The sequence below is a fragment of the Cervus canadensis genome, chromosome 10 (assembly GCF_019320065.1).
Source record: "Cervus canadensis isolate Bull #8, Minnesota chromosome 10, ASM1932006v1, whole genome shotgun sequence".
Classification (NCBI taxonomy): domain Eukaryota; kingdom Metazoa; phylum Chordata; class Mammalia; order Artiodactyla; family Cervidae; genus Cervus; species Cervus canadensis.
The window spans coordinates 58,261,975-58,547,955 of NC_057395.1; the positions used below are offsets into that span (position 1 = coordinate 58,261,975).

Below are 285,981 nucleotides of genomic sequence, written 5' to 3' on the forward strand. Positions count from 1 at the left end.
TCCTGACCAGGGATCAAATCCAAGCCCCTGTGTTGGAAATGTTAACCACTGGATTGCCAGGGAAGTCCCAGGGCCCTGCTTTAGTGTCTAGCTGTTGTTGGTGTTCAGTTGCTAAGTCATGTCTGACTATTTGCAACCCCATGGACTTCAGCACACCAGGCTCCCCTGTCCTCCACTATCTCCTAGAGTTTGCTCAAATTCATGTCCATTAAGTCAGTGATGCTATCTAAACATCTCATCATCTGTTGCCCCCTTCTCCTTTTAAATTCAATCTATCCCAGCATCAGGGTCTTTTCCAACAAGTCAGCTTTTCACATCAGGTGGCCAAACTACTGGAGCTTCAGCTTCAACATCAGTCCTTCCAATGAATATTCAGGGTTGATTTCCTTTAGGATTTAGTGTGTAGAGTTCCAGCCAAAAAAAAAAAAAAAAGCCAGTGGCAACTTCCATGGGTTTTTATTCCCTGTGATTGACTTTCTGGGTCTTACTTGCACAAAGCCAACATATTGAATCTTCCACCATCTCAGTAAATTTTGCTGAGGCCCAATCCTGGGAGTTTTACATGATCCCTCCTGATCCTTCAGCTCAAATATCACCTCCTTGGTGAGAGTTCCTGAACGTTCCACATAAAGCAGCCCCTGGCCCCACTTCATCACCCCCAGCAGGCCCGCTCATGTAGACTCTACACTGCAGACTGCAGGGATGAAACCCTGTATCCAAGAACCTACCAATAAAGACCTCTGTGAAATGGCTGGTGAACAGGTACACTCCCTGCCACTTTGTTTATAACCACAGAAGACTGGAAACTTTCTAAACTCCGTCAGAACAGGATGAATTATCTGTGCATCATGCACAAAATGACATCCTACAAAACAAGGCAGCTCTATATGAACCAGTGAGGAGCCATCAAGGTGATAAATCAAGTGAGAAGAGTGAGGTGCCAGACTGTGTGTACAAAATGCCACCATTTGGGTTAAAAAAGAAATACATGTCATTGTGTGTATGTGCCTAAAATAGCTCCTTACACACACCTAATTGGTAATGAGATTTGTCTCCAGCTGGGGAGATGGGGGTGGGAGGGAAACACCCTCATCTCTGTGTACCGTTGCATTTCCTCCTGGGGACCCCACTTTATACTAATAATAATAATATAAAAAGCTACCCATTGCCCTGATGTGATCTATCTTCTATGTCTGGCCCCTTCCTTAAAGGCTCAGAATCCGAGGCACAGAGTCCCTCCCAGGAAACTTCCCTTGACCAGCAAACCTGAAGGCAGGCTGCTGCTTCCCAAGACAGACGCTGGAGTTGGAGTGCCAGTCTGGGCTGCCCATCCATCAAGGAAGGGACCTTGCCCAGGCAACTCACCACTTGGAGCCTCAGTTTCTCCATCTGTAAAATGGGGCTGTAATGCCTACATCCTATGGTTGTTGGGAAGAGTAAACTAGTTTAATATGAAAAAGGTCTAAAACAGCAGTTGGCACATTCTACATGCTGGATATGGTAGTATCTTATCCAGACAGGAAAGCACGGGGTCAGAAGCAGAGCCCCTGGAGGCAGCCAGGCCTGTTCTGGAAGCTACGAGAGCTTCAGCATCTCGCTCACCTTTGTCTGAGCCTCTGGCACCTCATCTGCAAGTTGGGCTAAAATAGGATTATTAGGTGGGTTTCCCAGGTGGTGCTAGTGGTACAGAACCTGCCTGCCAATGCAGGAGACATTAAAGAGTTCAATCACTGGGTCGGGAAGATCCCCTGAAGGAGGAAATGGCAACCTACTGCAGTATTCTTGCCTGAAGTATCCCATGGAAAGAGGACCCTGGTGGGTTACAGTCCATAGGGTAGCAAATAGTTGGATATGACTGAACAACTTAGCAAGTATGCATGCAGGGTTATTAGGGAATTAAATAACATGGTGCATATGTGTTTTCTGCAGGTTGTATTACAGTAAGCGTCACATTTTTAGCTGGTTTTTCTGCATTTTCTTTATTTCTTTTTCTTTCTTTTTCCTTCTGACCACGCACACAGCTTTCGGGATCTTAAGTTTCCTGACCAGGGATTGAACCCACACCTTGGCAGTAAAAGTGTGGAGTCCTAACCACTCAGCTGCCAGGGATTTCCCTAGATTTTATGTGTGTGTGTGTGTGTTTTACTAAACCTAAAGTTTTTATTTTCTTTGTAGATTTGATACCAGGTTTTGCTGGTTTTGACCACATTCAAAATGTGGCTTTGCTGGGTCCACCGAGATGTATGGTGGTGATGGTTGAGCCACCAAGTCATGTCCAACTCTTGCGACCCCATTGACCAGGCTGCTCTGTCCATGGGATTCTCCAGGCAAGAACACTAGAGTAGGTTGCCATTTCCTTCTCCAGGGGACCTTCCCAACCCAGGAATCAAACCTGGGTCTCCTGCATTTCAGGCAGATTCTTCACAGACTGAGCTATGAGGGAAGCCCTGTTTTGACCACATTCAAGTTAAAACATTTAAACTGGACAACATGACAGAGAGTGGAAGATCGTCTGCCAGCCACCCTCAACCCCCAGCCCTGGTGTCAGCCTCCCAGATCCCTGCCCAGGACAACCACTTCCTGGGTGCTCATCTGTACTCCCAAAGATATTCTAAGTGTTTACAAGAGTGTGATATGTATTACTTTTGTCAACAATAAAAAGGAAATTGTTTGTGACACTTTAATTCATTCTGTCATCAGCTAGAAGTAGTTAGCAACAATGGATAGTGAAAACAATAATTAAAAGGGAACAGTTGAAAAAATTCTGTCTTTCTAAAGATCTTCTTAAACAGTTGGTGTGTGCCACCAGTGAATTTTTCCTGTTTTGTGGTTAAACGAATATGCATGGATATTCGCGATGCATCAAAATCTCTGCTGGAAGAAAATCAGAATTCCTGGCCAAAGAGAAAAAGAAACAGAGGGAATGCAGGGGGAGGTGGGAGAGCAGCTTCCTACCCTTCCTCGCCTGTTCTCCAGGAAATTGCTTCCAGTGAGAAACTGCACTGATTCCAAAGTTAGGAAACAGGTAAAAACCCTTTTTTTAAAAAATTTTCAAAAACAAAGATAAAAAATAGTTGCACAGGGGTGCAGGTCTCTCTTGAGATCTTAGCACGGGCTTTCTTTACTTATTCATCTAAATATGTATTTTTCACATAATATTTATTCATTTATGTAATTCTGTATTACATTCTGTCATCAGTTAGAAGTAGCTAGCAACAATGGATAGAGAAAACAACAATTAAAAGGGAACAGTTGAGAAAATTCTGTCTTTCTAAAGATCTTCTTAAACAGTTGGTGCTTGCCACCACTGAATTTTTCCTGTTTTGTGGTTAAACGACTATGCATGGCTATTAGTGATGCATCAAATTCTGTATTCATTCATTATTTATTAATTTATTTATTCATTATGTACTTATGAAAGTAAAGCCTATTGGTTTCTTAAAACTTTTAGACTCACATCAGGTAGAAACTGAGACGGTAATCCACCTTGAGGAAGCAAATCCTGTGATCCCTTTGAGTAACGCTCTACCTCTGGATGGCTGACACTCCGGGGGATCCTTTGTGGGGGGAGCTGTCCTATTTGCTGTAGGGTGTTTAGCCATCGACCCACTAGGATGCCAACAGCAATTTTCTCTCCCCCTACTCTTGACAACCAAAAATATCTCCAGACATTGTCAAATCTGGGGAAAAATCACACCCCATCTTCAAGTCCTCAGGCCCAAACATGATTCCCTCCTGGTTCCTCAAAAAGGAATGGCTGGGCTAAGTTGTAATGAAACGGAGCCCCACTCTGGGCCATCACCACCCCCACCTCCAAGAGGAGATGGAGGAGAGGTAGGGGAGGGGAACGGGAGGACTGGGACAAAAATAATGACACAGTGACCGGCTCCTTAGGCTCTGCTCTCATCAGAGGCTAAACATCCAAAGTCAGGGTGTCCGCAGGACCACGCTCCCTCTGAAATCCGTGGGGAGGAGCCTTTCCACCTCTCCCAGCTTCGGGAGGTGGCCAGCCACCCTCCACCTCTGCCTCCGACTTCACGTGGCCATCTCTGCTCATATGTCTGTGCCTCTCCTCTCTCTGTAAGGATACAAGTCATGACGATTAAGGCCCGTGGGACTCCAGCACGACCTCATCTTATTTCCTCACAACACGCCTATTTCCAAATAAGGTCGAAACCAAGGTACAGGGGTTATGACTTGGACATACCCCACTTCTAGGGAGTACAATTCAACTCCTAACATCCGTGAAGTCCCAAAGGCCTTCTAATCTCAGCAAGGGCCAGATGCCAAGACACCCTCTTAAACCCACCGTTTCTCAGACTCTTGCTCTTGGGACCATTCCTTAAGACTCAAGATCTTCCCTTGGAAAATGTTGGAAAGCCACAAGGAACACTCAGCGCATCATGATAGAAGAGAACAAGGGAATCCCCTCATGGTCCAGAGGTTGGGACTCTGAGTTCTCACTGCCAAGGGCCCTGAAAGCCCAGGTTCAATCCCCTGTCAGGCAACTAAAATCCCACAAGCCTGAGACGTGACCTTGTAAACATCCTTACCAAAGCTCTTCCTTGAACACGTTCCTGGAACTAGGCCTTTCAACTCCTCTCAGTTTTCACACTTTTATCCCATCCATCTCCCACATCAAAATGTTATCCAAAAGAGGCAAGAAAACTAGTGTTTATGACGTAATTGAGCATTCGATGAAACTATGGACTCCAGTGTAGTTTTTAAAAGTCATGAGATCAGGTTTGTTTCTGCAGATTATGTTCCATGTCACGAGAAGACAGAGGTTTGATACGCCTTGCATCCATGGACCGTGAACATAATGCCAGCCTGGGTTGGCAAAGCCAGGAAGGGGTCAGGTTTTGGTGACTCCAAGTGTCACCAAGCCTCCCAGCCTGGTGGCCTATGGATTTCAGAGAAGTACACGAAAACTGTCAACTGGAAGAGAAATCCAATGTATCTGAAATCTGAGAAAGTAAATCAACAATGATCAGATCATCAGAGAGCAGAAGCCACCCCTGAGAACAGCACATGGGTGCACTACGGCATTGAAATTTTGAAAGCAAACCTTTCTTATCTCCAATTAAGGAGACAAACCTCACCACCCACTCAGCACAGGCAACTGGAGAGGCATTGGCTGAGGGTCATGGCCACCCCAGGGATCACAGAAAGCTCCCTCACCCGGAAACCATGCTTAAAAGTACCTCAGACTGTTCTTCCCCTTGTAGCCCAGGACAGCTGTTTCCTGGGTTCTCCACCTGCTATTGTTATTCAGTTGCTAAGTAGTGTCTGACAGTTTGTGACCCCATGGACTGCAGCACACCAGGCTTCGCTGTCTTTTACCATCTTGCGGAGTTTGCTCAAACTCATGTTCATTGAGTTGGTGATGCCATCCAACCATCTCATCCTGCCACCCTCTTCTCCTCTTGCCCTCAATTTTTCCCAGCATCAGGGTCTTTTCCACCTGCGGTAAAGGAAGGCAAATTAAACTGCCACTTCACCACCCCAACACACCCGTGGGAAAAGGAAAAGACTAGAGATGCTCCCTGACTTACAAGGATTTGACTTATAATTTTTCGACTTAAGGATGGAACAAAAGTGACTGCCATTCAGTAGAAACCATACTTCAAAATTATAATGTTGCCCTTTTCCTGGGCTAGTGAGACCCTCTCATGATGCTGGGCAGCAGCAAGGGTCAGTGACCGATACACTCACAACCATTCTAGTTTCCACCTTCAGTAGAGTAGTCAACAAATTATATGAGGACTTCCCCTGCAGTCCAGTTGTTAAGACTCCACTTTCCAATGTAGGGAGTGAGGGTTCAATCCCAGGTTGGAGAATTAAGATCCCACATGCTTCCAGGGAAGTCCAGTGGTTAAGAATCTGCCTGCCAACTCAGGGGACATGGGTTCCATCTCTGGTCCAGGAAGATCCCACATGCTAGGAGGCAACTAAGCCTGTGTGCCACAACCACTGAAGCCTGGGCACCTAGAGCTGCAACAGGAGAGGTCACCACAATAAGCCCCACTTGGAAACTAGAGAGCAGCCCCCACTCACTGCAACTAGAGAAAGCCCGCGCACAGCAACGAAGACTTAGCACAAACAAAAATAAAGAATTCAGCAAATTAAAAAAAGATCCCCCATGCCAAGGGGTGTGGCCAAGAATTTAAAAAAAAAGAAAAACAATTGTGATATATTCAACCCCTTACTATAAAATAGGCTAAGTGTTAGATGATTTTGCCCAACTGTAGGCAGAACTGTGTTCTGAGAAGGTTTAGGGTAAGCGAGGCTAAGTGAAGACAATTGATAGGTCAAGTGAATTAAATAATTTTTTAAACAATTGAGGTGTAGGAAACTCCCTGGCAGTTCAGTGGTTAAGACTTGGCACTTTCACTTTCAGGGCCCAGGTTCAGTCCCTGGTCAGGGAAATAAGATCTTTCAAGCTGCACAGCACAGCCAAAAAAAAAAAAAAAAAAAGCTGATGTACAATAATACACTTTGAACTTGAAGCAATTTTAACTTCTGATGAGTTTATTGAGACATAGGCCCATCCTCTATCAAGGATGATCGACCCGGAAGTCTTCAGGCATCAAGCATCCCATACAGGAATTCCTAACAGCTGGTAACCAACACTTACCCCAGGAAAAAGGCAGTGGGTTCCCCACCAGCATTCCCACCACTGCTGAGCCTTAGGAGTTTCTGCCTCTCACCCATCTGTGACCTTATCTTGTTTTTTAATATCCAAATACAGGATCTCAGATCTCACCCTGACACTAGACCCCCAAAACGGAAAGAATGATGGTTGTTATGAAATCATTTCAAATGAGAAACAGACTAATCGTCCCTTTCCTAAGTCACAACTTAAATTGTATGCACATGGAGAGAAGACAGCCATGAAGGGCTATTGACAACACCCCATCTGACCTTCCAGAGAACCTCTAAGTGTCTGTGAGACAGGCAGGCATCTATCTCCAAGGTGCCCAGATGGGCAGCTATCCAGTCTGTAGATGCAGAGACCTGCTGAGTCTCTCTCCTAAATGAACTCTGGATCAGGCGTGTCTTTGAACCGCAATGGGTTTTCTTTCAGTGCAACCATGAGGGAAAAAAGGAGCATCTTCATTCTTCTCCTGGAGTACAAAAAGACTTCAGCAGCATCATGTGTCTTCATAAAAAGCAAATCAACCTGTCAAGGAGCCAGGAAGGCAACAACAGCACAGGGTGAAGGGAAAATGGGGAAAGAAACATAATTCTTACCAACACAGGGCTTAAAAGCAAGAGTCTGTATGTCTGACAGCCTGAGGTTAGAGGCCATGGGAGTCAGACGTGCCCAGAGGGCAGGAGAGAAATCAAGGCAGCCAAGATTTCGGTAGGGACCTCGTAAGGGTGCTCAGTTGCTCACCATGGCATCAGCTCAGAGTGTTGGGAAGTAAAACCTGTTACCACACACTGGACCCAGGAAGCCAGTGGCTGTCCTGCTGGTGTTCGGTGGGAGCAAAGAAAAAGAACTGAGCACTGAGCCAGGCATAAGCCCTGCTTTATGACTCATTGAATCCTGGGTTGACTTTGGGGTGATTCCAGAACATTGTCTGCACGGCAATTCAGCACAGCTCCTCAAAGCCAGCGTCTAGTCCAAAAGCAAGCAGAGATGCTGATAAGCAAATAGTCCTTTTTCCTTCAATCCTTTGCTCCCTTCATCTCCTCTTAACACCCAAGGTCTCACATCTCGATTGAGAAATAACTGCCAATGTGAGACCTCTTTTCACTGCTCTAAAGCAAAGCAATTGTAATCCTGAGATAGCAACCAGATAAATCCAACTTAATGGGAATGTTCAATGGCCAGGGACAAGCTGCCAAGAGCAAAGTATTAGGTTGGCAGAGTTTAAGTTACTTAATAACATCCAATGCCAATATTAAATCAGGAATTGCTAAGCATTTGGTAGAGTTATGAATCAAGGATTATGAGTCTGGAGTTGAAGCAACAGCCTTATCCGACGTGGAAAACCCTTTTGCTCCCACACTCCCTTTGAAGCCCAGCCACTCAGGCCAAACTATAAACATATCACTTCCTGGAGGATGTGCCAGGCCACTTCAACTTGAAACCTAAGGACTGTCGGTGAACATCCAAGATCCTAGCAAACATCCCACAAGCACACAAAGCCCTGCCAGTCTCTTCTGCTCCCCAAGGACAGAAACCCAACCTCTGATCTGCGCAGCAGACAAAATGATTAGAATGTCTATGTGCATGATCATGTTTTCAAAGATGGAGAAATTCCATAGAGAAAACATTCAGGGCACCTACCACACACCTCCACTGCCTGCATCTGACTGAATGCCTAGTCCTCCCAAGGAGGATCTGCCCAAGTCTTTACCCACAATCATCTCATGTCCACTCTCAAAATTTTGATGCAACTTAACCATATGAACCATGTTTCTCAATAAGTGGCCTTACACAAGACAGGATTCCCAAACTGCAGATTCCTCTTATTTGCCGATCAACCATCCCTCACACATCTCCCAGCAGCCGTTATGTCAGGGAAGATGGTACGAAGCTGAGAGCTGCTGAGTGCATGGCATGGGGTGACGGAGCAATCTTACAAGGGATTCCCCTGGCACACAGCTTTGCTGCTCGGCTACAGTCAAACCAGAAATGATCTCAGGTTCCAACCAGACTTTCACAGCTTCTATCGAGAATACTTTTTATTATACAGGTTTCATATACACAACAATTATTTAGGGAACATTTACAGGCAAGGAGTTCAATTCCAAAACTCCATTTTCACCCACACGCACTGTACCTCGAACTGTACCTCTTCGGGGGGTCAGCCCAACAGGAACAAGACAAAGTTATTGCTTTGTGGACAGACAGCTTCAATTAAATAAGAGTCTTCCAGAGTCAAGAACAGAGCTGAAGATCCTCTTAACTCTTAATACCCTGTGTACATACGAATAAAACCTAAAGATGTGTCTTAGATTACCCCGTCACCTTTAAAAGTTAATATTAAAATCGAATCCCATTTCTCAAAAAGTCATAAGAAGTGCACCCATATTTACAGACCCCATTAAATTATGCATAAATAAAATCTGTACACTCAACGCAGTTTCTCAAAATACAGAGCCTCCTCTGGGACTGGGGGATGACAGACAGCAAAAAAAAAAAAAAAATGCTCCATGCCTACCCTTTTCAAGTTTCACTAAGATGTGAAATAAATATGCAAAATAAAGCTTCCATACCTTAAAGGAATGTCATTTCAAAGAGTCTCCTCCTTGAAGAGTTAACTTTCAAAGTTTTTTTTTTTTTTTAAAAAAGAAAAAACATAAAGTCATCAGCAGGCTTTGTTTCTACAAGTTTCATAAAACCCGAAGGGCCCCTTTGAACAAGGGGTTTTAAAGTGTTACAAATGCCACCTATTAACCAGTTGCTAGGTGGACAGAATCCTTGCCTCCTATCGGTATGCAGGACAAGTCTAAAGAAACTACATAAATACTTTCACCTCAACACTAAAAGTTATTGTTGATCTGAATCCCATCAATTTGACCTTTCAACAGCTGAGTGAATGTGAGTTTTTGTTAGCCCGGGGATTTATTTAAAAGGTTCGAAAACTTGTAGCACCACTTCCAGAGTAAGGAAGAATGGGGTTCCAAAAAAATAAAATATAAGCTTAATGAGTAAAGAACCAGCACTTCCAATATCTCGTCCAGAGTTAAGGAGACACTTCAGCACTCCCTAAACACTAAGGAATCCAGGAGGGCACGTGAAGAGCTGGAAATCGACAGAGGCCCTTTTTCATGGGAAGGTGGGTAACAACGCTGCCCCCCAGGTAAGTGGGGTTCCCAGTCTGTCCTGGTCGAGATGATCTGGGAGTCCTTTTCCTTCCAAACTCTTCGGCCCTTGGTTCACCACCCCCTCATTTTACTTCCTGTGCTTCTCCAACTTCTCCAGGGTTTTGCTAGAATCGGCTGGACTCTGGTCTCCGGGATTCATGTAGGATTTGTCTATGACTATCAGGGCCTCTTTTATGTAGTTCTGCACGGCAGACACTGCAGCACAGATGGCCTGGCTGCCAAACCCATGGGTAATCAGGCTGAAATGAGACAAGCAGTTCTGAATGTTGGTCTCCAGGACTGGGGTGGGTCGGTTGTTCCCGTTGGGAGTTCGGTCTTGATTGAGAAGATCTGTAAATTCTTTACACACTTGCCTGTGAAAACAGTCAATGCACACCGCTGAGCTTGAGCTCAACCTTGGCCTGTGACAGGTAAAGAGCAAAGACTAAACTACGTGGGGGTGACACCTGGAGACGAAGAGAAACAGGGGCTGACCTACCCAGTAGGTTTTAAACTGACACCAATGGCCTAAGCTGCTGCACTTAGCACCTATTCTGTTCAAGGCCATAAACTAAACTCCTTTAAGCACTATCTTATTTAATCTTCCCTGCAATTAGAAAAGATAAAAAGGATTAACACCAGAATGCAGTGGCCAAGGTCACCAGGACTGGTAAAGAGGTGGAATCAGAATTCCAGCCCAGGAGAGTGATTTTTTTCTCTGATGCAGTCTGGTTCCTATAAAACAATTCTGTCAAGAACTGGGAATTTATTTCCCTGAAAGTCACTCTGTGATACAGGCTGGTTCATCGGCTCTCTTTTCTGCCCTATTTCCCACTCGACTGGTTCTGCTTCATTTACCATGATTTTAAAATCAATTTACTGTTGGTTTCGATGAGAAACCCCTCAGCTGCATTAAGTTGTTTTGGAGACATTTAATTTGCCTACGACTCCTATACATTCAACTGGGCCGTTTTGTTTTGAAACACAAAAGAGACTTCCCGGGTGGTCCAGTGGTTAGGACTCCCACTTCCACTGCAAGGGACACAGGTTCCATCCCTGGTTGGGGAACTAAAATCCCACATGCCACGTGGTATAGCTAAAATAATTAAGATCGAAAAACATCTTGTTATCAGGAAGCAGAAGGCACATCATCGCTACTGGATATGACAAAATAAATTGTTTCTAACACATTTTTGTAAGACATGCAAATAAGATCAAAGAGTAAGCTTAACTATTTTGAGCTAAATAACTAAGCAGCTGAAAAACATTCATTGTGAGCCATACTCTCACTGTTCTTAGTCTTCTAAATCCTACCCGAAAGTTACCCTATTTGACTCTACTTTTACACTACGACATTCCTTTTGCTCAAGACCCTAACTTATTTAAAGAGCATTTCTTTCTTGAGCACCAGGGGCTGTGCTGGCCTCTGGGCTTCAAGGTCAGAGCATCAGGGCATCAAATTCTCAAGTTTGGATACTTACTGTGCGGCCAACAGCATGTTCTTCCTAGTTGCTATCTCATTCCGCCCACCGAGATGAGGTCTGGTTAAATACTCAGCCACAGATTTACTAGGAAATTCTGCTTCACAGACATAGGCAAAGTCCCGAGCCAAATGAACTGCCTCACCTAGAATAATCGGCAATGGTAACAGACTTTAAGGTGGTTGTGGTCACCACGGCAAACTAGCCCTTCTCCCCTTCTCCAGCACTATCAGTCTATTCAACCCTGAATGTTCACCAGAACAACTGATGCTGAAGCGCCAATACTTTGGTCACCTGATGCAAAGAGCCAACTCACTGGAAAAGACCCTGATGCTGGGAAAGATTGAGGGCATGAGAAGGGGGCAACAGAGGATGAGGTGGTTGAATGGTGTCACCGACTCAATGGTCTTGAGTTTGAGCAAACTCCAGGAGACAGTGTGAAGGACAGGGAAGCCTGGTGTGCTGCAGCCTATGGGGTTGCCAAGGAGTTGGACACAACTTAGAGACTGAACAATCATCAGTCTAGTGGTCATTCTGCATTCTAAAATGAAATCATACATGGGGCCAACAATCCAGCTGGTAAGGAGAACTTCCTGGGTACTTTCAGTGGGTACTCTTCCCTAGGAATAGAGGGTGAAATCATACAACGTCAGGGAGGGAAAACTGAAATTTTTAACTGTTCTTGACCAGTGTAACCCAGTCCTCTGCCCAACCTGAGCAGATCATGAAGATACTCTGTCTCCACGTTTTCACACCATGTTTTCTGTGTCCTTGTGCAGAAGTCAGAAAATTTAAGGGAGGTGAGCATGTTTGTCAAAGAAGCAAACTGGGATAAAATCTTTGTTTTAAACAAGGGTGCCCCATTGCTGGTTGAGCTAAGTCTCTAGAATGTTTCTTTAAGAGGGGGACTTCACTGGCGGTCCAGTGGTCAAACCTCCATGCTTCCAATGCAATGGGGGCACAAGTTTGATGCCTGGTCAGGGAACTAAGATAGACATGCCTCACTGTATGGCCAAAAAAAAAAAAAAAAAGAGGGAGGAGTGTATCCTACCAGAAATGTCAGGAGCTTTACCTACCAACTTGGCCTGCTTACCCCCTGTCTAAGTTACTGGGAGCGGACAGTGAGAAAACCAAGCAGTGTGGTAGGGTGGTGGTGGTCATCTCCCACCTGAGGAACCCACCAAAGTGTCTGATTCCAAGATGTGGAGCTGTTAGAGCTTTACAAAAACCCAGATGGTGGCACCCCCGCTCCCCAATGCCCTCCCTGACTCACTAAATCAGAATCTGAGATCCATTGTTCTGGTGCACACTTTCTCATTCAAGCACCCCAGCTTGGCTGGTGGGGAAACCTTGGGGAGCCACATTTATGCTCCACACACGCAGAGCCCACCATTCTCCATGCAGGACAGCTGGTCCCCAAGAGCATCTAACAGGCAGCTCCTTTCTCCTGGCCCTGACCTCCAAAGACAACTCATAAAAAGGTAGAGCCGGGCCCTGCCAAGTCTCTTTTAGCACCGCGGTGGCACCGCATAAACCAGGGAAAGAAAATGTTCAAACGATCGCCTGGCTGCCAGGAGACCACCCCTCATTGGCTGCCCGGGCCCCCAGCGCCCCGCTGATTGGACGAGGCGCTGGCGAGAAGCCTCTCCCGGCTCAACTCATTCTCCTGCGCGCAGTAACAACCAGCTTGTTTTGTTTTTAAAAATAATTATTTCACTTTTCCCTCGCCCCCTTTGTAAAGGCCGTATTGCATTCTTGGCTACTTTCCAGGTTAGTGGGTGTAAGCCCATTCAAGAAACTGAAATATCACATCCTAACTATCTTAGCATTGGAGAGGGGTACCCATCTGTGGGCCCCATCAGGGTTTTTTTCCCCCTATTACTTTTTTTGATGGGGAAATTAACAAAGGAGTTGTGAATTGGACCAGTCTCACTGTATACAAGGGCTTTTCTCTTCATTGACCATAATCCCAATATTCCACAGCTACAAAAACTAGAAACGGTATTTTTACCCAAAGGAACCAGCTTAAAAAAAAAAAAAAAAAGAAAAGAAAACAACGAAAAAACATGTACCAAATCATTTCATCTTTCAGAAACTGGTTCACCTGATAGGAAATTTAACAGTGATTTTCTGGGGTTAACATTTGATTAAATGACTGTGAGTCACTGCAATGAACACATGGCAAATCATTCCTTGCATCCCTCTCTACTTGTGACTGAGTTGTTTTTAAGCTTTTCTTTAGAGAAATATTAAAAGACACAACACAACACCAACTACAAATACCACAAAACAAACAAAAAAAAACTCCACTGACCTTCCACAAGAGATGTCAGGAGGGTGACGTGAGCCGCTTTCCGTCTCCCGGCTGGAAGATTCAACCCAATCTTATCCAACTTCTCCCGCAAGGACCGGCCACCATTTTTAGACTTGGCTCTAAGCAAAGAAAAAAAAATTCTATTCTCAAGAAACCACTTTAAAATGCTGAAATACCTAAACTGCTGCTATCAAAACAGAAATCTGTCAGAGACCTTCGACATTATATCGTTCCTAATCAAGTGATGCAGGGAGTCCTTATTTCCATAAAATTAAAAAATCTTTCTTAGCATCGCCAGCATTTTTGTTTTTTAATAACAGAACACTGCAAGTTGTACTGTGAGCAGATAAATTTTCACTTGTAGAAACTGCAGCAGCAGCACCCCCCCACACACACACAAAACTACTCCCCTGGGGAGAATCAGACCCATGGAGCTCCTCTACCCTAAATACATTTGCTACCACTTCATACATGGAATCAAATTCCAACCAAATGAGAATTTATTAGCATTGTTTTAGCACTTTTTTCTACACTTGCCACTTTCTAAAAGAGATGAAATGTACTAAGCCATCCCCCTCCCCCCCAGGCGATTAGAATTCAGTGTTAGGTATAAAAGTTACATAAATGTTAAAAATACCTCCCTGGTGCTTTTTTATTTTTCATCCCCCACCACCGACCCAACCACCATGCCCACAACGTGTCCCCATGTACCTTCTGAGAACACCTCCCAGTAATGAGGCATTTAAGCACTCAGGCGGGGACAGCCGCCTCTGGACTTCAGCAACTGTCACTTTGTATTTAGATGTAGAGCTGAGGAGGGACAGTCTTCCAGGGACTGAGCAGAAGACCTCGCTGGGATTCATCACAGCCCCCACCAGCTCCTTCTGACAAGGGAGACTCAGGGGGTTCTTGGTCATGGAAATAGGACCTGTAAATGAAGATCAGAAGTGGCAGTTCCAAGCAAGAGACCTTTTCAAATCACTCACCAAAAGTGAAGGAGCCCTTCGACAGTAACATTGCATGTTGGGCTATAAACTGCAAACAGATTTTTTTTTAAGCTGTATTCCTCAAGATAATCAAATCCAAAATTCACAAGTTAACACCTTGGGAAATTAATTAGTCAAAATCTGGGTTTGCATTTTCTAGCCACTATTATAATCTGTTTAATTAGAACATTTGTTTTCAAAAGACTACTTCTTAACTAAATGGTGATTCCCTCTCCCCACCACTCAAGGAATATCCAAAATTGCAGGACATATTCCAATCATTTGCTAAAATCTTTTAATGCAACTGATCACAGCAAATTTTTAAATACAAATAAATCTGTTCTAAGTTTACTAGGAAATTCAATTTATTTTATAAGGGTTTTGTGTTTTTTTTTTTAAATTTTTCCCAGTTGATTTCAAACAGTTTAACCTCAAGTAACAGGTCATTAACTACCCTTGATTTAGGATGACTATCTTTCCCAGCAAAACCAAACTGGTAATCCTGGCTAGATGTAACTTAATTTCATGAGCCACTCACTCACCAAGTAATCCCATTTTCCAAACCTCCTCCCCCCTCATCCCAGCCTAAAACCAAGAGATCACCCAGCCCCATGCATTTTAAGGCTGTATGTTTCGTAGGCCAAACTGCTTCCCACCATCTTCTTACAGATCAGAATGAAGGCCCTTTACCTTGTATTTGAAATCAGGAATAAAATCACAGCAACCCATCCAACAACTAAAATTGTCACAGGACCAATCACTCCACTGATTTTCCAAATTAAATCACAGGCTTAACTCACTCTGGAGTTCTTTCTGGAGCATTGTACAAACAATCTCAAATCCAAGAAGTGACACTCCCCAAGGGAAAAAAAATTAGCAAGTGACAAAACCAGAGATTGAGAGGCAGCACCCGAGAGCATCTTTTCCCATTTAGATCTTAAATGCCCTCTCTTCTCACTCCTAAAACCTACCTGCCTGTCACTCCCTCCACCAAGTCAGATGTCCCAAGTCAGATCCCAAAGGCTCCACCTTGCCAATAAGTTAATAACTTCACAGCGCAGTTAAAAACCAGAACAGGGTAGGGTGCGTGGACCAGAGGAAGACAAGGACTGTGGCTCATTGCGTACCTTTGCGAATAACTGTCTGATCATGCAGAAGTAGGTGCTGGTCGTCCACATTCTGGGGGAGAAATGAGAGTTTCCTTAAGTTCGGGGAGAGCCTGGCGGGGGGACCGGGGGCCGGGGTAGGGGTAGGGGTGGGGGGGGTAAGAGGAGAGACGCGGTGGGGCGCACAGATCCGGGCCGAGGCGCTCACCTGCACGTCCTCCATCGGGTGTGCCATGTCGTGGAGCCCCAGGTTCTCGGCCAGGCCCGCGGCGTCCAGGGCGTGCGAGTGGGGCAGTAGCAGGTCCGAGCGTCGGTAGGCCTCCCTGCGTGCGCTCACCGCGCCGCCATCCAGTCCGGAGAGATGGGGCAACAGGCCGGCCGGGCGCCCGTGGTGCGAGGGCAGGCCGGCCCCCTCCTGGCTCTGGCGGCCCGGCCAGGCCTGCTGCTGGCTGCCGGTGGGCGCGGGCTGGTGCAAGGGATTGATGGCAGCGGCGTACGCCTCTCCAAGGTGCGAGTAGGGGTCGGCCGACTGAGAGTAAGCCAGCTGCTGGTAGGGAGGCGGAAAGTAGGGGGGCGGCTGGTATTCGGCGACTCCGGTATGGGAGAGGGGCGGCGCGGGGCTGTAGAGATGCTGCCCGGCAGAGGAGAGGTGAGGCAGGCGCGGGTTTCCATTGCTGCTCGCGTCGTGGCGATCCTGGGGCAGAGAAACCGAGACCCGGTTAGGACGAAACCCCGCTCCTGCGAACTGAGTGCAGCCGCCGCGCTGGGCCTCTGGCGCCCGGGGACCCACTGCTCCCGCCCAGCCCGACCCCGCGGGGCCCTGCCCTCGAGCCAAAAGGCCCCTGGGGGAGCAACGTGCCCCGGGGGAACTTCGTTGTCAACCGCGAGTCTGCAGAAGAAAAACTGGAGAAAAGACCTGGGGGAAGGTGCCCCCGGGGCCCGGCGGCGAAGGTCTGGGCGCTCTGTCGCCCGAGGCTATCGGGGGCTCCCAGTCCTCATCCCAGGTCTTGAGGCGGGAGAAGCTGAGGCAGGGATCCTGGGAGAAGGTCTGCACGCTGCGCAGAGCGCGATCGCCCACAAGTCCGCACATGCCAGCGTTGTCCGCCAAAAAGTGGGGAAGAGGCGCGCGCGGATAATGCGCGCCGCGCAGGAAATGCGCTTTTTCCCCGCCCCAGGCACCCTCCCTTCCACGCCCTCAGGACAAAGACCTCCGGGCGAGAGACCCTCCCTAGCCGGGCCGGCCGCCCAGTGCCGCCCCAGGGATTCGGGGTGGAACCCGCTGGAGCCAGGCGTGCGCTCCCGGACTACCGATGCGGGACCACGGCGGAGTGAGACCGTCCTGCCCGACCAGCGTCAGTTTCCGCATCAATCCGACACACAAGGAGGAGGAAGGACCCCGAAAATTGGGCAGCCTTGCCTGTGCACGTTCCCTGGCCCCAGGGCTGTCCGACTTAATTCTGAAAGGACGTGTCGCCATGTGTCCCCGGGTCACAGGGGTAGCGGGAGCGGGGGCTGGGGAACCCGGACAGACAGGACGCCGTCGCCCCCTAGCGGAGGTGTCCGGGCCTGCAAACGGGAGCAGCCCCTCGAGGTGCCCCGGACGCACGGCTCTCGCGCGTCCCCGCAGCCACCGCTCGCCTTTCTCCCGGGGCCCAGGCGCACGCCTCGCGCTGCCTGCGTCTTCTTCCTCTTCCCGCTCTCCGCCTCCCTCCCTCCCACTCTCCGAAACTCTAGCTCAACCTGTCCGACAGGATGGAGCACTCCCGAGCGCTTACGGCCCCATCTGGCCTCAGCGCGCCCCCCCTCCCCAGCCCCCACTTCTCTCGAAAGCCAAACTTCTGCTGTTTTCTTGTCTCCCCGAGGGGGTAGCGGAGCAGGTGACAAGCCCGCCTCGGAGGAGACTCCGCAAAGGTGTCGCCGGCAGGTCGTCTCGTCTAACGCCTTTGGACGGAGGTTTCGTGCGTAAAAGCCACCTCTAACAGTTGTAGACCCGGCGCTCTTCCGAGAAAACGGGAAGAAGGGCTGTTTTGCTTCGCGTGAAACCGGCCGGTAAGCTTTGTGGTAGGATCTGCCACTCTCTTTCCAGGCCCTTTCCCGAGGCTGGATATTTAGGGAAAGGCCCGATTCGGGAAGGGGACCGCGGAGAAACGCACTATAGGGGGCGTCCGGAGAAGTGGACTCTGTCCCATTGAAGGGCAAGCGGTGGGTGCCTGTTCGCGGCTCCTGCGCCCTCGCCCCCGACCTCGGTCCAGTGGCCCCCGCCTCCCGGACTGTACTCGGGTGGGGCCGGGCTGCGCCCCTGTGCCCAGCTCACCTCGCAGTCCTCTTCATACTTGACATTATCGGTTATTTTCCACAACATGGCGTCCGGCGTCCCCCAAAACAATCGCCAGTTAAATCCAGGTTCCCCCCACCCCCCGAGCGGTAAATCCAAAATTGGGGTCACGGTGGCCAGGCGTCTGCCGCCGCCCCCGCCGCGCGGGCCTAGCTGTCCGGGTCACTGGGCGCGCATCGGCGGCTCCGCGATTGTAAATGCTGCCACCGCGGGTGTGAAGACCGCTGCAGGGGACCTGGAAAGCCGCGCCCGCACTGTGTGTCCCGGCGATAGCCGGGGGATCGGGGAGCCTTAATGAGAAGGAAATTATCATAACTCCTCCCCGGGGGCCGGCGCGAAGGCCCTGGCGCCGGGCGGGGCGGCCCCCAGCCAGTCCCAGCCTAGCTCCGCCCCGCACCCTGGCCGGGCGCCGCGCGGAGTCCCACGCTGCGGGGGCCTAGGAGCAGAGTCCAGTGGAAGGTACCTCGCTGACGGCCGCAAGCCTGAGGCCAGGGTCACGCCTGCCATCAGTCACCCTCACCTCGCACACACCTGAAACTGGCAGAGCTGGGAAAAGGGATCCGAATCCAAGAGCCCCCCCACACACACCCCCTTTCATCTAGGCCGCCGTTCCCCATCTTCTGAAAGACACCGTCACGGGCAGTTAGAGACCCCGATTTAGGGGACGTCTCAAGACCTGAGGTCCCCTCATCTCCTAAAACTTCCTAACCACCCACTCCAGGGAGACAAGGTTTACAGTGGGGTCGTGCTGCCGAAGACCCAACCCCTCGGCGAGATGACCCCTCCCCCGCACGGCGTGGGAACGGTGCTCTTGGGTTCCTCGGAGGGGACGGGGTGGAAGGCCTTCTGGGGAGTCCGCCCCAAGCGCCACCGAGCGGGCGGGCCTCTACACCAGTCCCGAAGTCTAGGACAACTTTATGCCGCCATCGCCCGAAGCTCCATCTCCACGGCTGGGCTGCGGCCGGGAGGGAGGTGGGGGCACCCGCGGGCCCTCGCCCCGCCTCGCCCTGCCCTGCCCTGCTCAGCGCCAGCTCGGCAGCTTCCTCCGACGGGCCGGGCGCTCGGAAGCCTCAGCTTAACAGGGAAACGAGGTGCGGGGCAGAATACAACCCTAGTGTCATAGGCAGGGGAGAGGCAAGTGGTGGGGGCAGAAGGAGGGGCCGTAGAGGGACCCCCGCTGGAGAGGTGAGTTCCCCTCCGTTTCGCAGATGCGGGCAGAAAACGAAACTTCCTTCCGCATAAACGCTGCCTCTCACCGCATTATGTATTTGCCACCCAGACTTGAAGGCAGAAAGCACTATTAAAGTTTTTTAAAGAAACGAAATCCATTGGCCCAATAATTGTAACTGACCTTTTTTTTTTTTTTTGCTACAAAGATAAAGTCTCTAATTCTTGAGGGGGAATTTTGTTGGAACATCCTGACTGGATTTGGGAGCTGAATTTAAACATTCACAGGGAATCAGAGAAGGGGGCTCTTTCCATCTGATTCTGAATCCAATACTGCAGTTATCAATACCTGTTAGTTCAGGGCCCCAGGGGGCCTGGAGTGGACGCTCCAGGAATCCCAGTCCACGGAATGAATGCACCCACCTCTTCCCTACTCCTGCTTGGGTTGGTTTGCGCTTTAGCATTTCTTAAAACCCAAATGGGCCTAAAGTAACCAAAATAAAAATAGGCGTCTTCCAAGCGAAAAGTTCTCCCTGGCCTTAGTAGGCAGACTCAGGTGATTTGCTGACCAAGTGGGAGGACAAAATCTGGAGGTTACCACTGGGGGCTTTTCGGGTTTGCCTCCGGGCTTTGCACTAGAAGTACAGACAGAGGCAATGCACACAAGGACCCCTGACAGCTCGCTTTCAAATACCGGGGCCTGGAGGCTAAAGGAAAAAAAAAACCTCAGAAGCAGCGCTCCTGGGATTCGAGAATGGGGGCGGAATCGGACCCGGCGCGACAGGCCTGCTGGCGCCCTGGGCGTGGAAGATTGGGGTCCCAGGCACTTTCGAGGGAGGCTGCGGCGCCTCCGGGCACCCCAGATTCCCAGACCAGTGACGCACCTGGTCTCCTCCACGCCGGGCCTTCCATCCCCGGCTTTGACTCCAAGACCCGGCCTGGGTTGCAGCTTCAACAACTTGTCTCATCCACGCCGGCAACTGCGCCGCCGGGCAGGTTGGGCGCCAGGACCAGGCACCAAAGTGCCAACCCCGACCCCAAGACCTGACAGCCCTTTCCGCGACAGCGCTCGCCGAAGGCAGCCGGAGGGACGGAAATTCCTCGCAGCCCTGGGGAGTCTACGACGGAGGCAAAAGGAGCCAATGGGCCCTGAAGGGAGCCTCGGAGGCAGTGAGGTTTCCGAACGGCTCGGCAAAGGCCATTCATTCATTCCCAAGCCAGCGCCCTGGGCCTGGACGCTGCCCCTCCCTCAAGGGACACGCGACTTCCGCGCGCGGGACGGGGAAGGCGACTCAAACGAACCGCAGTCTTCCCCGCCAGGCGGACCCTGCCCGAATACGCACAACCTTCGGCTTCAGGGACGGAGCCCAGGAAAGCGCGCGCCCTGATCGGGATGTAGGAAACCCCAGCCCTCCCTGGAACTCAACTTTTCTGCTCTGAGCCTAGAGAAGTCAGCTGACGGCTCCCGCGCTCAAGACAGGCCTCCCCGCAAGGCCCCCACCCGTCGCCGCATGAAGACGCGTGACTGCGTGGCCGCGCCCTTGGGCAGCCACCGCCAGAGAATGATACCCCCACCGGACCCTCCGCGGTTTCGCAGCCGCCTAACTCTAAACAAAACTTGGGGATCGTGGGGACCAGCCTCGCCGCACGCCTTATACCATCAGGATTTGGGGTTGGAGGGTGGTCAGCGGCTTCCCTCTGTCGCCACCTAGGGAGCCTGCACTCAACATACCCGCTTGAAGCCTGGACCCCAGCCCCCAGTCCGCTCGGTTGGCGCTGGAGACCGGAGGCGACGAGCGTAGGCGAGGACAGTAGCGCTACGGCAGTGCGCCACCTCTAAAGATGCGTCTGGAAACGAGGCTTCCAGCCCCAGGCGACGGGCCTCCGCCGCTCCCACCCCCACCCCCAGCGCAAGCCCGGGAAGGCGACCGGGCGGGTCGAGCGGGATTGGAGCGGGCCCACGACTCCTCTTTTCGCCCCAGGGAAGGGGCGCCCGAGCCGTAGGTGGAGGCCCGAAGCGCCCCTTTGGGCGCTGAGAACCCAACAAGGTGCGTGTCCCGCGCCGCGGAACAGCGTGGGCTCCAGCTGGGACCCAAGTGAGTGGTGAGAGCCGCTGAAGCAGAGTCGAAAAGCCTGCAGCCACCCGGGAGGGCCCCCATTCATGCCCCATTCCCACACTCTCTCTTCGCAGCAATGGCACCCATCGGAGGGACTCTTGGCGTCCAAGAGCATCCGAATTGTACAAGCCCACTCAGGCGCACGCTGGGGGCGCCACATGCATCAATTCACAGTCACTTCAAAATAGCAATCAAATAAAAATAGCAATTGTTTTAGTGATGTTCAAAGTGGCGGCTACACACAGCTTCTCGTCTTAGCCCAGGGTCCAACCCAACACTTTTCTGTTCCGTGCCAGGCCGGTCCTCGAAGGAGTTTCGCAGCCCTTAGTTTCTCCTGGCAAACACCCTCTCAAATCAACAAAAGCGTAGCGTCGAGCCGAGAGGGCCCGGAGGACGCCAGCTTAAGAGAGGCTCGCCGAGCGCAGAAATCTTGGGGAGAGTTCCTAACTCGACAACCATCGCCCCGTTTCTCGGCAGGCGAATTTTTAATCGTTTAACTACCTCAAAACCACAAATTTGCCTGCTGTTCAAAGTCGCTTATCCCAGCGGCTCTCGGGCACCTATCAGACACATGCTGGCTCTCGCCTCCCCCGCCCTGGGGGACCCCCGCCCTCAAAGGTGCCTGTTACCTCTCCACCCACTAACGTCCCCGGGCCCATCCAGGTGCAGCCTAACCGCTCGGGGGCGCAGGCAGGAGGGCTGAGGCGCGAACCCAGTGTCCCCGGAGGCTTTCTCGGCTCGGCGTCCTGAACACCAGGCACCTCCAGGCCAGCTAAGCCCGGCGGCCCTCGCCTATTTATCAGGTCGCCGCCAGGCGGGGAGGAGACCCACTGTGTCCAGGTGCCCGGCGGCGCGGATTCGGCCTCCTGAGCCTAGACTACGCAGAGCCTAGGGGCCACGGTGCACCCCCCACCGACGCCCATCCCACCCAGGGAACTCCCCACCACCCCCCACCCCGCCCCTGGCAGCCTGCCCTCCCGCACCCCTCTCCCTGCCGACCCCTGGATCTGCCCTCCACCCAGCACCTCTCTTTTCACCTTTAGGTACTGGAGATTCATGTTGCCAGCTCTGCGACCCTCTGCCAGCTGAGGTTTTTTAAGAATGGGAGCTACGGCGGCAACAGGTCCCCAAGGGCCGCGTCGTGTGCCGTAAAATGCTCGGAGCGTTTATTTAATTAACGGAAGGGGGATGGGGGCACAATTCACAGCCAGAACGGGCTATCGCGATTGGAAGACACACCTGAAGGCCCTGGTTACTCCTCCCCCGCCCTCCTCCCCTTGGAAACTGTAAAATCGCCAATTGAAAAGGGTCTTCCCAGCGTTTTGAATGGTTTTTCACTTGTTTCTAACAAGCGGTACCTAGGACTTCCTCCATCACAAAATTATTTTACTGTGTAGTCTACATCTTGCAGGCAAGGGACATTTTAAATGTATTTTGTCCCCAAAGCCAGATCTATTAGCATTTCCGTGAATTCTCCGGCGGGGGCGCGGGGGGGCGGGGGGGTCAGTTCTGACATTGACAAGAGGCGCCTCGCTGGTTTCCGGGTCCAGGTAAAATTGAATCAGGGGCAAAGAGTGCCCTGGAGGAGAACGAGGTGGGCGGGTTTGGGGTCTTCCTTAAGCGCCATCGACGTTTGCTTACACCTTGGTTTTCACATGCTATTTGCCTTAAGGTAAGAGGCAAAGTACCTAGGTTATTTTAAAAAAAAGAAAACACACACACACCCCTGATAGCCCAGTAAAATGCAGTCTTCTTAAGGAAGATTATAAGCACAAAAATAAATGTCATTTGTTGACTGTACCATCCGTTTAAACATCAGGGGATCCACCGTGACAACCCAGGTCAGCAGCAGGAGAAACTAGCTTAGTAGAACAGTTGCCCTTCAGCATCTGAGTCCTTGATGGTTTTCACAGAAATCTTCCCAGGCAACCAAACAGCTTCTTCTCCAGAGAGGTGAGTTTGAAAACTTACCCAAGATTCCTCTACATGTGCTTTAGAAGTGAGAGAAAAAAAGTGACAGGAAAACTTCAGGTTTCAACCCCACCCACTGGCAATCTCTCCCAGACATTCTCTGTCTTCAACAATCTTCAGAGGCACTGTTATTGAAAGACACCAAGAAATTTTTATAATAGAATCATCCATGTAGAGAAATGCACATTTTTGCATTTCTCCAAACAAAAAGTCATGGAAGCACAGCCACAACTTAGTGTCAAGGGGTTTAAACATTCACTTGGCTGCCAATTTGGGCAAAAAATGGGCAGAATGTAAGACTACAGGGAAAATAGCTTAGGCGAAGGTGTAAGTAGGATTTTGATCATCAGTACTGTTCTGTTCTAAGATCAACATATGCTGTGCTTTTTGATCACTTTTAATTCCCACTGGGAATAGTGAAAAGGTCATAGGCCACATTTGGGGGTATAGTTACACCCAGGAAATAGGATGGGACTTGTTGGGGGAAGGTTATGAAGAGAAAGCTGACTTTTTTTACTTCATTCTGTTTGGGGTTTTGTTCCTACCTGTGGGTAGGGGTGCAATTAATGTGTCTGGTATTAATTATTTTTTATTTTACTTATTTTTGCCTGCACCGCACCACTTGTGGGATCTTAGTTCCCCAAACAGGTATTGAACCTGGGTCCTCAGCAGTGACAATGCCAACTCCTGACCACTGGCCCACTGGGGAATTCCTGCCTTAATATTTTTTTTTAAATGAACATACTACTCACTGTTAACATCCTGGTTTCGTTTCAAAATTTAAACCAGAAAGGAAGATTGTTGTTGTGTCTCTGGTCTTCTCTTGTTATTGCTGCTATGATTACATCTTACTTTTATAACTTTTTTAAAAAACGCAATCACTGTGAATGCCCAAATGTGTTTATTTGACCTCAGAAGCTGAAGCATCTTGTACTGTCACAGTACATAATTATGAAATATTGGCACCTGGAGAGGGTGTCAATCACCCCTGGGTCTCTTTAAACAACTTCCACTAGTGGGGTCTGCAAGGAAGCTGGAGCAAGACCCCATTCGGCAGGAGCGCTCAGCGAACAGGCAGCCACCCGTGTCCTTTCTCCTCTGCCCTCTCGTTTAAATCCTACAATCCAGGCTGCAGTCTCTCCAGTTTACCCCTGGCATCTCCCTCACGTGGCACACCAACGTTGGCTTTCCTGAACCTGGTGCCAAGCACTTGAGTTCTACATGTAAGAACTCATTTCATTGGGGCCGTCAGCCTGAAAACAACAACATTAAAAAAGCCAAAATGGCACCATGGCAACCCAAGGATCTAAAGGGGAACCTAGCCAGCAAAAATCCACGGCAGATTAAAACCAGAACGTAGGGGAGGGGAAAAGAAAAAATAAATAAATAAATAAATAAATAAATAAAACCAGAACGTAAAAGGAAGAAAAGATACTACTCTTTAGATCCACTCTATAATATATAATAAATATCAGTTTTGAAGTCCTTTTTAATACCAGGAACGCCAACAAAAAATCTTAAAGATACATATATATATGTTTCTTTCTCACTTGAACAAAATCTGTAGCCTCCAAAACTAAGAACTGGAGAACTGGAGAGACTTCTCTGATGGTCTGATGGCTAAGACTCCGTGACTGGGTTCCATCCCTGGTCAGGAAACTAGATCCCCCATGCTGCAGCTAAGACCCAGCACAGCCAAATAAATAAATAAATATTTAAAAACTAAGAACTGAAAATATCGTGTACCATATCTTGACAATATACTGTCAAGAAAAGAAAATGACAGTATATTGTCAAGAAAATGTATTTGGCATTTTCTTTTCATGAGAAGCTTAGATGGGCTCAAAGATTCAGAGCACTGCCCTGCCCTAATTTATTCCATTTGGCAATAATGAATTTTCATTTTGCTGAAAAACGTTCCGTGGCTGCATAAGCGACCTGTTATAATGAAGTCCAGTTTCATTTATTTGTCCATTGAAAAGCTATTTTTCATTAGGATCTCAGACATAGCATAAAACAGTGATTCCCAAAGTGAAGTCTGGGATCAGGATGATGAGTATCACCTAGGAACTCGAACTTTGGGGGTCCCACCCCAAGACCCACTGAATCTGGAGTTCAGTGGGCAGAGCCAGCAACCTCTGCCTTGACCCAGCCTTCAGCTGATTCTCTCTAGCTCCTTGAGACCCACCGGCTTAAATGATTTGTAGGAAAACAAGTGTGAAATTATTTCTTCCCTATTCATATGTGAGACCCAGAAACTGTATATAATGAATCAACTGCACATGTTCCAAAACCATAGCTGCATCGTTTAGGGGATCCTCCATCCGTCTTTGTGGTGCAGATCACCTAAACTCTCTCTGTGTTGAAAGGATGTGCTTTAATCTTATCACACATTGACCTTTTAAACAACCAATTTACCCTGCTCAAAACCACTCATGTAGACTCTTTGTTTTAAAGAAACAGTTTTTCATTCATGCATACAAAGTTATAAAAATTCTATCAGTTATATGGATTTGGGACTTAGGGGAAGAGGAGGTAAAGAAGTTTTGAACATGATTTAAAAAAAAAAGAATTTTATTGTTGCTTCCTATTATGTCCCCTCCCCCACCCAAAGGATTAGATTATAAATATTATATTCAGGAAAATGCTGAGGCCCCATAAGACGTGAATACCTAAAATCAAGACTTCCCCAGCCCCATACTATCCAAACAAGCAAATCACCCCTTTCGCCTAGGGGCGGTTCATGTCTCACCATACCGAACACTAGAAAACAGGGGGTCCGAATGCCTTACATTTCCTATCGCGTTAAGGACAGGTGGAACTCTGGTGGTGCCCTGCACATCCCGGGATGCACCACACTCTGACCTGGTGAAGACCACAGGCTTTGGTCCCGCTGTGTCTGCTCCAAATCCTGACTCTGCCTCAGCTCGGAGTGCCTTAGTGTTTCCATCTGCGCAATGGAGATAGTAGTGCCTACCTCCTAGGAGTGAGGATGAAATGAGATCGCATAAGGAGGGGGTTTAAAATAATGCCTAGGAAATTCCCTGGTGGTCCAGTGGTTAGAACTCTGAGTTCTCACTGCCCAGACCCGGGGCTCAATCCCTGGTCAGGGAACGAAGATCCCCAAGCCTGGCCAATGTTAGCGTTGTACAATATTGCTTACTAAAATCACGGCTGCATTCTCTTCATCCTTAGAGCACAGGCCGCTCTGTCCACAGCCGAACCTGCTCCCCAGGATGACCACTGGCTGACCCACAACCCCCTCACCCCCTCCCACTCTCAGCCACCTCCCTACACCCCTTATTCACCCAAGTTCACCTCCTAGGTGCACCTGCCAAGTTGGTAGCCCTCCTTTTAATCAGCAAGTGAGAGGCTCTTGGAGACATTCATTCCTCCAACAGACAGTTACACGTAGTTACAAGCATCTCTGCTCGGTTGTCAGCAGGTAAGGAACCCACCCTTCTGTAACCTCTAGTCTAGTGGGAACTACATATCCATCCAACAATGTTTTGAGGCCCTCCTATGTGCCAAGTTCTACTGCAGTTCAGGGGATAACGTTCACAAAACTGACAAAATCCCCAAACTTATGAAGTGTATGTTGGCAGGGGCTATAACTTTAAATGAACAATTACAGAGGGCAGGGAGGGAGAAAAGGAAGGAGGGAATTGAAGAGGGAAAGGAGGCAAGGAGGGATTGCTAAGAGGAGAAATGCTAGAACAGAAACCAGGGTTCCATACAGGTTGGGGAGGAGCTGACTAGCCTGTGGGTCAGACAGATGGTGCTGAAGAGCCGACTTTGGTCCAGAGGAGAATGGAAGGAGGCCCTCTGGACTCTTTGCTCTTATTAGCTTCAGGGTATTCAGCCCAGAGTAGATGTTTAGAGAAGAAATGCTGTTCCCCTCTTGGAGAAGCTCACCGGGTGACCACTTTCTTCATTGACTGGGCAGGTAGCTTGCCAGGGCCTCTCCCATATCAGGGGACAGTGGCAATGAGGCCAAGTCCCTGCCCTCGAGAGGCCCAGGGTCTCTGGAGACAGATAGGATATATAGCATCAGATGGCACTGGAGGAAAAGCAGGGGCCAGGACAGTGAGGAGACTGGGTGCTTCAAGGATGTAGTCACGTGAAGGAGGTGATCTCTGAGCAGGCACTCAGCGATGGGTTTGTTTCAAATGCAAGCACCAGAGGAAACAAATAAATGAGAAAGTCCCTAAATTGTCCCATTCCCAGAGATAAACATCATTAAAACACAGAAGTATAATTCTACACGTTCTATCCATAATCTATATTACACATGATATAGACGATATCACAAATGTTACATTATATCTATATTTTAAATAAATTTTAAATAATAATAGCAGTACTTTATTTTCTGCAATTTGCGTTTTTGCACTTAGCTGTAGAATGGGGACTTCTTTGCATGCTAATATATGTAGATTTGGGACTTCCCCGGTGGCTAAGATGGTAAAGAATCTGCCTGCAATACAGGAGGCCTGGGTTCATCCCTGGGTTGCAAAGATCCCCTGAAGACGGAAATGGCAACCCACTGCAGTATTCTTGCCTGGGGAATTCCATGGACAGAGGAGCCTGGTGGGCTACAGTCCATGGGGTCGCAAAGAGTTGGACACTGAGTGACTTTCATATATAGATTCACTTCTTTCCTTTTTGCTTTCCTCCTCATTTTTCTTCCGTCTTCCTTCCATTTTTTTTTTTTTTCTGTTTTGCTGGTTTGAAGTTTAACTAATGTTTATGCGAGCTGCCACATTAGAATTGTTTACCGCTTCTTGCTTTTGTCCGTTGCACCCTAGCTGACCTGCACCGACACTTACCACGTGTGTCTCGCTCTTCCAGGTCCTTTGCACGGAGTATCCCATTTAATCCTGCAGGAGCCCCGTGAGGTGAGAACTATTACTATTTCCATTTTGCCTGTGTAGAAACCCAGAAACACAGCACTTTAGTAACTTGCCCTTCAAAGCCAGGGAGGAGACAGAAGTGGGTAAATAAGACCCTAGGTGCTAACATGTCTGCGGAAGACTAAACTCATAGCCTAACAAGTTGAGTCAAGCTGTCTTTTAAAATAGCCTGTGGGACAAACAAAATAGGGCCACAGGCTCTTTAAGGCCTGGGGGCTGCCAGGGCAAGGCTGCAGGAAAGAGAGAGCCTGCAGACAGGCAAACGTGATGCCTATATTCCAGGGGTGATGCCTAGAAGTGGGGTTTGGGCGCCAGAGCCTAGGGGAGCAGCGTGATCTAGTCTTTACATCCCCACCAGTGGTGTAGAAAATGTGTCTACCTCCTCCCACTTACAAGACGTTATTCTACTGATCCTTAATTTTTTCCAGAGCTTCTCTGGTGACTCAGTGGCAAAGAATCTGCCTGCCAATGCGGGAGACTTGGGTTCAATCCCTGGGTTGCAAAGATCCCCTGAAGAAGGAAATGGCAACCCACTCCAGAATTCTTGCCTGGAAAAATCCCACGGGCAAAGGAGCCTGGCAGGCTACAGTCCATGCAGTCACAAAAAAGTCGGACATGACTTAGCTACTAAACAACAATGACAATTTTTGCTAAATGGATGGCTCAACAGAAAATGGTACATTTGATTTTCATCTTTTCTATAATTTGCTGGTCATGTGTGTGATTTCTTCCACAGACTATTTGTGCTACTTGCCCTTTTTTCTATCGAGGCATCTTTTCTTCAGTATGCTTTCAGCCCTCACTTCGGGAGCACATATACTAAAAGCAGAACAATATTTTTTTTCAATGATTTTCACACATCCTTGTTCATGTTTCAGTCTTTATTGCAGCTGGTATGGGTGCAGGGAGGTGAGTGAGAAGGGAGAAGTATTCACGGTCTAAGGTAGACAGACCTAATTTTTTAAATTAATTAATTAATTTTTATTTCTGGCTGCGCTGAGTCTTCGTTACTGGGTGAGGGCCTTCCCTAGCTGCAGCGAGTGGGGGCTACTCTAGTTTCGCTGCTCGGGCTTCTCATTGTGGTGGTTTATCTTGTTGTGGAGCACAGGCTCTAGGGCTGGCAGGCTTCCGTGGTTGTGGTATACAGGCTAAGTTGCTCCACAGCATGTGGCATCATCCCAGACCAGGGATCGAACCCCTGTCCCCTGAACTGGCAGGTGGATTCTTAACCCCTGGAGCACCAAAGAAGTCCCAGACCTAATTTTTATTTTTCCCAAGAGGAGAGATGCTAGCCAATGGCCCTCACAGTAAGAAGGGGCAGAAAAAAACGCCCCTATTAATCATGTAAATTGATCTCTGTCCACGTGTATTTTTCTGCCCTCCCATCTGTCTAAAGTGCCAGTGCCAAGCTATGTTTTGATGATTGTAGCTTTTGCCCTGTTTCCATAACTGCCTCATCTCCCTGATTTAAGTCTTCCAGAAAAATCTTGGAATCAATGTGTCAGGCCCTTCCCCACCCCCAACACACACACCCACATCCTCCTCCCCCCACACATACATCTTACTTCCATCTTGAGTGGAATTACTCAGAATGGTATAGCTAGAAAAATCTGGTATCTTTGTACTAACAAGGCTGAGATTAGATGTCTTTTGGGTCTCGGAAGAGACAGGAAGAAGTTAGGCCTGGGGCCGAGCTCTGGATTCAAAGATTCTCAGCGGGGATGATCTCCCCCTACCCTGAGGGGACATTTGGGAAAGTCTGGAGATACTTCTGGTTGTCACAGCTCGTGGGGTAGGCCCTCCTGACATCTCCCAGGTGGACCCACAGTGCCCAGGATGCCCCCATGACAGAGAGTTATCTGGTCCATAATGTCCACAGCATCGAGGTTAAGAAGCCCTGCATTATTTTGCTTTGTTCATCCCAATCCAGTCAGGGGTTGGAGGATGGACACCAAGGCACCTGTGTCCACTGACTCCCGGCGGCACTGGCCTGGGGCTGCTCCCTGCAGCTGGGAGCTACTTGGTGGGGGAGTGGGTGTTTCCAGGGTGGGGGGGGGGGGTTAAGCTGAAGCAATACCTGGGGCCGTGCCATGTGTCTGCACCATCCCCACCCCTTAGGTACACTCCTAATGGTGAAATCACTCCTCAATTTGCCAGGCCCCAGTGCAAAATGATAATTTTGCCAGACCCTTGTTCAAAAGTGAGGAATTCCAGGAGCATCACAGCAGAGCATTAACCCAAGCACAAGGCCCTTCAAACTCAGCAACCTCGTAAAGGCACACAACCAGGAAGCCGGGCTGGCTCCCTCCACAGCTCAGCAAAGTCACTCTGCCCCCATTCACTCTCCTTCTGCTGCCACGACCTGCATTTTCCACTGAAGGATACATCCTCAAGCTCTAACCATATTCTAAGTCCTCATTCTAAAAACCACTGCATAGAATTTCATAATCTGAACTTTGGTGCTTTGCACATGTTAACCAGTATCAGGCCTAGAGAAGGTTGATGTTCAGTCGTTAAATCGTGTCCAACTCTCTGGGGCCTATGGGCTGTAACCCACCAGGCTCCTCTGTCAGTGGGATTTCCCAGGCAAGAATACTGGATTGGGCTGCCATTTCCTTCTGCAAGGGGTCTTCCTGACCAAGGAATTGAACCCAAGTCTCTGCTTGGCAGGCAGATTCTTTACCATTGAGCCACCTGGGAAGCCCTCAAAACATTTGTTTTATGAATGAAAATGCACCTTTCCTCTAAAATGTAGACTCCCTGAGGGCCAAAGAATCTGTCTGTCCCATTCCCTGCATCTACAACTCGCCAGCAGAGAGTAGGCGCGTCACTAATATTGGTTAACCATAAAATCTCTTTGACTATACAAAGTCAGGTCTTAGTTTCCTTACCTTGAAGAGGGAGTGGATGAGGGACAGAAAAGCTACATAACTTGCCCCAGGCCACACACCAAATAAAAACCAGGGCTACAGGCTTCAGAGTCTGAAAAGCCTGAGCTGAGTAGAGACACTGAGCTTCCAGAGAGTTATCTAGCCAGGCAGAGGAACAGGAAGGGGAAGTTTGGAGAGGAATATGGGGAGGGATGAAAGGAGACAAGGGGAGGAGGTCAAGGGAGCCAGAGCCTGGGCAGCCATGGCTTCAGGGGCGCTGTGGGCTGCTTGGGGTTCCCCAGACGCGTCTGCTGCCCTTGGCGGGTGTGTCCTGTGGCCGTGGGGTCCATAAGACCGTTTCCGAGGGTCATGAGAGCACGGCTATTTCATAACAGTGTGCGATGTCGTTTGCTTCACTCGGTCACTACGCTGGAATTTTCCAGAGGCTATGTGATGGCCTATCACAGCAGATAGGAGAACCCAGTTGCCTTCTATTACGCCAGGCATTAAAGGGAGCTGTAAAATGGATAAACAAGCTGACCAATGAACAAATCCCAACCACTGTTCTCAAGACGTTTCTTCTTTAGTTTTAGAAAATATGGTTACTTTTTTCATAAAATGTGATTTTAGGTTGATATGTAGTGGGTGTCTTATTGTTACTTTCAAATACATGTTTTTGTTTTTGTTTTTTTAGTTCTACCACTTTATTGCTACCAGCCCATCTCCCTCCACCCTCGTGCACACATGCTCAGTCAGGTAATCCCATGGACTTCAGCCCGCCTGACTCCTCTGTCCATGGATTTTTCCAGGCAAGAATACTGGAGTGGGTTGCCATTTCCTTCTCCATCAAATACATGTTTTAAGTGACTCAGTAATTTCTGATACAGTAATTATTGATAACCCACATAATCAATTTCAGTTTTTTTCAATGTAAAGAGGTCCTTAGATGGAAATGTTGAGAATCTCTAGCCTTTGGTGACCTTGGTTTGTCACCACCAAGCACGTGCTCATTTACTGCATGATTAAATAGATATATGGAGGGATAAATAAGTTGATAGGTACATGAGTGAAGAATTGTGTTTTTGAAATATCTGTGCCCCTACATTCGCTGCAGCATTATTTACAATAGCCAAGATATGGAAACAGCCTAAATGTCCATCAACAGATGAATGGAAATATATATAAATATATCTCCACACATGTGTACACATACATGTGTACAATGGAATACTATCCTGCTACAAAAAAGACTGAAGTCTTTCCATATGCAACAACATGGATGGACCTTGAAGGCATTATGCTAGGTGAAATAAATCAGGCAGAGAAAGACAAATTCCATATGATCCTATTTATATGAGGAATCTTAAACAAAAGTGAAATCAAGACACCAAGCTCAAACATACAAAAACAGGTTGATGGTTAACAGCGGTGTGGGGCAAGCAAAATGGGTAAGGAAAGTCAAAATTCCCAGTTATAAAATAAATAAGTCATGGGGATGCAATATAACACATGACAACTGTAATTAATAAGACTGCATCACATATTTGAAAGTTGCTAAGAGAATAGATCTTAAAAGTTCTTATCATCAGAAAAGAAAATAATTCTGTGACTTATGTCTGGTGATGGGTGTTAACTGGACTTCTTGCAGTGATCATTTTGCAATATATACAAATCATCATGCTATACTGTGGAAGCTAATATAATGTATGTCAATTACACGTCATTTAAAAATCAATAAATTCATTTTTTAAAAGAATTATATTTTGGATACATTAGAGGATATGAGATATACTGCTCTGAACATTCCCAGAAGGAAGAGGGGAGGCGAGCAAAGACAGCTCCCTACCTCTTAACAGCTAGAGTTTCCTCTTTTGTAAAAGAGACAGTAAAGGGTCCCCCTAAGAATACTATGCTAAAAAAAAAAAAAAAAAGAATACTATGCTTAGGTTCCCTTAGTCAGAGAAGTCAGCAAAGGGCCGGGCCTGGAGAAGGAAGGGTGGGTTATGAATACAATAGAAACCTTTACGACTATGTGTTACTTTGCATCTACTGTGGGTCCCTCCCTCCCCACCGTCGTCGATGCCATCTCACTTCTAGATTTATTTGCCTTTCTCCTTCTGTTTGACTGAAGGGGAACAGATGGTTCAGGGGCAGTCTCTGGCGAGGTCAGAGAGTCAGCCTCTGCACCTCTAAGAAGGCTGGCAGTGATGGGAGGAGTGGGCAAGGGGAGGAATTGCGGTCATGCATCCAGCGCCAGCCTGATGGTGGTGGCCAGCATCCCAGTGCTAAAACCCAGCACTACAGAGCATTGACTGCACATCCAGGACCTTGCAGCACATCCTGTATCCTTCGAGAAACTTTTAAATCTCCACCGGCCAGACAAGCCCAAGTTTTCCTGGTTGACAGAGTTAGGTGGGCAAGCACAGGATACAGTGCTTATTTCTAAGCTCTAGGAATTGGTGGAGCCCCAGAACCAAGGAGTTTGGGTGCTAAATTCCACCAAGTCTTAAACCAGACCCCAGAGGAGGAAGGGGGCGGACAGAGCAGAAACCTCTGCCAGGCCAGGCATTCTCAAGCTCTTGGGGTTTGTTTGGGGCGAGAGGAACGAAAACCAGTATCCGTACTCCGAAGTGGGAGTTTTGACCTTAAAAGGTCACTTGCTGAAGCACTCAGTGTCCTTGTGCTTCTGGGGCATTGGCACCTACCTAAGAAGGCCTGATTAATTGGTCCCCTCCTGGACCGGGGCTGAGTCACCTTCTCAAACCAGCCTCTCCCCTGTCACCCGGCTCCACAGTGTCCCTGCACCCTGCGATTCCCTATCTCTGTCCAGAGTTGTCTCTTTTCCATCTTTCATTCCACAAATATTTATTGAGCGCCTACACAGTCCCAGGCCTTGTGCTGGGAAGCTCAGAGGGAACGAAAGAGGCTCCAGCCTCTGGCTTCGGGGCTTCCCGTCGCTGGTGGGAGACAACATCTTGACAAACAACGGCACAACTCATCCCTTTACCAAGGCGTCAGTGCCCTAGAGAGACAGGGCTGCTGGGGGGATAAGGCAGCCCAGCCTATCCTGGAGGTGAGGCAGGCTCTCAGAGGAAGCAATACTGAAACCCAGAGGGGTCAGAAGGACAGAGACCAGATCTTTAGAGGAAGCAAGGGGGGAAGGGAGGGTGGGCAAGCCCTGGGGCAGCACACACAGCTTAGGAGTAGGGAGCTGCTAAGATGGAGTCAGAAGCTCTGTGGTTCAGTCCACACACATTCTTCCTGTTATCTCCAGACCCCACTGAGCACTCTCCTACCAGAGGCTGTTTTGTAAATGAGATGCTTTTCTGAGGCTGGTGGTGGATGAGCAGGTCCCTCCGTCTTACAACAGATGTACCTTGAGTACCTCGGTACCAGGGGATGGTAGGGAAGGGAAGCCTCAGAGTTTACCATGGAGACCACCATGAACCCCACACCTAAGACAGGTCAAACATCAGGAGGAAAGGCAGAAATAGGAAGTGAAGGGGCGTGTGTCTTAGTGTGTATGTGTGCTGGGGGGGGAGGATGACCTGCAAATGTGGAGGCGACTCCCTGGCACCCAGGAGGGACCCCAGGCACACAGAGGTTCAAGACTTGTCCTTCCCAGCCCAGGCAGATAGCTCAAGGATGAGACTCTAACACCAGGTGCCAAACCACTTACCTGATGGAATCACCTTTTCAAAGAGCCAATGACTCCAACCAAAGCCATTCACAGGCTGTGGAAGGTCTGGGTGCCATGAAGATGTGGGCGACTCTGCTGTAGAATGTAATGGAGCAAGAGCCCATAGAATCTATGGGGTTTGCTGGAAGACTTTGTAACTAATATGTGTTTAGTTTCTAAGATGCTACAACTGGGACTTCCCAGTTGTAGGAAGGACTACTAATCCAGTAGTTAGGACTCAGCACTTTTACTGCCATAAGCCCATGTTCAATCCCTGGTCGGGGAACTAAGACCTCACAAGTCACAGAGCTCCTTCAAAAAATTAAAAAATAGAATAAAAGGCTGCAAACAATTTCATCACACACTCCCACCGTGTAGAGAAGGCCACGTCCTCACAAGGTCACATTTGTACATTAGGATAAGTATGAACGCCTCTCCTAGCCTCTCCCAACCAGTAACCATGATTAAGAAGTTTGGGAAGGGTCCTTTGAGTTCTTTTTCTATTTAAGCCCATTTTCTGCACACAACCTATAAAGGAGAGCTTTTTCTTTCCTACTTGACGTGAGTTTTCCACGTGGCAATATTCTTGCTCTTCTTCTTCACTGTTATCTGTAGCTCCATCTCATTTTGTAGCTTCTGCACAATCCAAGGGTGGAGACAGTTTGGTGATGACTAATCTTTCCCATGTTGATTGTATTTCATGCTATTTGCCCGAGCTTCCATCACACTATCTTTTTACCTGTCTTATGTCAAGAATTCTCCTAGAATTGTGTTTGAGGTTTGGGTATATGGAATTGTGGTGTGTACATTTGTGTGTGTTTGAGTTTGGAGGGAGAAGACTCGTTTTACAGTTTGCAAATGGAGAGACATATCCATCAGCACTGATTTCTACATTCCTTCTCTTTTTAGATTCCCTTATAGGCGTGGGGCTGTCGCTGTCCTGCATGTTGGTTAAACCCTCCATTCCTACCCCTGTTCCAAGATAGAGGGCAAAATCTCTCAGACTCGTTCCCACACCTCCCTCATCTCACTGCCTTCATCCTCCTTGAGAGCTTCATAATCTATCTGGTCTGTTCCAGTCCTCCACCTCCGCTCTTCCCTCCTCCTCCCAAAAATCTTGCTTTAAGTAGAATTGCTCTAAATGTACAGACAGGTCTTGAGACACCTGAGATCTTTATACTGATGAAGCTGAGATTAGGTCCCTTTTATGTCTAGGAAGGACAATAAAACACCAGCCTCCTCATGCAGAGCCCTCAGGTGAGAAAAATAAAAATCTGGATGGGTGACCCAGAGGATGGCCACAAGGGCATAGAGTCCTCAGTGACTCACCTGTGCTCTGGCCTCTGGCGGGCTTCCTGGGTTTCTTCTAAAGGACACAACCCCGGGCAAGGGTGTGCCGGCAGGGCTCCCAGCCCTGAGGGGACGCACCCACCGCAGGGACCTGTGCAAGTTATTTTCAGTAGCTGTTGTTTGTGTCAACCTCTATCCTCATAGGAACTCTTCCTGTAGGTAAAGATGAAATAGATCTTTTTTTAAATAGCTGATTCGTATATTGATCACTTGGGTTCAGGGCTTCCCTGATAGCTCAGTTGGTAAAGAATCCACCTGCAATTCAGGAGAACCTGGTTCCTTTCCTGGGTCAGGAAGATCCAATAGAGAAGGGATGGGCTACCCACTGCAGTATTCTTGGGCTTCCCTTGTGGCTCAGCTGGTAAAGAATCCACCTGCAATGCAGGAGACCTGGGTTCGATTTCTGGGTTGGGAAGATCCACTGGAGAAGGGAAAGGCCATCCACTCCAGAATTCTGGCCTGGAGAATTTCACGGACTGTATAGTCCTTGGGGTCACAAACAGCTGGACACTACTGAGTGACTTTCACTTTCACTTTCATATTGATCACTAGTAAGTGCTTTCTTTCATTGTTCAAAACCTTTGAGTAGACTTTCATTCAATAAATATTTATTCTATACCTCATGTCCTAGCCAAAGAAAAAAGCTATGAACACATCCAACATCTGGAGGCGAGGACCACTGAGCAAAATGAAGAAAGAGGAGGGAGGCAGGTGGGATGCTGGGGTGGTGGGGACAAGGCCTCAGGAACCAGTGCAATTTAAACAGGGTGTCATAATGGAAAAGAAGATAAAAAAGAATGTGTATATGTGTAACTGAGTCACTTTGCTGTATAGCAGAAGTTAATACAACATTGTGAATCAACTATATACTTCAATAAAAAATAAGTAATAAAACAAAGGGAGAGAATGGATACATGTATACGTGTGGCTGAGGCCCTTTGCTGTTCAGCTGAAACTATCACAACATTGTTTGTTGTTCTGCTATACCCCAATACAAAAGAAAAATTTTAAAAAATAAATAAAACAGAGTCTCAGAAGAGACTTCACCCAGCTTATATATATATAATCACAACTTGCAATTATTTTGTTTAATTATAAATTTGCCATCCATCTCTTCCACAAGAGTGGGAGCTTTAGAATAGTGGGGTCCTTTCTGTCCCCAAGAACCTGGTTGATGCCTGTGGCATGTCAGACTCTCACTGTGGGTGTAATCCTTGAAGGAGACGCATAGCTAAGCAAGATCCAGGTCTCAGGGAGAAAGTGGATTAATCCAGAGTGGACTGGATATGTTAGTGCAGTATACTTACAATCACTTGTGGTTTTCCTTGAAATGGAGGTTTGGTTTCCATGGGTCTGGGATTTTGCATTTCTAACAAGATCCTGGGGATGTGGTGGCCCTAATTCTCAGATATCACTGAGTTTGTTTAAATGCCTTAGGGTGTTGGGCAACTTTAGGTCTTCCCCGGGCCTGACTAAAAGACACAATATGAAAGAGGGACTGGTTTTTTGTTTTTTTTTTAAGAGGGACTGGTTATTAGATGGCAAGAAATGGGTTAATTTCTATCGGAAATAATAACCATGTTGGGGTTAGGTGATAAGAATAACAATAAACCGAATAATCTTTATCTGTTTATTTTTAGGTGGAATGATACGAAGTCTGAGTTCATTTTAAAATAATGATGGGAAAAAAAATAAAATAAAATAATGATGGGGGAGTGGAGGAGGAGATGGCCGAAAAGCAAGTGGCAGGAAGTAGTGGTGATGGAAACAGCGAAGAGTGTGAGGGAGGGGTGAGTCTGAGGGAGGGGTGGGTGAGGGAGGGGTGGGTCTTTACTTTGGGATGGGTTTGAAAAGTTCTCCAATAATAACAAATAAAATGGAAGTAAGACGTGAGCTCCATTTTCTAGAGAAAGCAGTTGAGTTAGAGTTGAAACAGGGTCACGCACACAATAGCTGCTAGTACGAATCTAATTAACATCATTCTTATTTAAAAGACTGGAGTTCCACGAAGTCAGTGTCTCAGTAACCTGCAGAACAGATCAGATTCAGAAAGAAGTGTTTCATCTGTGGATTCTCCTTTACCTTTTTGTGGGAGGTGTGGTCTAATTCCTTTCTCCTCTTGGGGCCACACCCAATGCATAACCATCCAACTTCATGAAAACTGCTATTAACATTTTATTTTAACACAAATTATTCTCTCACAAAGGAACGATTACAGATCTAAGGAACCACTGTTTATGCTGGCCCTCTGGGAGGGTGAGGGGATGTGAAAGGGTGGGAACACGGATTTGTATTCCCACTTTATAACTCTCTGTTGATTTTGCTTGCTTTAATGTTTTTTTTTTAAGTTACCCACTAATGCATGAATATATTTTGGTCATAAAACATTCATGAAATATTTATAAATGTACAGCTACAGAACATATGAATGTCCATCTCCTTGGCTTTCTCCTAGAAATCAATCTTACTCCTGAGTTTAATCCCCAGATAACTGATATATCCTTGGAATCCTTTTTCTTTATGTTGTTGTTTAGTCGCTCACTTGTGTCCAACTCTTCTGCGACCCCATGGACTATAGTCTGCCAGGCTCCTCTGTCCATGGAATTTCCCAGGCAAGAATACTGGGGTGGGTTGCCATTTCCTTCTGCTGGGGATCTTCCTGACCCAGGAAGTCAAACCCCTGACCCAGGGGTCAAACCTGAGTCTCCTGCATTGGCAGATGGATTCTTTACCACTGAGACCCAGGGAAGCCCTTTTTCTATATATCGAAGTATATATCTCTGTGAGCAGCTTTTATAAAGATTTTATTCTTTGCTATTTTAAACAAACTTACCACCCAGCAATATAGTTGGCCATGCTTCTGCATTATTAGCTATCGACATCTTTCATTTTTAAAACTACCTGCATAAAAAATGGATTTCAAATTAATCAATAAAAACAACCAATATTTCTCTCCTGGGGTTGAGGAGTCCTGCTGGATGACCTGAACTTGAAGGGTTTGTTATTTAGTAACTGAGAAAATATGTAGAAGAATCTAGAACTCTTACCATATCAGAGGGCAGTGAATCTTTGAGGCACCCCCTTCCTCGTAGTGTGGTGATGAAGGGAAGGCCTGGATGGCCCAACGGGAGACAGAACCAAACGGCCTCCGCACAGGAACGTGGTCTGAGAGAGCCCAGTGGATGATCGTGATTTCTCTGCACTTCCCAGGTTCAGCTGACTGTGAAAGGTGGTTTGTTATCAAAGTTTAGATAAAAGCAGCCAAAATGACGCAGGCTCTGCTCACTCACAGGCTGTGTTACTCGAAGAAACAGCACTGATGCACCGCACAGATGGGTAGTGGAACAGCCTTGTCTGTTACTGAAATGCTGGAATTCCGAGCAGCCTGAGAAGACTCTGCTCTGGCCACTTGGAGATAGTGCCTGTTAGCAGGCAGATGCCCTCCAGCACGTAGTTATTAGCATGTCCTAAGCCTTTCCTAGGCTCCAGGCAGTAGGCTAAGCGTTACCTTGCCGATCCACAAATAACCACTGACCACCTACTATGCATCTCCCAGGATTACAGGCATTGGGCATAGAGCAGTGAACCCAACAGACCTTGTGTCTGCCTCCACGGGCTTGTGGTCTCAGTCCAACACACAGAATCACAAAGTGTGAAAGCCTGATGAGGACAGACATTCCAGGCAAAAGAAACAGCCCATGTCCTGCTATGCAGCTCGACCCTGAAAATGTTCGCCTATCAATTGGCTTCCTGACTTTGGACAAGACAGTTAATGGCTTAGGACTTCATTTTCGTCATTGGTAAATTACAGGGCAATCTTCCTGACCCAGCGATTGAACCCAGGTCTCCTGCATTGCAGGCGGATTCCTTACCATCTGAGCCACCAGGGACACAAAAGTGTAATAGTCACAGATCATCACACTGCCAGCCCCAGAGGGGCACCGTTTCCATTCACATATAAGGATCCCTGAGAATCTTGGTGAATGACTGGAACCCCACCCCCGCCTGCTGATCAGGGGCTGGGCAGGGCTGCCTTTGAAGTGCAGGCACCCCGTCTGGGCTCTGGTCCCTAATCCTGCCAGGAACCCTAATCCAGGTGGAGGTGAGCTTACAGGTGATGGGAAATTACCCTCTTCCTGTGTCGTGCCAACATCATTGACCATGAATATATGCTCTTCTGACAAAAATGCAAATTTAATTTTGTATTAAATGATCTAGTATTGGTACAAGGGCAATCAGAAAAGCTAATGGAATTGAATAAAGCCCTTAATACCCTATTCACATATATATGGGGCTTTGTTGCTATTGTTGTTTAGTCACGTCGGAGTCTTTTCGGTCCCATGGACTGTAGCCCACCAGGCTCCTCTGTCCATGGAATTCTCCAGGCAAGAATACTGGAGTGGGTAGTCATTTCCTTCTCCAGGGGATCTGCCCGACCCAGAGATTGAACCTGAGTCTCCTGCTTGGCAGGCAGATTCTTTACCACTGAGCCACCATATGGGAATTTGGTAAACAGTAAAAGGTGTCATTTCACATCGTGGAAAAAGAACCTGTTATTCAATAGTGACATTAAGGAGAGGCATTTGGAGGGGAAATTTTAATTCCTTGTTTCAAAACGTGAGTACACTCATAGCAAAGAATTAAACGCACAAAGTGTTAAAGGGGCAGGAAAAAGTTTAGTAATGGATGTGACTTTAACACCAAGACATAAAGAAGAAACACTGATGAAACTTACCACCTAAAAATTTCTTTTTATTTTTTTCAGTTCTACCACTTTATTGCTACCAACCCATCTCCCTCCACCCTCATGCACACATGCTCAGTCATGTAACCCCATGGACTGCAGCCCGCCAGGCTCCTCTGTCCATGGACTTTTCCAGGCAAGAATACTGGAGTGGGTTGCCATTCCTTCTCCAGGTAAAAATTTCAAATGATGTATTTTAGAGACTAAGAAATGGAAGCAAAACCCCTGTGTGCTCCCCTCCCAGTGTAGGAAGGAAAACAGTATAGTAGTTACCACCCCAGGAAAACAGAAGTTGGAATATTTCCTTCTTTGCCTGCTTTTATTCTTGAATTTCCCATATAGGCATCTATGGATCAACTCCAGGTATAAAACTCTGTATCTTTCTGCAACCTGTATTTTTCCTCACAAGGGTTTATCTGGGAGCTCCAACTGTGTTGATACAGGAAGCTCGGCTGCAGGAAAATGCAAAACTGCAACAGTAGCTGAGGATGGTTGCGTCTTCCATGCCCAGCTCTGGGGTGTGTTCCCTTCAGTGTTACCCTTGCTGGGAGTTCAGTTTATTCCCTTTAACAGAGGCCAGGGTCTAGGCAGAGGGACTCTGGAGAGTCCACAGGAAGAGGTCCTCCATGCCCCCTGGCCTACACCCTGTCCTCAGCAGGCAGGCTCCCCAGGGAGCAGCTGAAACTGCAGGTCCCTGTGGGGATGACAGTGGCCATTGCAGCCCAGGACAGAGCTGAGAGCAGCTGGGTTTCTGGAATGGTCCCTCCCCCATCCTGCTGCATTTACCCCAATCGCCAACTTCCTAAACTCTAGAACCGTGGTTCTCAAAGCCTGGTTCCTCCACAGGCAGCACCTGCAGGACCCGAGAACACATTAGAAATGCAAATTCCCGGACCCCACCCCAGAACTCCTGAATGGAAACTGGAGGCGGGTCCCAGGGATCCCCCAGCAGGTGATGATGTGAGGTCAAGGTCACAGACCTCTGTCTGGAGGGAGACCAGGTTCCCTTTTAGCCTTGGTTCAGCTGTGAGTAAGCCTCATGGACTCTTAATAAATCAGTCGTCATGAGATGAGCCAGCAGTAGGTGCTCAGTAAGTACTGCTAGTGGTGTTCAGTCGCTAAATTCTGTCTAGCTCTTTGCAACCCCATGGACTGGAGCACACCAGGCTTCCTTGTCCTTCACTATCTCCCCGAATTTGCTCAAACTCATCTCCATTGAGCCAGTGATACCATCCAACCATCTCATCCTCTGTCATCCCTTTCTCCTCCTGCCTTCAATCTTTCCCAGCATCAGGGTCTTTTCCAGTGAGTTGGCTCTTCACGTCAGGTGGCCAAAGTACTGGCGCTTCAGCATCAGTCCTTCCAATGAATATTCAGGGTTGATTTCCTTTTCAGCTAACTGGTTTGATCTTGCTGTCCAAGGGACTCTAAAGAGTCTTTCCAGCACCACAATTCAAAGGCATCAGTTCTTCAGCACTCAGCCTTCCTTATGGTCCAGCTCTCACATCCATACATGACTATTGCTAATGAGTCCTTAATAAACACTTCCTAAATGTTCACCCTGGGCTGGGGTCTGTGCGTGGGGCTCCTGGGCACAGGGTCCAGTGGGGGAACCTGTAAGCCAAGAAGCCCATTCAGGAGCCCAGTTCAGAACAAGGACCTTGACCGCTCACTGAGTCCAACTGGGGTTTAGGGCAGAAGATGTGGGGTTGCATATGGAACTCCATATCCAGTGGGAGACCACAGATTTATATTTCCCTCTGGTCTGATATGCCAGTGCTAATATATTTACACTTAGACATACTAAAATAAGTAGCTTTTTTTTAAATCCAAATATTTAATGAGCACTTATTATGTGTTAATCCCCTAGTCAAGGTGTCTGATATTTATCTTTGAAGTAAAGTCCTAATAATTAAAATGAAACATATGCATGTCTCAGAAAACAAATAAGAATAGGACAGAAGGGCAGAATATAAAGGTTAATCTCTCTATTCCCCTAGCCATTCACCTCCTAATTTTCACATATTGTTTTTAAATTCTGAAACATTTTTGTTCATTTGTAAAGCAAATGGCCCACTCTTCAGTTTTCTGAGAATTGCCTGTTCACATCTTTTGTCTATTTTCTACTTTTTACTGCTCTTTTGCTTGACTTTTTTCTTTTTGATTTCTAGGGTTTATATCCTGTATTCTGAAGCCCTGCACATATTATGGTCTTTTCACATCAACTATCTTATTTATTGCCATTTGAAATCCTCTTTAATGCAATTGACTGCATCAACATTTCCTTTTTTCTTAATTTTATTTCATTTTATTCTTTTTTTTTTTTTTTTTTGATCACACCCTGCAGCATGTAGAATCTTAATTCCCTGACCAAAAACTGAACCCACATACCCTGCACTGGAAGCACAGAGTCTAAACCACTGGATCCTCAGGGAAATCCCAATATTTTCTTTTAAAGTTTTGTTATTTTTATCTTGATGAAGAATCCTCCCTCACCGTGATATCATGGTATTTTCTGCTTTCTTCTAAAAGTTTTCAGTGCTGCATTTTTATATTGAGTTATCTAATCTATCTGAAATTTATTTTGTGAATGATCTAATAACAGGAATCTAATTTATCTTCTTTTAATAGCCAGTTGCACAGAACCGTTTGCCAACTAATTCATTTCCTCTCTACCAAGTTATCACATACGCATCCCCAAAGAAGGGGGTTTTCCTAGTGGCTCAGATGGTAAGGAATCTGCCCTCAGTGAGGGAGCCCAGTGTTCAGTCCCTGTGTTGGGAAGATCCCCTGGAGAAGGGAATGGCAATCCCCTTCAATATGTTTGTCTGGGAAATCCCACGGACAGAGGAGCCTCGCAGGCTGCCAAGAGTCAGACAAGACTGAATAACTAACACTCACACAGAAAGTTGGTCTTTTCTGAGTTCTATTCTAGCATATTCATCTGATACACCTGTTGTACTTATCACATTGCTTCTGAGAAAGCTTAAAATCTTTTAAGATGTATTCTTTCTTATTTTATTTTGATAAATTGCCTTGATTCTTCCTGGCCATTTCCAAAGCAACAAAATTCCAAAGTCTAAAATTCATAGAAAACATGTGCTTTTAAAATCACCCTTGCCAAGTTTTGGGGCTAATTCATTAGCATATTTTTATTGGCTTCCCTTGAATTTAGAGATTATTTTGAGGAAAACTGACCTTTATGTAAAACTTCTAAGTTTTGCAGCAAAGCATTATAAATTTCCCCAAAATTTTTATGTATGTTTTATTAGATTTATTCCTAATCAGTTTTTGTTGCTGCTGTGTATCATTATTTTAAGTATATGTCTAGTTCTTCTTTCCTTTTATCTATGAACTGTATTGATTTTTAAAATATCAATCATTTTTCTAGTAATCTCACTCAACTCTTTTATTTGTTGTAGTGGTTTGTTGAATTTCCTGGATTTTTTTTTACAAAGTCAGCCATGTTATCATTGAAAAATGACATTTTTGTTTCTTTCCTTTTAATCCTTATAGTCTCTTCCTTCTTGTTTCTTTTTTTTTTTTTCTCAGCAGAGGATGGCTTGGCTTGGAAAAGAATATTTTAAAATGTATATAAATGTATAACCGAATCACATTACCGTACAGCAAAAATTAACACAACATTACAAATCAATTACGGTGGTGGTGATGGTGATCTAGTCACTAAGTCATGTTACTCTTAGGACCCCATGGACTGCAGCCCACCAGGCTCCTCTGTCCTTGGAATTTCCCAGACAAGAATACAGGGGTATGTTGCCATTTCCTTCTCTAGGGGATCTTCCTGACTCAGGGGCCAAACCTGCATCTCCTGTATTGCAGGCGGATTCTTTACCACTGAGCCACCAGGAAAGCCCTAAATCAACTCTATTTCAATTAAAAAAAGAGAGAGATGCCTGTGATCCAAATAAATCAATGTACAAGAGAACAGGAAGACGGTCTCGGGTCCCTGGGCAGAACCTTGGGTGTAGTGTTGAATACAAGTAGTAATAGGGAGATTTTTGTCTTCTTCCTAACTTTGGTGAAAGTATTTTCATCATTAAGAATGTTTTCTATAGACTTGTGGTGGATACTGTTTATCAAATTCAATTGCTCTTATAGAAAGAAGATGTTGATTTAGTTAAACTTGAAAGTATATGGAATTTTATCAAATGTCTTTTACACATCCAAGGAGCCTAAAAATATTCATCGAATGCATTGTTTTCATCTTCAAAACAACTCAGTGAGTCGGGTATTGGCTTCCTCATCTATAAAGTGCGCAGATGAGGTGCAGAGAGGCCACCCCACCAGGTGACGTGGATTTCAGAATACTAAGCAGATCTGTCGATCTTTAGAGCCTATGATCTTTTTGCTAATCCTCCAGGTGGCCCCTGGGAAAGTCAACAAAAACCTGGGCATTAGTGGAGCTCCAGGTTTGTGCAGGGTGCAGAGAGGAGTATTGAAAACAGCCAGAGACACTCCTGGAGGTTGGCTCCCTGGGGCAAAAGGATTCTCCAGATTAGCTTCACGGCCTCAGTCACTTCATCTATCAAATGGGAGCATCAAGGTGCCAGTGCCTGACATGGTCAATTCCAAGTAGTCAAGAGATCTGAAAGTCACCGTGGTTACCTGGTGACCACATCTACCATCAGTAACTGGTATCCAGAGAGGCCCTACCAAGTGTACAATGGCACATGACTTAACAAGGTTTAACAGGGTTGCTGGAAAAAATAGAGGATTCCTAGTTAATTTTGAACTGTGGATAAATAACACTTTTTTTTTTAAGTATAAGTATTAATAGTCCTACAAATGGGCTTCCTGGGTGGCTCAGTGGTAAAGAATCTGTCTGCCAATGCAGGAGACACAAGTTCAATCCCTGGGTCGGGAAGATCCCCTGGAGAAGGGAATAGCTACCCACTCCAGTATTCTCACCTGGAGAATTCCATGGTCGGAGGACCCTGGAGAGCTATAGTCTGTGGGGTTGCAAAGAGTTGGACATAACTGAGCAGCTAAAACTTTCACTTCCAATGTGAGGGCACAGGTTTGATCCCTGGTTGGAGAACTAAGATCCTACATGTTGCACAGTGTGGCAAAATATAAATAAAAATAAAAATTATTCGTTGTTCACCCAAAATTCAAGTGTAGGGCAGATTATATTTTTCTATCTCTGTCAACCCTGCCTAGAAAGAATGCTTGCCAAAAAGTTTAACCTGAATCTAATTAAGCCTGTAAACCCAACTTCCAGTTTACAGAAAAGAGAAGGACTAAGTTAAAGATACTCCATGGACTGTAGCCCACCAGGCTCCTCTGTCTATGGGATTTTCCCTGCAAGAATACTGGAGTGTGAAAAAAAAAAAAATACTGGAGTGTGTTGCCGTGCGCTCCTCTAGGGATCTTCCCAACTCATGGATCAAACATTGGCAGGCAGGTTCTTTACCACTGAACCACCAGGGAAGCCTTCCCAGTACTACATTATTTGACTTTTTGGTCAAAAGTAGGAATAATCAGTATTATAAAAGAAAGCATTTATGTTTATGGTAAATGAAATTAAAACAACAGATAATGGGTACAATCTCCCATCCCTCTCTAACCCCACCTCCCAGAGGTCTGGCGTAGGGTTCCCAGCGGGATTAGGGAACAAGAGGCAACCAACTTGAGTGCCAGCATCTCATACAGGCAGCTGTGCCCAGCCTGGGGTGCCCACAAGTCTGTGGAGCTTCTGGGTGGTCCTGACCCTTTCACTGGAAATGAGGACCACCCAGCTGGCTGTGTCTGCCAATTCGAGGGCCTCACCTCCTCCTTCCCAGGCTCTGCTCTGCCGGCCGGGGTGTGGTCAGCGTCAGAGTCAGCGTCAGCAAGAGGTTGAGAGAGACTGGATCAGCCGCGGCCCACTTGATGCCTGGGTCCCCTCAAAGGTGCAGGGAAGTCGGCCTGGGGGGGTTCCATCTTCATGGCCCACTAGCAAGTTCCCTAGCCTCTCCGAACCTCAGTTTTCACACATCTGAAATGGAAATGAGGGACTTCCTTGGTAGTCTAGGAGCAAAGGCTCCACGCTCCCAATGCAGGGGTCCCAGGTTCAATCCTTGGTCAGGGAACTAGATCCCACCTGTCCTAACTAAGAGTTCACATGTCGCAACTAAAGATCCCGCATGCTACAGCCAAATAAATATAATAAATAAATAACTAAAATGGAAATGACATTCTCAGCCTCTTGGGGTTTGGGGAAGGAAGAAGTGAGAGGTAATACCTTCAAAGTCCTTAATGAGTGTCCAAAGTGGGAGCCTTGACTTTACAAAGGGACTTGTTTTGCGGTGTGTTCAGCATGTAGGGTTCCGTAGCATCAGCACCTGAGGAGTCCAGGCTGACAGATCCCCTCTCAGATCAGGGTTGAGTCAGACATGTCATCTTCTCAAACTGTGCCCGCCCCGCCACATGCTCCTGTCACCTGGGGTCCACAAGGTCCCTTTGCCCTGTGGTTCCCAGCACTGCCCCGAGTCATCTCTTCCCCATCTTTCATTTTGCAAATATATACGGAGCATGTGCCATGCTCCCGGCACTATTCTGGGCAATAGGGATAGAGCAGGGAACGAAACAGACTAAAAAACCCTGTCATCTGGGGGTTTGTTCCACTGAAAAGACTTAATAAACTAATGTCAAACACAGAGAATGTCAGAAGATGCCAACGCTGACTTAAAAACACAGTCACAACCTACAAGCTGAGTTATGTCTTAGCATTAAATTCTGTAACTTGAGATATTTGGTTTTCTTTAAAAGTATTCACAGACAAAAAAAGTATTCACAAAAATACTTTTGATGTTCGGACTACCTGCCCTGGGTTACAAACTTCTATATATAACCTGACTCCTCCCTCTGCCTCCTTGGGGCAGTTCACTCAGGGTCACTTGAGATACTGTCTCCTGGGCTTGAAGTCCTAGAAATTCCCACCAAAGAAAACATAACTCACCACTTTTAGGTTGTGACTTTTTTTTTTTTTTTAATCGACACCAAGGACTAGAGAAGAGAATTAGGCAGGTGGGACAATCGGGGGGACTTCCCAAGAGGTATTTTAATTATGACAATTTGTAGTGCTTCACGTATCTGGCATTTTCCTATTTATTACTTGTTGGTCAATCAACACCTCACTACCCTGACTCTAGGATAAGAGCCCGAGGACATGGGGCACCTGTCCTTTATCCACTGCTGTATCCATAGGGGTTACCTCTGTCCCTGACGCATCCAATCACTGAGTCTTTATTCACAGAATCACAAGAGGAACACCCATCCTCAAGCAGTGCTGAGATCTCAACAACAATAAAAGTAAGTTAAGGTTGGGGCTTCCCAGGTGGCACAAGTGGTAAAGAACCCACCTTTACCACTTTTTACCTTTTAGAGCAGGAGACATAAGAGACAGTTTCGATCCCTGCATCGAGAAGATCCCCTGGAGGAAGGCAAGGCAACCCACTCCAGTATTCTTGCCTGGAGAATCCCATGGAAAGAGGAGCCTGGTGGGCTACAGTCCACAGGATTGCAAAGAGTCGGGCGCGACTGATGTAATTTAGCATACACGTTAAGGTGGGAAAAGCTTGAACTGGCTGAAATCCTCAGAAGAACTTCACTCAAGTACCTTAAGGGCACTTTGCCCATTGCTCACAGCTTCCCAGTTTTCCTTTGGCCTTAAGGAAAAGTTGAAAACTACAAGTGGACCATGAAATAAGAGCGAGGTGGCCATCTAATGGAAGATAAATGTGATTGAGGCTCACAGTAATTGTTGGTTATGAGGAAGTATTAATTCTCCTATCATCCAAAGGGACTGGGGGGCTAAACATCAGGATGGTGAGGACACAAACAGGTGTTTTTTTGGGGGGGAAGGGTCAGAGCCAGCGTGACCATATGATTTATCAGACAGGGAGATTTTGAGAATGAAAGGGTTTGATATTAGGAATTCCCCCAGCTCAGGAGATACCCTTCAGGACCATCTCAAGGAAACCTGAAAACAGATCACTCTTAGGCGGGTGGCTCTCAGCCAGGGGTGGGGGTAGGGGTGGGGGTGGGGCAATTTCGCCCCCAGGGAACATTGGGAAACATCTGGACACATTTTCAGTTGTCACAACTTGTGTGTGTGTGTTGGGGGTGGTGTTAACTACAGATATCTAGTGCTTAGGGGTCAGGGATTCGGCTAAACATCCTCCAGAATATAGGATGCCACCCCTCTCCCATCACAAAGAGGTATACAGCCCCAAAGTCAGCAAAGCCAAGAATGGGGACCCCTGAAGGAGTTAGACATTTCATCTGATGCAGAATGGGGTTAGGGTTGACTTTTCAGCCTTTTTTGAAGGGGTCTGGGTTGGAACTGTCACTTTAATTTAGTACTCCTAGATGGCACAACCATCTAACTTGACCAAGGAAACGTCTGAGCAGTGAACACCAGCACCCACTCACCTGTGGTGGAATTTCACTGGGTTAATGTCTGCTGTTATAACTTGCTCTTTCCTTGTTAGTGTCAATGCTGTGAGTTTGTTTTAAATGACTTGAGTAATATCTGAATACAATCTTTTTTTTTTTTTTTAATTCTGAAGAGGTAACTGACTGAACTCATTTGCATTTCTAGGCTCTCCTCTGAGTGTCAATTCGCAAGCACATATAACTTAAGGCAGGCTTTGTTCTCTCCTCAGTCCCTGATGTCATCTTTGGCTTCTGCTTCATTATTTGAAGCACCTGGGAGGCATTCCATTGTATGGATGCACCCTGCTGAACCCCTTCCCCCACTAAATGGACCCTGAGGTTATTCCAGTTTTTCCTGTCGTAACAAAGAGATAAAAGGCACATCCTGACTTGGACTTCTGAAGATGAGGTTGCAGGGATGGAAACTGCTGAGTCACGGGGTCAGCTCTGATTTAAGTCTTGTTAAAACTCTTTCAGGGGTTGAAATTTTAATGCCATGATCATATATTCCCTGAATCTAAACAAATACATGCTGTGCTGGCCCCAAATGTCCCCTGTGGAAAGGACTTTTTTTTTTCCTGTAATGACCATACTTTGGGTTTGGCCCTCACAAAGATACTGCATCCAATCAGATGTAATTTCTAGGCTCTGATAAAACAGTCGTGTCTGACTCTTTGCATCCCATGGGTTGTAGCCCGCCAGGCTCCTCCATTCATGGGATTTCCCAGGCAAGAATACAGGAGTGGATTGCCATTTCTTCCTCCAGGAGATCTTCCCAACCCATGGATCGAGCCCAAGTCTCTGTGTCTCTTGCATTGGCAGGCAGATGCTTTACCACTGAGCCAGCTGGGAAACCCTTCTGATAAAACAGGGTCTCCTCCTAATAGTAAGAGATGTCAAGTTATGCTTTATACCTTAATCTTCCCTAGAGGGGAAGAAGTGAATGATTAACACACATATATGTGTTTATTTACTGTCCACAATATGGTAATTACAGGATAAATGTCCTTTTCACTGGGGACACTTGGGATCAGCCTAGCATATAAACCACACCTGGGAGAGACCAGTACATGGACCCGGTTTCCCCCATTTCCTGGGTCTTACTGGACTGTGGACAGTGGATGATTCAGAGCCATTTAAGGTGGAAATACAATGAAAGCTCTGTTATCCACCAGTTCTTAGGGATCTATATGGAGGCCTCCAGTGAACAGCGTGGGGATGATCTCTTCTACTGCGGAGCACCCTCTTCTTGCCCCGGTGGGTCTCAGGAAGAGAAAAGCTGCTTTGCTCACAGTCACACCCTTTCTGGAACACTGACAAGGCAGCAGGCTGGTCATTTGCATGCCAAGGACAAGTGGGAGGACCCACTGTGCTCCCTGACATTCTGGGCACTGCCGCAGAGTCACGAATGACACTGACCTCGATTTGACTCCCATGTGGCTCCTGATCTACGAGGGGAGATGGATTTAATTTAAAAAGCACACAGATATGCCATCACAAAGTGCGGCACTGGGTTGGACTTGGGGTGGGGCAGTACTCCAGGCAGAAGGAGCAGCACCTGATTGGCCGTGCCCGCGCCTCTCTGTTGTTCAGTCACCAAGTCATGTCTGACTCTTTGCAACCTTATGGACTGCAGCACACCAGGCCTCCCTGTCTTTCACCATCTCCTGGAGTTTGCCCAGGTTCATGTCCATTGAATCGGTGATGCCATCCAACCGTCTCATCCTCTGTCCTCCCCTTCTCCTCCTGCCTTCCATCTTTCACAGCATCAGGGCCTTTTCCAATGAGTCGGCTGTTCGCATCCGAAGTATTGGAGCTTCAGCTTTAGTAACAGTCACCTCTAGAGTGACGAATTCTGCCCACTCAGCCGAATGGCCTGGAGCTGTCACCTACCCTCTCTGAACCTCCCCCTTTCACCTACAGAGTAGAAATAATAACCATAGCTTCACTGTATTGAATGGTCCCCATATAATTTATCATCTCCTGGATGCTTTTGAGAATAACGAAAGGACACTTTTAACAATGATGCTGGGAGAGCAGGCATGACCCGGGTCTACTGTGGGTGAACAAAGATGCTTGGCCCTGCTCCTGTGGGCACACGGGGTGTACGGGCTGGAGCTACTGCATACACACCCTCACTGTTGGAGTAGGAAGCATCATCCTGATTTTACAGATGAAGAAACTGCTCATTATCTCTGGGGAAGTAGGTGCAGCAACCAGAATTTTTATGCAGGACTTTTTGATTCCCAAACCCAAGAAGGGGATTATTATGCTCTCCTGAGATTAGGCTGAAATATTTGCATGTATAGTTGTCATTGCCAAAATGTACTCAAGTTGTCTGGCTGTAGGAGGACAGCTTTGATAAATGGGAACTATTATTCTTATAATTAGTGAGAACAAAATCTCGAATCATCCCAGTGTTAAGCAATACTGGGATCAGGTAAAAGGCACTTGCTGTCTGCTCCAAGACATATCTGCTTCTGGAAGATAAGATTATGCCTCAGCTCTACTTTCAAAACTCCACCACTTGGCCCACCATTCCAAAGCTGCTGTGTCAGAAACAACCCGATTCCAACCAGTCCCTTGCCTTGCAAAACTGCTGTAAACTCCCCCAACCAGGGCCCTAAAACCCTATAAATACCATTCCCTAATTTTCTTAATTCTCGAGACTCTGTTGAAGTGGTGTCCTTTATTGCAGGAGGACTAATAAACCCAACTTTGCTTGATCAACAGGTTTTTCCAGTGGAGTTAAGGTCTTGGCGTTAAAAATGCTTTTTTGTTATTATTCTACAAAATGGAGTACGTCAAGGCTGTATATTGTCACCTTGATTATTTAACTTATATGCAGAGTACATCATGAGAAACACTGGGCTTGATGAAGCACAAGTTGGAATCAAGATTGCCAGGAGGAATATCAATAACCTCAGATATGCAGATGACACCACCCTTATGGCAGAAAGTGAAGAAGAGCTAAAGAGCCCCTTGATGAAAGTGAAAGAGGAGAGAGAAAAAGTTGGCTTAAAGCTCAACATTCAGAAAATTAAGATCATGGCATCCAGTCCCATCACTTCATGGCAAATAGATGGGAAAACAGTGGAAACAGCGGCTGACTTTATTTTCCTGGGCTCCAAAGTCACTGCGGATGGTGATTGCAGCCATGAAATTAAAAGATGCTTACTCCTTGGAAGGAAAGTTATGACCAATCTAGACAGCATATTAAAAAGCAGAGACATTACTTTGCCAACAAAGGTCCGCCTAGTCAAGGCTATGGTTTTTCTAGTAGTCATGTATGGATGTTAGAGTTGGACGGTGAAGAAAGCTGAGTGCTGAAGAATTGATGCTTTTGAACTGTGGTGTTGGAGAAGACTCTTGAGAGTCCCTTGGACTGCAAGGAGATCCAACCAGTCCATCCTAAAGGAGATCAGTCCTGGGTGTTCATTGGAAGGACTGATGTTGAAGCTGAAACTCCAATACTTTGGCCACCTGATGCAAAGAGCTGACTCGTTTGAAAAGTCCCTGATGCTGGGAAAGATTGAGGGCAGGAGAAGACGACAGAGGATGAGATGATTGGATGGCATCACCAACTCGATGGACATGGGTTTGGATGGACTCCGGGAGTTGGTGATGGACAGAGAGGCCTGGCGTGCTGCGGTTCATGGGGTCGCAAGGAGTCGGACACGACTGAGCGACTGAACTGAACTGAACTGAACAAAATGGAAACAACCAAGTGTGCTAGACACAATAATGGCCTCCAAAAGCTACCCACAAGCATACGACCAGAACCTGGGAAAATGACACCTTACTCTGCAAAAGGGACTTTGCAGACATGTTGAAGTATCTCGAAGTGGGGAATTATCCTGGATTGTCTGGGTGGACCCAGTATCATCACAAAGATCCTTACAAGAGGGGGCAGGAGCTCAGAGGTAGACATGTAATGATGGCGGCAGAGGCTGGAATGATGGATGCCTTCCATCAATGCCTTCCTGGATCAAGGAAGGCAGGTAGTCTCTACCAGCCAGAAAGGGCAAAAGAATGGATTTTCACTTAAAACCTCCAGAAGAAACACAGCTCTGCCAACCCATTTTAGACTTCTGCCCTCCAGAACTGTAAGACAATAAAAAGTGTTGTTTTAGGTTACTGAGTTTATGATAATGTGTTACAGCAGTCATGAGAAACAAATACGCCAAACATTCAAGAGAGAGCAGCTTTGTGATCGTTGTCAGCAGAGAATAGCAGAGAAGCTAGAACACAGGCTAGAGCTAGGCTCCCTGGGCTTCCTATCCCTCCCCTGCCACTTCCAGGCTGGGTGATGTTGACTGAGTTACTAAGTAACTGTCTGAGCTTTAGTCTTCCCAGAACAACAAGGATGATACAAGCAACAGCCTGAGAAAGTTACTGTGCTGATAAAAGAAAAGCTATTGTGGGATGAACCTAGCACGGTGCCTGGCACAGAGCTGGGGTTAATGCATCTCAGCACCGAGGTCAGAAATGGAGGAACTGAGGAATTCCTCCTCATTTGTTTTCTCAGGATGGAGCAGAGGCAAGAACATGAGTTACTGGGATAACCAGGCGAATCTCAGCCACACTGCTACCGCCAGTCGTCAGTATCCTTCCCACACTTCATTTCTTAATTCACACGGCCAGCTGTGTATCTTGCAAAAATAATTTCCAAGGATACGTTGCAGGTTCGTCTGTGATCTGGCAGGTCTTGAGGGAGCTGAAGACCCTTGGGTCTGACCTTCCTCCCCCATGGTCGCTGTTTCTTCTCAGGCTCCATACATGCCTCTTATTTGGTTTAGATATCAATGCTGCTTTCCAAAACGCAGATAGGCGACCTTCCCAGACACCGTGGAGGTAGATACTGCAGTGTGAGTGCCACCAAGTCGGTGCCCGTCCCTGGAGCCACACCAGCCGAGTAGAGGAAGGAAGAGCCCTTTCAGACCCAGGAGGCTCCACCCTCCCAAGGTAGTCAAGGTCAGGACTATCCAGACGTTTAAGGAGAAGATGCAAACATGCCCATTTCTGGTCTCCAGGCTGACACCCCCACTGGGCTCTCCCTCCCTAACTCTGCTCGGAACCCTAACTCTGACATTTGCCTCAGGCCTGAGATCCGGTGGGTGAAGGGATGGAAGATTACTGGCTGTTATTTCAATGTTGTCAAACACTTTTTTCTTCTAGTTTTATTAAGACATATTTGACATTTTCAAATACTTTTGAAATAAGGCTACTCATTTTTAGCATTATTCCAAAAAAAGATTTTTTTTCTGTAAACAAAACACTTTGTTTTATGAAACAAATACTATGATTCTAGTTCACAGATAAAAATTTAAATAGCTTCAAAGATTTAAAAATTTAAATAGGGGACACCTAAATATACACATGGATTTGGTATATGATAAAGGGTATAATTTTCCTATCAGTGAAAGAAGAAATGGTTATCCAATAAACCATATAAAGTCCCATTTGGAAAAATAAAAAAATCTGTAAAGCAGAGATTTTTTTAAAAATTTATTTTATTTTATTTTTTTAAATTTATTTGTTTTAATTGGAGGCTAATTACTTTACAACATTGTAGTGGTTTTGCCATACATTGACGTGAATCAGCCATGGGTGTACACGTGTCCCCCATCCTGAACCCCCCCTCCCACCTCCCTCCCCATCCCATCCCTCTGGGTCATCCCAGTGCACCAGCCCTGAGCACCCTGTCTCATGCATTGAACCTGGACTGGCGATCTGTTTCACATATGATAATATACATGTTTCAATGCTAGTCTCTCAAATCATCCCACCCTCGCCTTCTCCCACAGAGTCCAAAAGTCTGTTCCATACATCTGTGTCACTTTTGCTATCTCGAATATAGGGTTATCATTACCATCTTTCTAAATTCCATATATATGCATTAGTATACTGTATTGGTGTTTTTCTTTCTGGCTTACTTCACTTTGTATAATAGGCTCCAGTTTCATCCACCTCTTTAGAACTGATTCAAATGTATTCTTTTTAATGGCTGAGTAACATTCCATTGTGGATATGTACCACAGCTTTCTTATCCATTCGTCTGCTGATGGACATCTAGGTTGCTTCCATGTCCTGGCTATTATAAACAGTGAAAGCAGAGATTTAAAATTCAAAAATCTAACTTGACCCTTAAGCATGCCATCTTTGGGGGTCAGCTCCCCAGGTGGGCAGCTGGAAATGCAGATCCCTGTGGGAATGAACAGTGAACCTCTGAGAAGTCTCTTCCATCTTCTTGCTGGGAATTAACCCATTTGCCTTATAATTAGCCATCTCCCAAAACTCTAGAATTCAAGTGTTCTCAATGTCATTCTTCATTGTTAATGTGCATCAGAGTCCCTGAAGGGATTGTTAAATGGTAGATTGCTGGGCATAACCCTCTAGTTTTTCTCTGATTCTGGGCTTCCTTGGTAGCTCAGCTGGTAAAGAATCCACCTGCAATGCAGGAGATCCCAGTTCAATTCCTGGATCGGGAAGATCCCCTGGAGGAGGGATAGGCTACCCACTCCGGGCTTTCCTGGTGTCTCAGGTAGTAAAAATCCACCTGCAATGCAGGAGACCTGGGTTTGATCCCTGGGTTGGAAAGACCCCTTGGAGGAGGGCATGGCAACCCATTCCAGCATACTTGCCTGGAGATTCCCCATGGGCAGAGGAGCCTGGTGGGCTACAGTCCATGGGGTCACAAAGAGCTGGACATGACTGAGCGACTAAGCACAGCTCTGATTCTGATTCAGTCAGTCTTGGTGGAAGGAGGGATGGGCAGGAGTTTGGTGGTGCTGACTCTGCTGGTCTGGGACCACACTTTGAGGACCACTGGTCTAGAACTGGAGATCTGAGGGCTTGCGGCACAGTGCCTGACATAGTCATCACAAGCCAGCCAACGCTGGGTGCTCAGTTAATATTCAGTTGACAGTCTTAAGAGCCCACTGTGTGAGGGTCTCTGCCCAAGACCAGGGGCCCTGCTGCTGAACATCTGGAGGAAAATCAGGATGTTCCTGGCCTCTGGGAAGTCAGAGTCCAATGGCACCTATAAGCAAAGGAACCCATACTTGAACCCAACATAGGTAGTGGGAGCTGGCCCCACACTGAGGAAGGCAGGCCAGGGGGAGGGAGGGGGAAGTGAACACTAGCAGGTAACTGACCAAGTGTATGACCTGCAGAAGCGCCTGGTGACCATGGTCCAACGGTGTGAACATAAAAAACCATAAGGGTACTGCTGTCTGCCAAGCCCTGAACCAGAATCTCTAGGCTCATCCTAACCACAAACCCACAGGGAAATGAAGTCCAGTCAAGGCAGTTTAACTGGTTACCAGACTGACATGATCATGATATCTTCCCATTGACTTAAGCCTACGTTTATGCCCTTTGGTCAAGTTTTACACTTTCTTTATAAAGATTTTATACATCTTTTGCTAGATTTAGGCTGAGTATACTTTTTGTTAAGAGTTTTGCCAATCATTCTAGTAATACTTCCTTATATTAAAAGGACCCAGTCTCTATGGAATGGTCATCATTTGCTTGAGATATGACAATGGTATTTAGACATATATATTTGACAGATGCTGATATATTTGATACGTATATTTGATACATTGATGCATATACATGTAAAGTTTATATGGCAAAATCTTAATATAGTCTATCAGTTTTTCAACTTTTCTATATGTTTGAAATCTTCAAAATAAAAAGTAGAAAAAATTAAAAAAAGAATCCAATCTCAATCACACTTTGCCCCTAGTTGTCTTGTCTTTTCTGTCTTTTCCATTCGGAGACTTTCCTCAGTCTTTTCTCAGCTTTCATGACCTTGACGTCTTTGAAGATTACAGGACAAGTATTTGTTGAATGAGGCTTCCGAAGTGGTGCTAGTGGTGAAGAACCTGCCTGCCAATGCAGGAGACGCAAGAGACAGAGGGTTTGAACCCTGGGTCAGGAAGAGGAGGAGGAGGAAATGGCAGCCCACTCCCTCCCGTATTTTTGCCTGGAGAATTCAAAGGACAGGAGCCTGGCAGGCTACAGTTCCTTGGGGTTCCTTGGGGTTCCTTGGGGTCACAAGGGTCGGACACAACTGAGCACATACGCACCTGTTTCCTGGGATGAGACTCCAGTTACATGCCTGCCTGGAATTTCACAGAAGGGATGTTGTATTCTTCTTGTCTCTTATCAGAAAGCATACGATTTCAACTTGTCCTGTGACTGCTGGTGTGAGCACTGATCTCTAGATTAAGGTGTTTTGGTCAAGTTTCTCCACAGTAATGTTACTTTTCCTTGTCTGTATTTAATAAGTGTTTCAAAGGGAGAGACTTAATTTTCCATCCCTATTCTACTTTCACTAACTTTAGCATCCATGGATGTTTCTTGTCTGAATTATTCTTACGATGACTGCCAACGAGTAATTTTCTAATTCCATCTTCTCTTTACATTTAATTAGTTTGCATTGCACTGTTAAGAAGCACTTCTCTTTTCCTCATTTACTTATTCATTTTTAAATGTGTGTCAGTGTGAACTCAAGGATTCCTATTTTATTCAGCGGGTTTTTTTTGTGAGTTTCTTTTTGTTTGTGTGGCTGTGCTGCTTGCGGGATCTTAGTTCCCCCACCAGGGATCAAACGCACGCCTCCTGCAGTGGAAGTGCAGTCTTAACCTTCGGGCTGCCAGGGAAGTCCCCAGAGAGTGCATTTTAAAGTGATCTCCAGTTTATGGGGTGGCACGAAGTACAGTTTTGATATTGGCTCTACAAAGACCTTCAACTGGATCCCAGAGATGTACAACCAGTCTAATACAGACACGAGGCACTGTGGGAGATAAAAGATGATCCCCAGTTCCAAAGAGTGGGGTGGGAAAGGAAGCACTTGAATTCATCATCTTTCACCCCCTCGTTTGTCCATCCCTTGGTCCCGTCTGCAATCTGTGAAAGGGCTCCGGCTGATTCCGATCCCCAGTCTTCGTGAGAAATGCTCCAAAAGAAACTCAGAGACAACAGCAGAGCCAGACTGGGACTTTCCTGTCCACAGCATTGAGGACACTCTGGCAAGGATGACCCAAGGCTGCCAGTGGACACCAGGTATACGGCATCCAGAAACTCCAGGAGGGTCAACCCACCAAGCAGCTCAGGTGTGGGATCTGATGTGCTCCTTTTGGGGGTTCAGCCCGGAGGAGTCTCAGATGGCATCTGCCCTTCCCCCTGCCAAACTTCTGGGGCAGATTTTGTTCTTCGCAAGATGACAGGGTTGCCATCAACCTCAGCGAGCTGGGGCATTTCCAGTGAGGGATGTCCCTGCCCCTCTTCCCATGAGTGTACTGTTAGAGGGTGGGAAGAACCCCCGGAGGCTTTCACGCTTCTCTCCTTCCCATCCCTGGAGGCTTCATTCATCTGGGTTCTCGAGCAGGTGGGGGTGGGGAGCAGCTGAGGGCTGGGGGTCCAATGGAAGAAGGTGCCTCAATCTGGGTCCTGAATGTATGTCAGGAACTGAGGCAGGAGCTTTATGCCAGTGGCTTGGTGTCTTCTATTTCATTTTTCACAAAGCGATGAGTGGGGGTAGTTGGTTTGCTCTGGGAGACAAAGATGTAAGTAAATTCTGAGGACGGTCCTCCTAGGAGAAAATACTTCCTAAAAACCTCTTTTTTTTTTTTTGCCCATGCCATGCGGCTTGTGAGATCTCAGTTCCCCAACCAGGGAGTGAACCCAGGCCACAGTAGTGAAAGCCCAGAATCCTAACCAGTAGGCCACTACGAAACATCTTCTCCACCTCTTTATATAACACCCTGCTCCCCAAAAGCTCAAAGCTTCTGGTGACACCGTATGTGTTAGTGGCTGTGAACCCAGTTCCCTGAGCTGAGCAGACAGGTTCAAGTCTGGACCCTGCCAGAGAATTCCACCTGCCAGGCTGCTGGGAAGATAAAATGGGAAAAAAATGGAATAATAAGGCTATGAAGTGCATAGTTCCATCATCCCTCTAAGACAACAGATGTTTGGTCAGAATCAGACAAAGGACGGCACCTGTAGCCACACAGTTTGCTGAGATGGAGCAGCTCCTGAAAAGGCGGCCAGGTCGAGTGCAAGGTCCCTCCCCTCTCTCCTCTCCCTGCATCACAGCTTCCTCTTCTGTAAAGTGATGGGGTTTGGGGCAAGATCTTCATTAAATGACCCAAATCCCACACACTGGGGTGTTTCCCGGAGCACCCAGGACCATTCCCAGGTTCCCTGGGCACCCCCTTATCCTCACATTGAAGATGCAGCTTCTGTCCTCACTGCACCCGCTTCGGCAATGTCCTCCTGGGACCTTCTGTCCACAAGGGTCCTTGCCTGTAACCAGAGCTTCCACCGCACTGCTAAACCGACAAGCCAAAAGGCCGACTCCAACAGGATGAGTCTTGAAGAGTCGCGGCTTCTGCTTTCTTTTCTCCGGAGCCTCAGCTTCTTTCTCTGTGAAATAAGGAGGTCACTCCCTGTTGATTCAGTGGTAAAGAATCCGGTTGCAAAGCAGAAGATCCAGGTTCGTTCCCCAGGTCAGGAAGATCCCCTGGAGAAGGAAATGGTTACCCACTCCAGTATTCTTGCCTGGAGAATTCCATGGACAGAGGAGCCCGGCTGGCTACATACAGTCCTTGGGGTCGCAAGGAGTCAGACATAACTGAGCAACTAAGACACACACACATAATGACCCCCAAATCCCTTCCAGGGCTAAACATCCAAGCCATCCAGGCCTTTTATGTCCTTTTTTTAAGGTAAAACTGAAGGAAGATGCTCTTCCTGCAACCTCTGAAGGGCAATCCGCTCAACCGCACTCATGCGAGTTTGCAAAAGCCAGTGACAGCGACAACATCATTTGCCCTGAGATGAGAGCATTTCTGTCTCTGATTTGGGTAAGAAACATGAATCCTCCTGGGTCGTACAACCCGGGTGGTCAAGCCAGGACTTGAACATAGGCCTCTAGACCCAGATAAGTCTGGTAGCACCGGTCAGTGGGGTTCAGATCCTGATTCCACCCCTGCGTGGAGCACTGGGAACCAGGATGGGAGGGTGCAGTTCCTACATTAAATCACAAGGTGGCGAGCTGACTTCAGTCATTGCCATTAAGGGTGGGGATTAACAGTGAGGAGGGGCTCCTTCTGGGTCACAGTTGTGCATTTACACTCTTTGCTTTCTCTCTCCAGTCCTGGATCTGGTTTTCCAGAGGTTTGCAGTGATCTTTAAAAAAGCAAAACAAACAAAAAGGAAATCAGATCAGGTGACTGGTTTAATTCCCCAAGGGCTTCTCACCACACTGAGAATAAAATCCACAAGCCCAGGTATGTCTGGCCCCTGCGCCCTGCCCCTGCCCAGCCTGCAGCCCACCTACTCAGTGCCATGCGATGGTCCAGGCAGCTCACCTGATGCATTCAGAGAAGGGCAGTGGGCCCCTGGGGAAACCTGCCACGCTGGCATTCTATGGTTCTGTGATCTGGAGAGTGAAAGCCATGTTTGGTCTTGTGGGTGAGCTGAAATTAACCGCTGGAGGCTAATAACATGACACCTGGAACTCTGGTTTGAGAGTGATTTCATTCATTCACCAGCACTGATCCAGTCTGTGTGTGTGTGTGTGTGTGTGTGTGTGAGCGAGAGTGTGTTCATGCTTTGCTGCTGCTGCTGCTAAGTCGCTTCAGTCATGTCCAACTCTATGACCCCATAGACGGCAGTCCACCAGGCTCCCCTGTCCCTGGGATTCTCCAGGCAAGAACACTGGAGTGGGTTGCCATTTCCTTCTCCAATGCATGAAAGTGAAAAGTGAAAGTGAAGTTGCTCAGTCGTGTCCGACTCTTAGTGACCCCATGGACTGCAGCCCATCAGGCTCCTCCATCCATGGGATTTTCCAGGCAAGAGGACTGGAGTGGGGTGCCATTGCCTTCTCCCGTGTTCATGCTCAGTCGTGTCCAATTCTTTGCCACATTTTGGATTGTAGCTCATAAGGATCCTCTGTCCAGAAGATTTTTCAGGCAAGAAATACTGGAGTGGGTTGCCATTTCCTCCTCCAGGGGATCTTCCTAACCCAGGAATCGAACCCGTGTCTCCTCTGTCTTTTGACTGCAGGCAGATGATTTACCTGCCGAGCCACTGGGGAAGTCTACTGGATCCAGCCCCTACTAGGTGCCAAACACTTGGAACACAACTCATAAGGAAGCCAAGAGGTGTCCAAATACGCTATAACCAACCTCTTCCTCCATTTTCCAAGTGACAGTAATGATAAGTATAATATGAATAAACAGAACTAGCCAAGGATGTATTTACAATTCTAGAAGACGGTGTTATGATTTAATACGTGAAAGGCAAAAGCCAATTCTATAATCTATCATTTGGAAGGAACTGACCTTCCATTTGGAAGGAGAAAACTTAGTTTCTATAATCCAGTAGTTAGGACTCCGAGCTCCCACTGCAAATGGCACAGGTTTGATTCTGGGTCAGGGAACTAAGATTCTCTAAACTCTGCACTGCAACCAAAGAAAAGGAAAAGAAAAAAAGCAAAAGGTAATAGTTCTGCAGGCTCACAAGATACAAAGGAAGAGACGGAAGATTTGGGAGATGCAGAGAATAATTAAAAGACTTGAAATCCTGGAGAAGGTCACAAGGGGTGGGACCTGGAGCAAGGTGAGGGACAGGACTGAGGTCGGAAGGGGAGGTTGTATGTTTCCTCCATAAACCAAGAGAATGGGAGGAGGAAGGGGACCCAGGTGGGGATGCTTGAAGGACCACACCCCTGGGCCCTGCATTTGGGAGGCAGACGCCTCTTGGCAGGACACAGCTTGTCTCTGAGGTCTGAAGCAACTGGCCCCAGAGATGAGTCGACTTGGCCCCAGAATGGAGACCAACCCAAAGTGAATGCCCTGGTTCACCCGCTCTGAGATTGGCAGCCCTCAGCTCGCTCCCCGAGAAGGCTGGGCCCATGGCAGCTCCACCCAGCCAGAGGCCATCCAGACGGGGCCCCAGAGAATGTGTCTTCCAAGAGAGGATGTTTCAGCAATACTGCAGGGCTTGTCTCTGCAGAGAGAGCATGAGCAATCAACAAAGGGCTTAATCCTCCCCTAATCCTGCCCAGCACCTGCCCTGTGTTCACTCTGTCTGTCCTGCTTGTTAGGTTCTTACAGAAAGGCATCAACTGATTTGGGGAAAGGACTTCCCTTATGGTCCAGTGGCTAAGACTCTGAACTCCCTAATGCAGGGAGCCTGGGTTCAATCCCTGGTCAGGGAACTAGATCTCACATACTGCAACTAAGACTCAGCACAGCCAAATAAACAAATATATTTTTGAAAGGGGTTGGGGGCAGAGAGGGAGGAAGATGGGGAGGAGAGACAGCAAATGAGGAAGAGTCCTTAATGTCAGGGTTTTATGGAGAGAAGCATCCAGAGTGACCTAGCCCATTCTTCCATGTGCAGTTGGGCGGTGCAGTCAAGGGCACTGGCAGTTGCTCCCTGCACAGACCCTCAGCTCAGTCTGGAGATGCAACACAACCCGAATCCTGGGACCAGGCTTGCCCCAGGTCTAGGTCAGCACAACGAGCCCAACTTTCCCCTGGGCAGCACCCACGTCAGGTGCTTTCAAGGCTGCCCAACAACTCCAGAATCACCCTTGTTCTGTACCTGGGGAACGAGGCTCTGAGAACGTAAGCGCCCAAGCCTGCCCAGCGAGGCAGCTGCAGAGCCAGAAACCAAGCCTCTCTGAAGGGCAGAAGGCAGGATGAGTCAAGGTCCTGTGACTCTTGCTGGTTGTGCAGTCTTAGAGAAGTTGTAAAGGACCTACCTCAAAGGGTCGTTTTGAGGTTTAAATGAGTTTATACTTGGGAAGTACATAGAAAGCATCCTAGGTGCTGTGTGATGTTTGGCTATTATTATAGGGGGCTATGGGCTTCTCTGGTGGCTCAGAGGTTAAAGAGTCTGCCTGCAGTGCAGGAGACCCGGGTTCGATCCCTGGGTCGGGAAGATGCCCTGAAGAAGGAAATGGCAACCCACTCCAGTATTCTTGCCTGGAGAATCCCATGGAGGGAGGAGCCTAGTAAGCTACAGTCCATGGGGTCGCAAAGAGTCAGACACGACTGAGCTACCTCACTTCATGGAGCTTCCCAGGTGGCGCTAGTGGTAAAGAACCTGCCTGCCAATGCAGAAGATGTAAGAGACTTGGGGTTCTATCCCTGGGTCGGGAAGATCCCCTACAGGAGGGCATGGCAACCCACTCCAGTATTCTTGCCTGGAGAATTCCATGAACAGAGAAGCCTGGCAGGCTACAGTCCATAGGGTCGCATGACTAAAGTGACTTAGCACGCATGCACATAGAGGGCTATCTCCCCACTCCCATCTCCATCAGCACCCCCATAGCAAGACAATCCAAATAAGGGTACAATCCAAGTAAAGTCTGGGCTTTCTAAGAAGACCCCGCTTCAAGACCAAACCCCCACATTTAAAGTACATTGCCACGCCTAAACCCTCCTTCTCAGGAACTAACACTCCAGGAACTGTCTTTTTTTAAAACTATTATCATTTTTTATTTATTTATTTTATTATTTTATTTTTTTGGCTGTGCCTCTTGGCTTGTGGGATCTTAGTTTCCTGACCAGGGATGGAACCCTGGGCCCTTAGCAATGAAAGCTCAGTGTCGGAGGGGGAGGGGGAAAAAAAAAAAAAAGAAAGCTCAGTGTCCCAAGCACTGGACCATCAGGGAATTCGCTACTATGATTTTAATTAAAATCACCTGGGGTCAAAGCAAGAGCTATTTGAAGATATTCCTCCGAGAAGTTTTTAACTTCCCTAAGAGAAAAAAATTAAAAAATATTAGCCACATTTCTGCATTATCACTCTGGAAATTTCAGCAGACAACCATAAACTGTCTTTTTAGCCAGCGCATGAATTCTATGAGCATCAGAGCTAAGAACAGTGTGTCGGGTTCAGTAGAATTGCATTCTCTTTGCTGTCCGTGGGCTCAGCTCTCCTTCCAGTCCATATGGCAAGATGCTTTGAAAGAATTTTTTTTTTTTTTTCTTCATGGAGGAGAAATGAAGAGCATCTACAGGGAGAAGCATGTTTTTTTCTCTACTACTCACCGCTCACACCAGATGTATGCGGGGGGAGCGTTTCCCACAGTTTAATTCATTAGGATACTAACTCCTCAACCTCATAAGACTGACCCATATATATGGAATCTGGAAGGATGGTACTGATGAACCTATTTGCAAGGCAGCAGTGGAGATGCAGACATAGAGAACAGACTTACACAGGCAGAGAGGAGAAAGGAGAGAGTGGGAGGAATGGAAACAGCAGCATTGAAATATATACATTACCAATGCAATATAAATAACCAGTGGGAATTTGCTATATGACACAGGGAGCCCAAACCTGATGCTCTGTGACAAACTAGAGGGGTGAGATAGGCTGGGAGGTGGGAAGGAGTTTCAAGAAGGAGGGGCCGTGTGGCTGATTCATGTTGATATATGGCAGAAACCAACGCAGTATTATAAAGCAATTGTCCTCCCATTAAAAAAAGAGAGAGATTGACCGCACTTTGGTTGCCAGTCACAAACTCAGGCCTCCAGCACTTCTGACCAACTGGCTATAAACTGGGGTTCCCATGAACACCTCTTCAGGTTTGATAATTTCCTAGAAGGCTCAAAGAACCCAGGAAAAGCTGTGCACTTGGTAGATTGCTGGTTTATTAGAATGGATGTGATTCAGGCATAGTCAGGTAGAAGAGACAGGTAAGTTTCGGGGTGGGGCCCCGAGTTGCCAGACCCTCTCCCACCTCTAGGTGTTCAACAACCCGGATGCTCTTGGAATCCACTGTCCAGGTATTTTTACGGATCTTCCATCAGGCAGGCACCCTTGAGTAAGTCTTTGGCAACCTGCGATTAACTCAACTTCCAGCCCCTCTCGCTTCCCCAAAGGTCAGGAGGTAGGGCTGGAAGTTCCAGCCTTCTAAGCAGATGGTGGTTCCCATGGCAACCAACCCCCATCCTGAGGCTACCCGGGAGCCCCAGTCACCAACCATCTCATTAGCATAGAGCAAGACATTTTTTTACTCCAGAGATTCCAAGGGGGTTAGGAGTTATGTACCTAGAAATGGGTGGGGGGAGAGACCAAATACATATTTCTTATTATGCCACAGCATCTTTTTATTATTATTATTATCTTTAAACTCTAAGACACTTTGAGTATGATTTACTAACAGGCCAGGTCACTGTCACTTAAAACAGAAGCTCCTGACCCCAGCAGTTCTATCCTTCAACTTCTACATCCTTGCTTTCTCATCTCTTGGCAGGATTCATACCCTCCCACCCCCATGACCAGGAAAATGTTGATTGGCAGGTGGCAGGAGATGAAAAGTTATCCTTTTTCTCCACCTTCACATCTAAGCCAAAAGGTACTGCCCTGTTTATCACCAGTCTGTATTAGAGTTCTGCCATAAGTTCAGTTAATAATGATGAAGCTGGTCTTCCCTGGCAGTCCAGTGGCTAAGCTTCCACTGCAAGGAGCAAGGATTCAAGCCCTGGCTGGGTAACTGAGATCCCACATGCCCTAGGCTATGGCCTAAAGATATTTAAAAAAATAAATAAAGACTTCCTAATTCTATTATGACCATGAATCATTGTATAACCCCAGGAAAAAAAATAAAGTTTAAAATAAATTTTAAACCAACTCTAAAACCGCACCCCCACTCCATTTTTTGTTTTTTTTTTAAGGCAGTACTAGTAACCTGGAAAATGATTATAATGATTGCTTCTTATTTCTTTCTGGCTTTTCCAATCAATCCAGCTAAAAGTTGGTTGCAAGGTGACATGTGCATGTAGGGTCTTTGACATGATAAATACAGGTGTAGAGCCAAGCTTGACAGCTTCAGCTTTTCAAACACCACTGTTCGTTCAAGAAATACTCTCTTGGCTCAGGAGGAGAAAGGCTTATATTTTTCAAGTGAAAATGGTATAAGGAAACTTGACAGAAGTCCAAGGTTATAGGGTGCAAAGATGCTAATTCCTCTTTTATGAAAAAAAGAAATGCCTAAGAGGCAACACTTTCCAAACAATTTGCTTTCCCCGTTGGCCCTGAAGGGTCCCGGGTGACAAAAAGCCCCAGCTCCTCTGCAAATCCAGGTTGTGTTTCTACTTAAGAAAAGTAAACCCAGAGGAGAATCTTGAGAGTGCCCGGAAACTAGAAAAACTGGTTCAAGCTTCCCTCTTGAATCCTCCTCCGAATCCAACAAGTCCCCTCTCCCGCCCCCACACCCCAAGCTTAATGTATCATGACCCCAGGCAAGCAAGGTATTCTTTAGCAAAGCTTACACTGTAATTAAGGAGGAAACTTTTCAAAGAGCTCTTTTTAAACAGTTCGGTGTGGCTGGGACCAGGTTGCAGGGACTACAGGGCCAGTGGGATTCCTAAAGAGGTGGCCTTAACTTAAGGGTTTGCAAAGTTGCAAGATCTTGGGTCTGCAGACATGACTTAGAAAATGTCCATTTTTCAGCCCTTCAGAGCATAGAGACCAGGACTAGGCTGGGAGTGAAGTCGGGCAGGGCTTGGGGAACCCTTGTCCTGTTGCATTTCAAATTCAGAAGGTGCCTTCCATTGTTGGCAAGCTTTTTAAGACCGTGCTGTGTGGTATGCAGGATCCCAGCTCCCTGATTAGGAATCGAACCCGGCCCCCCTGCATTGGGAACACAAAACCTCAACCACTGGACCACCAGAAGTCCCAGCAAACTCAGTTTTGAGAGCACTTGCCACGGAAATTAACGTTCTCGGTAGAACAACTTTGGAAATGTCTATGGAAGGGAAAGGTTTACCAGGTGGCTCAGTGGTAAAGGATCCGCCTGCCAATCTAGGAGACTCAGGTTCTATCCCTGGGTCTGGAAGGTCCCCTGGAGAACGGAATGGCAACCCACTTCAGTATCCTTGCCTGGGAAATCTCATGGACAGAGGAGCCTGGCCGGCTACCGTCTGTGGGGCCGCAGAGAGTCAGACACGACTGACTAAGCAACAACAAATGGAAGGGAAGCAAAATGCAGTGACTGAAAGTGGTGGTGAGGAAGGGTGTTTACTGACTTGGAAGACATTGGTGGTCTGTGACAGGGCTGGTAAACGATTTCTATAAAGGGCCCAATAGGAATTTTAGGTACATATGGTCTTAAAGCAGCCTCAGGCAGCATGTGAATAATATGGCTGCTGTCACTACAACAGAGGAGTTAAGCAGATGGGACACAGACCAGCTGGCCCTCAGAGCCCCAAATATTTACTGTTTCCGGCCAATTACAGAAAAAGTGTGTGGGCCTCTGAGTATACTGGATGGATTACAAGCCAATGAAGGAAGGAACCAGGAGAAGCAGCACTCCTACTCTCTCATCATTGTCAAGGTGAGAGAATTGACTCAAAGGAGGAAGCCATTGGCTGCCACCACCACGAGCCAGGTGGTACAAGGATGTGACTTACTCTCTATGGGATGCTGGCTCATATCCCCCAGCTGCATCTAAGCTGCAAGTACCTGCCTTTGGCTCCCCAGTCTGGCCCCACCTACCCCTGAGCTTTCACTGTACATTCCCATGAAGATGGTATTTGCTGTCCCTTCCCTCTTTTCCTCTGTCCTTTGATGGGGGAAACACATGCCCTCCATGCCCCTGCTCCCAATCCACAGCTTCCCCCATGCTTTTATTTACGTATGTGGCTGTACCGGGTCCTAGCTGTAGCACACAGGATGGATATTCGCTGCAACAGGCGGGATCTTGTAGTTGCAGCATGCTTACTCTTTTCCTCACCGAACAGTACCACGTGGAAAAGCTTAATGCTAACTGATTACTCTAGTTCATTCTTACTCTCTGCTGTACAACATTCCAAGATGAAACATTCTGTCATTTCCTTATTTATAGGATTGTGTACCTGGAAAACCCCCAATATGCTAGTTAGTGAAAAAAACAACAACAAAAAACCTAGGGGCTTTCCTGGTGGCTTGGTGGATAAGAATCTGCCGGCCAATGCTGGAGACACAGGTTGGATCCCTGGTCTGGGAAGATCCCATGGAGCAACTTAACCCATGCACCACAACTGCTGAGCCTGTGTTCTAGGGCCCAGGAGCTGCAATTACTGAGGCCCAACTGCCGTAGAGTCTGTGCTCTGCAACAAGAGAAGCCACTGCAGTGAGAAGCCCGCACACCTCAACTAGAGAAAAGTCCTCACAGCAATGAAGACCCAGCACAGCCAATAAATAAACAAATAAAATTATTTTTAAAAATACCTAAAAAACAAAAAAAATACCTAGAATAAATAAGAGACTTTGGTTAGCTGTCTGGGTCCAAGATAAATACACAAAAACAACAGCTTTCCTACACTCTGGCAATAGACACATAATTTTTTTTTTTTAATGCATTCACAATGTAGAGAGAAATGATAAAATACTCAGAAATAAATTTAGCAAGAAAGGCATGGTTCTTTATGAGGAAAAAAAAAAAAGAAAACCTTACCGGATGACAACACACAGAATAGGAACAAAGGAAGGAACATCCCATGTCTTTGAGTAAGAAAAAATAAAAATTATGATATACGTGTGTTAGTAACTCAGTCGTGTCTGACTCTTTGCGATCCCATAGACCAGGCTCCTCTGTCCTTGGGATTCTCCAGGCAAGAATACTCCCGACCCAGGGATCAAACCCAGGTCTCCCTTATTGCAGGCAGATTCTTAACCAGCTAAGCCACCAGGACTTGTAAATCTGACCTTATTTGGGAACAGGGTCCTGGCAGATGTAATCATGATGAAAGTTAAGCTGAGGTCATGCTGGAGAAGGGTGGGCTCTTAATCCCATACAACTGGTGTCCTTATAAGAAAAGGAGAGAGAGACTGAGGGAGAGGTCACATGGAGACACAGACAGAGGAGAAACCGTGTGACCACAGAGGCCCAGATAGGAGGGATGAACCTACAAGCCAAACACCCCCAAGGATTTCCAGCCACCACCAGAGGCCAGGAGAAGGACCTGGGACAGACTCTTCCCAGAGCCTTTGGAAAGAACATGGCCCTCTTAGCCCTTGGTTTTGGACTTCTAGCCTCCAGAACTGTGAGAGAATAAATGTCTGTTGTGTTAAAGCCACCCCACGTGTTTTGTCTCATTCAATCCCTCAGTCATGTCCAACTCTTTGGGACGCCATGGACTGCAGCATGCCAGGCTTCCCTATCCATCATCATCTCTCGGAGCCTGCTCAAAATGTCCATTGAGTCTGTGATGCCATTCAACCATCACACCCTCTGTCACCCACTTCTCCTCCTGCCCTCAATCTTTCCCAGCATCAGGGTCTTTTCTAATGAGTCAGCTCTTCGCATCGGATGGCCAAGGTATTGGAGCTTCAGCTTCAGCATCAGTCCCTCCAATGAATATTCAGGGTTGATTTCCTTTAGGATTGACTGATCTGATCTCCTTGCAGTCCAAAGGACTCTCAACATTCTTATGACAACCCTAAGAAGCTAATGTATGGTGGAATTACATAAATCTTAAAAGAACAAATAGAGTTCTGACTTAGATTGAATTTTCCTTTGCCAAGAAAGAGGGTGTATTTGGCAAATTTCCCCAAAACTGCAAAAGTAAAATAAAAAGCTAAACAGAGGGGACTGTGGGCATCCTCTTCTAGGCTAGGAGAGTGGGTCACAGAGGGGAACCTCCTCCACGGGGTAATTGTTGAAACCACCACACAGTTGGTGTCTCGGTGGAACCAGCAAGTTTCAGGAATTGGATCCCAGAAGATGGCAGCTTCTCCGACCCCTACAACCCCGGCCCACCCAACACACCCATCTTCCCACTTGTCCCAACACCTCTCCTTTAAGAGAAAGGTTCAGAGGAAGATAAAGTGCATGATGCGTCTGTGTGCTTAGTCGCTCAGTCGTGTCCGACTCTTTGTGACCCCATGGACAGCCCACCAGGCTCCTCTGTCCATGGACTTCTCCAGGCAAGAATACTGAAGTGGGTTGCCACTTCCTGCTCGAGGGGATCTTCCCAACCTAGGGATCAAACCCTCATCTCATGCATTGGCAGGTGGATTCTTTTCTTTTTTTTTTTTGGCAGGTGGTTCTTTACCACTGAGCCACCAGGGAAGCCAAAGTCGATGGTGCAAACTCTCAAAGCAGAGGGCGCTGTGGCCAAGAGGAAAGCAGTGGCTTCTGGCCACGCCTGGAAATTACGAGAACTTTCTCCTGTGTCAGCTCCTGAGCCCTCACTTCCCAGAGGTCCGACTCAGTGGTAGCAGGTCCCCTCCAATCTCTCTCTCATCCTCGTGGGCCGGGCACACAGCAGTGACTCACTCAGAACTCTGCCTGCTTGGAGCTTCCAGTGCAGGAGGAGGGGAGGAAAACAGATAAGGGTAGATAAGTTGGATGATGGCGTAATGACTATGAAGGAAGTAAGGGGATATGATTAAGAGTGAGGGAGATGGGACTTTCCTGAGAGTCCAAGTGGTTAAGACTCCGAGTTTCCAATGCAGGGGATGTGGGTTTGATCCCTGGTCAGGGAACTAAGATTCCACATGCTACGTGGCACGGCCAAAAAATAAAAAACAAAACAGACAAAATAAAATTAGACTGTTATATTATCTAAAAATTAGTTTCAAAGAAAAAAAAGAGTGAGAGAGATCAGTAGCCCAAAGATAGAAACAACCCAAATGTCCGTTGATGGACAAATGGATCGAGAAAATGTGGTCCATCCCTGGAATAGAATGGTATTCAGCCATGAGAAAGAACAGAATACTGATACATGCTACAGACACAAAAGGCTGCGTACAGCTGATTCAGCTTATGAGAAATGCCCAGAAGAGGCAAATCCACAGAGACAGAAAGTAGATTAGTGGTTGTCAGGGGCTGGGGTAAGGGTGGAAAGTGAGTGCTAAAAGGTATGGGGTTTATTTTTTATATCATTTTTTTAAGGCTGCACTGCATGGCATGCATTGCAAGGAAGATTCTTAACCACTGGACCACCAGGAAGTCCCTTCATTCTTTTTTTATGGCTGAATAATATTCTACTCTATGACTAGTCCACACTTTATTAATCCATTTATCAGATGATGGACATTTGAGTTGTTGCCACTTCTGGCTATTATGAATAATGTTAATATGAACATTCATGTGTAAGCTTTTTATAAGAGTTATTTTTATTTATTTATTTGTTTGTTTATGGCTGCTCTGGGTCTTCATTGCTTCACCCGGGCCTTCTGTAGTTGCTGTGAGGGGGGCTACTCTCTAGTTGCGGTGTGCTGGCTTGTCTTGTTGCCGAGCATGAACTCCAGGGCATGCCGGCTTCAGTAGTTGTGGCTCATGGGCTCAGTTGCTCCCTGGCATGTGGGGTCTTCCAGACCAGTGATCAAGTCTGTGTCTCCCGCACTGGCACGTGGATTCTTTATACCCCTGAGCCACCAGGGAAGCCTCATGTAAAAGTTTTCTACGGGACGTATGTTTTCATTTGGGGCAGGTGTTGACACCTAGAAATAGAATGGTTGGGTCGCACTGTGACTCTGTATGTTTAACCCTTTGAGGAAATGCCAGACTTTTTCAAAAGTAACTGCATGATTTTACATTTCTGCTAGCAGTGTGTGAGGGTTCCAATTTCTCTGCCTCCTCACCAACCCTTGCTATTGTCTGTCTTTTTGATGACAGCCATCCTGGTGGGTCTAAAATGGTGTCTCATGGGTGTTTTGATTTGCATTTCCCTGATGAGTAATGAGGAGCATCTTTTCATGTGCTTATTGGCCATCTGTGCATCTTCTTTGAAGAAATATCTATTTAGGTCCTTTGCACATTTTCAGTTGGTTTTTACTGAGTTTTGAGTTTTACATATATTCTTAATACTAGATCCTCATCAGATATATGATATTCAAATATTTGCTCCCATTCTCTGAGTTGTCTTCTCACTTTCTTATAGTTTCCTTTCGGAGTGCAAAAGCTTTTAATTTCTATGAAGTCTCACTTACTCGTTATTCTTTGGTTTCTGGTGCTTTGAGTTGCATTGCTTTTGTAATCAGAAAAAAAGAAAATATTTTGTAGGCATTTCCCTTGTGGCTCAGTGGTAAAGAATGTTTGCCAATGCAGGAGACAAGGGTTCTATCCCTGGTCCAGGAAGATCCCACATGCTGTGGAGCAACTAAGCCTGTGCACCACAACTACTGACCCTGTGCTCTAGAGTGAAGAAGCTGCAACCACTGAAGTCCGTGTGCCCTAGAGCCCATGCTCCGCAACAAGAGAAGTCACCGCAATGAGAAGCCTGTGAGCTGCAACTAGAGAGGGGCCCCCAATCGCTGCATCTAGAGAAAGCACGCATGAAGCAATGAAGACCTAGCGTAACCAATAACTTAATAAAAAATATTTTTTAGAAAAATAGCCCCCCTCCTCCAAAAAAAAAAAGAAAGAAAAATAGGCCCCAACATCATGCAGTTTATTTATTCACCAACATTCCTGTCCTCAAGGAGCTGACACTCAGTTGGTGTTTCTTGGGACTCCCTCTCAGTGGTTAAAAACCACTTCTGTTTTCCTCTTGGGTACTTTTCCAGGTTGCTGGGCAAAGTCTTTCATATTCTGATGAACCAGATGGCCCATTAAACAGCTCAGATTTAAGTGGGATGAATCATCACTTAACTGTACTTAGAAATTCTAAAATAAGTCACGTGTAAGCTCTTGCAAGGATTTTTGTTTTCAGTGCCTTGCCTGGCTGCGCTTTCAGTGTTTGCTGACTGTGGAATAAACCCAAACACTGGCAGATGGCAGTTGCACTGCCTCAAGTGGAAAGCAGCAACCCCTGCCCAGTCTGGGGAAAAGGAACCATATGTGTTCACGATAACACCACACTGGGGAGCACCCAGCATCCACAAGGAGGGAACTGGTTAAGTGTGGTACGTGGGAACTCTAGAATAAGAATCACTCTTCTCCCCAGGGGCAGGGGAGGGGCACCTCCCTCTATGAAACCTCTGTCTTGCTTTGGGGGCAGAGAGCACTTTCTGCCTCAGCCGCCTCCAGCTCAAAATAATCCTTGTGCCAAAGTGGTATACTTGGGGTCAGCACATCCGTCAAGGACCCAATTACAGGACAAATGAAGGTATAATGAAGGATGGAGGCCAGCCCTCGGAAGGAAGGTGGGTTTCTCAGAGAACCTCGGGGCCTTTGCACTGGCTTCCCATCCCCACGGCCTCACCTCACACAGCGTGTTGTTCAAAGTGTCCTCCGAAAGGTCTTCCCTGACCATCTGGCTTCAGGGGCCCCTCCTCCAGAGTATTTTTCTTCACAGCACTCACCTGCTTCTGAACAATATTGTTTATTTATGTGTTTGTGGCCAATGTCAGTGTTTTCCTCATTGTCTGACAAAATCCCCAGAGATACTGTAGGTAGGATTTGATTATCTTTGCATTCTCGGTGCCCAGGAGGAATTTGGCCTTTTTGGAGTTGAATAATACTCAACGTATGGATAAGTCACATTTTGTTTTTATTGAGTCATCCATCCACCCATGGACACTGAGGCTGCCTCTGCTTCTTGGTGGCTGTGAAAATCATTGCTATGAACTTGGGTGTGCAAACAGCTCTCCCAGATCCTGCTTTTAACTCTTTGGGGGTGTCTACCCAGAAGTGGAGTTGCCAGATCATATGGAAATTCTGCTTTTTAAGTTTTGGGGCAGCTCCATCCTGTTCTCGTGGCTGCGCCATTTTCAGCCTCTTTCCTGGGAGCAGCCTCTGAGGGGTGTGAGGCGGGCCATGTGCTCCACGTTCACACATCACTGGATCTGCAGCACCCACTGCCGTGCTCACACAAGATGCTCCTGAGCCCTGGCTGAATGACGAACAGATAAATGACAGTGGGAAGGGTGAGTGATGGTGTTTCCGGAATATCGAGGTCGAGGGAGATGGCTATGATGGCAAAGCTCCCGCGCATCTGCCTGAAGGCTGAGTCCACACACACTGGGAGGGGAAGGCACTGAGCAGGCTCTCCAAACTCAGGGCTCAGAACCGCAGCCCCAGCAGGGAGCGCGAGGGTCCGGGTGGGGACCAGGGGCCAGACAGGGAGGGGCTCTGCCCTGGGAACTCAGGGCCTCCCTCCGCCCCCAGGGAGCTGCCTCCCAAGTCTCTGCCTCTCCCAGGTCACCACTCTGGGGCAGGTCCCTGCTGGGCCTCCCCAGGTGCCCCTAGGAAAGAGAGAAAGAAGAGCCTGGGCAGCAGTGTGTCCTCCCATGGCCACTGTTCCCTCCTCTCCATCACGTTTCCTTTTCTATGGGTTTTCAAGATGGAAGGGAATCTAATTTCTTCATCTCTGGGAGTAATGTGCTTCAGAGCTATCTTCATGTCAGCACTGTCGCTGAGACGGGCTCAGGGCTCCGTGTAAGGGAATCATGACTCTTTTACAATACGATGATCACGTGTCAAAGATGTTACTCAGGGGACTTCCCTGGTGGTCCAGTGGTTAAGGATGCGCCTTGCAGTGCAGGGAATGTGAGTTCTATTCCTGGTCGGGGAACAAAGATCTCACATGCCAAAGGCAAGGAGATCACACCAGTCAATCCTAAAGGAAATCAACCCTGAATAGTTCCTGGAAGGACTGATGCTGAAGATGAAGCTCTAATACTTGGACCACCTGATGTGAAGAGCCAGCTCATTGGAAAAGACCCTGATGCTGGGAAAGATTGAGGGCAGGGGACAAGGGGGTGACAGAGGATGAGGTGGTTGGATGGCATCACTGACTCGATGGACATGTTTTAGCAGGTTCCAAGAGATGGTGAAGGACAGGGAAACCTGGCGTGCTATAGTCCATGGGGTCACACAGAGTCGGACACGACTTGGCAGCAACTGCCAACAACACACCAAGATGCAACTAAGACCCAACACAGCCAAACTAATAAATAAATAAACAAAAGAAACAAAAAAAAATTCTCAAAAAAAGAGAGATGTCATTCATTAGTTAAGGAGGGGACAGCTGGACGTTCTAGATGAGATTCAGATGAGGCTTCAAGGGACCGGCAGTCTACAGGAGGACGACAGACAGACAGACAGAGGCAGAGCTGTTTGACTGGGTCCCCTATGTGCAACCCACCTGCATCTTCATAAACTCGAACGCTTAGTGTATTATCTGTTTTCTAGAGTTTACAGAACTGGTAAGTGGCTCCAAGGCGCCAGAAGGCAGAGCTCACCCTCAGGGCCTCCAGAAGACTCCTTGTTTCCCACGGGAAACCTCATGTTGCCATGTCTGTTGTCCTCTGAGGCCCCCCCACCCCCACCAAGGGCCCCTGAGAGCAGAGACCAGCACTCACTGGGCATCCTTTGGGTGTGGCCCAGGCTGGGCCATCTGGAGATACCTGGAGAAATGGGTGCATCCTGGCCTGGGGGGTTGGGGGACGGGGGTTCCAGTCTCGTGTCTCCATGGCCCTCATCTCACAAGGAGGGAAACTCAAGTCCTGTCGGTGGCCTGCAAGGCACCTGCTCCCTGGGCCCCATCTCATCCCCTCCCCAACTCCACCCCAAGCACAGGACACCACCCCCACCCAGGGCTCCCCATCAGGCTGGGCTCCCTCCAGCCTCTGGGCTTTTGCACCTCCCCTCCCAGTGTCCTCCATACCCATCTCTAGCTGGTCTTCAGGGCTGACCCCCTCCAGTAATGATTTCTCAGTAACCCTTCCATGACCACACCATTGAAGATCTAAAAAACCATCTTGTTCACTGACCCCCACACCCTCACCTCCTGCCTTGGACAGACTACCTATTGGACTCATGGGCATGCTTCTCATTTCTCCCTCAGTGGACAGCAAACTCTGTCCCGGGAAGATGTTTATTTGTTTTTATCTTCTCATGCCCAGAACCTGGAGAAGTGCACAGAACAAACACTTGAATAAATGAATAAATAATCAATGACAAAAGTTCATTGTTAATAAAAAGTAATCTTGTTATTACTGCTTAAAAATATATATATATAAAATATTATTTATTTATTTATTTAGCTGCACCAGCTATTAGTTGAAGTATGTGGGATCTAGTTCTCTGACCAGGGATTGAACCCAGGCCCCCTTCATTGGGAGCTCAGGATCTTAGCCACTGGACCACTAGGGAAGTCCCTGTTATTACCACTGGTACAAAGAACGCCAGTTGCTAACTATGATAAAAGTGTTATGACCACTATCACTTCATCTCACACATTATTTTCAAGGGTCTTGGAAAACAAAGTCTGGGAAACCAGAGCGCTGTTTCCCATGACAGGCTTCGTCTGCCACCTAGCAGCAATCTTAGGTAACTGCAAGCCTCACAAGGCCATCTAGGACAGGTAATTCAGACAGAAATGTCCATTCAGCTGTCCACACATCCGTTTAAAAAAAAAAAAAAACTGTATTGGCATTTCTGATGAGAATTCGAGCTGGTACAAGCCTCCTGGAGGGAAATTTGGCAATACATAACAAAACTAGGCCTGGGCTTACCTTCCTCCCCCACTAAGCTCATTCCTAGAAATTTACCCTAAAGTTATGTCTCCAACAACACAAAAACAGGTATGCACAAGTGATTCACTGCATTATCATTTGTCATTTCAAACTACTGGAAACTACCTGAATATTTGCATGTAAGACAGAGGCTGAACAAACACTATGGAGCACTCCGCAGGGGGAAAAAGTGATGAGAAAGACCCTCTCAAAGCCAATAAGGGATTTTCAAGGACATTCTGTTAAATGGAGAAAGCAAAGCCCCAAAGAATATAGAACGCTTGCTCTCCTTCACATCAGAAAGAAGGAGCATAAGAAAATACACATGTATCTGTTCATTTGCGCAAAAGAAATGCAGGAAGGATAAGACAGAAAGCAACGAGGCTGATCACAGCCCCACAGGGCTTTGTGGAGGGGAAGAGGGCATGGGATTCAGGTAGCAGGGATGAGAAAGAGAGGCAGTTCTCTAGGTGCATCTTTTTTTCTAAATCTTTGACTCTCAGTGAAGGCCAAAACCTACACTTCTCATGTGAACCAGCGGCCATAATCCTGGACATCTAAACCAGAGAAATGAAAGTGTGTGTTCACATAGAAACCTGCACACAATTCTTCATAGCAGTCCTGTTATCATAAGCGAAAACTACAAAAGACTAAAATGTCCCCCCACAAGTGGATGGTTCAACAGACTCAGCAGCAGACAGGCATGAATTGCTGGCATATGACACCACCTGGATGTATCTGAAGGGCTGTATGGAGTGAGAGGCCAACCTCAAAGGTCACACACTGTGTGATTTTATTCACATAACATTGTCATAGAGATGGAAACGATTGCCAGGGGTCAGGGGAGGTGGGGAAGGCTGTTGAGGGTCTCTGCCAAGATGGTGTAGTTGGGGGGGGGGGTGGTCCATGCTTCTACACCGGGGACAGAACAACACAGAACTCTCCCCACACACTGTTGCAACATCTGTCTTCTGGTTCTGTGATTGTTCTCAAGTTGCATAACATGCAACCACTGGGGAATCCAGGTGAAGGGTTTAAGAAGACACTCTGTTACCTTTGTAACTACCTATGAATCTACAATTATTTCAAATAAAATGCTAAAAAACGTGATTATGGTCAAACAAACATGTCAGGGCATGGGGAGGTTTGGTCCCTGAGCCAATAGTTTGTAACTTCTAGCTTCAAGGAGCAGGACAACCCTATTCTTGATCCCCTTCCATTATTCCTTTGGTCCCATTCCTCTGGTTTAGAGGCCAGGGACTAGGTCAGAGGGAGTGTGGACTTATCCTCCAAGGCATTGGGAACAGCAATGGTGTTCAGCAATTGGGAACAGAAAGATGGTGTGTGTGTGTGTGTGTGTGTGTGTGTGTGTGTGTGGTACTGATTTTCTACTGCTGTGTCATAAACTATCACAAACTTAGTGGCTTCAAGCAACACACATTTATTCTCCTACAGTTTCTGTGGACCGAGAGTCTGTGTTCCGGTGGGTGGGCTCCTCTGCGAGGGTCTCACACAACAGGGGTTCCCTGTGACATGGGGGGCTCTTCCAGATCATGTCCTTGCAGCTGTGTGACTGAGACTCTGGGCTTCTTTTCTAGCTGTTGACTGGGGACTGTTCTCAGATCCTAGAGGATGCTCTCACATCTCTGCCTCATGACCTACCACCTCTGGCAGTGGTCTCTTCAGGCTGCCAGGAGAAGGTCTTGGCTACGAATCCTGCCAACCCTCCAAGTGAATCTCCTCTGATGGAGACAGCAGCGTAGACGGCTACAGCCATCTGGTGGCTTCGAGCTGCTGCGTCACTGCAGAGTGCGGAAACCCTGGGGTTTCAGCTGACAAACAGCAGAGGTGAGCGGCTTTGTGGGGCTCTCGCTCCTTGATCTACATCTATTACATTTTTGCATGAAAATAATGCATGAAACAGACTGGGGCAAGGAAAACACTATTTTCTAGGCAACACCGGGGTCTGCAAAGCTTTGTGTTAGTCGAGGCAAAGACTAGGGACACTTTTTTATGGGAATTGTTAAATCCACTTGTACAGCAGATTTTGTTCTAATTATATCCCAGATCAACTTCCTATACGAAATTTTGATGTTTTGCTCTTTCGTAGGATTCCCATCATTAGCTGGGACAAAATGACACAAAAATGATACGGAATTACATTTTTGCTTATCAAAGAGGGGATGTTTGTGAAGGTTACTGAATATATCAGATTCCAATGAACATATTTTCTGTTTGTTAACATATAAATTAGGATGCCCCTGGTGGCTCGGATGGTAAAGAATCTGCCCGCAAGGCAGAAGACCCAGGTTTGATCCCTGGGTCAGGAAGATCACCTGGTGAAGGGAACGGCAATCCACTCCAGTATTCTTGCCTGGAGAATTCCATGGACAGAGGAACCTGGCGGGCTCTAGTCCATGGGGTTGCAGAGTTGGACACGACCGAATGAGAGGAACATAAACTAGGATCAGCAAACTTCTCCTGTGAAGAGCTAGTTAGTAAATATTTTCAGCTCTGTGGGTCACAATGGTTTCTGTGCAGTAATTCAACTCTGCCACAGAGCACAAAAGTCACCATAGGCAACATGAAATGATAGTGTGGCTCTGTTTCAATAAAAATTTATCTATGGTCACTGAAATTTGAGTTTCATGTAATTTTCATATCATGAAATATGATTCATCAGTTGATTTTTTTTCAACCATTTAAAAACATAAAATCCATTTTTGGACTTCCCTGATGGTCCAAGTGGTTAATACTCCACGCTTCCACTGTGGGTGGAATGGATTCTATCCCTGATCAGGGAACTAAGACCTTGCCTGCCACATGGCGTGGCCAAAAATTAAAATTAAAAATAAAAAAACCATTGTCAGTTCAAGGGCTGTTCAAAAACAGGCAGAAGCTTATTTGACCTGTGAGTCGTGATTTGGCAACCTTTTGATTATCTCCATTCTAATCTAAAATATGCCCCATGTTGACATCACAGGTTAAAACCAAAGTCTTTTTTCCTTATCTGCATTTCTTCAGAATGTGCTGGAAAAATAACTTTTGCTTGAAAACACCCAGAGAGTACAGGAGGCACTGAGGAGACGTCTCAACTCCTTCCAGTTTTTTTTTTCCTTCTCTTTTTTTTAATATTCTGAAAGCTGAAATTAAGACAAAAAGCAAAGGGTTCAGGGACGACTTTTCAAAGACGGTGACAATGATGAGAGGGGAAGAGATGGGCAGGTCTAACCTGAGGTCTCTCAGATTGTGTGGGATTGGTCTTGAGGATGGTGCTCGAACCACGAGGATTAACTCTTTTTAGCCAGATGGAAGGCAATAGAGGTTCAAGCACACTTTAGTTAGGTGTGAAGTGGAAATAAGGGAACCTCCAGAGCAGATGTCTCTGCCTAGGCCTGCATCTGCTTGTCCTAAAACTATCAGGCTGGCCTATATGAGGCGTCATGAGCTAATAGAACAACCCAGACAAAGCGTAGCTTCCATTAGCCATACAAACATGCCAAAATATCCATATTTTATTTCATTTTTATTATTGGGGTTTTTTGGCACACTGCAAGGCATGTGGGATCTTAGTTCCCCAACCAGGGATCAAACCCTTGTCCCCTGCAATGGAAGCACTGGGCTGGCTGCCAGAGAAGTTCCCCAAATATCCATACTTTAAACAAGTATTATAAAGAACATTCAGGAGACATAAGTGATGTGGGTGTGATCTCTGAGTCGGGAAGTTCCTCTGGAGAAGGCAACCCACTCAAGTATTCTCATCTGGGAAATCCCGGAGAGTGGCCCACGGGGTCGCAAAGGGTCAGAAACGACGGAAGCGACTTAGCACTCACAAAGAATGTTAACACTGACTGCTTCGGAAGCTCCTGATTAGCTTGTCTATATCCAAATGACATTAGAAACATGGTTTGAGTCTCCATTTTTCTTAATCCATATAGATACATGAAACCGTCAGTTTTACAGTAGAAAAAGTCAATACGTGAGACCCACAAAGATAGAATGACTAAGTTTCTGAAGGTAAGAAAATGAAGTGAGGGACTTCCCTAGTGGTCCAGTGGCTAAGACTCCACATTCCCAATGCAGGGAGCCCAGGTCAGGGAACTGGATCCCACAGATTGCAACTATGACCAGGTGCAGCTAAATAAATAAACATTAAAAAAAAAAAAGAAAGAAAGAAAATGAAGTGAATCCACCGTTCTCTGGACACACACACCTCCTAATTCAATCATTTTATAATTTTAAACCTATAATTAAAGTTGTCCTTTGTAATGTAGTTAATTAGAGAAAAATGATTCTGCCCTTTCTGAAACTAGCTACTATAAAGATAGCTATTATAGAAATAATATTAGCATCTTATCCCAAATATCTCCCAAGCCTTATTCTACAAAGGTGGCCAAGATTGTCACCCAATGCTAATGTCACTGTCCTCACGCTTCTCACCACCCTCAGCTCTGGAGGAGGTAAGAAACACAAAAACAGTAACTGCAATGGCTTCTGGCCTCATGTTTTTTTTTCCAGTTTAAAAAAAAAAATGAGAAAGGAAAAAGGTCACGAATTTGAGAACTGCTTTTCTTCACAACAGTTTTATAGTTTGGATACAGTTTGTCAGTACCCAACTTTTCCTCTCCTATTTGGACACACAAACCCACTCAATCGGCAGAGTCTTCTTCGCCCCAAATCTCATATATTGTAACGTTATGGTGTGGCTCTGCACTCCCTAAGTTCTGAAGCCTGAAGTGACCGCTGGTTGCCATGGTGACTTTCAGATTCCGCACCCTGGACACAAATTTCACAAGGTCCATCTCGAGCTGGGTTAAGGTATTGAATGCATAGTCTTTGTTTGGAGAAGCGTTTTTCCTTCCTGGAGGGCGAAATGTACAGCCCCGAAGGGTGGAGGGAGTCTGCACCTGTCAAGAAAGATATTCAGGGTGAATGATACCACTGACACGGCTAGTTTTGACAGAGTTCTAAGAGAGTTGGGCTCACCTGAGAGAAGTTGGCTCTAGCATTGATCTAGTCAAGGGACTGGCAAATGGTGGCCAAATCTGGCCTGCCAGCTGTTCTTGTTAATAAAGTTTTATTGGAACACAGCCAGGCTCATTCATTTGCTTATAGTCTATGACTGCTTTCATGCTCAAAGGGCAGAGTTGAGTCCTTGCAACAGAGACTGAATGGGCTACAAAGCTGAAAATATCGACTATCTGGCCTTTTGCAGAAAATGTTTGCCAATCCCCTGCTCCCATCAGTTTAGACACAGTATCCTGGAGCGTTGGGTCTGTTGAAGAGGGAACAAGCCACTGTATTTCTCTTCCCATCCCCTTCTCAGAGCTCTTCAGCCACTTCATAGACAGGCTGTTACTTCTTTACACCTCTGACCCTTTACGACAGATCTCTTCCTTTACTTGGAATAATGATACCACTTCCATTCAGTTCAGCGACTGGTAATAATTCAGATGCCAGGGAAATGAAAAATCAGGGGCAGTGAATCTGGCTCTGTAAATAATTTTGACCTGAAACATGCCAAATTCTTCAATCTATCCTTATTTGAAGAAAATCTGATTTAACAGGATAAACATTGAGCCAAGGTTTTAGTTACCTAATAAACAAAAGGTGGCCTTTAACTATGAGTCCCAACCTCTGTGAGTTCAGGTCTAGTTTTCTCTAAGGATATGTGGGGAAATGAGTTAACCAGCACATTCAGGACTGGGAGTAGATACTCCATATTCAAACTCGTTTTACCTAACAGTCTTGCCTATAATAACGAGAGCATCTGTTTCTCTGAGTCTGAGGTTTCTGAGATGGAATCAATATGGAGTAACAAACGGAGCCACCCTTACCTTATTCTTCTCACTATCTCCTCGAAACTTCAGTATCACGTACAGCACGACAATAAAAATGAGCCAGAGCCACTTGCTCCCAAGCCAGCTTTGGGTATGCTCCGGTAGATTCTGCCGAATTCGAAAGTGCCCTCCACAGGGCACCTTCCCCTGGGTTTCTTTGGATTTATCTCTCAGAGAAGAAAACATAAAGGCATAGCCACAGGAGAAACACAGAGGCAAGAACAAGCACCATTTCAGAGACTGCATGGTGAGCAGAGATGGGGCAGGATGTGGCTCACAGTGGGCGGCTACGCTCTTGCACCTGGAGACAGGGGACCAGGCAGGGCTGGATCGCGGTGATGTCACAGAGGCCCCCCAGCCAGAACCCGCTCTGGCCATTGTGATGACTTCAGGGCAGAGGATAGAGAGACTTGAGGGGGTTGCCTGGGAGTAGGATTTAAAGGGAAACGGCGTCATTTCCAGCAAGCAGGCGGGGAGTGACAGAATGCCATCTCCTTGCCAGTGTATGCTTTCTGAGCCTGGTGCTCTACTGGGAGAGCGGGTCCATCTCCTATTTTTATTTTTCCATTTGTTGAATCCAGACACTGTGGTGAGCAGAGCAGACTCAAGGCATGTGCCCCGGTGCAGCAGAAAGCCAAATGGGAGAGAAAGATAATAAACCAGAGGCTGCAAACTAGGAGCTAATGATGTTTTTTGTGTGGCCAACACTGTTCCGAAAAATGATTGTGCTCAGTCGCTAAGTCGTGTCTGACTCTTTGTAACCCCATGGACTGTAGCCCGCCAGGCTCTCTGTCCATGGGATTCTCCAGGCAAGAATACTGGAGTGGGTTGTCATTTCCTCTGCCAGGGGATCTTCCCGACCCAGGGATCAAACCAAGTCTCCTGCATCTCTTGCTTTGGCTGGGGTATTTAAATGGGGGTGGGGGAGCTCCATTTACAAAGGTCAGATTTCTGATTTCCTTGAAAAGTATGGAAGATCTGATAACACAGGGCCCCACTCTGCTGGAGTGGAGGAACCGCCCCTCTGGTGGCCATGTTCTATTGTCCCCACCACTTCCTATCACCTCATATCCACACTCGATGACGTCACCTGAGTGTACAATGCCTGGCTTAATTAAAAGTATCATTTATTTCATTAAAATTGTGATAAGGGGATTAGGAAAGACCTTTTTTGCTATATTTTTATTATTTATAAATTGAAGACAAACCAACATTTGAGATTAGTTTTACATGACGTTATCAAATGGTTACAGTATGAAGTGTGCAGTTGTTCATTAGCAAATTATGTTTGAGTTTTAGACTAATAAGTACTAATAAGTTGAGATGAAAACTGAAGAAAAATGCCAAAGTGAAGTTTGTGAATAGCTAGCCTTAAAAAATGCTTTTAGGTGATCTTTTTTTCCTGTTAGTTCTCTGGAAAAACAATGGAGATTGGACATCTCAATTTCAACTGTAAATGAAAACTCATTTTTAATATTTAATATAACTGTTATTGAAAAAAGTGAAAAGTGTTAGTTGCTCAGTCATGTCTCTTTGTGACCCCATGAACCGCAGCCTGCCAGGCTCCTCTGTCTATGGGATTCTCCAGGCAAGAACCCTGGAGTGGGTAGCCATTCCTTTCTCCAGGGGATCTTCCGAATCCAGGGACTGAAGTGTTATCACTGTGAAAAAACAAACTGTGATGAGGGAACTTCCCTGGTGGTCCAGTGGTTAAGACTACAATGCAGGGGACACAGGTTCAATCCCTGACTGGGGAATGAAGATGCTGCAGGCTGAACAGCATGGCCAAAAAACAAAAAAATTGTGGTAAGAAATGAGAGCTTTAAGAGTGCAAGGGGGTAGCTGGAGGTTAGTTCAGGCAGGCAGGTTTTCCTGAAAAAGACATCCGGGCAGAGTGTGAGGGATGATCAGGAGTTGGCTGGATGAAGTGGGGGAAAGGCTGACATCCAGGCAAGTGTGGGGACTGGGAGGTGACAGGGGTGCAGCAGATAGAGGCCGCCGCCAGGAATACAACCAAGCGCCCGGGCCACTGCATTCGAAACCAGCAGCTTCTAAAAGTGACACAAAACAAAAAAAAATCCCAATTAGCAGAACACAGGGCCTGCACCAGTTCCGCTGGGTCATCTGACTCACACTTATTCCTCAGAAAGAAGACTTCTGCTGCTACAACCCAGGGTCCACGGGGTGTCTGCACTCAGCCTCTGACTGTGTCGAGCCCAGGGAAGTTCTGTGAGAGGATGTGAAATCAGAAGGGGAGACAGAGGAGAGTCGGACGTACCACACAGGCTGACCTGGGGCTCACACTCCCCCTAGCTTCAGGGGTGGGGGGCTCCTGGGTAGAGAGCTTACAGGGGTGCGAGACCCCAGGGTTGATCAGAAATAGGCATGGTAATCATAACTAGATGTATCTGTATGTAAATGTAAATAAACGATAATTTTCATGTTTTTTCTGGAAAAAGTTCACAACAAAAATTCACTGATGTTAATATAATCTGATGAAAATGAATCTATATTCACATATCCTCAGGTCCAACTCCTCAGATTGCTAAGGCAGAGGACAGGGTGACAGAGCAGCCTGGCTTCAGTTCTCTAGCACCTTCCCCTCCCCAACTCCAGGCTGCTCTCTCCCGCTTCCAACCTCCTCTCCCAGCTCCTTTGCCTGATTTTTAAAAAACTTTATTTTCCTGAAGTATAGTTGATTTACAGTGTTGTGTTTCTTCTGCCTGCTTTTTAATGGAACCTCATGCCCCGGATCTCCTATAAGGAACCATCTCAGTAATATGCCCCCGTCTCCAGAAGGCAGGGCTCACAATCTTGATGCTCCTGCCTTTAGAGCAGAGTTTCATTAGTTATTGACTTCAACACACTTTATGCATGAGACACACCAATTTTATGCCCAGTTTCCCTTTTCATAATCTGCTGAGAGAGAACGTGGAATTGACGTGACGTCACAGAATTACTGTCACTAACAATGCAATGGCTGCAAGTTTCTTACTCAAATATTAGTGGAAGAAGGAAAACACAGAGATGAGAGAAAAAGCAGACTTTAGACTTAATTTTTGTACCAAATTATCAGGTGCACAATTAAATCTCCTCTCTCATCACACCGATGGAGCAAGGAAACCCCCTAAGTCCCCTGCTCTGGTGCAAAACACTCCCTCCCACAGCCCCGTAGGCAGAACGTACTTGAAACTCAACTAGAAACTCAACTCGTCCTTTCTCAAGTTCAGTCTCACTCGGCTTATTTAATTAATTAACCATTGGCAGCAAAACCACGAAAATTTTAGTCAAAATGAGCTGACCACACACCCAGGAGGAACCTGGAGTCTTTAATTATTCTGAGCATAAATATGCAGCCAACATGCTCTCAGGGCCGTGGGAAGGTCCAAGTGCACAGAGGGTGGAGGTGAGCGGAAGAGGATGACAGGCGAGGCGGGTGGGGTCACAGAGTCCCCACTGCGCCCTCCTACTCGAGTGGCTCCAGCTTTAAGGGGACAGCAAGTACACAGGGCCTGGCTGAGGCCGCACCGCTGGCCTCAGAAGCAGTAGGATGTGTGGGTGACCCAGTGCGCCGACTCCTCCTTGGAGCGCTTGGCGGAGCTATGGGTGGTGAAGAGAGACTTGTAAGCTTCTGACTCTTCGCTGTCGGCGATGGACCTCTTCGCAGCTTTTCCAGAAGCGATCCCATGTGCTGCTGGAAAAAACGAAAAGCTCTGAACTCTGAGGCTGGGGCTGCAGACCATTCCTACCATCACATTCTCAAGAGGCCACCAAGCCCAGGAATTTCCCTCCTCCTTTCTGGGGAGGAATGTTGAAATACAGTATCTCAATCACCAAGCCCAAAAAACAAACGAAGCTACTGTATGTAAATCTGTCATTTAAAAATCACCTTAATCACTACTTGCACAGGCCCCAGCTTCAGAGATTGACACACATGAGACCCTGAGGCCAGGTGGCTGGTATGTGGAGGGGTATCTGGAACCCATGAACACAAGATGACTCACTCCTCACCTTATCCATCTGTGCTTCTCTTTTGTGAAATAAATACTAGTGTCTCTAAACTCTGGACTAGCCACCAAACGGCTCCTGGTCGGGAGGCAGGTGGAGGGAGGCTGGCTCCAGTGCACATCTGGTGCACAGAGAACTCAGCCTTAAAATGGGGAACGAACGAGTCAGGTCTTTGGTCTCTGCACCCCGTTCGCCTGGCCCTACGAGCAGGCTCCACAGGAAAACTGGACAACGGCATGTGTGAACACCCCCTTCAATCCCGTGAATCAACTGTTTCTTAGTCAACCCCCAAGAGAGCTCAGTGAACCCCTAACAGAGCAAGAGACACAATCAAGATAAGCTCGAGTCTTCAGACTCACCCCAACAAACAGTGACACAACCACGCGGGTCTCCAGCCATCTGAGTGGCCCACCGTCATCTCAACTGGACCCACCTGCACTTTTTGGAGCCGAGTTGGTCTTCTTCTCTCGAGTGTCAAGGTTGGTTTCTTCGGGCTTCCCTGTTTTCATTTTTGATGGTCCTGGGGTTTCTGTGAAAAAACAAAACCAAATCAGGAACTTATTTAGCAAAACAGGCGTAGGGTCTTATTTTTGCTAAATAAGGCCTTCTTTTAGCATCTTACCTTCACTGACATCTGATTTTGAGACAGACTCTGCCGCCTTAGGTTTCTTTGTTTTCTGTGAAAAGAAAGGGAGAGAGGACATTGCTCCAATTCACTGATTTTAGCGTCCGTGTGGCTGCCACTGGCCTGGGAGTCCAACTTGAGGCTGACACAGGTCACCTAGGGCAGGGTTCCCTCTGAAGACGACTTTGACCCTCAGCCCTGCACCTTGGTCCTGCCTAGGTGTTTCTGGCTGCACACTTATGCCTCACGCAGTATACATCTGGAGAGATCTGCTCAGCAGTTATATTCCAAAACCACATCCTCAGACAATTTCAAGGAGGAAGACAAGTTTCGGTGAGAACAGTCCGTTTTAATAGTGACCGCTGCACACATAGAGCAGTTAGCTGGAGAGTAACATAAAATCCAGACAGGATAACTATGGACCGAATCCTAACCTCTTCAGGAAGACCTCTTCAAAGTGGTCAAAATGCTCTGACATCTGTGTATTTAACTGTAAGGACTTGAGGCCTGTACTAAAGAACACTTTAGCCAATTCTCAACTGTGGATTACTTCTGTTAGAATTCTGTCGCTCATAATAGTTAAGCTGGTCAGCAAAAAATTAAGAAATGAAACTATTCTAAAAACCACACAGCTGGGCTTCCCTGCTGGCTCAGTAGTAAATAACCCACCTAACAATGCAAAAGACACAAATTCGATCCCTGAACTGAGAAGATCCCACAGGCCGAGGAGCAACTAAGCCCATGTCACAACTCCTGAAGCTCGCACACCCTAGAGGCCATGCTCTGCAACAAGAGACGCCACCGCTATGAGAAGCCCATGCAGCACAACTAGAGAAAGCCCACGCAGCAGTGAAGACCCAGTGCAGCCATAAATAAATAAACATTAAGAGAAGAATATTAAAAACCACACAGCTGATTGAATCGTGGGACAAACAGGACTCTGTTCACTGAGGGAATTTACTTTAATCATGCCATTTCCTTCAGTATGCAAAAGGTGGCGCTAAAGATACACAGCCTAACCCTTTCAGGAGGCTCCCATATCTAGAAAACATCCCATCTCTAGAAAACATCAGAGACCCTGCTCAGGCAGTGGTCTCTTGGTCTTGTAATATATATATATATGCCATGTGATTTGTAACACCTGTACAAAACGCAACGTCTTGTTCATTTCACACATGCAAGACATGCATTCAACTCTGAGGGTAACACCTCACGGTTCAAAAATAATACAGAAAACTGACTTCTAAGCCCTCCATTCACAGCTAAGGTTATGATATTTGAAAAGCACCGGCAATGGGGCATTAGAAAGGAAATGCTATGTCCTATTCCTAGCTGTGGGTATATTTGGGAAATATTTTGGTTTCCCGGCAGCTGTCTCTAAGAGGCATTCCCAGAAGCTCCGGGGAGGACCCTGCGGAGACGGGCAGGTTAGCTCCACTGGGCTTTCAACAACTTGGGGGAAGCCTGGGACACAGGAGACAACTAAGGTAAGAGGGCTACGACCACACCACCGTCTCTACTAAAACTTCCTTCAAAATACAATCTCCCCCTTCTGTGCTTTTTCAAAACTGAACTTGATTGATAGTAGCAATCAAGAACAAGCAGATCCTTTTTGGTAAATGTGCTCTGTCAAAAACATCTCAAGCTTTTTCTTTTTTTGCTCGTTTGATAATAAGATCACAGTTATTTAGAAAACCAACTTAAAATGAACACATTTATAGATTTAATTTCTCCTAAATCTAAAGTCACTGCAGATGGTGACTGCAGCCATAAAATTAAAAGACACTTACTCCTTGGAGGAAAGTTATGACCAACCTGCATAGCATATTAAAAAGCAGAGACAAAAAAAAAAAAATTAAAAGCAGAGACATTACTTTGCCAACAAAGGTCCATCTGGTCAAGGCTATGGTTTTTCCAGTGGTCATGTATGTATGTGAGAGTTGGACAGTGAAGAAAGCTGAGCACCGAAAAATTGACGCTTTTGAACTATGGTGTTGGAAAAGACTCTTCAGAGTCCCTTGGACTGCAAGGAGATCCAACCAGTCCATCCTAAAAGAGATCAGTCCTGAGTGTTCATTGGAAGGACTGATGCTGAAGCTGAAACTCCAGTACTTTGGCCACCTCATGCGAAGAGTTGATTCATTGGAGAAGACCCTGATGCTGGGAGGGATTGGGGGCTGGAAGAGAAGGGGACGACGGAGGATGAGATGGCTGGATGGCATCACCGACTCGATGGACATGAGTTTGAGTAAGCTCCAGGAGTTGGTGATGGACAGGGAGGCCTGGTGTGCTGCGATTCATGGGGTCGCAAGGAGTCGGACACGACTGAGCGACTGAACTGAACTGAACTGAAACCTAAAGTCACCCCTTTAAAACACAGAGTGGCTCTTTATCCTCATGAATGTTGTAATAACCCCGTACAAGACCACTTCGAGGAACACTTCTATTGGCATTTGATCACATAAGTTGGGCACAATTTCCTGCACTACAGAATAATTCACACACATTATTTATTTTCTACCTAAGTGAGACAATAAGAGGAGGAAACCCAAATGGTTTAGCTCTTTCTGAGAATTCTGGACACGTAATACCAACACCACATTCTCAAGCATCAGGCTTTTAAAGCCCCATGAACATGAACTACATATTATTTGAGAGTGATACAGTCCTGCACTTTCCTCTATTATGGGTTTTAAAAAAGAAAAACCTGAAAAATCTTTAATTATTACATCACTGGTAGATGTACTCCAATTGCATAAAAACAGGCAGGCTATTTTTTCTTCCCCATAATTTTATGTCCTCAATTTTCTAGTATTTTAGGCATTCTTTTGCCTTAGTTCTGAAGACACGAAATTTCTCCCACATTTAACCTAAACCTTTTTCTTTTAAGAATGAAAAAAAGACCATAGCTATCACTCTAAGTACTCAAGAAAAAACAAAATTTACTGCTGGATCCAGAATCGATGGCATATTGAACAAATTTCTTAGCTGATCAACTGTTTTGAGCCTGGGGCACAAAACAAAGCCTGCACCCCCACATCCCCACCCAGAGTGCTGCCTGCAGCTGATGCTCACCGAGGCGCCACTCAAAACAGGTGGGCAGGAGGAGAGGCCAAGCAGTGGGAAGGCTGTTCTCTACTCTCCTGGCCACGTCCATCCCCTGTGGGTGGACTGACCACTCCTCCCTCCACACTGAGGAGGAAGCTCAGAGGAAGCTCAATGCGGAGCAGACCATGGAGCCTAAGCTGCGAGGCATCTTCCTAGAGCCCAGGCTCTTCTAGGTCATAAAAGCCACCTCCATCACTGCAAACCCTGGGGGCGCCACCAGCAGTGCAGCTGGGGGGTTGCAACGGGCTCCAGAGCAGGGGCAACAGCTGGGCAGGACCTACTTTCACCCAGACTCAGAGGCTGAGGGCAAAGCCCAGGACGCAGTACCTTCTCCAGCTTGGCTCGCAGCCGCCTCTCCTCCATCCTGCTCTTCAGCACTTGCACGTCTTCCTTGCTGCCATTGAGCACGATGACGTCATCCTCCTGGAAGGCAGCCCCACACTGGACAGAGAGGAGACAGGTCCCGTGAGCACGTGGACGGCAGTGACCCCAGGTCCTGGCTCTCAGGCCAGCCACTGGGCCTCCTGTCGTTTTCCCGCCTGCACCTTGGCTTGATCAGCTGTGGAGGTCCCGTCCTGCTTGGAGAAGTTTCTGGGCATGGTTAGCCCAGTAGGCCTGCCTACGAGACTGGCCTTGGCTGGTATCTGGGAACGTGCGTTTCTGGAGGGTTCTTCCCATTTCCAAACTGTGCTGGGCTTCTGCTCACAGTCCCCATCCCCACCACTGGACCCGACCTCTGGGTGCACAGACCCGAGCATAGGGTGGGCATTTAGGAGATGCCTGTTAAGGACTCACTAGCAGTACTTACTGAGCACCTACTGCTGCCTCATCTCATGATGACAGACTTAATAAGAGCCCATGAGGCTCACACACAGCTGAGCCAAGGCTAAAAGGGAAGGGACCAGGGGATCTCACATTCCAGACAGAGGTCTGTAACCTTGACCTCAGAGCAGCCCCTTCCTGGGGGATCCCTAGGAACCACCTCCAGTTTCCAATCAGGAGTTCTGGGGTGGGACCTGGGAATTTACATTTCTAACGTGTTCTCAGGTCCTGCAGGTGCTGCCTGTGGGGGAACCACGCCTTGAAAACCACGGTTCTAGAGTTTAGGAAGTTGGCAATTGGGTAAATGGGCTGAATTCCAGCAGGACAGGGGAAGCACCATTCCAGAGACACAGCTGCATCTCAGCTCCGTCCTGGGCTGCAGTGGCCACTGTCATCCCCACAGGGACCTGCACTCTCAGCTGCTCCCTGGGGAGCCCGCGCTGCTGAGGACAGGGTGTGAGCCAGGGGGCAGGGAGGACTTCTTCCTGTGGGCTCTCCAGAGGCCCTCTGCCTAGACCTTGGCCTCAGTTACCACCTCTGTTAAATGGGAATAAACTGAACTTCCAGCAAGGGTAACACTGAAGGGACTAGAATGCCGAGTTGGGCATGAGCACTCAACCATCCTCAGCTACTGTTGCAGTTTTGCATTTTCCTGGAGCAGAGCTTCCGGTATCAGCACAGGTGGAGCTCTAAGACACAGCCCTCCACACCATGCTCTAACCAGCTTCCTTAGGCAGAAGCACTGCCTACCCTGAGTTCTTCATCCATGGATTCAACCAATTTCTAGCTAGAAATAACTGGGGAAAAAATTTTTTTTCATGAAGTTCCAGAAAGCAACACTTGAATACTATTTAAATAGTTACCACACATCTGTGCAGGGCAGTAACTATTTACACAGACCCGCAACTATTAACATAACATTTACACCGTATTTACAAAGCATTTACATTCTATTAGTAGTAGTGTTGGTCGCTCAGTCCTGCAGATTCTTTGCGACCCCATGGACTGCGGCCCACCAGGCTCCTCTATCCATGGGATTTTCCAGGCAAGGATACTAGAGTGGGTTGCCATTTCCTTCTCCATGGGATCTTCCCAACCCAGGAAGATCATTAGGTATTATTATTATTCTTAGGTACATTCTATTAGGTATTTTATTAAGTAACCTGAAGGTGGGTTGGAGTATATGGGAAGATGGATGTCAGTCATACGCAAATACTACACCATGCTATATAAGGGATTTCAGCATCTTCGGATTCTGGTATTGGAGCGGGGGATGGTCCTGCACCAACCCCCTAGCCCGCAGCCCAGTAAGGAGGGCTGACAGTCACATGGCTGTGTTCTCCCTGCTGGGAGGTGCGCCCCCACGTTGGGGGAGAATGCAGAAGGAAGCCTCACAGGATTCCTTTAGACTCTGCCCAAGTCTCCATCCCTCACCATGAGGGCTACACACCCCTGCTGGATCAGTGGACAAAGCTGGGCCATGAGGACAGCTGTAGGGCAGGTCCAGTGGGTCCTACTAGTTCACTCTGCCCAGACCAGTAAGAGACCCACTGTGCCCAGAATCTCTTTGATAGACAACATTCTCAGCACAAGAAAAGACATGCAAGTGCTGTTCTTAGAAGTTGCCAAAGCTTTCCCAGAATCTCCCAACCCTCCTCAGCTACTGCCTTAGCTGGGTTATTTATTGTGGTTCCGAGTCCAAAAAGCATAGCTTCAGGTCAAAATAAGCTCATGTTTCGGTAAGTTTTCTCAACCGAAAAGATATTCCTTTGACCCACCAAGTCCAAGGTCGGTGCCAAACAAATAGTTCTGTGCACAATGAGAAAGGCGTGTCCAGCCTGGCGTCCAGCCAGGGCTGCCCCTGGAGAACAGTGAGGCTGGCAGGCCAGGGGAAAGGAAGAGCCCCTCTGCAGGGAGAGAGTCCCCCTAACCCAGAAGCCCCGGGTTGTGGGAGATTTGGGCAGAGCCTTCCCCTGGAGGTGTCCTCCTTGGAGAGACAATGAGAGAAAATCTGCAGGAACAGGATCGGGTGGTAGATAAGGCCCAGTGGGGCTTGGTGCCGGGTTCCCGTGTCAGTAACCCTCCTGAGCACACAACCATGAGGCAGAGGTGTGGTGTCTGCTTCCCCTGCTCCGTCACAGTCCTCGTCGTCCTCCTCTGGGGGCTTTCTGTGCCTCCTTCCACCTTCCACCATGCCTTGCTGCCCTGGTCCGATCACGTCAGCAGCCTGCAGCCTCCTTCCCCTGTACATGACTGCCTAGTTGTCTGTGTGTAACAGTGGGCTCTACCCTGCCTACTGCTGTGGTGTGCTGCCCCCAGCGTTGTACTCTTAGAGCTGACTTAGCTGCTAACACCACCAAGTCAGGAACTGCTCACATTAAAACTCGCGGTATCGTTTCTGGTCTTACATTTAGATCTTTAATCCATTTCGAGTTTATTTTTGTGAATGGTGTTAGAAAGTGTTCTAGTTTCATTCTTTTACAAGTGGTTGACCAGTTTTCCCAGCACCACTTGTTAAAGAGGTTGTCTTTTTTCCATTGTATATTCTTGCCTCCTTTGTCGAAGATAAAACTCCTAGGAGAACATAGGCAAAACACTCTCCGACATAAATCACAGCAGGATCCTCTATGACCCACCTCCCAGAATATTGGAAATAAAAGCAAAAATAAACAAATGGGACCTAATTAAACTTAAAAGCTTTTGCACAACAAAGGACACTATAAGCAAGGTAAAAAGACAGCCCTCAGATTGGGAGAAAATAATAGCAAACGAAGCAACAGACAAAGGGTTAATCTCAAAGATAAACAAGCAACTCCTGCAGCTCAATTCCAGAAAAATAAATGAACAATCAAAAAATGGGCCAAAGATCTAAACAGACATTTCTCCAAAGAAGACATACAGATGGCTAACAAACACATGAAAAGATGCTCAACATCACTCATTATCAGAGAAATGCAAATCAAAACCACAATGATGTACCATTACATGCCAGTCAGGATGGCTGCTATCCAAAAGTCTATAAGCAATAAATGCTGGAGAGGGTGTGGAGAAAAGGGAACCCTCTTACACTGTTGGTGGGAATGCAAACTAGTACAGCCATTATGGAGAACAGTGAGGAGATTTCTTAAAAAACTGGAAATAGAACTGCCATATGACCCAGCAATCCCACTCCTGGGCATACACACCGAGGAAACCAGATCTGAAAGAGACACGTGCACCCCAATGTTCATCGCAGCACTGTTTATAATAGCCAGGACATGGAAGCAACCTAGATGTCCATCAGCAGGTGAATGGATAAGGAAGCTGTGGTACATATACACCATGGAATATTACTCAGCCATTAAAAAGAATTCATTTGAATCAGTTCTAATGAGATGCATGAAACTGGAGCCCATTATACAGAGTGAAGTAAACCAGAAAGATAAAGACCAATACAGTATACTAACGCATATATATGGAATTTAGAAAAATGGTAACGATAACCCTATAGGCAAAACAGAAAAAGAGACACAGATGTACAGAACAGACTTTTGGACTCTGTGGGAGAAGGCGAGGGTGGGATGTTTCGAGAGAACAGCATCGAAACATGTATATTATCAAGGGTGAAACAGATCACCAGCCCAGGTTGGATGCATGAGACAAGTGCTCAGGGCTGGTGCACTGGGAAGACCCAGAGGGATCAGGTGGAGAGGGAGGTGGGAGTGGGGATCGGGATGGGGAACACATGTAAATCCATGGCTGATTCATGTCAATGTATGGCAAAAACCACTACAATACTATAATTAGCCTCCAACTAATAAAAATAAATAGAAAAAAAAAAAAAACACCTCGCAGTATCTTGCTCTTTGTCTCCAAAATTTAAGAGACCCACTAATATCAAACCCACTGCTCCCTCAAGGCCTCAACTGCCTGGACTTGATCTGGCAGCCCTTGGAGACAGCACCTGGCTCTCCCACCAGCTGCAGGCCTGTCACCTGACCTCACTAGGCTTCTGCAGGACTCCAGGGCCCTAGGTGGAGCAAACCATCCCTGGAGGTAAGTGAAACCAGGGCAGGAATCAGCCTTCTGCCATGATGCCAGCCTCCAGACTGGGACTCTTCTCTGTGGACTAACGGGTGGGAGCCACTTTAGAAAGGGGGGTGGGGGAGGGCTGCTGCAAAGACCCCAAAGGGACTGATCTTCTGCCTATAAAAGTAACATGCACACAAAGCAGAAAACACCCATATTTCCCTGTGAATGCATTTTTCTATGTGTGCCATTACCATACACTTGAAATCATACATTCATTTTCAGTTTTGCTTCATCACTTGGACCTTAGATGTCCAAAAAAATGGGGGGGGGGGGGAATAGCTAAATAAATCATAATACATTCTTAAAAAGGAAGAGTATATATAGCTATTTTAGAGTTTCTGACAACATAGAAAATGATTATGTGTTAAAAGAAAAAGTAGGCTGGAAGTTATATATTCATACGATCTCTGGATGCTAATTTCTTTTTAAATATTGAAAAAAACAGGTAGGTAGGAAAGTGCTGAAGGAGACAGAATTAAGAGTAATATGCCTCTATATCTGTATTTTTATATAGGAGACAAATGTAGTAGTGGTTTCTCAATTTTTGTTCTTACAAACAGTAACTGTGATGAAGAACTGATTACACGGACCTCTGACCCAGAAATTTCACTTCTGAGACTTGGTTATTGTCATAGAACCCTGTCAGTTTCCTGCATTCATGGCTTATAATATTAATAAATGAATGTCTGCCTGTATGTGTGTGTGGACTTTTAAAACAGGGCTTCCCTCTGTCACACCGTAAGATCCAAAGGAGAAGGTTTCATCTTTCTTGGTTGTAGCCAAGTCTTAAGCACAGGCTCCTGCACACAGTGGACGCTCAGTAAATAACTGCTGACTAAATGAGTAAGAACATAACCTAAAGAAATATTTCAAACCAGGATGGAATGGAGTGAAATTTTAATGCCAAATAGCTCCCCTAAAAGGCTGCATGAAACTTACACTCCCTAAAACGTGAGAATGCCCATCACATCACGTCAAAGGCAGGGGAAAAAAAAAAAAAAAACTTATGGTAATCTAAAAAGGAGAACATCACTCCTCTTGGGCTTTAAGAAATACAAAAATACCCCACTGTATTCATAGCACCTCTTCTGTTATTTATGTGTTTAGGCTGTTTTATTAGGATTTTCATTAAAAAAAGTTTAGCTGAATCAATCTGTATAAGAAACTGATACAGTAACCCTATCTTTCGTCCACTTATTACAACAGCTCCTCCAACATGTTTGGTTTTTATTCTGTATTTTCCTGAGAGCTCTGGGAGTGTGAAGTGCATTCAGGCAACTCTCCTCATCATTTTCTCAGCTGTTTTCTTCTACTGTTTTTTTTTCCCCAGGTTACGGATGTGAGATCCAGGTGAAATCCAGCACCAAACCTCTTCCCCCAGGGACGGACCTGCCAGGCCAGTTCAGCAGCACCCACGGGACATTTAAGACAAGCCCTCAGGGTCCCGGGGGGCAGCAGTGCAGCAATACTTCAAGAGCTGGCAGGATAGCCTTTCCTTTCTTGGTAAAATTAGTCTCTCGACTCAGAGACTCTGAGTACCTTCATACAAATGTACACAGGGTCTCCCCACTGAAAGGCTGCACAGATCTGTTTTTATATAAAAAGCATGCATGTCACACATACAGCAATGCTGCAGCCCCTTAAGATCAGACAGACCAGGTTATCTTTGCACCATTAAGAAACCTTAATAAACATCTGTTCCACAAAAGAGCAACAGGTATCTCAAGTGACCGCAGGTGAAGAAAAGCTGGACTCGTCTGACTTAACAAAGAGCTCGGGTGTCTGGACACCCACGAGGGTGAGAGTCTCTGAGGGCTCTGAGTTGCATCGCTTGGCTTCGCTCTCCCCAGCAGACACACGTGGGGGTAAACCTAAAGAACAGACCAGCAAGTGGAGGACCTTTTAAGCCAGAAAAGGGAAGGATGTTAAGAGACGTACCCATCAGAGGAGAGTAACAAAGGGGGGAGCCACTATTGGTGGACAGAGACTCCACCTCCGACTTGTGCACAGGCTAAGCTGGTGGCTGTGGGAAGACGGGGCAGGGCCAGGACTCTGCCTGTGTCCCTGAAGTCAGGCCTCTGGAGAGCCATGCTAAGGCACTCGACTGCTCCAATGCTACGTAGGAAGCAAGGAGATTTTTAAGTGACTTTTATTTACTCCCTGAATGAAAAAGGCTCAATAATCAATTCTGGCCTCCTACTTTTAAAAACATTTAAGAAATCTGACCCAGGACTGCCAGGATTTCACCCAGCTTTCAGAATCCGAGAAGCACCCGCGCTGCCCTTCACCTGAGCCAGGTGTTTGTTTTGTAAAGGGAGCCAGCCCCGAAGAAACACTCAGGTTCTGTTTTTCAACCCATGGGTCAGAATCGACAAGAATAAAATCCTCCAGGGACGAAAGGGTGACAAAACCTGCCAAGCGATTCTGGTTCATGTGATTTCAGCAGGAGCCACAGAAAGAGAAGCAACTGAAGGAAAAGAAAAGCCAGGCAGGGTGCAGACACGCCAGGATCTCCGACCCATGCGAGGAGCATCTCTCGGTAAGTGCTTCGTGAATGCCACAGGCTGAGCAGGTGTTGTTACTACTAATAAAATGAAATTTAAGTTTTTCTGTGTCTCCTCCATGCCTTTAAAATAGAACTATTGGAATATCAGTAATATTTTAAAATTCAGAAGTATCGTGCATCTTTTCCTCTCAAAAAACAGCCCTCCTTTTTTCATTTAAGCCAAGAAAATTTAAAGTGGAATGTTTTTAAGAATGAGATCAATTTGATCTTTAAATTTTAAATGCTGCCATTTATTGATTCCTCATGTGGGAAATAACTAAGTCAGCCTCAAGGGCATGTCCAAACTCTCAGTTCTCAATCTCCACCAATAATAAGAATGTTGTATTTGCTGTGATTGTTCTGAGTGGATATCCTGAAATGCAGTTTCCCTCTTCATATCAAAGTGGCTGAAGAAACAAATACTCATTTTAGGAATTAGCATGTTGTGATTAAGACATCTATTTTACCAGATAGCTAGACGGTATGAGTTCAAAACTAGTCTACTATGTTAAAGCTCAAATAGTTCAAGAAAAAAACCGTTAACTTATAGGATGCTCTGGACATCATTCTGAGCCTAGGGATGACAGAAAAAACACACAAAGTTTTCATCGCTGCAGCTACAGTGACTTTTTTAGGATAAACACACAGTAAATGGAGAGAGAGTTGACATTCATGGTCCAAAGGTCTCACCACTCCAGGGGACTGGTGGGTCCTAGGCACCGCCATCCAACTTAAGCATCGAGCACCCTCCCAGGCCAGGCTCAGGAGGAAACACTCATCCATCCACTCCCACAACCCTGGGTCCCCAGGCCGTACGAGACAGGTTCTATCATATACCCCAACCTGCAGTCCAGAAGATAAAGACTACATTGTTTAATCCCTGTTAAGTTGACATTAACTAGCTAATATTAATGCTCTAAAACAGAAGTATACTAGAGTATATGGCAAAATACTACACATTCATCTTTAAAGATGCCCACGATCTATTTACTAACAGGAATAATCTTTAAATAAGTGTGAGTTTCAACAAAATAATTAATTTATATAGAATGTTGCCAACCTGCCCTGAAAAGTCTATATAACAACTTAAATCCCATCATAATAAAATTCAAAACGACTGCCCTGAAGTGTTCAAGTGGCAATACCTGGTACCAAACCCACATTACTGGCTTTGTTTTGGGCTGTTAAGGCCTGTTAGTGGGGTGGGAGAGGAGGACTACAGAAGGATAGAGAAGGAAGAAAGAAAGAAGGAAAATATACTCACTGGCTCTCACAGTTAGGATAGTAAGGAATTGTGAAATAACTTCTTGGAAACATTTTAGGCTTGGACAAAAAACATAAAAGGTTAAATTATTCCATTCTGAGAACTAGAATTAGAAATCATGTGCGATTGCTAATACCACAAAAAGGAAAAAATCTTAACACCATCCTTAACCATAGCCTTGGTAATTACTTCTATTGAAGGATATTCTACAAAATCTCTGAGATGTCATATGTCTTCAGTCAACTGACTGTAAAACCTTCAAAACATTATTCATTGTCTGGAAGCTACTTAATTCTACCGTACACTATACATATTTTATTATTATTATTTTTTGGACATTCCCCTACCAGGGACAGAACCTGTGCCCCACCCCCCCCACCCCCCCACCCCTCAGTGGAAGCACAGAGTCTAAACCGCTGGACCACCAGGAAAGTTCCATTATATGTATTTCAATGATGTTTTTGCTGTGCTCAGTTGCTAAGTCGTGTCTGATTCTTTGCAACCACATGGACTATAGCCTGCCAGGCTCCTCTGTCTGTGGGGTTTTCCAGGCAAGAATACTGGAGCAGGTTCCCATTTCCCACTCCAGGGACTGAACTCGAGTCTCCTGTGGCTCCTGCATTGGCAGGCGATTCTTTACCACTGCACCACCTGTGAAGCCTTATTTTAATGAGGCTACTCATTAAAAAAAAAAAAAAAAAAAGTCTGAACAAAGAACTTCTATATCTGCTCCTGCTTCATGAAACACAATAACTTCCGCTCTTTCTAAAGCCTTTAAAATACAGTTTAAATAAAACTTTTTGCAGAAGAAAAAAAATGGCTCAAAAATAAAAGACTGTACTTTTAAATGGGATGCATGTTCCCCTCACTTGAAAAATATTGCTTATATTTCTTGGAAATTAGTGATAAAAAGTCACATGCTTAACAATTATAGTTTCATGATGACTACAAAAGTTGATTTTACATTACAGAAACAAAACAACAACAAATCACCAAGAACAGAGGCTAGGAAATGCCTGCAAAGCTGAAAATGGTGTTCATTACGACTTCAAAAGAAAAAATTGCCAGGCCCTAAAGGGTTGATCCCTATAGGAATTTTCAGTGGAGTCTCCAAAGGCTTCATTTCAAGGCTGTCCTCGAAAAGCGTGTGTTGAAGCAATGAAAATAAAGTTGGTGACCCTTCCCACAATGTGACATTCTAGCACTCCCCAGTTTCTAGATTCCAAAGTGAACCCGAGCTAAAAGGAAGACTGGGCAACTGTGAACAATGTGCCACAGAACAAGAGGTGGAAAAGCAGCTGATTAACCCTGACCACACTCCACTGACCATCTCTTTATAAGGGAGGGCAGGGACTTCGCCCATGCATTGCCCTGAAGGACAACAGGTTACACATGGGGCTCATCTTCATTTAATTATCACAAACCACGGAAAATACCCAATCCTCTGGGCACTGCATGAAGTGGAGTCTGTCAGTGAAGCGGGGTTAACATTTCTGTGATGAGGCCAGCAGGTTTTACTTTGACCATAAGCTTAAAAACATCAACCAAGACAACAAACTGAAAAATACCCCAAACCCTCTTCCCATGCTAAAGCTAAATGCAGGAGAAAATGTAATAAACTATGGTACATGGTTTACCTTTAACCAAAATTCTTAACAGAGAAGCATTTGTTTTCATTTCAGGAAGGTATTTCCTTCCAACTGGATTTCTGTTTTCATGATAAAGGTTTGTGTCTATTTTAGAGACCAGATATGAAATGTGTTAATTATAACGATGACTCTGTACTTTATAAAAAAAAAGTCTTTAAAATTATGCCATCAGGTTTTATGTTTGGGACCATCAACAAACATTTACTGAACTAGAGTAAAATGTAACCTCGCACATCTGGGCAGCAGTTGCTTTTTATTTTCGAAGCATGATGTGTAAAAAGAAAACTATACAATGAAAATGCATACATTTTAAAAATCCACAACCCTCAATCAGCATTTATAGTTTTTCCTGGCTCACAGTTTTAAAAGCACAGAGATAACTCAAAAATGTTGCCTCATCCATACTTTACCCAAATGGTATTTGCAATAATGATGTGGAAAGGTAAGGGGCTTATGTCAAATTTGAGATTAACACTGGTCAAAAGTAAATGGGTTTTTAAAAACAGGAAGGAGGAATAGGCAATGATATGACTTTTTTTTTTAACAGAAACTTAGAAATAAGACTCATAAACAAGGAAAAAAATGACTAACAATACAGACATTTTACCTGATCAATTTTCTTCCCAAAATTCCCAAGGATGGTATTTGTATGCTAATAATAATTAATTAAAACACCTACTTGTGCATCTCTATAGAGTTCAAGGGAGGCAACTAAATTATTATCAAATAATCTTATTAAAGATATTTTGTTTTTAATCACTGAAGCCTTCTCTAAAAAAAATTAAAACAATACATAAATTCATTTCAATAAGTTGAATTATGTGATCACAAAATTTCTCTTGATTTGCTGTTCCTTTTATTGAAAAGATATATCCTCATAACATGATACAGAATAACAGCCTAAGAAATTCTGGGTAATGCAAACCAGGACAGGATCTATGTCCAAAATAAATATTTGAGAATTTTTTTTCCCGCCAAGATAAAGGCAATATACTCAACATCATCAATCATTGGGGAAATGCATATTAAAACCACAATGAATTACCATTACACACCTACTAGAATGGTAAAAATTTTTTTAATTGGCTACACCCTGTGTTGGTAAGGATGTGGAGTAAACGGAATGCTCATACTTTGCTGGTGGGGATATAAAATGGCATACTCACTTTGGAAAACAACCTGGCAATTTCTTAAGAAGTTAAAACATAAAAACCTGTATGCGAGCCAGCTAGTTCACTCTTAAGTACTTACCTCAGGGATATGAAAACTCAGGTCTACACAAAGACTTATGCACAAATGCTTACAGCACCTTGTAGTATCCTAAAACTAGAAACAACTTCAGTGTCCTTTAACAGATGAACAAACAGATTGTGCCACATCCATTTGATGGAATACTGCTCAGCAGTAAAAAGGGAAAATGGTGAAAAATGCAATGATGTGGATCAAACCTTAAAAGCATTATCTTAAAAGCATTATCCTAAATCTTAAAAGCATTATCCTAAGTGAAAAAAAAACAGGCAAAAAAATACACAAGTATAACTCCATTTATATAAAACTGCAGAATATGCCAATGCATCTATGGTGACAAGAGCACATTAAGAGATTACCCAGAGACAAGGATGGAAGGAGGATAGAGTAAAAGGGGCCCAAGAAAACTCTTATGGGGTAAAAGAAATGCTTAACATGACTGTGGTGTGGGTTTCACAAGCACTTACAACACTCTAAATTCTTTCTGTTGTTCCTTCAGGAAGCTGAGAGGAGAATATTTCAAACCATGGTAATAAGAAGGCAACTGGAGCTCGAAGCATGAGCCAGCTGCGAGCCACAAAGCCTGGTCTTCTCGTATGCACAGCTGTTTGCATCTTCATTTTTATTTATTTAAGGAATCTGACTCCCGAGGAAGCAGAGGAGGAACCCACCCACCCAGCAGTGGTGGAATGTGGCTTCTATCCAGATGAACTGTGCTCGGCTTTGTTTGAAGGGAAAGAGGCGGCTCCCCAGATTGCAAAGTTCTGTAGAAACCCTCATGGATCTGAAATACTCGCTCATTTACACAGACCAGGAAATTGCTCCAGGATTTCCCACAAGTTGCATTTCATAACCAGACCCCTGTCTGCAGACGAGGGCAGCTTCTCTTTGGCATATATCATAACTATTCATAAGGAGCTGGCTATGTTTGTGCAGCTACTCAGGGCTGTTTATGTGCCTCAGAATGTTTACTGTATTCATGTGGATGAAAAGGCCCCAAAGAAGTATAAGACTGCGGTGCAATCCCTGGTTAATTGTTTTGAGAACATTTTTATTTCATCAAAGAGAGAGAAAATGGCTCACACTGGCTTTAGAAGACTACAGGCAGATATTAACTGTATGAGAGATCTAGTTCATTCCAAGTTTCAATGGAACTATGTCATTAATCTCTGCGGACAGGACTTTCCAATCAGAACCAACAAAGAAATCATACACTACATCAGAAGCAAGTGGAAAGATAAAAATATCACTCCCGGAGTAATCCAGCCACCAAGCATTAACTCTAAGACAAGTCAGAACCATCTTGAATTCAGCCCTGAAGGAGACATCTACGTGTCTCCAAATGCAGGATTCAAGGTTGAGCCACCCCATAACTTAACCATTTATTTTGGAAGCGCTTACTATGTACTAACGAGGAAGTTTGTGGAGTTTGTGCTGACTGACATCCGCGCAAAAGACATGCTCCAGTGGTCCCAAGACATCCACGGCCCAGAGAGACACTACTGGGTGACTCTGAACCGACTGAAAGGTAAAACAACCCAGCAGAGGGGTGTCTGTGCAGGCCCGAGGCAACAGCAGCAGACGTATAACCGTAAAGATTCTATTTCAGCTCTTTGACTTGCCAAACAGCTCTATATATTCTGTAAGACCTCCCCCTTGTGTGATTGTTGGCGGGGGTGGGGGTGCGGGGCGTCTCTGCTTTTAGGGATCTGGGGTTTGCCAGGCTCCCATGCCAGGCTCGCTTCTTTGTTTCCTCTCCAGAAGGAAGTGCCAGCATTCTGCGTCTCCTCAAATAGAGCCCTTTGAAAATTCTGAGCACAGATCACTGGAAAGTTCCTCCTTTCTTCATTTGCTTATTAAATACTGCTGAATACCTACTAGTACTGTATATCATGCTAGGGGCTCTTTAAGAATGGAAAATATTAAAACTAGCCATTGTGTGTGGGTAGGTAGGTTTTCTGAGAGGCAGAGGGAAATATGATGCTTTCCTTTGAATGGGCTTATTTGCTCTTTATATAAAGTTGGCTAGCTCCTATTTGGGACATGCCTTCAAGCTTGAATAGCTAAGTGAACAGGTCCAGGAAGACAGTGCAAACAATGAGTCCAGAAGAAATGGGTGAAGACATTTTTAACCACTGAAAATCCTTTCAAATTACCCCCAAGAGCTGTCCTTTGTGCAAACAAGGGCAGGCATCCTGAGTGAGGTGGGGTTTTCTTTCCACCTGCTCACTGTAAGCCTGCCTGTCTTCTCCCTCAGATGCTCCAGGCTCCACCCCAAACACTGGCTGGGAAGGAAACATTCGAGCTGTTAAATGGAGAAACAAGGAGGGAACAGTTCATGAAGGCTGTAAAGGTAAAAACAAAACCCAAGGGAGCTCCCTGGTGGCCTAATGGGTTAGGACTCCAGGCTTTCAACCGCTGGGGCCCAAGTTCCATCCCTGGTCCGGAAACTGAGATTCCACAAGCCAAGCAGCTCAGGAAAACAAAAAAAAAAAAAGAAAACAAAACAAAAACACACGCCCCAGGATGCCTTCAAATTTTACAAAAATTATACAACTGCTGCCTCAGTAACAGTAGGAAAAGGCTAATGGTCATGTATGTGATGATCCAATTAGCATGGTGTCAATTTTTAAAAAAACTTCTAACTACTCTCCAGACAGAAAAGTATACAAATTCTAAGAATCTGAGTCAATAAATTTTCACGAACTGAACACACAACAAGGATGCAACTTCCAAAGAGAAAATACAGATAAAAATTCAGATAAAAATACACCAGCTATCTGGCTTTCCCCACTTGCTCCTAGAATTCAAACCCAAACATTTATTTAAAATGAGCTCCCTGCCTCCCTGGCATATGAGAACAAAACAACTGAATAACACAAGTCTGTGCTCCTTGGTGGGATCAGCCAGCGATACCCCACACTTCCAACACAGTTCCTGCTGAAAAAAGGTCTCTTTGCTTTGCCCTCAGGAGGCTCTCCCTCCAGGAACTGTGAATTCTTTTGCCCCTCTGACTGGTGTCCCAGAGGTTTCAGTTACTGGGACAAAAAGCAGAAGCCAGACAGTGGGTGGAGGAGAGAGCAGTGCCTCTGTTCTTGAACAGTCTGGAAGAGAATTAGCAGGCTGCAGGGGAGTGCTCAGGCTCATCAGGTTGGGGCAATCACCTCCGGGTTGAAGAGCCAGAACCTGGCTCCTGGGGATCGATTCAAGCCTACTCTCCTGAGCTGGCTCTCCCCGCCCACCCAGACCTGCAGTGTGAAGAGGGCAGAGAGGGGCAGAGAGTCTCAGGAAGGAAATGGTGGATGACAATTCACAACAGGACACGGACGAGTCCAGTAGAAAGATGGCAAGTTCTCTGGTGCACACACGGAAGGGAAAACAGAGCATGCATGACCTCTGGGAGCCCGCAGCTCGTGGTGGACAGAGAACTAGTGGAAACTGGAGCAAATCCGTGTGTGAGTCAGTTCTTCGCATCAGGGGGCCAGAGTGTTGCAGCTCATGGAAAACTTGTGCTCATGACAAGCTAAAATTCTAACCTAAACTAGCCCTTAAAGACTTCAGGAATCACTAACCAAACAAATGGTTAGTGATGGTTCCCTTCCATCACAAGTTCGAAGTTGAAAATAAAAGCCCCTTTCAAAGCAACTATGGAAATCATGTTTAACCTGAACTTGCAAGAAGCAGAGAGGCCTGACAGACGACCTTGGAAGTGTGTCACTTGTCCACGTAGATGTAAACTGACGACCAAGGCAGCTAAGTTTCTGTGTTCTCTTTGCAGGCCACTACGTCCAGGACACCTGTGTGTATGGACCAGGAGACTTGCCATGGATCATTCAATCCCCTTCTCTGTTTGCCAACCAATTTGACTCGACCGAGCCTCTTGTGGTCTCGTGCCTGGAGCGGTGGCACAGACGCAGAGTTCTAGGGCAGGCAGAGGTCCCTGTGGAGGCACACTGGCATTTCCAACGGAAGAGCCATCTCAATACGGAATTGAACCGCTGAGTCGGAAGTTATAGAGAGTGTTTGCTTTCTTATTGGTATCATTCTGTTTTCTTGACTTGAAATCAGAGAACATTCGACCAAAAGAGAATGGAAAAATAATTCCTTGACAGAAGATAGTCCTAAAATGAATTTAGAAACTTGCTACTGACAAAGACTCTACTATTAATGATAAGCTACTTTCACAGTTTAGAGAAAGAAATCACAAGAGAAAAAATAATCCAAAGTTCCACTGGTGACTGGATAAGTGACATGGAGACCTGACTGCCTCACTGAACAGTTAATGGAAATCAAGATTCTCCAAACACTTAGATCCAGGCTCAAGTTAGAGTAAGAATGTATCTTGTCGTAAAGGTACTATTGTGTATGAGATTCTAATAAAGAACAAACTCCCACTGAAGATGAAAATATGCTTCTAGCAGTCCTCTTTGGCTAGGAACAATGTAACTTTATTCTAGAAATCCTAGAAAAACAAGGAAGTCTACTTCCTTTGGGTAAAAGGAAATTATGGAGTTGAAACACAACTTCTTACAAAGGCTGCCCCCAAGTTTCTGCAGGCTTGCAGCTGCGATGATGAGATGGTCTATATCTAAGCTGCCTATACCAGTCACAACCACAGGGGGCGCTGGGCACCTGAAATGTGGCTGGAGTGACTGATCAAGTGAACCTTAACTTTAACTTTAATTAATTAAAATTGAAATAGTCACACGTAGCTGGTGGTTACCATACAGAACAGCACAGGTCAAAGGCATGGATGGTCTTACTTCTCTCTACTCACAGATTCAGGTCTTCAAAAATCCACAAATCTTTGTCGAGGACTTTTTATATACTTAGAGCCCACGGCATCATACAGGGCTAGAAACATACAACTATTAAACAGCATAACTTAAAACAACTAAAATAAGGGGCAAGTAGGAACCACAGGACAGGACACTAAAGAAATAAATGTATAATTCAAGGACAAAGCATACCCCTCAGTGAACTGACACTTCTCAAACACAGAAACTAAATGAGATTCCACTTAAGTCAATGAAAACAGCGCCTGAAAAGCATGGAACTACACAGAAGAAAAGAGGCTCTGAAAGCAGAGCCTGCAAATCAAACTTGAGCTAACCATAGCACGTTTAAATTTCCACTAAAACAAACATTTCTTCCCCAAAGATATGCGATTCCAGGGAAAGCGCACGATAGAAGGTTAAGACCATCAGAGAACGTCAGCGCCCCAGACAGCCTGCTCACAAGCAGACAGAGTTGATGGTCATGCTCTGAGTGGTTGTTCAGAAAGCTCAGGTTCACCACAATCCTGTCCCCTACATTTTATAACAACTCTTCGCAAGTAAGTGCAAACCCCAGTACACTTTTAAATTAAATAAAATAAAAAATAAAAGAAGCTTACATTGTTTCAAGTTACTTAAAAGATAAGTTTCCCTTCATTTCAATGTCAATTATAGAACACAAATTCACACAACTGCCCTCAAAAGGCTCAAATACTGCAATAAATCATTTCTGTAACAGCGAGATTAAAAAATAATAACTTAAAGACATGTCCAGCAGCTAAGACTCTGCCCTCCCAACGCAGCGGGCCTGGGTTCTATCCCTGGTGAGGGAACTGGATCCTGCATGCTGCACTAAGACCCGGTGCAGCCAAATAAATAAATAAAAAATAACTTAAAAGTAGAGGAATGAAAGGGGCTTCCCGGTGGCTCAGTTGGTAAAGATTCCCCTGCAGTGCAGGAGACTTGGGTTCTATTCCTGAGTCGGGAAGATACCCTAGAGACGGAAACAGCAACCCACACCAGTATTCTTGCCTGGGAAATCCCATGGACAGAAGATCCTGGCGGGCTACAGTCCATGGGGTCGCAAGAGTCGGACACAACTAAGCGACTAAACCACCACCACAGTGGAATGAAGCAGCGTGAGATCTGGGGAAGCACAAGCTGGGTGTTAGTGGGGCATCAGGGCACCTCCCGGGAGGCCGAGACAAAGCAGCAGCCTCCGTGGACATCAGAACCAGCGGGAAGCTGCCGCGCTCTCTACCCTGAGCCAGCCTCTGACTGCGTTTATTCATCACATAAAAGAACAAAATTAAATCACATATAAAATAAAGTCTGAACAATATTTCTAAGGATTGTATCTTAAAGGTGATCGTGAGACAAATAGGGATCTTGAGATAATTTCTGCAAGTTTCCGGATACAGAACCTGCTTGCGAACATGTAGAGTCTACTGTTCAATTTTCCTATTGTGTTTTCCTTACATGTAAAAATTTAAGGCTGCCTGTGCTGTATGCTGTGTGATTTCCTAAGGTTTATTATTCACAGAGACCATGAAGATGGCAGAAAGGAAACAACTGAAGGAGGCTGGGCCTGAGAAGCAGAATTCACCACCAGGTTTTGAAGTGCCTCCTTCTTTATTTTCTCCCCTTTCCACTCTGCTCACTCCATGATAAAAACTAAAACAAAACAAAAAACCAGTGTATGAGTGTAAATTTTTGTTTCACTTCTGACTTTAAAACAGCCACACACTGCACTCACCTGTCACAAATCCTAACTAAATGAAGCCAGGTCAGCAAGCCAAATGTTACTACTCACACCTCTACTGATTGATGCTTTCCAACTGTGAGGCTGGAGAAGACTCTTGAGGGTCCTTTGGACAAGCAAGGAGATCAAACCTGTCAATCCTAAAGGACATCAACCTGGAATACTCATTGGAAGGACTGATGCTGAAGATGAAGATTCAATACTTTGGCCACCTGATGCAAAGAGCTGACTCACTGGACAAGACCCTGATGTTGGGAAAGACTGAGAGCAGGAGAAGAGGGTAACAGAGGATGAGATGGTTGGATGGCGTCATCGACTCAATGGATATGAGTTTGAGCAAACTCTGGGAGATAGTGAAGGACAGGGAAGCCTGGTGTGCTGCAGTCCATGAGGTGGCAAAGAGTCAGACATGACTCGGTGATGGAACACCATCACCACCCCCTTTAACATCCAGGTCAGCTTCTCAAGCTTACCTGTGCATACAAATCCCCCAGGAGGCTCTTGTTAAAATGCAGTTTCTGATTCTGCAGGTCTGAGGAGGGGCCTGGGAGTCTGTGTTTCTTAAAAAACAAAAGCAAAACCCTCCCAGGTGACGTCAGTATTCGCAGGACCATGGCTCATGTTTTGAGTAACAAGCACACCATTTATTTTGCAACCCGTGGTTACTCCAATGTGTTTCTTCTTATTACAAGCAGGGACGAACACAGTGGGGAATACTGTTAGTTTTAGGCTAGTGCTTTGTTTACCATGAAAACAGAAAAACCTAGCAACTACATCTCTTTGGACTCTGTTTTCTGAAGTCAAGCACACAGCGTGTGTTTTAGAACACAGAACCAGGGCAATTTCAAACCCTGGAGTCTCTTCTGGTGAACCAAAAAGCCCCATGTCCATGGAATGACAGAGGGAAAAAGTGGAGAAAGTGCACCCCCTCAGTATCACTCCTGACACTGTTCTTCTTTTTAAACATAACATTCTACCATGTTTGTTTACGTGTTTATTCCTTCCTGTTTCCAAGAACGGTGTTCTTGTGCAAAGGAAACACAGTTCTAACCACTAGACTGCCAGAGAAGTCCCTGACACCGTTCTTACAACACTGGTTCCTCTAAATTTCAGACATTATCTAAAACATGAAAATACTTGCTTTAGATTTCCACACTGTGGCCTTATCTCCCTTCATTCACATTTTCATGACGCACCACAGCTCCTGAAACTGCACCATTATTCCTCCTTTGGGTACTTGGGCAGAAGTGGTTGGTATTCACCTCTTCTTCCAGCGTGTCCAGCTAGACCGCAATCCCCAGGCTCCTGCAGGTAGGTGTGTGCACATGACTAAATTCTGGCCAAAGGCATGTGAGCAGAAGCAGTAAGTACTATACCCAGGTCTGACCTATAAAATACAAGGCTCTCAGTGTTGGCTGCATGAGTGACTGAATGAATGACTCCCACCAAGGGCACCAATGACTGTCCCAAGCTCTAATTTTCTAAACCGAATAGTGTTATCAGTTGAATTATGCTCCCCACCTCCCCACAAATGGTGAGGTCCTAACCCCCGGGACGTTAGAATGTCACCTTCTGCAGATGCAGTTAGTTAAGATGCAGTCACTGCGTGGGCTGGGATTACTATAAAAGGGGGAATTGAGACACAAAGACACGCTCCACAGAGGGAAGACTGTGAACAGACACAGGGAGAGGCAGCCATGGACAAGCCAGGGACAGAGATCTGGAACAGATCCTCCCCTCGCTGCCCTCGGGAAGTACCAGCCCAGCCAACACTATGACTGCAGACTTCAAGCCTCCAGAAGGGTAAGAAACTAAATGTCTGTTGGGTCACCCAGTCTGCAGTGCCTGGTTACAGGAGCCCTAGCAAACTAAAATGCAGAGTACTCCACCTAGCTCTGTGTGCAAAGGCGATTTTTAAGGAGACCACCTAAGTGAAAAGAGTAAAATATTACTCTTCTGACAACAGACTGATTTTAAGGGAAGCTGGTCCTAAGGTTGGTTCCCGAGTTATACGGCCAGGGTCCCGTCTTGACTGGGCGGTCTCGGCTGCCCTGCGGCCCGTCAGGAGGTAGAAGGAGCCGGCGCTCCGGTTCTCACCTGGTCTTGGCCGCCGCTTGTGCAATCCTGACGAGGTCACTTCCCCTTTCCCCCTGCTTCCTCCCCTTCCTTGAAGCACTGGACGGTGACTTTCAGAGTTGACTAGCACTTTGTTCCGAGACACCAACAGAATGACTTCAGAGTTCCCGAGTGGCACTGCCTTTCCATGAAATAAAACAATTTCTCTGCAGAGCTGTGAGCACACGCTCCTGTTCTGCTGCAGGTCTGTCACAATGGCTACCACCAAGGACATCCAAGGTCAGCCAGTGAAGAGGACAACTGCACGCCCATCTGAGAGATGGTCACCCCCGGAGGGTCAGGGGAAAAAGCCTGATTCCTTTAGATCGCTGAGCCTCCCAGCAGAAATAAAAAACAAAGAAAGAAAGAAAGAAAAGAAATATTCGGGGGCTCCACACTAATCCTGAAATCCTGACGCAGGGCCTGAGGTCAGGAGTGGGGACTTAAAAAACCACTGCGGTGACTCTACAGCGCCACCTGGGCTGGGAACCACTGGTTTAGGGTATCTGACTGCTTTAAGATTTCAGCTTAATTTCCCACCTTCTCATATTTACATTCTTCCAAGCAAGCTTCCAGAGTGCACCTGTGGATGTGCCTGACACAGACAGCGCCTCACACACTACTTGTTAAAACACACAAACGCTTGAACACAGAGAGGTTCCTTTCCTGCTCATGGGAACCCCAGGCCAGCTGAGTTCCCTCTCCTTCACGACGCTTCTCTCACAGGCTCCTTTTTCTTACTTGCTCTTGTTTAGTCTTTTCTCTCTGTCACTCTTGCACAGACCTACACATTGCTGCCCCCAGGGCTCTCTGCTGCTGCAAAGGCATCAACAGCACTGCCCTTCAGCCCCCACCCCCGGGGAGCTGCTCCTCAGCCTGGTGCTCCTGGTTTCCACCAGGCAGTCTGACTCACACCCCTGGCTTCTCCCTGCTCCTGAGCGGCCCGGGCAGTGATGGCACCTCGAGCCCCCACCTTCTCAGGCTGCCTGGGCACTTCCTCTTCTGAATGCGGCCGCTGCTCTTCCTCTCCCACCTATTCCCACCCCCACAGCGCACCCAACATCACTAATAGCATCTCTCAAACTTCAGGCCTTCCCCTGCCTAATGTACTGTCAGCATCTTAATATTTTTCTTTAAATCTACCCATTGTTTTTACTTAAATTTACTTGAAACATTAACTTGATCTTGCTAAGTATAAAAATGGTGTGTGTGTGCACATGCAAAGTCATGTCTGTCTCTTTGCAACCCCATGGACTGCAGCCTGCCGGGTTCCTCTGACCATGGGATTTAGGAAGCGTAGAAATGCCGAAAACAAATCTCTGGAGGCCCTGCCTGCCCAAGCTCTGAGCTTAAGGCCCATTCTCCTGGGAGCTGAGTGAGTGTTGGAGATGCATTAAAACCATCCCAGGACCAAATGGAAACTTTCCCTGCAGGGCAGGCACATGACAGAAGGCACGGGAAATGGGAGCTGCCGTCCTGCCACGTAATGTCTTGTGAGGACGTCTGGGGTCCTTCCTGTGGTCCCCGTGCCAGCACTCCTACACCGACAGTGACGTCCCAATCTCTGGGAAAGCCTGACTGATGAGAACACGCTCTGCCTCCAAGGCCCAAAACAAATGCCTCCTTCATAAAGCCATTTCTCACCAGCACGACCAGAAGTTCTCTGGCCCCTCAACTCCAATAACATCCTTACATCCACTTGGCAACTGGCCTCAAGAAACAAAGAAGGGAATGGCAACCCACTCCAGTGTTCTTGCTTGGAGAATCCCCATGGACAGAGAAGCCTGGCGGCGAGTCCAAAGGGGTGCAAAGAGTTGGACACAACTTAGTGACTAAACAACAACAACTCAAGAAACAAAGGAGAATACGATTTTTCATGTAACTTGATTCCTGCAGGATTGCAGTCTCCTTAAGCGCAGGGACCGAGTCATCCACATCCCACTTTCCCTGGGAACCCCTGTAACATCGTCTTTAATACCGGAGACATAATCAATACTGGACGATAAACAACACAGATTGATTCCTAAATGCATTCTTTAAATTTCTCTTTTTTTGGTAAAAGCTTAATGAGAAAGATTCCAAATTTTGTGATGGGCTTGATCCATAATCACCCCAAAGTGGAAACAACTATACATCCCCAACTTCTTCACCACCCATCACCTTCTGTCTGCCTTTGAGCCTCAAATTAATGAAATCACATTTCAGTGAGTCCTCCTCTGCGTCTGGCTTCTTTTGAGGAGAAGTCATTCTGAAACTAAAGTCATCCGGCCTAGCTGGAAGCTGCCCCCAGCTTCCCACTGCTCTGAGGATAAAATCCACAAGCCCCCGCGTGGCCACCCGGGCCTACGGAAGGTGAACCCTGCCTAACCCTCCACCTCACCCACTTCTCCTCTCCCGTCCCCACCCTCCACCACACTTTCTGTTCCTTCAACTAGCAAAATCCTCTGCCACTTCTGAGCTTAGGCACAAACCTTCCTCAGCGGGGTCCTTCCTGCCCTCATGTCTTAACTCAAACCTGCAGAGGCGCCTCCACTGACCACTGGGAGGCCTTCCTCCCTCTGGTACCTCGGCCTCTGCATTTCCTTCCTGGCCGCTATCACAATCAGCATTACCTTGCTCATTTATCTGAGTGTCTCTCCAACTGGAAAGTGGGCTCCATGAAGGCAGGGACTGAATCAATCTTACCTACCGTGTACCCCATTCCACAGTTGCCAGGATGGGGCTGGCCCATAACAGCTGTCTTATGAAAGCTGTTGAATCAAAGAATAACTCACAACAGGAAGAAACCATCCTGGGAAGCCTAAGGAAACCCAAGCAGAGCTAATATAGGTGAAAATGCAGTCAGTTGTTGGCATCCATGACATTAAAATAAATGCCAGGTTCTTCACAGAGAGGCGGAACAGCAAGACACAGAGGTCCTAGGCTGCGCGGCAATCCCAGAGAGCAAAGTCCTCTGCACCTTCTTATGTGAGCTGAGCGGGCACTCTTACACGTGTGCTCACGAGTATGAGCGTCTACCGAGGACATGCAACACGCCTGGACAGAACAAGGCAAGGGTGAAGAGACAGGCAAGCCCTGCTCCCACTTTCAAACATGTACCAGTGGAGCACAGGGGATGGTGAGGGCGGTGAAGATACACTGTGTGAGCCTGCAGGGACAGACACACATCATTACATACTTGTCCCAGCTCAAGGAATGCTCACTGCCAAGCATGAACCCTAACGTAAAGGGGACTCAGGTGATGGTGAGGGATCAAGATAGGTTCATTAGCTGGAATGAATACACCACTGGTGCGGATGTGGATACAGGGGGATGCCGTGCACATATGGGGGTAGAGGGTCTGTGAGAAACCCTTTACTTTCCTCTTAATTCTGCTATGCACGTTAAACTGCTCTGAAAATAAAGTCCTATTTATAAAAATAAAAAAGAAAATGAGAAAGAAGAAACTCTCATAGTCCAATGGGAAAAGTACCACACAACCAGCAAGTACATTCTGATGAGATCTGTGGGATAACCAGGTGCCCAAGGAATGGGGAAGGAGGCTGGATTCACACAGGAAGCAACGGCTCTGAACTAAGGTTCTGGGAGCAGGCCTCCAGCCGCTAGAAGGAATAAAGGCACCAGAGAGGACAGGTGGGCAGGGACACGCACCAGAGGTGGTCTGAATCTCTACCTCCAAGGAGGGGATGGAAGATGGATTCAAAGCAAGGATGGGGATGGAAGGGTTTTATGCAGAGAAGCAACTGATGAGATCCATGTCTCCAAAAGAATTGAAAGATGCGGAAATAACACACGGAGAGCGGGAGCCCAAACCATCTGATGTCTTCAGCTATTGAGAAGGAACAAATAATGTCAACAACTCACCGTGTGACAAACTTCTGCTTTGATCTCTTTTAGGGCTCGCTCAGAAAACACGCAACCACAGCACCGGAGGAAGCAAAACCTGGAGAGAGAATACAACACGGAGAATGACTTAAATAACAACTTAAAAATTACCACCCACATTATTGATTAATATTTATTCTGTTTACACAAAGGCCAAGAACCACAAAGAGAAAAATGGTTATATCTGATTCCCTTAAGAAAAAAAAAAAATCAGTGTGTCATAAATAAATAAATAAGTACAGACCCACACATGAGGTATCCCCCCACTTTTTGAAAGTCTGCTTTAGACGACTTCATTCTTTTTTTTTTTAAGACTACTTCATTCTTTACAAAAGACCTACACTTTCATTTTTTCAAAAGACCTACATGAGCACCTATTTTTACTAATGGAAAGAAACTCAAACTGAATTTTTGCTTTTATGAAACAAGGCAAAAAAGTAGAAAATAGCATTCAGTGTTTGTTTTGCAGAGAGCTATTATATAGGTAGCTTGCACTCCAAACTCCTTCCAGCTAACTACATTCACCATCTCAGCATCAAGCTGCCACAGCTCTGAATTATGTCTGTGAACATCAGGCCTTTATCCCTATTTATTTTGTGCATGTGAAAGCAAGGTATGTCCTAAGGTAACTGCTTCTTCATTTTGTAAAAAAAATTCTTATAAAAATTCATACAAATTTAGGGAAAGCTCTACTTTTCAGATAGAGAAGAATCCCATATATTGAAATTGAAACCACAAACACAGGCCACAGTTCCACTCCCACCTCCTTGCAATAATCTTTTGGAAAAAACACTAATGATAAAAATAAATAAATGCATTTTTAAAAAACTCCGCAAAAGTCAAAAGACAGAATAGGAACTCAGGGAGAAAATATTTTAAATATATATGAGATTCAGTTTTTTTTCTTTTTTTTTTTTGGCCACTACATGCAGCATGTGGGATCTCAGTTCCCCAACCAAAAATTGAACCCAGGTTCCCTGTATTGGAAGCACAGTCATAACCACTGGACCATCAGGGAAGTCCCAAGATTCAGAGTTTATAAATATTCAAAATAGTCTTTCAAAGCAATAATAAACAATACAGAAAAATGGGCCAAGGGCCTTAACATGTGGTTGACAAGAGAAACATAAACATCAGAACACATAAAAGATGCTTAACCCCCATCTATTAATTACAGAAATGCATTTCAAACAAAGACACATACTGTTTTACCGATCAGGCAGTAATGAAAGAGTCTGAAGGTGACCAGTTGGGACACTGTCTGAGGAAACAGGCACATTTGTGGGTGGGTGGGTATGACACAGTACTACATTTCAGGAGGACAACTGGCAGCATCGGGTAAAGCATCACTCTTCTGAATTTCTCCTACAGAAACATTCCCTATGGAAACAAGCGTTCAGCTCAGTCGCTCAGTCATGTCTGACTCTCTGTGACCCCATAGACTGCAGCATGTCAGGCTTCCCTGTCCATCACCAACTCCCAGAGCTTACTCAAACTCATGTCCATCGAGTCAGTGATGTCATCCACCCATCTCATCCTCTATCGTCCCCTTCTCCTCCTGCCTTCAATCTTTCCCAGCATCAGGGTCTTTTCAAATGCGTCAGTTCTTCACATCAGGTGGCCAGAGTATTGGAGTTTCAGCTTCAGCATCAGTCCTTCCAATGAATATTCAGGACTGATTCCCTGAGGATGGACTTACTGGATCTCCTCGCAGTCCAAGGGACTCTCAAGAGTCTTCAACACCACAGTTCAGAAGTATCAATTCTTCAGTGCTCGGCTTTCTTTATAGTCCAACTCTCACATCCATACATGACTACTGGAAAAACTATAGCTTTGACTAGATGGACCTTTGCTGGCAAAGTAATGTCTCTGCTTTTTAATATGCTATCTAGGTTAGTCATAACTTTTCTTCCAAGGAGCAAGCGTCTTTTAATTTCATGGCTGCAGTCACCATCTGCAGTGATTTTGGAGCCCAAGAAAATAAAGTCTGTCACTGTTTCCTCATCTATTTGCCATGAATGATGGGACCTGATGCCATGATCTTACTTTTCTGAATGTTGAGTCTTTAAGCCAACTTCTTCACTCTCCTCTTTCACTTTCATCAAGAGGCTCCTTAGCTCTTCTTTACTTTTTGCCATAAGGGTGGTGTCATCTGCATATCTGAGGTTATTGATATTTCTCCCAGCACTCTTGATTCCAGCTTGTGCTTCATTCAGCCTACAGTTTCTCATGATGTACTCTCCATATAGGTTAAATAAGCAGGGTGACAATATACAGCCTTGATGTACTCCTTTCCCTATTTGGAACCAGTCTGTTGTTCCATGTCCAGTTCTAACTGTTGCTTCCTGACCTGCATACAGATTTCTCAAGAGGCAGGTCAGGTGGTCTCGTATTTCCATCTATTTAAGAATTTTCCACAGTTTGTTGTGATCCACACAGTCAAAGGCTTTGGCATAGTCAATAAAACAGAAGTAGATGATTTTCCAGAACTCTCTTGCTTTTTCGATGATCCAATGGATGTTGGCAATTTGATCTCTGGTTCCTCGGCCTTTTCTAAATCCAGCTTGAACATCTGGAAGTTCACAGTTCACGTACTGTTGAAACATGGCTTGGAGAATTTTTAGCATTACTTTGCTAGTATGTGAGATGAGTGCAATTGTGCGGTAGTTTGAACATTCTTTGCCATTGCCTTTCTTTGGGACTGGAATGAAAACTGACCTTTTCCAGTCCTGTGGCCACTGCTGAGTTTTCCAAATTTGTTGGCATATTGAGTGTAGCAATTTCACAGCATCATCTTTTAGGATTTGAAACAGCTCAACTGGAATTCTATCACCTCCACTAGCTTTGTTCATAGTGATGCTTCCTAAGGCCCACTTGACTTCTCATTCCAGGATGTCTGGCTCTAGGTGAGTGATCACACCATCATGGTTATCTGGGTCATGAAGATCTTTTTTGTGTAGTTCTTCTGTGTATTCTTGCTACCTCTTCTTAATATCTTCTGCTTCTGTTAGGTCCATACCATTTCTGTCCTTTATTGTGCCCGTCTTTGCATGAAATGTTCCCTTGGTATCTCTAATTTTCTTGAAGAGATCTCTAGTCTTTCCCATTCTACTGTTTTCCTCTATTTCTTTGCACTGATCACTGAGGAAGTCTTTCTTATCTCTCCTTGCTATTCTTTGGAACTCTGCATTCAGATGGGTATATCTTTCCTTTTCTCCTTTGCCTTTCACTTCTCTTCTTTTCACAGCTATTTTAAGGCCTCCTCAGACAACCATTTTGCCTTTTTGCATTTCTTTTTCTTGGGGATGGTCTCGATCACTGCCTCCTGTAGAGCGTCATGAACATCCGTCCATAGGTCTTCAGGCACTCTGTCTATCAGATCTAATCCCTTGAATCTATTTCTCACTTCCACTGTAAAATCATAAGGGATCTGATTTAGGTCATACCTGAATGGTATAGTGGTTTTTCCCTACTTTCTTCAATTTAAGTCTGAATTTGACAGTGAGGAGTTGATGATCTGAGCCACAGTCAGCTCCTGGTCTTGTTTTTGCTGACTGTATAGAGCTTCTCTATCTTTGGCTGCAAAGAATATAATCAATCTGCCCATGAGTAGTCTTCTCTTGTGTTGTTGGAAAAGGGTGTTTGCTATGACCGGTGTGTTCTCTTGGCAAAACTCTTGTTAGCCTTTGACCTGCTTCGTTTTGTATATTAAATATATAAACTAACCCCAAAATCAATTTTCTAGTGTGGAGGTCCTACAAATAGCACCAGGGAAAAGCCAAAACAGGCAAAGCTCAATGAACTGAGAAGAGAAAAAGGAGAAGAGATTAACTAGCAAGTGAAAAGAAAATCTAGGGTAAACCACAATCGGAGCAACGTACTGCAGGTAACCCCTGCTCTAGACCCCGGAGCTGAGACTGTCTCTGCTAAGTTCCTCTTTTGGGGTGAACCACGGTTTTCTTAAAAAGAAGTGGGAAATCAGCTATAAAAGGTCACATAGTGTGTAATTCTATGGAGGCAGGGGGAGGAATGGGGAGGGACTGGTTAATGGGTGGGGGGTTTTTGAACTAGATGGAGGTGACAGCTGCACAACTCTGACTGGATCAATACTAAATGCCACTGAAACATACACCTTAACATGACCAATTTTACGTTATGAACTTCACCTCAAAATACTGTGTATGTACACAACACACACACAGAACAAGGTTAGTTACAAATCTCATTCCTCAGAATCTCTCTCGTGAACTTTGGCCTTTCATTTTATTTACTTTTCTTTTTTTCAGCTTTATTTAGGTATAACTGACAAACAAACAAGAATTGTATATATTTGTGTACAACTTGATGATCTGCTATATGTATAAACTGTTAAGATAATCCTCGCAAACAAGCTTGTTAACATACCCATCACCTCACAAGGTCATCACTAAATGTAAACTTTAAGAGAGGCCTAAACAATTTCCATTCAGACTCTCTGAAGAATATAATCTTTAAAAGTACAAGATCCTTGGGCCTTAAGTTTTCCTTCTCCACAAACCAATGAAGCCTTAGGTTATTTCATTTCAGAGCTGGGTGGTCGGTTCCTCTGGCGTAGCTTTCCGCATACAATGTACATATGTCTCTTAGACGGCCATGTACAGATGTGCGAGAACACTCCAGATTGGCTGAAGCGCTTCCCTAACCAAAAGACACCTTTGAGAAACCAGTGTGATTATGAAGCTACAGCATAGTTCATAACAGCCCTGGGATTACTTACCCACAGTCCACGTCACCTGTCCACACTGACTACCTACCTGTGTCGGCCGTTCATTTCCAAGCCCACGACAGGGCAGATGAAACGTGCCCGCTGGAGGTCGTCATGCTTGTCACCTTTAGTGTTTCCTTTATCGCCTTCCCAGGCGGGGTTGTCAGAGAGCCTCAGCTCTGTCACATTCTGTGAAAAAAACATCAAAAATTCCTTTGACAAATGGATCATCCTTAGCCTTAATTATTGTTCTAGTCCCTTCCCATCCAAATCTCTTTTTCTACTTTCCTTTCACATCAATTAACACAGAAATGAAATTAAACCATAAGTTGTGATAGAAAACAAGATTTTTTAAATGTACTGTCTAGCAAATTATTAATTTCTATTTTACTAGCATTTTGCTAAATAAGGCAAAGGAACTTTGGACATGAAAATTTGTCCCACTAAGAGAAGAAAGCTTTGTAATAGTATTCCCTGGAAAGGAACACCTGTTTTCCTGGCTAATGAAGCCTCAGTCAGGCTGTTCATATTACTGACCTGCCATGTTAATTTAATAGCCGAAGAGACAGTAAAATCTGTGAGGCCACGGTCTAATGAGTCCAAGGCAGGCTATCAGCTGGATATTACTGTCATACTCCTAGACCCAGTTATTTGGGTTTTCAAAATTCAATTTTACAAGGAGTGACTTAACAGCCTCACTTTAGCATCTGAAGCATTTCTTCATAATTAACTGCACCAATTTGATTTCAACTCCAGGGAGCAGCTGAGCACGTCGGAAGGAAAGCCACCACACAAACTGTCAACTTCTTGCTTGAGAGCTGGTGTGTGTTCATTAGGTTCTTTGCTCAGGGTATTTGTGGATTATTAATTACAGTAATAATCACTTTTGCATTGTTTTATTTGAATCCTTCTGTCTTTATAGAGTTATGAGTTCTTAGAAAAAATATTTTGCATTAAAATTAAAAGTTCAACCACATACATTATATATTGTAAGTACAGACTTGTATAAGTTAATTTCATTGGTCATCACATTTTTGAGATAAGGTAATTCTGCTACTGTGGGTTTTTGAGAAATAAATTTTCTTCTCAAGGAAATGATGACAAAAATCGACATGGATATCTCCACAGCATGACCATCAGCCACAATTCAGAATTACTAATTTGTCTGAAATGAACTATTCCAAATCCCCGTATCCTTTTATTACCCCCCCCCAAAACTCAAACAAAATGCCTATTATAGTAATAGGCTAAAAACTTAAAAAAGAAAGAGGAGAAAAAAAAAAAGAAAGAGGAGAAGGAAAAAACTCAAAGCCTCAGCCTGGGAGTCAGGGTTCTGGCTCTGATTTAAGCAACCCTCTGACAAGCCATGAGGCCTCAACATGTCACACACAGTGAGATGAAGTCACACAAAGTGAGATGAAGTGTCTGACAAGTTTGCAGTTCTCAGATTCTTCACTACTTTTTCGATTTTTCTCCCACTGACCAGATTTGAAAGATTTTGTCTTCTCAACAAAGTTCCTTTACTAAAAAACTTGTTTTTCCGCTTCTGTGATAGAAATATGTCAATCAGAACATCTAATCAGCAGGAGATAACCACAATGACTGAAAAGTGATCTATCTATAAAAATCTCTAATTGTACAGAAGTGTCTTCTAAATAAAAAATTTCAAGTAGCTGAGTTTTAACTTAAAAAATTATGCCTCTTAACATTTATACAGCACACTGAGAATTTTTAAAGCTCTTTCACACATATTAAGTCACCAGAGATTTATAATACAGTTAAGTACAGGTGTGGGGACTTCTGGCTTGAACTTTAAGTGACCTGTCCTAAATCACACCTTTATTAGACGGCTGGATGGGACTGGAATTCCAATTTCCAAGTTCAGTCTAAAACACACATGAATTCTATACAATAAACCTTAACCACTGAGACCCCCAGAGCACTTCAGAATCACCTATCTTACCTTAATGCTTTTAATGTGAGAGGCTGCCTTCCCAAGAGCCTTTTCGGAAGATTTGTCCAATAAAAACTCAATGACTGCATCTTTGTTGTAAAGTCTGCAACAATAAAGATCAGTCAGGACACTCTGGCAACAATCAACCTTCATCCAAGGGAAGAAGACTAAACTGAGTACAATCCAAAGTCATTGACGTCTGATAACAGAAATGTCCTCGCACTCCTAAAAAAGTAAATTTAATCCTGTCTCAACCATTTCCAAAGCATACAAAGAAAGAAACCAGTTTAAATCAAGGGCTATGTACATTGGCAGTCAGAGGACTGAATGTGACCCAAACCAGATTTTTTAAATTGGGAAATTTAACATGAAACATTTTCAGGCTTCCCTGGTGGTTCAGTGGTAAAGGATCTGACTGCCAGTGCAGAAGACACGGGTTCAATCCCCGATCCAGGAAGATCCCACCTGCCGAGGGACAACTAAGCCAGTGTTTCACATCTACTGAGCCTGTGCTCTGGGTCCTGGGAACCTCAACTACTGAGCCCTGTGCCGCAAACACTGAAGCCTGAGCACCGCCGTGTGCCACAACAAGAGAAGCCACCACGGCGAGAAGCCTGTGCACTGGAACTAGAGAGCAGCCCCCTGTCGCTGGAACCAGAGAAAAGCCTGCTCAGCAACAAAGATCCAGCGTAGCCATAAATAAATAAATAAAATTATTTAAAAAAATAATTAAAGTACACATTTTCAACTTTCCCTGGGGGGAAAAAAAATCAGATGTTCTGGAATCAGTCTACCTTCTTGAAATGTAACAACAAGCTGGAATTGGATACCGGCTGCCTCTTATTTTATTATCTTTTTTGCTATGCAGCCTGTGGGATCTGAGTTCCCCAACCAGGAACTGAACCTAGGCCCTCAGCAGTGAGAACAAGTCTTAACCACTGGAACACCAGGGAACATGAACTCTCCAGTTCACCCAGTCCTCACCATGCCCTACTGATCCCACATGGGTCCTTCATGCATTTATGTTTGTAACTTAGCTCCCTCCTCTTGGCCCCTGAGTTTTCAACCCATGGATTAAACAAACCAAACTGAAGAGAAAAGTGCAGAAGTATGCTCTGAGACAGGGAATGACAACCCAGGCTTCACAAATTTGCTTGAGATCACTCACATCTGATGAATCAAGAACTGCATTTACATGTTAAAATTCTTTTTAACACCATGTAATAAAAACTCATCTCCATTAAGTGATGGAACTCTACCTGCCAAGTTCACAGGCAACTATTGGTCGTCTTAATATTTCCTGACTTAGAGTACAGTAGTTCCACTGGGCCACTAATTCAGCATCCTTGTCGACCTGAGAAGAGAAAAAAAAAATCCTTTCAGTTAATTTTCTTCTTTGAAAGACACACGCTCCACAGAATTCTACATATAAAGGCTTAGTCAGTAATACCATGCTGTGATGATTTTTGTTTTTTAAATCAAATTACTGACACACGAACCTGGGATTTAAAAAGTCACAAGTAATCAACAGTATGTCAAATAAAGGCCTCTCTATATATGATGTGTACAAAAAAAGTACACCAAATCACTAAATTGCTTATGTCAATTACATATAAATATTAATATTTATATCCTAATAGTAAACTAGGAAGCTCATACAGAAATAACAAGCAGTACAGGTTGATTTCTAACAGTGGGAACAGCTCCAAAGTTGTTGTAGCAGAATTTAAGGGCAAAGAATTGAGAAGACAGGCATTAAAAACAAAAACAAAAACAAAAACACTCAGCACAAAGACTGTATAATTCCTTACAAAAATCACCCATTTAACAGAAACGTTTTTTGCAGAGTACTCACTACGAGGCCTATCAAGTCATTATCCACACTCTAAAGATTCAGATCAGAGATCCTCCAAAGCCCTCAAATGATATTTCCACCTATTTAATATCCCATGTCCCACCCTACTGTTCCTAAAATGTCAAACCCGAATAATGTAACAAGATGGCACACTTGGGGGGAAAAGGGGAAGAAAAAATAAAGAATTTAAATTCCCTCATATTTAATTTTTGCAGGAACTATTTAAGGGTTTACTGTGTGCCAGGTACTGTGCTAGACAGTTTCTGTGACGTAAGTCTTCTCAGTTCAGTTGCTCAGTCGTGTCTGAGTCTTTGCAACCCCATAGGTTGCAGCATGCCTGGCTTCCCTGTTCATCAATTCCTGGAGCTTGCTCAAACTCACGTCCATCAAGTTGGTGATGCCATGCAACCATCTCCTCCTCTGTCATCCCCTTCTCCTCCTGCCCTCAATCCTTCCCAGCATCAGGGTCTTTTCCAGTGAGTCAGTTTTTGCATCAGGTGGCCAAAGGATTGGAGCTCCAGCTTCAGCATGTTTTAGCCCTCATAAAAACTTATGAGTTAGGATTCTTATCTTTGTAGTGGAGGAAACTGAGGTACCAAGTTAGGTTGCGTGTCAAGGTCACACACTCCAGCAGAGGAGTGAAGATAAAAAGTCAGGCAGGCGGGCTCTAAAGACCATGCTTTTAATCGCTACTCTCTATTACATTTGTATTATTTTGTATAACTTTTATATTATTTATTTTTATTGAAGTATAGTTTATATACAATATTGTGTTAGCTTCAGGTGTACAGCATAGTTATTTGAGATTTTTGCAGATTACGTTCAATTATAGGCTGTTACAAGATATGCTTATCTATTTTATGTATTTGTTGTTCAGTCGCTCAGTCACATCCAACTTTTTGTGACCCCATGGACTGTAGCACGCCAAGCTTCCCTGTCCTTCATTATCTCCCAGAGTTGGCTCAAACTCATGTCCATTGAGTCAATGACGCCATCCAACCATCTCATCCTGATTTTATGTATAGTAGTTAGTATCTGTTAATCCAGATAAATGTGTCCTTCCCCTCTATAGTTTAAAACAAAACCAAACACACAAACAACAAAAACCCCACCACACTACAGCAGATGTTGTTTTATTCGGTCCCAAGATCCAACAGCCACATTTCGGCATCTTAAATAGCTCTTATCATCAGCCACACTGTAGAGAGCCCCGAGAAAGACTCGTCACCAGTGAAGCTGATGTACTATACTTTTTGTAGATTTAAAAAGCTACATTAGGCAAGTTTAGTATCTACTTTCTAGATCCCCCACCTGCTTTACCACAGTCCTTCACTGCTTCAAAAAAACCGCCTGGGAGAGTTGGGAACAGGGAAGGAACTACTCTTTCCCAATTTAAAATTTGGTCCACCCAAGGTCTTAAACCTGAGGAATGTCTTGGGTCAAATCAAACATACTGTATGTGATCGACAAATGTTATTATACACCTATCTGAAATGCAAGCTCTACAAGGGCTGGACTCTGTTCACTGCTATATCCCCAGGGCCTAGTATAGTGTATATTGTAAGCACTTAATACGTATCTGTTGAGTGAATAAGGAGAATAAAAATCCACCCTGCCTGAGTACTCTAGTTGTTTCAGATCACCCTTTCTTCATTTCTTTCCCCTTCTGACATCTATTCTTAGCCAAGCCTGTCAACAAGCTACTCCTCTTCAGTTCTGGGCTCAAGGTAACAAAACCGAGCTAAATACTATTTGGGTAAAAGCTCGCTCACACAAGTGGTAGCTACCAAGCATTAATCTCTGCATAGGTAGCTGTGATCAGAGGGCATACGCCATCACCGTGGGTGTTTATTCACTCTCAAATTCCATATACATTTGTTGGAAGTTGACTGTGTGGCAAACACATCACAGGGGTCACAAAAGTGACACATACATGGTCTCTGTCTACACAAGAAATAGACAAAGAATGAATAAATATAGTGATAAGCACTATAAAGTAAAGCAGCAGAAGAGGACAGAGGATAGAGTGATCAGAAGAGAGATGTATTTTGGCTACGGTGGGCTGGGATGACATTTCAGTAAAGAATTAACTGATGTTTAAAAAAAAAACAAACCACCAAATGATACGATTGTCTCAGTGAAGGACATATCAGGTTGAGGAAATTAAACTCCAGGTTGAGGAACAAGGCCTCTGAGCTGAAATAGAATAAAAGAAGTGGAGAAGGGCAGAAGATGAGGTAAACAGATCACATCCTGTCTGATCACACAGGGTCTTGTGGGACTTTTTTTCTGAATATAATGGGAAATGACTGGAGGGGTTTAAATACAGTAGTGATTTAAATATAGTAGTGATACATGGAATTTACTTAAAGACTTCTCTGGCTACTGACTGGAGACTCATGTGGACCACCCAGTGTGGCAGTCAGTTGTATTAATATTAGGTACTTTAAACACCTTCTATTATTAAAAAGTAATCACTGGTGCTAACTCTGAAATCCTGAATAACTGGATGGGAATCCTGGCTTCATTACCTAACAGTTGTGTGATCTTGGTCATGTTACTGACTCAATTTCCCTGTTAGTAGCCTACGACTTAGCGACTGAACAACAACAAAAGCAGGGAAATTATAATGCGTAATTTGCTCAATCATTGGTGAGAATTATGGATTATTCAAACCTGCGTTTATCTACCGTATTTATAGTGCTAGTTGAGGAGGGGGAAAAGGTGCAGCCTCAGCCCCCAGGAGCTTATTATCCTCTGAAAGTTAAAGTCAAAGTCGCTCAGTCCTGTCCCACTCTTTGCAACCCCATGGACTATAAAGTCCATGGAATTCTCCAGGTCAGAACACTGGGAAATGTTCAGTAGCCTTTCCCTTCTCCAGGGGATATTCCTAACCCAGGTCTCCTGCATTGCATGCGGATTCTTTACCAGCTGAGCCACAAGGGAAGCCCAAGAATACAGAGTGGGTAGCCTATTTCTTCTCCAGGGGATCTTCCCGACCCAAGAATCGAACCGCGGTCTCCTGAATTGCAGGCAATTCTTTACCAACTGAGCTATCAGCGAAGCCCAACCACCCTCTGAGACCAACAGTAATCAAATTGAACGCAGTGTACACGGTGGTTACTTTTTAAGTGGATGCCCTGACCTCAAAGGTAACAGTTCGAGAAGACTTCACTGAGAAAACGAAGTTAGCGTGTACAGAACTCAATAAACAGCGACCATTTGTATCATTGTTACTAGCAGCAGACAAACTTCAAATCCTGGTTCTGCCACTTACTAGCTTTGCAACTTTCTCCTCCTGAGCCTCAATTTCCAAGTCTCAAAAGTGAGGCTTCTGAAAGTATATACCCGTAAGGCTGTTTTGAAAATTACATGAGACACCCCATATTATGCGTACTGTCGGATGAATGGCAACAGCCCGCAGTCAATAAAGGTCCCTTATTAACACTGTGGTTAATTTTGAGTTCCCCGAAAGGGATAAATAAGCACGGTTGTATGTGGAAACCCGCTAGCTCCTCCTCCCACACCGCTTCGCTTCCTGGGAGCGTTCGCAGGCCGCACCACCTCTAGGTGGTTACTGGGCCCACGTAACTCACCTTCTCAACCTTCTTCGGCCCCTTCACCAGTTCATGCCTCTTAGGGATTGTTCCTCCGTCGCAACCCATCGCAAGCCGACAGAGTCCAGAGCAATCACCTACCGCAGCAACTTCCGGAGTCCCTGGCGACTGTAGGACTCACTTCCGGCGCACCGCAATGACACAATACGCCAGTCTTCACGGGAGGGGCGGGGTGGGGCGGGGTGGGAAGGGCTTGTGCCGCGTCTTGGTTGCTATGGAGAGCGTCGCTAGGCGCTGGGCGTGGCCCCGCAGCGGGGGCAGCTGCAAAGCGAAGGCTGGGTCTTGGTGCAAGCAACGCGCAGAGTGTACTCCCACTCTCCGGCTGCCGCCAGTCCCTTCATCTTTCAGTTGGACGTGGGATTCCTGCTGCATCCGCCTAATCGTTCTTCCACCCTTCCGGGGCGGCGCGGGTGGGGACGACTCTGGAGCAGCAGCCGTGTTTTTGGGCCCCATCCCACCCCAGCCTTTCTGACTGTGGGCAGACATCCCTAGACTGGGACCGTGTGGAGGAAAAGACTGAATTTTGTTAGTGCAATTAGCGATGAATAGGGGTGGAGCCATCATTTCAGTTAACGTTTATGTGTCTAAAAGAGAACCTATCTTTTTACTGGGCGTCGGTTGTGATCGAAGCACTCACAGCAAAGAAGTAATGTTAACTGAGATTGCGCGGGAGTAAGATTCTATATGGCCTTAAACTTTCTGATACTGCCATGCATATTGTATATACATGAAAGAGTTCACACAGTTTGTACATGTATATATTTCATTCACAGCCTCCTGAAGCCCAGGATAATTTTTTTTTTTTAATTGAAAGGTTCCCCAGTGGCTCAGTGGGAAATAATCTCCCTGCAATGCAGGAGACACAGGAGATACAGGATCGTGAAGATCCCTGGGTCAGGAAGATCCCGTTGAGGAGGAAATGACACCCTACTCCAGTATTCTTGCCTGTAAAATCCCATGGGCAGAGGAGCCTGGCGGGCTACAGTCCAAAGAATTGCAAAAAGTTGGACACGACTGAAGAGACTGAGCACACATACTGAAAATTAAAAACAAAGGAAAAAGCAGGTATAATTGACAGACACAGATATAATTATAAAATGTGTACTGATGTTTCCATGTCTTTTCCGAGAGACAGGCTGTATCATATCTATAATGAGAACTCAAAACCCTTGCAAAACCTGTTAAAATCCATGATTGTCTGCTTTCATGCTCTTGACCATCTTTCCATTTGTTCCTTTAATTATTATAAATATTAGAGGAAAGCTTATCCACTGCTAGTAAAGCAGACCTTTTATGACTGGGTGTTTCCACCTTGATCAAAATGAAACAAAAAGACTAAAAATACTCCCCACTTGGGAACAGAAAATACAGTGTATGTGGATTGGAAAGCTTCAAGGGCTAGATGATTGAGTTATCTGATACTGCAATTAATGAGAATTAAAAGAAAAATCCTTTAATCAGTTGGTCTCTGATTGGCGCCTGATTTATTTTTATTAACATCTCAAGAACTGTAAACTCCCTAGGGACTTTGTTTTACTCCCTCTTGCATTCTCAGTGCCTGTAAGAGTCTTCAGTCCTCCATAAACCAAAAAGTACAGATTCATTCCGAGAGGGTTGACCAGCAGACCCTAAAAAAGTTTCATTCAACTAGAATCTCATTTCTAGGGTAGGGAAACAGAAGGCTGGAAAGACCAGAAGCACTGGTCCAAGGTTAAACAGCTAGTGAGAGCTGGGGATGGGTTCTAAGATTAGTTTTCTCTTAAAGCAGTGGACAGAAAAACAGAGAAGAGCAAAAACAAAGGATCTTTAGACAGACTCTCAAACCAGTGTTCTTTTCGGACAAGTACAACTACCCCTCACCAAATTCATTTGGGGCAAAATAAACAAAATTAGCTGCTCTTTATCAAGCTGTAATTCTATGCTGGGAGAGTTGGAAGCATTTTTGCCTTCTGTCCTCTCAACATTAGTAGGGAGTATGGTGCCTTCTGCTATCCAAGTGACAACCCTAAGGCTCAGATGTGCCAGATGTCTAGGGTCCATGGCACACATCAGGGAAGTAGAAGGGGAAGGAGGTGAGGGAGGGGCTTTCTCAAATGATGCCCATCTAACCACAGATGCCAGGATCCTTCACCTCCTCCCCCCAAAGCTACTGATGACACCCAGTAGTAATGACTATGCAGGCGTTAAAGTTCAGGCAGCTGGATGCTTTTTCTCTTCCCCCTTGGTTTCCTCTTTTAGAATATTGGTTTCTAAGCTACTCTGTGTTGCAGACTATACACAGCTAAAATGTACAGGTTTATTTTTATCATCAGGAGCTACTAGTTTGTGTTGAGAGCTGTCAGGCATTGTATTCTGCCTTTATTTCATTAGAGTATTTCATTTCCAGCCACACTGGGAAGTAGGTCTGTTATCTGCTGCTTCTTCCCACTGTCTTTGTTGAATGAGACGGTAAAGGATATTCCCTTGTGAGGATCCTTGGTGACAAGTTTGATCCCTGGATCAAGCTGTGAACTTGAAGGGCAGGAGAGGAGTGAAATCATGATAGAGAAAACCATTATCTTCTACCAAAAATCAGTATTCCTTAGAGATGTCCCTGGTGGTCCAGTGGTTAAGACTCTGCTTTTCCAATGCAGAGAGCATGGTTCCATTCCTGATCAGGAAACTAAGATCTCACATGCTGTTCAGCCAATTAAAAAAATCAGTATTCCTTAACCTTTCTGGGGTCATTGGACCTGTTGGAGAATTTGGTGAAAACTTTGGACTTATTCCCCAGAAAAATTATCCATAAGCACTCGGGAAAATTTGCTACAGTTTGTTATTTTAGTTGCTAAGTCGTCTCTGACTCTCTGTGACTCATGAACTGTAGCCCGCCAGGCTCTTCTGTCAATGGCATTTCCCAGGCAAAAGTACTAGAGTGGGTAGCCGTTTCCTTCTCCAGGGGATCTTCCTGACCCAGGGTTTGAACCCTTGTCTCCTTCATTGGCAGGTGGATTCTTTACCACTCAGCCACCTGGGAAGCCCAGCTGTAGTTTATATATATATGCATTTTATTCATGGCTTCCTGAAGCCTAGGCTAAGAACCAATACTTTAAGTGCTTCTACTGCCTGTTACAATAGTTCCCAAATACTTCCGACTTCTAAACCATTGAGGGTTTTATTTCCTGTTAGCTCTGCCCATATGCTCTTCCAAAGCTGCAGTTTTAAATTCTGTCTGGAAAAACCTTATATGCAGAACAACTCGTTTTAAGAGTCAGCGTGAAAGAACAAAAACAAAAATGCAAAACTATGTGTTAGGATTCTTTAAGTATTTCACAGCCTGGGGACTTCCCTAGTGGTCCAGTGATTAAGACTCTATGCTTCCAATGCTGGAGGCACAGGTTCAGTCCCCGGTGGGGAATTAAGATCCCACATGCCACATGCCTCTTGGCATGGCCAAAAACTAAAAAGAATTTCCCAGCCTCATTTAAGGTTACACTTGGGAGGGTGTCCCAAAGACAGGTGAAATAAAGTAGAAAATGGAAGTGATTGCCACAGTAATTCAAGACAAAAGTTACTTTTCGTTTGCAGTTTCAGTGAAATATTAAAACTATTCCAGGACTCTACAGGGCCTTACATGAACTGGGCTCCTAACTACACCTCCCAGCTCATGTCATTCATTTTTCTTTCCCACACTGGCATCTCCTCCGCTTGGTAGAACTCTCCAGGTATACATTTACTCTCCAGGTGTACATTTATTCTCCAGGTATATGTTTGCTCTCCAGGTCTACTCTGCACACTCCCTTTGCTGTTCCTTTTGCAGAACACTCTTCCCCCAAGTTTGCCAAACTCTCTTCAGTGATGCATCATCACTTGGCTCCTGGTCCCCTCTTCAGAGCAATCTTTCCAGACCTCTCCATTTGAAAAGGCACATTTTGGTACTTCTCTGGTGGGCCAGTAGTTGAGGCTCTGTGTTCCCAGTGCAGGGGGCATGGGTTTGCTTGCTGGTCGGGGAAGTAAGATCCGCCATGCTGCAGGGTGCGATTAAAAGCAAAACAAACAAACAAACAAAAAACTCAGGCTTCCCTGGTGGTCCAGTGGTTAAGAATCTGCCTTGCAATGAAGGGACACCAGTTCGATCCCTGGTTCAGGAAAATCCCACGTAGCACAGAGCAGTTAAGCCCACGTGCCATGACTACTGAGCCCACCTGCCCTAGAGCCCGTGTGCCGCTACAAGAGAAGCCAGAACACTGAGAAGCCCGCCTACTGTGAAGAAGAGTAGCCCCCACTTGCAGCAACTAGAGAAAGCCTGAGTGCAGCAGTGAACACCCACCACAGCCAAAAAATAAAATAAATCTTTTTTAAAAATGCACATCACCCTACCCACTACCCTGATTTAATTTCTTCCTTTCATTTACCATCACTGATAACCTGTTATAAGTGTAACTTTTGATGTCTTGTTCACCATGGAGTTTTTGCAGTAATTTAGATTTTTTTTATGTTATATCAAAATACAATTTATCTTGATTACCAAGTGTTGGGTGTGCCCGCCTGCATTTTGCATTCAAAGAGAGTGCCTCACTGGCCTTCACCCTCACTCTGGCCCTGGTATTCAATCTCCCTCAGCTGAGAAGAAAGTTGCATGATGAGACCCTTTGTTTTGTCTACTGCAGCACGTCTAGTGATCAGAAGAGGCCTGGGCAGATAGGAGATGCTCAATAAGTGATTGTTAAATGAATGAAGGAAAGGAAAAGGACATTAGCAAATAACCTACAAATATGGGCAACTTGCAAGGAGAAAGCTTCGGGAGACCTGGGGTGCGTACTTGGGGAGAACATAACATTTTTAAAAGATGCTTTGTTAAGAAAAATAGTTGCCACCCAACTGGGTTCTTGGCTCCCCCAGTGCCTATCACATTGAAAGATCTCTAAATGAGGCTTCTCACCACTTCCATCTTCCTGAGGAAATTTAACTTAATTGAGGTCAGGTTGCTACCACCACCACCACCATACACCCACCATTTCCTCTTCCTACCTTGAGAGGAAACAGTACAGAATTTTGGACGTTGAAGAAACAGACTTAGCAAAAAGCTGCTGAAAGCTAAAAAATTGTGATTTTATCCAACTTTACAACTTTTTCAGAAGTAATTATTCTATTAAATCAATCAGTGGAAACTCATCCCATAACTGCTCTCTTTCAAAAAAAAGGAAGGAAACCCATTTAGCTAGGAGCAGCAGTTTTCAAAGTTTTGAACCTAGTGGTTTTGGTTTTACACTTTGTTGCCAAAGGTCCCTGGCTTAAACTGATTTCAAAAAAAGAAATAGATAGATAGATAGATGTAGCTCCAGATGTCTGTCTCTTTGTGGTGTCTCTGTCTCTCTTTTTGGCTCTATCTCTCGATCATTCTATCTCTCTACATACATAGGTACATACATAGTGTTCTGAAACCACGTGGGACCTATTCATTACCTACTGGAGACTACGTCACTTATAAAGGACTAAATGAGTTAAAACATCTAAAGCATTAGAACAGTATCTGGAATGTAGTCATCACTTAATAGATACACCCCGTTGCTATCACTAGCGTGTAACATGTCATTTTGCCTCCTGGAGCGAACCCTGACTGGTGTCTCCCTGGAGCAACCCTTCCTCTTTACGGTGCCATTTCTCTTTGCTAGGGGCTCTGGCTGGGACACGGCGCTCCAGGGGTCTCACATGTTTCTGCATGTCTTCTGAGCAGAGACACTGGCTTGACATTTTGTTCCAGACTATCTTGTCAAGGATGTATATAGCAAACCCCCTTGGAAGACAGAGACAACGCCTTCCTTCAAAGCCGAAGGGCAGGATTGTTTGCTGTCCAGTGTCATAAAGATAAAGTCTCCATCTGAGGCAAAGCTTGGTCAGGTTTACACAGAGACTGCTATAAAAGATTGGGAGCTTGCTAGGTTCAGGGGTTTTTATGGCTTTGATGCAAACCCTTTGTGTGCATAGCATCACAGACACACACCTTTGTGTTGCCCCTGGGACTTGAGGGATATGGGGCAATGATGTAAAAACGAAGCATTAGCAGACGTCCCTGGTGGTAGAGTGGCTAAGGATCATCTTGCCAATGCAGGGGAGATGGGTTCTGTCTCTGGTTTGGAAAGATCCCATGTGCCACAGAGCAATTGAGCCTGTGCGCCACAACCAAGTGCCCTGGAGTCACAACTACTGAAGCCCATGAGCACTAAGCCTGTGCTCTGCAACAAGAGAAACCACTGCAATAAGAAGCCCATGTACCGCGACAAAAGTAGCCCATGCTCACTGCAACTAGAGGAAGTCCATGAGCAGCAATGAAGAGTCAGCACAACCAAAAATAAGAATAAATAAATTATTTTTTTTATTTTAAAAAATGAATCAGTAACTGCTTGTGAGGCTGTAAGAGAAGCCCTTTGACTCTGTGCAGGAGAGTTGACATAATAATAGGTCTGATTAATATCCTAGAAAGGCCTGCTGGCAAGATTGGCTTTGGCGGTTGTATAGGAACTTGGTTTCAGGGAGGGTTTCCACCATCCCTGAGTTGATAAGAATGGAGCAGGGCCTAAGCTGTTTGTACAAACAATGTGATTCACACAGGACACCTGCTTCCCTTCAAAGAGTCCGGAACTTTGGTCCATGCCACACAGAGGCTCACACGTGATCAACCCTAGTGAAAACCCTGGAGGCCAGGCTGTCATGAGTTTCTCTGGCCAGCAACACTCCCTGTATATTGTCATGGCTCCCAGCTGGGGGAATTAGGGGGTCCTAGGTAACCCCCGGGAGGGGACTCTTGACAGCCTGAGCCTGCCCTGGCGCTTCATTCCCACATGCAGCCCATTCCCTTTGCAGATTTTGCTCTGTCTCCTTTCATTGTGATAGAGTGGTGAGACACCATACGTGGGAACCTGTGAAGCTTCCTACTGAATCAGGGGGCCTCAGGGTGGTCTTGGGTACCCCCGACATGGTCTCTGACCCCAGAATCTCATGTCTTCTCTCAGCATCCATGAGATTATGGCAGGCTGACTTGTTACTTTGAAGTAAGAGAAGACATTTCACAGTTCTTGCTAGAGCCATCTCCTTATCTGTCTAGGAACACACGGCTCTCTGTGTGTGTCTGTGTGTGTCTGTGTGTAGGGGTGAATCCCAGGTCTAAGACACCTTGGGTATTATACACCCATCTTACCATGGAGTTGTTAGGGGCAGACATCTGATCTAAACTAGTCCAAGCAGAAAACAAGACTCTTTCTTCTCCTCTGGCCACAGACCAAGAAAGACCATAACTCATGGCAGACACCTTGAAACCATGAGAGTTAACACAGAGAATGTGGGACTCAGAAATTGGGCCTTGATGAATCTGCTAGGGGTACCCAAAACAGCTGTTTTTGAAGCCAACTTGCCCCTGGATTATGTTAAGATACTTGAGTCAATAAATTCCTTTTATTGCTTAAGAGAGATGGTATCAGAAGGAGTCCTAACTGACACAGATCACGGCTGCTCCCAGAAAATGTCTCCATTCTAGTGCAGAGAACCAAGCCTCACCAGGACAGGATCCTTCTTTAGGGACCCTGAGAGTAACTCGATGTATACAATCAGTCTTTTGGTCATCAACAATTTATAAGTGCAGAGTAGCAGATAGGAACTGCAGCTGGTACCATTTCAGGTAATTTCCAGCCTAGAGATGTCTCATGGCAGAGGGGCACATAGAAGACATGAACCTCCACTTGAAGTGATGATGTAACCATAGAAACGTGAGCTAAAGCCCCAGCTGCGAGGACAGGAAGAGGAGGTATTTGACTTGGTGCGGGGGAGTGGGGGGGAATTCTGGGCCACTCTCAGATCTGTGCCCAGTGATAGGGATGCTGTTTATACCACACTTCCTGGCTCTACTTTTCCAGAGCTAGCCTTGCATGTGCAAACTTGGCCTCTACTTCCTCTCCTTGCACACTCTGGGGAGAAGCATTTGCGTGACACAAATAAACATTTTGCTTTGGTACCAGAACCCAAGTGACACAGATCAAACATCTTTCCAAAGAAAAGATTGGTGCAAAGGATATTTCAATTCATGACTGTATTGACATAATATTATAAATGGTAACACATTTGAGACTATTGAGGTATAAACCTTTTCTGATTTAACATACTAAATGTTCGATCCATGTGTTGAATTTATCAACACAGAATCTATAATGTACAAAATAAATAGGGAACCCAATAGAACATGTTGTGTTGCAAATTACTGCTACTTATAACATGCTTGTTAAACTCTGTTCAGATAAAACAGTAAATATATATATATATATACATATTTGGTGTAAGTCACAGATATAGAATTTGTACCAGTCTCTCAGAATTAATTCTATCCAAACTGAAAATTTTACTACATTTTCTAGCAGATGCGACAGAAATCAATCACTTGAAAATAATCTCTACCCCCATTCTCATATTGTATTTTCTCCCCGTTGTTTAGTTGCTCAGTCATGTCCGACTCTCTTGCCAACCCATGGACTGTAGTCTGCCAAACTCCTCTGTCCATGGGATTTCCCAGGAAAGAATACTGGAGTGGGTTGCCATTTCCTTCTCCAAGGGATCTTCCCAATCCAGGGATCGAACCACTTCTCCTGCATTGGCAGGTGGGTTCTTTACTACTGAGCCCCCAAGGAAGCCCAAAAGTAGGCTTCTCCCTAGTCCCTAATATATTGTGTATGTATTTCTTCATCTTTTGTCTGTCTCCCCACTAGATTGTAAACGCCCTGAGGGCAAAGCGTTGGTCTGATTCAGTGCTACAAGCCCAGCACCTAGAATTTAACATATAATAGGTACCCAATAAATAAGTACTGAATGAATGAATGAACTTAAAACAGGCACACATTGAGCTAATATAGAACACTGGATTCCACAACCTCATTTCATACACTGGCCCTACACGATAGGTCCTTTCTTCACACCTAACTCCTCCTTGACTCTGTGGGATAAGCCAACATCCTGGAGTTGCCCAGACTCTCGGTAACACTGGGTTTGGGCACCATGACAGTTGCCATCCATTGTACACTCCCAGGTTGGTTTTGCCCAGACGACAGACTTGCACAGGTTGTGGGTGTGCAGCTGAAGTGAAGAGTTTGACAGGGAGAAGGAGGCTTATTCCAGCGTCCCCCGGAACTGCTGCGCGTGCTGCTCCAGCTTCTTGGCTTCGGCCCGGAGGTGCTGCAGGGCGGCGGGGCTGGGGTGCTGGAGCACCGCGTGCTTGGTGGCCAGTGCTAGGTCCTTGAGCAGGCTGCAGAGGCAGCTGCTGCCCCGCAGGATCTCATTGCGCACGTCCTGCTCCTGGGTCTCCCGGCATAGCCTGTCCACCAGCTTCTGCCCGACGGTGATGACCAGCTTGCTCTGCGTGATGAAGGTCTCGGGGGGCTGGCTGTTCTGGAGGCTGTTGTTCAGCACGCTGATGGCTTTGAAGAGCGCCCCAAAATAGAGGCGGCAATGTTCAGAAAGGCGGGTTTTCTTCTCAGGATTCTGCTGACTCAAAGGCCGAGGGACCAGGGAGCTAGGATTCTAGAGAAGGGGAAGAAGACGACAGATCAGAGATGTGAGCGACAGGCTGTGGTTGTCTCTCTTCTCCTGTTTTTGCTTAATTTGCAAGCTTTTTATAAGAAAAAGTATAGTTTTGTTTGGGAAGCCCCATGTGCAGGTGCAACATTCTGCCTAACAAATTAATGTTAATTCAAAGCATGTTGTGTTGTTTAGTTGCTAAATCCTGTCCACCTCTTTTGTGACCCAATGGACTGTAGCCCGCTAGGCTCCTCTGTCCATGGGATTCTCCAGACAAGAATACTAGAGTAGGTTGCCATTTCCTCCTCCAGGAAATTTCCCGACCCAGGGATCAAATCCTGGATCCTTGCCATCTCCTACATTGACAGGAAGGTTCTTTACTGCTGAGCCATCAGGGAAACCCTTTTTAAAGCTTCCTTATAATCTTATATATTGTGTTATATATAATCGTTCATATTAGATATACATAAAATTATATTCAGTCTTCCCAACAAGCCATTAGAAACCCATTCTAAGAAACTTACAATGACTAAATTTATACCTTTTTTTTGTTTTTTCTTTTTATGTGGATCCTTTTTTAACATTTTTATTGAATTTGTTACAATATTGCTTCTGCTTTATATTTTGTTTTTTTTTTTTACCTCGAGGCATGTGGGAACTTAGCTCCCCTTGCACTGGAAGGCAAAGTCTTAACCACTGGACCACAGTGAAGTCCCCTAAATTTATAAATTTTTAAAAATGCAGGAAAGTTGATGGTGAGATTTTTTATATTTTACTCAAATAACAGGTTTTAAAGCATTTTTAAAAAATCCTTCCTAATTCCAGTATCAGAGGTAAACTTGAATCCCCCAAATTTCCAGAAGAAATAAAAATATACTGACCTATTTGCTTTAAGATTAAAATATTTATTTTACTTGCTAGTTAAAGTTTCATTTAGAATTTTGTTTTCGTGAATTTTATTTTCTGCAATGTGGCGCCAAAGCCTATTCACTAGTGAAAGATTCTCAGCATCAAATTTAGTGGCAGCCACCCCAGGTAACAATCAAAAAGCCCCTTTGTTAGGTGATAGGTGACAAGAATGAGTATCCCAGAAGAGAAGAGGTCACCTAGGGTCACTCAATTAGCAAAATAAAGATTGGAGGGCTGGACTTCCCTGGCAGTCCAGTGGTTAAGACACATTCCCAGTGGAGGGACTCGGGCTCCAATCCCTGGTCAGGGAGCTAGATCCCACATGCCACAACTAAAAATCCCACAAGCCACAACTAAGACCTGGTGCAGCCAAATACATAAATAAATATTAAAAAAAAAAAAGTTCTGGAGCTCTAAGCCGAGTCAGCAAGTCTGAAATTCTCATTCTTTGTTAAACGGCACCCTTTAATCAATCTAAGATCTCAAAACTCACAGCTCAGAAGCGCTCAGCCTGCATTATGGTCTGACTGTGTCTCCCTAACATTCATATCATGAAACTCTAACCCCTCAAGGTAAAGGTATTAGGAGATGGAGGCTTTGGGAGGTGGTGACTAGAATTAGGGCTTCCCCAGTGGTTCATGGCCCCCAGGGTGGGGGATTAGTGCTCTTATATGGGTCATGTGAGAGCTTGCTTCCTGCCTGTGTCCTCTGCCAGGTCTGAAGCCTGGGAGGCATCTCTCACCAGAACCTGACCATGCTGGCATCCTGATTTTAGGGACTCCTAGTCTCCAGGCCAGTGAGACATACATTTCTCTTGTTTGCAAGCCACTCAGACTATGGTACTTTGTTGTAGCAGCACAAACAAGGACAAGTGACAAAGAAAAGATTGGAATGTTGGCTGTGGTAGACTCTTGGAGGGGCAGGAAGCATGAGAAGAATGCTTCAGAGGCTAGAAATGCGAAGCAACCATCTGCGGAATTGGAATGTTGGCATCTTAGCTTGAGAATATCACCTGTAGGTAAACAAACAATGTACTGTCTTTTATCCTGGGGTGCTGGAAATCTCTGGAGGTATTCTTGGTTGTCACACTGATGAGGGAGCACCACAGGATAGGGGCAGTCAGGGGACTAGGGATACTTAATGGTTCATCCCACATGATGGAGAATTGTCCGCCCAATGGTCAGTGGTCCCTCCACCCATACTAAGAAGCAGTCAGTCTAAAGCAGGGTATTTCCAAGTGTGGTTCTTGGACCACCGCACCAGTCGCACCTGAGAACTTATTAGAAAAGAAAATTCTCAGGCCCTACCCTAGACTTACTGTATTCTGAACGCTGGGGTGGGACCCAGTTCTCTGGGTTTTAACAAGCCCTATAGGAAACTGTGACACACTCTCAAATTTGAGAACTGCTAATCCAAGACAGACTTCGTGTTGAATAAAATAGCATGAATTTTAGCAATGTGACAGGCCACTAAGCTTGGGGTTTGGAGTTTGCAGAACTAAGCATCAGAAGGCTTGGGTTATTATCCTAGCTGGCCTCTGAAAAGGCAACAATCTTATCCATATCATTGAATAACTCTGTCCCTTCTTGCCTACCCTGATCCCCCAGCCAGAAAGTTGAGTGGGTTCACTGGTTCCCAGGCTTCAGTTATGCAAAGAAAACCTTCACACGCTATGAAGTTTCTACCTTCCTCTTGACTTCGGTTGGCTTCATCTTTGTTTTTAAACAATCCAGTTTTTACTTAAGTTAAAACTGTTTAAATTGGTAAATGGAAAACTAGTGTCATTTGCCAGCAACAGGAGGTAACCAATTATAATTAAGCACAATGATAACATCCTTGTTTTTTTTAAAAAGAACATCATATGTCAAAGAAGTGCTGAAGGTACACAAGCTTCAAACCAAAATGGTTTTTCTGTTGTAACCAGAAACATTAAAAGAGAATGTCAGACAGATGAACAGATAGAGGGTAGATCAAGTGTGAGAAGATGGTCACGCACAAGCCAGGGAAAGAGATGCCTCAGAAGAAACGAACCTTGATTTTGGATTTCTAGCCTCCAGAATTGTGAGAACATAAATGTCTATTGTTTAAGCCAAAGGCAGGGGTTGGGGGAAAAAAAGGATGTTGAAAAGAATAGTCAAAGGACCGTGTTCCACACTCGGGGGCTCACTGGGTTAGTTCATCTCCAGGGTTCCTTCTACTTTAAATAAGGAAGAACTATCACAAAACCAAGTCTCCTCCCATGTGGGTCAGGGCTGTGATGTTGAATTAGTCACAGCAGATGTCTCTGGGGATAAAGCATTTTAGTCAATCAGAAGGGTTGGAGAGTTAGTCAGCATCATCACTTACCTGTGTTTCTAAGTTGCTGTTTTCATCCGACCTTTGTTCCAAGATGGGCTTTTCTCTCTCTACCAGGAGAGGCAACTTCTGAAACATAAAATCCCTTCGAATTACCAACCAAAATGGTCTTTTAATCCACTTTAAAACTTGAGCATTTCTTTTTATGCTTTTGTTGAGGTTCTGCCTATGATACCTTTTGCCAACAAAGGTGATTTTAGCAGCTCAAGAGCGAAATTTTGCCTATCAACACAGCCTAATATAAGGACACAGAGTTTAACCAGAAAAGAAAAATATCTAAATGTCCAGCTTCTCTGGAGTGTGTTAAAGCTCTTGCACCATAAGGCATGTCAGCAGAAAGCCCCAAGACTGGGGCTGAAAGCACCAACTTATCCTGTGACACAGCCCCTGTTATCTGCTGCATCTCCTGCAACTTGCAATTCTTAAACTAAAGGTGTCTTACTATAGTGTCTCACCTCATGGAGGAAAGTATTTCTAAGAGTAACTAGAGTCTGGAGGCTGCTAGGACCATGGACAATTTGGAAGAGTGTTTATACTTCCTCTTCTGTTCCTAAGAAGCACACTGACAATGACTCAGTTTATAACTTTCCAAAGTGCAAGGAAACTTGATGGTGAGACTAAAAATTTTGCTCAAAGAACAGGTTTCAAAAGGTTTTCAGAATCCTTTCTTATCCTAGCATCAGAGGTAAGCCCCAAACCACAAAATGTCCAGAAGACATCCTGTTTGTCTTAATATTAAAACACTTATCTTTCTTCTTACTAAGATCTCATACAGAATTTTGCTTTCATGAATTTTATTTTCTGGAAAATAGAACTCATGCCTCCCCAAAGATGAAACAATAGATTCTCAGCATCTAGCTTATGGGTGACCACTCCAGACAAAAATGCAAAGTCACTTTATATTTTATTAATACCATGGAACTCTGAACTCACCTGTTCACAAACATTTGTCCTATTCTTCTCTAATAGTTCAGGAGAGTGTTTGCTTTCTTTTTGCTTATGAAAAGGCGTGTTCCTTTGATAGGATTCAATCTCCCTTTGGGGAAGTTGGATGGGTTTGGCAAGCTTAAACTCTGCATTTGGGGTCAATTGCACAGGATCTTCCTTTTCACAGTTCAGCTTGAAAAGGAGCCTCCCATTGGCAATGATGATGGAGGTCAACCTCTTGACATCTTCCGGAACCATCCGTGCCACCTGGACAAATCTCTCCAGGTCATCCGGGCTGTTCTGGATTTTGTCAGTCACAAGGACTTCCAGGGACCAATTGCAGCTCTCCAGACTTTCCTTTGTTTCAAGCAGGATTTGGTAGGAGTTGGAGATCGTCTGTAGCTGATCCCTAATTCTGGCCTGAAGGTTATTGTTGGTGAGGTTGCACGTGGTCCCACAGACTCCTCGGGCAAAATCCAGGAATTCTCTCAAGGATTCCTCTGTGCGGTCAGCAGCCCTGCGGATTTCATCAATGTTGGCCTCTAGAGAGTCCCTGAACCTCCACTTCCTACTGACAAAGAGCATCAGGCCCCCGACAGAGTTGGCCACCTTATGCTGCAGAGCTGTGACCGTTTCTCTGGCCAAGTCCAGGTCCAAGGGGAGCTCTCTGGCTGACTCCTCTGAGAAGGAGCTGGACGAAGAGTCAGTGGATGTGGAGGAGCAGGAGGAAAGAATGCTGGCTCTACTGTCAGAGCTGGACACAGACGAGCTGTCTGGTTCAGGGGACAGTGATGCTGCCTGGCTGGGAAACCACAGGGAGTTATGGTCCGAGGAATTCTCTGAAGGCATGGTGGCTTTCCCCAGCTCTTTCTCAGCCTGGGGGTCCCTTGGCCTTGCTTTAGGGATGTCGTAAATGTTTGGCTTGGTGTTCTGCTGCTCCACTCGGGGGATCAGAAAACTTGAAGGAACCTTGTAGCTGACACCTTCATCCAAAGGGAATGCACCCCTGGCTGGTGGAAAGCTATAAGAAGGAATTTCTGGAAGGCTGAGTTTTTTCTGCATGGACATGTTTTTCTGTGGGCGTGGATTGAGAGTCCCTGCTCTGTTGCTCGGAGGGCTGTGGAAGCTGGACATACATCTGGGGAGGGCATGGTACCCCGATTTTTCCACAGAGCTACTTGGAGATGCATTTCTTACATCAGCCTTTTCCAGAGACACTGGTGTGTCATAAACCCATTCCGATTTTTGAGGGCTTGGCAATGTGTTGCAGCCACCTCTCCTTAAGGCGATGCTTGATGTCGGGGGAATATTCTGCCTCTGTGAAGAACCACACAAAGTCACCCGTTATTTAGTTTAAGGAAAAGACAGGGGGAGTGACTCTGGAGACGCATGTGTATTACACCGAGGAGCCACCAAGCGCTGGGTACTGTGCATCTTAAAACCCAGGGAGAGAATGTCTCCCTCATTGGCAGGTGGGTTCTTTATCACTAGCGCCACCTGGAAAACCCACCTTGTGCATAGGTGTATTTATTGTATGCATGCGACAGAATTCATTGATAAGCATGGAGTACAGATTTCAAGTTAAGTCACCTCCCCTCCATACAAATAAAAAGCTAGCTCAACACAACATGTCTCCAAGGTAGATTGCAAGAAGAAGCATTTATCTCAAGTCTCCTGAGCTCTTGCTCTATGCCGAGCACTGTACTAGGTCTTTTGCAGGGATTATGTCAATTCATTGGGCTTCCCTGGTGGCTCAGAGGTTAAAGCGTCTGCCTCCAATGCGGGAGACCCGGGTTTGATCCCTGGGTCGGGAAGATCCCCTGGAGAAGGAAATGGCAACCCACTCCAGTATTCTTGCCTGGAGAATCCCATGGACGGAGGAGCCTGGTAGGCTACAATCCACAGGGTTGCAAAGAGTCGGACACAACTGAGCGACTTCACTTCACTTCACACTTCATTTCATGTCAATTCTCACAATAAGTTTGTAAAGAGAAACGGAGGTGTACGGAAGTCAAAGGATTTATCTAGATCACATGACTTGTCTGGTAACTGAACACCTTCACAGTTACAAGTTTTGCCTCCAGTGAAGTAAATTCTGTTATGAGGGATTTGCGTTCCTAATTTTGACCAAGCAAACATTTTCCAGAGCTGGTTCAGGTTTGCACAGTCTCAGATCTCAGTGCCGATCATACTTACTTTTGTTTGGCTGGCCGGGGGACCCAGTGCTGCCTTTTGGGGGCTGGGGGGGATATCATATAGCTGCTGCATGCCTGGCTCCTGGGAAAAGACCACAAAGGTCAGCTTGGAATTTTACTTCCTGGTGGCTGCACATCACAAACCATCTCAAAGCTGGTGTTTTGTTTTTTTTCTCCAAGTAAAAACACAAATCACTGAAGACTGGGGCTTTCAGTCATGATGGTTTTATGGCATAAGTGTGTGCTGTTCTGAGTACATTTTCAACAATGGGCTCTGTGTTTTAAAAAAAGGCACCTTCTCAATCAAAGGTGGGGATAAACTATAGAGAGAATTAGCTGCATTTGTCTGAGTTAAAAACAGCAGTTCATTTCCTTCTGTAAGTTCACCCTAAGATTGAATTAAAGAAGACCAAATATAAGATTGGAGTTTACTATGTCTTTTTTCTTTCTTGTTTTTCCCAGTAGGAATTTTCCTGTGCTTATGACTCATGTATTAATCCTGCAAATATTTACTAAGTGCCTACTAATGACTAGCCACTGAGCTAAGTGACATATGTACACCCAGTAATGAGCAAAAGACATAGCGCCTCTAGAGATAATAGACATTTGTGGGGGAGGTGCAACAATTAGGGAATACATAAATTAGGACGTGAAAAATAAGTTCCATATTCCAAGGTAAGGTGAAAGAGCACCAGAACAGGTTTTGCAAAGAAAGAGAAAAGAAGCTGAAATTTGGAGAGGGTTTTTGTTTTGGGTTTTTTTTTTTAGCTGCATATCATAACTTGTGGGATCTTATTTCCCCAACCAGGGATTGAACCCGGGGCCTCGGCAGTGAGAGTCCTAAGCACTGGGCCACCAGGGAATTCCCAAGAGGGGTTTCTTTGGAGAGAGTCAGGCTGTGAGTCTCCTCCAAGTCTCCTCCTTTCACTTTACAGGCAGGGGGAAGTTTGGTACTGCCTGCTCTGAACATTAAATTCCTCCACCGAGACTTCTTACTACCTGTAAGTGACCAGGAAGTCACCCAACCAGCCTAAATTTTTATTTTGATTGGAGCTGTGGCTCTCAGCCCTGGCTGAGCTTGAGAACCACCTTGGAGCTTTAAAATTCCTACTGCCTGGGTCCCACCCCATATCTCAAACCTCAGATTCTCTGGGCGTGGTTCCAGGAAGCAGGCATGGCTGAAGCATCCAGCCCATTCCCCTGTGCTTGGTGGGCAGGGGAGAGCATGACCACGGGGCAGTTCTGATGGGCTAAGAAGTGAGTGAAGTTGTTTTCTGTTACAGGAAGTATGTCTTACAAAACTGATGTACCAGTTACATTCACGTAAGATAAAAAAAACCCAAAAACTCTGAAATTTCCTCCCCAAGATATAATCAGTGTTAAGATAACCAACAATAATGTTAAGACTATGACGTATATCCTTCGTGATACTATTACTTTTAAAACGTGCAGATAAAAAAAAAAAAACACGTGCAGATATGTGTATATATAGTCTTCCCTGGTGGCTCAGAGGTTAAAGCGTCTGCCTCCAATGCGGGAGACCCGGGTTCGATTCCTGGGTCGGGAAGATCCCCTGGAGAAGGAAATGGCAACTCACTCCAGTATTCTTGCCTGAAGAATCCCATGGACGGAGGACCCTGGTAGGCTACAGTCTGCGGGGGTGCAAAGAGTCGGACACTACTGAGCGACTTCACTATCGCTATTTATATATTGTTGTGTTAGTCACTCAATTGTGTCCAACTCTTTGTGACCTTATGGACTGTAGCTGACGAGGCTTCTCTGTCCGTGGGATTCTCCAGGCCAGAAAACTGGAGTGGGTTGCCAATCCTTTCTCCAGTGTGTATATAAGCATGGACATAAAGTATTACAAATGAGAAGTAAAAAATTTTTAAATATTCAGAATTCAAATAAGTAGTAATATTCTTCTGAGCATGTCTGGGTTCCCTGGGCACAAAGTTAGTTTCTGAGTGGTGATGGGTCCCTTGGAGTCAGAACTGAAGTTCCAAAGATCTCTCAATGGTAAAACTGAAATGCAAGTTCAGCGTAATGCTGAGTGCCCACGATTTGGATAGAGAAAAAGGAGAGGAGCAGGGCCATGGATGAGGCTCACCTTCAGGGTTGGTGGGCACCGGCTCTGGGCAGGCACGTCGTACACCTGGCAAGCCAGAGCTGGTAATGAGGTCCGAGCAGGTCTGGGAATCATGAAGACAGCCTTGGGGAGAAAAAGAAGAACAGAGGGAAAGAAATGTTACCACCACATCCATGGACCACGAAACAGCAAAGGCAGCACTAACATGCTAGGACATTCTCTGGGCACCTCTCATTGGAGACCCTTTACTCTGAGACAGCAGGACCCTGGTTGGGAGGTCCGTGATGGAGGGCAGTCTTCCTCACCATGTGGATCAGCCTCATCTGGGAAGTGGGTTGGAAATGCAGATTCCTGGGCCCCGTGTGCATTGCACAGAATCTCTGAGTCTTGACAGAGAGCCTGGGAAACTGCAGTATCATCAGGGCCCTCAGGTGATTCTGATGTTCTCAGAATTTTACTTATGGAGCTGACTTTGTGGGTCACACTTGCCCAAGAGACAACCTACAGCCTATGATGGGACTTTCCTTGGTTTGGAATTGTAGGTGGAAAGAAGCCAGTTCAGAAATGCCCAGTGTTTTCTTGGAAAATGTAGATGGGAACTAAGGAACATGTTTTTGAGAAACATGGTTTTTTTTTTTTTTTTAATTACAGTCTGCTCTTCTTTTAACAAACATGGTTTTGAAAGGAAACTCTAGTTCAAGAACTAGAGGGTCTACAAGCAATTTAAACCTAAAAGCAGATTTCATCAGGAAATATGATCTTTTTACTTGAAATACAAAAGATTACCCTTTCTGAATTTAAACCAAAATCAAATATCTTCTTTGTATGGTCTTTTTTTTTTTTTTTTTTTTTAGAGAGGCCAGTGTATTACAATAAGGAAGTTGGAATAAAAAGTAAAACAAAGCTCAAGATCGTGGTTACCCTGGGGGGAAGTGGCTGGGAGAGGTGGGAGGGGGCTTCTGGGGTGCTGGTTTCACTGTATTTCTGGATTCCGATACTAATGACTGAACTATGAGGATCTAGAGGTTAAACTTCAATAAAACATTAATAGATAGTATCAGCCACAGAGTCAGGTGAACTAGATCAAAAGCATGCCAAGGGCTCTGTCTTGGGTGTTGGCAGGCCAGGGGTGTGGACAGACACAGATACAACAAAGAAACTTTAGTCTCTGGTGTTCATCAGGATATGACCTTGGATGGGCCTTTCACCTCCCAGGGAATCAATTTCCTCATTTGTAAAATGAAGAGTTGTTCTCACCTAAAGAGGTTTCTTTTTCTCTCAGATCTACAGAGGTCTCTTCCAGCTAAAAAGATGCAGAGTCCCTGATTAGGACAACTTGAGACAAGGGACATATTTTCACCTTCTTGGTTTTTAATTTTTGGCCAACCTTAATCTAGAGATGCTCAACCTGAGTATAAGGGGAATCTCTGAAACAGGTCCCCCGGGCCAGGTGCCAAGCCTGTTTACTGCCCATTGGAAAACAGCTCAAAGCTAGTGGCTGGGCTTGCTTAGTTTTACCAACATCTCCTTCTGTTCAGAATGTTATTTTCTCAGCGTTCTCAGACTCAAAGCTCACCACTGGATTACCCAAGTAGGGAGGAGATGACTGCCTTCTGTGGATCAGAAGATTCTTAAGTTATTATAGTCTTGCATCCTTCTAGCTCCTTCCTTCTTGTAGTAGAGGAAGAAGCAAAATTACTCAGAATTACCAAAAGCTACAGTTTGAGGTGAACTCAGAAATGATAAAATGGTTGGATGGCATCACCGACTCAATGGACATGAGTTTGAGCAAGCTCCAGGAGTTGGTGATGGACAGGGAAGCCCGGCGTGCTGCAGTCCATGGGGTCGCAAAGAGTCAGACACGACTGTGTGACTGAACTGAACTGAACCCTCTCCTGATACAGAGCAAGAAAGCGAAGTCTACAGGGGTGCTGTGATGTCTCCAGTCACCCAGCATGGCCGTGGCTGCCGCAGAAACCAAGTGAACCTGGATTCCTCATTTCTAAGCTGTAGATGACATTGCTTGCTTTAAAAGACCCTCAAGCACAGAGAAGCGATGAAAAAGGGAGTGGGGAGAGGGTCAAAATATAGATAGGGCAGTGATGGAGGGAACTTAGGCAGGAACAAAAGGCAGGAAATTTCCCCAAGTGTTTTACTGGGGCCAGCCACCTCAAAACCTGCTTGAGTGGTGAGGAGCCCCTGGCTTCTGAAATCCCCTTCAGTGGCTGTGGTTTCTGTCCATGGCCACAGCCTGCACCAGTGAGGTCTCCACGCTTCATGTCAAGGACAAATCTTACAGCTAATGCCCTGACCCTTTTCTGAGTTAGGATGGTCAACTCATCTCTCTTTTTACACCAACATCAGGCTAGAAGTTGACAGTGAGCCCATGGTTATGTTGGATCTGGTCATTTCATTCATTCCACAAAGGTCTATGGAGCATCTCGCAGGAGTCTGGCACGGTCCTGGGGGTTCAGAATCCCCAGCAAACTGCAGACTTTGCACCCGCTGTGCTTTTAGGGGGCAGGGAAAATGACCTTAGATTTAAAAAAAGGTTTTTTTTTTTTTTACAGATGGGTTAAGACCTTTATTGAAAGTGAAAGGGAGAGTGAAGTCACTCAGTCGTGTCCGACTCTTTGAGACCCCGTGGACTGCAGCCTACCAGGCTTCTCCATCCATGGGATTTTCCAGGCAAGAATACTGGAGTGGGTTGCCATTTCCTTTTCCAGAAGATTTTTTAAAAAATTTTTAATTGGAGTATCATTGCTTTACAATGTTGCATTAGTTTCTGCTGTAGAACAACATGAGTCAGCCATAATTATATATATACATATACCCCCTCCCTCTTGAGCTTCCCTCTCACCCCCATCCCCATCCCACTCCTCTAGGTCATCACAGAGCACTGAGCTGAGCTGCCTGTGATATACAGCACCTTCCCACTAGCTATTTGTTTTACACATGGTAGTGGATACACATAAATGCTACTCTCTGAGTTCGTCCCACTTGGCCTTTGATTTTTTTTTTTCTTTCCTTTGAAAGTGAAAGTCACTTAGTCGTGTCCAACTCTTTGTGACCCCATGGACTATACAGTCCATGGAATTCTCCAGGCCAGAATACTGGAGTGGGTAGCCTTTCCCTTCTCCAGGGGATCTTCCCAACCCAGGGATTGAACCCAGGTCTCCCACTTTGCAGGCAGAGTCTTTACCAGTTGAGCCACAAGGGAAGCCCAAGAATACTGGAGTGAGTAGCCTTGCCCTTCTCCAACAGATCTTCCCGACCCAGGAATGGAACTGGGTTCTCCTGTATTGCAGGCGGATTTTTTTACCAACTAAGCTGTCAGGGAGCAACTCAATTAACTTCAGCCCAGGCCACTTGCTCTCAGAGGAGCCAGCACCCAGGCCCCACTCTGGGTCAGCTGCTCGGATGACAGCTGAGTGTGCCAGGCCTAGATGTGGGCCAGTTGTTCCAGAAAAGGGACTTCAGGTCCACCCCACAGACGGCTGCAGGGCAATCAGCCACCTCTTTCTGGTGTTTGTAGTCGGTGCCTAGAGGGGCAGCTGTTCTGTGTAACACGGGTCGTCTGCCTGGGGTCATCTGCCTGGGGACGTCTCCCTGGCAGCCCAGGGAGGCAGGCAATCTGAAGTATTCAGAATCTCGTAAGGACTTCCCTGATGGTCCAGCGGTTAAGACTTCACCTTCCAGTGCAGGGTGAGCAGGTTCCATCCCTGGTCAGGGAGCTAAGATCCCTAGTGCCCCCCAACTCTCCCAAACCCCCCAAAACATAAAACAGAAGCAATATTGTAACAAATGCAATAAAGACTTTTTAAAAATCTCTTAAGGGATCAAAGAAGAAGCTGGTGTGGAGGAGGCCTGCAGGGTAGGTGGGACATTCCTGGGAGGAGGGACAGCACATACATGGGAGGAGGGGCCTCTCCTGGCCTAGGGCCTCATCAGGACCTCTGTGCAGAGCTGAGGCCAGGTGGGATGTGTCATCTGAGCTGAAAGCAAAGTGTGTGATGACAGGAAATGCTTGCAGTGACTGAAGACCATGCAAGACTGTGCTGCATTCTTAACACCTCATGAAGGCTGGGGCTTGGAGGGAAACAGTGCATTAATTTTTTTTTTCTTTTGTTAATTCCTGCTTCTTTCTTCTTCTTTTTTTTTTGATGTGGACCATCTTTAAAGTCTTTATTGAGTTTGATACAATATTGCTTCTATTTTACATTTTGGGTTTTGGGTTTTTAGCCCCAAGGCATATAGGATCTTAGCTCCCCAATCAGGGATTGAACCTGCACTCTCTGCATCTAGAGGCGAAATCTTAACCACTTGACCACCAGGGAAGCCCCTTCCTCTCCTACTTTAAAAAAATGTTTCATTCTGCATTTACAAAGTGCTTCTTTTCCTCTGCTTTTAAAAAAAATGTTACTTTTTAAAAATTACAGATGTAATACATGTTCTATATAACACACAAATCAACCTCTTAGTCTCTTTGTTCATCAAATATTTATCAAGTACCCACCCCAGGCTAGGCACGTCCAAGGTGCAGGGGACACAGAAGCGAATAAAGTATAGATCCCTGTTTAATGACTTCTTTCACTTTCTCCTTAACCAGTTCCACTTCCTAAGGGTGACCACTGCTGGTGTGTGTTCTTTTCAATGCACACATATATACGTATACTTTTTAAAGTTTTTTGGTTTGTTTGTTAGGTTTTTATTTAAATGGCTCTTTCTCCCTCCCTTATAAATACCTTATAGAACTAATTTCATTTTTTCCCCCCATAACTGCAGCACACACACGCACACACACACACATACACACACACAGTGGCTCGTCATAGGGTACTGCCAAAACTTATGTCACCAATTCTCCATGAATATTCCTTTAGGCAACTGGAATTTTCCCCTATAACAAATAATACAGCAATGGCTATGACTTCTTCATTCAGATATATTTCTGCCTTCTTATATATTTCTGCAACAATTCTGGAAATTCTTTCTAGGTTGAAAGGAACACATATTTTAAATCTGATGCATGATTTCTTGCCTTTGACCCATGGAAATTCAACCCCTCCATTTAACTAATGTTTCTTCCTAGTGTAAAAAGAGACCACTGTGAATGTTGTCATTCTTTCAGACTCTGCTCAACTAAGCATTCAGTTTCCTGCAAAGTGTGGGTATCTTGGCAAGCCAGGAACCACCAGGGTACCCAGAGTGTTAACGACAACCCAATCACCCCAACTGTCTGGTTCCCATCCTGTACGTTTGCTCTCCTGATGGATAGCCACAATTCAAGGGTATTCAGGCCCTGGGTGCTGCCTACCTTTTGACCTATTTCTTCTGTCTGGAAATGTACTTACCTGTCTTGGAAAGCTTAGGGTCTTTTCACAGACGATTCTGGCACAGGCTGGTGGGTCAGGGACTTCGTAGATTTGGACTGTGGGAGGTGGGGGACCCTCCACCCAACTCTTCATCTGCTCGTACACAGGAGATGTGGGGTCGAGCAGAGTGGGCACCTCATAGGTCTCCTGGGAGATGGTGGGAGCGTTGTCCAGGCCTTTCAGGAAAGGGGGACGAGGCCTGTCTGTGGGGGCCTCCACTAGGATTTGGAGGCGGTTGGCAGGGGCCAGGCCTTGCCTCCCGTGGAGCAGACACTTCCACCAGCCTTCGCTTTCTGGCACATTTTGTTCCAGAATGGTCAGGATGTCTCCTCTGCAGAAAGCCAGCTCATCAGCGCAGTCAGGGTGGTTGTCATAAAGTGCCTTGGCCAAGAGGGTCTGGAGATGGGAGAGAAAGAATTCACAGTCACTGTTATTGCCAAGGACCAAGACTGCCACACCACTCGCTTAGAACACAGTCACAGCTGCTCCTTTATCTCATTTCCTCCCCTCCCACCTACCTCCCCCCGCAGAGACCCTCGTCCCTGCTGTTTGCCCGAGTTATTTCTAGCCATTCTTGGGGAGGTGGGAAAAGTCTCAGGTGAAATGTCAGAACTTCTAGGTAGTCTTACCTATCACTGATTCAATGAACATGAGTTTGAGCAAGATCCAGGAGATGATGCTACAGTACATGGGTCACAAAGACTTGGACACCACTGAATGACTGAACAAATGACCCACCGGAGGGATACGGTAGACGGCAGCCTAGCGCAGAACTAGGTTGAAATCTTTGCTCTGACTTCCTAGCTCTGTGCCCTTAAGTAAATTAGCCACTATCTTTGACCTCAGTGTCCTTGTCTGTAAAACGGGAATAATAGCACTATCTACCTCATGTGGGTGTGCTCAGTCACTCAGTCATGTCCAACTCTTTCCAACCCTTTGGACTGTAGCCTTCCAGGCTCCTCTGACCATGGGGTTCTCCAGGCAAGAATATTGGAGTGGGTTGCCATTTCTTCCTCCAGGGGATCTTCCCGACCCTGGGATTGAACCCACGTCTCTTGAATCTCCTGCACTGCAGGCAGATTCTTTCCACTAGCGCCACCTCTGCCTCACAAAGTTATTAATTAAATGGGTTGGTATGTATAGAAAGCTCACTGAACAGCGCCTGGCACTTCCTAAGTGCTCCGTAAAGCTTGGCTGCAAACTGTCAAAGCGATTCTATTGCTATTTTCCTGGTTGTTGCTTTTCTCCTGGCTGGCCTTGGAAGCTCCATGACTTTGGGGATCACGTCTTGCTATATTTGCTATTCTCTCGCAGCACTGAATGGACCCAGGCTCAGAGCAGAGGCTCCATTTATGCTCATTTATTCACGTGCAGTGAAACAAAGACACAGAGGGTGAGTGACTAGTCTACACAGCCAGGATCAAAATACAAACAATCTCTTAATTCTCAGGCCCAGACTCTTTCTGGAAGCTATATGGCTCTCAAAAAATCCCAAACAACAACAAAAAAACCCCACCTGTTATAATGACAGCAATGGTACTGTACTGCCTACAAATACCTAACTCCTCAAATGTCCCTTGACCTGATTTTAACCTTTTTCGGGTTCCCTCATTAATTAATCAGTTTAATAAAATCCTTGATGTGAGTTCATTTCATATTTGCATGAGAGTTATGATTTTACCTTTTTGAAAATGAGACTTTGTTCACACTGGGGAGAAAAAGGAAAGCAAAACACAGTCTCCAATCTATCATCCAATTAAATACATGAAATACGTCTAATGCAGTCTGAGAAGAAAAAACCCATCATCTGAAATGTGCTTGCATTTGTCTGGAAATAAGATAGCATGTGTGTTTAGGCAGAGCAGTTGTTTCAACACGGCAGTTGCTGGGAAGCACCCAGATTGGCAGCGGCTTAGCTGGTGGACTTGCCTGTTTCAAAAGGGGATACTTGTCTGGAGAACAATTGCCTTGTGTGATCACCCACCTAATCAGGCACCAACAACTGTCCAAAATGGACATCGACAGTCTTGCTCTGGAGACATGGTTTACATTCCATGGACAGTCTGCAATCTTCAGAGTGGCAGCCCACACCCTAAAGGGCGTACAGTCACAGCAAAGGAAAACCCTAACTATGTTGCTACAACAGGATTCCCGTCAGAATGGTATTTTGTTATAACTGGTCCAGAGACACCTCCTGCAGTCAAATAATGTCTCAAAGTTTTGAGAACAAAGACTATCAATATTTATGTTATAAAAGAATTAAATACATGTAAGAAATCTTGGAGAATTCCTCTCCCAGAAAAGGGAGCTAACAGTAGACTACACTGAATGGGGAATTATTTTGTGTTGGGGACACTGAAGCTATCACATCAGTTAATTCTCAGGTGCCTCAGAGGTAGGCTTTCTTCTTCCCATTTTACAGACAAGGAAACTGAGGGTCAGAGAGATCAGATGACTTGTCTGAGGTCCCATGGATTCAAAGTTTTCTCCTCATATCCATTATTGCACCCTTCTCCTTCCAATTCATTCTCTAGACACCAATCAGAATGACATTTCATATGATATTTCTCCTTCTCTGTCTGGTTTACTTCAATTAGTATGATAATCTCTAGGTCCATCCATGTTGCTGCAAATGATGGTATTTCACTCTTTTAATGGTTGAGTAAATTCCATTGTACATATGTACCACACCTTCTTTATCCATTCCTCTGTCAATGGACATTTAGGTTGCATGCATGTCTTGGCTATTGTGAATAATGGTGCAATGAACACTGAGGTGCATGTGTCCTTTTGAATTACGGTTTTCTCCAGCTATATGTCAGGCGAGGGATTGCAAGGTCATATGGTAGCTCTATTTTTAGTTTTTTAAGGAACCTCCACAGTGTTCTCCTTTGGCTGTACTAATTTATTAATAAATTCCCACCAACAGTGTAGGAGGCTTCCCTTTTTCTCCACACCCTTGCAAGCATTTATTGTTCTGTAGAGTTTTTAATGATGGCCAATCTGACTGGTGTGATGTGATATCTCATGGTAGTTTTGATTTGTATAGAATGATATTTTTTACATATAAATCAGACTGTTGGTCTGTTGTTTAAAAATGTCCAATTGCTTAGAACCACCTTTAGAACAAAACCTAAACTCTCTGCCTGATTGCCCGGCTTGAGTGACTTCCTCCTGTTAATTTTAGTGCTTCTCTCCTGTCAATTTTCCCCAGCTGCCTTGTTTTCTTTCTCCGATGCACTAAGATTACTTCCACCTCAGGACCTTTGCCCTTGTGAGTCCTTCTGCCCTGAACACTCACTCTTCAGCCATATATTTGCACAAGTGACTCCTCATCCTTCAGATTGCAGCTCAAGTCACTTCCTGTAGAGGCTGTCCCTGACCACACGGGAAGGCTGGGCTCCTCCTCCACGTGCATCCACGGGACTTAGAGGGCATGTTAAGGGACTTAGAGGGCCCTCTGGGCATGTTAAGAAAGAACCCAGTTGGGACCCAGCCAGACTTTTACGGACAGGCTGGCAGTGTGGGGAGAAATGAGAAATAGCCGCCTTGGGTTTCCCTGGTGGCTGAAGGGTGAGGAATCCGCCTGCCAGTGAAGGAGACATGGCTTCCACCCCTTGTCCAGGAAGATCCCACATGCAACTGAGCCCGTGTGCTGCAACTACTGAGCCTGTGCTCTGGAGCCTAGGAGCCACAACTACTGAAGCCCACATGCCCTAGAGCTTGTGCTCTGCAACAAGAGAAGCCACTGCAATGAGAAGCCCGCGAACTGCGATAAAGAGTAGCCCCTGCTTGCCTCAACTAGAGAAAAGCAACAAAGACCCAGCGCAGCAGAAAATAAAAATAAATTAATTAATCTAATTAAACAAAAAAAGAAATAGCAGCCTCAGCAAACAGGTATCGAGCTCTTATGTCCCTGATACTGCGCTGAACGCTTTACAGACAACAGACCGAAGGGACTGATGGGCTATGGCAACAGCGTTCTGATTACAACCATGATCATCATTGAGGCCACCCCCAAGTTATTCTTTGTGTGTGAATGCTCAGTGGTGTCCTCCTCTTTGAGACCACATGGACTGTAGCCTGCCTGGCTCCTTTGTCCATGGGATTTCCCAGGCAAAAATACTGGAGTGGGTTGCCATTTCCTCCTCCAGGGGATCTTCCCAACTCAGGGATCGTACCTGCATCTCCTGCATCTCCCGCATTGCAGGAGGATTCTTTACCCCCTGAGCCATTGGGGAAGCCCAAAAGACCTACAGCACCCGGTATGCCCGTGGTCTCTCATGCAAGTACTAATCAGGCCCAACTCTGCTTAGCTTCCAAGATCAGGTGAGGTTAGGGGATTTCAGGGTAGTGTTAATTTGGGAACATTTGTGTAGAAACTTAAGAGATGAAGGAAGGCATGTATTTATATTTTTATTCTCTTTGGGCACAAAGACAGTTAGGTCCTAGGTACAACAGAAGAAACCTTCCTTGCCAATTTCCAAAAAGGACCTTTCCCCCAAATGCCCATCTTCATACAATAGTTGGGAGAAGGGAAAGGAGACTAGGGAAACAGAGGCAAAGAATAAGAGTTTCTCTCTCTGGGGAGACGTTCATACAATGGCCAGAGGCAAAGTGCTAATCCACACTGAACCGGCAATGAGCCACGGGAGTAATTAGCTATCTTCATTTATTCATACATCAGGTTTGAGCATCCACTATATGCCTGGCGCTCTGGGGAGATAAAGTGGTGAAGAAAACAGTTCCTGATCTCATGTCGGTGTGTATCCTAGCAGAGGAGACACACTCCAGTCACAACAGAAATAAACATAGGGTTTCTACTTCTCTTAAGGGCAGCCAAAAAAAATACAGAAAGTTATGAGGAATTCTGAGTGTAGTTAGGAAGTGGGGATGGATAAGGGCTTAGGGAACGTTTTCCTGAGAAACTGGCCATGGAAGTTGCAATCTGGGAGTGAGTAGAAATTAGTCGGATTGAGAAAAGGGGAGAAATCATCCAGGCAGAGGAAGAGAAATGGGTGAGGGAGGGAGTGAGTTTGTGTGTTTTTGTGAAGTGTATGGTGAGTCGGGGAAACTGAAAGATGTCCAGGCTGTCTTGTTGTTGCTATTGAGTTGCTAAGTTGTGTTCGATGCTTTTCCAACCTCATGGACTGTAGCCCAACAGGCTCCTCCATCCATAGGATTTCCCAGGCAAGAATACTGGAACAGGTTGCCATTTCCTTCTCCAGGGGGATCTTCCCAACCCAGAGATCAAACCTGCGTCTCCTTCATTGGCAGGTGGATTCTTTACTGCTAAGCTATCATGGAAGCCCTGACCAGGTTGTCTGGAGAGAAGTAAACAAAAACCTGAGGCTTCCTCCCATATTGGTTGATGTTTCTAATTTCTGGATGGGAAGGGGATTAGATGGAGCTGATGTGAAGCCAAAGAAGCTCATCAAAGCCAGTGGTGGTCCAGTCCAGGTGGGAGAGGCCTGAGGCTCTGAGGATGGAGGTGGTTGGCTATAGGAGCACAGTTGGGAGGAGCTGCTGAGGGATTGTGTGCAACCCTGAGGTGAGTCTTGAAAGAAGGGCAGGGTTATAACTGCTGAGAAAGAAAGAGAGTTGCACTGTGGATCAGGGGAAGTAAGATGCAGAGAGAGATGTGGTCCCATACTTTGTCTTCTGCAGTGATGTGAAAGCTGGCAGAAGCAGCTACAGTTCCAAGCAGAGGCCAGTTAGAGGAGCCTGTAGAAATGCCACCTGCTGAAGCTACCGACTTTTGTTTCTGCATCATTCCCAGTGCCAGGGTGGTCACATCCTCTCTAGACCAGGAGGGTGGGCACAGCTCTTAGGTGACTGCCCCACACTGGCTCTCTGAGAACCCAGCTTGCCTTCCTGCTTGCCTTTCCACTTTTCTTCAGTTCACTTGAAAGAGCAAAGTGGCAGAAACTCAGAGTGTTCAAGCTGGGCCTCATCTATTGTTTTTGCCACATTTCAAGGCTTTAAGGTGCCTGCGTCTAGGAGAGTTTAAGATCACAAGGCAGCAGGCAGAAGAGTAGGGATCCAAATGTGAGTCTCCCTGACTCTGAAGCCTGCTATGGCCAATTCACCGCACAGCCTCCCAAAGTCCAAGTCAATTCCTGTTCTACTCTGCTAAAGTCCCTGTGCGTGTGTGTGCTCAGCCTCTTAGTTATGTCCGGCTCTTGGAGGCCTCATGGACTTTGCAGCCCACCAGGCTCCTCTGCCCATGGAAGTTTCCAGGTAAAAATATTGGAGTGGGTTTCCATTTCCTACTCCAGGGGATCTTCCCAACCCAGGGATCAAACCTGGGTCTCTTGCATCTCCTGCATTGGCAGGAAGATTCTTTACCACTGAGCCACCTGGGAAGCCATAGGCAGGAGAGGCAAACTCAAATGATCATAAGAACCAGGCAAGAAGTATGTGTATGTCAGGGAGGAAGGCCAGGTGTCAGACATTTGAGAGTGGTGGGGACTTTGGCATGCTCAGACAGATTTCAAAAGATAACTATTAATATTGGGGTCAAATGACGTACTCTACTGCTGAGTCCAGCCCACTGCTAGGGTCTTAGAGGCCTCACCCTGGTTTCCTTTGCAAACTGGGCATTAAAACTAGGGGTCGCTGGAGCATTCATGCCCAATGCAGGAGTTCTCTAATGGACATTCTGTTCTGAAGCCTCCCACCCACCCCATTATGTTATCCATGACTATGGGCAAATTGCTCCTGGTCTGAGGCTCTCTCTATCCTCCCCTGCTGGCTCCCCTCTCTCCCTCCGCAAGGGTCCGATCAGCAGCATCACAGCCCAATCCTGCTCCCTCCTTGCTTTATCCTTCACAAGTCTCCCCCCACTCCCAGACTCTTGTACACCTGAAATTACAGAGTTAGTGGCAGGGGATAGGAGAATAAGGATCCTGGGATGTTTCCATTAAAGTAGCTAGAAAATAATCTTTTCCTTGGGAAGGTAATTATACCATGAGGGTATCAGCACACAGCAGGAAGTAGTAAATAAATAAATGCCATGAACAAGGAGAGAGAGAGATCATAAATGTGCAAGGAACTCTGAGTAGCAGGTGGTTGCTGGGTTCCTGCTGTGTACAACGTCATGGAACCCCATTAACAAGATGAGTGTTTTTCTTCTACTAAAATCCTTCTTTGAAAAGTGTCCATGCTTAGCATGTTAGCTTCCTTCTCACAGATTCCATGACTTACTTCCAAGAATTCTTAGTTAGTTTTAGGGGAAGGTGATGGAATGGTTCATACTTCCCTTCTGAGGGCCATGAGAGAGAACAGTTATACAGAAGTCACAATTTTTAAAACCACATATACTGTAAATATTTCAAATCCTGTGGTGTATGGGAAATGTGAACCCCTGAGGTTCACGAAGGTTTTCCCTAGATGTAGGAACTTCTTTGAGATCTGTGCAGTATTCTCTCATCCATCTTTATGAGGCTGCTGTCCAGACTTAGAACATCAGGAGTAAATGCAGAATGGAGAAAGCTCTTTGATCATCTTTAAAGACAAAGGTCTCCCCTTCAATGTATTTGGAAGTATTTCAAATCATGTAAATACATAGATAGGCTTAGAATGATCAAAGCAGAGAGAATGGTGCTATCTGTTGGCTTGTGACTGTTTATTTTCCATCATATTTTAAAGCATAATGTTGTTTTTTTTTTTTTTAAGGAGAGAGAGAGAAAGAAAATTTCCAAAAGCATAATAAAAATCCCCTTACCACCTCCATTTTTCCTTTCCCACCCACATTCTCCAAAAGGGGAAGAAAGAGAGAGGAAGAAGGACAACCCTGAGGAAGAAGCACAGTATCCACATGACATCTTTTCATGGGAGATGCTGATGAGTGACAACATTCTGTGAGGTAACCTCAGGAGAGATGAGGGAGGGGCAGACAGGCTTTCAAGGAGTCACTGCAAAGACTCTCTGGGGAGGCTCCCCACTTTGCAATGTCGATATAACAATGCAGACTTCTTACACACTGTATGTCAGCTAATATTGAGTTCCTGTAATTAAGCAAAGAGAAAAAAATTCCTCTCTAATCTTCCGGAGGTATATTGAGGCATGTTCATGCTGTTGTTTACTAATTTAGCCAATACCTCATTCATATGGATTGCGCATAACTTTTCAACTCGGTGCCAGGCACTGGGATAAGTAATCAGTATTGATTATCTCACTTGGTAGTCACAATTCCATAAAGCAGGGACTGTTACTAACGTCCCATTTAAGAGATGTGAAAGTTAAGTCACAGAGAGGGTGAGTGAGTAGCTAAAAGCTGCTCAGAGAGGCAAGGAATAGAACCAAGATTGGCACACAGGCAAATCTGACCCTGGAGTCTTTCCTTTTAGCCTTCAAGTCATAGTGGTTAGCACACTGTCCATCACACAATGTCATGTGCATTTTGCTGGATGAGGAAATGACCAAGGGTGCCTCAGGAGAGAGGGATGGCAAGCTGATAAAAAACATTTTAACACAGTTGGATAAATTGCATGGTTAGAGCATCAGAATTAGATACTGCATTAAGAATTAAGACAAAAAAAAAAGAATTCAGACAATGGCTTCAATGTAATAATGGACAAATAATGACACATTTGTATAATGGAATACTATACAGTCATTAAAAAGAATGAGGTAGAATTTATATGAGCTGAAGTGAAACAGTCTCAAAAACAGAGTATTATTATTTGACTGTGTCATGCAGCTGGTGGGATCTTAGCTCCCCGACCAAGGGTTGAACTTGGACCTGGGCAGCAAAAGTTCAGAGTCCTAACCACTTAAGCACCAGGGAATCCCTGAATGCTAATATTTTTAAATGCAAGATGAGAAACTGTGCAGATGGTATGCTTCTATGAGGACAGCATCTTTCTGGAAGAAGACATAAGTCATTGGGGCTACCCCTCTGGGTTGGGGAACTGGAGACCAGGAAACCCTAGAGATCTGGGATTAAAGGAAAACATACTTTCAGTCCATGTTCACTGGTACAGTTTCAGTTTTTAAAATCACATGTGCATGCTTTGATTTTTCAACTCAAGAATCTAGTGTAAAGAGGGTTCTGTTCTGTTGGAAGAAAATGACTTCTGTGTTGGTGAACTTGCACTCCTGCTTGTCATGATCACTGTTCTACTTCCAGATTTGCTAGATGGGAACCTTGACCAAGTCAGTCTTCATCTCAGCCAAAAGCATTTTGTCACATAAAAGCATCCCTCACCTGAGGAGACCCTTCATGAACTTCTGGGATAACTCACACCATTGATGGCACTTTCATTGTCCATCCATTCAGAGGACCATTTACAGCATGAAAGAAAAGCTGAGAAGTGTTTGGACCATTGTCGAGAACCAGCTGATTTTGTCAGTGTTTTTTTCTCCCCAGCTCCTTGAGAGTAGGACTACAGCGTGAAGATCCCCAGGGAAGGCCACAAAGACCTACCACTTAGATGCAACAGGGTCAGGGACTTCTCTGCTAGTCCACTGGTTAAGAATCTGCCTTCCAATGCAGGAGATATGGGTTCGATCCCTGGCTGGGGAATAAGATCCCACATGTCACTGGGCAACTAAGCCGGTGTGCCAGAGCTAGAGAGGACTCTGTGTGCCAAAATGAAAGCTCCTGCACGCTGCAACTAAGACCCGATTCAGCCAAAAAAATCAATAAATAATATTAAAAATAAATGCAACAGGGTCTAACTACAGGTGTGTTAAGAATCACAGAAGTTTGGACTTCCCTGGTGGTCCGTTGGTGAAGAATCCACCTGCCAATGCAGGGAACACAGGTTCCAACATTGGTCCAGGAAGATTCCACATGCTATGGGGCAACTAAGCCTGTGGGCCACAACTACTGAAGCCTGCGTGCCCTAGAGCCCATGCTCTGCAACGAGAGAAGCCACTGCAATGAGAAACCCGCACACGGCAACTAGAAAGGAGCTGCGCTCGCCACAACTAGAGAAAGCCCCCGGGCAGCAACAAAGACCCAGCACAGCCATAAATAAACAAATACAATTTGAAAAAAAAATTACGGCAATTTAGTCTGGAAGAAGCTTTAAGGGAGTTTCTGGGCTGGCCCAGGCAAGTGTGAGAGGCATGGAATGAGCCTCCAGGCAAACAGGGGAGGCGGGCAGCCTTTGTCCCCATCACGCCCCCTCCGCTCTGGTCAACTGCAGAATGACAGGAGTCCTGGGCACAAACACCTGGACCAGATGGGTGGCCTCCTTTGAGGGGGCTGTTCCCAAGACCAGAAATGAAGGATGAGCAGCCGGAGGACACTGCAGCTGTGCATTGCATGCTTCTAACACTGGGGAAGGTGTTAGCTTAACCACTTGCATGGAATTGTATTATGAGACCACCAGGCCTCCTCTTCTTTCTCTTCTTTAAGTTATATTAACTTTTCTTTCCTTTCATGAATTTCAGTAGCTATCTGTAGCCACAATTACATTGAAAAGTAAAATTCCACAAGTTACAGGGAACCGAGAGTCGCTTAACATAGCAAGATGGTACATTTCGCAACCAGAACTTGCCTGGAGATTGGCAACTCTATTAAATTATTTCCTTTGAATGTGTCATGCCTAAACATGGGTGCTGCAGAACTTGAGACACCGTGGCTGCATTGATCTGCTTTTCATTTTCAGAAATTTTTAGAAATATTTAGATTTTTTTTTTAATGAAGTGAGAGCTAAGTGATTTCTTGCATCATCCCCACAGTATAAAGAAGGGTAGTTTCTTTTGGAGTTTTTTTTTTTAACTTTGCAAAGTAGTTAAATGAGAGATGCTGAGGGAAAACTGCTGTCTTTCTTGTGCTTAATATTAATTTGCTTGGATGGGCTAGGAAAATAACTGGTTTCCACTACTCCACTTTGAGGAAAAAATTGAAAAGTTCTGGACAGAAAGGCTCCAGAATGCAGAGAAAGTCATCTGAAGTTATTTAACTGAGATATTGAAATACCCTTTTCCAGATTAAGAGAAACAGGACTTTCCTGGTGGCTCAGTGGTAAATAATCCATCTGCCAATGCAGGGGACATGGGTTTGATCCTTGGTCTAGGAAGATCCTACATGTCACAGAGCAACTAAGCCTGTGAGCCACAACTACCGAGCCCATGCTCTAAGGCCTGAGAGCCACAGCTACTGAAGCTCACTTGCCCTAGAGCCCACACTCTGCAATAAGAGAAAGCATCGCAATGAGAAGCCCGTGAACTGCAACAAAGAATAACCCCCACTCGCCTCAACTAGAGAAACCTGAGAGCAGCAACAAAGACCCAGTGCAACCAAATAAAAAAAAAAGAAAGAAAGAGCATGCTAAGAATGCATCAAAAATATTAAAAGAAAAAAAAAAAGAGAGAGAGAGAAACAAATAAAAGAAGGTTTCCTTGTTTTCTCAACATCTCTAAAAATGATCCTGACTATGTGAACAGGCACAACCTTAACTGATTTCTCCATCAGAACGTTGAACTCTGATCTTTTCAGCTTTGAATTCTTCCTGATGGTTCAGATGTAAAAGTCTCTCACACGGGGACTTCCTTAGACACAGAAGGCATTGTCGACTAATAAGAGTTTGAGGAAGAGACAGTGGCCAGAAAAAAATTCCAAAGCCACTGAGTGGAAATGAGGCATTTTCTTCCCTGATGCCTGAATAGTGTGGTTATCCAATAGATTTGGGTCTTCACCAGACCCAGATGTTTGAATATACTTCCCCTATTCATGGGAACTTTGCTAAAATATGCTTTCCCTGCTTCACTGATTTGACACTTATCAAGCACAAACTGTATGTCTGATGTGTATTAGGGGGAGCAAGGTGAACAAGTTCCCTTAGTCTAAGCTCAGGGTTGAAACGATCAAACAGTGAAGATCTCCCAGGTCTTCTAAGTAATTGATCTTTTTGGATGTGGCCCAAGACAGGTTGGTGTTGTACCAAACTGTTTTTGTAGCCTGTAGTGCCCTAGAGACGCAGGATATTTGTTCATCCATTCCCCAAAGCCCCTTTCCACCTCCAAGTTCCTTCCTTGCTAGACAAGTCCCTGAATTTTTGTTTAAGATACTTGGTTTGGGGAAAAGAGTTATTGAGAGCAAAGGTGGGCCAAGGTAAGTGGTTGGGATTCAGCCTTCTCTTGTGAGAAACTTGTGGAGGGAGGAAGGCAAGTAGCTGAGAACTTCCTGGATCTCAGGACAGGACCCTCATCTGAAAGTGTAGGGTTCCCATCCAGCTCCAACCACCCCCCCACATTTTGCATAGTTTCTTCTCTTATTCTTATCTCCTATTTTGTGAAAGTCATCAGAGGAATTAAAGAAAGTGACAGGTGTGATCTTTTCCTATCTCATCTTTTCCTTCCTTCCTTTTTTCTTGCTTTGAAAGGTAAAGGGAAGGAATGGTGTGGAGACCAAAGAAGGTGTTTCATGGCCTTTGAGCAGTCTGAAGCAATTACACCACCCCTATTGGGGGAAAGCTTTGTCTAAGACTGTGCTTCTTAAACTTTGTGTGTCTATTAACTGCATAGGAAAGGAAAAAAGGAAAGTGAAGTCACCCAGTTGTGTCCAACTCTTTGCAACCCCATGGACTGTAGCCTACCGGGCTCCTCCACCCATGGGATTTTCCAGGCAGGGGTACTGGAGTGGGTTGCCATTTTCTACTCCAGGGGAATCTTCCTGGCCCAGGGATCGAACCTGGGTCTCCCATATTACTGGAAGACGCTTTACCGTCTGAGCCACCAGGAAGGGTGACTATTAACTGCATGCTTCCTGTCATATCTGTGTGCTGTTTGTATACTTTCTAACTTAAAGAACAATATTAAATTAAGCCAATTAAAAAAAAAACACTCTCCCAAAGCAATATGACCTATGAAATTAAAAATTTGATGAGCTAGCTTTGGTTTTTTCCCAATGCACATTAGAATACATAGCTAACATTAACAAATCTCCCATCTATGGACCACACCTAAAGTAATCTCGTGTGACCGAGGTCAAAGTCCCTGCAGGGTGTGGTTTTTCCATTTGATTGATCAGGAAGAATTCAAACCTGGTCCAAGCTATTTAATAGATTGCAGAGAAATAAGTGAAGGTTCATACTTGTTCACGGAATTCTCCATTGCCTAGGGTCATTTTTAGGGCTGTTAGGAAAGCAACAAGCCACCTGTTCTTTAAGTTCTTCTCCCCTTCTGTTAGCAGGATTTTTTTCCAGGTTACCAGGTTTATTCATTTTGTTGTCAGTAATGAGCCACAGACAAACCAATTGCTAGTCTTACAGGAGACACCACAAGGAAGGTTATAGACAATGTGCTCTGCAACTGTCCCTGTTGATTTTCTGATCCCTACATTTTGGTGTTTCCCAAAGTATAAAAGCCACTTGATGTTTCCACTGTTAGTAATTGATTCTCATGCTCTTTCAACCTGTGAGTTTAAATTCTGAACCCAAGTGAACATTCTTTTTTAAAATATATTATTTATCTGGCTACAACAGGTCTTAATTGTGGTGTGCAGAATCTAGTTCCCTGACCAAGGATTGAACCAGGGTCTGCTGCCCTGGGAGCTTGGAGTCTTAGCCACTGGACCACCAAGCACCTTTCAGCTTTTGTTAACCAGATGTCAAATATCTCCAAGAGAGAAGCATCCTACTGCTTTCTTACCCCAGTTCTCCCCAACTGCAACCCCCAAATGATAGGCTGCTGTAACAAATGTGTGACAAACAAAACTGCTGTTGCTCTTGGGACGCAAAGGTTAGTTCCCTGACCAGGAATCAAACCCATGACCCCTGCCCTGGCAGCCCAGAGTCTTAACCACTGGACCACCAGAGAAGTCATGAGAAGCAATGGTTTAAAGAAAAAGAACATTTCACTAATTTATAAAGTCATGGCAAACCACTCTGAATGGGCAGATGGGTCTCCTGGACTTGCCCAGGATGAACACTTCCTTGAGGTGCCTTAGGAACCGGCAAACCCTTCTTGCGAGGAGCCGCCCCTCTGCTGCATTCTGGGTCCTAACTCTGTCCTGGCCGTGGGCACGCAAGAGCCCTCTCCCATTCTGCTAAACACATGGCTCATGAGCACTGCATCTGGAAGTGGTTCCTAACAGATGACTTCCCCTTTTTGCAACTCATGTTGAAGTCTTCGAGTATCACTTGTAGGGGCATTTTTTTGTTGTTACTAGCCTCCCACCTTCCTCCTTTGAAGTTATTTCCCCTCTTGTCATTTCCTCCCTGAGTCATCACGGTTCCAAGATGACCACACATGTTTCTACAGCCGCTTCCCCATTCCATTATCATGCAGGCCACTTTCCTTTGAAAAGTCTCCTAGCAGATGTTTTTAACTTTAGGGGTAAGTGCGATGGTGTTGTGTTGTGTTTTGCTTCCTCCCCTACTCCACCACCACCGCCCCCCCTGCCCCCAGCAAAGTGAGCTCTTTAGTAAATACCCTGTTAAGGGAATTAAAGGTTATCAAACAGGGGAAAGAATAATATTCTGTACTGGATTTTTAATGCTAATGATGATTTATTAAGTATTGAGAAAGGAGACTAAACCTTTTTTCTCTGTGGCATTTAGAGCAGCATCTGGCTTAATGTTTGTGGAATGAAGGAAAGGATTTTCTTTTTTTTTTTTTTGAAGGAAAGGATTTTCAACAGAAAATGGAAATAAAGTTGGTGAAAAATAAACATCAGTTTCTTGGGACTTTCCTGGTGGTCCAGTGGTTAAGATTCTGAGCTTCCACTACAGGGGGGCAAGGGTTCAATCCCAATTCTGGGTACTTATCTCTCAGGCCACTCAGTGCAGCCAAAAAAAAAAAAAAAAAATCGAGGGGGCTGGGAGGGTGGTTTAAGAGGAAGGGGATACATGGGATATATGTCTACTTAAAGCTGATTCACATTGTTCTATGGCAGAAACCAACACAGCACTGTAAAGCAATTATCCTCCAATTAAAAAATTAAATAAAAAATCAGTTCCTTAGAAAATTATTTAGCACATGCAGTTCACTAAAAGCTATTTATATCTTTATTCACTCTTCATTCTGTTCACATCTCCTGGTGACTTTCAAACACCAAACATCTTATTTTTTTCAAAAAGCAGAGCGAATGATGCTTCTCCATGTGCATCGGGAACAGCAGGGTACCATCCAAGATGGAAAGGAAGCCCTGCTCGGTCTCCTGACTCACCTCCTGCTTCTGCACTCTCCCACTGACTGCCGTGGGCACCCAGCAGCCTGAGTGATCTTTTAAAAGGTAAGACAGTCCATGTCACCTTCTGCTTTAAACAGGCTACTGCTTTATACTGCAGTTCAAGTTCTTAGTCCAAGTTCTTACAGTGTCGACGAGACCCAGTGTGCACAGGACACTGCTGACCCCTCAAATGTCACTTCTGACACTTTCTCCCCTTGTGACTCTTCTTTAACATCACTGGCTTTTTCACCGACACTCTGCTCTGCTGAGTTCATTCCTGCCCTTGCATTTGCTGTTCCCTCTGCCGGGAATACTTTCCCCATCATTCCAGTTTCCAGAGAGGCCCTTTTTGTCTATCACCTCTGCCAGGTCACCCTGTTTGGTTTTCTTTAGGGCAGTTAGCAGCATCTGAAATCATTGTGTCCCTTTACTGACTTACTGACCTTCTGACTCCACGGGAGCAGGGTGTTGATCACCCTGATCCCCAGAGCTTGATAACTATGTGTTGGGTGAAAGGATGACAGTGAACCATGAGTTGTGTTTTCCACTGGGTGCTGTGTTGGCCTGTCCTGCCTTGGGAGGCAGGTGAAGGGGTCAAGCTGCTGGATAAGGTCAGAGGGAGGCCACCAGTCCTTATGGCTATGACTTCGGTTGCAAAGGCTCAGAGCTAAAGCAATATCTGATCACGGGAGAAGGAGCAGGTGATTCTCAAGTGTCTAGGTTGAGAGGTGGGTCAGGTTGGGGCCAGGGAGGGGTTAGGAAAGCTGAGAGTCAGGGATGACCTCTGTTCCCAGACATCTGATAAGCGGGAAGTACTGTTCCTGTCCTCAAGGCTGTGTTGCAAGGGCTCTGCACGCCTGTTAACCTCCCATTCATTCACACACACACATACACCTAAGTGTTTCTTGAATACCTACTGTGTGTAGGCACTAAAGATGCAGCACTGAGGGTTTCCCTGATGGCTCAGTGGTAAAGAATCTACCTGCCAATGCAGGAAACACAGGTTCCGCCCCTGATTGGGAAGATCCCACATGCCATGGACAACGTAGCCCATGCACCACAACTATTGAGCCTAGAGCCCAGGAGCCACAACTACTGCAGCCCATGAACCTAGAGCCCATGCTCTGCAACAAGAGAAGGCACCATAATGAGAAACCTGCACTCCACAACTAGAGTACCCCCGCCACGCTCTGCAACTAGAGAAAGTCCTTGTGCAGCAAAGAAGATCCAGCACAGCTATAAGTAAATACGTAAAGTTGCAGCGCTGAATGAGAAAGCCCAGATCTATCCCTGATGGAGTTGACTTTCCAGAGCGGGAAACAAACAATTTCCCATCTTGATAAGAGAGGCTGAGATGCATGGTGAGATGATGCAATGGGTGTATAAAGGGAGGCGGTTTAGATAGCGTGGTGCAGAGAGGCCTCTGGCTGGCGAGATGCTTGAGAGGAGTACCCAGTGGTCCAGCCACAGGAAGAGAGGAGCATGCCAGGCCAGGAATGGCAGGGGAGAAGGGGAAGGAATTCGGTGAGGGAGGAATTCAGCTCCAGTGGGGGAGCTGGTGGGAGTGGATCAGGTAAGGCCTTGTGGGCCATGGCAAGCTCTCTGCATGTGATCCCAGTTGTTCTTCTTCAACAAATACTGGGTTTCAAGTGTCTCATGACGACTTCAGAGCTTCTAAAGGTACAAGGAGAGCCTAAAATTGCTCCCCGCTCACAAACAAAGCCTCAGTGAGCATTCTTGCCCAGAAGCACCAGAGTAGGAGAGTCTCAACAACTGGTGGACACTCTGACGCCACCCTAGTCTATCAGGGTTTAAACCAACCCTGGGAATGTTGGTGGTTTTTTTTAAAAAACAATTCAAAGTCTTCACTATAGACCCTCCTTGACTGAATCTGGAACCATTCCACTCAGAGGTGTGATGGAGCAGGACCATTTGCTTTTCAACCAAAGCTGAAATCTGAAATGCTGACAACATTTCAGGACATTTAAAAGTTCTTAAAACATAAATATGATTTCAATCAGTTCTCTGGACCATCCACCCTTCAGTAACACAATGAAGACACTTGTCTGAAAACTCCCTTCAGAAAACCAAGTGAGCAAACAGCCTATAGCTCTACTCATAAGAGAGAACGTCTAGACTGTAGAGAAAATACTACAGAAAGTAGGTTTTCAAATAGTCGAGATTCTCAGAAAGGGATGGAAAATAACCATCATGCTTATCTGACCCATGATTCCTCTTTCAATTTCTGGACATTCACTCCAGGAAGACAAAGATGCTATTTTCAGTATCACTTCTAAGTGTGGGGACGTGTGCACGCACGCACGCACACACACACACACACACACTCAGAAGTAAACACAATTTGCAACCAATGGGACTGAATCACAAAAGTAGGCGCAGACTCTATTTTCACAAATAAGGCACTTATGAAATGACCAAAAGTCCAAAGCAAAGACTTACATTTAATAAAACCACTTATTCATCTTGTCTTTTAGACCTAATTTTCTAGCTTTTGAATGAGTTGGACGTGGAGCCAGTCAGCTACAGTCCACTGAGAGGCTGGGTTTACCAACTTGGCAACGCATCATGGTCTCTATTTTTGTTGCAGTCACACTGTTTGAGGTCAGTGTTTCCTAGCTCTAATTTTATCACGTTTATTTTTCAGTTTTTCTCTTCATTTAATAAGAGAGTTTGGGGAAACTTTATAAAAGTCAGACAATTACACAGAGTCTGCTGTGCACACAGGTGAAACTCTATTGACGAGGAAGTCCAGGTTGGCTGTTAGGCAGCAACACTGAGGACAGCCCGAGAGGGCAGGCTCCGTTCGCCTCCCGACGTGCACAGGCAGCCATCGGGGCATGAGAGGTGTTGGGGGGACCCGAGTGAAAAGCGGGGCTGCTTTAAAGTCAGATGCCCCCCCTAAAAAAAAATAAAGTCAGATGCCCCAATGTGGGGGACCGCTCCCATGGCACGACCCCTCAAGTATTGTGTTACCATCAGAAGCACCTAAACAACAATGTAGGCATTAAAAATACTGAGGTAGATCAACAGTGCTAAAACAGACAGCATTCTAATACATAATTTTCACTGTGAAAGACAAGAAGCCCCACAGATATTCAGTTACTGCTCCCACTCTTGTAAAGCCATTTTTTAAAAGCATATTATTTTATTTGTGAATTGGTGGTTTTGTAGGAATGCTGGGGAAACTGTGAGGTGAGGCTGCCTTAGGACTGGGAGTGGAAGACTTGGGTTCTTGCCCTGCGACTGCCCTTACCGGGTGGGGACATTTGAACCAGTTCACATGTCATTCATCTAAGACTTGGGTCGGCAAACTAGGGCCTTTGGACCAAATCTGCATGACCAGTCCAAGAGTTAAGAATGATTTCATATTTTTAAAGGGTTGTAAAAACAAACAAGAATTTGCACTGGAGATCAGAGGTGGCCCACAGAGCATAAAACACTATCTGGCTCTTTATGAAAACAGTGTGGACCTCTTGCCTAAGGATCAGGTTGTAGTGAGGTGGTTAAGAGCTGGGGCTTGGGTCAGTCTACCTGGTTGGTTCCTGGCATTCTACTTACTAGCAAATGACCTTGTCAAGTTGTTTCAAGGTCATCTGTCCTTATCTGGTCTACTTTCCTCATCCGTAAAATGAGGATAAAAGTAACACACCTATCTCATGGAGATGGTGAGAGGATATAATAAGAAAAAGCAAGCAGAAAACTCAGCACCAGGCCTGGCAGATGGACAGTCAGTAAAGGTCAGCTGTTACTATCTGTATAATATCAATAATAGAATTTTTTTTTCAATAATAGAATTTTATGGGGATGCTGAGACTATCAGATATATGTTACATGCATATATATATATATATATATATATATGCTAATCACATGCTGTAAAGTTCTGTAGAAACTGGGCAGATTTAGCGGCCCATAAATAAAAAGAAGTCTAAATCATAAAAAAAACTGGATATTCATAGAAAATGCCAACATTAGGAAAGAAATAAAAAGTAGTGGATTGTTCTAGATGACGGTTGACAGAGACCTAACAAACAAAATGTGTGATCCTGGAATGAGTCTGGGATTAGAAAAACAAAACACTCACATACACAAAGACATACTAATAGCCAAAAAAGGTAGGAAGGATAATTTTTGATTTCTGGAAAATGTGAATGTAGCCTGCATCTAAATATATACAAATAGATGCACACAAATGTGATAAAGTGCCTGGAATCAGTGAATCTAGGTAAAGGATAATGCATAAGTTTACTGAATTTTTTTTTTTCTGTTTTCCCAGTGCTTTAAAACTTTTTCAAAGAAAATAGTTGAGTACAAAATTCTAGGGTAGCTAAGATATATAACAGAGGCTGTCATAGGCTATTCAGCTGTAACTTTCACTAGTGACACCTATGATTATTATTTTAATGATAAATATCACATATTTAATCATATAAACAAGCTCCCCATTTCATAATTGCTTCATTTCTTTTTCCTGTTCTACTTAAAATTTTAAGAAGATGTAGCAAAATAACCCTGACCTTCACTTTCCCTGTGTCTGAGCAGTTTTTTTTTTTTTTTTTAAGCAGCCATTTCAACTTTATAATAGCAAAACCTTTTTGATCCTTGCCACAGACTTGAGCTCTGCTCAGGCATAATCAGTACAGAAGGTATGAAAACAGCATAGGAAAGCCTGCTGAGGGCTCAGGGCCAGAGCAGAGACCTGTGTCTCGCTCAGAAATGTGTTAGAAGATGAATGGGCACAAAGAGATGGGTTGTGTTATCAATCATGTACACTGAGTTTTGCTAGAAAATAATTTGCATCCAACTCTGAGTCAGACTGGTAAGGAGCTTTACAGGACATATATTTTCTGCACTTAAACTGCCATGAAACTTTCCCCTCTAGAGCTTACAGGTTACTGTTACATTTTTTACTTCATCCGAAACTCAGCACTGAAATCAGCTGCTGTCCTTAACCCAAACAGACTGCTCCATCTTCTGCCCCTGCAGACCGCCCAGCCACTCACCTTGGGCACTCTGTCCAGGATGCCTGCTCCTTTCATGTTGCTCCTGTGAACCAGCTCCTCTGAGCCCGGCGGCTGATATCTCTGACTTCAGAAGCGGTTACGCAATGTCACTGCATGCCTCTGGCTGGTTCTCAGAAACTGAATTCTATGGAGCTATCTGACAGCACAGGAAATTGTCAGAATGGTTCTCCCAGAAGGCAGACTTTATGGAAAGGAGGAGAAGAAAAGAGGTGAAGGAGGGGAGATGAGAAATCAAGGCCACCCTCACTCCTCAATGCCTCTACGTCTATGAGTAGAGACTGTCACACATTTGCTCTGAGAAACCACAAAAGGGGAAAAAAATAGTCTTCTCCTTTATAGGGTGAAGTTCCTACTTTGAAAAGCTGAGTGTATGAATGCACGGCAGTCTCATTCCTTGAACGTCGTGGAACAACTCCCACTGGACAGACCAAACTTATTTCTCTGATTACAGGCCGCCAGGACACATTTCTGATAGCAGTCAGTGTTTCTTCCTTCTTGCCCCTTAAGATTTGCCCTGCAACAGCCAGAGAAAATGAGTCCGGGGATGGGGGAGCGGTACCCAGGAGACCTCCTCCCACATCTTTCTGGGTCAGGCACACACGTCCTCCTGCTCCGACCCCCATTGCCCACCCCCTGGTCTTTGGGTGTGGTCTCTGCAGCAGGGCTATGCTGAGCACTTGTCAATACAAGTACATTATCTCGCAAATCTCACCCGCCCACCATCTGAACTTGAAGCCACAATGCTAGTTCATCATGCAATTCAGTACAACTTGCTAAATTGTTCCACTTTCCTTGTGTGCATGCGTGCTTAGTTGCTCAGTCACGTCCAATTCTTTGCAATCCTTTGAGCTGTAGCCCACCAGGCTCCTCTGTTCATGGATGTCCCAGGCAAGAATACTGGAAAGGGTTGCCATTTCCTTCTCCAGGGGATCTTCCTCATCCAGGAATCGAACCTGAGTTTCCTGTGGCTCCCGCATTGCAGGCAGATTCTTTCCACTTTCCTTAAATTCAGACTAAATATCCAGAGAGGACCTACAGAGGCGCAAAAGGCTTGCTAGGCATGTTGGCATTTTTGTTTCATGTAAACAAACTGGTGTCCATCCTTCCAGCCATGCTCAGGTTCTCCAATGAGCTCTCTCTCTCTTCCCATCCTGTGATTACAGCACTTACTGTCTTGTCTGCTGGTTGTCCTGTCTGAGCACCAGGAAGGATTTATGAGTGGAAAGAGCTGATTTCCAGTGGGAGACAATCTATATTCTAAATTGTTACCTTTGTTGGAACTTCCCTGGCCAAATGGTTGACATGTTATAGATGAGAGCAAATAAGAGGGAAAGAACAAAGATCACACAGAACCATCACAAAATGACTGAGCAACAAGCTCAAGGTGGAGATCCATAGAGCGGAGGACAGAGATAGGAGAAGAGGGAATAATCTAGGAAAGGCTTCACATGGAAGGCAAGGTATGAGAAGCAGGGGCAGGTCAGTGTAGAGCCTGGACTAACAGATGGTACCTGTTTATCTTTTACAGGTACATACCCTGTTTATCCTGTTTATCTTTACAGATGAGACAAATCATTAGTACTACTGCAGGTGATATTTGTGAGGCAAAGGCCGCTACAAAATAGCAGATGATTTTAAATATGAATCTGGATATTTCTCTCAGGTGTACCAATTTGCTCCTGCTTTCTTCTGGCTTTACCAGCTCCTCTGTGTCAGTGACCTTGGGTCATGGAGCACCTTATAAGGAAGAGGCAAGCACTGTCTAGCTAAGGCTGAGGTTCGTGTTTTCAGAGAGGGAATCTATGAAACCAAACTCTGATGCTTCTTATGTATAGAGATGGAATGATGTTATGATTGCATTTTTAAAAGCCCTTATCTCTCAGAGATATACACTGAAATATTTACAGACAAAATTTGAGAATTCAAAATAATTCAAGGGGAAAGTAGATAGAGGTAATTAGAACAATACTGGGCATGAGCTGAAACTTGGGAAGTCTGAGTGATGGATCCATGGGGATTCATTGTACTGTACTGCTGATATTGAATTTTAAAAAGTAACAGCTTTATTAACATATAATTCACATGGACCCCTCGGAGAAGGGAATGGCAACCCACTCTGGTATTCTTGCCTGAAGAATTCCATGGATGGAGGAGCCTAATGGGCTACAGTCTATGGAATCGCAAGGGGTCAGACTTGACTGAAGCGACTGACATTTTCACTACTTCACTCTGACATACCACAGAAGTATGATTCAGTGTTTTTTTTAGTATAATCAGAGTTGTGCAACCATCACCACTATTTAATTTCAGAACTTTTTCATCACCCCAATCAGAAAGACGATACCTATCAGTAGTCACTCCTTTTTCTCCTCTCCACACTGGCAACCTCTGTTTTCTATTGTATTGTTGACTGCTGAGTCTATTTGGAAAAAAGTAGAAAGGCTGGACAAAGTTGCTCAAGTGATGAACAGATATAGACTCTGAACCCAAGTCTCCTGGAAGAGACAACAGACAGATTTCACGCCAATTTAAGTTTGGATGGTTCCCATCATCTTGGTGAATTCCAGACAGCAGTTCTTCCCAGTACTGAAGGGATGACCCTGAAGGTCCCTATACAGATAGAATGCTGTCATTTGCATATCTTTTTCAAGGAAAAACAGTCTGAACGAAAAACAAAACTAATAGGATTTGACCCTAAAATTAAATACTCACCCCTGCATAGATATTCAGTGTGGTATTTTGTGAATGAGGGGCTTGACTTCTCAGACTCCTGTTTGATCAGCTATGATTTTTCTGAATGGAAAAGCTGTAGACATTTGCTGTAGACATTTGGCTGCGGTCCATTCATATTTACATTTTAACTCAACATTGCGAGAGTTGATTATTCTAGGAAACTGGGTTGTTTTCACAATATCCCACAGACCAAAGGTTGAAACAGCTAGAATTAAGAGAACCAAGTGAGAGAGCTTCTAATAAGGTAATCCTCCCTCCTCTTACGTAATGTGCTGCTAAGAAGAGTATTTTATTTTGTTTATTTTTATTATTTATTTGGATGTGCCGGGTCTTAGTTGAGGCACACAGGACCTTTGATCTTCATCGCGGCATGCCAGATCTTTCGTTGCGGCATGTGGGATCTAGTTTCCTGACCAGGGATCAAACCCAGGCCCCCTGCATTGACAGCGTGAAGTCTTAGCCACTGCACCACCAGCAAAGTCCCCGAGAACAGAATTTTGAGTTGAGTTTCTTTTCAGAACTTAGGGAGTCTGATCATTTTCATAACTCCTAATAAATGTGCAGGAAGGCATATTGTTTTGTGTACTTAGCTCTTTTTCATACGCTTTTATACTGTTTTTGTGTGGACTTTCAGCCATCCAGATTTATGAGTGTCACTTCAATACCTGACTTATTAAAGACCAGACGAACACCAGACTCAGAATGTCCACAGCATTAAAGTTCTGGCAGGACATTTCAGACTGTGCTGCTTTAAAAGTCTTTATTGGTTTTGTTACAATATTGTTTCTGTGGGATCCTAGCTCCCTGACCAGGGATCCAACCCAAACCCCCTGCATTGGGAGTTGAAATCTTAACCACTGGACTGCCAGGGAATCCCCTGTGCTGCTTTAAAATCACCTGTTATCTGGCAGATAGTAACCTCAAGAAGAAATCAAAAGAGCTCCTTTGGTCAAAGTAGGATTTCATAAATTGCCAACAAATTCATCTAAAAACCCGAGTATAGGGATAATATGGGGAAGATTGAGATGCTGCAGGTATTATAATTAGTGATAGCTCAGCTTACTAGCCTGAATTTTGATCCCAAGGTTGAGAGGAGAAAGGAATCAGAGCAAGACTTGAAAAAAAGAACACAGAGGAAACACTACAGGTGGAGAAAGGTGTGTAAAGCTGGAGGGCAAGGCTGAATGCAGAAAATGATGCCACGAGCCAGTAGTCATTATAGGGGAGCAACCAGGAAGGGAAGAGACAATTGGCCAGAAAATGGGAAAGAGTCTTCATAGATGACAACACCCACTAAAGGGAAAAGAACGACAAAGGTACAGGGCAAAGACAAGAGGTACAAAAGCTACAGAAATGCTGAAAGTTTTTCTAAAGTTATTTTGTTGTGGTGGTTCAAATCTACTCAGTTACTTTTAAAGTCTCTTGATCCTTGACCCCATTTTATTGTTTTAGTTTTTCGGAGGTATTCTACACAATACTTACCTATCGTGCACCTGCTAATTCCACTGTCTGACTCATTTCTGCTGATTCTCATCACCGTGGCTGTTTCTTACACTTGAGAACACATGATTATCTTTTTAAAAAGATTCTTTTACTTATACTTTTGGTTGCACTGGGTTTTCGTCGCTGTGCATGGGCTTGCTCTAGTTGTGAGTGGGAGCCGCTCTCCAGTTGAGGTTTGCAGTCTTCTCATCACAGTGGTTTCTCTGGGTGGGGAACATGGGCTCTAGGCACTTGGGCTTCAGTAGTTGTGGCACATGGGCTTAGTTGCCCCGCGGCACGTGGGATCTCCCTGGACCAGGGATTGAACCTGAGTCTCCTGCATTGGCAGGCGGATTCCTTACCACTGAGACACCAGGGAAGCCCCGGAAAATGATTCTTAGAGCTTCTCTGGGAGAAGTTATTGAGGCCTGGGGCTAAGATGTGCTCTTCTGAAGAGCAGCAATCCCCAACCTTTTTGGCATCAGGGATGGGTTTCAAGGAAGACAATTTTTCCGTGAACTGGGGTGAGGGGGTACAGTTTCAGGATGATTCAAGCACATTACATTTATTGTACACTTTATTATTATTATATCAGCTCCACCTCAGAACAGGCATTAGATCCAGGAGTCTGGGGAACCCAGCTGTGGAGAGGTGCTAGCCTGACACTCCACTACCAGCTGGAGCTGCTTTAAATTCTCAGCTTGAAACCACACAGAGGTTTCTCTAAACCACTAAGCGGTGTGACTTGTTCTAACCTTGCTCAAGGAGCCAACAGCTTGTGGACGGGGGACTCTCAACAGCCTTCCCCCGTGCCAACACCACAGACCCTCTTCCTCAGGCCCAAACCTGAGCCAGTGCTGTAGGTAGGATTCCTCTTTCTCTGAGGTGGGGATTTTGTCAACATCACCTTTTAGCTCGTGGGGGTAAGCACCTTTTGGGTTCTGGGTTTTCTTCCTGGGTCTTTGATCAAAGTTCCTACCTTGTGAAGACTCAAGAGCTCAAGGAGTCTAGACTACAAGGGACTGCCAATGTTCGTGGTGTTACCAGCAGCCGTCACTGTTAGTGCTCTGGATGCAGGCTGTGTGGTGGGGTCTGCCTCAGGAGCTCCCGCACTCTCTTGCTAGCTCAGCTATCTACTTAGTGATTAAACACGAAATCTGTTCTGGTTTGTACACGGTTCTCAGAGGGTCCTGGCCCGCTGTTTCTTTCCAAAGCAGAAGTTTCCCCCAGAAGTCAGTGTCTTCCCCCTCCCCCAATTCTGTTTACATCATGATGTGTTTTTAAAAAAGGAGCTTCACTGATGGAAGTGCACGTTGGGGATGATTTTGATAAGCTCTTCAATCACAGAAAAGGACACTATTGCCTGGAAGAGAATTGATTTCTCTTAGAAGAGCTGAGACTTGGGATTCCCCCCAACAATCTCTTCTTTTGGGTGGTTCAGTGATAAGGAATCTGCCTGCCAATGCAGGAGACTGGGGTTTGATCCCTGGGTCGGGAAGATCCCCTGGAGAAGGAAATGGCAACCCACGCCAGTCTTCTTGCCTGGAAAATCCCATGGACAGAGGAGTCTGGTGGACTACAGTCCATGGGGTCCCCAAGAGTTGGGCATGACTGAGCAACTGAGAATGCAGGCATGCATGCAAGGGAAACCAAAGCTTAAGACAAAAGGTAGATTTCTCTGAATGATCTAAAGAAACGGATTATACTCAAAATTTTAAATTCATAGAAGAGCAAAGATACACATCTACAGGTGACTAAATCTGGTTTCCAGAACAAAACACTAAAGAAGCCGAGGGAAGTATCCATCCAAGCTCACAATGGCTGTTCAAGACCTTATGTTGTAACAGAAACATGCAAGAGAACTCCACCCCAAAAATGAACTAGCTTTAAATGATCATTATATACAAAAAGTTTATTTTAGAAATCACATATCTTTAAAAAAAATAACATTGAAGTTTTAAGTTCTGATCTTGACTGAATGTTAGGGTGTCATGTCAGGGTGTTCTGTGGTATAATTAGTGATGCGAGGAAACCAAGTCCCTTTACACTAGTTCGAAACATGAATGTGAGTTTTAAAAGAAAAATTTTAAAAAGAAGTTATTTTGGAAACACTTGGAAGCATCTTGATCTTGTAAACAGAAGTCCTGAAACTACAGACACATTACTGAGACTATTCCAAAAGCTGGAAAAAAGTAGGCATTATCATTTCAATTCATGAACGGTTAAAAAGGTCCAACGGAACCAGTATCAAGTGTAGTGTGCTCATCCCAGTGCATCTCAGAGAGAAGCAGCAGAAAAGTTAGACCTTGACTTTACCGTTTCGAAGGCTGAAAGTCGGAAAATGTGGGTAGTTTTGGCTGGTAATTTCTTGGGTAGAACTGGTTATCCTTTATTCTACTCAGCAGGTTTCTTTCAGTCTTATAAAAACGGCACCCACAGGTGGCCAAGCTCAAGTATTGGAGAATCAGGACACAAAATAAAATTTAAACTCACTACGGACCCAAATATATAGCTCTTTGGAAACCTGAACTATAAACCTGTGACTTAACATGAAAATGGTTTTATAGATCAAAGAGTTTAAATGATCCTTAAAGATGATGTCTAAAACAGAAGCTTTAAACAGTAAACTTCAGAAGACTATAATATTAATTCCTATAACATAAAACAATTAAGTCTATTTAGTATCTTTATCAAATGATCCCGGATTGTATTTCTAGCAACTCCTACTCAGATCATGAGGTATCTGTATTGGGGGATAATGATAAACCAGAACATCTATCTGTAACAGGAGCTCAGGGCTCTCTGATGAGGCTAGAATTGAATCCAGAGAAGTATTGTCACTATATAAAAAATTCTAAGAATAAGAAAACCTGTATTATTTGGTTAATTGCAAAAAAAAAAAAAAAAAGGAAAAAAATTCTGAGAACACCGCTGCTGGGTGCATCCAAGATGAGCAGTCATGGTACATGCTGAAGAGCACTCAAAGCTAAGATTTAAAATCACATGAGGAGAAAGTCAATTGATAGAGATCATTCCTGACGATGAGCAACACCTGACAGCAGTAGCCGGTTCACCTAATTTTGATTAGATCGACTATACTGTCAATGTTTCCCATCAAAGGGTAACAAGGTCATCTTACTGAAGACAAGCGTTTTAGGTTGTGAAAGGACTATGAGGGAAGCGTGCTGGGACACACACTTCCTACGAATCTTCAGGAAAAGCCGGCCACTCATTTTACTGAAGTGAAACGTGTGTTGACAGTAAAGTTGCAGATCTGATCTTTATTATCAGAATGATGTCATTTTAGGATAGAATTGATAGATTTTCTTAAATGAACCTAATAAGGCATAAAACTCTTTGACTTTCAGAGCTATATGCCTATGTATATGCCGAAATGTGTTTTGGAAATATACAAGGAGGATGCAGAACAGGCACAGAAGCTGACAAAAATATCCGGATGCACGTTCCTCATGACAGATCCACGTGGGATCCAGAAAGCACTTTAATACCCTATCCATCAAATGATCAAGAGTCTAGAGAAATAGTAAGTCCTGTATTTACAAAACTGATGAAAATCACACTGTAATAATCAGTGAGTGCAGAACAACCGCACAGATCTGTGTTTCCAACTTTTTCCACCATGATTCTCCATCAAGGTAAAAAAAGATTCTTTCATACAAATCCCAGAAGGATGTAGAGGTGGCAGCACAACCGCTGGAGATGGAGCGATGACTTACTACTGAGGCTGGTGACGGACACAGGAGGGGGGTTGGTGAAGAGGGCAGAGTCCTCTTGGAAAGAACCCTGCTGGGCGCAGGCAGCTCTAGTCCGTGGTTGACCTCCGGTACCAAAATCGCGCCCGGAAGTCATCGCTGCAGGTCATGAAGCCGGGGTTGGTGGGCGAGTGCACGATGCAGCGCACGATGTTGTTGTGGCCCAGCGAGAGCAGGTTCCGGCGCTCGGCCGTCCGCGAGTCCCAGCAGCAGAGGCTGATGGTCCTCTCGTCCGGCAGCAGCACGTAGTCCTCCGTGTGGTTGAAGACGGCCTGCGTCCGGTGCACCTGCCGCCCGCTCAAGCCAGCGCCTGCACAGAGACCGAGAGGTTAGGGGCCTGGGCGCCAGGGCCGGCTTTCCAAGTTCACATCTTAGACACCCGACTGCTCTACTTTTGTTATTAGCTGTACTGATATAACCACAGCATTAATCGTTGAAGTAATACACATTTATTGTGCAATTCTGGAAACTCTTAAAAAATATACATATATGAAAAAAGAACATCGCTTTTGGGCCCACCTCCTAATACAACTCTGTTAATATTCTGATGATTTTCAGGCATAAAAACACCTTAAAAAGAAAAAGAATATACAAGTAGTGCCACATTATCTAATTTCATGTTGGGCACACTTCTCCATGCTTTTTTCCTAGCTGCAAAGTAGCCCACTGTTTGGAAGCACCATTACTTAATGATCCTTTTCTTGCCACGCATGTAGTTTGTATCCAATTGGCATGCTGTGATAAACATCCTTGCTGGAGATATTTCATTGGGATAAAATTCCCAGCACTAGAAGCACTGGGTTGTATGAGCAGCCACTCTCCAGAAGGAAGTTTTATGCTTTTTAATGACCATGAATAAAAAATTGTATTTTATGTTTAAAGTATTACATAAACTATTAAAAAAAAAATCTATCTGATAACCTTATACCTAGGGTTAACATTTTGATGAGCAACTTTTCCAAATATCTCTGTGCATTGTACACTCATTTGTAATTTATCCAAGTCACAGCATACTGTATGTGGTGGAGACCTACAAACAGGGCAATATAGTTCAATGGGGAAAAATACACACTGTGGTGTTGGATCTGGACTCAGTACTTATTCTGGATGTGACCCTGAACGAATGACTTAACATCCCCGGGCCTCATCTGTCCTGTGATAATCAGAGCACTCGTCCTCAGGATGCTGTGGGGATTAAAAGGAGGTATGATGTCCAGTCCACTTGGCAGGCTCAGTGTTCAACAAACATTACTATGAGTGTGTGTGCATGCTTCCCGAGACTCTTCTTAAATTTCTAACAGTGAGTATAGCACATCAAAAATATATGTATATTTAAAAATTTGATCTATGACACCAAGTTGCCCTTCAGAAATATTTTCCCAATCAATATTCCTAACAATATGTGATTTCCTGAGATGTTTATTGATACTAGGTAATACCAATCTTTTAAATTCCTAAAATATGATGAGCAAGAAAAGGATACTTCCATTTTTGTTTCTTAGGTTTTTGGTGAAGTTGGTCATCTTTTCTTGGGTTCACTGACCAATATCTGACATGTGTATTACATATGCTATGGATATTTCCTCCCAAGTCCAGCATTTTAATTTTGTTTACAGTGTTTTAAATTAACTTTTAACATCAAAATGTCTCATATTTACTTGATAGTTTTCCCTTCTCTTTCATTATTTCAAGAGCCCTTTGAATTTTAACTAAACATTAAAACTGGAAAAACAGATCCAAAAGTGCTGACATGAAGGAGTCTTAAACTGTGAATTAGGAAAAAAGGGAATTTGCATATAAATTCAGTATACTCTCATTTAAAAACCAAATCCCAATTCTCTAGCAAAACAAACCAATCAATCACATATAACCACAAAAATGTTCCAAACATTCCTAAAACAAAAATGACTCCTCCACGCTGCACCAGCTACAGTGGAAGCCAGAGAGGAAGCTGACTTTGGTCACTATGAGATAATCCTAAGGTAGGTTATGCTGCACCCTAGCGGTTCCCAGGTCACTAACTCTCCAATCTTCTCCACTTACTAACAACCCAGGAGATCCCTTACAATAGTGTTGTTTTCTTATGAGCTTTAAGTTCTGGTCACAGTAATTTCAGTGTCTACGCAAACAGCTCACAACAGAGGAAACTAGCTGGTTTTCTACCAAACAGCCTTTGCTGCTATGAGGATCAAAAGAATGAAACACAATATTTTAACACTTACTATCAAATAATTAGACCTTAACACTGACTGCCAGGGATAGGATCCATTTAAATGGATCTTGTAAAAAGAGCTCTGGCACAACTGTTACAACCAGAGACCAATGTGAATAAATCAGAGAATCAGACTAACATCATTGCGTATTTATACAGGTCCAGAACACTTGGGGTCTCTTTGCGGGGGCCTCCTCTCTTCAGGTACAAGCCAAGATCTTCCCTCTCACTCACTGAGGGTTTTCTCTGCACTATGTTCATGTTTTTGTGGGCAACAGGCAGGCCATGGGTATACAAATGAACCTCCAAACTCTCAAGTGTTACTTGCGTAGAATCAGATCTAATTTTAGCTGTTAACATACTGAGATGAGCCAAGTTAAGAAACTGTGGCTTCTACTTCCAGCTCTGCCTCTTGTTTGATTCACATGGGGATTTACTGTGTGGATCTGTTTCAAGAGTTCTGGAAAATAAAACACCTCAGAAATGTGAATTGATATCAACCTCTCACATACCTGTGTATCTGACTAGCGTTCGTCCTGTTGATATTTCCCAAAGTTTAGCTACGGAGTCTTTTCCACTTGACAGAATATATTTAGAATTTTTCGAAAAGATGGCAGAACAAACTTCTGCGCCGTCATGTGCTTTCTCGAACGTTGTGATGCATCGATTTGAGACGCCATCCCATAACTTGATGCAGCCATCCTTGCTGCCAGTCACATACATATTGGCACTAGGATTGTAATTCACTGAACATATGGCATCGGTGTGCTGATCTTGAGGGTTGCAAGAGACAAAGCACTGAAATGTGTTGATGTCATAAAGTCGAAGTGTCGGATGCTGAGTCCCCACAAGTATAAAGTCTCCGGAAGGATGAAAGGAGATGGAGCGTAACATTTCAGCCTCCTGTCAGGAGAGAGCAGGGGAACCACTGTTAAGCCTAGAGGAACTATGGAGAATATCTGGCCAATGCACAGAAACCATAAAACAATGACCAGATATTACACAGGCACGAGAAGAACAAAGAACTTAATGAGAGAATCATTTAAACAAAGATTTCCAAAACTATTTACTGGTGAGATTATTCCAAAGAACACAGAAGTGAGCTTCATTATTTTCAAATAAACAATGGGTGAACTCAGAATGAAATATCATCATTCTATAATACATTTGTGGGGCTTCTCTGGTGACTCAGACCGTAAAGAATCTGCCTGCAATGCGGGAGACCCATGTTCAATCCCTGGGTCAGGAAGATCTCCCAAATAAGGGAATGGAAACCTACTCCAGCACTCTTGCCTAGAGATTCCATAGACAGAGGACCCTGATGGGTTATATTTATAATCCATGGGGTTGCAAAGAAATGGACATGACTGAGAGACTAACACACACACACGATACCTTCATATACAATTAGTGAATAAAGATAAAACAACTGTACTTTAAGAATAGCTCCCAAAAAAAAAAAAAAAAAAAGAATAGCTCCTTAGGACATCCCTAGCAGTCCAGTGGTTAAGACTCTGTGCCTCCACTGCAGGGGCACAGATTTGATCCCTGGTCAGAGAACTAAGATTGCCCCCCAAAAGAATAGCTTCTTTGTCCCAGGGCTCCAAATATGGAGGTGGAAGTCACTACTAAAACACCAGAAGGTCTGAACTGCGTTTGCAAAGTAAGGCAACCAAATGTTGCTTTTTCGGCAAATACCTGAGTGTCCCAACTAAATAATTTTGTAATTCCCATAAGTTACACTGTAGAGAAGTTGGTTATGTTTTGTCTTTAAGCAAGAACCTGCAACCTTTAAAGAGTGATGTGAATTCTGAACCGTATCTCTGCCCACCAGCTGCCCTGAGTGGCCAGAGGAAGTTGGCGCCTGACAGCCCGAGAGCCGTGCCATCTGTGGCAGGCAATGCAGCCTCCTTGTTTATAGGATGACCACGGAGACAACTTTGAGAAAGAGAAGAGTCACACATCAGCTCACTGTATTTAAGAAGAAAAACAGAAGCTCCTTTCCAGACATTCCTCACCTGGATGTATTTGAAGGCTCTTTTTGCAGACGGTTTGGAATAATCAAATAATTTAAGAGTATAATCCCTTGAACCAGAGGCGAGAATCTGTTCTGTTGGGTGGAAGGCGAGACACGTGACTTCATCCACGTGGTCGTAAAGAGTTCGAATCACTGGGTGGTTTTCCATGTTCTGCTGTGCAGTCTCGTTCATCATGACCTAGGCCAACAAGGAAAGAAGAGAAACTCTAAGTGGACTCACCCTCATTCCTCTAAGAAGGGACAACAGAAGATAAATGGTAAGATGTGACTGGGATCTTCACCTCAATCGGCATGGCGCTTTTGGCCAGCATTCTTTCCGTGTCCAGGATTTTTATGGACGCATCAGCAGATCCAGTAGCTATTAGCTGCCCATCTCTACTATAGGTAGCTACGCGACAGGGTCCTTTGTGGGATGTGACGTAGCAGGTTTCGTACTCTGACGCTTCTGGGGACATAGTCTGGACATCTGCATCAAACTCCAGGTCAATTCCTGTGCCAGGGGCAACTGTGTCTGACCGACCAATTGCATACTGAACTGCAGTGTCATCATTTTCCATTCCTGGAAGCAGTAAAAATGAAAGGCATGGAAAAACATTATTTTAAAAGGACAAGGCAGAGTTCTTGATCCAAACTGGGAATGCTATTTGCCAATGTCAAGGTATTAGTTCTTGTAGCCACATGACACTTAATACTGTACAGAATTACGTATTTTGAGCTGGGAGCACACACAGTGACAAGACTGTAAGGCAATATGGGTTGTGGGAAGTTAGGCTCCACTAGGTGAAGTCCTCTCCCCAGATACTTGCCTCTGAAATGTTCTACTTTAACCACAACTACACAAGCTGAAAAAAAGCACTTCTGCAGTTAAATCACCCACTTTTTCCCGTTCTGAATTTTAATATTTTGCATGTCGAGAGCTGTCATTAGCAGCTTTGAAGCTCATTAAGTCAGACATAGTGTGAGTAGTAGCACTAGTGAAACACCTTTGAAAAAAGTGTTAAGCTGTGAATAAAGTCAATCAAGAATTTGCATTTTGAATTGAAAAATAACTTGACATTGTACAGTGTTGACTAGTATAGAAAAAATCAGAAATGCAGATGAACCAAAAAATAAACATAACTTTGTATGATATATCACCCAGAGATAATTACTGTTAACATGGTGATATGAATTCTTCTGAGCCTTTCTCCACGCACACGGTTGTTTCATTTCTTAAAACAAAAATAAAACCACACCATATAACATGGTGTGACTTACTCGGTCATTTAACCATACAGAACAAACACCTGGTCAGTGTAATAAATGTTCATCCACATCACACTGTTGGACCCAATTTTATGGATACGAGAACCTTTATAACCAATTCCATATTGTTGGGCATTTCAGTGGAAATCATTCTATTTCCCCAGGCTAATCACAATTTACATTGCCAAGTCAAAGGGTATAAACATGTATAGTAATTCTTTTTTTTTTTTTTAAAATATGTATGGTAATTCTTATTGCTTCCTATGACACAGGCATGCACCAGGATACACTGTTGAACAAGACAAGGTTCAAGGTTTTTATTAAACTTTCAGTCTTTCGGTGGATGGTAAGGATTGTGAGGGAAACAACAACTCTAAACAATAAAGAAAATTTCAGACAGTGATTCTATAATGAGGGAAATAGGACTGTTATTTCAGAGCAAATGGGGACATATGGGGAAGATGTTCAAGTTATTTTAGAAGAGATGAGGAAGACTCTGAGATGACATTTGAGTTGAGATTTGAAGCAATAATAAGTAGAACAGCAGAAAGCACCAGATAATTCATATAAAGATCCAGAGGCTAGACAGAATCAGCTCAAAACCTTCACAATCTGGACTTTGTTTACTCCTCCAATATCTAGCACTGTACTTGATACATACTAGCACTAAAATGAAAGGGCAATCATCTTGAAAAACATCTGAAACTGTCATGGGCTCAATGAAGAGTTGGCATTCACAAGTTACCAAGTTTGATGAGATGCAGGAGCTGCTCCGAGGGCGCGCACACAGACTGAGGCTTGATTTCATTGATGAGGCCATTGGCAATGCTGATATAGCCGTCATAGAGCAGCTGGCTGATGATCAGCTTGTAGAGCTGCTGGCGGTCCTTCAAGCCCACTTTGGTTCTGTACATCTTGGAGAAGAGGAAGAGAATTTTTCTGCCAGCTGGAACAAGAGAAAACAGGTGATAATGAAGGGCAAAAGCAGGAGTAAACCACAGAAGCAACACAGGAATCTGGTCAGACTTTTCAGGGTTTAAATCTCAGCTCTACCAGCATTCTCTTTGGTTGGCAACTATGTTTCTCTGAGATCAGGGGCCTCAGCTCTCAAAAGTCAGTGAAGGTTAAACATGATGGTACATGTAGATTCTTTTGTGCACAGTGGCACACAAACAGCTCAAAACGTGTCAGCCAACATTTACAGCTAGACCTCTCTTCATCATTGCTTCCTTGCCAAATTAGCCACCCTCGACTTTAATTCTTCACTGCAATCCCCAGAATCTTCCATTTCTTCTGCTAATAAAACACTGGTAATGTTGCAATAGGTCAGAAAGCTGCTATTGTGGATGCCCAGACACTACTGTTTCCACCAGCCTAAGCTGTTACATTTATTAAGGTCAGTTATGGTTATTCTTAAAACACTTTTTTTTTTTTTAAACACTTTTTAAGACAATGGAGCTTGTTATGTTACAAAATTTAATTAGACAGTAAATCAAAACATTAGGGCAAAAAAGCTATCATGCAATGAAAACTAAGTCAAGTTGAATGCTTTGGAAAGCATTGCTTAATAAAATATTTGTGAACAGGATATGGTGAAAACAACTACTTAAAAAAATGGAAAAATTGGAAGGACTGTGCACTTTGATTTACAAATTCTCAGTCTCAAGAAAGCAAAAGAGAAAATTGTAAATAATGGTTGGTTTTTGAGTTTATGGGGGGAAAAAAAAGAACTCCAACTGGTGAACATGATTAGATAATTTGATTATAAAAATCTACGTTTGTACATATGTGTAGGTCTGTAGACACTGGAGATGGGAAACAACAATAAAGAATAAGTCATTGGCAGACAGGTGGCTGTGGCAGAGAAGAAAACTGAAAGACAACAGGAGAGATAAGAATAATAAGGGTGGTCAGCGGTCTATTAACACCAGTACCTCCTGGTACTGCTGCACTACACAGGGGTAATTCTGAAAGTGGGAGATTGTAGTAAAGCAGTGGGGAACAATGTTTTTAACTACACAATGCCCTCTGGAGAATTACTGAGGCTACTGATCATAAGAACAGTTAACATTTATTGGGTGCTGACCATGTTTCATCTCAAACCTCAACTACATCCTGCAAAAGAGATCCAATAATCTTGTTTACAGGTGAGGAGGGGATATAACCTGCCCAAGGTCTCAGAACTGGGAGGAATCAGGATTGGAATGTAGGTTTGACTCTAGAGACTGTGTTGTTACTAACCACTGCTTGTACTATTCCTTAAACCCTTAATGATATTAATAAAGCTAGCTAAAATTCCTTAGACATTCAGTATAGCATATAACCAGGTGGCAACACTGGTAAGGAACCCGCCTGCCAGGTTGAATCCCTGAGTCAGGAAGATCCTCTGGAGGAGGAAATGGCAACCCACTCCAGTATGCTTGCCTGGGAAATCCCATGGACAGAGGAGCCTGGCAGGCTATAGTCCATGGGGTCACAAGAGTCCGACGTGACTAAGCCACAGTACGTAATACACATGGTGTAAGCAACAAATATGCATACCTCATTCAACCTTCATTTAATCCCATTTTAGAGGTGGGCAACTGGAGGCCCAGAAAGGTTAACTCACCCAGGATTCAACAGGTTGTATGTAAATGGCAGAGCCTGGATCCTAACCCAGAGCCTGTCCTCTTACTGTGCTGTACTGATGGGGGCTGAGCAGATACACATAAATCCATGCTGTGTAAACACTAGGGCACAACAGAGATGATGAAGCCGCTCAAAGAAATCAGTGAACACTGCAAGGGAAATGTGGCTTTGTCATCCTGTCTCTTCACTTATGTTAGGCGCATCACCCGGCGTACCAAGAGATTAAACAAGAAATGAGAGGACGAACCCCGCTTAACTCCCATAGAACTTTGGCTCGCTGGGCTAGTAAGTAGGTAATTACCATCCCCAAATTGGCAGATGAAGGGGCTACAGCCCGAGGGCAGGAAGAGCCCAGTGCAGGACAAGTTGTACCTGGAGCTGGAAGAAGGACCAAGGCGAGAACACAGACGCCCCCTCACCGAACGCTCCGCTATGACCCCGACCTAGAGGCCAACGAAGGATGGAAGGGAGAGTGTGAGCAAGGCCATTATGGAAAAGGAGGGACAGTGCAGGCCAAGCCCAGCAACTCAGGGCGCACGCCACCCCGCTCACTAATGACCCTTCCCGCCCCGCCCTGGTCCTCACGATGGTCCCCTAAAGGTCCCAGCCGACCGCACCAGCCACTCTCCACGCAACCCTGGCTCTCCATACCCGCTGGTCCCGCTCTCTCGGTCTCCCGCTCTCTCTTAGAAAAATGGAGGCGCCAATCCTGCCCGATCAATCGCTCCGTGCGCACGTTCACTGAGCACGCGCAAAGGGCGTCGCGCCGAGCGCTGCGCTATCGATCCGCACCCCTCAACTTGCGCCTGCCCTTCTCGCCATCTTACTTACGGGCACGATAGAAAGACTCGCTCACCTCCTTCAACTTTATCTACTCTGCGACAACCCTGACGCCAAGGAACTGGTGCTTTACGGACAAATATCAGATCCAGAGAACACCGCGGGCGCTAGAACGGCCACGGGCGTGCCGGGCCGTTGGCTCCACCACTTCCGGGGCCTTACAGAGCAAGTGCGCCTGCGCGCCTTCTCCGCCTGCCTGGGACACAAGCCAGAGTTAGCTTTGAACCAATGAAAAGGCAGCGCCTCTCTAGCCCCGACCAATCAGCCTTCGGAATAGAGGGTTTAACTCCTATTTAAAATGAAATCTTTGAATCTTAACGGCTGAGCTCTCGGGAGGACTTGGTTTCCTTGCATCGGAGGTGGGAGTCCACAGGTGCGTAGACCTGGGGCATCTCTGTGAGGCTGGCTGGCAGGCAGGCAGGCGGGCAAGCAGGCGGATGCATGGTGGCCTTTGCAGGTTGGTGGGAGGGAAGCGGTCTTGGGGACTGCTGGGTCAACGAGGGGAGGTCGGGGCGCAGGGAGCTTCCTTCCCCCCCGCTCCCGCCCCGTTCCTCCCTGCGCCCCCTCCCTCGCCCCCCGCGCTTTCCCTGCACCCTCCCTTCTGTGCTCGGATGCCGATTTGCCCTATAACGTGCCGCCTGGTGTTTATTGAACACCTGCAGTGTGAATGGGGCTGTTGGGGTGGGGGTGGGGGGGTTGCTTTCTAATGGGATTCTCATGTTAAGTGAGCACCTGGGTAAGAAAGAATGCAGAATGTTTTTTTGCCGTCTTGGAATTTACGTTCTAGGGGTGGGGGGTGCGGAGACAGACGATAAACTAGCAAGATAACTTCCGATAAGGTTGTACTAGGAAGTGGGCTAGTTTGAATAGACTAGCCAGGAAAGGCCCTTGTCCGGGCAGGATGGATGAGTGGGTGAATAAATAAACCTGGAAGCCAGTGCTTCTCAAACCGTAGACCCCGGACTACCTTTATCGGGATTACTTGAGCGTTCTAGTTAAAAATATGAACCCACCTAAGGGATCAGACGGAGAAGGCAATGGCACCCCATTCCAGTACTCTTGCCTGGAAAATCCCATGGACGGAGGAGCCTGGTAGGCTGCGGTCCTTGGGGTCGCACAGAGTCGGACACAACTGAAGTGACTTAGCAGCAAGGGATCAGAGGGGCTTCCCAGGTGGCGCTAGTGGTAAAGAACCCTCAGGAATTGGAAGCGACTCAGGTTCGATCCCTGGAGGAGGGCATGGCAACCCACTCCAGTATTCTTGCCTGGAGAATCCCATAGACAGAGAAGTCTGGTGGGCTACACAGTCCATAGGGTTGCACAGAGTTAGACTCGACCCATGCAGGCAAGGGATCAGAAATGCTTGGGTGTAGGACTCAGGTGTTTGTATTTTTATCAAGCTCTGCAGGTGATTCTGATGTTTCATTGAGAACTAGTGTATGCCCGGGGTATACTGGTCATCTGGGGATGTCTTTGAAATGCGGGATCTTAATTTGTTAGGTCTAGAGTTGGGCTCCAAAGTCTGCATTTCTAACAGTTGTCCTTCTGATGTAAATGTGTCTACCATCCTTGACTTTCACTGTTTTCTTATCATCCTTAACCTTCCTTGTTGTTTGAATTAAACGTTTTTCAGCAGCATACTCATTTCCTCTCCACTCTTTCATATGTGCAGATAATTTGCAGGTTTGATGAAGGAAGGAAAAGTCTCCACCCACAGTGCTATTAAATCTGCTTTCCTATGTAGACAAGTAGGATCTCCAGTTTGAGGTGCAGGGATCTTATGCAGGTCGTCTGGACATGAGACACTCGAACTTGGCTGGAGTCCAGAATCACCTGAGACACTGTCTTCCTGTGGCTCTCTGCAGAATTCTGAATCAGAGACTTAGTCCATTCTGTTCCATTATTCTTCCTGAGAAGGAAAAGTGTATTACCTGGAGTGAATGAACATTGGTAGCTTCTGTAGAACCAGTGTCTGTAGAGCCATGTGATCTTATGAGTCAGCTGCTTGTAACTGTCAGGGAGAGTGAAGAAGGCACCACAGCATAGGTGAAGTTACCGTTCACATGATATGAGAATGTATTTCCTTTTCTTGTCTATTTCCAAATGGCTGTTTGATATAAGGACTCCAGATTCTTTAGTCTGGTCTCCTCTTGCAGGTGTAGTTGTTTGTTTGCTTATAAAGTGGATGTGAAAGTTGGGGTCTGAAGAGTGCTTTCTGATTGGATTCTAGAATTTAGGGAGCAAGAGAAATGGATAAAGGTTTCTCTGGCGCAAGGATCCATATATCTGACTTGTTAGAGGGATCACTGGGTACAGTGTTGCAAATGGACCATAATGGGGCAAAGGTGGAAGCAGAGTGACCACTGGGAGCTTTTTGCAAATAATTGAAGGGAGAGAAAATTGTGGTTTGACCAGGTGGGAGTAGGAAAGGTTGTGAGCAGTGATTTTCCAAATAAAGCCTGTAGCATTTGCTGATGGCTTAGATACAGGGTTTGAGGGAGAACCATGTAAAAGATTATAAGACTTTAGACTTGAGCAACTGGCAGGATGGAGAGAGTAGGTTAAGGGGAATGCGGGTTGGGAGGAAGCTGGACGCCAGTTGGGGACAGGTTAAGATTGAGATGCCATTCAGATTACCAGGTGGTAGGAGTTCAGAGGAGAGCTTTGGACTCAAGATGGAAATTTGGGGGTCCTCAGCCTGAGGATGGTATTGAAAGCCTGGGAAGAAGAGGTTTCATTTGGTGTGTTGGGTTGAGATGCCTGGCAGGCTTTCCTGGGGCATCCTCAGCAGATGATAGAGAGCCTGGCAGGAGAGGAGAGGGCAGAAGGCACCTATTCACATTCTCCTAATAGAGATGTTTAGAGCTCTGGGGCCCTAGGAAGATGTAGACAGAGAGTGGGGAATCCCTTCCACGGTTACCCTAGACACTGAGATTGGTGGCACAGGTGAGGCTCATCGGCAAAGGTGCTTGCGTTGGGACAGCTAGTAAGGCAGGAGACAGGTCCGTGCAGGAATAGAGTGCAGGACCCCCTGGAATGCCAGGAATGCTCCTGAGAGGGAGGCTGAGAATTGACCTTTGGGTCTGGCAACTAGTGAGGTCGGCCTGGAGTCTGGTGGGGATGAAAACCCTGTGGGAGGGAGCCTGCAGCCCAATGAGGGAAGTGATAGAGACAACTGTTGCCCAGTTCTGCTGCTGAAAGGGGAGGCCAGAGATGTGGTCATAGTTTGAGTCAATGTAAGGGTAAAGAGGACTTTTTTTTTTAAGGCATCACTTAAGGAAGCCAGCCTGTAGACTGGTGGAAGGGATTCATTAGAGAGATGATGGGAGAGAGGGGCAATGCAGTTGAGGAGTGGGGTTGGAGTGTCAGGGAGGGGAGAGGATGGGATGCAGTGTGTGAGGGGAGAGAAAGGCCCCACACCTGAACCTGGTCTAAGCCCCATGCTTGTGCTCTATCACAGGAGAAAATGCTGCTCCCTTATCAGCCTTCACTGGACAACAAACCATGTAAAATTCTGTGTGATGCTGAGGCTTTTTCATCAGAATTTTTAACCCTGATCCAGTGTGACACTTTGAAGCCAATGAATTTTTACAAATTAAAGGGGGTTCTTTTTTCTTTTCAGGCATCATGGACAGATGTAAAGAAAACTGCATCTCAGGGCCTAAGGTAAATTGAGTAATCTGGAATCTCAGATCCCTTTTATAAAACCCAAAGGAAGTTGAGTTTGAGTCTAGAGTTGTTCTCACCTTTCCTTTGAGATATGACTATGGTTCCTCCACTGCGTCCCTGGGTGGGAACTCGTTGCTTTTCTCAGCATTCAACAAGGCTCTGTTGCTTTTCTCACTGTAACTTTTATTTTGCTCTTAACTTTTTGAAGAGCCTGTGTTTGTTTCCTCTTTTGCCTCAGATCCGTTTTGTGAGTACTTGGAAACTGAAACACTAGTAAATCAATAGTAATTAGCTTTTGAGACTATTAAAACTGTGCTCATCATTATTTAAAAATTATATATATATAATTAGCTTTTTGTGGAACATGTGGCAAATGCAAAACTTCATGCAAAGATAATCACTATTGACTATTTGATATGTTTAGAGAAAAGACTGAAAAAATACAAGTATTGTTGAAGAAATCTCAATGGAATTGGGGTTTTGGTATAAAGTTTCTGAATTGTAGCTTCTTGCTAAAGAATAATTCCCAAGTCACTGAGAATTCTTAGGAAGTGTTTAATGCCTCCCTTTTTAGATAAAAGTATAGTTAATGAACATTTTTTTAATGGGAACATGACTTTTAGGGGTAGGGTGTTGGGGAGCGGGTAGGAGGTGTCATTCAGGTAATTCAGCCGTATACTAACTGAATCCTCTGCAAGTGCTGATTCCAGTCAGTTTCCCTGTCCATCTGTTACCAGTGACAGTCATTATATTGCGGTACTGGAAGATAGACCTTTTGGAATACTCTCAAGATACTCAGCTTTCCTTCATGAAGACCATAACGTTCCTTTTTCCTCCCCAATCTAGACTGCAGTTCCACTGAGTGATGGCCCAAAACGCGTTCCAGTGGCTCAGCAGTGTCCCTCTCAGAATCTGGTGTCTGCAAACAGCGGCCAGGCTCAGCGCGTCCTGTGTCCCACAAATTCCTCGCAGCGTGTTCCTTCACAAGCACAGAAGCTCGTCTCCATCCAGAAACCAGTACAGACCCTGAAGCAAAAGCCCCCGCAGGCAGCCAGCGCCCCTCGTCCTGTCCCCAGGCCGCCAAGTAACACCCTGAAGAGCAAACAACCCCAGCCGCCAGCACCTGGTAAGCAGTCTTCTTAGGCTCATTGACGAGCCATTTTTTTATTTGCTAAAAAAAAAAAAAACACCCCACTATACAGATGCATGTTTACTGTTTGTAACCCTAGCTTTTATGTCATTTCTACTGAGGATGGGGAGAGGATCTGATGTCGGGGTGAAGTAACAAGTCTCCTATGGGCCAGGCCTGACTCCCACCCTCCTGAAAGAGGTGGGCAGTCAGGGAAGACATAGCAGCAGCCCCGTATTCTTTGGATTGCTTATTGGGGCAGAGGGGGTTCTTTTAGCAAGTACACTTGGAACTGAAAAATTCCAAGGTTCTGGAGCGTGGAGGGAGGTGCTGGGGGTTGGGAGAGTGAGTGGACTGAGGCAGGCAGGGCGATGTCGGGGTGGGCACTGCCAGCCTCGGGGAGCAGGGCTTCATCCCCTATGTGCTGGGAAGCTGCTGAAAGGTTTTTGGGCAGAGGAGGGGCTGACTTGCCTCTTAGAGAAAGCTTATCTGGATGTGTGGGGTGAACTGAAGAGTAGCAATGCTGGACCCAGGGGTACCAGGTAGGAGGGAGGCCACTGGGGTTCGGGTCCACTATTGCAGGGGCCTGAGCTGGGTCGGTGTTAATAGTTATTAAATTTTACCAATTGTTGAGTGCTCCATAGCGGGCTTCCTTCATCCACATTGTGTCATTCTGTCCTCGTAAGCACTCTACAGAGGCAACCGTAGTTTCTACCTTGATTTTGTGGAGGAGGAAGCTAAGACTTCGAAGCATTAACTTATTCAAACACAGCCAGGGCAGAGTGATTCAGACAGATCTGAGAGCTCACTTAGGATGCCAACTTGACAGAATGGGGCAGTAAGCCAGACATGGGGGTGGTGGTTACACTGGTGGCATTAAATCATTAAACGGAGATTATGAACCGTGGAAGGAAAGACTACAGTTTAGACCTGAATTCAAATATCTCACCAGAGCAAACTGTGCTACTGTTGGAGGTTGAACTGCTGGAAATACGCAAGTAGAAATGTCCAGGGTAACTTCCCCTTGTAACTTCCCCAGTGTAACAGTGGAAGGAGGGTAGTGGTTGGCTCATGTTTTGCTGCACATTGTCTGATGCTGACCCACCTCCTGGGGAAGAGGTGATGAGTTGTTATGGATGGGAGACTGGTAACTCTGCTTTAGAAGCTCTTCATTTAGAAACTGAGGTTCCAGGGAGAATCTACACAGCCTTGAGTTTTTAGATTATCTGGGGGCCTATGATGTATCTACTTATCTTTACTCTCAAAGCTCTATACAGACTTCAGATGGAAGGACTCAGGTTACAGTGTACTCGTCTCTTTTTTCCTTTTTAAAATAAAGAAAACCAAAAATAGTCCAGATCTGTCATTCTGGGCATACCATTGATATTTTGGTGACCACTCTTTGATTCATCTCTAATCAAAGATTGTTAACTTATTCTATTTAGGAAATAATCCTGAGAAGGAAGTGGCATCAAAACAAAAAAATGAAGAATCAAAAAAGTAAGTTTTATCTTATGTACAAAGTTCTGTACCATCATTCTACTAGAACATACTAATGTCATTTAATTGCAAATTTAGTTATAGGAACACTTGTTAAAAATAGGCCTTTGTATTTTCACTTGGAAATTTGAAACATCTGTATTTTCTAAATCTTCAAAGAGAGAAGGAATTTTAATGATGTTTATGAGGGACTCAAGTTTTTCTTACTGCTTTTCACACTTAGAAAAGACATATTTGACTTAGAATCTGTTACAGAAATCAAGTAAAACTACCTCTCTACCCTCAGAAGTAACTACTACATACAGTTTATGTATACTTCTCAACTACTTCTAATAAAGGTGGAAGTTAAGCAACAAAATGTGGTCCTCTTGCAGCCCTATGGACAAATACTTGACTGTAGAGTATTTTGGAAGTATTGATACAGTTACTATATTCTTCATAATAAAGCTTGGCTGTATTTTCCCTTGCTCTCAGTCTCTGAACTGTCTAGACTGTAGCATGTAATAGAAAGTAACAGGAATAAACCCACAGCCATTTTTGCTGTAGCTGCCTACCAGAAACTTTCTGAGAGTCTCATCCAGTGGTTCTCAGCCCATTGTCCTGTAGGCTCCATCCTGCTCGCTTTCCCAGAGCAGTTCTCCACCCCAGAGAGTGGTAGTGTCTCCACGGCTAGAGGAGGCCATTTGAAAGAGGCTCCCAGTTGTTTCTGGAGCCTTCTTTCTTCTCCAGATCCTCATCTAATCCTCCTTATGGCCTTAGCATCGTTGCTAATAGGTCTGTGCTCAGAGCATAGTACTGTCTCAGGACACTTGCCAGCAAGTGCCTCAGCTCCAGAAATCCAGATTTTTCCCTGTCACAGACTCGTTCAGAGGAGGCTGTGGTTTGGGTCTTGCCGAGGATACGTGCTGAAGACAACTTTGAGTATAGAATTATTTGTAGGCCTGGGATGTCTGCTACTCATTAATATACCTCATTAGAAAGGATGTGTTTTCTTCACACTTTAAAATGTTCAATTCTTCCCCAGAAGGCAGTGGGCTTTGGAAGATTTTGAAATTGGTCGCCCACTGGGTAAAGGAAAGTTTGGTAATGTTTATTTGGCGAGAGAAAAACAAAGCAAGTTTATTCTGGCTCTTAAAGTATTATTCAAAGCTCAGCTGGAGAAGGCAGGCGTTGAGCATCAGCTGAGAAGAGAAGTAGAAATACAGTCGCATCTCAGGTAAGCCTTCAGATGATGTCCGGGGGAGTGGGGGGCAGAACTCGGACTTCAGTGTTTGTGAACTTCTTGTGGAAGGCTGGCTTCATAGTACTGCAAATTCATCATTTTTTCAAAGATTTATCTAGACTTCACTGCTGTGGTTCGGAAAAATTGCTTGAAGGTTTGTCTTGTTAATGGAGTAATTTACTGGATGAGTTTTGTTTTGGTGGATAATTAAAGGAATGATACCTCTTATTTTGAGTTCAGGTTGCACACTGGCAGCCTACAGGTTGACTTTGGGTCTTTTTGTTTTCAGTGAATTTTAAAAAAATCTCAGCTAGCCTGTGCTCAGCTGTCCAAAGTCCTCCACAGCACATCTCCTGCCGTTATTGAACATGGTCTGTGTTGTCTGTCTCATGGTATTTGAGTTTCAAACTACTGTGGAAATGGCATGTCTTTTTTTTTTTTTCTTTCAATTTGCGGAGACTTAATATTTAGCTGAATTCTTTCCCCCTAAGAATATAAATGGTCCAAAGGAAGGAAATAATCTAAACTAAACCTGAGGTTCATTAATACCTTGAAATGCATGTAAATTGACAGCAATGTGCATCTTTTTCTTACAGTGGGTTCATAGTTTCACATTTTCAAGGGGAATGGAAGGTGGGATCTGTGACCAGCAGCAGTTCTCACCACTGGTTTCATATGAGGGATCTGATACTCAGTACAGATGAACTCCCACACCAGGTGTCTGTCTTTCATTGCAGACATCCAAATATTCTCAGACTGTATGGTTATTTCCATGATGCTACCAGAGTCTACTTAATTTTGGAATATGCACCCCTCGGAGCTGTCTATAGAGAACTTCAGAAACTGTCAAAGTTTGATGAGCAGAGAACTGCCACGGTGAGTTTTCATTTACTGTCCAGACTAATTCTGTTTACTCTACACCTGTCCTACATAGCGCTATACCTTTCATTATATAATAGAGGGGGCTTTGTTCCATGGAAAGCTAGCTTAATACAGGGGTCCCTAACCTCTGGGATCTAATGCCTGATGATCTGGGATCAGGCTGATGTAATAATAATAGAAATAAAGCACACAATAAATGTAATACACTTGAATCATCCTGAAACCATCTGCCCTACCCCAGGTCTGTGGAAAAATTATCTTCCACAAAATTGGTCCCTGGTGCCAAAAAGGTTGGGGACCACTGGCTTCATAGGATCAAATATTTGAAATGGGAAAATCAGAGTAGCTTAGGTGTACCTTATATACAGATAAAATCAAGTACCAAATGAAATCTTGTGGTTGGTTTTAACAGCTGTTTCTTTGGAAATATATATAAATAGTTACCCTGTTTAAAAAGAGAAGAATGTATTTTTTATTAGTTTTAGATTTACAGAACAATTGAAGACAGTGCAGACTTACTTTTCCCATGCACATCTGACTTCTATTACTATTTTGTATCTGTGTGGTACAACTGTTATAACTAATGGACCACTAGTACATAACTATTGACTGAAATCCACACGTACATTCAGATTTCCTTTGTTTCTCATGATTAGATTAGGGTCATGGGTTTGGGGAGGAAGGTAAGAGGTGAAATGCATTCTCTAAGGATACAAGCTGCTGACCTGACTCATCTCCAGGTGTTGGTCTTGACCACCTGGCTGGGGTAGTGTTTGTCAGGCGTCTCCTCTGTAGAGTTACTCTCTCTCCCTTTTCAGAGGAACAGCTCTCCTACAGGGCAGGGTATCGACATACATTATTTGGAACTTTGTACCACAGAGCTCTCTTTTCACCCTTATTGATTTACTCAAATATTTATGAATATGGGCTCAGATATGTTATACTTTGAGGATAATCTAATAGCACTTTGCTTTCATTGTTCGTTCCAGATTTGGCCACGGGTGCTCTTTTACACAGGGCCTGTGTCCTTCTGACTTGCCCCCATCAATGTGGGGAGTGTGGGCCTGTGTTTTCTTTAAAAGCACTTTCTGTTTGTCGGTGCTATAAGATGCTCCAGTTTCGTCTTATACATTTTCTAAGTCTTAGAATTCATTATTTCTCCAAGGAGCTTTGCTTCCTTTTAATGGAAAATGTTATTAGAAGCCTTGATCTGGGTGCTGGATGTGCTCATTGCTACTCTTACTACTTCTGGGCTTTCAGCTGAAAGAGAGCATTGAGATATGTGTATTGTAACCTCGGTATTTGCATGTATCTAAAAGTATTTATAATTATCCATCTGTATCTATAGTAAACATGAGTCCGTTATCACATGGATCATTTTACCTTCCTCCCTTGCTTATCGTAACCTCCACTCCAACACCAAGAAACTTGGATTCCAGCATAGGCCATCCGTTTATCCAATTCCAGTGTTCATGTGTAGTGGTGTCAGAATTGTTAACCAGTTACTCCCGTGGGAAACAACCGTATGCATTTGAGGTTCATCTGTATCCTCTCAGGGTCTGATGGTTCATTTCTCTCTACTGGTGAATAATTCTCCATCATATGGCTCTACCTTGGTTTATTGCTTCATCTGTTGAAGGGCGTCTTGGTTGCTTCTAGTCTTTGATTACGAGTAAAGCTGCTATAAACAGTTGCATGCGGCTTTTTGTGGGACACAAGTTTTCATATCTGCTGGGTAAATACCTAGGGGTGTGCTTGCTGGCTTGTCTGGTGAGTCTACGTTTAGCTTTGTAGAAACTGTCAGCAGTCTTCTGCAGTGGGGATGCCTACCATCTGTGCATTCCCACCCACGCATGAGAGTGCCATGCGTGGCAGCAAGTGGTGCTGTTCCGCTTTTTTCAGTCTTCCCAGTAGGTGTACAGTGCTGTCTCATCGCTTTAATTTGCAGTTCTCTAATGACCTACAAGGTTCAGCATCTTTTCAGGTGTTTACTTTCCATCTCTATAGCATCTCTGAGGTCTGTTCAGACCTTTGAAAGTGAAAGTCACTCAGTCATGTCCGACTCTGCGACTCCATGGACTATACAATATAGTAGACTGTTCTGTATAGTCCATGGAATTCTCCAGGCCAGAATACTGGAGTAGGTAGCCTTCCCTTCTCCAGGGGATCTTCCCAATCCAGGGGTTGAACCCAGGTTCAGACCTTTGGCCCATTAAAAATTTTGTTGTTGTTGTTGTCTTACTGAGTTTTAAGAATTCCGGTGTATTTGTGATATGAGTCCTTTATCACATGTTTTACAAACATTTTCTCCCAGTCTGTGGCTTGTTCTTTTCCTTCTCTTAACTGTGTCTTTCAAGGGCAGACATTTTTTAATCTTAAAATCCAACATATCAGGTTTTTGTTTTGCCTTTTTCTTTTTTTCCCGTGGATTGTACTCTTCTTTATTAATGTGAAAACTGTTTGAAGAAGTTGTCTTAATTTGGGCTGTTTTTTGTTGAATTAGCAGATGAAGGGCCTGTAGAATGGTGGTTACATTGTTCTGTTTCTTGGTGGAGGTCTCTGGGTAGTATGTACACTTATCTTTTTGGCATTGATCTAAATGGCATTAAATTCAAGTGGTTTTACTTTTATCTTCTGCTGAAATCACAGCACTGTTGGTGAATGACCCCTCTGGTCCTCTCTGTGCAATGAGGACATACTATTTCAACTTAAATATTTGCCCTTTGGATAAGTAGAAATCTATTTTATTTGCTTTTTAAATATTAACTAGCCAAGCTAGTTTCTTATTTGATTGGCAAGTAATGTTTGTACTCAGTTTTCTTCAATCCAGTGGAGTTTACTTTGATATAAACAGATAGCTTCTTGAAAGGAAGTAAAAGATTGGTTCTTTCTAGATTCCTTAATAGTTTATATACACAAACACACACCTGTTTTTCTTTTCTGATTAATTAAAACTAGTTCTGGAGAAGTGTTAGGGACCTTTATACATAATCCGTAATCTTAATGTGGGTGTGTGGAGGGGGTGGATGCAGAGAGCGCTGGTTCCTGCCGGGTTTGAGCAGGGGCAGCCTGTTGTCCTCTGGAATCGTACTGTATCACCCACTTTGGTGCAGGAGACGAGCTTTCTTTGCCTTTGCTTTTAGTTTATTTATAGTTTACTTAAGTGTGTGGTCTAAATTTTGGTCTCTGCCTTTTGGCTGAAAGCAATGAAAGATGTCCTTTCTGATGATAACATCTGGTTTCTACCCCTTCATTTGGTAAACCTTTTTGGTATAACATAATGTTCAGTCCTGTTTAGAATTACTTTTTGAGAAACCAACACTTCTCAAATGTCAGTCAGAACTAAATATATTCTTTCAACTTACTAGAAAACAATTCTCATTTACATGTTAAAGCAAATCCTGGGCTTACTTGCCAGATCTTTTAATTGAAATGGAAACAGAACGAATGAAAGGACTGACTGGCTTGTGTACCTGAACCTGACGAATGAATTAGTATATTGTGTGCCCCTTAACTTAACCCGCTACTTAACATGCCAGAACATCTGCTTTTAGTTTATTGTTCAGGATTATTTTCCTCTGATGCTCTTAGAGTAAGTTTATAGCTTCAAACAAACCCTTTTGTTGTAATTTTGCCTTAGTTTTAAAAATGGGAATGGACTATACTTTAATGGTCCTATACTTTAAATTAGTTTTTCTTTTTTAAGAATGTTAAAAATTGTTCACAGCTCTGACTCCCTCATTTGTACCAGTTTTTCAATATTGTCATAATTCATGGCTTCCGGGCCATAGATTGCCAGGTGGGGATGTAGTGGTACCTTGCTGGTCTGCATTCTTTTGGTGTCGCACCTGCTATGTTAGCAAATAACCTAGCACAGAGTCACTTGTACTTCATGCTGAACACTAAATTGGTTTGTTTTCTCGTGGAGTCATCCACTGTCTCTAGTTTTTGCTTTCAAATCTACAAAACATGTTAAAATCTATGTTGAGTTTCCTTTTAGAAGAGATGTCTAAAATTAACTTGTGTTATATAAATGTAAAACAGGTTTCCAATATTTTTTGTTTTAATAGTATATCACAGAATTGGCAAATGCCTTGTCTTACTGTCATTCCAAGAGAGTTATTCACAGAGACATTAAGCCAGAGAACCTGCTCCTTGGATCAGCTGGAGAGCTTAAGATCGCAGATTTTGGGTGGTCGGTACATGCCCCATCCTCCAGGTATGTAACTTCAGAGATGGAACTTGTTTGCTTGGTTTAGCAAAAGCCTGGGGGCTAATGAGCTGAATAAGTAAAATGTTTACCATAAGTAAACATAAGCATAGATGTTGTGGGCAGTTGGGTCAGGTAACTGACACACATGCTTTGTAGTAATTTAGGCCAGGCAGGAAACTAGTGTCTTCAAGATCATTTTTACTGTGCAGCCATTTGTGGATGTTGATCCTGGGGTTAAAGATGCATACTATCCTTAGAGGCCAGTGAAGGGGACAAATAGGCAAAAGATATGACAGGTGTATCACAGGATGAAATGCAGTGTGCAGAGGGGGAATAATACCTCACTGCCTGTGGGAGGGAAACGCCACCGCTTCCTGGGCCAGGAGACACGAGTTCTACAAGTTCTGAGGGCAGCACCTGCAGAGCTCTAGAACTGAGAGCTTAAAGGAACCAAACTAGTTTGGATGGAACTTTCAGGGTGGTGGTTAAAGATTTTTTGGTCTGCTCCTGTCAACAGAGCAGTCCTTTCCTATCCCCTCTTAAAGAAGAGAGATCAACCTAATGAAACAATTTAAGTGAACTTTGCAAACAGAGCTAAAATTTTCTCCTGTTTTTAAGTTGGGTTTCAATGAGCTTTTGAAACCATGTGTGAAGTAGGGCAATTCAAAGCATACATCTACTGCTAAGAGTTTGTCAGCTTTGGGGTAGGTCTTAAAAAAATTATAACCAGATTACTTTAAAGCCAGTTAAAAAAAACTGTGTAGTCCAGAATGGGTGCTGTTGAGTGTGAGATTTGTTTTTGATACAGATCACTCCTAATTGTTTCCAGCAAGGCACTGAATCTGCTGTTGCAGTCTCTTTTTGTTTTTTGGGGAAAAAAAATCTGGTTGTCACAAGTGGGAGCTGTTGGCCTCTGGTGAGGCAAACAGCAATGGCTGTAGCCTCACAGGGCTGAGCTGGACCTTGGCCCACCCAGTGGTGTCATCACAACAGGAAAGATGGTTGATCCTTTTCTAAAGAGGATATTATATAAAATGTTGGTCACTTGGCCCGGCTTCCCATACTGGTTAACTGTAGGAGCTCTCAGATTACTGTGCTGTCTTTTGAGGCTCTTGATCTGGGCCTTCTCCCGAATCCAGTGGTGATGAGAGGCTAGGAGTCTACAGCAGCAGCTCCTTTAGGCGAGTGAACATTTGTGCGTTTGCTGGGCACCAGCGGCGTCAAAGAATAACTAGTACAAGGCAGCAAAATCTGCCTAGCCTTTGCTCCTGTTTTGATGTCTGTTTCCAACCTCTGTTATAAAAACAGACACGCTGAATTGATCACCTGCCTATTCAGTGCCTACACTCCCAACAGTTGTTAACATTTTACCATGTTGAGTGTGTCTACGTTTCGGTGAACCTTCAAAAATAAGTGACAGACAGCATGCTTCATCCTTTGAGTGCTTCAGTAGTAGGCACGTCCTAAAAATAAGGACATTGTCCTGTATAATCACAACCATTATCACACCGAAGAAACCCAGTCTTGTTAATATCTACTATTTCGTCCATGTTCAAATTTCCCTAGTTGTTCATACAGTTTTATAGTGGTGATACTTTAAATCTTATATATCATTTAAGGAAGTTCTGGAATTAGACATATTTGGGGTGCCACATGATTGCTAGCTGTGAGGTCTGGTACAGCACCCCGTCTAAAAACGGATTTATAATACCACCTGCTTTGTAGCACAGGAGCTAGCCTAGGAAAAGCGCTCAGTGTTAGAGGAATGGTTGGTGACTTTGAGCAGCTGTTGTGATAACAGAAACAGTAGCACGTCAACCTGAGCCTGCCTGTTTTCAGGAGGACCACCCTCTGCGGCACGCTGGACTATCTGCCCCCTGAGATGATTGAGGGCCGGATGCATGATGAGAAAGTGGACCTCTGGAGCCTTGGGGTGCTTTGCTATGAGTTCCTCGTCGGCAAGCCTCCTTTTGAGGCAGACACATACCAGGAGACCTACAGAAGAATATCACGGGTAAGGTCTCACTACAAAGGGACCCATCGTTCTGTTAGAATTCCTTCCTTATCAACCTTGACAGGAGGCTATGATCTGAGTATTTCTCGTGTTCTCTCTGAGCCACGTTGGTGACTCTTGTCACTTTGTGTACTCATCCAGGTGGAATTCACATTCCCTGACTGTGTGCCCGAGGGAGCCAGGGACCTCATTTCAAGACTTTTGAAGCACAACCCCAGCCAGAGGCCCACCCTCAAAGAAGTACTTGAACACCCCTGGATCACAGCCAACTCAAAACCATCAAGTTGTCAGAAAAAAGAATCAACTAGCAAACAGTCTTAATCTTTGCAGGCAGAGATCCTTAGGCCAGGGCTGCCTTGTCCTGGAGCAGGCTGCTGGAGTGTCTCCCTGTGGCCTGCCCGCCATCGAGACTCTAAAGGACATGCTGCTGATGAGCAGGCAGTGCTTGGAGTCCCACTTCCATAGACACGACACTCTCCAGCAGTGGGAGCAGCCATGAGAAATCGTGCTAATAACTTCACTGGTTATAGAATCAATCTGGAGGCAGGGTTTGAGGGCAGCCACCCCGCAGCCTGTTTGGAGTAAGGCGTCCTTGTGGAAGACAGACTCAGAGCCTGGCTGTGGGGAAGGGGGTCATGCCTAGTCCTGCCTCGACCCTTGAAACACTGTGCAATAACCTTCCCAGTCCTGTGTGTGTGTAACTTATCGGGTGGCCCAGTCTGGTAACGCTGTCAGAATGAACATGTGATTCTTCCTTTTAAATGTTAAAATAAAGACTTTTGTATAGACTTGCATCTTTACCTCCACAGCATCCCTTCAAGACTGTTCGGTGTCTGTCCAGCACCCCAACTTGGCCTGCTTGTGGGTCCTCAGTCACTCATCTGGTGAGATTGAGGCAGGAGCATGGGCTCGCCTCAGTCTTAGGGCACAGGGGTGTCTCAGCCCTTTCTAAATGGTAAAGCCTTATTTTCTCTCATGGTGTTGGTGTTTTTATAAAGTTCTCACATGTGTAACCTTGACATTACAGTGCATCTCCCAGGAGTTCACATTTGACAGACACTTTGAGAAATGCCGGGCTAATCACTAGGTGGTGGTGGGGAGGGGGGAGATCGGAAGGCATACAGATATATGGGCCTTCCTGCATTCCCTTCCTTCCTTCATCCCTCCTCCTACACTCCTGGGGGCAGGGGAGGGAGGAAGAGTCAAGCAGCAGGCACGTTGTGATGGGTTAGGGAACAGAAAAGCGGAGCAGGGCCCAGGGGAAGGAGCATCTCAGTTGGGCTTGAAAGACAGGATTTAAAGTTTAGAGGCAGGTGTGGCTAGAGGTCCTTGCAGCCTGAGGGAGGGGCCTGCAGGAAATGTGGCCCATTGGTGGGGGGAACTGGAAGTGGGGTGCTCTGCTGGGGAACACCAGGAGTAGGTGTGAGGGCAGCCAGCACCCTCCACTGTCCCTGGTGCCCCCGAGCCTTGGTCCCCATCCTGGGCAGTGGACATTCACCCTTGTGCATGACCACAGCCCCCTGGAGTCCTCATCCTGGGGAGTCACCTGCCCAGTCGGCAACAGCTCACAGAAGTGAGTGATCCCAGCACGGCATGGGGGCTGCTGGGGGTTCACTAGAGCTGCAGGTGGTCTGGCTGGACAGAGGGGAGGGGTCAACCATCCATGTCCACACCCGCCCACTTCTGGGCTCTGACCGTGTTCTCGACAGCATGGTGAGGAGTTCCACGTGTTGGGTGAGCCAGCTCTTGGCAACCTAATTTTGCCAGTATGGCCCTCAGTCTTGATTCTGTGGTCGAAGTGTTCACCCAGCCGGACCCCCTCCCTAGCTGAACTGGGGTCTGGGTGCTGCCAGTGTTTAAAGTGGTTCATACAAGTGGACACTGCTGCCCCCTCAGTACAGCTGGCTAGAGCTTCCCCTTACCCTGGTCACCTGGTCCCCATGGGACACCCTAGAGTTCAGGCATCTGTGTCAACTTGAAACCCGTCTACAGATAAGTCTGCTTGCAGTCCACGGGTAATTCTTTTCTCCAGCTGTTCAGTCTCAGCCTAGAAATGAGTTGCCGTGACGAGCTGGTCTCTCCCATTTTTGGTCTCAGGTTCTATGTGCTCCTATCACGTAAAATTATGTATTTCTAGCTGCCAACACCTGTGTGTCAACCAAGATGGTGAATTTGATCATGATGAAGACAAAGGTGGAAGTGTTGAACTTACTGAGAACTAGGAAAGGAAATAAGATTTTGTGGCCTATTTTCAACGCAAGAGGCAGACAGAGATCAGGAATGTCCACACAGAAAGAAGTGCTATACACTTCCAGGGCAGAGTTGGCAAAGTAGTCATAGAAACATCAAAACAAGTGGGTAAAACTGCAGTGTCTGATTGCCTTGGGACAAAGGAACTTCCAGTTCCCATAGTCTTGAGCTTTATATCCCAAAGTAGTAGTTCATCCATCTACCCCAGTGGCGGTCAACATGACATGACTAACCCCACCAGGGCTATTAGCTAAGCCACATTTCCCCCAGACAATCCCACACAGTCCCAGAAAAGAGCTCACTGGAACAGGGCTGCATTAGCAAACTAGTCACATGCAGTGCTGGGTTGTCACTGGCAGCGGTGATGGCTTACCACAAGAGGAGTAACAGGTTCTGCACAAACTTTACAAATATGTTTATTTGTTTCGTGGAATTTAAGCTGCTCATTTTGTCAGATTAAAAAATTAGAGGTGAACAATGGCTTACATTTCTAAAATAGATCATCAGTTCTATTCCCCTAGTTCCATAAAAACAAGGTAAATACAAGCGATCTGTACATCTTGCTGGTGAATTCACATAATGCTCTAGTTCCCTGATCCTTTGACTTTCTCTCCTCTAGTTACTCTGTTCTGTTTTGACCACTGGCCACAGGAGTGGAGTGGCGTTGGGGCTTAGAAGTGAACGCTATGGCTATTTGGTATGATAATTTATTGCTTGCCCTTTCAGTCCACTCTCATTTCTCCAAACACAGAATCAAAGTTTGAGATTTAAGCCCTTAAACTTGGAGGAATCCCTGCGGGCTTTTTTGCATAGGCATTACTCAGGATCTGAATGGGTAGGGAGGCCGATGTGGAAGGTGGTTAGGAGCCCAAAGCTAACTGTTCCCATAGAGACAGCAACACAGAAGTGCTGGTCCTGCCCTCAAAAGGAATTACCTAGCCCTGGCGTCTTCATTTTGTTCTACTGTGTCCATGGTCTTTGGAATTAGGCCCCAGAAAGACAGTTCCAACTTTAAATGGCTAAAACTTCTTGGCAATGGGCTAATTGCTTTAAAAGGGGAGAAAACATCCGATACACTTTAAAGACCTTGCAACTGGAGACTCTGTCCCATGAAGATACTTTTAAAAGTTAACTGAAATAACTGATTGATGTGGATTACTAAGGTCTAACTGGGAAAATGTCAATAGTCAGAGCTCAGTAAAACCAGGATGATCAGTTTACAGTTGCTTTAGTTTTCTGATTGTCACAAGTGTAGTTAATCAAACCAAAAAACTAAAATAAAATCTGGGAGCTAGAAAGATAAACACAACCCCTCATCCATGGCAGAGGGACAGACCGGTTACACTGGGGTTCCTGGGCTTGGAGCAGGTGCCCTGCAGGAACCTGGCCTGGGGGGGGCAGCTGTCAGGGATGCTGAAGCCTACCAGAAGACATTGCTTCTCTGTTGCCTGCTTCTGACTATTCTGCAGAGAAAGTCTCAATTTGAGTGTGTGCGCTTTGATTTCTATTCTTTTTTTTTTTTTTTTGATTTCTGTTCTTAAATGTCCCTAACAGAGACTGTGGGGTCTCAGGTCACACCCCCTTTATCTGGTAAACTGGCTCCATCCCTCCCCCACTTGTATTATTACTGTATTATATATTTTGTAGTTGCCTTATTTACAGCAACTGCTAGTAACTTTCCTTTTTAGTGATACAAAATCTTTTTTTATACACATAATTTTAACTCAATTAAAAAACAGAAGTAGTAACTCAGTGTAAACATTGTGACAGTGATTCAGGAATGTCTGAAGTCTGAGACAGGGTGAGTTAGGCCAAGACTGTCTCAGCTTTCCGTATATATGCAGCGGAGCCAACTGATGCCATTACAATTGGGCAAAGTTTCCGTTTTTTACCTAAAGAGACAAATGATTCTGACCTACTTTAATTATGAAATTTGCGAAAAACCAGCTGAGGCAGGCTCTACTTGTCCAGATTTGAAGATGTTTGGGAATCAATGAAACATACCAGAAATACTTGTTTGTTCCTTTTCCCCAAACAAGTGTAATGAATGTCAAAGTGTTGATGCTAACTTAGATCCTGATGACACGTTTGGAAGTCCTCAATTCTGCTCCATTAATTGTAGCACTGGACTCCGTTTTGCACAGTATTGCATATTAAACTGCAGGCAGCCTGACAAGTATGGGAGGAAGGGGAATTTTAAAAATCAGCGTAATGAATCACTACCCTTTCAGAATTTGAGCAAAGAGGAACCCCTGAGGCTCTTGCAGGCAGACCCTCACCAATGGTCTTCTGGAAGGAACATTTCCTGGCTGACAGTTTTGTCTGAGATGACAACTCATTGGTGGTGTTCTGCTGACATTTTTTGAGTATGCAGACAAGCCCTGTGATGAATAGCATTACCCAAACTTTAAAGCAGAGAAACTACAATGATTTGAAACCCTGAATTTTTGCTGGCAAAAGTAAATCCTATTCATGAGAATGCAACAATTAGCCCCTGCTACCCACCCACCACAAAACCTACATCCTAAAACCAATCTAGCATGTGTCATTTAAAAGAAATAGGTTTTCAGGCCCACAGTTGACGAGTTCATCAAGGCTTTGCCGCTGGAGGTTTAAAAATTCCCACTTTCCGAAAGTATCTGACAATCAAGGGCACAGAAACTAAGGTAATACTGATCCTCACGGGTGCGAACAGCTTGTGGATGGCATAGGCCACCACAAACGTGCTTGTACCGGCTGCCATTTTCGACTGGACCAGTGACTCTTTAAAGCCGAGTTTAAGCAGGACGGTTGACATGTCCACACCACTGGAGGGGAGAGAGGCAGACAGACAAACACAGAAACACAAAAGATATTTACTACAGCAAGGGACTAAGTTAAGCACTCAATTTGGCTATGAGATTTACAGTGTTTTTTTTTTTTTTAAATGTAATAAAAGTAGCTAGGTGAATACTAAGTTTTAGGAAGAAAGTTCTTATTCCCAAAGACTTACATGATAGCAAAAAAACAAATACCTATTACTGTCCCAATCTTACCTTGAAATAACCATGTAAAACATTCCCAAGGAGATTAATGAGATTCCAATGTGCAGTGACACTCCCACGGCACCATATTCTTGAAAAATCTTTTTCAGCTGCTGCGACTTGCTTAGCTTTTTCTCCTCTGTGCCCTTGATGTTGCTGCCTGTGGTTGCAGTGATTTTGCTGGGGTCCTGCACACACACCAAAGAAAGGGAGACACTTGAGGGCAGGAGCAAGGATGTAAGTGGTCATCACCACATCACCAACTTCAGAATCATGCGATATTCTGCTCTTTCTTGTAATGAGAGATGAGTTCCTCTCTTTCTTCATCTACTGCTACTGCTGCTAAGTTGCATCAGTCGTGTCTGACTCTGTGCGACCCCATAGACGGCAGCCCACCAGGCTCCGCCGTCCCTGGCATTCTCCAGGCAGCAACACTGGAGTGGGCTGTCATTTCCTTCTCCAATGCATGAAAGTGAAAAGTGAAAGTGAAGTTGCTCAGTCGTGTCTGACTCTTAGTGACCCCATGGACTGCAGCCCACTAGGCTCCTCCATCCATGGGATTTGCCAGGCAAGAGTACTGGAGTGGGGTGCCACTGCCTTCTGCATCAGCTGAGGCAAATGCTACGCCACTGAGTGCACTGAAGGGCTGGGTACCACATGTGATGGGCAAAACGATGGCCCCAAAGATGTCAAGTTCCTAGTCCCCGGAACCTGTGAATATGTGACCTTATGTGGCAAAACGGTTTTGCAGGTAGGATTCAGTTAAGGATCCTAAGATGGGTAAATCATCCTGGATCTTCTGAGTGGGACCAATGTGATCACAAGGGTCCTTGTAAGTGGAGGGAGGGAGACAGCAGGGTCAGAGAAGCTGACATGAAGACAGAAGCAGAGTCAGATGTGCAGAGGTTGGTGCTACTCCCTCTGAAGATGGAGGAAAGGGGCAAGCCAAGGGATGCAGGCACCTCTAGAAGCTGGAAAAGACAGGAAATGGCTTTCCTGGCGACTCAGATAGTAAAGAATCTGCCTGCAATGCAGAAGACCCAGGTTCAATCCCTGGGTCAGGAAGATCCTCTGGAGAAGAAATGGCAACCCAATATTCTTGCCTGGAAAATCTCATAGACAGAGAGAAGCCTGGTGGGCTACATAGAGTCCATGGGGTCACAAGAGTCAGACATGACTTAGGGACTACACCACCACCACCAGAGCAGTTGGAAGGACCCAGCCCCGCTGATGCACTGAGTTTAGCCCCCATGAGACCTCATGGGCTTCTGACCTCCTTGACTGTAAGAAAACAAATGGGTGTTGTCTTATGCACATGACAACCAGGCTAGACTCTACAAGACAGTGGGTGTGAAATAAATGAGAGCAGAAGCTATGAAGCTACTTTTGGAATCAAGATTTACCCCTGAGATCTGAATGGATAAAGGGAGAGGGCTAGTTCCCAGGCCATAAATGCAGCATTGGGGGTTTGCAGAGAAATTATTTACTGTGTAGGGTGTCCATTAACATTTATTGAGCATCTACAAGGCCTGGAAAGTTTAAGAGAAACAAAAACAACAATATTGGATTAAAAAGACAAAACTCCTCCTCCACGTGGAGAGTGCTTTTTCATCAAAGGATTGCTTCAGTTCTCACGACAGACCTCACAGAGCTCTTCTCAAGGACAGGATCTGGGTCAGTCAGCTCCAGTTATGGACTTTGAAGCGGAGGCCATTTCCTTATATTTTTAGAACATGCGGGGGCTCAGGCATACCTCAAAAGCTGGCAAGGCAGGGGTTGGGGGGTAGGGACAATGACATGCATCACGGAGACCCCAGGAATGAAATTAATGTCTGGATACCCAGATATCCAAAGAAGCAGCCTCCAAACCGAACGAGGCAGCGGTCCTCCCAGCCCCTGCCCTGGAGGCATAGGTGGCCGCCGGGTTTCCTCTCTGGTCAGCCTGTGTGTCCAAGGGAGGGCACTGGGAGCGAGAAGTGGTCCAAACCCCCGCATGACATCAGCTGGGCCCTGCTGACACCTCACCTCGGGTGGTGACCCAGATGTGTGTCTCCCTGAACTCAGAGCTGGCGCATCTGCCTTGGCCGTGATGTCCACGGTCACACATCCACAACACGTCTGGACGAGTTCCTGACCCACTCCCACCCACGTGCTCCTCTTCAGGTCACAGCTGTCCCTGTTTCAGCAAACCTCATCCTCCCGGATGCTCTGCCCGAAACCCAAGTCACTGACTCCCCTGTTTACACCCGACAACCAGCCATCAGCCCACCCCACCAAGTCCAAACTCAACCCACCTCCCCTCCCCTCCACTCCCCACCCAACATTCCTATCACCCTGGCCCAAGCTTCTAGCCTCACCCCTGGGTGACTGCGATGGCTTCCTCCCAGCTGTCCCCCAATCCCACCTTTGACCCCTCAACAGAGTGGCCAGAGAGAACCTGTGAAATCCAGGGTGGGATTACAGCACCGCCCCGCCTCAGAGGCCTCCTGGAAGCTAAAGTAGTCTGTGCACTAGCCCCCCTGGCCCTCCAGACACCAACCCCCACCACCACCACCCTTCTCCTTCCTGCGTCCCATTCCAGCCGCCTAGCTTCTTTGCTGCTTTAAGGAGGACAGGCCAGGCCCGACAGGCCCTGGCATCTGCTGCTCCATCTGCCAGGAAGTTTTTCCCCAGAGGGCCTCATGGCGCTGCCTCCAGATCTTTATCCAGCACCACTGCAGGGAGGCCCTCCTGGACTGCTCTCTTTAAAACCAAGAGCCCCTCAGCCTGTGGTTCCTGTGCGTTTCCCTCCATCCTGACTTCATCATGCATTTCCTCTTCCTCCCCAGGGAGGGGCCCATCCACTTTGGAAATGGTTTTGCCCACATGGAAATTACAAACTGTTAAGTCCACCTTAACGTTTGAAGTATACAGTTGCATGGTTCAAACATGTGTCTGCCATTGTGCAGTCATCACCAGGGTCTAATTCTGGAAGATTTTCGCCACTCGACTGCAGTTACTCCCCATTCCCCTCTCCCCCATCTTGCCAGCGGGGAATGGAGACCCCAAGCTCCTTTCTGTCTATGGATTTGCCCATTCTGGATGTTTTTATTGTGAACAGGATCATGCAACACGGGCCTTTTGTGACTGGCTTCCACTACAGACTGAATGTTTGTGGAATTCACCTCCCCTCCACCAAATTCACACAATGAAACCGAATCCCCACCCTGATGGTATTTGGAGGTGGGAGGTGACTAGGTCAGGAGAGTGAAGCCCTCATGAATGCAATCAGGGCTCTTATAAAATAGACCCCAGAGGGCTACTTTATCCCTTCTAACATGTGAGGACACAGCAAGAGGACAGAAGACAGTTGGCAATGAACCAGGAAGCACACCCTCACCAGACACTGAATCTGTGTGTCTTGACCTTGGGTTTCCAGCCTCCTGGGCTGTGAGAAATGAATGTTTGCTGTTTAAGCCACCTGTGCTTGCGTGCTCAGTCACTTCAGTCATGTCTGATGCTTTGCGACCCTATGGTCTGTAACCTGCCAGGTTCCACTGGCCCTGGGATTTGCCAGGCAAGAATATTGGAGTGGGTTGCCAATTCCTCCTTCAGGGGATCTTCCCAACCCAGGGATCGAACCCCTATCTCTTATGTCTCCTCCACTGGCAGGCGGGTTCTTTACCACTAGCACCACCTGGGAAGCCCTTAAGCCGCCCAGTCTATGGTATTTTTGTTATAGCAGCCTGAACAGACTACCGCAGCTTTTTCCACTTATCATCATATTTTCAAGGGTCATCCACATTGTAGCAGGTATCCAACTTCATTCCTTTTTATGAAGTAGAATTTGATTCAATTGAAATACAAAGTACGGATTCTAAAATTTAGCCTGCGGGCTAAGCTAGGAGCCACAGCACATTTTTGCTCTACAAAGACTGTCTGCTGTGTCTGGGTGTGTTGTTGTGCCTGGAAACCTCTGGGGCAGGCTCTCACCCTGGCTTCATGCAGGACAGGAGGGCCTGGCTCTGGGTCAGCTGCCAGAATGACAAAGTGTACATGCTGCAGGTTTGTGGAAGGTAAGGTACAAAAGCAGGCCATCTTATTGTCCCCAGAGGAAGGAAGGAAGGTTCAGTGAAGAGCCACATTCTGGGCACGGCAATGAGGCGGTGGAATTCAGTCTTGGATTGAAACTTGCTCAGAATTGGGACTTCCCTGGTGGCCCAGGGGTTAGGACACCTTGCTTTTACTGCTGAGGGGGAGGGCTTAATCCCTGGTTGGGGAACTAAGATCCTTCAAGTCATGCGGCCAAAAGAAAACAAAATTTGCCCAGAGTCATCCTTGATTTATAATCATACGCAACAGCTACTCATTTGCCCCCCTTCTCCCAAAAGCTGGTACAAAACTCAGATTTATGAGTTAAGAGTCTTTTCACTACCTCCCAATTGAAAGAGCATCTCTTTTCTTCCCAAACTGCAGTTAGGACTGAAAACACACACACATACACACACACACACTCTCACACACGCGCCCCCCCAAACACCTGGAAGCTTTCACCCTGGAATTAAATTTCAGTACCATTAAAGGCTGTTCTGTCCCTGGGAATTAAGCGTTAAGGCCTTAAGGGTGAGGATGAACTGTATTTTCTCACAGCCTTTAGCTTTGACTTCTGCGGGGGGTTTTCAGACTTATGAAAACAAACACTTAAAAAAAGGGGTGGTGGTGGGTGGTTTGGTCACTCAGTTATGTCTGACTTCTGCAACCCCATGGACTGTAGCTTGCCAGGCTTCTCTGTCCATGGGTTTCTCCAGGCAAGAATACTGGAGCAGGTTGCTGTTTCCTCCTCCAGGAGATCTTTCTGACCTAGGTATCAAATCCTAGGTCTCCTGCATTGCAGGCAGATTCTTTACCGCTGAGCCAGTATTCGTTTATGGAGTCCCAGATACTGATTCTGATAGGCAGGAAAGCCTATCATGTTTTGAAAGGTTTTAGGAAAACCATGAGTGTCCTCAGGAGAGGCCACTTCTGTTGAGCCAGCCACCGAGGTTAGCACTTTAAAGGTTTTATAAAAACCCTCACGACCTCATGATGTGGGTACCTCTGTCACTTCTACTTTGACAGATGGGAGACCGGGGCTTTGGGGTGAAGCTGCGAGCTGGCTGGCAGTGCCCAGACTGGGTTCTGCACTACAGACTCCCCTTCTTGTCCCCCAAGAGTTGAACATTCCTAGAGGAAAAGTCTGTTTCAGAACCTCAGGACTCTGCAGGGGAGAAGGAAAACTGTCTTCAGCCTCCCTTGTTGGGCCAGCACCCACGCTCCCAGTTCTCCAACGTTCACCAGCCGGAATGGCCGCTGGGAGCTCAGGCTCTTTCTGATAAACAGGTCCCCACCCGCCTTTTGGCTGCGGAGGAAGTGCCCCAGATGGGAGGGCTGCCGGGCGCTGATAGGATGGCTCCCAGAGCCCAACCATGTCCTGGGGCGGATGACGATGGGTGGAAGCCCTTTTCATTCCCACCCCGACACTTGGCCTGACAGAACCTCATTCCGCCCCATCTGTCCACTCACAGGACGGGGCGGAGCTGCCACTCTCTCTCTCTCCCTCCCTCTTCTGTGCAACCTCTGTTTTGGCAAATGGCCTTTTGGCCAAAAAAGAAAAATAAAAAGGCAGCCAGACTTCCAGCTACAGAATAACAAGTATCTATTGCCAGACAACGGGAGGGACAAAATATTCAGACACATGGGCAATTTCCTGTTGGCTGGTGACAAGGTTAGTTTTTAACTTTCTAGAGTTAGATTTTTTTTTCAACATGGACAATTTACTTCCTTTTATTTTGGAAATCTCTTTAATCATTGTGAATCATGTATTTTTCTTCCTAAGCCTGGAGGAGATGAAAGAGGTTAAAATAAAAGGAATTTATGAAGAGGTGACCTGCAAGGAATAGGAATCTTTCAAACATTCATTTCTTGCTGAGATATCACCTTAAAAACCTGTGATATACTCTTAGTTGCTGCCCTGGTTGCAAATAACTTCGTACCTCCCCTGGTGTCTGTTTTTTAGATAAAAGTGCTTTCATATACTTGTGGATGACTTGGCTCTCCGAGCCCCAGCCTTCTCCTCATCTCCCAGTTCCCCCTCACATGCTGCCTTTCAGCGAGTCAGAGCGGTGCCAACCCAGAGCAGCACTCACAAAGAAGTGAAGAACAGTTCTTAAGAGCAAAAGCCTTGGAACCAGACTGGTTTGGATCCCAGTTCTGACAGGTAATCACTGTGTTTCTCAGAGAGTTACTCAACCTCTCTGGGCTTACGTAAAGATAATAGTATTGCTTATGTCTCAGGGTTGTTGTGAGGATTACATGAATTGATATTTTCAAAGTACTCAGAATAGTGCCTGTTGCAAAGTAAACACAATATAGTGTTTATCAATATTATTTATCGCATGAATGAAAATAGGTGTCACTCTTAACAATCTGACCTTTTAAGCAAGATGTCTGGCTCATTCCTCAAAACTTCTCGACTCTTCTCATACAGCCTCCTTACTTTAATAAATACAGGAGTGGTGGCTGGGGTTGGGGACGGGGGGAGGGCAGCAAACCTACACACACACACACACACACACACCCCTACACAGCAAACCTACACACACACACACACACCCTACCAGTGCCAGGCTAACAAGACAGATGATCAAATCAGGGGGACATTCCATATGAGGAGAGCATAGAAGATGTACTACCACGAGGCTGAGGAGAGGCCAGTGGAGACTTCCAAGGCATCACTGGTGGTCAGGGGAGGCTTCCAGGAGGAAGGGACCGCTAGGCTGATGTATGGAGAATCACCAGGAGACAGCTGGGTGTATGCAGAGGGTGCTAGACATGTGAACATCCCCAAGCTGGGCTCAGGAGGCAAAGACAAGATCTATTGCCTGCCAGATGGCCCAGCACAAGGCAGAGAAGGAAGTTTCTCCATCTGTGGTGGAGGCATGGTAAGGTCATGAGTCAAAGGCCTATGGAACATTCAAGAAGCACTGGCTCCCAGTGGCACCATGCTCAGGCTTGCATCAGCTCATGGAATGGTCCCCCAAACTATTATTGGGAAGGTGTTATTTTTAGCCCCCTGAAAGGTCAGCAACCAGGCCTCAGAGACCTTGAGCACAGGGTGGGACAGCAACCCTGGTGAGTGGACGCAGGCAGGCTGGACCAGAGCGGCAAAGCTCCAGGCACTGCTCCTTCCAACTGAGTTCTGCATCTCCAGAAGGCACTGCTCACCACCTGTTTTCTTTAAGGAGACCCACTTCAAAATCAAACTGAAACATATTTACAGAAAGGAGCAGTCTGCATTTGCATTCTGAATGAAAACCAGTTTTCACTTACCATGCATAGAAGGCAAGTGAAGATATACACAAAGAAGTAACCCTGCGTTTCAGGCGCGAGTCTCGCCCGCAGTCTGACTGGGAGGCCTCCTCTCCTAGCAGTTAGATAAAAAGGGAGTGGCAGGAGGTACGGGGGTGGGGGTGGGGGGGTGCGGGGGCAGGTGGTGGTGCTGGTGGTGTTAGAGACAGCAGCACCCACCGAGCCTTCCTCCTCAGCCCAGCGAGGGGCCCCAGCGTGACTTCAAAGGGAACAACTCTAAGCGCCGGATGACAACGTCGATACCAAGTCCAGCCCCACCTCCAATACTCTCGGCCGCCACCACAGCGCAGGCCCAGCTTTGGGCACCTGGGATCCGTTGGAGGCTGTGACCTTGGGCATTCGCCACGCCCCCCTGAGCCTCAGTTTCCCCGGCTGTTAACTGGGAGATCGCTTCCTTGGTTTGAAGAGATTTGGGGTCTGGGGACCTGGAGGTGCTCGGTCTCAGCAGTTGCGCGTGTAAAGCTCTCAGGTAGGTGGACCCGCTATCCGGGCGCCCGGGGATCCGGGTGGGGGTGGGGAGGCTTACCTGGCGGCCCTGGTAGTTCCCGCGGGCGGCGCGCAGCAGCTGGGCGTCGGGCCTGGGCCCGAGCCGCGGCAGGAACACCGGCGGCGGGACACAGGGGGCAGCAGCGCCCAGGAGCCAGGTGGCGCGGCATCGAACCCGGGCGCCCACCCGGCCCGCGGGGCTCAGCAGCGCCAGCAGCCCGGCCATGGTGCGCAGAGCCGGGCGCTGCCCTGGCAGCAGACCGCAGGGGAAGCGGCGCGGTGGGCGGGGCCGGCGGGAGCCTGAGCCCGGAGCGGCGGGGCGGGGCCGGAGTCGTGCCCCGTCCTAGGCCCCGCCCACCTACCCCCAGCTGCAGCCAGGGCGGCGAGGGCGGGGCTGGAGCCGCGCGCGGAGTGGGCGGGGCCGGAGCTGGAACCCAGCGCCCAATGAGAGAGCTGGAGACGCGAGCTCTGTCTGACACCGGGTTAATTCCAGCCCCTAGGACCTTGACTCATCATGTTGGTCTCCAGCGAGTCGGAGGCCAGCCCAGCTCAGCCCAGATTCAAGAGTGAAGGGGTTAGATTTCTCCGACTTGATGGGAAGTGGCAAGGGCACGGGTGGCGGGGCTTGTGGAGTGGGAAATATTGTGACCATCTTTAGAAACGGCAATCTACAACAGTTTTCGACTGTTAAATGCAATAAAGATACTAATCTTTGGTCTCCATTCTGCAGAAAAAGAAACTGAGGCTTACAGAAACGAAGCCTTCCCCGAGGCCTCTTATCCTCATCCTCTTCTCCTGCCTGACCCCCTGGTAGCACTCAGAGAATAAAGCGTCTGCCTGCAATGCGGGAGACCTGGGTTCGATCCCTGGGTTGGGAAGATCCCCTGGAGAAGGAAATGGCAACCCACTCCAGTATTCCTGCCTGGAGAATCCCATGGACAGAGGAGCCTGGTGGGCTACAGTCCATGGAGTTGCAAAGAGTTGGACACGACTGAGTCACTTCATACTTCACTTCAAGGATCCAAAGTGTTTCTAGATCTTTGCTATTTTTAAGCAGGGAAAAAAAAAAATAGCACGGAGAATTGTTGCTTGGAAAACCACTGGAAAAGGTGGAGGAGTGGACATTAGACCGGGCCCCCAGGAAAGAGCAACACCAGCGGGCAAGGGGAGTGGCCCCTCAGTCACCAGCGGGAAGATAAGTGTCAGGGGCAAACTAGTGAAAAGAATGAATTTTAGAGCACATTGCCAGAGACAGTGACCCCAGGATCAGAAAGCTGCCACTGCAGCTGCCTTCCACAAAACAGGCCACTGGACACCAGAAGGCAGGGTCAGGCTGAGGCTTCTGTCACCACTAACCGTCCACACTCGTGGGCTGGCAACAGGACACCTGGATTCTGCTGCAGAAAACCCCACATCTCTGCCAACTTGTTGACCAGCAGCAAACAACCCAAGCCACAGGAGGATGCCTCTGCCTTCAAAATATTTTATGAGTGCATCCAGTTAACAGAAAGAAATTAGTACCCAGAAACCTAGCTGCAAAGGAAAATTATAGCCATTCTGACCAGAAGGTGCACAAGAAAGGGATGGGAATGCATGTGCCCAAATTCAGTACCCCGAGACCGCCCTCTAACCTGCCCCCACCTTGTCTCACTGGGTAGAACTGAGTCACATGATACTGTTAGCTGCAGGGAAGTCTGGAATTTGAGGATCCTGCAAAGAAACAGACTTGGCTTAGATCAGAGCAGGTACACTGTCCTCCTGAACACAGTTGGGATTCTATTGGCAGGGAGGTAGAGGAGGATGGCTGGGGGGATGGTATGGGGGAATGGTAATTCCAGAAAGTGGATGGGGCTGTGTGCCCATGCATGGTGGTGAGTGTCACATGGGAAGTGCACGTGTACCAGGGCGAAGGGGAACAAGTCAGTGTGTGTATGTGAGGGGGTTGAAATGGAAAGGGGGCTGGAATGCTGGAGGAAGAAGAAAGGATTTTTCCCTTCTGATGGAGGAATTACTCTGCCCCAGTTTCCAGGAGAATCTGCCTGGGGGTCCAGGGCCTCAGAGTTACTCACTGTGGCTCATTTCTGTAGGAATGTGGGAAGGTAGATCTGGCAGACAGACTGTGTTAAAATAAAAAGTTGACAATATTTAGGACAAATTGCCTCATTTTCTCCAATTACATATTCTGATTGTACCTGTGTATTTATTCCAGTTCTCTTTCTCTGTCAGATTCTGCAGTGCCTATTCTAAACATTTTCTGCCCACCTGGGGTCCTCCCTCCTTCCCTGATGCCTTTCTCTCTTGGCACACACCCTTGCCTCCTACCTCTCAGGGGAAGCCTGGTCTTAACCAATGGCTCCAGCCCACCTCCTTGTTTCCCTCCACCATCCTCCACCTCCTGCTTCAGTCCCCTTTTCCAAACCAAACCAAACTACTCATTCCCACGTATGGCTTCATGCCTCCTCTCTGTTCATTTCCAATCAGCATTCATTATTCTGAACACCTGCCATGTTCCAACAGTGCCTATACAGTGAAAATAAGATTTTGTTGTTTCGTGAGCTGGTGGTTAGCATCACAACTTTGATGCGGTGCAGACCTGGTTTAGAATCTCTGTTAAGTGATTCCAACTGTCTAAGCTGGTGGTTTCCTCACTTGTAAGAAGTGGGAGTAATAACACCTATCTCAAAGGGTTACTGCGAAGGAGATATATTTCAGTACTTGCAGAACTGAGTCTGGCATAGTGAAGACTCAAGACATGGAAATGTGGCTGGTGTTTCTTTCTTTTTTGTCTACCCAGCTCTCTCTTTCTAATAAGGATGCCTGTCCCTCTCTACTGTAGTTTGTATGAATCTTAGTGGTCAGTAGCCCTCTGATCAGAGGATGGATTTGAGATCCTTACCCCTTGTACTGGTAAAAATGGGGTCATGATGAGCATATACATCATAATATGACTTTTTCACTTAATCTCTCATTAATGTCTTTCCTGTTGGAACCATAATTGTGGAATATTATTTAAAAGCTGTAGAACATTCTGTCTATAGATGCTCCATGGCATATTTAATCCAATGTCCTGGTAAGGAATGTTATAGACCGAAGGAATCTTTCCCCAAATTCGTATGTTAAAGCACTTACCCTCAATACAATATTGTTTGGAGATGGGCCCTTTGGGAGGTAAATACCGTTAGGTTAGGTCGTAAGGGTTAGGTCCATGTAATGGTATTAGTGCCCTTATAGGAAGTGGAAGAGCCACCAGTCTCTCAGTCTCTCTGCAGCAAGAGGGCAGAGCAAGTAGGAAGTTCACAAGCCAGGAAGAGAATTCTCAGCAGAACTTGACCATGCTGCCATCAGACCTCCAACCTCCAGAAGCCTGTTTGGAAACAAATAGCATTTTATGGCTTGGGGCCAAGAGCTGGGGCCTTGGGGTCAGATTGCCTGGCGGGGGTGTCCCCCTCTTTAAGGTGCACTGACCATGTAACTGGTAAATCACTCAACATCTCGGAACCTCAGTTTTCTTATCTGTAAGCTGGGAATAATAATAGCAACCATATCGCACAGCTGTTATGAAGAAGAGAAATTTCATGTAGTTGTGTGCTCGGCACAGTGCCTTCCTGAAAGCTGATCGTGGTAAGCACAGTGGCCATCATTATTATTATTACTGTTTCTCTTCATTCATTCATTCCAAGAAGAGGATGAATGGTGTGAGCTGGACACAACTAAAGGCTTTGAGTGTGTGGGGGGGGCACAGGGTGTGGGACCTGAGCTGTCCAGTCCAATGAGGCCACCTGGGGAGAGAGATGCGACTTATAACACCACCACTGAGAAAAGCAATAGCTGTAGAGGATGGAGTTGCTGGTTTTCTAGGAATCTCCCCTCTACTGCCTTCGAGATAGAAATGATCACTTCTCAGTACTCGGGTAAGGTCTGAATTAGTTGGAACCATGATGCATGAAGATTCCTTTTTGTTTGTTCGATGTCTAGAGGGTTGCTAATAAGAACTCCTGAAGTACTTCGTAAGAACGATTTAAAAATTACTGACTCATGTCTGAGAAGCATGGGGATTAACAGGAAATAAAATCAATATCCGTAAAGCAAACCAGCTGCTGCCTGTTCTATGGGCAACTATGGAGTCTTTAAAGGCTTTATTGTTTGTTTTTGTTTTAATTAAAACAAAAGAAAGTGTAAAGAAAAGAAAGTGAAAATGAAGTTGTTCAGTCATGTTTGACTCTTTGCGACCCCATGGACTGTAGCCTACCAGGCTCCTCTGTCCATAGGATTTTCCAGGCAAGAATACTTAGTTATTAATTAATAATTAAGAATACATTAGTTATTGTAATGGGTAACATTTGCTCATTGTAGAAAATAAAGCTCAAAGGACACAGCCAGCAACATCATTTATTCATTCAATAAATACATTTTGAGCACCTCCTAAGTGCCGGGCACACAACAGTGAAGTAGGAAGACAAGGTCCCACAGAGCTTATGTTGCATCAGGGAAGAGATGCCAAGAGGGAAGAGTGGTGGGAAGAATTCAAGACAAAATCTGCTGACACAGAAACCTTTTCACAAAAGGATAAGAGAAACAAGAGTTTTATTATTGAATAAACATCAAGTTATTATAGAATAGAATAATAGAGTATAGTAGAATGTGATGCAGATCGCAGGCAATTCACTAGAGATTGCAAGATGAGAAGAAAGTTCCTCCTTTTAGGCAGCTGAATCTATGCTTCATCTGAAGACAAAAAATAACTAGTTCTCAGGTAAGAGGACTTAACGGCTATTTGTCACACACACAGCTCACCCCAAATCCACTGGTAACTGGGGAGGTCGTTTGTCCTTGCTAATTGTCTATCCAAAGAAATAGACACTTCTCCCATCTCTATGACAAACACGAAATCATAACACAGAGCTGGCCACTGAAGTTAAACCCCCACCTGTACTAGGAGATAGGCTCTGTCTTCCTCGATATTCCCATTTCAAAGAGACAGCTCTCAGACTCCTTTTTTTTTTTTACTGAAAGCACACTTCCTGCTTTCCTTTAGCAACCAAGAGCTAAATTTTATATTAGCATTTTATAGATTGGTGAGCATAAATACCAGTGATAATTTATAAAACCCTTGCTTTCTTAAAACATTTTAGGATGGCATCAAACATTATTCATTTATAGTCCCAAATCTCTTTAGTTTTTCTGTAAAAGGAAATCAATGCTTAGTAGTAAATGTTTCAAAATCTTATTTTATTTGGAAATGACCTAATTATTCAATAGACTTCCAATACTTAGTTTAGCACAACCCTTAGAAATTCAAGTTACACCAATCTGGAGAGACTATTGTAGACAGATATTCCTAAAGAATAATTATTCTTAATAGAATTTATATACAAACTCATATCTCATTTACATTTTTTGGAAGTTTCTTCACTCGAGGTAATTTCCTTGTTGACAAACTTGTAACAGATATAATATTTAACTTATATTAAACCTAGCTACAATGAAAATATTCTACTTGATGTTAATTACTCTAAGACATGTTTATATTAGATAGGTCAACAAACAAACATTAATATCAGGTTATTTAATACTGAATGTTTCCCAGTTCACCTGAACCTGGAATTTATTGTTTAATTTAGAATTATTTGATTTGTAAGCGCTTACCTTTCTTTAAGCCAATTAAATAGAGCTCATTTACAAATTAACCTAAAAAATATTACCCAGAGACAAAGACATACCAAGACATATTTAGACAGACACAGTGCAAGATCTAGCTTCATTTTCTAAGTTTGGTCATGAATTAGATATTACAATATAAAATTTACTAGCTTATAAAAAAAGTTGAAATAAATAAAATTTTTAAAGGCTTTTTCCCTTTTTCCCTCAGTCTCAGGAGTTAGAGATGGTCTAGATAAGTGTTCCTGAGAGTCCTGGTCTCAAGGCACAGGGAAAGAAAATCAAGTTCTAACAAAATGGTGGCAGGTCTAAACCAAATGGTGGCCAGACAAAGCAAAATGGCCGTCACAAATCACAACACAGAACAGAGTTAAAACACACACGTGTAAACCTGGCAGTCCCCATCAGACACTCCCTTAAATATAAGAATACAATCTCTCAGAAAACCTTCTATAGAGACACAGAACTTCAGATGTCTTCAGAGATTTCAGAAGGAGGAAAGGAAGCCAGGTTGAAAGAAGGAGGAGGAGGAGGCGGGAAAGGGGGGCAAAAGGGGTGGCCTTACAGACGTCTCCTGCCACCTGCAGACACCCAGGCGTTACGGGACTTTTCCCTGGGCTTCCAGAAAAGGGAGGACTGGAACTCGGCCCCACCAGAACAGAACCAGAATTCGAGTTCTCTGCCAAGAGGAGGTGATCAGTCTCCAATCCTCAGCTCAAGCTGAGGCCCTTTGACCAGATTCCTGCGTCCAGGACCGGGGGACTAGAAAAACGGGAAGGATAGGAAGGGCTAAGGAGAGGAAAGAGAGAGGGAAGGGGAGAGAGGTCAATAAAGTCTCTTGTTTCTTACCGGTCTGGGCACTCTGGCCAGTTGTCTGCATCAGGAGGAGACCAGGGACAAAAGGGTCCCAGTTGCGGCCGCTGGGTCTGGGCCATTGGCAGGCAAGCTGGACCCTGAGTACCCCAAGTGGTCAGGATGTCAGTCTCAGCAAAGAAGAGTCCCACCAGAGTCGCCATTTGTTGCAGGAAGGGGGACCCCTTCCAGGGCCCGAAACTGGGCTCTTGTCTAACACTCGGAAATGAATTGTCTGAGGAGACACATGCTGACAAAGCAAGAGATTTTATTGGGAAAGGGCACCCAGGTGGAGAGCAGTAGGTAAGGGAACCCAGGAGAACTGCCAGCTCTCAGACTCTTAACTAACATTTTCCTGGGTTGTAAAAACTGGCATGTGGCTTGCTGCTGCTACTGCTAAATTGCTTCAGTCGTGTCCAACTCTGTGCAACCCCATAGACGGCATTCCATCAGGCTCCCCCGTCCCTGGGATTCTCAAGGCAAGAACACTGGAGTGGGTTGCCATTTCCTTCTCCAACGCATGAAAGTGAAAAGTGAAAATGAAGTTGCTCAGTCGTGTCCAACTCTTAGCAACCCAATGGACTGCAGCCTACCAGGCTCCTCCGTCCATGCGATTTTCCAGGCAAGAGTACTGGAGTGGGGTGCCATTGCCTTAGGTTGCCTTTAAAACGTTTGCATATAACTCAAAGGGGCAGAGGAAGAGTTAAATGCTTTAAGAAAAGGAGAGTGGGGATGAGAAGGTTCTCATCTTTTTTTTTTTTTTTTTTTTTGGGCACCAGGGAAAATCAACTTTTTTCAATTTATTCTTAATTGTTTTATGTCTTTACAGAGACAGGCATTAAACAAATAAGTGAGCCCTATGGTGTTAGTCAAGTAAGGGACTGGGGAGTTGGGTGCTGTGACTGGATAAGACAGCCTTGCTAGGTCTCAGAGAATTCCATGTGCCCAGAGCCTGGAGCAAGACAATGGGGATGCCCTCCCTGCAGTGGCCAGGTTTGCGTGTCCTTTCAGCCACCTTTTTATGTATGAACAATCACATCTGGTGGTTGTTGTGTTTGATGTTTTCCAAAAAATGGGATTATAACATGTGTTTGTTGACTTAAAAAATATTCACCACCTAAAAGTTGAGAGCTGTGTTTCATTTGGCAGGAATTTTTAGGACTTCACACTTGGAAGTCAGCATCTCAAGTAATCCTGAGAGAATTGCTTCAAGGAGGCAAGGGGAAGAGCCAGGTTATACTGAAATTTTGCATCAAAGGGCAGATAGTCTGAATGTGAAAATATTGTTGTTAAAGAAAACCAGATATCTCAAAGAATTGGGCACTTTTCTTTGTATAGGAAGATGGAAGAGTCTGGGCTCACTGAAATCATTCCATTGATATGCACCTCCACTTTCTGGGGCCAACATGCCTTGTTTTCACATCCTGCTTTTCCTTAGGGCTCACTGTGGGGAGTGGCTGCAGTCTGATGGTGCTGCTGCTGCTGCTAAGTCACGTCAGTCGTGTCCGACTCTGTGCGACCCCATAGACAGCAGCCTACCAGGCTAGATGACGGGTATTCTTTCCTTTCTGAGTTCCTTCAGGGCTCACCAGCTCATCATTGGTGGTGGCTGCAATTGCTGATGATTGTAACATCTCTTATTCACCGATTTGGCAGGAAATATACCATTACTCATGTCCATCATTTGCTTTTTTCACCCACTGTTCTATCAAGGACATCTGTCCATGTCAGTAAACACAGAAATCCTTCTTTAAGTAGCTGCCTTGTATTCCCTGCAGAGGGGGTGTCCTTTTCCTCATGAGATGGACATCTAGGACCCCCTTTGTGGGGAGTGAGAGCATGAACTCTGGAGGGAAGCCCAGGTTCATGTTCAAGGCATACCACTTGCTTCCTGAAGACACTGGGCAACTTAACCTTAGCCTCAGTTTCTGCACGTGCAAGATGGGGATACTTGTGTATTGGGGGCACAATGTGAGATTAAATGCATTGACACATGAAGTTTGAACAGTGCAGAGCTTAGAGCAGGCTCATCCTCATTATCACATCAGCTGTTATCATTACAAATTATGTTAATAATCACTGATTGATCACCCATGAAGGCTGTGTCTGTTGTCTCATTCCTTCCCTTCCTTCCTCAAATATTTTTCTGCCCTCTCCTTTGCCAGATCATGCAGGTGAATGGCTTGGAAATGGTTCCTGCTTTTAGGGAGCTTAGAGTTAGGTGGGGCTGATGGACAGAGAACAGGTCACCAGTGGAGGACAGCATCGTGAATCCGTGGTGGGCAAGAGGTGATCAGAAAGTCTTCCAGGAGAAGGAGGCATAGGACAACTGAAAGGTGCCAACGAGCAGACACAGAGCTTCTGGGGGAAAAGGCACCAAGTCGAGGGAGGGCTGGGTGCAGGTCCCAAGGAGGAGGAGAGCAATGTAAGTGGTGGATTGGGGTTGGGGAGCTCAGAGGAGGCCTGAGTGGCTGGGACCGCAAGGAGTGAGGGGCTTGAAGGGCCCTGGAAAAAGTTGCGGGGGAGGGTGGAGGGGTGCGGCGCAGATCAGCCAATTTTATTCTAGCTGCGGTGGGTAAGCATTGAAGGGTCTTCATCTTCAGTGAAGGGAGCGACACAATCTGATGACCATGTTAAACTGTGGAGCATGAAGATGTGGGTGGAGGAGGCAAATGGGAAGAAGGCGGCGCCTGGGGGAGCTGAATGGGGGGACTTGGGAGGTGTGGGAAGTGGGTAGCCTGGAGGTGGGGCCAGGAGGAGAGGATCTGACCTCCGGTGGACTCTGAAACTAAGCCCTGAGGATTGGAGGCTCCTCCCCTGTCCTGGAAAAGTACCTTCTGCCCACCATAGGACAGTGGGAACAATTTCAAGGAGGTACCCTTGAGAACAATGTGTTGTCCAGGCCGTCTGGATGACTGAACCCTGCTAAAGCCTCTGCATAAAACTTTAAGATTCTTGGGCGCGGGGCGGAGAACAGCTTGTTACATCTTACAAGCCTCGTGCATAATTTCCCTGCATTTTAGAAGCTCCACTCACTCATCTGGAGGGTACGCTTCTCTGAGGCTTCACCTGGCCCGGTTCACACAGTTCAGTTTCAGACCGCACCCCGGAACTCCGCGCTTTTGAGCCCCAGAGCCAAGTTGCAGGCCCTGTGGCTGAAGAACTTGTCCGGTAGTAAAAGTGTAGGGGAGGATCTTTGGGGGAAAACAAAACTATTTGATTCGCTCTGTTGCTGTTGTTCAGTAGCTAAGTTGTGTCCAACTCTTTGATTCGCTTGGTTTCCCTTTTTAAATAGATTATCCAGGAAAAAATGTGGGGGGGTGGTGAGGGAGATCTGACCTGCCAATATCCATCCAGGAAGAAAATTTGTCTTACTTCTAGATACAGGTTGCTGGCTTTTGAATTTTGGTCCTGCTACTTGCTTCTAGCTGTCCTCAACCAAGTTACTTAATCTCCCTGAGCTTTCCTTATCTGTGAAATGTTACTGACTTTATGAAAGTGCATACATGCATGTTAATTTGCTTCAATCATGTCTGACTCTTTGCCTATGGACCCTATGGACTATAGCCTGCCAGGCTCCTCTGTTCATGGGATTCTCTAGGCAAGAGTACTAGAGTGGGTTGCCACACCCTCTTCCGGGGGATCTTCCTGACCCAGGTATCAAGCTCACGTCTCTTATTTCTCTTGCATTGGCAGGAAGGTTCTTTACCACTAGCACCACCTTTAAAGTGCCTTTATGGGAATACATGAGGTTTAACAATGTTCAGTACATCTAAGAGTCTTGGAGCCTGGCCGATAGTAATTCCTGGGTATCTCACTCCTGGTGGATGGCGGGGCACTATTGGTTATTCCCGTTCAGTTAATTGATTCAGTGGAAATTCAGGCCTAACACCAATAGCTGCTGCTTGTTGCACACTCTGCTGCCAGGCTTTGAGGGTTTCTTCTGGGTCTGTGTATTTGCGCCTAACAGCCACCTCAAGGGATCAACATTCTCATCATTTCCATTTTGCAAATGAGGGAACTGAGGCTTAGAGAGATTAAGGGGAAGGTGTTTGGGGGCTCTGAAAGGGGCAGGGGCTGCAGAGCTGGGTCTCTGAAGTGAGTGTTAGGGGACCCCGGCTTTGCTGGCTTGCCACGAGTGATGCTTGCAGGTCCCTTAGGGTGCAGATCTTGTCCTGGACTTAGCTCAGTAACCCTGCTCTGCCCAAGGCGGATAACCCTGTCCCCGGCGTTCTCGGCCAGCAGGTGGCACTGCAGGCTCTCCCAAGGCCAACCGAGGCGCGGCAAGCACTGCAGGTGTTTCTGAGGTTTGGGGCAAGTTACAGTTTTTAAATTCAAGGACCTAAAACAGCACCCTGGGCCCTTAGGTCTCCGGATCTTTCAGCAAATCACTTCTGCACCGGAGTCTTGAATTGTTGTTGTTGTTGTAGGGAGCCTGATGTAAACCGAGCAGGAAAATGACCTTAACCACTTATTTCTCTGAGTGTTTTTCTGAGTTGTTATTGCTTATGTTACTTTCTTTCTTTTTTTTTTTCCTTTGGCTAACTTTCTGTTACACTAAAAATAGGTTCATATTTATGCAAAATGTTTGGATCATTTAACATAATTAATTTTCAAGGAGAAGTATGCAAACATAGCAGGTACTGTTTTACAGAGAGAAACAGGCTTAGAGAGACTAAATAAATGGCGGTCCTTGAGGTTTGAGGAGAAGCCAAGTCCATTGGCTCCAAAGCTGCTCTTTCCTGGGTCTTCCATCTGCTGAAGAGTCATCTCCTTCCCTCTTACACAGCTCCATCCCTCACTGATTCTCATAGTGGGAAGTGAGATATTTATTGGGGGGAGGGAGACAGGATGGACCGAAGGGAGATGTTCCTGAGAAGTGAAAAGTGGCCCCAGCGTTTGGTATATAATTCCAGTGATTCCTGACAGAGACAGCAGTCATGGCTGGGATGGGTCTTTGTGATACACTGGTTCAGAACTTATGCTAGGATCAGGAATAGCAAACCCTGCCAGGTCCTCAGGGCCAGATGATTGTGTAAATGAATCCCAAGGGCACAGCTTGTGCAAAGGGGTGCTGACATCGCCCTCATAGGGAGAAGCTTCCTCTAGGCTCTAGAGCACAATGTGTTCACTTTGGTCGATGTCTTTTTAAAATTAATTAATATTTTTATTTATTTACTTATGGCTCACAGGGTCTTCGTTGCTGTGTGCAGACTTTCACTAGTTGCAGCAAGAGGGGGCTACTCTCCATTGCAGTGTTTGGGCTCATCACAGCAATGGCTTCTCTTGTTGCAGAGCTCGGGCTCGAGGGCACAAGGGCTTAGTTGCCCCCAAGCTGCTTTCAGTAGCTGCAGCATGTTGGCTCCGTAGTTGCGGCTCCCGGGTTCTAGAGCACAGGCTCAGTAGCTGTGGCCCATGGACTTAGTTGCTCCGTGGCATGTGAGATCTTCGTTCCCTGTCTGGGGATAAAACCCATGTCCCCTGCATTGGCAGGTGGATTCTTAACCACTAGACTACCAGGGAAGTCCTACTGACTTTTTTTTTAAGATAAGCTGTTTGTAAATTTGCAAAATTGGCCACAAATTCTTCCCCTCCTATCCAGAGACGGAATCTTTTTCTATCCTTCGAATCTAGGCTGGTCTGTGAAGTTGCTTTGGCCAGTAGAATGCAGCAGAAGCAATAGCATGTGTAAGTTTTGAGCCCAGGCTTCAAGAAGACTTGCACACCCTGTTCTTGCTTTTAGAGCCCGTGGTCACCTTGTGAACAAGCCCAGGCTAGCATCCTAGGGGAGGAGACCTGATGGAACAGAGTCTGTTGTCCCAGTTGAGGCTGCACTCCACAAGCCAGCCGCCCTCTGATCTGACAGCTGACCACAAACACACGAACAAGCCTGGACAGAGATCAGCCAAGACTTCTCAGACCAGGAGAGCCACCTGGCTAAGCCCAGCCCAAGTTTCTGAACCCCAGAATCATAGGACTATCAATGGTATTATGCAGAAAATGCTAACTGACCAAGGCTTGCCATGAAAGAGTGTGAAATCTCCTGACTTAAAATGTTGACTTTTTCTTCTTCTTTTCCTATCTGGATTTCTTTTATTTCTTTTTCTACTCTGATTGCTGTGGCCAAAACTTCCAAAACTATGTTGAATAGTAGTGGTGAGAGTCCTAAAAGATATGCTGTTAAAGTGCTGCACTCAATATGCCAGCAAATTTGGAAAACTCACCAGTGGCCACAGGATTGGAAAAGGTCAGTTTTCATTCCAATCCCTAAGAAAGGCAATGCCAAAGAATGTTCAGACTACTGCACAATGCTCTCATCTCACACACTAGCAAAGTAATGCTCAAAATTCTCCAAGCCAGTCTTCAATAATACTTGAACTGTGAACTTCCAGATGTTCAAGCTGGATTTAGAAAAGGCAGAGGAACCAGAGATCAAATTGCCAACATCTGTTGGGTCATCGAAAAAGCAAGAGAGTTCCAGAGAAATATCTGCTTCTGCTTTATTGACTATGCCAAAACTTTTGACTGTGTGGATCACAACAAACTGTGGGAAATTCTTCAAGGGATGGGAATACCAGACAACCTTACCTGCTTCCTGAGAAATCTGTATGCAGGTCAAGAAGCAATAGTTAGAACTGGACATGGAACAGTGGACTGGCTTCAGATTGGGAAAGGAGTATGTCAAGACTATATATTGTCACCCTGCTTATTTAACTTATATGTAGAGTATGTCATGCGAAATGTCAGGCTGAATGAAGCACAAGCTGGAATCAAGATTGCTGGGAGAAATATCAATAACCTCAGATACGCAGATGACACCAGCCTTAGGGCAGAAATCGAAGAAGAACTAAAGAGCCTCTTGTTGAAAGTGAAAGAGGAGAGTGAAAAAGTTGGCTTAAAGCTCAACATTCAGAAAACTAAGATCATGGCATCCAGTCCCATAACTTCATGGCAAATAGATGGGGAAACAGTAGAAACAATGACAGACTTTATTTCCTTTGACTCCAGAATCACTGCAGATGGTGACTGCAGCCATGAAATCAAAAGACGTTTGCTCCTTGGAGGAAAAGCTATGACCAACCTAGATAGCATATTAAAAAGCAGAGACATTATTTTGCCGACAAAGGTCTGTCTAGTCAAAGCTGTAGTTTTTCCAGTAATCATGTATAGATATAAGAGTTGGACTATAAAGAAATCTGAGCACCTAAGAACTGATGCTTTTGAATTGCAATATTGGAGAGATTCTTGAGAGTCCCTTGGATTGCAAGGAGATCCAACTAGTCAATTCTAAGAGAAATCAGTCCTGAATATTCATTGGAAGGACTGATGCTGAAGCTGAAACTCCATTACTTTGGCCACCTGATGCGAAGAACTGGCTCATTGGAAAAGACCCTGATGTTGGGAAAAATTGAAGGCAGGAGGAGAAGGGGATGACAGAAGATGAGATGGTTGGATGTCATCACCGACTTGGTGGACATGAGTTTGAGCATCTCTGGGAGTTGGTGATGGACAGGGAAGCCTGGTGTGTTGCAGTCCATGGGGTCACAAAGAGTCAGACACAAATGAGTGACTAAACTGAAAATGTTGACAGTGTATTCAAATAAACCAACAAAGAACCTCTGTAGGTGTGGACAAATATTTCCGAGCTCCAGATGGGGCCCCAGGAATCACTAGTTTGCATACAATGTGATAAAGACCATGGAATAGAAACAAATCTTGTTTTGCTGTTTGAAGCAATCTTGGCACATGTAAACCTTAGTGAATTTATAGATACTGATTGAAGGTGAATGTAGAGAATGATTTATTTCAACAACTCTAAAAGGACCTGCATCTCTGTGGGCTTGCCTCTTGGAGTATGAACTTTCAGCTGTTGTATCTATGGGTTTCTTTGTTCAAGATCATCTCTGGCCTTGTTTAAAAATAGAATCTTTACGCTTCAGTGCACACAAAGTCCTCATCTCATTACCCTGTGTGGTGAACCTGGCCACCAGCTGAGCTCTAGTTTCTGCACATCAAGCTTCTCTAATAACTGCAGTGCTGAATAATCAATGGCTATTGACCAGGGCTAGGAAAAGACTATTTTGAATCAACATCCCTGAGAAAGGTAATCGCGAGGCAGCAGGAAAGAAACACTCTTCTTTCACACATCAGATTCTCAAGGTTCCCAAGTCATTTTGCCTACATGGAAATCCATGAGACTCTAAGGAGCCATTGAAAAGCAATCTTGGTCCTGAACACCTGATAGAGTGAAACAGATGTAGTTCTTTCAGATTTGCAAAGCGGGGAAGGAAAATTAAAATTCTGCAGGAGGTAGGAATGGCCACTGATTCTTTCAGGGGGATTTTTCTCTGAGTTGTTTACTGGCAGATTTTTTTGTGAGACAGAGAAAGGATTGTGATTGTATATGTTTTACACAATGAAGCTCAGCTTGCCATCCCCCAACTTCAGACTTGGAGAAGGTCTGACTCAATGATGCTGGAAAATGCTTTCAACGTTATTCCCATCACATAAACTGATCACTCAGCTAATGGATTGGGGTGGGGGGCGGGGAGGAGGCACCAGACTTTAGAGCATCTCTTTTCAGAGTGTAGATGCAGGACTACCTGCATCGGGATTACCTGGGGATGGCTTCCTTATAAAGCAGCTTCCTGGCTACAGAATAAAACCACTAATTCAGAACCCCTGGGGATGAGATCCAGGGATCCATAGTTTAGCGAGCTGCTTAGGTGATTTTCTGCAGTGCATTAGAGATGGGAGGGAGCATTAGAGTATGGTACAAGGCTGAACTCTGGACAGCCTTCCTCTTTGTTAAAATGTCAAAGCTGAAGGCCCTCAGTGAGATGCTGACCTGTAGCTTAGAATAGAGAACTGGCTTTGATTTTTGCCATTAGAATCAAGAAAGAATTTTGTAGAAAATTGAAACCATGTCTTAGCACGGGCTACAAGAATGACCTCTGGTTAAGAGAGACCCGTCTTTTTATCTGAGTTAGGATAGTGCCCTTTGGGACTAGTCATGTACTGTGAAATATGGTCCTTCAGTACAATGGCTGACTACCAGGGCTAGGTAGAGTTTAGTAATTATCTGTTACTGCATAACAAATGACCCCGACACCTAGTGGCTTAAAACAATAAATTCTTATTATCATTTACAGTTTCTGAGGATTAGGAATTCATAAATGGGTGGTTCTGGCTTAAAATTTTGCATGAGGTTGCTCTCAATATATGGGCCAGGGCTCTCGGGAGGTGAAGATTTGACCGGGACTGGGTGATCCACTTCCGAAGTAACTCACTCACATGGCAGGCCAGTTGTGTGTAGCCGGCAGTTCCTCTCCACAGGGCTTCTCCACAGAGCAGCTTGAGGGTCCTCCCAACATGATGGCTGGCTTTCCCCAGCCCAAGAAATCCTGGGAGAACAAGGCAGACGTTATGATCCTCTTTGCAGCCTGGCTTTGGAAATCACACACAGTCTCTTCTTTTTTAAAAAAAAATATTCATTTATTTGACTTCATCGGGTCCTAGTGGCAGCACACAGGCTCTCCAGTTGCAGCAGACAGGTTTAGCTGCTCCACAGCATGTAAGATCTTAGTTCCGCAACCAGGGACCAAACCCGCGTTCCCTGCACTGCAAGGCGGACTCTTAACCACTGGACCGCCAGGGAAGTCCCCCACGCTATCACTTCTGCAACATCCCATTTGTCAAACAGGTCAGCCCTATTCAGTGCAGGAGGCGACTAAACCAGGAGGTGAGACTCACTGGGGACCCCTTTGGAGGCTGGCTACCAACATGAATCATATTTGTCATAAAAATAATAACTACTATGGCTGGAGGGCTTACTCTGTGCTACACACTGTACCATGCTCTTTACACATATAATCTCCTAGTGATATATAACGTCTATTTATTGGTTTTCAGTATTTAAAATTTTATTTACTTATTTTTGGCTGCTCTAGGTCTTTGTTGCTACGCTTGGGCTTTCTTTAGTTGTGGCAAGTGGGGACTATTCCCTAGTTGTGCTGACTTTTCATTTCAGTGACTTCTCTCGTTGTGAAGCATGGGCTCTAGAGCATGCAGGCTCAGTAATTGTGCTTCATGGGCTTAGTTACCCCTTGGCATGTGGGATTTTCCCTGACCAGGGCTTGAACCGGTGTCCCCTGCATTGGCAGATGGATTCTCAACCACTGGACCACCAGGGAAGTCCAGTTTTCAATATTTAGACTTAGCTTATGAGTTCAGAAGGAACTATAAACAAGATTTGTCTAGAAACACAAGTAAAGGAGTCTTGGGCAGAAGCTGTGGAGTAGATTGGAGGGAGGAGACGGGCAGGGGAAAGGATGGGAGCTAAGGAGCACCTTACAAAACAGGGGGTCCAGGTTCCTGCAGGAAGTGGGTAGAACAACACATAGAGGGTTGAGCACTCCATCTAAGGTTCTAAAGAGTCCCAGTGCATACTTAGTTGCTCAGTTATGTCCAACTATTTGTGACCCCATGGACAGTAGCCCACCAGGCTCCTCTGTCCATGGGGATTCTCCAGGCAAGAATACTGGAGTGGGTTGCCATGCCCTCCTCCAGGCAATCTTCCCAACCCAGGGATCGAACCCAGGTCTCCCATATTGCAGGCAGATTCTTTACCATCTGAGCCACCAGGAAAGCCCAAAGAGTCCCCTAGAGGGATGAAAAAATAGAGCTATAAATATTGAAAATTGAGATGGAGAGGGGAAGTTATGGTCCAAGATCTGTTGGTGGGAAGCTAATATGTGCTGTCTCAGTCAGGAATAATGGTACACACATATGATTTAGAGCTCTGGAGGTGAGCCCTGGGGTTGTTTGAGGTTGGTGCTGTGAGCCCGGACTCGATGATTCTGCCCTGAGGGAGTCGTAGATGTTAGGCCAACTAGAGGAGGGTTAGACTCTTCCAGGACTTCCTGGGGGAAGCAGGCAGTGGTCTCAAATCTGAATTTGTATCAGAGTCACCTGTTGGGCTTGTGACTGCTGGGTTCTGTGCCTAGTTTCTGGAAGCTTCAGTAGTCCTGGATGGTCTGAGAGAGAAAAAAAAAAAATCTCATTTCTCTTCTATGACTCACTTCTGTGTCCAGTTGTTGATATTTAGTTTCTAAGTTGTGTCCAACTCTTCTGCGACCCCATGGACTGTAGCTCACCAGGCTCCTCTGTCCTTGAAATTTCCCAGGCAAGGATACTGGAGTGGGTTGTCATTTCCTCTTCCAGGGGATCTTCCTGACCCAGGGATCAAACCTGAGTCTCCTGCTTGGCATGCAAATTCTTGACCACTGAGCCACCAGGGAAGCCCATCTGTGTCCAGAAGTGTAGGTATTTTTTCCCTCACATCAGCCAATTCTCCAAAATCAACTGGGTGTCCTGGAATTCAACTCAGTTCTGAGACAATATCAGATCCCGCACATTCAGGGTTCAGTCTCACAAGACTGGCCCCACTTCAGAGCTTGGGATTGACATGTACACACTGCCATCCTTAAAATGGATAACCAGCAAGAACCTACTGTATAGCACAGGAACTCTGTTCAATGTTACATGGCAGCCTGGATGGGAGGGGAGAGAGTTGGGAGAGAATGGATACATGTATACATATGGCTGAGTCCCTTTGCTGTCCACCTGAAACTCACATTGTTAATCCCATATGCTCCAATATAAAATAAAAAGTTAAAAAAGAAAGATTGACCCTACTTCAGATGCCAAATCGCAAGACCCAGGTTGTCACTTGTGCTTCTGACCAACTGGCTGTAAATCAAGGCTCCCATGACCTCCACCTTGGGTTTGACAACTTGCTGGAACAGCTCATAGAACTCAGGGAACCCTGACAACCACCCCCTCCCCAGACACTCAGGATCGTCCTGAAGCCCCCGCCCCCTAGGCCTTTTCCTTGGGGAGTTCTCAGTCAGATGGATGAAGTGACAAGACAAGTACAGAGGCTTGATTTTTATAAACCTAAAGGAAAAAAAGGCTGCTAACAATGGGACTAATACCTTTCCACATCTTTCTTTTCACAACGAACTATTATTATACAGAAACATGAATGCTTTTGAATTAAATGACTAATTTTCCTCTGTAATTTTATTTCAGAACAATGGCTTCTTAGAAGTCGCCATGGTACCCAAGGAAATAATAGAGATGAATTGGAATACCACCCAGAATAGAGTAATACCTGCCATCTATGCAAAATATGACCCCTTGTCTAGAACACCTGTCCAAAATTAGTCTCTTGTGTTGTTCATCTATTTGTTTATTCATTCATTCACCCAACAAATATTTACTGGGCATCTTGCTATGTACCAGACAGTGTTCTAGGTGCTGTGTGTATGACTGCTGTGAATATGAAAGACAAAATACTGCCTTGAGGGAGCTGACATTTTAGTGGGAAGACCCTAGACAAGTAAATACTGAAATATATGGGAGGGCAAATGATAATACAAGCTATGGAGAGTAAGGAAGGCAGGGAAGAGGGAGTACGGGTGTCAGGGATGAGATGTGATGCAACACTTGGGAGTTGGGGCATCCTGGGAATGTCACAAAGTGGGGACATTTGATCAGAGATCTGAGTGAAGTATGGTAATGAAGCAGGTAGTGTCCTTCAGGAGAAACATTCTATGTAGAATATTGTATGTGCTCTGTGCACAGTTGTGTCTGACTCTTTGCAGCCCCAGGGACTGTAGCCCACCAGGCTCCTCTGTCCATGGGATTTTCCAGGTAAGAATACTGGAATGAAAAAAAAAAAAAGAATACTGGAATGGGTTGCCATTTCCTTCTCCAGGGGATCTTCCTGACCCAAGGATCTAACCTGGATCTCCTGCGTCTCCTGCACTGGCAGGCGAATTCTTTACCACTACGCCACCTGGGAAGTCCACTCTATTTAAAGGGAACAGTATATACACCAGGGACTTCCCCAGTGTCTCAGATGGTAAAGAATTGGTTTGCAATGCAGGAGATCTGGGTAGAGTATATTCAAAGGCCTGAGGCCAAAGTGTGTCTGAAATCTGTCATTGATGGAGAGGAAAGATAGTGTTGGCTTATCGACCAATTTTTCCTTGACCACTCTATCCTCTGAATTCTTACAAAAAGGAAAAGACATGTATTGTTGCTATCACAGTAACTTGTGTAAGAAAAAGAAAAAAACATAAATCATAATTGCCTTTTTTTTTTTTTTTTTTTAATTTTTTTATTAGTTGGAGGCTAATTACTTCACAACATTTCAGTGGGTTTTGTCATACATTGATATGAATCAGCCATAGATTTACACTTATTTCATAATTGCCTTTTAATCTGAGTAGAATATTGTTAAATGGAAAGCATTGTGATTCTTGGCTTGGGAACACACAAAAAAATGAATGTTGTACTGGAGTGGAGCAAAGCACCTCAGGAAAACAGGATTTCTTTTTTTTAATTAAAAAAATTTTAATCTGAGTATTGTTGATTTAAAATGTGTTAATTTCTGCTATGCAGCAAGGTGATTTAGTTATACATATTTTATATATATATACATTTCTTTTAAAAATATTCTTTCCCATTGTGATTTATCACAGGATATTGAATCTAGTTCTCTGTGGTATGCAGTAGGACCTTGTTGTTTATCCATTCTATATATAAAAGCTTACACCTGCTGACCCCAACCTCCCACTTCATTCTTTCTCCAATCCTCTCCCCCTTCTCAACCATCCATCTCCTCTCTATGTCTGTGATTCTGTTTCTATTTCATAGATAAGTTCACTTGTGTCATCTTTTCGATTCCACATATAAGTGTTATCATATGGTAATTGTCTTTCTCTTTCTGGCTTTCTTCACTTAGTATGATCATCTCTAGTTGCATCCATGTTGCAGCCAATGGCATTATTTTTTTTTATGATTGACTAGTTCTGCATTCTGTGTATGGACCACGTCTTCTTTATCCATTCATCTGTCAATGGGCATTTAGATTCTTTCCACATCTTGGCTTTTGTTAACAGTGCTGCTGGGACATAGGGGTGCATGTATTTTTTTTGAATTATAGTTTTGTCTTGTTATATGCCCAGGAGTGGGATTGCTGGATCATATTGTAATTCTAGATTTAGTTTTCTGAGGACCCTCCATACTATTTTCCACAGTGGCTGCACCAACTTTCATAAAGGAGAATTTATTTATGTAACAGAATGAGGGAAATTTGGGTTGGAAAGGAGGCAATTGGGAGGGGCCGGATAGGAGAAAATATGGAGAATTGGGGACAAGGATGAAGGCTCTGCAGGATTGAAGAGGGTTGTGAAAAAACTCATGTGGTGGGATGGCCAAAGGATTTGATGAATAAAGATTAAAAAATATGACCTAATAATTTATTATTTTTCAATTTATTTTATTTAATGACCACTCTTTAGCACTTAGCCAAGCATTATTCTAAGTGCTGTTCAAAATATTTTTTGGAGATATAATTCATATGCCATAAAATTTAGTCTTTTAAAGTGTATAATTCAGTGGTTTTCATCTGTGTAGAAAGTTGTACAGTCATTACCATGATCTGATTTCAGAATATTTTCATCACCCCCTAGAGAACCCTCGTACTCCTTTACAGACATTCTCCAGATGCACGAAGGTTTGGGCTTTGGGACCATAAATGTTCAAATTCTAGCTCTCCTAAGTGACTCCACTTATTCCAAAGCCTCGGTTTTTCCATTGAGAAGAATGCTGCTTACCTTGGGGGCTTTAAGAGGATTAGGATGATGAATGGAACATGCCTAACACAGAACTAGTGCTCAGTTAATAGCAATCAGGCTTAATGTAAGCTAAAGTCACAGTGACCTCGGGGCTCTGATCTATTAAACCCAGGGTTGGCATTAATTTGGAATTTAGTAGAAAGCACAGCAAGAAATTGATAAAAATGAAATCCAACTCTAACATTTTCTAAAGAACTTTCTAATGAAAGAGAACTCCCTAACCTGTGAAACTGTGAGACCTGGGGAACTCAGTGCCGGCTAAATAGGCTTTTTTGCAGAAAAATATCTGAGCCCTCTTAACATTTAAATGGTACAAAGTAGTGCATTTTGTCTCTCAGGCAACCAACAAACTAGACTCCACTTCCTGGTTTAAAAAAAAAAAAAATGTGACTGTTCTTCAGGGAAGGAATGAACTTAAGGCACATTTGTATCAGGGACCTTTATATCAGGGCCTTCCCCAGTGGGGCGGTAGTAAAGAATCCACCTTCAAATGCAGGCGACACAAGAGACACAAGTGTGATCCCTGAGTTGGGAAGATCTCCTGGAGGAGGAAATGGCAACCCATTCTATTATTCTTGCTGGAAAATTTCATGGACAGAGGAGCCTGGCAGGCCTCTGCCCATGGGGTCACAAAAAGTCGGACACAACTAAGCACGCGAGTGTGTGCACGCGCGCGCGCGCACACACCACACATATATTAGGTACCACATTTCTCAGCCCTGATCCCAACCAGGCTGTGTGAAATGGAAACAGACTCAGAAAATCGGGGTTAGATCCCAGCCCAAGCTGACCGATCCTGGGAGCCCATGGGGAAGAAATGTCCTGACTACTCCCTCCTGCTGCCCTTGGACTTCCTATTGGTGCTCACATTGGCCACAGCAAAACGGGCTTTGGGAAGCCAGTCCCTCGAATCACCTCCCAGGCCACCGAGCATGTGGACAGAGAAGATGCAAGGACAGTTCAACGGAAATTTTTGGAGCAAAGGGAAAGCCCAGTCCCCTAGAGCAGAGAGCTCCAGGTTGTCTAGGCAGGTCATGGTGAGGTTTTGGGGCAGCTTCAAGGGCAGAGTGTTGCCTGGGTGGATTGCTAGACCTTCTATTTCTCTGAAAAAGGCTCATTTCCTCCCCGAATAGGGATCAGAACCATGGCCCCTGTATTGGAAGCATGGAGTCCTAACCACTGGACCACCAGGCAAGTCCCAAAGTCTCCTCTTGCTTTTTATCGAGAACCTCCTTAAGATTTTACCAGAAGAAAAGGTTCCAGGTATTAGAAGCCTATTTTAAAAATCACTCTAGAGCCTTCTAACCCCCACTTGCTCCCTTATCTGTAATAATAGGTCACGTTTAAGCAAAATGAGCCCTGAACTCCAATCTGAACTTTTCTTTCACAGCCGGGAATAGAAAACCCTCCTGTGACTGGCCTTTCCTCAGATGTCCTGCGAGGAGATGCCCCCATGGAGCAGGCCTGACATTTAAGATGAAAACATCTTCACTCCTCTTTGTGTTTGAAAGAGTGGAGGAAGGGCAGGTGGGAAAGTCTGTCTGGGACTCAAATTCTGTGCTGTAACTCAAGGCTCACGAGGAAGGTGGTGTCAGTTCTGCTAGACTGATTAGTGTATTTAAAAATTCAGGTAAGAAACTCTTGGGGGAATGAGAAGCTTAGTATACAGACCTTTTATGTGCCACTTGGAAAATTCTTTAACTTATGTCTGTTTTCTGCACTGCTTATTCCTAGAAAGATCGCACACCCAAAGTAAGAGAGGCTGTGATCTGTAGTTCTGTTTAATTCAGCCACGTTTCTGATGGAGGAAGTATCCCCCTCCCAGTATCTTTTAAAAATTACATCTTATTTTATTTTTTAATTTTTTGGCCATGCTGTGTAGCATGTGGAACCTTAGTTCCCCAACCAGGGATCGAACCCGTGTCCCTCTGAATTGAAGTGCAGAGTCTTAACAACTGGACCGCCTGGAAAATCCACCACCATCCCAGTATCTTTTTGTGGTTGTGGTGTGACTTACTCCTGTTCCAGAATCTCTCATTTCAAGTGTTAGATACTCCAATTTGGGCTGAAAAATCCCAAGGTGAGTGAAGGCAGTTAAACCTCATTTCACATCAAGTCCACATGTTACCTAGCCATACACTTGGAAAATTAAACTTGGCAGCTTCTCCAGGAACCAACGTGATTGCAGCTCCAAGCCCCTCCACCAGCCCCAGCAGTGTCTGGAGTCAGAACTGCCTCATGGTGACCTGCAGGGTCTTCTGAATTCCATCCCCTTATTTCTCCTGTAACAGAGTTTGTCAGCTTTACATAAGAAAGAAAGGCAAGCTGAGCACCCTGGTAGCTTATTTCCTTGTTCTGGCAAAAACCTCTGTGATTCTGAGCCCACATTTCTTTTTTTTTTTTTTCATTTATTTTTATTAGTTGGAGGCTAATTACTTTACAATATTGTAGTGGTTTTTGTCATACATTGACATGAGTTAGCCATGGATTTACATGTATTCCCCATCCCGATCCCCCCTCCCACTTCCCTCTCTACCCGATCCCTCTGGGTCTTCCCAGTGCACCAGGTCCGAGCACTTGTCTCATGCATCCAATGTGTGAGCCCACATTTCAGTAAGGCCTAGGCTCAGCTGCATATGACTCAGTGATTCTCATGAGTTAGGAAGGTGGTTGTGCCCACTGAGGGGACGTTTCGGAAAGTCTGGAGACATTGTGGTTGTTACAGCTAGGCGGGGGAGGGTTGCTGGCCTCTAACATAAAGGCCAGGGATGCTGCCAGCTTCCTATAGTGCACAGGGCAGCCCCCACGACAGAAAATGACCCATGTGTCCACAGCGTCCAGGTTGAGAAACCCCGACACAACTGAGATGTTTGTCAAGCCTGCTCGACTCAAGTTAAGACCCTTGCTATGTATCTACTTGTAAACTCCTGTGACATTTTGATATCAGCATTTTAAATTCTTTCAACCATATTTATTGAATGTCTACCACATACTCTGGTGGCTCAGACCAGTAAAGAATCCACCTGCAGTGCAGGAGACCTGGGTTTGATCCCCGAGTCAGGAAGATCCCCTGGAGAAAGGAAGGGTCACCCACTCCATTATTCTTGCCTGGAGAATAACAGGGACTGAGGAGCCTGGCAGGCTAACGTCCATGGGGTCGCAAAGAGTCGGACACGACTGAGTGACTAACACTTTCCACCACATATCAGGCACTATTCTTAGGTTTGGAGGCGCAGCCATGAACAAGACCAAGCTGGTGTCTGTGGAGCCCACAGTCTTCAGGGAGCACTTTTCTCTGGAGGGAACTCCTCTGCCTGTTGCCTTGGAACCTCCTCAGATTTCTTCCAGCCAGATTTCTCTACCCTCTTCTCCTCCACCCAGGCTAGGCAGGGACTGGCTACTGTAAGCACTCAGATACTATCAGCAGAATTCTACTTATGAAGTCTTCTGGGAAAGTTTTAATTTCCTGGCTTCAGCTCTACTAGAGGCAGACCCCCCAGGCACAGATTCAAGAGAGGTGATTTCAGAAAACACTGGTAGGGGGTGGGAGGTAGAGCAAGGAAGAAAAGACAGTCAAAACAGGGCGAATCATCAAGCAGGTTACCCTCCGGGGCAGTGTGGGAAGATAGTCCAGACTATGCAGCTCAGAGTTATCGACCCGAGGGTTGAGGGGGCTGGGGTATTTTTCCACCAAACCCTATCGGTCAGTTGCTTGGCATCTGCTTCCTAGGGATGTTAATTCTTTTTTTTTTTTAACTTTTTATTTTATATTGGGGTATAGCCAATTAACAGTGTTATGATAGTTTCAGATGCACAGCAAAGGGACTCAGGCATACATATACATGTCTGCATTCACGCCTCCCAGCCCCACCACCACACCCCCCCCCCACCCCCACTGGCCCCGGTGCCAAGCCAAACTCCCTTCCTGGATCCAGGCTGGAGATGTTAATTCTTCAATAAATTTCCAGCGTGCCGTGTGCAGGCTGAGCAAGCTCTGATGGCCACAGAAAAGACTTGGCGTGTGTGTCATTGGAAGTCATGCCAGAGAGCATAGATCTGGGAATGCTGAGGCGGGTGGCAGTATGCAGGACACTGACAGTAGCTGCCAAACGGAGCATCCTGGGGGAAGCCGGAGGCATCTCATTTTCGCCGGATGCTTGCTGAGCTTTCAAACCTGTCGTTTTGTTGAGTTACTAAGTCATGTCTGACTCTTTGCGACCTCACGCACTGCAACATGCCAGGCTCCCCTGTCCTTCACTATCTCCTAGAGTTTGCTCAAACTCATGTCCATTGAGTCAGTAATGCCATCCAGCCATCTCATCCTCTGTCGCCCCCTTCTCCTCCTGCCCTGAATTTTTCCCACCATCAGGGTCTTTTCCGGTAAGTTGGCTCTTCACTTCAGGCGGCCAGAGTATAGGGGCTTCAGCTTCAGTATCAGTCCTTCCAATGAATGCTCGGGGTTGATTTCCTTTAGGATTGACTGGTTTGGTCTCCTTGCTGTCCAAGGGACTCTAAAGAGTCTTCTCCAGCACCACAGTTCAAAAGCATCCATCCTTCCGCGCTCAGCCTTCTTTATGGTCCAACGTTCATATCCATACATGACTACTGGAAAAAACCATAGCTTTGCCTATACAGACCTTTGTTGGCAAAGTGATATCTCTGCTTTTTAATACACTGTCTAGGTCTGTCATAGATTTTCTTCCAGAAAGCAAGTATCTTTTAATTTCAGGACTGCACTCACTGTTCACTGTGATTTTGGAGCCTAAGAAAATCAAACCTGTAGATCATCCTCATTCCCCCCAACCCCCAGAATGCTGCTGGAGCAGAGCATGACTGAGGATTTTGGAGAGTTTGCTATGTGGGCTTTTGGATGCGTGGACTGGTGTGTCTCTCTGGTCTGGAGGAGCCTGAAGGCAGGGGCTGCCTAGAGCATTTCCAAGTAGCAGGGAGTTGGGAAGAAAGGGCAGCTGAGGAAGCTGCCTGTATTTGCTGAGCTTGGAGGAACTCAATGCAGATTGGCAGCGGGTCAAGAAGAGGCTGCGGAAGGTAGCTGAGCGTGTGTCCCACTAGGCTGGCACGTGGCGGGAGGGATCCCAGGGAAGGAAACTTGAGACAAGACAGGAAGTCGTAAACCCCACTGGGGAACAATGCAATGTCAGAGGACCTTAATGAAGGGTTGAAGGGGGCATTCTCTTTCTGAGTTTTTTAACTTTTTCTCCTTTTTCTTCAGTATAAGCTTCAGTCCCTTCCACCTCATGGACAGAATCTTGGCCCATATATTCAGTTTCCAGTTTGATTTTTCTCCCCCATCTTGTACCTTAAAAGAATTTCTTGTTCATTTTTAAACGTAGTTGGTACCATATGTCCAGTTCTGAAAGCAGGGGACAGTCTGCTCGGAATGAAGGGGAAACAGGCAAGGTTGAGCCTCCTCTCAATTTGCCTTAATGAGCAATTCCTTCTCAGCGCTGGGAACTCTGATTCAGTCCTTCTTTGCTGAAACTAACTGAAATGAGAATGGAGTCTGGCCTTGAACTTTTTTCGTTTAATTTCCCTGGGGATTTTGATCTTTTAAATTTTTTTCTCTCTGTTCTAAGTTGTTCATATGAGCTTCCTTTGGAGCTGAAACAGACTTTGATTCTGATAAGACGTTGGCTCTGTCTATCTGCTAGTTATGGGATGGAAAGGGTTGTTATCAAAAAAGAGTCCCACATTAATAGGTAAGTGTTCTGAAGGCTTATCCGTGGCTTGCCTTTGCTTAATGGCCTGAACTAAATGTGAACGTATGGGTTAGATTATTTGTTTTGTTCTTGAGAATAATTTGTGGAATAATTTGAACTCATCAAGAGAAGCCAGGAAGCATCTCATGTCCTGGATTTCCTTTTTAAATTGAAAAATTAATACTTCCAGTCCTGGGGAAAATGTGGCAGTGTTATTAAAATACTCTGTAATTTTGTGGGTAAGACTGAATTGGTAAAATCCCTTTGGAGGGCAACTTGGAAAATCTAATAAAGTAAAAATGCACATGCCCTTGGGCTCTCAATCCCACTTCCAGTAGCTTTCACTACAGGTATACTCTGAAATGAGCACAAACACGGATGCTCAAGGTTATCCAGGGCAGTGTTTTCTTTATGGGAAAATATTAAAAATTCCTTTGGACTTCCCTGCTGATCCAGTGGTTAAAAATCCACCTGCCAAGGCAGGAGACATGGGTTTGATCCCTTGTCCAGGAAGATTCCACATGCTGCAGGGCAACTAACCCTGGGCACCACAACTATTGAAGCCCTCAATGGACTGTAAAGAACCAAAGTGCACTGGCTTTGGCATTAGATGAGAGTTCAGATCAAGGCCTGAAAGTTTTCACTGTGAGCTAATAAAAAAGGATAGGCCTGTGACTCATTGACCCAGGAAAGGGCAGCACCATGCTTTCATTTATTCAGGACAAAGCCCTCAGAATCCTTCCAATTCCTCTTTTATGCACATTTCAAATTTAAATAATTTTCTAGCTCACTTAATTAATAAGTGGTAGAACTACAGTTTGAAGTGGGCACCCTGATCTGGAGGGAGGTGCAGAGAATTGCAGTAGTTTGCCCAAGGACAAGTACAGACTTAGGAAAGTTATGCAAGTAGAGTTTGAGTGCTAGGAATTTCTCTCACACTCTTGCTGTATAACCAGAATTGCCAAAGGCTTACGCAAATTACTGGTTATCCCTAGTACGAAGGTATTGGCCACAAGAAAAGAAGAACCTCCAATATTTAATATGGATTTTGTATTATATATGGGCTTCTCCAGTGGCTCAGCTGGTAAAGAATTTCCTGCCCTGGTGCAGGAGATGTGGGTTCGATCTCTGGGTCAGGAAGATTTCCTGGAGGAGGAAATGGCAACCCACTCCAGTATTCTTGCATGGAAAAAAATTCCATGGACAGAGGAGTCTGATGGGCTACAGTCCATGGGGTCACAAAGAGTCAGACACGAGTTAGTGACTAAGATAACAACAAGATATAATACATACTGGATTATAGATTTTGTATATTTGTATAGATAGTATAACACAGTATATTGATATTGATAGCAGTCTTCCATTTTGCATTTTAGAGTTTGGATTTTGATCAGTATTTTGGTTTTTGAAAACTCATCCTTGGCTTTCAAGGGGAGAAGACCAAGTGAAATTTCCTGCAGGAATCCTTTATACTGAAATGCTTCTCAGCACTGCATTCCTCAGGCCATAGTTAAACCTGAAACTTCTCTTTTGACCAGATTTCGACACAGGTGTGGGGATAAATATTGAACCAGATATTGAATCACTTTCAACCAATCTGGAGTGGCTATTTCTTTGAAGAAAAATCATTTCCATTTTGTAAGAGCTTTTTTTTTTTTTTTTCCTGAGCGGCACAGACCTTGTGAAAATAAATGAAGATTTTCTTTTTGAGGGTGTGGTGAAAACATTCAGCTTGGAAATGACTTCTTCGGCAAATTTCTTGCTACAACTACATAAGTAGACAAGTAAACATATAGATAAATGAATGCAAACCTGCCAGGCTCTGATAAGATGGGTTTTCAGAAAGAATTCACTCCTATAGTTATTTAACATCAGTAGGCATATTCACTACTTCAGGGGCAGTTTGATTATATGGAGTAATTAATAATCTTGCTATAAGGTAACGTTTATGGAGCTTTTATATGTGCCAGAAACTGTCTTTTGTATGTTTTTTAATATTTGTTATTTATTTTTGGCTGCACTGGGTCTTTGTTGCTGAACATGGACTTCCTCTAGATGCAGAGAGCAAGCAGTACTCTCTAGTTGCGATGCACAGGCTTCTCTCACTGTGGAGCACAAGCTGTAGGCACATGGACTTCAGTAGTTGCAGCATGCAGGCTCACTAGTTGTGGCTCACAGGCTCAGTTGCTCTAAGGTTATGGAATCCTCCTGGACCAAGGACTGAACCCATGTGCCCTGTATTAGCAGGCAAATTCCCATTCACTGTACCACCAGGGAAGTCTATGTATGTTTTATATGTACATACATATACACACAGGAATATATATATATATATATATATATATATAATCATCAAAATAGTTCTGCAACAACGGTGCAGTTATTACCCTGGTTGTATAGATGGGCTGTGCTAGATTTTCTGTGTGCTAGATTTTCAGGTCTTCCTCACCACGCTTGGTGCCCTGGCAGGATGGTCTGTGAGCTGCATCCACCATGTTCCTTTGTCCTCTGGATTCCAGTTGAGTTTGTCCAGTGGAGCCATCGGGAGATTGAAGGTTAAGCCATAATGTCAGAGGAGGGCAGAGGCTGAGTTCCTCACCTAAGCCACAGTTCCTAGCAAGTGGTCCTCTCCTCCAGCTGGGGGTCTACCTGGATTCTGGCCCCTACCACCTCCCCTTGCCCCTCTGGTCCAGGCTGATGACAGTTTTCTGCAGTTATCAGCTCCTTGTTATTGATTTCTCTTAGTCATGCCTGTGCCCCTGTAAGTTGATTGTTTATGAAATTCTTTTCAATGGTCTCTCTCGAGTGTGCCATTTTATTCATCCTGGACCTTGAGTGATATGTAGGAGAGCTGAAGCACAAAAAGGTGAGGAACATTGGTCAAGGTTACCCAGCTCATAGAAGGCCATGTGAGGATTAGAACAGAAGCTAAATAGGGGTTTCACTAAAATCTAAAACTAAAACAAAAAAACGTTATTTTTTTCTCCTCAAAAAATTGAAACTAGCAAAATATCCTTGATTTAAGAGGCTGGTGTTTAAAAATAAAGTGATCACATATTTCTTACCTTAAAATAGTTTTGCAAACCAAGAGAAAGAAGGGGAAAAATGGATAAAGGGAAAGGGTAGTTAATGTCACACATCCTCTTTTTGTAGAAGAAAAGTGTAAGAGCATAATGTTTTCTCATTTTTCCTCTCTGAAGCAGAAAGCTGAGATATCAAGATTGCTATGTTTGTAAAATGAGCAGAGTAAACTTTCCTCAAAGGACACACACAGACACATATGTTGGTGGTCATCTCTGAGGGAGGTGGGGATGGAATGGGTGTTCAGTTCAGTTTAGTCGCTCAGTCATGTCCGACTCTTTGCGACCCCATGAACCACAGCACACCAGGCCTCCTTGTCCATCACCAACTCCCAGAGTCCACCCAAACCCATATCCATTGAGGAACGGGTGTGGAGTGAGGCATTAGCTATAGCTGTAATGTTTTATTAATTCAAAGAATTGAGAGACCTCCCTGGTGGTCCACTGGCTAAGACTCCCGTGCTCCTAATGCAAAGGTCCTGGCTTCCATCCCTGGTCAGGGAACTGGATCCCACATGACAAAACTAAGGGTTCACATGCTCCCACTAAAGATCCCGCATTCTGCAATGAAAAATAAGTAAACCAAACTAAGACTCACAGATGCTGGCCTTTCATTCTTAAGTTTACCTCATGGGTCCGATTGCCTGGCCCAGCTACTTACATGTGATCAAAGTAAAACCCTTCTAGAAAAGTGCCTGCTGCCAAAAGCCCTTGGCATCAGCATTCCCTCCTCAAGTCCATTTCCTATTATTCTAGTGAGTCTATCCGGGAAGCTACTTGAATTATCATTCTTTTCTCTTGAACACATGACATTTTTGTGATTAGGAGACACAACCAGAGATTTTCAAAGGGGAACATTGTGAATCCTCATCTCAAGGGAGTAACCCAGCAAGACTGAGAGAAAACCTCCAAGGCTCTGAGCAGGTATAAATGGTCCCCCACCCACGGAATGTCTAGGGCTCAAAAACCAAATCTCCATCCTTCCAAAAGCTGGATTACTCAGTCCACTCTAATGCAGGGAAACGGCCTCAAGGCTATAGATTGTAGAAATTAACTGATTAAAGAAATCCACATAACAATTTATGAACCACCTTCTTACTGAGGAAATGAAAGGAACATGGGCTGCGCATCATGTAATAAAAGCTGCTCTCCATTCAACTGTAGCTGTGTTACCCAGCAGGGCTGGGTTTTTTGCATTTTTCTTAATGAGTGTTGAATAAATTCAGCCTTGTGCTCATCTCTGAATTATGACCAAATTGTAGAAACTGGGGGATGTAGGGGTGGGTGGAATAGGGAGCACAAACTGTAGATGTTTCAGGGGGAAATTAGGGAAGAATTGGCCGAGAAATATCAGTCAAAGAAAGGTTCGCTGGCTGGCATTTGAAAAGACATTATTTTCTATATTTTGAATCAAGTATTTGTTCATTTAAAAAAGAGGGGAAGAGAAGGGAAGTATTACTCGTCATCTGCCAGAATTAGGGCCAGGTACCTGGGCACATATTGGGTTGGCCATAAACTTCGTTTAGTTTCCCATAAGATCTTACGGGAAAAAAACAAATGAACTTTTTTGGCCAGCTCAATACTTTTTCACAGTGAGATAAAATCTCACTGTGAGATAGGGAGAGGGGAGGGGAAAGATTTTTTGAGTGAGAGGGGATTGGAGATGGATGTGGAAGTGCGGTTAGGGTGTAGGATCCCGTGCTGGGAGAGAGGGTCTGCCATGCAGGTAGTGGCTTTCATACAGGAAGAAGAACACAGAAGGAAATGACCTTTGGAGAAGCCTGGAGACCAATGTTTCTTGCTACTTCTCTGGCCGCTATGCCACGGATGATGGAGTATTGCTCAGAGCAGTGTTAAAAGGGATACCGCCACACTTGCATTTTCACAGGATGCTGTCAAGAGTTGACAGCTTCCAAGTTGCTTGATTAGACATTAGACAGTTCAGAGGACAAAGTGAATCATCAGTGACACCCCTCCCCTGCCCCCCCGCCACATACCTTGGCTGTGATACTGATACACATATCAGTATCTGTTGTAGTCGTCCTGAAATTACTTCTTGTTCAATCAGTAAGTCATATCTGACTCTTTTGTGATTCCCATGGGCTGCAGCCTTCCAGGCTCCTCTATCCATGGTATTTTGCAGGCAAGAATACTGGAGTGGGTGGTCATTTCCTTCTCCAGGGAATCTTCCTGACGCAGGAATCAAATGCTCATCTTGGATTGGCAGTCAAAGTCTTTACCACTGAGCCACCATTTTATTATATTCTCTTCCACATATAGGAGGTTTTCACACCATCAGAATCATAACATAGTAGCTATTCAGTGCCATTTTCCACTTACATCGGATCACAAGCATGTCCAACATCACACACACTTTAGAACCATTATTTTTTAGGGGGAAGATAATATTCTACCCAGGAATATATGAGAATCTATTCTATTACTCCTTTTCCTACTCTAGGTAGATCAGTCGTCCCTTACTGTTTCCCCTCAAATAAAACAACTCTTGCTGATATAATCTTTACACATTTTCTCTTAAATTATTTCTTGGGATTTGGATTCTACTCATCAAATGGCAGAGTTGACAGGCAGAGAAAATAAGCATGTGGGAAGTCAACTCAGTAGAAAATAGAGTTTAGTGGGAACAATGTGGCCAGGTACTGATCAGTTTCCCTTCTAAGAAGCATGTCATGCAAAAATATGGGTGTGTGAGGTGTCACCTTGTATAATGTTTCAGGGCGATAGGACCAAATTATATGAGAGAGAGTTAAATACTTTAGGCCTCCCTTACTCTCCAGGCCAGAGATGGAGGCAGTGTGGGTCGGTCTCTAGAACCAAGGACCCAAAAGGAAACCTCTGAATTCCTGGGAAGGAGGTGTCATCAAAAACTCAATAGCAATATACTTGACACTCAATAATCAATAGTTAAATACAAGAGAGGGAAATCTGCCTCATAGATGAATTGGTGGTGGCTTAGAGAGCTGGGTGTTCTGTGAAGGAATTTTAGGCCATATTTAGAGCTTATTGGGCCAGAAAGATGGAATAAGTTTCTTTATTTGGGGTGGTTCTGGTTAGGGACATTGATTTTTTTGAGGGGAGCTTTTGGCCATTATATTTTGGGGGAGTTGTGAGCTCAGAAAAAGCAGATAGGCTGCAAGGTAATACTTGAAAAATTGGATTTCAAACTAGAAGGAAAGATGATCGTATTTGAACCCTGTAAAAATTCCTGTAACGTCAATACAGTAGGTGTGTGGCCTTGACCTTATTTTACAGATGAGAAAGTTAAGACCCAGAGGGGCTTATGAAGTGACCATGGTGGGAACTTCCCCAGCAGTCTGGTGGCTGAGACCTCACCTTTCAATGCAGGGGGTGCGGGTTCGATCCCTGGCCGGGGAGTTAAGATGCCAGATGCCTAGGGGCCCAAAAACCAGAACGCAAACAGCTGAATCAATATTGTAACAAATTCAACAAAGACAACAAAATGGCCCACATCAAAAAAATCTAAATAAAAAAGAAAAGTGACCACAGAGCACGTGCAATATATTGACCGCAGGCTTCAGATTTCAACTCATGTCTTCATTTGTGAGTTGAAAGAGGTGGATCAAGAGACACTGGCATCAGGGTTCACCTTTATTCTATCACTTTGTCAACACTAGGGATGTGAAACAGCATGACACCCTGCTTCAGGTTGAGCTGGAGAAACAAGGCTGCCTGAGGAAATTCAAACAACACAGTGTAAAGTAGCTATTCAGACCGAGCCATGTGCCAAGGTGGGGGCACTGGCAACCAAGTGAATGATGCAGGCCAGCGGTTTCAGTAGTTTTTGCTTGCACACCACCCAAAACTGTTTTGAAAAACTGTGAATTCCCCTCACACATAATTCATAATTTTTCTTCATAAGTATAAATGGTTGCAAAGAATATTCCTTCTGGTGTATTATGAATATTGATGTTCTAACATAGAAATGTTACATGGTTTTAAAAATTGTACCTAATGGAACCTAAACACCATAACAATTTTTTTGTAGTATGATCTTTATGTTCATACATTTCAAACAGCATAGTTAGTTTAAATCGTTGACTATAAACATTTTAAATTTCTAATTATGAAAATTTTCAGATGAAAATAGACATATAAATAATTAAGTTAAAATCTGTTAAGATGATATCATGTGATATCATGTTACAAACTCCCTTCTCATCCAGGCTGCCATATTAACGTTGAGCAGAGTCCCCTGTGCTACAGAGTAAGTAGGTCCTTGTTAGTTATCTGTTTTAAATATAGCAGTGTGTACATGTCCATCCCAAACTCCCTAACTATCCCTCCCCTAAACATCATAACAATTTGATATCCATCATGATTCATTTAAAAATGAATGAACCAATTTTTAAAGTTTTACATTGTCCTTTTCTTCTCCTTGAATTTATAATCATTCTTTATTTCTACAGAGTTTTATTCTAATGAAATATTTTTTATGCTTTAAGAATATTTACTGATTATTTTATCATGGTTCTCTGTAAGCAGACTTAAATATACAAGGAAGCAAAATCATAGTCTGCTAGTACTCTAAGGCTTGTAGGGCTTAAATAAAATCCTAGATTGAATTTGCAGTTTAATTAATATTAATATAATTGATCCACATAACAAACTCCTTTTAAAATAATTATTGGACATAAAAAGTAACTTTTTATTGGACTGCATCTCTTAATAAGATGAATAGGGCTTTTTAGAAAGACTGTTGAGAGGGAGGAAATTACTTTTATTGTAATGATACAGAGCTTATTAATTCTGTTCTTAGTTTTTGTTTTTTATAGATGTAAATTCTCAGAAACCTTGTTCACACAGAATGGATGGAAATGAGAGTTTCGTTACAGCAATGTCACTCAATTATTTAAACTCTTCCTGAATTATGTGCCAAAAGTCACATGGTGATTTGTCAGAAAATTTATTTTTAGTGATGTACAAGCTGACGACTCAACTAGTCCTGCTGTGATATTGTTGAAAGCAGAGGATTGGAAGCAACTGGACTTGGGGAAGTTTTGATCCCTGGACTTTTGGGGTTATTTGTTTTCTCAACATTTGCTCCAGTATTTGGAATGATCCTGTTATGTGATGCCCTTGACTGTTCAGACTTGGGGACACTGTACCCAGGTGAAATTCAGGGTGGGGAGAGGTGGAGTTTTCTTCTGTGGAGTAGGAGAGGAGTGGTAAAGACACGAGGGAGGAGATGAGGGTGAGGGGATTGCTCAGAGCACTTACAGGTAAGAACCTGGAATGTGCTCAGATCAGGTTTAGAAAGAGCACACTTGAGATCTGAGAACTTGGAAACGGATTCCTTTAACACTCTCCTCTAGGGACTTCCCTGGTGGTCCAATGGTTAAGACTCTCAGCTCCCAATGCAGGGGGCCCAGGTTTGATCCCTGTTCAGGGAACTAATTTATAACTTTAATATTGAGACTTATGGCATGCAGATCTCAACTGGGACTCTTGCCTCAGGTCCTGCCATTGTTAGGGTCAGAACTATCACTGGTGCAATAAATAATTCCTTAAAAGAAAAGAAGAGGAGGAAGTAGGCAGGTTATAGGATTCTCCAGGGAAGAATACCAGAATGGGTTGCCACTTCTTCCTCCAGGGTATCTTCCCAACCCGGGGATCGAATGCACCTCTCTTATGTCTCCTGCTTGACAGGTGGGTTCTTTATCACTGGCATCACCCGGGAAGCCCTATTAAAATATAAGTCATTCCTAAATAAATGTCCTGCTTGCTGGTATCCAATCAGTCACCACTGACCAGGGAGAGTGGGCCAGGCCCCTCTGGGTTTCAACTTTGGCAGCACCCTGGAACCACGGGGACAGCATTATAGAATACCGATGTCCAGGTGGGTCCAACCCACAGAAGTTGTCTGTGGTGAAGCCAGGGCGTTCAGATATTTAAGAGCTGCCTCGGTTTTTACAATATATAGTCAGGGCTGGGAAACAGTGGGCTGGAGCAGTGGTCTCCAGCCTTTTGGCATCAGGGATTGATATCGTGGAAGACAATTTTTCCACAGACCGGAGCAATGGGGATGGCTTGGGGGTGATTCAAGCGCATTACATTTATTATGCCCTTAATTTCTATTATTATTACATCAGCTTCACCTCAGATCATCAGGCATTAGGCCCAGAGGTTCGGGACCCCTGAGCTAGAGGTACCCTCCATTAACTTCAGACAAGCTAGGTAAAGGTTTAGTTTCTTTGGCTGGATTGTGTTATGCCTGGTGAGAAAGACAGAACTAAATGATTCTCTTAGAACATGGACTTTTTTGACCGTTGCAATGGGCTTTTGGACAACTGACTACTATTAGTAGCTGTGTTGCCAGTTGTTAATGAATCTCTCTGAGCCTCAATTTTCCCATCTATACAATGGGCATGATAATGATTTTTTACCTTTTAGAGTTATCCTGAAAAATAATATGAGAACTTATAAAATATTTAAAAGAACTGCTGACATTGAGAAAGGGCTGCAGAGGTGCTTTATAAATAAGAGACAATTTGTTCCAAATGCTGTCAGCATGAGTCATTTCTTTGTGGGCAGTCGGTCAGTGATAGACTCCGTGAGGCCTTGATTCATGGACCCAGGCTCCTTTAGCAAACTTCTTTAACAGAGGTACACAAGGTGGCTTGATTTATTTCTGGACATTTATCCATGAGAAAACAAACAGGCAGCACAGCTCAGCCTGTACCAACAAGATGATGATGGATAAAAAAGGTGCGTTAGGGAGCAGAACAACATATAATTAGCCAGATAGACAGCGCTGTTGGATTTAGCATCAGCTTTTACAAAACTTTGATTTTCCTGTCTGTTTGCCAACCTATTTTAAACTACTGCTCTTGGGGAGTCTGTTGTTTTGGGTGGTGAGGATGGGGTTGAAATATCAGGGATAATATGGAGAGTGTCTGTGTCAATGTGAGGAATGCCATGGCTCCCAAGGTCAGGGCCAGCTTTGTGGGCAGCTGCCCAGGTCCCATGTGCAGAGGGCCTCTGAGCTCAGGTTAATGCCCTACTGTCACTCTCTTGAACTCTTTAATAATTCTGTCTCTGAGCTTTTGTTTTGCAAGTGAAGTCTGACAGTGCAGCCACAGGTCTGTGCGTAGAGGAAACACATGTAATGTGTGTAACAGCTGCAGTTTCTTTTTTTTAGGTATTTATTGAATTTTGTTATAATATTGCCTCTGTTTTATGTTTTGGTCCCCTGAGGCATGTGGAATCTTAACTCCCAGAACAAGGATCAAACCCACATGCCCTGCATTGGAAGGGGAAGTCTTAACCCCTGGACTGCTAGGGAAGTCCCGCAGCTACAGTTCCCATCTGCCTCATTTGCACACAGCTTCCAAACTTCCACGATGCCCCGTGAATCCCAGTAGGCCCACCAAGCATGGGGATTCAGAACGACTCAGAGGACAAGATAAGCATCGTACATTAAATAAGCAGGGACACTAACAGCTGCAAGAGGCCAATTTTTCTATTCAAATCAGAACTTGCTTTGAAGGCAGAAGGAAGGCATTGTTCTAAGAAACACAAATGACCAGGGGACCCTGTCTTATCCTTTTTCACTTCCCTGTATGAGCCAGTTGTTCATGACAAAATGATGCTATAGGAGGGAAGAGAAGGGTGAAGAGCCCCAGAGATTTTTTTTTTTTCTGTCTTCCTTACCCATCAGTAGGGAAGGTGGACAGTGTTGGTAGAATGTGCATGTATCAAACAGTGAAATAGGAAAGGCAAGCTAGTCTTGTGCAATGTTTCTACTGTTTTGGTAAGAATGAACTGCATATGCACATAGGAGCTACAAAGTAAGAAGTGTGTAATTTCGGTAATTCTGCAGAGGAGTTAAGTGCCCTTAGATTTGCATTTAAACCAGCACTGCATAATATAAAAAGTAAAATTCATGCTCATAATTTACATAGCAAATAAAAGATACCATGACAAGTAGAGAGAACCATAGAAAAAAGGGAAAAATTTTGTATTTTAGTACCTTTAACAGCATTCCACCCCCACCCCCCCACCCCGCACTCTTTGAAAAGGGCAACTCATATTTTCATTTTGCAACTGGGCCCTGCAAATTATGTAACTGGCCCTATCTGAATTATCATGCTAAAAACTGTCAGTAATTGAGAGTTGTCTTTCTGTACTAGTTTCAGAATTGTTAAGCTCCTCTGAAGCACCTGGGTGAGAGCTTTTGGAAGGGTCTGATGGTGACCATCCTCTGCCTTCTCAGCATCTGTGTCTCCATTTTTCAGTTTTCTTTTGGCAGTCTTCCTTCAGCTCTCCCGTCATGTGCTTGGGTAGCTCATAACTCAACAGTGGTCCACCACCAAGAGGGAGGTCAATCACATCATAATCTCCTGACCTTAGTGATTGGTCCAGGGGTGACAAGTGACCCAGTCAGAGCCAATCAAATGCAAGGAGTCTCATGATGTACATGAGTGGGCATTTCCAATACTCACCAATGGCTGGTTCTCTTCTGTTTCTGAACACACAGGAGAGTTGTACTCTCTGTTTCCTAAAAGTTCAGCAGACTACAGTTCTGGGACTACGTCAAACAGACTTGTGAACTCCTGCCCTGGAGATGATTGTCTGGACTGTGATGGACTTTGATCAATCATGAAATGAATTTCTGATATGTGACAACACTGAGAATTTGGGATTGCTTGTTTGTGGCAGAGCCACAAAACCCAGCATACCCTGATGAGGACAGCAAGTGTTAACTGTTCTTGCATTTTTTAGGAATGGATACTATTTTCTATGAAGAATGTTTGAGTTTATAAAGATATTCTCTTAAAAATGTCGAGTCCATTTTTGGATGAGTTGTACACCAGTCTGGAAATCACCATGAAGATGAAACAAAAATGACTGAAATTTGGGAAAGGCAGGTTTCATGTATGATAGCAGAATGTACAGAATACCAAGGAAGTCTTGGCTCTAGGGGAATGTGGATGATCTTCATTTTGTTTCTGATACAGTGCTGAAACTGGATGAGCTTTTTCAGAGGTAGTTGGTGTAAATAATGATGGAAGAAAAGTGGCTGAGTCTGGTTAATGGTTTAAGGAAGAAAAAGAAGCTGCAGGCGAAGTCTTACATAATGTGATTTTATCGAAATACAGAGGAGAAGGCTTAGATGGATGGGCAGAGATAGAAATATGACTTGCTTGGCAAATGCTCCCAGACGGTCATCCACTGGGCTTTTCTATTACCACTGCAAAATTGTGCTTGATGTGGTTTTTTTGTTACATGTACTTAGATGCAGAGGAAAACCATTCTTCAAAATGGTGGCCTCAATATGTCAGAATCAGGAAGGGTCTTGGCACCAAGTTGTTGACTGAATATGACTGTGGTGATACATTTAAGCTTATTAATCAGAAAGTGAAGATTGATCTAAACATTCTGCATATAGGCAATATCGGGAGATATTAAACCCCATGAGGGTTTCTTCTCTTTTTCCCCTAGCCCAATAATTGTTTTGGATGAATCATTTGCACTTGTCCAAGTTTTAGCCAAGTTGCCTTAGGTAATTTTTACATAATATTTATAAAAACCTTCCTGTAATTGTGACTCATGGTCATGCTTCTACTCAGAATTTTGTTAAAGCTGAGCATTTCAGGGAGAAAAGTGCCTGAGTGATGTTGAAGCCTTTCAGAGAATTCAGTTAGTGGAGGCAAGACAGCCAAGGCCATTATTTGCTGCAAATGCTCTTAGTCACTGAAGCCCTAGTGACAGATAGGCTAATTATGTTTTTTAATATTTCCCTTTCATTTTTTTGGAATTAAAACACAATAAATATTGTATAGCACAGGGAATTCTACTCAATGCTCTGTAATGGCTATATGGGGAAAAAAAATCTTAAAAAGTGCATATATATATGTGTGTATAACTGACCCAGGTGGCGATAGTGCTAAAGAATCCACTTGCAAGTGGAAGAGACAGAGGAGATGCGAGTTTGATCCCTGGAGGAGGGCATGGCAGCCCACTCCAGTATTATTGTCTGGAGAACCACATGGACAGAGGAGCCTGGTAGGATACAGTCCATAGGGTCTCAAAGAGTTGGACCTGACTGAAGCGACTTAGTGCACATGTAACTGATCACTTTACTGAACAGCAGAAACTAACACAACTTTGTAAGTCAACTATATTCCAATAAAAAGGAAAAGAAAAGCAATGATATGTACATGCTTCTCAAAATACTCAAATATTACCTAAATGTATAAAGCAGAAAGTACAAGTTTTTTTTACCTTTACAGTTATGTATTTCCTAAAGTAATACATAATCAATATGGAAAATACACAGAAGCATTTTTAAAAAACAGATTCTCAACATTTTCCCCTAAATATTTACACTTAAAAAAAGTGATATCATAAAATGGCCCTGTATGTGGATGTGTAATACTTTTATTGCCATTTTTCAGATAAAGACCTTTGGGTTTACCTTACCAAAGGCACACAGCCTACCAGTGACCTGGCTGGGATCTAAACCCGGGTTTGTCTCCTTTTAAAATGCATGTCCCTGACAGCCAGCCAAACTTGCCCTTTGCATGTCAACAATCAGATTCACCCCATTTTTAAAGACTGCGTAGAATTGTCTGGTATAAGAAATGCCAGTCACAACTGCAGTGAGATGCCACTTCACACCTGTCAGAATGATTATCAATAAAAAGACAGCAAATAACAAGTGCTGGTAAGGATGTGAAGGAAAGGGAACCCTCAAGTGCTATTGGTGGGAATATAAATTGGAACAGCCATTACAGAAAATACTATAGAGGTTCCTCAAAAAATTATAAATAGATCTACCATATGATTCAGCAATCCCACTTCTAGATATTTATCTGAAGGAATTGAAATAAAAATCTCAAAATGAGATTTGCACTCCTATGTTCATTGCAGCCTTATTCACAATAACCAAGATATGGAAACAACCTAAATGTCAGGAAATGAAGAGAACATGATATGCTACATTTATGATTATTTATTGTTGTTGTTGTTCAGTCACTAAGTCGTGTCCAACTCTTTGCGACCTCATGAACTATAGCCCGTCTGTCCTCCTCTCTCTTCTAAAGTTTGCTCAGATTCACGTCCATTGAGTCAGCGATGCTATCTAACCACCTCATCCTCTGCCACCCCCTTCTTCTTAGGCGTTCGATCTTTTCCATCATCAGGGTCTTTCCCGATGAATCGACTCTTTGCATCTTTTTCAGTGAGCAGTCAAAGTATTGGAGCTTCAGCTTCAGCATCAGTCCACCCAGTGAATATTCAGGGTTGATTTCCTTTAGGATTTACTGGTTTGATCTTGCAGTCCAACGGACTCTCAAGCGTCTTCTCCAGAACCACAGTTCAAAAGCATCAGTTCTTCGGCTCTCAGACTTCTTCACGGTCCAACTCTCACATCTGTACATAACTACCGAAAAAAACCACAGCTTCAATTATACAGACCTTTGTTGGCAAATGTGTGCATGTTTATTGCTCAGTTTTGTCCGATTCTTTGTCCATGGAATGTAACGACCAGATTCCTCTGTCCCTGGAATTCTCCAGGCAAGAATACTGGAGTGGGTAGCCATTCCCTTCTCCAGGGGATCTTCCCAACCCAGGGATCTCCCACATTACAGGCAGATTACCGTCTGAACCACGAGGGAAGTACATATATATATGTGTGTGTGTGCATGTATGTGTATATACACATATATGTATTTACTTGTATATGCATGTGTATACATACATGCACATATATGTCTATGTATGTATATGTGTATACACACGTGTATGTATATATACACATACATGTGCACACACATATAAAATAATATATAACCATGCCATAGAAATAAAATGTATTTACATATTATATAAAATATTACTAATATATATTGCACATAATACATATGTTATACAGAATATTTGGAAATGGAATATTATTCAGCCTTTAAAAATTAAATCCTACCATTTGCAACAACATGGATGGTTCTGGAGGATGTTGAGTGGAATGAGCCAGACATAAAGACAGATATTATACGATCTTATTTGTACATGGAATCTAAAATAGTGGTCTTCCTCAGTGACTCAATGGTGATGAATTTGCCTGCAATGCAGGAGAAGCAGAGATGTAGGTTCAATCCCTGAGTTGGGAAGATCCCCTAGAGGAGGAAATGGCAGCCCACTCCAGTATTCTTGCCTGGAGAATCCCATGGACAGAGAGCCTGGCAGGCTACAGTCCATGGGGATATCAAAAGAGTCAGACACAACTGAGTGGCAAAAGAATAACAACATTTAAAATAGTCAAGCTCATACAAGAAGAGGGTGAATGGTGTTGGCCAGGGGCTGAGGGGAGGAGGAAGAGGAGAGATGATGGCCAAAAGGTACAAAGTTTCAGTTACAGAGAATGAGTTCTGGAGATCTAATGTACAGCATGGTGCCTCTAGCTAACAATATGTATTGGATACATAAAGTTTGCCAAAGCATAGATTTTTTAAAAGACTATCTTTATTGGTGTAGAGTTGCTTTATAATACTGTGTTATTTTCTGCTGTATAGCAAAGCGAATCAGCCATATGTTTACATATATCCCCTCTTTTTTGGATTTCCTTCCCAATTAGGTCACCATAGAGCATTGAGTAGAGTTCCCTATGCTCTATAGTAGGTTCTCATCAGGTATCTATTTTATACATAATATTGTGTATACATCCTAGTAGTGTGTATATGCCAATCCCAATTTCCCAATTCATACCCACCACCATTCCCTCCTTGGTATCCATATGTTTGTTCTCTATGTCTGTGTGCTAGACAGTAGCTCTTATATTAAGTGTTCTTATCACACACACACAATAATAATGATAAAGGGGTATGGGGAGGCCAGGAAGGGGTCCATGGTAACAAGGCCCTTTTCTATCTTCTCCCTGCACCTAGCACAGTAACTGGGATGGGCAGATGTTCAAAAAATTGTTTGTATGTTGAAGGAATGAAGAGTCACATGTAATAAAAGCTAATAGCATACAGGAGACCTTGGCCACTGGTGCCTGGTAGAGTCTGTAGGCTTCCTGTAGGAGGAGACCTTTCAACCAAAAAGTCAGTCTTAATTAAGGAGGAGAAGGGAGCTGTTCACAGAACAAATCACCCCAAGCTCTCAAGGACACTTGAGTTGTACTGGGAAACTCAGACTGTTAGAAAACTCAGACTGGTTTTCAAGGGAGATTTGATTTTTTACCACGTCTCTTGAGGGGAATTCGATGTGGTAAGCTGTAGGATTTTCATCTTCCATTAAAGCACAAATGCCAATAATTATAAATAGAAATGCTTTTTAAAGTATGGCCTTTTTATGCACCTACTGTGCTGCCATTTTGTTTTATAGTACATAAAAGCACTTTGTCCATTTCATTTTAAATGTTCAGCAACACCCCAGGGTTTGCTAAATGAGTCATTGAACTTACTTCTTGCAGGGTCTGTAGCCACGAATGTGGCACCTAATAGATGTTTTGATCAGTGGTTATAAAAGAAAACACGTTAATAGCTGTTTGCAATACATCAGCAGAGTAGAGGCATTTTTGCCTTAAAACCATAGAGTTATTCTCAGTTGTATTTGCTCTGTGATGTCACCCACGATGGAGTTTATTTTGTGCCCTGCTGGGTGGAAAAACCATAGGCTTAGGTTGCAGGTAGATCTGGATTCAAATCCTGTCTCCAAGTTACTGTGTGGCCCTGGGAAACTTACCTTTGCTCTCTGAGCCTCAGTTTTCTTACCTACTGAAGGTGGGAAGTAACTTCCATATCTTCTCAAATATGTTACTGAGTCCGAGTTCACACTGCTCGCTCCATGTTGTTCAGTCGCTAAGCCATGTCCGACTCTTTGCAGCCCCATGGACTACAGCACATTAGGCTTCCCTGTCCTCCACTATCTCCTGTAGTTTGCTCAAGTTCATGTCCATTGAGTCAGTGATGCTATCCAACCATCTCATCCTCTTTCATCCTCCCCTTGTCGCATGACAGGCCAATAAATTGAGAGATGAGTTGTTTGGGCAAGGAGTGGCAGCATTATTCAGAAAGCTGGCAGACTGCGAAGAGGATGGATTCCTGTCCCAAAGAACCATCTTGCCTGAGTTAGAATTCAGGCTTCTTTTATGCTCAAAGAGGAGGGAGTCAAGTTCAACATTTCCTGGTTCCAGTCAGCCTCTAGAGGGCATATGTTCATTTCTTCCTTCCTGCAGTTATTCACAGGTGGGCCTGGTCAAGATGTTTCCTGTGAATTAAACAAAGGTGTTTTAGCTTAATGCTCATTTCTTCAGAGTCAGGGTTTCCAGAGATGGGTCATTATGTATCATTTAAGCTTATAGACCACATCCCTTTGATGATTAACTTAATAGTTAACTTGTTATAGAATACAAAGGTTCTTCCCTGTCATAGATATTACACTTAAAGCTTATAGTCCAGTGCCCCCAGACTCCCTTTTACTTTTCCTTTTCTCTTTAAGGTCATCAACTCTTGCTGCATTCCTAGCCTTTTTCTCTGTTATTGTCTGGTGACAGGAAATGTGTATTATAAAAGCATCTTGTACCTATGCTCTCCCAGGGCCTTGAAAAAGATGGTCAGGGAGAGGAGTTCTGAGTTTTCTCTTGCTGAATAAGAGTCTGCCTTTGTTCTGCTGCTCCTTTATTCATTTAAACAATTTCTGCTGAGTGCCTGTTCTGGGCCAGGCTCTTTGCTGGGCTCTGGGTTACAGTGGGAACAGGGTACCCAGGTTGATTCTCAGAGGTGTGTCAGCTAGGGCTCCAGGTTGCTAGGCTGGGTATTTCTGTTTCCCCTCCAGATCTATCTTCATTCCTCTCTGCCTGTCCTGGAAGGCTGACCACACACATCACAGGTTCCCTTGCTATCGGGCTTCTGGTTGGACTCAGCCTCTGGCCCACTGGGGACAGCTCAGAGGCAGAGAGATGTGTGAGCTTGGGGATTTGGACTCTTCTGGTCTGCCTTCACTACCCCCACCCCCAGAAAGCCACAGCTCTTTCTAAATTGTCTTTCTCTAACTTCTCCACTTTTAACCATTTGAGCCTCGTTGCCTTTTGGGGTTTAGGGCCTTGAGTAACTGCACCCTTCCTTGTGCTTTCTTTACATCTCTGCCTTTGAATAAAGCCTTTTCAAGTACCTCCTATTGATATTTGAGTCATCTTGATTTGAAAAGGTCCCTCTGTTTTCTGCTGGCGTCTGACTCAGTTACAAATAATAAACATCCACCCTGGCTCTGATGTGCGTTAAAAAAGAAGAATTGCCCACAGTCAAAACATCCATTGGGTTTCTGTTCTGTATGAAATCCATGGTGCTGTCTATTGAAGGTCGATTTATAGCTAAAGGTTTCTCCATGTTGATTACATCCAAAAGGATTTTTTCCAGTATAAAATCTCTGATACTTCATGAGATATGTCATTTTTTGTTTGAAAAAGGTTTCCTGTGGTGATTACATTCACAAGGCTTCTGCCTTGCATGAATGCTATGACATTCATGAAATGTGACTTCTTGCTCTAGGCTTCTTACTTTCGTGGTGTTCACAGGGCTTCTCACTCTAGAATAGATCCCTGTTTTGGGTAAGAGATGAGCTATCACTGATTTCCCCCCCACCCCCAGATTCATTACTTTCAGAGCAAATGTCGCCACTGGGAATTCCAAAGAGTAGGAAGAAGTTTGAATTTTGGCTGGAAGCTCTCACCCAGTGATCATATTCAGGGTTTTAATCCAACATGGATGAACCAGGGCAGAACCATCTTTCATCTTTGTTACAATCAGATGACTTCAGCCAGGTATAATTTCCCTCTGATCAGCCACATCTAGTTTATGGTTCAAATTCACTCTAAGTTCATCACATTGATGGGGTTTTATTTTTTGGAGAAGTAAGTATGGAGGTTAAAACAACTTGTTTTCCAAGATTCTCACCTTGGTCTAGGTTTTCCTGTGACACGTCATCTCTGGTGGGGAAAGCTCATCTGTTTTCCTATTGTCAGTTTGTCAGGTCATTATCTTTCAAAAAAAAAAATGTCATAAGCTGTTCTTTGTGAGTTTTTTCATGTTATGAAGGAATAGACACATCTTAGCAAATGTTTTGCCAAGAGGTTGGCTCCTTAGGTGCAGCCTACTCTTTATATTACAGAAATCTCTAATAGAGATCTTTTCCCTCTCAAGTTCTGGGAGGCAACCTACTGGTTAGCACCTACCTGACGTTTCTGCCTCCTTGGTCCATGGGTTCCCTCCTTGTTTCAACTTACAGATCTCAGCTGGTTTGCTGTCTTTGTTTTGGCTCTTGACTTGTGGGATCTTAGAACCAGTTAGGGATCGAACCTATGCCCTCTGCAGTGAAAGTGCAGAGTCCTAACCAATGGACCACCAGGGAAGTCCTTGGTTTGCTGTCTTAATGCCCTCTGGAGAGTAGGATCTGTAACTCCCCAGCATCGTGTCCCTGTGGTCAGTTGTCTGTGTGGTTCCTGATGCCCCAGGTAAAATTCATAGCCCCTTTTGTGAATGATCCTCTTCCCTTCTACTTGGTCCTTTTAAAATCTTCTGGGAAAAAGCAGAGAAGGTGGATTATTCTGCAACTTATTTATTTTCATTTATTTTGCAGTTCTTTCTGTGTTAGCGCCCATTTCTTATTAATGATGATGGGGTATTTCATAGTATTGTTATGTCACAATTTATTCAATCACTTGCTTGTGGTATCTCAATCATTTAATTAAAAAAATAAGCTGTTAAGGATTTGGAAGTTTAAGCCATTTTAAAAGGGAAAACTAGCATTTGTTTAAAAGAAAATGACCACTCCTCAAAATAAAAAATGTTCAAGAGTGGATTTTGATAAGATGGACATACCTTTTTAAGGGATAAATCAAAACTTCTGAAAAGAAAGAGACCAAAGTCTGTCTGACTATACATTTCTATGACTGGATAATGATCAATGTTCAGCACACCAAAAAAATTAATTAATGAAATTAAACGGGACAAGACATGATTGTTGCTGTCTGGGGAAAGAAAGGTAATTATATACTTTCTCCACCCAAACAAAAGGTCAGGCTGTCCTACCCTGTGAAGCTGTCACATGGGCCATTAGCCATTAAGCCAGGGAAGTTCTGTCTTCTGTGTTTTGATCCATTCAATGGCTGTTCTGAGTGCTCGGCACCTTCCTGTCACATCTTGCACACGCCGTGCAAGGAACAGACCCCAGGAGGGTACAAACCAAGAGAACAGGTGAGTCTTTTATGAGCAAAGATGCGAAATCTGAAATGCATGGTCCTTTTATCACTTCGGATCTGCAGTTTCTGCCTCTTGTCAGGCGCCTGAAAAGCTGCCTGAAGCAAGACTTGCCAACTGAAAGAGTCCTTGGAGATGGGTGTAAGTGGGACCGGTCCTCCCTTCCTGACACCAATAGAAGTGCAGGTGCTCGAGTATCTTCAGGAGGTGGTCTGGACTCCAGCTCATCAAGGTGGCTGGGTCAGCAAGCAGTGCACCTGAGACAGTGTGCGTCACATCTCGTTTACTCGCCTATTCTTTTTCCAAGTTTCTCTTTTTCAACAGCTTCATTGTTATTTAGTCAGCAAGTCATATCCAACTCTTTGTGACCCCATGGACTGTAGTCCGCCAGGCTCCTCTGTTCATGTGATTTCCCAAGCAAGAATACTGGATTGGATTGCCATTTCCTGACCCAGGGGATCTTCCCCACCCAGGGATTAAACCCTCCTCTCCTGCATTGACAAGCAGATTCTTTATCTCTGGGCCATCAGGAAAGCCAGTTTCAACAACTTTATCTAGATATAATTCACATACCATAAAATTCACCCATTTTAAGCAGGTCACCGATTTCTAGTCATTTTGCTGAGATGTGCAATGAGCTGTTTTTACTCCTAACACTTGTGACACCAGATATGTCAGTTTTTTCTCCACACCAGCCAGTTCTCCAACTCGCTGGGTACCAGTAGGGAGTCCGACAAATCATTTCAGTTCGTAGGAATTTGTGCAGACCCACAGATGCCAGGGCTCCGTCCCACAGAGTCCCACTCGGTCCTCAAGTAGGACCCCGGTCTCAAATCTCAGGCTGTCACCTCTGCACTTCTGACTGAGGAGCTATACGCTGGGGCTTCCTGCAAACCACCCCCACCCCACATGTGATGATTCACCAGAAGGATTCAGAGAACTCAGGAAAATACTGTGACTGGTTTATGGCAAAGGGAGCCCTCAGGAGCAACCACATGGGCATGGGGGTCAAGGTATGGGGGAGGGGTGCTGCGCTCCAGCCCCTCTCTGGGCACATCAGTCTCCCAGCGCCTTGTGTTCACCAATCTGGAAGCTCCCTGAGCCCTGACGTTCAGGGTTTTATGGAGGATCCATTACATGGTTGTGATTGAGCAAATCATTGGCCATTGGTGATTAACTCACTCTTCAGCTCCTCTCTCCTCCCTGGAGGTCAGACCAACCCTCTAATCATTCCAAGATCTCTTTGGCCACCAGTCCCCTTCCTGAAGTAAAAATGAGCCATTTGAAAAAAAAAAAAAAAAATGAGCCATTTGTTAACATTCAAAGACCACTCTTCACCCCAGGAACTCCAAGGGTTTTAAGGGGTCATGTGCCAGGAACCAGAGACAAAGACCAAATATTGATTTCTTATGTTTCATCCAGTAACCCCACAGTCCAGTGTTAGGGTATATCTGTCACCCCCAGTGAGATCTCTTGTGTCTTTTACAGTTAATCCTCATTCCTACTCCCAATTATAGGCAACCATGGATCTTTCTGTCTCTATGGACTTACCTTTTCTAGATATTTTGTATTAATGGAATAATGCAAAATCTCTGTTTTGTCTGGCTTCTTTCACTTGGCGTATTATTTTTGAGGTTGTCCATGTTAGAAATGTAGTTCATCCTTTTTTATGGCTAATATTTCATTGTATGGATGGGTCATATTTTTGCTTATTCCTTTATCAGTTGATGGACATTTGCATTTTCCACTTGGGGGCTATACTGAATAATGCTGCTGGAACATTTGCATGAATAACTTATTTACTTTTAATAATAATAATCTCTGTATGGAGGAGGAAAGTTTCAAAATGGAAGTGATATGTAGATCATGATTCTCTGATTTTTACTTCATGCTACTGTTTTAAAAGTTAAGGCGCTGGTTGCATATATTTCTGTGTGATTCATAACACATCTACTTGGTTAGTTCTGAGGACCATGGTCCAGAAAATTAGAAGCTGCCCCCGCACAGTATTGTGAAACCAAGGACAAGACTAGGGATGAGAGACAAGCAGTTTAGCAAACTAGCTTATGTAAGCCCTGAATGTTAGAAACAAAGGACTAGAAAAGCAAACTGTAGCATGGCCTAAAATGAAGTCTCTTTTCTAGCATGTATACTTGTGTTTTTGCATGAGGTCTTTTAAGGATATTTCAGAAGCTTAGAATGAATGTGCTGAGTTACCTGAAAATGTGTTATTGTTGTTCAGTCACTAAGTCATGTCTGATTCTTTTGTGACCCCATGGACTGTAGCCCACCAGGCTCCTCTGTCCATGGGATTTCCCAGGCAAGAATCCTGGAGTGGGTTGCCATGTCATTCTCCAGGGGATCTTCTTAACCTAGGGATCAAACCTGCGTCTCTTGCATTATAGGTGGATAAGTCCCAAAATGTGTTGAGTTACCTGGAAATTATCAGGTAATATATAACATATATATATAACATATATATATATACATGTATATTTGGCTCCCCAGGTCTTTGTTGTAGCATGCAGGATCTTTAGTTGCAACCTGAGAACTCTTGGCATGTGAGATCCAGTTCCCTGACCAGGGATGGAACCCAGGCTCCCTGCATGGGGAGCTTGGAGCCCCAGCCACTGGACCACCAGGGAAGTCCCTATCAAGTATATCTTAACAGAAGGACAAGAATCCAGGAAGCCGGCAAGAATGAGCGGATTCTGCAGATGAAGCCTACAAAAGTACTGGGGACAGGGCTGGAGGGTGGACGGGGAGTGGACAGTGCCTGATTTTGGAAACAGCTCTCAAGTTTCTGGTTCAGGACCTCCTCCTCACCTCCCACCATCCACACAGCTAACGGCCTCGTTCCTGCTCCCAGGTAGGAGTTTTATCCAAGTCGGAGCACATGCACTCACCATAGTGATGGGCTTAGACATGGACATATGATTTAATTTAGTCGGTCTGAAGTTTTTCACTTCTGGGTGGTGGGGCATGGGTAGGGAGAGGATTGCGACAGAGAAGTTGGTTTTCTACTGGAGTCAGTGATCTGATAGAAGTCCAGTGCTAATGGGTCCACATTGTGGGGGAAAAAATTGATTGTCAAAGAAAGCCAAAGAAGAAGTTAATCTCCTGAGACAGAGTTTTTTGATGGTATCTCTTCAGTCCCTGCCAGGGCCCAAATGTTAATAAATTCCTCCCTCTTTTTTTTTTTTTTTAAATAAGCCAGCTGGAGATGGGTTTTTGTTGTCTGCGATTCAGAGTCTTGACTCTTCTCTTGCTTGGAATACATCGAGGTCATCAGAATTTAATTTAAAAACACAAGAGTGACAAGCTGCCTCTTGTTCCTAAGTGAGCTGGAGCAGATTCTTACCTGTTCAAGGGTTTCTGGCTGAGCCTTAGGCGGGGAGCGGGTTGTTTGTCTTTTCTCTGAATCATCGCTTCCTTCTCTCTTCCTCTGCTGGGAGGTGATCTTAGTTTGCGAGGGAAACCAGAACAATTTCAAGTCTACTTGATGAAGACTTCCTAACCCACTCAGCAAAGCTGATAAGAACAAGAGCCACTCCTGTGACACAGATGAGAAAACCGAGACTTGGAATGGCTAGATGCTTGGGTCAGGGAGACACAGTGAAAAGATCAGCCTGCCCTGGGCTGTCTGTTCTTTTCCCTGCAATGCCTTTCACTTTGAGAGGGGATCCAGCCCTGGCTCAGCCAGGGCACTCTCTTCACCCGCCTGCTGCCTTCCTGAGGACATGACCTCCCCTGCACCTGGCACGAAGTACCTGGTCCATATTAAACCCCGATCAGGTACGTGTGATGACAAAAGAGAAGACTCACATGTGAAGAAGAAAAGGTAGACTTTGAAGTGAGTGCACATTTGAAGTGAGTGAGACATTTGAAGCCTAACATCTTCTTTTTTTTAAATTAATTTTTAAAATTTATTTTTGGCTGTGCTGGGTCTTCATTGCTGTGCAGGTTTTTCTCTAGTTGCAGTGGGTGGGCTTCTCATTGCGGTGGATTCTCTTGTTTTGGAGCACGAGCTCTAGAGGACGGGGCTCAGTAGTTGCAGTTCCTGGGTTCTAGAACACAGGATTAATAGTCGTAGCACACGGGCTTTGTGGCTCAGAGGCATGTGGGATCTTCCCCTACTGGGGATGGAACCCATGTCTTCTGCATTGGCAGGCTGATTTTTTTTTTTTTTTTTTAAACCACTGAGCCACCAGGGAAGCCCTGAAGCCTAACATCTTCTGAAAAGAATTAAGCAACTGTGAAATTGGTGGTTACTAAATCGCCTTGGGATTTTAGGTAAGTTATCAGTTAAAGATGAGTCTGATTCTGACAGGGAAATGCATAGGAATGATGACCATATACTGAGCAGAGGCTTTGCACTTTTTATCTGTGACCCTCAGCATTCTCCTGAAGCTAGTGATCATTCCCATTCCATAGATTGGGAAATATGGGCTCGGAGGGGTGATCAGCCAGCATTGATGGCATTCTGATCGCAACCCCAAAACATCATGTTGGAGCTTTAAAAAAATCCCTGTAGCTGAGCTGCAATTACTGCCAATTAAATCACATTCTTTGAAGAATATAATCTATATCAGAATTTTTTAAGTTTGCAGCTGCCTCCACATTTGAGGACCGCTGTTTTTAAGTGTTTCTGGTTTACCTGGAACCAGTGATTCTGCTTCTTAAAGCATTTCCAGTGCGGTGTGTCACTCAGCCCCTTCTTTGTGACCCTTTGATCTTTAGAGGAAGCCAGATCGAGCACTTCTGATCTGATACTGTGTGGAGACTATAAGCATGCTAACACTGGTTTTCTGGGCAGACTCATTCCACAGGAAAGACGTGCCTTTGTCAAGGGATGGCAGGCAGCTAGATCTCCAGCACCTAGTTCTCTGACCAGCAGGCAGAGAGCTGAGTGTCTGCAGAGGAACCAGGAAGGTCTAGACGCCTAGTGGGGACAAAATTGAACATGCATGTGGTCATGGTGTTGGAGAAATGGGAAGGGTTTCCTTGGAGGGAGAAACCCTTTACTAACCTTTCTCTTTCAAAAGTATGCCTTGCTTGCTTCTCAGCCCCTTTTTACCCATTTGAGAATTGTCGGGGGGGACTTGGAGTTGATGGAATCATCTCAGTGGTGGGTGACTCAGAGGGTAGACTGTCTGCCGGGAGATTCATGCTCGAGTCTTCAAAACTGATAACTCACCTGCCTGCTTCATTTTGAGCAGTGGCTGCTGTGTGGATTGGCCACCTGGGCCAGGAGAAGGGAAGTGGAAGATGATTTCCGAAGAAGGAAAACGGAAGATGATTTCATTTAATTATGACCCCTTTTGACTTCCCAAGGCTTTTCCTTTGGCTTTATGTGATGGGATAAATGTGCTTGCTTTGTCAAGAAGCCACCTTAACTGTGACTTTCAGCTGTGGAAATTGTTCTAGTCTCAGTTGTGGGTGGCCTCTCAGACCCGCAGCAGCAGCAACAACTCGGCGCCTGATAGAAATGCAGAGTCCCAGGCCCCCTCCCAGGGCTGTGATTCAGAATCTGCATCTCCACAAGATTTTGGGATCTTCCAGGGAATCTTGGGTGCGCATTTCTATTCGAGAAGCCTCCATAGGGTGAGACCAGAATATAATAAACTGACCCATTAATGTCCTTTAATAATAATAATATCAGTAAGAATAATGTCAAGGGACCCCAGGGACTGTGCTGATAAGTCTTTGATGTATTATTTCATTGAAACTTCTCAACAATACTGGATGGGGGTACTAACATTATTCCCTTTTTTTTTCTGGCAAGGAAACAGAAATGCACATATGGATGAGAGGCAGTGAGAGACAGGGACCTGGATCCAGCTCACATCTCATCTGCCTCTATAGTTCATGACCATGAGCTCTATGCTATGATGTTAGTCTGTGTGAATGAATGAAAGATACGGTCACAAGTTGCTTCCACGTGTTCGTTTGCTCCTCAGAGGTTTTCTGAGTTCCGGCTTCAGAGCAGGCATGGAGTGGGCTTGGAGAGAGGTAGGATGGAGCCTGCCTCCCCACGCACACCCAGTTCAGAAGGGTAATGGGAGGAGGAAGGGGAGGAGCAGGGCATGAAAAAATAGCCAAATCCCTACGGGCATCACGAGTTCATGTCCTGGGCCAACCTTGAGGGGGAACTCAGCATTTTGCTGTCCCCCTCCAAGGGAAACCCATTGCTCCAAGCACCATGACCACATGCACGTTCAATTTTGTCCCCACTAGGCATCTAGACTTTCCTTGTTCCTTCTTCAGACACTCAGCTCCCTGTCTGCTGGTCAGAGGTCTAGGTACTGGAGATCTAACTGCCCACCAACCCTTGACAAAGGCACATCTTTCCTGTGGAATGGGTCTGCCCAGAAAACCCAGATTGTCTTAGCATCCTTGTAGTCTCTACACAGCATCAGATCAGAAGTGCTCGATCTGGCTTCCTCTAAAGATCAAAAGGTCACAAAGAAAGGGATGGATGAGTGACACACCGGGATGGAAATGTCGATTTTGTTGCCTAGTTTTCTGCTTCCTTTTCATACCTTAATTAGAAGCATTTCTGTGGCATTCTGCTTGCCTTATCCTCAGTGGAACAGAAGGGCAGATCACAAGTTTTCTTGAATCACCTCCTTTAGTGGTTTTTGTTTTCACTTCTAGCTAATTCTGTTGCACATCACATCTTACATGTAAACCCAATATGTGAACCAGATCCCGGGAAAGCGTGACTCCCTGAACTTGGAGCCCTTTCCTCTTCTCAGTCTCTTCCCCTCTTTTCTCCCCTTCCACCACCTGCCTCCCCATCTTTCTTTGCCCCCACCCCCACGGGCCTCTGTATTTGTCAGGATGATATTGCTTACAAATGACAGTAGCTCAGTAACAGAAGGTCCAGGCGAAGGACTAGCTTCAGGCGTAGCTGGAGGCAGGCACTCAAATGGGAACAGCAGGCATTCAGTCTCTTTCGTCTGCCTCCTGCTTTCTCTGATGTTGGCTTCATCCTCAGATGCCACTCCCGAAGCCCGGGGTAACTTGGTACCCAGTGGTCCACGGGAAGGAGGACCGCTCTTTCTCAGTAGTTCAAGGACTGAGAGTCTCCCTGGGCTGCCTTGGGTCAAAAACATAGCTGCTGTGCCCAAGACATGGAGCACTGATGAGCCAGACTCCTCCCTGGTGGCTGGTGGTGATGGGGTCCCTGTCACTTGATCCACAGTCCCGGGGCAGCCGTCACCTGGGGCCTCCATGGACAAGGGCAAAGGCTAAAAACCTCCCATCACATCCAGCTCTGCCAACTGCAGGATGTGTGACCGAAGTCTAGAGACTTCAGTGAGAGAGTTGTTCATGCCCACACCAGCCTAGAGCCATGCCAAGTCCCAGGCTCTCCTGAATTTCAGCTCAGAGTTTCTTTTATTGACGCCCCCAGTGTTTTCAGAGAGGGGCAAACCATTTTCTTTCCTGATAAACAGAGTCCTTCAAAGCACCTCTTGTGGTATTCACCCTAAAGGACCATCAGTGTCCTTGGTCTCGCGTGCCTGCTGATGACAAATTGGAAGGTGCCAGCCTCTTAGAATCCAGCAGTGTACTGGCATGAACGGAATAAACACAAGGCCGGACTCTTTTCCTCCTGTAATTAGAAATGCAGAAAGAATCTTTCTTTCTTCTTTATTTCTCAGTATCTATCATTAAGGTGAGACAAGCGCTCTATAACATTCAGGGAAATGAGCCAGTTATTCAGGTATTTCATGGAAAATGCATTTCTTTGGCTTGAGCAACTCACCTCCTTAGCTGCTTCCCACTTCCACTCAACTGACGCCTCTGGCAGTAGACAGGCTTTCTGTGTTGCCTGATGAAAACATGGCCAAAAGGAGAATGTGTAAAGATTTTTCTGTGTATTCATTGTTAATACTTCTGGTAGAAAGTACACAGAGTTCTCTATTGGGGCTGAGAGCTGCTGAAGCCCATCCAAGCCTGGAGAGCATAGCCACAGGCCACGTGCTGCCTCGCACAGTGGATCCGTGGGCAACACATGAACCGTGGGGCCTGACTGGCTGAGTCCTAGTTCTGCTCCCCAAATTCCGAGCAGCCCGGGTCTGGATGATTAACCTCTTCCATGATCCTATAAATAAGATTCCATTTTCTACAAGTCAAGACTTTAATGGTGCTTATTATTTCATAGGGTTTTCATGAGAATTCAATGAGTTACTATATCTAAGTGCTTAGTCCAATGTCTGGCACATAATTATACCAGGTAATGAGTTTTACTATTATTGTCATTTACTGAATTTGGCTCTCAAATAAGTGTTTTTACAAGAGAAAGGTTGAGTTCTTCATTTAAAGGGTGTGCTTGTATTCTGCATTTTGTCAGAAAACAACAGGTACAAATTTCCTGGGGCTGGAATGAATACAGTAAGTTTGAGTCCAATTGAGGGGTGAGTATGGGCCAGGACTGGGGGGAGGGTTGGGGGCTTACTGGAGGAAATCAGTTATTAGGACTTTTTAGGGCATGGTTGTTGTTCAGTCACTCAGTGGCGTCCAACTCTTTGGAACCCCAAGGACTGCAGCACACCAGGCTTCCCTGGCCTTCACTATCTCTTGGGAGTTTGCATAAACTCATGTTCGTTGAGTCAGTGAGGTCTTCCAGCCATCTCATCCTCTGTCACCCCCTTTTCCTCCTGCCCTCAACCTTTCCCATCAGAATCTTTTCCAGTGAGTCAGCTCTTCACATCAAGTGGTCAAAGTCCTGGAGCTTCAGCTTCAGTACTAGTCCTTCTAATGAATATTCAGGGTTGATTTCCTTTAGGATTGACTGGTCTGATCTTGTAGGGCAGGATAGGGAAGTGGAATTTTATTCAAGGCCACTGAAGAGTTTTGAGCAGAAGTGTGATATTATCTGATTAGATCTTTACATGATTGCACTGGCTGCTGTGTGGAGAATGGATTTTAGTGAAGGTGAGGGTAGGTAAATGTTTTCATCCACGAAGGCTTGGGTGTGTTGTAGCCCCCAGTCCTATATAAAGGCATCACAATTAAGCTCAAAACTTCAACTTAAATAAGGACCACAGGAGATGATTTCTAGGGGTGCCAGGAGTCAACCTCTGTGGTGATTCTGCCTTGGCGATAGGGGGTGAAAGTGAATACAACGAATGAAGATAGAATGTGCTTTTAGTTCCAAACATTAAGTGTATTTTGAACCTGACTGTCCCACTGCTTAAAATGCACAGTAGGTTCCTGTATGAAATCTGGGGAAGTGGTTGTGGAGGAGAGAGCGACAGCCTGACATCCAGGGTCATTCACCCCAGAAACGGGTGCGCTTCCACGGGTACCCACAGACTTCGGAAGAGTATAGCAAGTAAAATGATGACCTGTCTTCTTGGTTTTTATGACAGCTCAATGGAGGCTCTGTTATGAACGTCTGGACTTGTGTTTGTAGAAATAGTCCTTAAAGCCCCTCTCTATGGTAGCACATGCCTCTGGGGTCATTGGGCCATCATTCAATGCTGCTGTTTCCAGGAGAGGCACTAGGGTGTCTGGGTTGGACCTGGGGTATGGGTGGACACCCCGAGTTTGAATCTCCACTTCTCCACTTGTAGCTGAGTTTCTGTAGACTCCTTTACTTCCCTGAGTTTCAGATGCCACATCTGTAAAATAAGGATGAGCCTCATGTTTGCCTCAAGGGGTTACGCAGAGATCAAAGAATCCAGTGCCTGTAAGGAACTCAGCACAGTTCCTGGTGTGGGGTCAGCACTGCGTGTGGACGTGTATTTTTGACTGTGCATTGTGCTCATGTAAAAGTGCTCTGTGTCCCTGCTATTTTTTTTTCAATTTTTTTGTCTCTGCTATTTAAAAGGTGGTCCCCAGACCAGCAGCCATACCCTGTGGAAGCTTGTCAGACTCAGAAATTCAGCATCTGAGAGAGTAACATTGACATACATACACACTACCATGTGTCAAATCGCTTTTGGGAAGCTGCTATATAGCACAGGGAGCTCGTCCTGATGCTCTGTGGTGGGATGGTGGGTGGGTGGGGGGGAAGCTCAAGAGAGAGGATGTATGTATACTTATAGGTGATTCACATCATTATACAGCAGAAACTAACACACTATTGTATAGTAACTATACTCCAATTAAAAACAACTTAAAAAATAAATGATTAAAAACAAAGAAACTCAGAACCTTCGGCTTCACTCCCAACCTGTTGAATTAGCTTTAGTGCTTGAGCAAGATCCTGGGTGATTCCAGCAGATGTTTCTGTTCAGAAGCACTGCTCTGGGCTAAAATGTACATAGAAAGGGCAGCTGGATCTGTTTTGATTATGGAAAACTGTTGGCAGCATTGTGTTGGTGCAAAAAGACATCAGCCTCATGGCACAAAATATACAGAGACCCTGAAGTAGCTGGGCATTCTTGGGCACTCATGTTTGGGACAAAGGTTCTTCATCTGTAAAGTGACTCATCTGTGTCAGAGACTTGTTGACAATATAAATGAAATAATGTGAAAGCTAATATAATAGAGTGCAAATTATGTTATTTTTATCTTGTTTACATAGAAAAAGGACATCATAATCCCTAGAGCTGTCAATACCATTTTCAAAGAATTCGATTCCCCATTTTCCACATCAATTTTCCGGGAGGCAGTGGACAAGACCTATTATTTGGTGTCTCGATTAAAATAATGCAGAGTGACAGTGGCCCAGGAATTTCAGCCTGATATTTTTGGAAACTAAATGGGAGAGTTTTGTAGTTTGGCTAAAAAGCATTGCCCTAGAAAAGGCCAGCAGTGCTGTCAATGGGGATGTTTATGCCATTGACAAAGTAATCACGGAATTGCAGTAGACGCCAGGAGCAGAAGCCAGCGGGGTGCTTCCGGGTGGTGTGGTTCAATGTGACACACGTTTATCAGCCACAAAAGCCTTTTTTTATTATTATTATTTCCAAACATCACAACCAAAGCAAGAAACAAATCCTATTGTTCACATTAGCACAGATCAAGTACAGAAAGCCTCAGTATATTACAGCACAAGAAAAATACACAGTTGTACACCAAAGACACAGCATAAAGTAAGAATTCGTGGGAGAGAGGAATGTGGGGACAACCAGAAAGTACGGTCTGAAGTCCTCTGGGGTGGAAGGGGGTCTGACAGATGCTCGCAGCGCACAGCTGTGGCCAGAGCTCATCAGCAAGGCTCACCCTGTGTTCACAGGAGTGAATCTCTTTACTTGATTCAGTATAGACCTTGACAACAGGGTCACCCAACTTTAACACCATGTTGAACAAAAGGAACCGTGAACCAGAAACTGTCCTCCTTCAAACATCATCACATCACATAGAAAACCTGTGACAGAGACACAGTTCTTATAAGCAAAACAGCTTTCAAAAAAGTCACAGGCAGCTCAGAGTTTAACTCCCTGAAACTACAGTCCAGCAATTTCTTGAGACACATGCCTTCCCACCCACAATTCCCTCTTGTGTTTTAAAGACAGAAAAGAAATCATAGGAAAAATTTGCCTTTTTAAAACAGGGAAATATATACCTTAAAATAGCAAGGTATCAAAATACTTCATACATGGGTATGTTCTGATTTTCCAAAGCACTTTACCTCTCTTTCATTAGAGTTTTGAAAGATGCCCTGTGTTGAATGCAAACAAACCCAACAACAACAGAAACAATCATAATAGCACAAAATAGAATAACACAACATACTAACAAAAACAGAAGTGGGTTCCATTCCCATGCTATTTCTGTGGGGGGGTGGGGGGTGGTCAAAGGAGTCAAGAAGAGGGGCAAACAGCATAGCATTACTTCTTCCGCAAAGAGGTCATTGTTTTTAGGAAGTTGTTTTACCATCAATAGAGTAATAGATTAGAAGTCTGGTTTCTTATGAAACGAGAGTAAAGCCATTGGAGCTGGGGGTGGGTAGCTGTAACAGGTTTGCTTGGGGGAGATTCCAGCTACCCTTACTGTTACAAATCCTTGAGTCTGTCTGACCTGAAGCATGAAGGAGTGGGTGGGAAGGAGGGCGCAGGCAGGGGTCCAAGACCCTGGGTGCACGGAAATGAATGCAGACAGCACTCAGAGCAGCCTCCATGGATTCCCTCCGGGGACTATTTGAGAAATCAGAGCTTGTGACTTACCCACGTAGGCATCCTTTCAGAGAGTCTGTTGTATACTGTTTTCCCCTTTCAACAAAAGGCTCTCTGCAAGCTTAAAAACAAAAAGACACATAGGATCATGACTGGTAACACTTTCTTTTATGTCTTATAAGTAGTTATCTGCCTTGTTGCTAAACACCTGGGCCAGCTGGAGGGTGGAAAGTGACCAGACTGAGAACCCTTGCCACGGCCCCATGTCTTATCCCAAGTTCATGCCATTGCAGCTGCAGAGGATCTCCTTGAAGGTGTTGCGCAGCTCCAGGCTCCGGAAGGCGTAGATCAGTGGGTCGATGATGGAGTTACACATGATGAGGACCAGGTAGGTGTTGAAGTGGGCAGTGTAGCAGACGCAGTAGGGGTTGGTGGGGCAGGTTATTATGAGGACAAGGTGGAGGAAGAAGGGGGCCCAGCAGAAGACGAAGACCCCCAGCAGGATGGTGATGGTGACTGCCCCCTTCATGCAGGAGTGCTGCTGAGGGGCCGCTCCATCAGCCGGTGGCAGCGCGGCGATGCGCTTGACATGCAGCCGGGCGAAGAGGAGCATGTGCACGTAGAGGGTGCCCATGAGCAGCAGCATAGCAAGAAACATGGTGACCAGGCACACGATGACCATCTTGCTCTCGGAGTAGACGATGAACACCACACCGCAGATGCCACAGCCCAGCCAGATGGCCACAATCAGGGCCAGTGCCTTCCTCACGGTCATGATGCTGTGGTAGCGGAGTGCGTAGAAGATGGTGACGTACCTGTCGACAGCAATGGCCAGGAGGTTGCAGATGGAGGCCACCAGGGAGATGCAGATCATGGAGTCGAAGACGTTGTCCATGTGCTGGATGAACTGGTCCTCCAGCCTCAGGTAGTCGCTGTTGACCACGGCTATCATGATGGTCTCCAGGGCGTTGGACACGCTCACCAGCATGTCGGCCACGGCCAGGCTGCAGAGGAAGAAGTACATGGGGGAGTGCAGGTTGCCATTCCTGGCCACGGCCAGGATGACCAGGATGTTTTCCAGCAGGCTGATGATGCCCAGGGCCAGGAAGACCTCGGGCTTGATGAAGACCTGCTCACAGAAGCGGCTGCTGCTCTGGTTGCTGAAGGAAGGGGCAGCGCCGTGCTCTGAGCTGTTAGGCAGCATTGGTTGAGCTGAGTGCAGACAGCACGAAGCATTCATCGCTCACAGACAGCTGGCTGATTGGAGCGGGGGCTCCAGCAGGGTCCCGAGGCTGTGGCTGCTGCTGCTGCTTTCAGGAAAGAAAAAAAAAAATCTCCCCCCAGATCCTGGTTTTAGATGCTTGTCCAGTGTACACTTAGATTTTGTTCTTTCCCAGAATAAAAGGATGGAGAGAGAGAGACAGGTAGGGAGAGAGAGAGAACGAGAGACAGAGGAAAAAGTCAGCCTGGATTCTTACAGAAAACTTCCCTGTGCTTCTCCAGGACGATCAGTTTTAGAGAAACTCTTATCTCTCTCTCTCTCCCTTCTTACCTTCCTTCTGTCTCTCTCTCTCTCTCTTTCCCCCTCTCACATCCCCACCTGGGAACAGAAAACCAGCCACTGGCTGCTACAGTTACAGCAGTTTTCATAGCAAGACAGGGGATGTGGTACCTGTTGTGAGGAGTGCGGGGGAAACACTCAGTTTTTATACATTGGCTGGAGGCAAACAACTCCTACTTAATCTTCAGAGCGGCGAAATGACCACTGAGCATCCAACATCTCTCTGACTGACAGCAGAACCGGCTCCCAGGAATCAGACCCAGAGATTCAAAAGCAGCCTACTGCCCTCTGCAGGTCAGACCACTCATCTGTTCTCTGGCTGGGCTGAGCAGTCTTTTTGTCACGGAAATGGCCACAGCCATCCTTTCGTCCACGTATTTGTTCATTCTTTTTCTTTTTTGGTGGCAAACATTTATTAAGCACCTGTGTTATGTTTCCGCCCCGTGCAGGAAATTCGGTGGTGAGCAAGACAGACACACCATCCTTGTTTCTCCCAAACTCAGAGCTTGGGTGGGAGATGAGAAATCCAGCCGTTTTATTACAGTGTGATGCATGCTTGAATCGGGGAATGCCAGGGGCTGGGGGAGATCTGAGAGGGCCCCCTAACCTGCTGGTCAAGGGAAGTTCCTGGAGGAAGGGGCTTCTAAGCTTTGACTTCAAAGAACAGAGGCAATGCCCAGTGGTGAGGTGAGGGCTAGGGTTGATGGAGAGAGAAGAGGATTCCAGGCAGAGGGAATAACATGCTTACAGCCTGGAGGCTAAGAACAGTGGTTCTACACGTGGTTGTGGGAAACATCTGTAGAATGTGTTCCCGGGGATCACATTTGACCTTCTGAAACAGAATCACCCAAGGGTAGTACCTGGGCAGGTGCCTTTTCAGTTTTTAAGGGGTGAGGGGGGAACAGAGCCAAGGTTGAGATCGACAGAAAAGAGAGCTTGGTGCTTTTCAAAGGACTTTAGTTTTCTCTGGCCAGAGTGTGGAGCTGGGAGACACAATTTGAGAAATGAGTCTGCTTTTTTTTTTTTTTTAAGGCAAGAGGAGCAAGGCTCCTGAAGGACAGTCTCAGCTGAGTGTGGGAGTTTTGGACTGTGGGGCAGTGGGGGGGCTGTGGGAAAGAGGAGGTGGGGTTTGCATTTCAGAAAGATTCCTCTTTGCATGATGGAGACTGCTGTGGGAGGGGATGAGTCAGGAGCCTGGAGGGCCAGGGCTGCAGAGATTCACAGGGAGATGATGGCATCCTAAAGAAAGGAGGTGGCCACGTGGCCACAGGAGGAGTGGATAGAGATGCTTAGGATATAGGGTCCTGGAGACTTGAGTGTCATGGGATGTGGGACAATGCAGGGAACACCTGCGCTTCCTTCTTAAGTAACTGGGAGAACAGAGATGCCATTTGAGCTGGAAAAATGTATTGGTTGGCCAAAAAGTTCGTTCGGGTTTTCTGTATCATCTAATGGAAAAAGCCCGAACGAATTTTGTGGCCAACCCAATAAAAGGCAAAATTTAGCACCCAATTTTTAATACTTAGTTTATGTCAGATGTGAGGTTGGACAGGAGGATGATGTAAACTCTGGACATACTGAGTCCCCTTGCCACCCCCGTCCCCCTGCCACATACCTGCACATCAATTACTGGTCCACTGATGCTCTGATTACCCAACTATCCACTAACTATGGATGTGAGTGTGACTGGGTATGTATTAGGCAGAAGAAATGTGTATACAAAGTAGACGAAACTTAGAATATTTATGAAACCATTGGGTGGAGAGGTCTTGAAAATATAGGCAATCAGAGGGGGAAAGGGATAGGGAGTTTGCGATGGACATGCGCACATGGCTATACTTCTTTATTTTATTATATTTATTTATTTTTAATGGGTTGATGATTGCTTTACAACATTGGTTTGGTTTCTGTTATACATCAGTATGAATTAGCTACAGGTGTACATATGTCTCCTCCCTCTTGAAGCTCCCCCCACTTCCCACCCTTTCCCGCTCCTCCGGGTTGTTACAGAGCCTGGGTTTGAGTTCCCTGAGTCATACTGCAAATTTGCAAGTAAAAATAGGTGTTTTACATAAGTTACACACGGCTATATTTAAACTGGATAACCCACAAGGACCTACTGTGTAGCCAGGGAAATTTGCTCCTGGATGGGAGAGGAGTTTGGGGGAGAATGGATACACGTATCCATATGGCTGGGTCTCCTTACTATCCACCTGAAACTACCACAACGTTGTTAAATCAGCTATACCCCAATACAAAATGAAAAGTTTTTTGTTTTTTTTTTTTTTAAAAGATAGGCAATGAATTAAGTGTGAAAAAACGCATCATAAAGTCAGAAGACAAACAGGAAGAAAAACCTTGTCATAGTCAAAGGTTATTATCTCTTCAATACAAAGAATGTTTTCACATTAATAAGAAAGATATGATTTACCTCTTAGAACAAGGGGCTAAAGACAGGAATAGAAATTCACTGAAGAGGAAATGCAAGTGACTGATAAATGTATGGAAAGACGTTCATCCTTCTGGGGAGTCTGGGAAATGCAAATCAAACTTCAGATTGACAAGGATGTAAAAGATATCAAATTCAGCTGAGAGTGCTGGGAGAATGACACTTCTAGTGTTTGTGGATAGTCTCATCATTTTCAATTTCTACTAAAATAAAAAAAAATTGCATCTGAGTGTGGATCTCAGTCTGCGAACTGAGGGGCATGAAAAACACTTGTATTTATTTTCAACAAAGTGACTTCATTTCCGATGCTAAACCTCTCATGTTCCAGGTTGGGGAAAAGAAAATCCTAATTCTCGTGGGGGTTTCTCTTCCTCACCCTCTGGGTCACATCCAGAGGTGTGTTTATACTGTTCTGGTCTGTGGTTTCGGGGGCACTTGTAAAGCTCAGACTGCGAGGTCTTTCCCCTGCTCTGGGCTGAGCACCGACCTTCATTCTCTTTCTCTGCACCTGTCCTCTGTTTATAAGCATCCTTGAGAGCGAGCAGGTGGGGCCTGGCACTTCAGACCCGTATCCTCAGAGGTACCCTCATCACCTCATTCCCGATGAGTGTTGATTTGGTCTCCTCTAAGCTCTGCTCTCTGCTTTCCTGGGGGAGCAGCCCAGATACAGCCGCTTTTAAACTGACACTGTACTTTGTTTTCTACACCCGTGACTCTGCCTCTGTTTTGTAAAGAAGTTCATTTGTACCCTTTTTTAGATTCCACATGTAAGTGATATCATATGATAGTTGCCTTTTTCTGTCTGAGTGTCCAAATATTTTAATCCCATGCCTTGAAAAAAGTTTTATTTAATAAGCTTCATTTATTTATTTTAAGTTTATTTTGTTTTTGGCCACACTGCACAGCATATGGGATCTTAGTGTCCTGATCAAGGACTGAACTCACACCCACTGCAGTGGTAGTGCGCTGTCCCAAATGTTGCAATGTCAGGGAAAATTCCCCAAGATTTATTTTTACTCAGACTCTATGTTCCTAATAGTTTTATGCCTGTAAATTTCACTTTATTTTTTTTTAAATTGAGACATATGTTCCAGAAAATTCACGATTTTGAAGCATGCGTTTCAGTAGGGTTTTTTTTCATCTTCATGAGGTTGTGCAGCCATCACCACTGTCTAATTCCAGGACATTTTCATAATTCGGTCTCCATTAGCAGCCACTCCTTCTTTACTACTTCCCTCAGCCTCTGACAGTTACTAATCTACTTTCTGTCCCTATGTGATGGTACAAAATATGCTCATTGAGGCTGTGTTTATCTTCTGGGTCACAAAAGTCTCCATTTTCTCATTTTTCAAATTCAAAACAAGCAAAACCAACAGCTGTAAGTGGAAATGTAAATTGGGCCCGCCACTATGGAAAATGGAGGGTCCTTAAAAAACTAAAAACAGAGCTACCGTATGATCCAGCAATCCCACTCCTGCCTGGGCATATATCCGGAAAAGATGAAGCTCTAATTTTAATATACATGCACCCCAGTATTCATAGCAGCACCGTTTATAATAGCCAAGACACGGAAATAAACCAAGTGCCCCCAAACAGACGACTGGCTTAAGAAGATGTGGTGCAACAATTTTCATTTGTTGGAACATGGAGGGACCTAGAGATGATCACGCTAAGTGAAGTCAGTCAGAGAGAGACAAATATTATATGATACCACTTAAATGTGGAATCTCAAAGATAATACAAATGACTCTACAAAGCAGAAATGGACTCACGGACATAGAAAACAAACTTATGGTTAACAAAAAGGAAACGGAGCAGGGAGGGATAAATCAGGAGTATGGGATTAACAGATACAAACTACTATGTTTGTATAGACACAAACTATTATGTTTACTACACCTAAAATGTATGAGCAACAAGGATTTGCTATGTAGCACACGGAATGATATTCAATATCTTGTAATAACCTATAATGGAAAATAATCTGAAAAAAAAATATAACTAATCACTCTGCTGTACGCCTGAAACTAATACAATATTATACATCAACTATACTTCAATAAACAAACAAAAACAACAACAAAAACCCAACACGTGTAAATTCTTCTGTATTAAAATTCAGTATAAAGGTTATCAGAACATTTAAAACAACAAAACCTCAAATCTCTTGCTCTTACTCTCTTGAATTTCAAGATCTTATAAATAGAGAGTGAGTTATTTTGTTTTCTGAACACTTCAGTGCAAGGAACAGGTCAAAGTACTTTCTTGTGTATGTTTTTTAAAAAGAACTTTCTTTGCTCTCTGCTGGAATCTTTTGGAAACTTAGGGTTAAATTTTGCCTCTCCAAGTCCATTTTCCTGTGGTTGATTGACAGTTGTAGCACCTGAGTCAAATTAATGATAAAAAGCAGTTTTCTGAGTCTAGAAGACAGATGATCCATGTTGTTCCCAGTTCTTCTGGTTAAACAGCCAGATATGATGAATACAAAGCCCTCCATGGTATACAAAATATTCTCTCTGTATTTCTTGATTGAAAAAAAAATCAGTCTTAGCACTTTATAGTTGTATTCTTTTCTTCAATCATAGAATTGAGTGCCCTTAATTCTCCTCACCTCCCCTTGTTTCCTTTGCCTGTTTGGCACCAGAGTCCTATGTTCTGAGTGTTGTGTTTCCTGGCAGGGGGACATTACCTTGATGATGCTACAGAGCTGGGGACTGTACCACTGAATTATCTCACACCAGGATGGGATGATCTCAGACCAGAGCTTCTCAGCCTTTTGCTGTGCATCTGAATCACCCAAAGTGAAGTTGCTCAGTCGTGTCCGACTCTTTGCGACCCCATGGACTGTAGCCCATCAGGCTCCTCCGTCCATGGGATTCTCCAGGCAAGAATACTGGAGTGGGTTGCCATTTCCTTCTCCAGGGGATCTTCCAGACCCAGGGATCGAACCCAGGTCTCCCGCATTGCAGGCAGACGCTTTAACCTCTGAGCCACCAGGTCCCATCAAAATCCAGATTCTGGGTCTATAGATCTGGGAATGCTGATGATGCTGGTCCATGAACTATGCTTGGAGTATCGAGGAAAGAGATCTAGCCATTTGCAGGTGTTGACAGAGAAGCAGTGCAAGGAGAGCCAGCCATGGAGTTCACTATGTTGATGTGGGAGAAGAGCACCCCACTTTCAAAGGCAGCAGCGATGCCCCAGCTGCTGGACTCTGTGTGTGACCAGTGACGGTCACACAGGGGGCTGCCCAGAAGCCTAACTCGGGCATCATTCCTGTTGTGTGGCCTCTGAGCTCAATGTTCTGACCTCCCCAGAGAGGTTGTGAGCCACCCAACATCATTTAGTAAATTCCTTTTCTATTTAAATTAGCCAGAGAGGGTTCTGTTATTTATAACCAAGAATTTGACTCACTTTTGCATTCTAGTTCAGGTCAATAGATATTGGCTATCCTCTCAGCTCAGTCAGTAAAGAATCTGCCTGCAATGCAGGAGACCCAGGTTAGATTCCTGGGTCAGGAAGATGCCCTGGAGAAGGAAATGGCAACCCACTCCAGTACTCTTGCCTTGGAGAATCCCATGGACAGAGGAGCCTGGCAGACCACAGTCCTTGGGGTCGCAATAGTCGAACATGACTTAGCAACTAAACCACCACCATCTGGAAGAATCCCAAGGCTTCATCAATTTGGAAAAAAGAATTCTAAGTAGCTCAGTGGTAAAGAATCCACCTGCCAATGCAGGAGACCCGGGTTCAATCCCTGTGTCAGGAAGATCCCCAGGAGAAGGAAATGGCAACCCACACCAGTAATCTTGCCTGGGAAATCCCATGGTCAGAGGAGCCTGATGGGCTACAATCCATGGGGTTCGCAAAAGAGTCAGACACAACTTATTGACTCAACAGCAATATTGTGACGCCTGTGCTGATGAGGGAATGGAAGCCTGCCCATTGTGCCTCTGGCATCTTTGTGTTACACCTATATTAGTTTCCTTTTGCTGCTCTCACAAATCACCACAAACTTAGCAGCCTCAACTATCAGAAAATGTGTTCTCTCACAGTTCTGGAGGGCAGAAATCCAAAAGGGGTTGGTTGGCAGAGCTCCATTCTTTCTGGAGGTGACAGAAGAGAATCAGTTTCCTTGCATGTCTCAGCCTCTAGAGGCCAGCTGTATGCCCTGGCTCATGGCCGCATCCTTCCATGTCAAAGCCAGTCGGTCGTGCCGTGTCTTTACATCTCCCTCTGACGCTGACCTCTGTCATCACATCTCCTTTTGTAACTCTGACTTTGTTACCTCCCCCCTACAAGGACCCTTGTGATTACATTGGGCCCACTAGGATAATCGAGGATCAACTCCCGTCTCTAGACCCATCACCTTTTTAAACCATCACAGTATACTAACACATATATATGGAATTTAGAAAGATGGTAATGATAACCCTATATGCAAAACAGAAAAAGAGACACAGATGTACAGAACAGACTTTTGGACTCTGTGGGAGAAGGCGAGGGTGGGATGTTTCGAGAGAACAGCATCGAATCATGTATATTATCTATGGTGAAACAGATCACCAGCCCAGGTTGGATGCATGAGACAAATGCTCGGGCCTGGTGCACTGGGAAGGCCCAGTGGGATCGGGTAGAGCGGGAGGTGGGAGGGGGAATCGGGATGGGGAATACATGTAAATCCATGGCTGATCCATGTCAATGTATGAAAAAACCCACTACAATATTGTAAAGTAATTAGCCTCCAACTAATAAAAATAAATGAAAAAAAATTTTTTTATTTTATTTAAAAATTTTTATTTTATTTTTTAAAAATTATTGCAGTATAGCTGATTTACAATCAACTATTAGTTTCTGCTGTAGAGCAGAATGAATCAGTTATCCAAATACATATATCTATTCTTTTTTTTTTTTTAAGATTCTTTCCCTAGATAGGTCATTACAGAGTACTGAGTAGAGTTTCCTGTGCTATACAGTTCATCCTTGTTAGTTATCTATTTTATATATAGTAATGTGTATATGTCAGTCCCAATTTTCCAATTTATCCCTCCCTGCCTTTCCCCTTTGGTAACCACTCGTTGTTCAGTTGCTAAATTGTATCCGACTCTTCGTGACCTCATGGACTGCAGCACGCCAGGCTCCCCTGTCCTTCACTATCTCCCAGAATTTGCTCAAATTCATGTCCACTGAGTTGGTGATGCTATCCAACCATCTCATCCTCTGTTGACCCCTTCTACTTTTGCTCTCCATCTTTCCCAGCATCAGGGTTTTTTCCAGTGAGTCAGCTCTTTGTATCAGGTGGCCAAAGTGTTGGAACTTCTGCTCCAGCATCAGTTCTTCCAATGAATATTCAAGATTGATTTCCATGTAGTCATAAATTTGTTTTTTTACATCTGTGACCCGTAACTCATAAGTAAACGTGTTGGTCCCTCAGTCATGTCCGACTCTTTGCAATCCAGTGGATTGCAGCCCGCCTGGCTCCTCCGTCCATGGGATTCTCCAGGCAAGAATACTGGAGTGGGTTGCCATTTCCTCCTCCAGGGGATCTTCCCTACCCAGGGATTGAAACTGGGTCTCCCGCATTGCAGGCAGATTCTTTATCATCTGAGCCTCCAGGGAAGCCCCGTAACCCATATATAGACCTTTATTTTAATCTCACCTGCAAAGTCCCTTTGGCCATGTAAGGTAACATGTTCACAAGGGCAGTGATTAGAATGTGGATGTGTTTGGGGGCATTATTCCATGTAACTCATGTTTATTAATCAGTATTTCAAGTCCTCTGGTGAATATTTTTAGCATACCCATAGATGCTCAGTTCTTTGGAGACTGACTCATTCTAACTCAAGATTAATGTATTCATTTATAATGATTTCTCTTCTTTAGAGAGAATACTTGAGCATTTGTGTGTAGAAAACCCTGTCTTTATGGAATTCCTGAGAAAGCAAATTACTATCCAGAGGTTCTGTGATGAATTAGAAATCAGAGAAAAAGAAAGGAGGATGGTTGGGAGGGAGGCACCGAGTCCTCTGAAAGTTTAGTAAGATATCTTTGTCTTGAAAACAGACCTCCCCTCTAGAGCCTGTGTGTATGCTTAGTCACTCAGTTGCGTCCAACTCTTTGTGACCCCATGGACTGTAGCCCACCAGGCTCCTCTGTCCATGGGAATTCTCCAGGCAAGAATATTGGAGTGGGGTTGCCATGCTCTCCTCCAAGGGATCTTCTCAACCCAGGTATTGAACCCAGGTCTCCCGCATTTCAGGTGGATTCTTTTTTTTTTTTTTATTAGTTGGAGGCTAATTACTTCACAACATTTCAGTGGGTTTTGTCATACATTGATATGAATCAGCCATAGAGTTACACGTATTCCCCATCTCGATCCCTCCTCCTACCTCCCTCTCCACCTGATTCCTCTGGGTCTTCCCAGTGCACCAGGCTCGAGCACTTGTCTCATGCATCCCACCTGGGCTGGTGATCTGTTTCACCATAGATAATATACATGCTGTTCTTTCAAAACATCCCACCCTCACCTTCTCCCACAGAGTTCAAAAGTCTGTTCTGTACTTCTGTGCCTCTTTTTCTGTTTTGCATATAGGGTTATCATTACCATCTTTCTAAATTCCATATATATGTGTTAGTATGCTGTAATGTTCTTTATCTTTCTGGCTTACTTCACTCTGTATAATGGGCTCCAGTTTCATCCATCTCATTAGAACTGATTCAAATTAATTCTTTTTAACGGCTGAGTAATATTCCATGGTGTATATGTACCACAGCTTCCTTATCCATTCATCTGCTGGTGGGCATCTAGGTTGCTTCCATGTCCTGGCTATTATAAACAGTGCTGTGATGAACATTGGGGTGCACGTGTCTCTTTCAGATCTGGTTTCCTCAGTGTGTATGCCCAGAAGTGGGACTGCTGGGTCATATGGCAGTTCTATTTCCAGTTTTTTAAGAAATCTCCACACTGTTTTCCATAGTGGCTGTACTAGTTTGCATTCCCACCAACAGTGTAAGAGGGTTCCCTTTCAGGTGGATTCTTTACCATCTGAGCCACCAGGGGAACCCATGAATACTGGAGTGGATAGCCTATCCCTTCTCCAGGGGATCTTCCCAATCGAGGAATCAAATGCGTCTCCTGCATTGCAGGGGGATTCTTTACCAGCTGAGTAGGAACTCATTTTCTTCACATAGAGTATCGATTGGCAAACATTGCCAGACAGTAAGCCTTGCAGACTAGAAATGTTTGCCAGTGCTGAGATAGAGACATACTGGACCAGTGATTCTCAGACTTTAGCATGTGTCAGACTCACCTGGAAGGCTTATTAAGACACAGATCTCCCCAAGCCTTGCCCCGCTCTGTTTCTGCCTCAGTAGGTGTGGAATGGGATCTGAGAGTTTGTCCCCATCAGGTCCCCAGGTGACGCTGACTATCTGTCTGAGGATCACATTTTGGGAATCACTATTACCAGACTGTAAACTCTATGAAAGCAGGGACCCTGTCTGATTGGTTCACTGCTACGTGCAGCATCGAGCAGTTGAGTTACAATTTCATAGGTGTTCAAATAGCTACATAAGTAGCTTTACTTACCATCTTTTAGACTTAGATAACTGCTGATATGGGGCTTCCCAGGTGGCTCAGTGGTAAAGAATTTGCTTGCCAAGCAGGAGACTAAGGTTTGATCCCTGGGCCCAGAAAATCTCCTGGATAAGGAAATGGTAACCCACTCTAGTATTCTTACCCGGGAAAT

General features: G+C 45.0%; 9 protein-coding genes and 1 long non-coding RNA gene across 19 annotated transcripts; 3 read left to right on the forward strand and 7 right to left on the reverse strand.

Moving 5' to 3' along the window:
- Positions 1 to 8,670: 8,670 nt before the first annotated feature.
- TFAP2C (transcription factor AP-2 gamma) lies at positions 8,671 to 18,303 on the reverse strand. Of its 3 annotated transcripts, none has more exons than XM_043480307.1 (7): positions 18,024 to 18,303; positions 15,918 to 16,403; positions 15,731 to 15,782; positions 14,329 to 14,545; positions 13,618 to 13,736; positions 11,304 to 11,448; positions 8,671 to 10,196 (listed from the first exon to the last, which is right to left on the reverse strand). In XM_043480307.1, exons 1-7 carry the CDS (start codon positions 18,069 to 18,071, stop codon positions 9,911 to 9,913), a joined length of 1,353 nt encoding a protein of 450 aa, XP_043336242.1. In that variant the 5' UTR covers positions 18,072 to 18,303; the 3' UTR covers positions 8,671 to 9,910. The 3 variants fall into 3 exon arrangements, with proteins under 3 accessions (XP_043336242.1, XP_043336241.1, XP_043336240.1); XM_043480306.1 differs by lacking the exon at positions 18,024 to 18,303 and adding an exon at positions 17,127 to 18,009; XM_043480305.1 differs by lacking the exon at positions 18,024 to 18,303 and adding an exon at positions 16,626 to 17,115.
- A 62,984-nt stretch (positions 18,304 to 81,287) lies between these two features.
- On the reverse strand, positions 81,288 to 82,839 carry FAM209A (family with sequence similarity 209 member A). The gene is made up of 2 exons (XM_043479691.1): positions 82,558 to 82,839; positions 81,288 to 81,627 (listed from the first exon to the last, which is right to left on the reverse strand). The coding sequence occupies exons 1-2, from the start codon at positions 82,804 to 82,806 to the stop codon at positions 81,370 to 81,372; spliced, it is 507 nt and encodes a 168-aa protein (XP_043335626.1). The 5' UTR covers positions 82,807 to 82,839; the 3' UTR covers positions 81,288 to 81,369.
- A 3,031-nt stretch (positions 82,840 to 85,870) lies between these two features.
- Positions 85,871 to 126,735, reverse strand: RTF2 (replication termination factor 2). 3 transcript variants are annotated; one of them, XM_043479473.1, is made up of 9 exons: positions 126,587 to 126,735; positions 122,395 to 122,489; positions 121,145 to 121,238; positions 119,231 to 119,370; positions 114,417 to 114,495; positions 90,629 to 90,742; positions 87,191 to 87,245; positions 87,002 to 87,097; positions 85,871 to 86,254 (listed from the first exon to the last, which is right to left on the reverse strand). In XM_043479473.1, exons 1-9 carry the CDS (start codon positions 126,653 to 126,655, stop codon positions 86,097 to 86,099), a joined length of 900 nt encoding a protein of 299 aa, XP_043335408.1. In that variant the 5' UTR covers positions 126,656 to 126,735; the 3' UTR covers positions 85,871 to 86,096. The 3 variants fall into 3 exon arrangements, with proteins under 3 accessions (XP_043335408.1, XP_043335409.1, XP_043335410.1); XM_043479474.1 differs by having other exon boundaries at positions 85,871 to 86,251; positions 126,587 to 126,729; XM_043479475.1 differs by lacking the exon at positions 90,629 to 90,742 and having other exon boundaries at positions 126,587 to 126,729.
- Positions 97,453 to 105,902, forward strand: LOC122448273 (beta-1,3-galactosyl-O-glycosyl-glycoprotein beta-1,6-N-acetylglucosaminyltransferase 7). Its single transcript, XM_043479472.1, has 4 exons — positions 97,453 to 97,733; positions 102,400 to 103,428; positions 104,158 to 104,253; positions 105,679 to 105,902. Exons 2-4 carry the CDS (start codon positions 102,459 to 102,461, stop codon positions 105,900 to 105,902), a joined length of 1,290 nt encoding a protein of 429 aa, XP_043335407.1. The 5' UTR covers positions 97,453 to 97,733; positions 102,400 to 102,458.
- Positions 126,736 to 132,939: 6,204 nt separating the features above from the next.
- On the reverse strand, positions 132,940 to 170,538 carry CASS4 (Cas scaffold protein family member 4). The gene is made up of 7 exons (XM_043480221.1): positions 170,149 to 170,538; positions 149,974 to 150,390; positions 144,641 to 144,742; positions 142,532 to 142,612; positions 140,342 to 141,652; positions 139,400 to 139,477; positions 132,940 to 136,147 (listed from the first exon to the last, which is right to left on the reverse strand). Exons 1-7 carry the CDS (start codon positions 170,182 to 170,184, stop codon positions 135,737 to 135,739), a joined length of 2,436 nt encoding a protein of 811 aa, XP_043336156.1. The 5' UTR covers positions 170,185 to 170,538; the 3' UTR covers positions 132,940 to 135,736.
- A 5,743-nt stretch (positions 170,539 to 176,281) lies between these two features.
- On the reverse strand, positions 176,282 to 187,272 carry CSTF1 (cleavage stimulation factor subunit 1). 4 transcript variants are annotated; one of them, XM_043479001.1, is made up of 7 exons: positions 187,137 to 187,244; positions 186,653 to 186,723; positions 184,398 to 184,598; positions 182,689 to 182,966; positions 182,388 to 182,585; positions 180,882 to 181,272; positions 176,282 to 178,467 (listed from the first exon to the last, which is right to left on the reverse strand). In XM_043479001.1, exons 3-7 carry the CDS (start codon positions 184,564 to 184,566, stop codon positions 178,208 to 178,210), a joined length of 1,296 nt encoding a protein of 431 aa, XP_043334936.1. In that variant the 5' UTR covers positions 184,567 to 184,598; positions 186,653 to 186,723; positions 187,137 to 187,244; the 3' UTR covers positions 176,282 to 178,207. The 4 variants fall into 4 exon arrangements, with proteins under 4 accessions (XP_043334936.1, XP_043334935.1, XP_043334934.1 ...); XM_043479000.1 differs by lacking the exon at positions 187,137 to 187,244 and adding an exon at positions 186,932 to 187,004; XM_043478999.1 differs by lacking the exon at positions 186,653 to 186,723 and having other exon boundaries at positions 187,137 to 187,272.
- A 6-nt stretch (positions 187,273 to 187,278) lies between these two features.
- AURKA (aurora kinase A) lies at positions 187,279 to 202,543 on the forward strand. Of its 2 annotated transcripts, XM_043479002.1 has the most exons (9): positions 187,279 to 187,493; positions 190,743 to 190,786; positions 191,636 to 191,915; positions 193,364 to 193,418; positions 194,443 to 194,634; positions 195,378 to 195,516; positions 199,593 to 199,741; positions 201,575 to 201,749; positions 201,891 to 202,543. In XM_043479002.1, exons 2-9 carry the CDS (start codon positions 190,748 to 190,750, stop codon positions 202,068 to 202,070), a joined length of 1,209 nt encoding a protein of 402 aa, XP_043334937.1. In that variant the 5' UTR covers positions 187,279 to 187,493; positions 190,743 to 190,747; the 3' UTR covers positions 202,071 to 202,543. The 2 variants fall into 2 exon arrangements, with proteins under 2 accessions (XP_043334937.1, XP_043334938.1); XM_043479003.1 differs by lacking the exons at positions 187,279 to 187,493; positions 190,743 to 190,786 and having other exon boundaries at positions 191,778 to 191,915; positions 193,364 to 193,422.
- Positions 202,544 to 204,390: 1,847 nt separating this feature from the next.
- FAM210B (family with sequence similarity 210 member B) lies at positions 204,391 to 215,188 on the reverse strand. The gene is made up of 3 exons (XM_043479004.1): positions 214,935 to 215,188; positions 207,035 to 207,210; positions 204,391 to 206,806 (listed from the first exon to the last, which is right to left on the reverse strand). Exons 1-3 carry the CDS (start codon positions 215,118 to 215,120, stop codon positions 206,590 to 206,592), a joined length of 579 nt encoding a protein of 192 aa, XP_043334939.1. The 5' UTR covers positions 215,121 to 215,188; the 3' UTR covers positions 204,391 to 206,589.
- Positions 212,534 to 217,474, forward strand: LOC122448072. 2 transcript variants are annotated; one of them, XR_006271495.1, is made up of 4 exons: positions 212,534 to 212,765; positions 213,057 to 213,257; positions 214,585 to 214,877; positions 215,388 to 217,474. It is a non-coding gene; the product is annotated as an uncharacterized LOC122448072 (long non-coding RNA). The 2 variants fall into 2 exon arrangements; XR_006271496.1 differs by lacking the exons at positions 212,534 to 212,765; positions 213,057 to 213,257 and adding an exon at positions 214,290 to 214,495.
- Positions 217,475 to 274,491: 57,017 nt separating this feature from the next.
- MC3R (melanocortin 3 receptor) lies at positions 274,492 to 276,344 on the reverse strand. Its single transcript, XM_043479635.1, has one exon. It carries the CDS (start codon positions 275,461 to 275,463, stop codon positions 274,492 to 274,494), a length of 972 nt encoding a protein of 323 aa, XP_043335570.1. The 5' UTR covers positions 275,464 to 276,344.
- Positions 276,345 to 285,981: the final 9,637 nt, after the last annotated feature.

What these genes read in the sequence shown, in the direction of transcription:
- TFAP2C (XM_043480305.1), bottom strand. Translation starts at nt 16,799, where the DNA reads ATGTGCGGACTTGTGGGCGATCGCGCTCTGCGCAGCGTGCAGACCTTC. An exon ending in TCAGACAGTTATTCGCAAAG is followed by an intron (nt 14,546 to 15,730) that starts GTACGCAATGAG and finishes CTTCATTTACAG; the next exon opens with GTCCTATTTCCATGACCAAG. An exon ending in CTGGGAGGTGTTCTCAGAAG is followed by an intron (nt 13,737 to 14,328) that starts GTACATGGGGAC and finishes TTCTTTGCTTAG; the next exon opens with AGCCAAGTCTAAAAATGGTG.
- FAM209A (XM_043479691.1), bottom strand. Translation starts at nt 82,806, where the DNA reads ATGCAGTCTCTGAAATGGTGCTTGTTCTTGCCTCTGTGTTTCTCCTGT. An exon ending in GAGATAGTGAGAAGAATAAG is followed by an intron (nt 81,628 to 82,557) that starts GTAAGGGTGGCT and finishes CTTTCTTGACAG; the next exon opens with GTGCAGACTCCCTCCACCCT.
- LOC122448273 (XM_043479472.1), top strand. Translation starts at nt 102,459, where the DNA reads ATGAGCCAGCTGCGAGCCACAAAGCCTGGTCTTCTCGTATGCACAGCT. An exon ending in GACTCTGAACCGACTGAAAG is followed by an intron (nt 103,429 to 104,157) that starts GTAAAACAACCC and finishes CTTCTCCCTCAG; the next exon opens with ATGCTCCAGGCTCCACCCCA. An exon ending in AGTTCATGAAGGCTGTAAAG is followed by an intron (nt 104,254 to 105,678) that starts GTAAAAACAAAA and finishes TTCTCTTTGCAG; the next exon opens with GCCACTACGTCCAGGACACC.
- RTF2 (XM_043479473.1), bottom strand. Translation starts at nt 126,655, where the DNA reads ATGGGTTGCGACGGAGGAACAATCCCTAAGAGGCATGAACTGGTGAAG. An exon ending in GTTGCCTGTGAACTTGGCAG is followed by an intron (nt 121,239 to 122,394) that starts GTAGAGTTCCAT and finishes TTATTGTTGCAG; the next exon opens with ACTTTACAACAAAGATGCAG. An exon ending in CTCACATTAAAAGCATTAAG is followed by an intron (nt 119,371 to 121,144) that starts GTAAGATAGGTG and finishes TTTTTTTCACAG; the next exon opens with AATGTGACAGAGCTGAGGCT.
- CASS4 (XM_043480221.1), bottom strand. Translation starts at nt 170,184, where the DNA reads ATGAAAGGAGCAGGCATCCTGGACAGAGTGCCCAAG. An exon ending in CCCTAAGCTTTCCAAGACAG is followed by an intron (nt 144,743 to 149,973) that starts GTAAGTACATTT and finishes TTTCTCCCCAAG; the next exon opens with GCTGTCTTCATGATTCCCAG. An exon ending in ACAGCAACTTAGAAACACAG is followed by an intron (nt 136,148 to 139,399) that starts GTAAGTGATGAT and finishes CCCCTTCTCTAG; the next exon opens with AATCCTAGCTCCCTGGTCCC.
- CSTF1 (XM_043478999.1), bottom strand. Translation starts at nt 184,566, where the DNA reads ATGTACAGAACCAAAGTGGGCTTGAAGGACCGCCAGCAGCTCTACAAG. An exon ending in AAAGCGCCATGCCGATTGAG is followed by an intron (nt 182,586 to 182,688) that starts GTGAAGATCCCA and finishes TTGTTGGCCTAG; the next exon opens with GTCATGATGAACGAGACTGC. An exon ending in AACGCTAGTCAGATACACAG is followed by an intron (nt 178,468 to 180,881) that starts GTATGTGAGAGG and finishes GTCTCTGTGCAG; the next exon opens with GCGCTGGCTTGAGCGGGCGG.
- AURKA (XM_043479002.1), top strand. Translation starts at nt 190,748, where the DNA reads ATGGACAGATGTAAAGAAAACTGCATCTCAGGGCCTAAG. An exon ending in ACTGCATCTCAGGGCCTAAG is followed by an intron (nt 190,787 to 191,635) that starts GTAAATTGAGTA and finishes TCCCCAATCTAG; the next exon opens with ACTGCAGTTCCACTGAGTGA. An exon ending in ATGAGCAGAGAACTGCCACG is followed by an intron (nt 195,517 to 199,592) that starts GTGAGTTTTCAT and finishes TTGTTTTAATAG; the next exon opens with TATATCACAGAATTGGCAAA.
- FAM210B (XM_043479004.1), bottom strand. Translation starts at nt 215,120, where the DNA reads ATGGCCGGGCTGCTGGCGCTGCTGAGCCCCGCGGGCCGGGTGGGCGCC. An exon ending in GGAACTACCAGGGCCGCCAG is followed by an intron (nt 207,211 to 214,934) that starts GTAAGCCTCCCC and finishes GTGTGTGTGCAG; the next exon opens with GACCCCAGCAAAATCACTGC. An exon ending in TTTTACATGGTTATTTCAAG is followed by an intron (nt 206,807 to 207,034) that starts GTAAGATTGGGA and finishes TCTCCCCTCCAG; the next exon opens with TGGTGTGGACATGTCAACCG.
- MC3R (XM_043479635.1), bottom strand. Translation starts at nt 275,463, where the DNA reads ATGAATGCTTCGTGCTGTCTGCACTCAGCTCAACCAATGCTGCCTAAC.